The sequence below is a fragment of the Crocodylus siamensis genome, chromosome 6 (assembly GCF_052110815.1).
Source record: "Crocodylus siamensis isolate JL-2025a chromosome 6, ASM5211081v1, whole genome shotgun sequence".
Lineage (NCBI taxonomy): Eukaryota > Metazoa > Chordata > Crocodylia > Crocodylidae > Crocodylus > Crocodylus siamensis.
Window position 1 is genome coordinate 29,501,845 of NC_143400.1, and position 265,733 is coordinate 29,767,577.

At 56.8% G+C, this 265,733-nt stretch overlaps 23 protein-coding genes and 1 pseudogene across 65 annotated transcripts in view; 10 read left to right on the plus strand and 14 right to left on the minus strand.

Moving 5' to 3' along the window:
• Window positions 1–14,824: 14,824 nt before the first annotated feature.
• On the plus strand, window positions 14,825–17,935 carry LOC149862093 (myosin regulatory light chain 2, atrial isoform-like; annotated as a pseudogene). The gene is made up of 5 exons (XR_016443188.1): window positions 14,825–14,852; window positions 15,697–15,797; window positions 16,484–16,562; window positions 16,805–16,853; window positions 17,727–17,935. The product of XR_016443188.1 is annotated as a myosin regulatory light chain 2, atrial isoform-like (transcript).
• Window positions 17,936–18,277: 342 nt separating this feature from the next.
• Window positions 18,278–23,937, minus strand: LOC149862094 (antimicrobial peptide NK-lysin-like). Its single transcript, XM_090052173.1, has 6 exons — window positions 23,871–23,937; window positions 19,894–20,021; window positions 19,106–19,216; window positions 18,798–18,978; window positions 18,563–18,681; window positions 18,278–18,391 (listed from the first exon to the last, which is right to left on the minus strand). The coding sequence occupies exons 1-5, from the start codon at window positions 23,914–23,916 to the stop codon at window positions 18,668–18,670; spliced, it is 480 nt and encodes a 159-aa protein (XP_089908299.1). The 5' UTR covers window positions 23,917–23,937; the 3' UTR covers window positions 18,278–18,391; window positions 18,563–18,667.
• Window positions 23,938–28,775: 4,838 nt separating this feature from the next.
• Window positions 28,776–30,075, plus strand: ANKRD39 (ankyrin repeat domain 39). Its single transcript, XM_090053861.1, has 4 exons — window positions 28,776–28,883; window positions 28,978–29,082; window positions 29,157–29,360; window positions 29,563–30,075. Exons 1-4 carry the CDS (start codon window positions 28,776–28,778, stop codon window positions 29,704–29,706), a joined length of 561 nt encoding a protein of 186 aa, XP_089909987.1. The 3' UTR covers window positions 29,707–30,075.
• Window positions 30,076–30,560: 485 nt separating this feature from the next.
• CNNM4 (cyclin and CBS domain divalent metal cation transport mediator 4) lies at window positions 30,561–39,809 on the minus strand. The gene is made up of 7 exons (XM_090051781.1): window positions 38,395–39,809; window positions 35,577–35,720; window positions 35,075–35,212; window positions 33,880–34,049; window positions 33,518–33,617; window positions 32,807–32,988; window positions 30,561–32,480 (listed from the first exon to the last, which is right to left on the minus strand). Exons 1-7 carry the CDS (start codon window positions 39,794–39,796, stop codon window positions 32,274–32,276), a joined length of 2,343 nt encoding a protein of 780 aa, XP_089907907.1. The 5' UTR covers window positions 39,797–39,809; the 3' UTR covers window positions 30,561–32,273.
• A 988-nt stretch (window positions 39,810–40,797) lies between these two features.
• Window positions 40,798–45,652, plus strand: LMAN2L (lectin, mannose binding 2 like). 2 transcript variants are annotated; one of them, XM_090051782.1, is made up of 9 exons: window positions 40,798–41,019; window positions 41,321–41,439; window positions 41,744–41,861; window positions 42,605–42,687; window positions 43,509–43,541; window positions 44,006–44,167; window positions 44,259–44,373; window positions 44,639–44,758; window positions 44,907–45,652. In XM_090051782.1, the coding sequence occupies exons 1-9, from the start codon at window positions 40,821–40,823 to the stop codon at window positions 45,047–45,049; spliced, it is 1,092 nt and encodes a 363-aa protein (XP_089907908.1). In that variant the 5' UTR covers window positions 40,798–40,820; the 3' UTR covers window positions 45,050–45,652. The 2 variants fall into 2 exon arrangements, with proteins under 2 accessions (XP_089907908.1, XP_089907909.1); XM_090051783.1 differs by lacking the exon at window positions 43,509–43,541 and having other exon boundaries at window positions 44,907–45,651.
• A 326-nt stretch (window positions 45,653–45,978) lies between these two features.
• FER1L5 (fer-1 like family member 5) lies at window positions 45,979–73,628 on the minus strand. The gene is made up of 53 exons (XM_090053862.1): window positions 73,622–73,628; window positions 72,362–72,426; window positions 71,650–71,732; window positions 71,400–71,508; window positions 70,607–70,691; window positions 69,907–70,007; window positions 68,836–68,964; window positions 67,699–67,761; window positions 66,116–66,166; window positions 65,420–65,450; window positions 64,930–65,045; window positions 64,609–64,729; window positions 64,106–64,209; window positions 63,490–63,558; window positions 63,369–63,412; window positions 62,988–63,061; window positions 62,776–62,888; window positions 62,547–62,660; window positions 62,278–62,455; window positions 61,899–62,023; window positions 61,397–61,497; window positions 58,062–58,239; window positions 57,826–57,981; window positions 57,559–57,690; window positions 57,193–57,356; window positions 56,982–57,096; window positions 56,701–56,803; window positions 56,408–56,559; window positions 56,088–56,276; window positions 55,890–56,007; window positions 55,714–55,791; window positions 54,349–54,530; window positions 54,123–54,281; window positions 53,942–54,040; window positions 53,690–53,851; window positions 53,087–53,252; window positions 52,977–53,002; window positions 52,743–52,799; window positions 52,558–52,668; window positions 52,212–52,337; window positions 51,850–52,005; window positions 51,607–51,698; window positions 48,847–49,017; window positions 48,366–48,514; window positions 48,146–48,282; window positions 47,889–47,977; window positions 47,591–47,686; window positions 47,325–47,466; window positions 47,120–47,219; window positions 46,747–46,913; window positions 46,566–46,675; window positions 46,309–46,456; window positions 45,979–46,189 (listed from the first exon to the last, which is right to left on the minus strand). Exons 1-53 carry the CDS (start codon window positions 73,626–73,628, stop codon window positions 46,097–46,099), a joined length of 6,006 nt encoding a protein of 2,001 aa, XP_089909988.1. The 3' UTR covers window positions 45,979–46,096.
• Window positions 73,629–73,981: 353 nt separating this feature from the next.
• On the minus strand, window positions 73,982–85,146 carry LOC149862099 (small serum protein 2-like). The gene is made up of 4 exons (XM_090051114.1): window positions 78,591–85,146; window positions 77,118–77,211; window positions 76,441–76,570; window positions 73,982–74,540 (listed from the first exon to the last, which is right to left on the minus strand). The coding sequence occupies exons 1-4, from the start codon at window positions 78,591–78,593 to the stop codon at window positions 74,429–74,431; spliced, it is 339 nt and encodes a 112-aa protein (XP_089907240.1). The 5' UTR covers window positions 78,594–85,146; the 3' UTR covers window positions 73,982–74,428.
• A 130-nt stretch (window positions 85,147–85,276) lies between these two features.
• KANSL3 (KAT8 regulatory NSL complex subunit 3) lies at window positions 85,277–121,562 on the minus strand. Of its 5 annotated transcripts, none has more exons than XM_090051110.1 (23): window positions 121,447–121,562; window positions 120,615–120,862; window positions 115,618–115,788; window positions 112,397–112,487; window positions 112,016–112,201; window positions 111,266–111,397; window positions 110,624–110,740; window positions 108,650–108,751; window positions 108,461–108,532; window positions 107,550–107,624; window positions 106,405–106,562; window positions 104,622–104,685; window positions 103,343–103,543; window positions 102,857–103,013; window positions 100,863–100,940; window positions 97,926–98,099; window positions 97,668–97,752; window positions 96,602–96,756; window positions 95,557–95,669; window positions 95,045–95,264; window positions 94,477–94,610; window positions 88,966–89,119; window positions 85,277–85,978 (listed from the first exon to the last, which is right to left on the minus strand). In XM_090051110.1, the coding sequence occupies exons 2-23, from the start codon at window positions 120,827–120,829 to the stop codon at window positions 85,431–85,433; spliced, it is 3,402 nt and encodes a 1,133-aa protein (XP_089907236.1). In that variant the 5' UTR covers window positions 120,830–120,862; window positions 121,447–121,562; the 3' UTR covers window positions 85,277–85,430. The 5 variants fall into 5 exon arrangements, with proteins under 5 accessions (XP_089907236.1, XP_089907233.1, XP_089907238.1 ...); XM_090051107.1 differs by having other exon boundaries at window positions 95,045–95,267; XM_090051112.1 differs by lacking the exon at window positions 100,863–100,940.
• Window positions 121,563–124,582: 3,020 nt separating this feature from the next.
• Window positions 124,583–150,748, minus strand: ARID5A (AT-rich interaction domain 5A). Of its 4 annotated transcripts, XM_090051479.1 has the most exons (8): window positions 150,729–150,748; window positions 147,795–147,910; window positions 130,533–130,672; window positions 128,327–128,474; window positions 127,963–128,015; window positions 127,493–127,590; window positions 126,956–127,082; window positions 124,583–126,747 (listed from the first exon to the last, which is right to left on the minus strand). In XM_090051479.1, exons 3-8 carry the CDS (start codon window positions 130,626–130,628, stop codon window positions 125,515–125,517), a joined length of 1,755 nt encoding a protein of 584 aa, XP_089907605.1. In that variant the 5' UTR covers window positions 130,629–130,672; window positions 147,795–147,910; window positions 150,729–150,748; the 3' UTR covers window positions 124,583–125,514. The 4 variants fall into 4 exon arrangements, with proteins under 4 accessions (XP_089907605.1, XP_089907607.1, XP_089907604.1 ...); XM_090051481.1 differs by lacking the exons at window positions 147,795–147,910; window positions 150,729–150,748 and adding an exon at window positions 141,271–141,391; XM_090051478.1 differs by lacking the exons at window positions 147,795–147,910; window positions 150,729–150,748 and adding an exon at window positions 132,386–132,455.
• LOC149862102 (interleukin-1 family member 10-like) lies at window positions 142,413–147,060 on the plus strand. 2 transcript variants are annotated; one of them, XM_090051482.1, is made up of 5 exons: window positions 142,413–142,573; window positions 144,393–144,453; window positions 145,084–145,172; window positions 145,307–145,431; window positions 145,804–147,060. In XM_090051482.1, the coding sequence occupies exons 1-5, from the start codon at window positions 142,510–142,512 to the stop codon at window positions 146,014–146,016; spliced, it is 552 nt and encodes a 183-aa protein (XP_089907608.1). In that variant the 5' UTR covers window positions 142,413–142,509; the 3' UTR covers window positions 146,017–147,060. The 2 variants fall into 2 exon arrangements, with proteins under 2 accessions (XP_089907608.1, XP_089907609.1); XM_090051483.1 differs by lacking the exon at window positions 142,413–142,573 and adding an exon at window positions 143,205–144,101.
• Window positions 148,043–158,216, plus strand: LOC149862103 (PH and SEC7 domain-containing protein 4-like). Of its 3 annotated transcripts, none has more exons than XM_090051476.1 (16): window positions 148,043–148,155; window positions 149,365–149,878; window positions 150,057–150,108; window positions 150,371–150,701; window positions 151,363–151,494; window positions 151,724–151,804; window positions 151,937–152,049; window positions 152,302–152,360; window positions 152,813–152,905; window positions 153,222–153,265; window positions 154,069–154,214; window positions 154,862–154,932; window positions 155,322–155,467; window positions 155,581–155,725; window positions 156,075–156,218; window positions 156,835–158,216. In XM_090051476.1, exons 2-16 carry the CDS (start codon window positions 149,411–149,413, stop codon window positions 157,075–157,077), a joined length of 2,268 nt encoding a protein of 755 aa, XP_089907602.1. In that variant the 5' UTR covers window positions 148,043–148,155; window positions 149,365–149,410; the 3' UTR covers window positions 157,078–158,216. The 3 variants fall into 3 exon arrangements, with proteins under 3 accessions (XP_089907602.1, XP_089907603.1, XP_089907600.1); XM_090051477.1 differs by lacking the exon at window positions 148,043–148,155 and adding an exon at window positions 148,734–149,025; XM_090051474.1 differs by lacking the exon at window positions 148,043–148,155 and having other exon boundaries at window positions 148,734–149,878.
• Window positions 158,217–158,635: 419 nt separating this feature from the next.
• Window positions 158,636–176,450, minus strand: PAX8 (paired box 8). Of its 2 annotated transcripts, XM_090054371.1 has the most exons (11): window positions 176,323–176,435; window positions 176,104–176,205; window positions 163,075–163,240; window positions 162,653–162,853; window positions 161,865–161,953; window positions 161,367–161,483; window positions 160,871–161,046; window positions 160,509–160,599; window positions 159,589–159,687; window positions 159,213–159,296; window positions 158,636–158,950 (listed from the first exon to the last, which is right to left on the minus strand). In XM_090054371.1, the coding sequence occupies exons 2-11, from the start codon at window positions 176,126–176,128 to the stop codon at window positions 158,877–158,879; spliced, it is 1,122 nt and encodes a 373-aa protein (XP_089910497.1). In that variant the 5' UTR covers window positions 176,129–176,205; window positions 176,323–176,435; the 3' UTR covers window positions 158,636–158,876. The 2 variants fall into 2 exon arrangements, with proteins under 2 accessions (XP_089910497.1, XP_089910496.1); XM_090054370.1 differs by having other exon boundaries at window positions 162,653–162,850; window positions 176,104–176,450.
• A 4,786-nt stretch (window positions 176,451–181,236) lies between these two features.
• SFTPB (surfactant protein B) lies at window positions 181,237–184,805 on the plus strand. 3 transcript variants are annotated; one of them, XM_090052772.1, is made up of 11 exons: window positions 181,237–181,289; window positions 181,479–181,606; window positions 181,728–181,799; window positions 181,882–181,995; window positions 182,596–182,712; window positions 183,198–183,272; window positions 183,488–183,671; window positions 183,869–184,005; window positions 184,108–184,188; window positions 184,345–184,446; window positions 184,621–184,805. In XM_090052772.1, exons 1-11 carry the CDS (start codon window positions 181,241–181,243, stop codon window positions 184,654–184,656), a joined length of 1,095 nt encoding a protein of 364 aa, XP_089908898.1. In that variant the 5' UTR covers window positions 181,237–181,240; the 3' UTR covers window positions 184,657–184,805. The 3 variants fall into 3 exon arrangements, with proteins under 3 accessions (XP_089908898.1, XP_089908899.1, XP_089908900.1); XM_090052773.1 differs by having other exon boundaries at window positions 181,885–181,995; XM_090052774.1 differs by lacking the exon at window positions 181,882–181,995.
• Window positions 184,806–185,162: 357 nt separating this feature from the next.
• On the minus strand, window positions 185,163–197,295 carry USP39 (ubiquitin specific peptidase 39). Of its 3 annotated transcripts, none has more exons than XM_090050792.1 (13): window positions 197,274–197,295; window positions 196,757–196,826; window positions 196,339–196,433; window positions 195,350–195,486; window positions 193,181–193,333; window positions 192,338–192,563; window positions 191,168–191,245; window positions 190,123–190,190; window positions 187,342–187,530; window positions 186,784–186,926; window positions 186,087–186,222; window positions 185,675–185,761; window positions 185,163–185,392 (listed from the first exon to the last, which is right to left on the minus strand). In XM_090050792.1, the coding sequence occupies exons 1-13, from the start codon at window positions 197,278–197,280 to the stop codon at window positions 185,345–185,347; spliced, it is 1,437 nt and encodes a 478-aa protein (XP_089906918.1). In that variant the 5' UTR covers window positions 197,281–197,295; the 3' UTR covers window positions 185,163–185,344. The 3 variants fall into 3 exon arrangements, with proteins under 3 accessions (XP_089906918.1, XP_089906916.1, XP_089906917.1); XM_090050790.1 differs by lacking the exon at window positions 197,274–197,295 and adding an exon at window positions 196,905–197,244; XM_090050791.1 differs by lacking the exon at window positions 197,274–197,295 and adding an exon at window positions 196,905–197,244 and having other exon boundaries at window positions 185,675–185,829.
• Window positions 197,296–197,575: 280 nt separating this feature from the next.
• On the plus strand, window positions 197,576–199,171 carry C6H2orf68 (chromosome 6 C2orf68 homolog). Its single transcript, XM_090050826.1, has 4 exons — window positions 197,576–197,885; window positions 198,086–198,201; window positions 198,302–198,447; window positions 198,987–199,171. The coding sequence occupies exons 1-4, from the start codon at window positions 197,767–197,769 to the stop codon at window positions 199,107–199,109; spliced, it is 504 nt and encodes a 167-aa protein (XP_089906952.1). The 5' UTR covers window positions 197,576–197,766; the 3' UTR covers window positions 199,110–199,171.
• Window positions 199,172–199,551: 380 nt separating this feature from the next.
• On the plus strand, window positions 199,552–204,317 carry TMEM150A (transmembrane protein 150A). 3 transcript variants are annotated; one of them, XM_090050820.1, is made up of 9 exons: window positions 199,595–199,665; window positions 200,048–200,122; window positions 200,289–200,436; window positions 201,569–201,616; window positions 201,757–201,843; window positions 202,051–202,118; window positions 202,575–202,702; window positions 203,206–203,383; window positions 203,528–204,317. In XM_090050820.1, the coding sequence occupies exons 3-9, from the start codon at window positions 200,372–200,374 to the stop codon at window positions 203,767–203,769; spliced, it is 816 nt and encodes a 271-aa protein (XP_089906946.1). In that variant the 5' UTR covers window positions 199,595–199,665; window positions 200,048–200,122; window positions 200,289–200,371; the 3' UTR covers window positions 203,770–204,317. The 3 variants fall into 3 exon arrangements, with proteins under 3 accessions (XP_089906948.1, XP_089906946.1, XP_089906947.1); XM_090050821.1 differs by having other exon boundaries at window positions 199,625–199,665; window positions 200,041–200,122; XM_090050822.1 differs by lacking the exon at window positions 200,048–200,122 and having other exon boundaries at window positions 199,552–199,665.
• A 320-nt stretch (window positions 204,318–204,637) lies between these two features.
• On the minus strand, window positions 204,638–205,862 carry RNF181 (ring finger protein 181). 2 transcript variants are annotated; one of them, XM_090050823.1, is made up of 5 exons: window positions 205,701–205,856; window positions 205,474–205,607; window positions 205,180–205,295; window positions 204,950–205,024; window positions 204,638–204,766 (listed from the first exon to the last, which is right to left on the minus strand). In XM_090050823.1, the coding sequence occupies exons 1-5, from the start codon at window positions 205,769–205,771 to the stop codon at window positions 204,707–204,709; spliced, it is 456 nt and encodes a 151-aa protein (XP_089906949.1). In that variant the 5' UTR covers window positions 205,772–205,856; the 3' UTR covers window positions 204,638–204,706. The 2 variants fall into 2 exon arrangements, with proteins under 2 accessions (XP_089906949.1, XP_089906950.1); XM_090050824.1 differs by lacking the exon at window positions 204,950–205,024 and having other exon boundaries at window positions 205,701–205,862.
• Window positions 205,863–206,369: 507 nt separating this feature from the next.
• VAMP5 (vesicle associated membrane protein 5) lies at window positions 206,370–209,313 on the minus strand. The gene is made up of 3 exons (XM_090050828.1): window positions 208,987–209,313; window positions 207,615–207,752; window positions 206,370–207,340 (listed from the first exon to the last, which is right to left on the minus strand). Exons 1-3 carry the CDS (start codon window positions 208,987–208,989, stop codon window positions 207,128–207,130), a joined length of 354 nt encoding a protein of 117 aa, XP_089906954.1. The 5' UTR covers window positions 208,990–209,313; the 3' UTR covers window positions 206,370–207,127.
• A 317-nt stretch (window positions 209,314–209,630) lies between these two features.
• Window positions 209,631–212,048, minus strand: VAMP8 (vesicle associated membrane protein 8). Its single transcript, XM_090050827.1, has 3 exons — window positions 211,754–212,048; window positions 210,808–210,956; window positions 209,631–210,439 (listed from the first exon to the last, which is right to left on the minus strand). Exons 2-3 carry the CDS (start codon window positions 210,946–210,948, stop codon window positions 210,296–210,298), a joined length of 285 nt encoding a protein of 94 aa, XP_089906953.1. The 5' UTR covers window positions 210,949–210,956; window positions 211,754–212,048; the 3' UTR covers window positions 209,631–210,295.
• An 89-nt stretch (window positions 212,049–212,137) lies between these two features.
• GGCX (gamma-glutamyl carboxylase) lies at window positions 212,138–220,571 on the plus strand. Of its 2 annotated transcripts, none has more exons than XM_090050789.1 (15): window positions 212,138–212,293; window positions 212,509–212,730; window positions 213,507–213,665; window positions 214,017–214,182; window positions 214,667–214,745; window positions 215,238–215,344; window positions 215,671–215,834; window positions 216,000–216,241; window positions 216,732–216,863; window positions 217,096–217,247; window positions 217,327–217,496; window positions 218,668–218,798; window positions 218,886–219,033; window positions 219,117–219,321; window positions 220,188–220,571. In XM_090050789.1, exons 1-15 carry the CDS (start codon window positions 212,278–212,280, stop codon window positions 220,324–220,326), a joined length of 2,232 nt encoding a protein of 743 aa, XP_089906915.1. In that variant the 5' UTR covers window positions 212,138–212,277; the 3' UTR covers window positions 220,327–220,571. The 2 variants fall into 2 exon arrangements, with proteins under 2 accessions (XP_089906915.1, XP_089906914.1); XM_090050788.1 differs by having other exon boundaries at window positions 212,236–212,359.
• A 401-nt stretch (window positions 220,572–220,972) lies between these two features.
• Window positions 220,973–229,023, minus strand: MAT2A (methionine adenosyltransferase 2A). Its single transcript, XM_090050816.1, has 9 exons — window positions 228,866–229,023; window positions 226,763–226,840; window positions 226,520–226,642; window positions 225,890–226,002; window positions 225,652–225,795; window positions 224,887–225,105; window positions 224,373–224,555; window positions 223,781–223,914; window positions 220,973–222,297 (listed from the first exon to the last, which is right to left on the minus strand). Exons 1-9 carry the CDS (start codon window positions 228,954–228,956, stop codon window positions 222,195–222,197), a joined length of 1,188 nt encoding a protein of 395 aa, XP_089906942.1. The 5' UTR covers window positions 228,957–229,023; the 3' UTR covers window positions 220,973–222,194.
• A 298-nt stretch (window positions 229,024–229,321) lies between these two features.
• POLM (DNA polymerase mu) lies at window positions 229,322–246,333 on the plus strand. 20 transcript variants are annotated; one of them, XM_090050810.1, is made up of 14 exons: window positions 229,478–230,527; window positions 231,680–231,774; window positions 235,538–235,786; window positions 235,953–236,021; window positions 239,765–239,852; window positions 242,057–242,240; window positions 242,322–242,411; window positions 242,623–242,793; window positions 243,188–243,259; window positions 243,523–243,643; window positions 243,771–243,903; window positions 243,994–244,096; window positions 244,260–244,478; window positions 245,279–245,750. In XM_090050810.1, exons 6-14 carry the CDS (start codon window positions 242,163–242,165, stop codon window positions 245,462–245,464), a joined length of 1,173 nt encoding a protein of 390 aa, XP_089906936.1. In that variant the 5' UTR covers window positions 229,478–230,527; window positions 231,680–231,774; window positions 235,538–235,786; window positions 235,953–236,021; window positions 239,765–239,852; window positions 242,057–242,162; the 3' UTR covers window positions 245,465–245,750. The 20 variants fall into 20 exon arrangements, with proteins under 20 accessions (XP_089906928.1, XP_089906927.1, XP_089906936.1 ...); XM_090050808.1 differs by having other exon boundaries at window positions 239,765–239,804; XM_090050811.1 differs by having other exon boundaries at window positions 235,538–235,775.
• Window positions 237,445–241,344, minus strand: SH2D6 (SH2 domain containing 6). Of its 3 annotated transcripts, none has more exons than XM_090050817.1 (9): window positions 240,700–241,344; window positions 240,187–240,307; window positions 239,663–239,789; window positions 239,509–239,537; window positions 239,164–239,212; window positions 239,037–239,074; window positions 238,791–238,874; window positions 238,160–238,312; window positions 237,445–238,003 (listed from the first exon to the last, which is right to left on the minus strand). In XM_090050817.1, exons 1-9 carry the CDS (start codon window positions 240,771–240,773, stop codon window positions 237,887–237,889), a joined length of 792 nt encoding a protein of 263 aa, XP_089906943.1. In that variant the 5' UTR covers window positions 240,774–241,344; the 3' UTR covers window positions 237,445–237,886. The 3 variants fall into 3 exon arrangements, with proteins under 3 accessions (XP_089906943.1, XP_089906944.1, XP_089906945.1); XM_090050818.1 differs by lacking the exon at window positions 240,700–241,344 and adding an exon at window positions 239,881–239,936 and having other exon boundaries at window positions 237,450–238,003; window positions 240,187–240,302; XM_090050819.1 differs by lacking the exon at window positions 237,445–238,003 and adding an exon at window positions 239,881–239,936 and having other exon boundaries at window positions 238,171–238,413; window positions 240,187–241,344.
• A 15,533-nt stretch (window positions 246,334–261,866) lies between the features above and the next one.
• The window catches only part of PURB (purine rich element binding protein B), an 8,709-nt gene continuing 4,842 nt past the window's right edge, over window positions 261,867–265,733 (minus strand). The window contains exon 1 of the mRNA XM_090052796.1: window positions 261,867–265,733. This exon is cut by the window's right edge and continues 4,842 nt beyond it. The gene's annotated coding sequence lies outside the window, so the exon portion shown is untranslated.

Below are 265,733 nucleotides of genomic sequence, written 5' to 3' on the forward strand. Positions count from 1 at the left end.
TCTCCAATCTAAACTCACATGAGAGCAGCCCAGTTGCTCCAGTCTGCCTCCCAGCTTGGCTGGTCTCTGACTGGAGCCCACAGCACCAGCTCCAGAGCTATGGGAGGCATCACAGGAGAGATCCCAGCATGGCAGGGGCCTTGGGTGGGCCTGGGGCCAGACTTTGGGCCCCACAAGGGAGCTGAGTTTGACCCCTCCAGGAAAGGGGCTCCTGTTGCCCTGGTCTCCCTGAAGGATGAATCCCAGCCTGGCACCATCAATGAGGTACGTGAATGGAGCTAGGATAGGCCAGGGGGAGCTGGCTAAGGCTGGCTGCTGGAGGGGCCTAGCACTGGCCAAAATCCCCTAGCATGGCCCTGCTGCATAGCAGGGCAGAGGTACCTTGATTTCCCCCACGTCAGCTTCTTCTTCCAGCCCAGCCTCGTAAGAGACCCTCCCCACTTGCATGTGCCCCCACCCCTGCTGACCAGCCACGTTGGCAGTGAGGCAACCAGAGCACTGCAGTGGCCCGGCCTGTGGGTGCAGAGTGGATGGTGGGACTGAATGTGCTCAGCTTTTCCCCATCAGCTCTGGCCAGCACCCTGTTTTCCATGGTCTCCTGCCTCTGCCGTGGAGTTTGGATACCTCATTCCTAAGCTGATCTGGGGTTGGAGGCAGCTCTTCCCTGCAGGGGAAGGTGCTCTGGTGCAAGATCACACGTGGCTGCTGGTGGAGGTCACTGCCACCAGTGGACTTGACACCAGGCTTTCTGGCTGAGGGCTGTCACTGATACCTCTCCTGCTGGGTCACTGCATAGCACAGGGAAGGCAGGGCTGTACCAGCCTGCGTTACCAGATTTGCCTGTTACTTTGGGGTGCGCTCATTTATTAGGGATACGTTTCTAGGGTCTTGGTAATTCTATCATTGTGCTGCTTGTGTTACTTGTGTTTCTATACAGAGCTGTATCTCTCCCTTCTGCAAGCCCTCACCTCCAATGGAGCTATCTTGCAGGACTCAGTTTCAGTAGGGCTGGGTTCCTTCAGCCACCCAATCAGTCATACACACAAACGCACCCAGATTAACATGACACGCCTGACCTGGCCAGGTTGATCAGCATGGACAGACTGACACCCTCAAATGCCAAGAATCAGTTCATCAGGGCAACAATAAACTACAGTCAGACACAAGCGCACAATTACACAGAATACCTTGGAATCTGCCCAGGTGTCCAGGTGACACCCTCATGGGCCAGTGTTCAGTTCATTAGGGCATGTCTGAGCCAAACTGCGTCAATCAGCCTGTACAAGCTGATCCCCTTGTGTGTTTCAAACTCAGCCTGTCCCAATCTTTAGCCTTTTGATGAGCAGACCCCACAGTATTTTTGGGCTTCGCAGGGATCTTTAGCTTAGGTAAACGAAGCGTTGCTGCAAGGCAAGTGGGGAAGGAGAAGTAGCGAAGGAAAAATATACCCAGTTACCACCAGGTTGACTATAAAAGTTATTTATTGCTAAGTATATGAAATATATAATGGCACTAGTAGTAATAGACATGCACAGGAAAAACAAAAACAATCACAGTATTACCCTGGTTTCACTAAGTATGTGGGGAAACTTAGCTTAAGCTTAACTAACAGTTCAGGTTCAGAAACTTATGCCTAGAGAGAAAAGAGAGAGAGCTGGGATCTCACCAGTCCAAGGCACTCGGGTTGCAAAGCTGACAGGCTAAAGTTCTCAGCATGATCCTTGAAGGGAGACGATCTGCCTTCTTCGGTCTCTCGAGAAGAAAGCGGGTGGCATCAGCACACACACTGCTGCTCTTTTACAGATTTTTATACGCTCAGTTCAGCTTCTTTCAAGCGTTCTCGATAGCGTAAATCAAATTGTCTTCTCTATTGACAAGGGGTTATCTGGTTGGGACATCTCAGGAAACTGACTGATACTCAGGAAACACATAGGGAGTAACCAGATACTTAGGAGCCGGCTTGAAATTCCTATGGATAGCAGATATACCGATGAGTTATCGCCTAGTTTCTTCAGAAACAATAGATAGCTTGCAGCATCAGGGTTTTGGATTTTTACTTGTTGTGAACAAGCCTCAGCTTAGCATGATTTTTCCAGATCTTACATAGTCTTTTAACAGACTTAAGGCAATTATTGAAGTGTTCATAACCTTTGGGAGGGGAGGACTTCCACCAGTCGTCCTGGGAAAAGTATGACAACACTTGTGGTCAGGGCTCCAATTGGCTGGATGCTGTGATGAACCTTTACCATTGTTCAAATGTTGCCCATACCCCCAACTCGGTGTCTTGCCTCAGCATTCCCTAACCTGGCAACCGAGTTTTAGTCAATTAAGTTTAAATAGGCCTCCCATAGTGGGACTGGGGAATGTACGGCCCGAGTTACCTATTAAACTTACTTCTGCTTTAGAGGTGTGTGGGGGTGGAGGGGAGTCCTTTGTAAATCCAGATTAGAGCTGGTCTGATAAATGCTGAGCTGGGTGTGTGGGTTAATTACCATTTGGAGCACAGATTCCCCATCATGCAGTGCTCCCCTGCTTTTCTGATCCCAGAATTCACTGTGGTTTCTGCTTCGGGCTTTCTGTTCTCCATCTCCCATGTAAATGAATGGTCACCCGGTTCCATCTCGGATGCAAACGAGACCTAGGGCAGTTATTTCACTCTTGTCACCCTTATCTGGAGAGTTTTAGGTGCATCTTAATCACTGCATCTTAAGCAGTGTCTGTTTAGGTGGGGGTGGGATTCTTTGTGAGTCAGACAGTCTGCGTCCTGTGTCAGGGGTCCCCAAGAACACAGAGCTGAGAGGTAACACCTGGCATATGGGGCTTGTCTCAGGAGTGGCCTGCATGTGCTGGGGGGGACTAGGGGCCCGGTCCCCGTAGAGCCACGGGCTTGAAGAGGAAATCAGGGCTGGCAGCCCTGTCCCTTGGGGCAGGGGCTGGGCAGAAGCCAGGGGCTGGTAACACTCTAGGTCACAGGTGTCACAGGGTAGGGAGGGCAGGTTGAGGGGTTACTTGGCTCTTCTAACTCAGCAACGTGGTGTCAGTCTGGTCACAGGTCTGTCCTGATGCCAAGCTGCAGCAGCTGTAGCAGCTGAATCTTCTGCCCGGCCCCTTTAGCCAGGGCCCGTGGCCACCCAGGCAGAGGGTGGTACTGGGCTGTGGGAACCCTGGTCTGCTCTGAGCTGCAGCAGCGGGGCCCCATTGGAGTCTCTGTCTCGGTCCCTCCCCAGTCTCCTTGCGTTTCTAACACAAGGTGGGCAAAATGCTGGGGTGGGCCATTCTATCTGGCCCATGGGGGCCCTAAAAATAGTAGAAAATTAATATTTATCTGCCCCTTGCTGCCTGTCATGCGGCCCTCAATGGCTTGCCAAAACTCAGTAAGTGGCCCTGCGCCCAATATAATTGCCCACCCCTGTACTTAACAGAAGCTTTTGCTCCCAAGGGCAAAGATGATATTTTAATAAATGTTGCCTCCCTTTTCCATCCGCTGAGCCCTTGGCTTCTCCCCATGGCCATAAACCTGGTTGCTATGTTCTCACTGCTTCTGCCTGCAGCTCCTCATTAATGCATCCTGCCTTGGCCAACCTCTCCCCAGACCCCTGCTGTCTTGGCAGGGCCCAGAGAAACACTCATCCCTGTCCAAAGCAGCCCAAACAAACCATCATCTAACCTCATAGCACAACCACCACCAGCCCTGATGCATCCCTAGGCATCACCTCTGGCTCTACCGCAGGGAAAGCTGGGGGCTGCAGCGCCCAACATCCTGCTTCTAGAAGAGGTGGTAAATACACACTCGGATACCAGGTGGAGGCCATGCCCCACTACAGAGGAAGGCAAGAAACCCCCAGTTTGGCCAGGTGGTAAATCTTTCCTGACCCCAAATGCAGCACTGGTCTGAGCCTGAGCAGAGGGGCAAGATCATCTAGCCAGGAGCCTCCAGCTTTAGTCCCAGCAGGAGCTACTGGCACAGCCTCAGCCTGGGCTGCAGCCAACACCTGGGAAGGCTTCAAACTCACGATGCAGGTGCTCCCCCTGGCTTCCCTGGGGGCCGAGGCTGCTGGGCTGGGGATCCCTATGTGTCCGCTGTTAACTTACACTTGCTCTGCCTCTGACCTGACCCCGTCCGGTCCTGTGGAGCGAGAGGAACCAAGAATGGCTCTGGCTCCTCATGGCAGAGAAAAATGGAGACCCCAGTGCTGCAAAACTGCCACAAGCAGAGTGAACCCTGCAGTGCTGAGCACGAGGGCTTTGGCTGTCAAGGGATAGTACAGGGAAAACACAATAAGACACAATAGCAGCCCTGAGCTGGGGCTGGCTGCCGGGGGCCCGCTTTGCAGCAGAGGAGTTACTCCGGGATATTCCCCTGGTGAAAATACAAGTGGAAGCTCTGAACTGGCATTTTCAAGGGGACCTTGAGTCTGAAATGGTTGAGAACCAGTGGTCCGGAGGGACCGTGAACAGGAGGTGGTGGCCACTGCTTACAAAGTCAGGACTGCTTCATGCGAATGGGCCTCGAAACATGGCTTGGTGCCAGCTTAGGAGACTAGAGGGTGCCTTCTTTGACAGCTTCCTCAGTAGCTTGCAGGCTGCTTCCCTTCACCTCTTGCTTTGGTAGCATCGGCCCAGCAGGTCCAGGTCCCCGAGAGCTGCCTCCAGGGCCCAGCGTACTGGTGCCAGAACGCAGAAACAGCCCCCGAGTGCCAGACAGGTGGAGGCTGAAGGACAGATCAGGGTGGCTTCAGAGAGCTTGATACTGTGGCGGGCCAGTAGGGGGTGCTTCTGCGCTGAGCTACCCACCTCTCTGCACCAGACTACCTTCCACGCTCTGAGCGCCCCCCTGGGGGCACCTCATGTCTGGCCGACCCCCTTCCTGGAGCACACCCGCAAGCCTGTGGGTAACACTGCCACCACTCGAGTCCCGGTCTGTTAGTGGCTCTGCACCTCCTGAGCTACATAGGCTTTATAGACCTGTAAGGTGCTCAACCCACTTCAAAAGCTCATGGTGCTTCCTCTAGCCTGAACCACAAAAAGCAGCCTCCTTTAGTCAGCCAGACCAAGGGGGTACAAAGGCCTCTCCCTACAAGCCCACCACACTTGCCACAGTGAAGAATTGTATTGGCTTGGGGAAAGCTGCAGGATAGAGAAGTATTATAGAATAACCTTAGAGCAAACAATCACGCTTCTACTTTACAGCAAGCTATATATATCTAGATAGGTTTCTGTAGTTTATTCACTGCAGCATTTTGAGAGAGAGAGCTGCAAGTGTTTCACCTCCTGTGTGTGTCTTCATCATGGCTGCTCTGCCCCACCTCCTGGGCAGTCTTGGCTTATATAGACCTTTTGACATCACCTTTGGGGGCCCAATGAAGGCCACCAGTTGTTGGCTGATAGCCAGCCAATTTGAAAAGTGTCATCACTACCTGGTGGAGTGAAAGGGGCTACAGCCCCCCCCAAGGCCATGAGGCCATTGCTTAGACCAGTAGAGAGGAACATCCACCCCCTCTCACCTGGGCCAGGTCAGATAGGCCGATGTGTTGCTTAGCAACCAGAGTGATAGACAGGTAAGACAATGATAGAGGAAAAAAAACTAGCAGGAGAGACAGGGAAGAGACTGGGGATGGAAATCCTCCACACATACATCAGGCCCTCTTTCCCTTGCCCACCAGGCTCCAAGCGGCTGTGAGGCAACGGCTTGTGCTACAGCCATCTTCTGCCCACATCTCCCCCCACCCCGCGCTCTCCCTTCCTCATCCCACCCACTAGGCCTGAGCCCACTGGGAGGGCACTCACCTGTGGCAGGCTCGGCCCCAGACCTGGACCCCAGGGTGATCCCAGCCATGAGAGTCCATTGGTTTTGCTTGACAGTGGGATGGGCTCGAGGAGGAAACCCTGATCCCAGTGTCCAAAAGCCTGTGCCTCATCTGCACCAAAGTCATGCAGCACGGTGGGGAGGCAAACTGACAAGGTGAGACCCTGGCATGGTGGGGGTGACGGCAGGGGACGGGGCATGTGGGAGGAGGCAACGGAGCCCTGGGTTCTCCCCACACCATTGCAGGACTGTGGCTCACATCTGGGCTATCCCCCCTCCCACCTCCCAGATCACCATCAAAAGGCCCTGAAGTTGTTGTGCAGCATGATGAGCTGGTATGTGGGCTGGATATGCAGGTTTTTGGTGAACCAATACAAAGACAAGCTCATCATTGCGCTGCAAAGTGGCAGTGATCCCCAGCACACCTGCAGGAAACTGAGGAGCTGCCAGGTGAGAGGGAACCCACAGCCACTGGGACAGGGAGGGAGGGGACAGGACAACCCGGCTGTGATGTGAACCCTTTGCTCGCCCTCACACCCATGACTTGAGCTGATGCATTCCCCGGAGGATGCCCAGCCATGGCTCCCCAACCTCCCTGCTGCTGCAGACTGCCTGGCGCAGCTGGCTGGAGCAGGCCTCAAAGCATCACACTGGACAGCTTGGTATGTGATGTCTGGCTCTGCCAGGCTGGGGAGGGAGTGACTGGTCCTCGCCACTGGCTCTGGGCCCTGCTTGGTGCTTGAGAGCTGTGGGAGGGGCCTCCAGCCTCAGCATCCATGGCAGCTGCCATCCCAGCAGGGATCTGCCCATGGGCACGTGCTCCCCAGGCTCACTGGGGCACTGGCACTGGCTGAGGGATGGGTGAACAGGGGACCAGGAGAGGGGGCAACTCTGGGGCATGGCAGCAGAGAGGGGCTTGGTGGAGGATCTGGCATGGGGGGGCTGCAGGCTGACGGGCCCTCATGGGTGTCTCCCCCACACCAGGCTCTGTCTCCCTGCACGGACAGCTGGACCCTGGCACAACTCCCTGCCAGCAGCATGTGCTTTGCATCACCCGCCTCCAGCAGCTTCGCTGACCATCCAGGCTGCATCCTAAGCTGGTAACACCACCCCAGAGAGGCTGGGGCTGCCCCCAGCTGGACCTGCCCCTCCTTCCCCTGCCTCTGGCTTCCTCAGCAATAAAGCACCGTAGGCAATGCACCGCTGGCTTCCTGCCTGCATCCTGCTGGGCTCTGCTGGGGTCACTGAGCACAGCAGAGCCCCCGACCCTCTTCGTGCCTTCCCTGCTCCTCTCTGGACACTGCAGCCGCCCCAGAGCTGGGCGTGAGGGCTGTGCCAGGGACTGTCCTTCAGCCAGCTGGGCACAGCGCACAGAGGAGCCTGCTCGGGGCCGTGCCGTGGCAGAGCCACAGCTCCTGCGGCGGGGATGATTGATGTGGTTTTGGTCCCAGACACTGCCTTCCTCCCCACTGGCCACAGAGGGAGACCCCCCCACACTCCCCTGAGTCCCAAACAGAGTCCGGCTTTTCTGAGCGGCTCGGGAGTTTATTTCAGTGGCCGTGGGTGTGGGGCGTGTGTGGGTGGCCCTGCTCCTCAGTCTTCCTTCTCGTCGCCGTGGGTGATGATGTAGCACAGGGATTTGTAGTCGATGTTGCTGGGGACATCGATGTTGCCCCTAGGATTCCTTTTACTAGAGACCTCCAAGGATTGACCCCCTCGTCCGATTTAGTACCAAGTGAAGTTTTAGTAGTAACCCCTCAGCTTATTACAAGTATTCTTCCTTGCAATACAACCTGGCAAGCGGTTCCTTCAGGAGCCACAGCAGCGACCTTTGGTGGTATTGGCCTCAGATCCTCTGCTGGGTGTGCGGGATCTTAGTTTCTGGATTCCTCATTGTTCAAACAAGAAATCCAAGGTTGCTCCCCAGGGTGGCAACAGAGCGCACACATGTGTTCCTCTGTTTGTCCATCACTTTTTGTAACTTCTCTCGTCCCAAATTGTCCAATCGCTTGGCTCTGGGCCATACATTCCTTACATAGTGCACCAATGCCCTGGCACTGTGCCAGTCACATTTCTTATAGGGAAACTGTTGTCCCTTGCTCACCTACTGCCCAGTCATAGCACTCACTTCTCCCAGTGCCACAGAAGGCACTCATTTAAATGTTGTTGCTTATTTCTGGGAATGCCTGGACTATGGCTAAAAGCATAGTTCAGTTTGCCTGCTACAGTGACCATGAACGTCTGCTCCACCTGGCAGGGGGTGAGGGGTAGGGGTGAGTCTTGGCAGGGCCCAGAGAAACACACATGCACCCTTCTGCTCTGCAACACAAACTCACACTGACACACATACACAGGCAGTCCTCCGACATACGACGCAATTGGTTCCTGAAAACCAGGTGTTAAATCAGAACTTTGTAATTCAAAACCAATTTTCTCATAAGAAACAATGTTATAAATGGGTGATTGGTTCCTGTTCCAAGGCCCAATACCCTATTTTCACCAAAAATATCCCAGAGTTTTGTACTCGATCAATTATAGATGAGTAATGTAGCTACATTAATGTATGTATATTGTAAATAGCAGTCATATTGATTTGGAAGGACTTCTTTGAGGTGACTTTGCTGGACTTTTTGAAGGGTTCTTGGCTAAAGTCTTCTCGGGAGTCTTGGCTGCAGGTTTTTCTGGAGTCTTGGCTGCTTTCTTAAAGAAAGAGTCCAAGGAAGCTTGGACAGATGTTCTCCAGGGAGATGAGCAATGCAGCAAACTTGTTCACTGGCGTGGCGTGGCATGGCATGGCGTGGCGTGGTGTGGCGTGGCGTTGCATCGGATCAAGTATTGTAAAGTTGGAAGTGACATCATACAGCTGAAACGGTGTTGAAACAGAAAAAAAACCAGAAAAAAACAAATCATACACTAAAAGTCAAACACCTCCTATAACAGATTGGGAGTGAGGGGAACCTGGCAGGTGGGGGGCATTGGCAGGGATGGTGGGGGTGTGGGTTGGGAGCGATGGGCACCAGTAGGGCTGGGGCCCCACCCACACCGTTTGGGGCAGGGTAACAGCCCCAGCGGCCCCCAGCCCTGGCCCTCCTGCCCCCCCACTGTCCTGTGCTACCTGGGATGGGGGGACTACCGCCACTGCTGGCCCACTGAGCAACCCTTGCAAAGCCAGCGAGCCAAGGCACTTAAGGGAGCCCACCCCAGCCCTGGTACAGTCTGTGGGCAAGGCAAGAGCCCCCGAGGGGACACTTGCCTGCCTGTACACAAATGCCAGGAGCTTGGGGAATAAGCAGGAGGAACTTGTCGTCCTACTTAAATGCAAATAATTATGACGCCATAGGGATAAAGGAGACCTGGTGGGGCTCCACCCATGACTGTACAGGAGGAATCGAGTAGATAAAAAGGGGCAGGGGTATAGCTCTCTCTGTTAAGGAAAGCTACATGTCCCTGCAAGCTGATGTTGGCAACCAGGGTGGACGACTGGAGACCCTCTGGGTTAAAATCATGGGGAACACAGCACAGGGGACACAAGGGTGGGAGTCTCCTACAGACCTCCCACCCAAAGTCCTGAGCTTGACCAGGAGTTTGCCCGGGAACTGGCTGAGGCCACATGCTCCAGGACCATGGCTGTCATGGGTGACTTCAACTACCCGGACATCTCGTGGGAGGATCACTCAGCAGAATCCGAGCAGTCGCAAAGCTTCCTCTCGTGTGTGGATGACCTCTACCAGACTCAAGAAGTCTATGGGCCAACGAGAGGTAAAGCACTGCTCGACCTGGTACTGGCTACCGGGGATGACCTAATCAGTGACCTAGTGATTGATGGGAAGCTGGGTGACAGTGACCGCAAGCTGATCACCTTCACCATCTGCCGTAAAGCTGGCAAGTCAGTCAGCAACATGGAAGTCCTTGACTTCAGGAAAGCCGACTTTGACAAGTTCAGGAGGCTCGTTGGTGTGGCCCTACGGGACCACGACCCCAGGGAGAGGGGAGTTCAAGAAGAGTGGTTGCTCCTCAAGGGAGCGATCCTTAATGCACAAGCTAACTCTATTCCATCTCAGAGGAAAGGCAGCAAGAGGGCACAGCAGCCCCCCTGGCTCTCCAGGGACCTAGCAGACCTCCTAAGGCTAAAAAGAAAGGCCTACAAAGGATGGAGGATGGGATTCACCTCCAAGGAGGATTATTCTGCACTGATCCAGTCCTGCAGGGAGCAAACCAGGAAAGCCAAGGCTGCAACTGAACTCCAACTAGCTTCGAGGATCAAGAACAATAAAAAGTCCTTTTTCAGATATGTGGGGAGCCAGAGGAAAAGCAAGGGCAACATTGGACCCCTGCTGAACCAGATGGGGCAACTAACAGCTGACGCCCAGGAAAAAGCCAACCCATTAAATGGGTATTTTGTGTCACGCTTCCATCAGTCCCATGGGACGCCCATGCCTACTATGGGACAGGGAGGTCTGGGTGAGGGAGATCCCCTGCCCTGCATTAATGCTGACCTCGTGAAGGAACACCTCGACAGGCTGGATACCTTCAAGTCAGCCGGCCCTGACAACCTACACCCCAGGGTACTCAAGGAGCTGGCGAGCATCATAGCCCAGCCTCTGGCACTGATCTTTGAAAACTCCTGGCGCTCTGGTGAAGTGCCTGAAGACTGGAAGAAGGCCAATGTGGTGCCAGTCTTCAAGAAAGGGAGGCAAGTGGATCTGCCTAACTATAGGCCCATCAGCCTGACTTCTATCCCGGGGAAGATCTTAGAAAACTTTATTAAAAAGGCCATTCTTAATGGACTGGCCGACACCAACATCCTGAGGGATAGCCAGCATGGGCCTGTTGCTGATAGGTCTTGCTTGACCAATCTCATTTCCTTCTATGACCAGGTGACCTATCACCTGGACAAGGGAGAAGAGATTGATGTCATATATCCTGACTTCAAAAAAGCCTGCGATCTGGTATCCCATGATCACCTCTTGGCGAAACTGGCCAACTGTGACCTTGGGTCCACCACGATCCACTGTCTGGGAAATTGGCTCCATGGTCAGACCCAGAGGGTAGTAATTGATGAAAGTCACTCATCATGGTGTCCTGTGACCAGTGGGGTCCCCCAAGGCTCTGTCCTTGGACCCATATTGTTCAACATCTTCATTAATGATGTGGACATTCGAGTCAGGAGTGGACTGGCCAAGTTCGCTGATGACACCAAACTCTGGGGCAAAGCATCCACACCAGAAGACAGGAGGGTGATCCAGGCTGTGTGTAACATTTGCCCCTACCTCTCACAGAACCTGCCCATGTTTTGTGGTTTTATATGCAACAGCATTTTAAATAAAATACAAATAAAAATGTTTAATAAAATGCAGAGAAGTTTCTTTGGGTAAATCCAATAACTTCCATTAGACCAACTAAAATAGTTGGGAAAATTCTTCTTTGCAAGCTTTCAGGTACAAACTCCCTTCTTCAGGCAGAGGAAGCGTCTGCAGTTCTTTTGTGCTCTTCCTGGATGTGATAGAATAGAGGCCTGAGGCCAGTATGCAAGAATGCCAGTCAGTGAAAATGCAAATTGTGGCAGATAATAAGTGAGAAACAGGTTGGTGGGGAGCAGAAGGGGACTGTGGACCTGATGATAAAATGTAGCTGATAAATAGTAGAGAGCTTACCCAGGGTATCAGATGTTAGGCAGGTTATAATGTGTCATAAATCCATGTCTATATATAGTCCATGATTGTTTGTATCCAGTAGGTTGACGAAATGAAATTCACAGGCTCCTCTGCAAAAGGTGTTTTGTAAATTCCCTTTGAGGATTAGAACTGAGAGATTGGAGAGAGAGTGATTGTGTTGTGAAAAATGTGCCCCCCCGGTAACTGGGTATTTTTGTCTTTACTGGATTTCCAGTGTGCATTCATTCTGGTGTTCAGTTGTTGTTAGGTCTGTCCTACATATTTTCCATCAGGGCATTTGGTGCACTGGATGAGATATATTACATTTCTGCAGGTGCATTCATTTCCGCTCCTGGATGTAATGACACCAGCGATATCACAGCAGGTTTTACTGCGAGAGGCCAAGTTGCACAGTATCCTCAGATATATTTTAAACTTGAAAGCCTTTCAACACAGAATAAGAAACATTGCCTCCATTTGACACCACAGCAAACCCTTTTTTTTTTCTGAAGGTCAAAAACTCAGAAGTCAGAATCAAGTGGCTGAGGGAGATGAAGAAAGCTGGCCACAGTTTCCCCTGAAGTAGCTGAGGTCTTTCTTATGCCCAATATTTCTGTGGCTTCTTTGAAGAATATTTTCTGACTGTTCCTTGAGACCTTGGAAATTGGACTAAACCAGTTTTCCTGTGGGCTTAGATGTCTATCACTGGGGTCTGTGCCCTTGTGAAAATTATAAGGCTGAGAGAGGACTTCCTACCCCTTTCTTTCACCACCTGACAATGCAGCTAGCCCTGTTCTTTTCTTCTCTTTTGCTGACCGTCTGCAAAGCTCCACTCTGCAACAGGCTGGGTGGCCTCCTGCTTTAACCGCACATCTGCACCTTAGCACAAGTCCCTTTGAAGTGGCCAAGGGTGATGGTAACAGAACCCCATGGTGGTTTCAGTAGGTTCCCAGCTGGGGTCTCTCAGGTCCGATGTCTGGAGGGCCCTGTGTTTTCTGCATCGAGCGGTGTGTGTCTTGGCTTCCCCGTGGCACCATTCCAGGCCTCGCTCCCTGTTTAGGTGATGGGCAGGGGGGCAGGTGAAAGCACCAGTGCCCCCCCCCCGCAAGGACTGGCCAGGGAGTGGCCAGGAGCAGGAGCAGGGGGCAGGAGCCTGGGGATTGAGTGCAGTGGGCTGCGGCACCCTCACCTCCTTGAACTCCTGGATCTGAGACTGCTCAAACATGGAGAAGACGTTGGAGGAGCCCCTCTGCGCACGCTTGGCTGCGGCCTTGCTCCGGGTCCCAGCCTTCCTACTGGCCTGTGGAGGAAAGAGCTCTGAGAGCGTGGGAAAGCCAGCTCCCTTCCAGGCCAGAACCAATCAGGGCCCAGGGAATCCTGCCCCTAATGGGATAGAACCAACCAGAGTGTGGAGAATCCCCCCACTACAGGCAAGAGCCAATTGGAGCACGGGGAATCCAGCCGTGTCAGAACCGATTAGAATATTGGGGATCCTGCCACTGCAAGGGGAGCCCCTGAGCCTGCAGCGAATCCATCAGGCTCCCAAGATCAGCCAATCAGAGCATGGGGAATCCTGCTGTTGGGATTCAGCCAATCAGACTTCAGGAAACCCTGCTGTGTCTGAAGCAGTCAGCAGATGGGGAAAACCAGCAGTATGGGGTCTGCCTATTGGAGTGCAGGGGATCCTGCTGATCGCCAAGACTCGGAGCCAATCAGAGCACTGATTGCAATGCAATGGTGATAAACCATTAGCATGCCAGGCAGTGCTCCGGGGTAGGGCATGGGCTGGGCTGAGGGGCTCTCAGCCCCCTTCCTTGTGCACAGGAAGACTGATGGCCTGAGAATAGAGGCTAATATTGTGTGGGCACTGGGGAAACAACCGCTCTCGCTCTTTGCTGGGCTCTGCGCATTTTCTGGGCAGCAAATGCTGGCAGTGCGTTAGCCAGGCACCCCTGGCTCAGGCCCTCAGCTTTGGGGCAGGAGAAAGTAGGGGTTTTCAGGAGGCAGGGAGGGAACCCCTCTGAGCTCCCGCCGACAGGAGGCAGAGCAACGGCCCCCACGGCAGGGAGCAGCGCGGTCCGAAAGCAGCAGGCAGCGAGGTGGACTGTATCTGTCGTATTCGTGAAGTCTCGTCCACCACGAGGTCGTACTCCAGGAGGAACTCGTCCAGCTCCCCCCAAGGCCCCAAAGGCGCCCCACTCCGTGTTCACACACATCCGGCCCTCGTCGCCCTCCACGAGGAGATGTTGTGGAGGCATTACATCCCATCCCTGCCAGAGGGAAAGAGAAGCTGTGTTAGTCACGTGGGGGAAGGGGGTGAGATGCAGTCATGCCTGCCTCTGGCTGCATCTTGGCTGTGTCTAGGCTGAAGAGGCAGCAGCCATGCACACACACGTGTGCATGCACACATGGCCACCTCCCCCCGCCCAGCACTGCCCAGCTATGTAGACTCCCCAGCCTGACCCTGCTTTCTGAGCTCTGACTCTGTTGCCCAGCTCCCTTCCTCCCCACTGCCCTCCCCAGCACCAACCTCAGGGAGCCCTCAGAAGCAATGTCCTGTAGCACCAGCCGGGATTGGGACCCTCTATGCCAAGGTGGCCCTGGCACCACTCACCTCCTTCCACCTTTGTGGGGGCTCTGCTGGCCTTGTCCTTGTCCTTGTCCTTGTCCACGTCCTTTCCTTCAGGTCTCAGCCTCCCCACAGCCTCGGGGGGGCTCCTCAGGGAGCTGGACATCCGTCTTCCTTCTGTGGGGGCAGGAGGCTGAACCTGAACCGGTGGTTCAAGGGCAGAGTGGAGGAAAGGCTGGGTGAAGCCAGGGAGGTGGTTTTTGGCTGGGAGGGCGGTTAGTCGGGAGAACAGGGCTTGGGCAGGCGTCACAGCTTGACGTTCCTCAAGACGGGATATCCTTGGGAGGACCGAGCTGCCAGCGCTCGGGTGTAGGCAGGGTGGCCTGTTCATAGGCCATCTGTCACCAGGAGGAAGGCATGCAGGTTGTCTGTGACAGGGTCTGACCCAGGACTAGGAGTTGCAGTGTCCACATGTTGACCCTTTGCTGGTACACAAGTGAAGGTGTTTTTGCCCGTACTCAGAGGCCTTGGATGTTGGCCACAACCCATGCAGGGACTCAGTTTAGACTGTGCCAAGACTCCTGCCGGGACTCAGGCCAGAGGTTCCTGGCTTGAGGGTCTTGCTTCACTGCTGAGGGACCCCACAGTTGGGGTCAGGAAGTAACATTACCCCCTGCTCAGATTGGTGCAGACCATGGGGGTTTGTACCTTCCCCTGTAGCAGAGGCCGTGGCCCTCCGCCTGGGACCTTGAGCAAATACTGACGCCATGTAATAGAAGCAGGATGTTGGCTGTCATGGTCCCCCTGCTTTACCTGTGCCAGGGTCAGGTGAGGCCTGAGCTGCATCAGGCTTGATGGCAGTCTTATGCAGAATTTCGTCAACAGACCATCAGGGTTTGGATCAGGTCAGTCCTGGCCCAGGCTGGGGGTCGTCCTTCCTAGCCCAACCTCTCTGTGATCCTGTGCATCTGATTCCAGCGCACACGTCGTTTGGAGACTGGGAGGGTCTCGTTCCCAGAGTGGGGGTCTGTCAGCTGAACTGGCTGCCCGTGGCCAGACAGCCATTCCTGCCTGCGGGTCGGGCATAGCCCTGGGCTGTCAGCAAGGGGCAGGGACAGTTTGGCTTGGGGTGCACAGCGGCTTGGGCTAGATCAGGCACAGGCAGTGTCTGCCTTGATGCTGTCTGCTGGGTCCCTAGCACAGGATGTGGCCCTGGGAAGAGTGCAGGTGTTCTGTGTGTCCCCTGTGGGTTGTAGCACATTCCTGGGGTGCTATTTTCTAATGTCAGGCTGTGGAGGCTTGGGCAAGGGGGCAATTGTCTTTTTGTAACTGCTGGCCTTTTGGCAGCCTGTAGGAAAGGTGTGCAGTGGCTGATTGGGGCCCACAGTGCCCTGGGTGCTGCAGATCCAGCACTGAGCTTCAGGCCTGCTGATGTCACGCAGACCCCGCTAGGGCCTCTGCTGCACTGGGACACAGGGAGAGCCAATTTGATCCCCAGAGACCCAGGAGGGCATCCAAAACTACCTCAGCTATGACATCATAGCCCAGTGATGTCATAACACACCCACTTCTTCCCTCCTTGGCAGCCCAGCTCAGACCAGGCTCTGCACAATTTCCCTGACACTCCCCCCACCCATCCTCCAGGGAACTGGTCTCCTTCCCTCCAGGGAAACTGAACATGAAGGACGAGGAGCTGGAGGAGATGCTGAAGGCAAGGGACCCATCAACTCCATGGTTTTCTTGTCACTCTTTGGGGAGAAGCTCAATGGTGAGTCAGCTGCGGCCTGGCAGGGGCCAGCGGGGGCCATGTGGCTTCATCAGCCTCTGACGGTGATCCCCGATAGCCACTGTCTGCTGCTGGGGCTGAGCACACTCTGCAGGGCAGGGCTGTAACCCCTGGGCAGTAGGACCAGGCAAGCAGAGACCGGGCACTGGAAACCAACAGGGAGGAGCCAGGTCCTGGGAAACCTGGAACCAGGATGCAGCTGCCCCAAGCTGGGCAAATGCCCATGTCTTGTTGGGCAGCCTCCTGGGTACTGAGAGGCCTGCTGGGCACAGGTGGGAGTCACCGGGCCCGGGCAACCAGACAAGCCAGGGAACCAGGCCCAGCTGGGGGCAATTTCCCCTGCCTGCAGGGCTGGGAGGTGCCTTGGGTAAGTCAAAGCTGCAAAACAACCCCCACTCCCTCCCTGCCAGGTATTATCCTGCCAGTATAGCCTAGGCCTCCTGCCCGGAGACATCCCAGGCACCCATCTACCCAGCAAGGGGACTGGCTATGCCCCGAGGCAGCTTTTTGTGGGGAGGTCCCCAGCGCCCCTGGGCTTGGCCAGGCACACCGAGAGCAGGGCTAGGAGCATGAGGTCCTGCAGAGAGGAGCAGGGCATGGGGGAGAGCTGGGAGGATGCCCCCTTCACCCCAGGACCCCGTCTGAGCCGGTGGCGTGGGCCCCTGCAGGCACGGACCCGGAGGAATCCATCCTCAACGCCTTCAAGCTCTTCGACCCCAATGGCACCGGCACGGTGAACAAGAACGAGTGAGTCAGGGGCCAAGGGGAAGGGCGAGGCTGGCACCACGCAGCCTTTCAATTAGGCCCCTGTGGGGGTGGGAACCCACTGCTCTGGGCTTGCTCAGCACCACCGACAGGCAGCCCTGGGGGTCTCCACTGTCAGGGCCAGGCTCAGAGGGGCCTCACGGCAGCCTGAGCAGCACAGGGCCTCTCCAGTGACCAGCCCTGGGGGACTCTGCCTTTTCACCCACCTCCTGTCTCCTTGGCAGGTTCAAGCAGCTCCTGCTGACCCAGGCTGACAAGTTCTCCCTGGAGGAGGTGAGGCCACCCTTGCTCCCAACCCAACATGGCTGCAGCAGCCTGGCTAGGCTTCCCGCACCCTCCAAGGGCTCCTTCCCCTGCCCAGGCGAGCTCCTGACCCCTATCAGCTGCCTGGCTGCTGCACAAACCTTGAACTAGATGGCTCGTGGCTAGCTTCACCTGTTACTTACAGGGTGTAGGATGAGGGGCTTGAACACACTGGACACTTTAGGAGTCCCTTGGTCATGTTCCCTTGCCCTGGGGACCCTGGCCAGTTGTTCCACCCCCACCAGAGAAACGGGGAAACTGAGGCACACGGCAAGTCCCGGGCAGAGTCAGGGAAGAACCGAGGAGTCCTGACACCAGCCACTGCTTGGTAGAGCAGGAGGAGAGGGGAGCAGGAGGAGGGATGCTCCCTGGGTCCTATCTGGGGGAGTAGGAGTGGAGCAGGTACATAGAGAGGGGCTGGGTGCTGCACAGAGCTCCCCTGGGTGTGGGACCTCCCTCCCCGGCACCACCGATGGGGCCTGACAGGCTGGGCAAGAGAGCCAAGGGAGGCCAGTGCCAGGCAGGCGAGGGGCAGGGCAGCATCTGTACACACAGCCTGGGAGGGTGGAGTGTGGCCAGTGCCACGTATCTGTGGGTCAGGCAGCCCGTGGCACAGATCTTCTGTGGAGCCTGAGCCTGGGCTGGGAGACGTGGGCAGAGAGGGAGGAAGGATGGGACGTGTACATGCATGCATGTGTCACAGAGCTCCCTATGACAGAGCTGTGTTGCGTGTGCATTTGTGCCCGTGCACGCCCGTGTGTCGGTGTGAGTTGGCGTTGCGGGGCAGAAGGGTGCATGTGCGTTTGCCCGGGCCCTGCTAGGACTCATCCTACCCTCCGCCAGGAGGAGCAGATGTTTGCGGTGACGCCCATCGACGTCTCCGGCAACATCGACTACAAATCCCTGTGCTACATCATCACCCACGGCGACGAGAAGGAAGACTGAGGAGCAGGGCCACCCACACATGCCCCGCACCCACGGCCACTGAAATAAACTCCCGAGCCGCTCAGAAAAGCCGGACTCTGTTTGGGACTCAGGGGAGTGTGGGGGGTCTCCCTCTGTGGCCAGTGGGGAGGAAGGCAGTGTCTGGGACCAAAACCACATCAATCATCCCCGCCGCAGGAGCTGTGGCTCTGCCACGGCACGGCCCCGAGCAGGCTCCTCTGTGCGCTGTGCCCAGCTGGCTGAAGGACAGTCCCTGGCACAGCCCTCACGCCCAGCTCTGGGGCGGCTGCAGTGTCCAGAGAGGAGCAGGGAAGGCACGAAGAGGGTCGGGGGCTCTGCTGTGCTCAGTGACCCCAGCAGAGCCCAGCAGGATGCAGGCAGGAAGCCAGCGGTGCATTGCCTACGGTGCTTTATTGCTGAGGAAGCCAGAGGCAGGGGAAGGAGGGGCAGGTCCAGCTGGGGGCAGCCCCAGCCTCTCTGGGGTGGTGTTACCAGCTCAGGATATGGCCTGGATGCAGCTGGAATTGCGTCAGGGTTCAGCTGTCCGTGTGGGGAGACAGAGCCTGGTGTGGGGGAGACATGGATGCTGCCATGAACCCCTGCTGGGATGGCAGCTGCCATGAATGCTGAGACCAGAGACCCCTCCCACAACCCCAAGCAGCAGGCAGGGCCCAGGGCCAGCGGCGGGTTTTAGTTTGTCCCTCCCCAGCCTGGCAAAGCCAGGCACCACCTACCAAGCTGTCCACTGTGATGCCTTGAGGCCTGCTCCAGCCAGTTCCCCAGGCAGTCTGCAGCAGTGGGGAGGGAGGGGACCAGCTGGGCATCCTCCAGGGAATGCATCAGCTCAGGTCACCTGTGAGATCAAGGGGATCACATCATACCTGGGCTGTCCTGCTCCCTCCCTGCCTGTTACTGAGCTGTCCTGCCCCCTCCCTCCGTGTCCCAGGGCAGCTGGGGGAGTGCTCTCACCTAGCAGTTCCCAGGAGCCGGAGCACAGCCTCAGTTTCCTGCAAGTGTCCTGGGGATCATTGTCATTCTGCAGCACACTGATTATCTTGTCCCTGTATTTCTTCACCAGCGATATGCATGCCCCGCCCACGCGCTTGCCCATCACCCTGCACACCATCTTCAAGGCCTTCTCGATGGTGGCCTGGGGGTGGGGAGGAAAGCCCAGATGTGAGTCATAGCTCTGTGAAGGTGTGAGGGCACCCAGGGCTCTGTTGCCTCCTCCCATCTGCCCCGTCCCTGCCGTCACCCCCACCATGCTGGGGTCTCACCTCATCAGCATCCTCCCCCACCATGGACTGCAGTTTCCGTATGACTTTGGTGCAGACAGTGCACAAGATCTTGGGCTTTGGGATTAGGGCTCCCTCCTCCAGCTGATCCCACTGTCAATCAAAACCAAAGGACTCTCATGGCCTGGATCCCTCTCAGGGCCAGCTCTGGAGTCGACAGGCAAGTCCCCTCCCAGTGGGCCCAGGCGTAGCAGGTGGGGTGAGGAGGGGAGAGCATGGGGTGGGGGGAGATGTAGGCAGAAGATGGCAGTAGCACAAGCCCTTGTCTCACAGCTGCTTGGAAGTTGGCAGACAGGGGGGAGTATCAACCTCCCTGCAGCCACCTTGATCTCCCCCCCAGCCTCCCCCACCACCACCCCGAGGCCAGGGCTGACCCAGAGCCACTGCTGGAGCCCCGGGAGGGAGAGGGGGGTCTCCGCTCTTCCTTCAGAGTCTCTGCTAGATGCGCCCATCTGGAGCCAGCAGCCCAGGTTTTGCAGTGTCAGTCGTAGTGGTACCCTGCTCTGATCAGCACGGCAACATGCAGGTGTGACAGCAGAAAGGCTGGGTGTGAGTGACAACAACTCAGTGGCCCTGGCCATGAACAGACGATACTGAAGGGGGAAGGGGAGCTGCCACTGGGGAAAGGCCATTATCAGGACCACCAGACCATGAGACCACCCAGCCCAGCATCCCACGACAGCAAAACAGCAGGCGCTTTAGAGGCAGGGAGCTGGACGGAGCACGTCTAGAGGGGTCACAGCCCTGCCACCCCCCCCATGAGCCCTCACCAGAACAGTGTCCCAGAAGCGCAAGCAGAACTGTTGTCTCTGGCACTCGGCGGCTGTTTCTGCGTCCTGGCACCAGTACGCCGGGCCCTGGAGACATCTCTCGGGGACCTGGACCTGCTGGGCCGATGCTGCCAAAGCAAGAGGTGAAGGGAAGCAGCCTGCAAGCTACTGAGGAAGCCCTCAAAGAAGGCACCCTCTGCTCCCCTGGGCTGGCACTGAGCCACGTTTCAAGATTCATTCACACAGAGGAATCCCAACCAGTGGCGATGCCCAGGGGTGCACATGCACCCCTCTGACAGGCAGTGTTCCCTTAGGCAACAAGCAGGGGAGGGGCAGGTGAAAGCACTGTTGCCCTACCTGACAATGCCAACTGTGGAGTGGGGGTGCCAGGAGAAGCAGTCCCCATAGTTCCCCCATGACCGATTGTGCCAACTGTGGCGGGAAAGGGTGTTTCCCTGCCAGCCAATTGTGCTGACCTGGAAAAGACATCCCCTGCCCCACTCACTGACAGGCTGCTGGGGGGGGGGGGGCATGTGCCCCCCACCCCCAACTCAGGAGGCACCAGTCACCCATGGGTCCTGACTGTGTAAGTGCTGGTTGCCACTGCCCACCCATGGTCCCTCCGGACTAGCGGTTATCAATTGTTTCAGACTCAAGGCCTCCTTGGACAATGCCAGTTCAGAGATTCCACTCCTATTTTCACCATGGGCAAATCCCAGAGTGACTCCTCTGCTGCAAAGCCTTCAGCAGCACACGCCAGGTTAGGATGGTGTCTCATAGTTTCATAGTTTCTAGGGTTGGAAGGGACCTGAGTAGATCATCTAGTCCGACCCCCTGCCATGGCAGGAAAGAGTACTGGGGTCAAACGACCCCAGCAAGATGTTCATCTAACCTCTTCTTAAAGACCCCCAGGGTAGGAGCCTGCACCACTTCTCTTGGAAGTTGGTTCCAGACCCTAGCCGCCCTGACCGTGAAGTCGCGCCTCCTGATATCAAGCCTGAACCTACCCTCTGCCAGCTTGTGACCGTTATTCCTGGCCACTCCTGGCGGTGCTCGGGGGAACAGGGACTCCCCCAATGCCTGCTGATCCCCCCTGACTAGTCTGTAACAGGCCACTAGATCCCACCTCGGCCTTCTCTTGTGGAGGCTGAACAGGTTCAGGTCCTGTAGCCTCTCCTTGTAGGGCCTGCCCTGCTGCCCCCTGATCATGCGAGTGGCCTCCTCTGGACCCTCTCCATGTTGTCCACATCCCTCCTGAAGTGCGGTGCCCAGAACTGGACGCAGTACTCCAGCTGCAGCCTGACCAGTGCCGCATAGAGGGGGAGGATCACCTCCTTGGACCTGCTAGAGATGCACCTGTGGATGCATGACAAGGTACGGTTGGCCTTCCTAACTGCCTCCCCACACTGCCGGCCCATGTTCATCTTGGCATCAGCGATGACTCCAAGATCATTTTCTGCCTCTGCACTGACGAGAAGGGAGTTCCCCAGCCTGTAGGTATGGTGCCGGTTGTTCCTCCCCCAGGCGCGTCACTTTGCACTTGTCAGTGTTGATTCCCATCCTATTCTCATCCGCTCACCCCTGTAACCTGTCTAGGTATGATTGCAGCCTATTCCTCCCTTCTAGTGTGCCCACATCCCCCCACATCTTAGTGTCATCAGCAAATGTGAATAAGGTGCTTTTTACCCCCCTCATCCAAGTCACTGATGATGTTGAACAGTGCGGGCCCAAGGACTGAGCCCTGGGGGACCCCACTGCCCACATCCCACCGCTCTCTGGGTGCGGCCCTCCAGCCAGCCGGTGACCCATCTGACTGTGTGGGTGTCGACACCGCAGCCCCCCAGTTTCTTAATGAGAACGGGGTGAGAGACAGTGTCGAAGGCCTTCTGAAAGTCCAGGAAGACTATGTCCACTACTACTCCTGCATCTAAGGATTTGGTGACCTGGTCGTAGAAGGCCACCAGGTTGATCTGACAGGACCTGCCGCGAATGAACCCGTGTTGGTTGCCCCTGAGCATAATCTCCCCTGCTGGCTCCTTGCAGCTATGTGCCGGGATAACTCTCAAAAAGCTTACCCAGGATCGAGGTAAGACTGACTGGCCTATAGTTCCCGGGTCCTCCTTCTTCCCCATTTTGAAGGCGGGAACCACGCTGGCCCTCTTCCAGTCCTCTGGCACCACACCAGAGCACCACGAGTGCTCGTACAGCCGTGCCAGGGGGCCCGCAATGACCGCAGCTAATTCCCTTAGCACTCAGGGGTGGAGATCGTCCGGACTGGCTGACATGAATACATCCCGTCCCGCCAGACGTTCCCTGACCAGATCCTCCCTGACCTGGGTGCACCTCCCCTGGGGCCTGGGGGGGGCCCGGTCGGGGGGTGACCCGGTCCCTGCTCAGGAAAATGGAGGCAAAGAAGTTATTAAATAGGTTAGCTTTGTCGTCTGGTGTGACGACCAGATTTCCTAGTGTGTCCTGCAGGGGCCCCACGCTACCCGGTACCTTCTTTTTGCCCCCTGTGTATTTAAAAAGGACTTCTTGTTGTCCTTGATTCGGGAAGCTCTTCCCAGTCCCATCTCCACCTTGGCCTTCCTGCCCCCCTGCATCCCCGAGCAACCGCAGTGTAGTCCTCCCTGGGGACGGCCCCTCCCTGCCATCGGGTGTGCGCCTCCCTTTTAGCTAGGAGACGTTCCCGGATGCTTTTAGTGAGCCATGGGGGCTTTCGTGCCCTCCTGCCCCCTTTGATCCGTGTTGGGATTACCTCCCTTTGGGCTTGGAGGATCGTCTCCTTAAGGAACAACCACTCTCCTTGGACACCCGGCTCCTCTCCCCTCCGGGACCTCAGTGCCTCCCCAACATGTCTCCTTAGCTCATTGAAGTCCGCCCTCCTGAAGCCCAGGGCTGCTGCCTTGCTGCCGGCCTCTGCCGCCTTGCGCTGGATGGTGAATCCCAGCAGGCGATGACCGCTGTCGCCCAGGTGGTCGCGCCCCCGCAGCCCCCGCACCAGGTCGTCGCCCGTGGCCAGCACGGGTCCAACAGGGCGGCCCCCCGGTGGGACTGTGCACCTCCTGGGTTCGATGGGGGTCCTGCGTTTGGGCTAGGAGCCTGCGTGAGCCATCAGACCTCGCGACTGCTCCTCCCAGCAGGTGTCTGGAAAGTTCAGGTCCCCCATGATGACCCCGGTGTCCTTTGACCTAACTGCCTCTGTGAGCAGACTTGAGTTCCTGGTCTAGCTCTTCCCCTGGTTGGGAGGTCTGTAGTAGACCTCCACCGTTAAGTCTCTTGCCCCTCCACTGCCTCGTATTCTAACCCAAAGCACTTCAGAGTGCCCCTCCCCTGACTCTTTCCTAATTAAGGAGGATGTGTATTCCTCCTTAATCTAGAGCGCCACACCCCCATCTTTCCTCCCTGTCCTATCCCTCCTGTACAGCCTATAGCTCTTGATATTCACTGCCCAGTCACGCGTTCGGTCCCACCACGTTGACGCTCTGGATGCAACTGGAAACCTCCGGGATTTGTCTGTACTACAAGGCACCCTTAAAGGAACTCTCTGCACCCCGGGTGCCTGGGTGCCCTGGATGAGAACCACTGGTGCAGCCCCAAACGGGCACCGCGTTGGTCTGGCGCAGGCTGGAGGAGTGGAAGGGACTGGAGTCCCTCCCTGGTGTGAATGCCGAGCCCTGGCCTGGCCGGCCCCGAGGCACGTTATGGTTCTGTATCAAGCCACAGTTGTGACCCCACTGCCCAGCCTGGCAGAAGGCTCCGGGACTGGTCGTGCCTGATGCCTGTTTGAGGAGGGCTGCAGTACTCGTGCCCTTCTCTCTTCCCAAAAGAGCAGCAGGGGCACACTTCAGTTCTCAGCCCAGCTCAAGCCCCTTGTAGCACCTGCCTGGCTCCCCACAATGGCCTGACACTGGGGACATGTCCCTGGGAGAGACAGAAAAGCAGCCCCTCTCCGCCTCCCTACCCTCACTTCTTACCTGTGGCCACAGCAAGGACCAAGGGGAGGATCAGTGCCAAAGCCATTGGTGCGTCTCTGCCCCGCCACTGGAGGGGCACCCTGCCTTGCTGCCTTTATAACCCCTGGTGGAAGGCAGGAGGGGGGTCCAGCTGGGCCAGTCAGAGCCTCTGAAAAGCAGAGAGCCCCTAAAATGGTGTGTTTGAAGCTCATGGGGCTTTCCCCTCCCCTTCCTTCCTGGTCGGGCTCACACCTCTCTGCTGGGGAGCTCATCACAGACAAGAATAAAACCCTGGGGTGAGAACAGACCACAGGAGCTGCTCAGGGGGCCAGCCTGGCATGGAGGAGGCTGCTCTCCTAACCTCTGTGTGCCCTGCTCCTGGGGCCAGGATGCACAAAGGAGAGAGTGAGACCATCACACATCGGCCTGTCTGTCCCAGAAGCAGGGGGTGTTGATGCTGGCTGACAGGGAAATGACCAGCTAACAAGCCACTTCTCACTCTTGGAGCCCACAGTCCCCTCCACCCAGCCTGTGCAAGTCACCAAGGCCCCTCTTGAGGACGACAACTCAACCACAGGCAGCTGGGAAACTTTGCAGAGCAGCAGGGTTGGTTTTCCTGGGTGGCTTGCTGGAGCTTGCAGCTCTGGTGAGGCCAGGGCAGGTGGGTGGGGGTGGCTTGAGTGATCAAGAGGCACAATGCAAGATGCCTTCTCCATCACACCCAGCAAGGCCAGCAGTAGCCAGGGAGGCCTTAGGCAGCCATTATATGCATCCCTAGGGCCAGGAGCTACATTCACACCAATCACCAATACATCCAGGAACCCCCTGGCTAGTCCATCCCCTTCACGCCCTCTCCTAGGACTCCTGGCTCGAAAGCAGGGGTTGGTAGAGTGGAGCAGGACAAAGGGACACTTAGAGCAGCCACTGTAAGCTCCTGGTCAGAGATGTGAGTCCCCCACAACACTCGGTCTCCACCTCCACGATATGTGATGCAACTGAAACACCTCAGGCTGCAGGGCCTGGGGCCTTCCCAGGCCTCAGCTCCTTTTCGCACCAGTCCCTCCACCAGCCAGATGCATCCAGGCTGCTGAGGGGGCAGGGAGCAGGTTAAGTATCATGGGCTAGTCCGGTGAGGTGAATCCCTGGCAGCTGGTTTCCCAGGAAATGACCCTACCACTTCTGGGGATGCCTGCTGTGTCACTTATGGCCTAGAAGGTTGCTTCTGGATGAGGCCCAGGGCACCGGCAGGATTCACAGCCCTCTAAGTAGGGGACCTCTGTGGCTTCTAAGGGGAAGGGAGCATGTAAGACCTCTGCATTGACTAGTACAGCCCATCACACAGCGCTTCCGACCAGGCCTCGCTGCTCCACAGCAGCTGATACCCACTGTCATCAGTCCAGCTGCTCTAGCCCCTCCGCATTGTCGGTCTCCACAGGTGGCATGGGCAGCTCCACCGGCTTCCCTGTAGGGTGAGATGGGACAGGTTGGTGGGCTTGGGGAGTGAGGCAGTTGCCCCACTAGTGACCTGGTGGCCCAAGCAAGCAGCTCAGGTTGGGATAAGAGAGCCCCAGGGTTGGGCTGTGGCCAGAAGCCCCATCAGGGAACCCCCCACAGACCCACTAGAGCCCTGCCCTGCCCACCAAGGCTGCAGTTGCCTCACTATGCCATGGACAGGCCAGGAGAGAAGCTATCTCTGCATCCTTATGCATCCCCTTTCCTTATCCATCCATCCATCAACACCCACCATCTACCCCCACACACATTCATCTATCCATCATCCATCCCTATACTTCTTTCTAGCCATCCATGCATGCATTCCTACATTCCACTCTATCTATCCATCCATCCATCCACCCACCCACCCAGCTCAATGTCTCTCTATCCATCCTTCCCCTAGACTAGTGGTTCTCAGCCTTTTTTGTACCAGGACCCATTTGTAAACATCAGCGGCCAGTTCCCAACCCAGTGCCCCTCACTCCCAACCACCTGCCCTGATCTGCAGCCCCTCACTGTGTGGGGTGGGGCAGGGAGGCCCCCAAACAGCCCCTGGCAGGCTGGACCTCTGCTAGCCTGCAAAAGAAAAGCCATGGTTTCCCACATTTTTCTCCTTTAAGAAATCCATTTTAAACTTTTGTTTCTGACCCTTTCATATAGTCTCGTGACCCACTTTTGGGTCATGATCTATGGGTTGAGAAACACTGCCATCCACCCACTCCTGTTCACACCTATCTATCCATTCATTGTCTCTATCCATCCATCAGTCCCCAGACCCACCACTGTATCAACCCTCACCCATTTCTATACATCTCCTCTGTCCATCCATCTGTCCCTCTTGACACCCATCATCTAGCCACCTCTATACACATCAGTCTACCTAGGTATCATTTACCCCTCCACACCTGCTCTCTCTACCCACTGATCTTATCCATAGCATTACAGTGCATGAAGTGCCCCAGTGCTGGGAGCCCTGCAGCCACTTCGGGAACATACATACCTCCTCTCTCCTGGCCCCAGCACCTGAGAGCTGCTCCAAACACCCCTTTCGCTCCAAAGCAGGGGCCTTGCAGGAGAAAGGCTAGTCACTGCACAAGGGCACTCTGTTGTGACACATCCCTCAGAGGCTAGGAACCAAGAAGTACACCACAGGACCCTCTGCCCTGCACCCTGTTGGCCTTGCAGCTTGCTTCCCTTCCCTTCTCGCCTGCCCACATACTTGGCTTCTTTGGCTCCAGCTCAGGCTCTGGCTCCAGCCTGATCCTTTCTGTTTTCTTCCAGCTGGGAGGCTTCTTGGGTTTCTGATGGTGCCACCTGTACTCGACTGAGGGGGAGGAATATCAGGTTGTCACTGCCACAGGCTGGAGACTGACATAGCTGGGGCGCAGTGGGGTGGGGATAGTCTCTTGGAGTTGGTGGCAGGGAATGATTGAAGGGGACTCGGTGGGTGGAAAAGGCTGGAGAGAGGAATACTTGGTGATGGCAGCATCCAGCACCTTTTGCTACAGATCCAAAAACCAGGGCAGAGCTTCAGCATTTAAAGGGCACTGGAACTGCATCCAAAGTTAACTGGAGCAAACGGAGCATTGGTATGGAGCCAGCAGTGAAAACAGGGATTTTTCCTACCTCTTCAAGATTAGTGGTAGGCCTGTGGATTAGGAGAAGAGAAGGTGCACAAATACCAGTCATGGTAGATATTGGTGAAAAACACCTTGAGAACCTCACAGTAATACTATATGCAGTGGTGTCCAAGTGGGGTCTTGGACTAAAAAATAAAAGAGGAAATACCATGTATTTCTCAATGGTTTCCTTGCAACTTGGGGCCATGCCACTGTCAGCCACATTTTGCACAAATGATAAAAAAAAGCTGAAGATCTCCTGAAGCTACTTAAACCACAAAATGTGTCACCATCACATTACTGTCTGGGGCTAGTTAGCTATTACCAGAAGTGCTTGACTAACACAGTGATAACGTCAGCATCCCATAAATGAGCTGTTATGCTTGTGTTGGTCAACCATAGCTTTGGATAAGACCACGAGGCTGCTGCAGTCTGAAAGGGCCCTCATACACTACATGCATCTCAGCCTATAAAGTTGGTTGGTGATGGACCAGGAGCAGCAATGGCAGAGGTGGTAGATCAGCCTGAAAGACCCAGAGTCTTTGTTCCTGGACCTCTTGCTTCTGCAGAATGGAGCTGGGATCACAAGGATTGAGAACCTCCACATCCGAGTGAGGAGATGATGTGTTTCACCGCTATCTCCACAGGGAGCAATTTACTCTGGTTAGAGGTCTGCAGCTCCTAAACTAGGGGGTCATAACTCCAAATGGGATGCAAGCTATTCTGTGAGCCCAACAGAAACTCACTGCAAGTTGCAGGACTTGCAGTGGAGATCAGAAGCATGGCCCCCAGTAGCAAAGTTTGGTAACTCCCAGTGGCGACACATAGGGGGTGAACATGCACCCCAAAAGTGCTCATGCACCCTGACAGGCTGTGCTCCCTGCTTAGGCGATGGGCAGGGAGGGCAGGCAGGAGTGCCAGTGCCCCCCCATAAGCACTGGCCAGGGAGTGGGAGCGCCTGGATGAAGCACCGCAGCTGGTAACTCCTGTTATAAATCAGCTGCTAGTTTTATCTTCTGACCCAGAGATGTGGTGTAGTAAGAGTAGTGAGTACAGTACAGTACAGAGGTGGCTGTAGTAAGAGAGGAGAGATGATCATGATTTTTGTGCACGGTTGCAGTACAGTTGACAGGCAGCTTTTGGCAACACCGTGCTGACAACACAATTGTTGAGAGCAACAGAATCAGTGAGCTTAATTCCTCCATTTCTGCTACAAAACCCCTGATAAGGGGGAGCCACACCAGGAATCTGCCGATAGGTGCTGTTCTGTTGTCATGGCTGGCCTACTAGATGTGAGCAGGTACTGAGGATAGTGCCTGTGAAGCTGGCAACCACCTCCTGGCCTGGATTAGTGGTGTGCTGTATACATATTGGCATGCATGTCTCTGTAGCTATCCATGGCCTCCTGAACTGAAAGGAAGGAGTCTGGAGCATATAGGAAAGAGCCCCTTGTGCAGAGCTGGCAAGTTCCTAGGCGCTAGTTCAGGTGTTGGCTTTGCTCCGTCATGCTCAAGGTAGTCTAAGCAGTGCCCCCATCCCATCCCACTTTCTCTGGTGCCATCTGTACCCTTGCATGGCCCACAGACAGCTCCACCACAGCTCAGCTAATCCTCAACGCTCGTCTAAACGCAACATTTCCTCGCCTTGGCAATACCCTTCTGCCTCTTTAACATCCAGGGGGCTGTCTATCACGCCCCGCCCACTTGTGGGCACGTGACTAGAAGAGACCGGACTAGGCCTTTGCATTGGCCCCGCCCCCGCGCTGTGATTGGCCCAGCGGCAGGCGGCGGGGCGCGCAGTGCCCGGCCCAGGCATGGCGGCGCCCGGCCCCGGCGCCCACGGCTGCGCCTGTCACTGCTCCTGCTCCGCGCCCGTCGCCTGCCAGAGCCTGGCCGAGATGGACTTCCAGCGGGGTCCGGGGGCGCGGGGTGCTGGGCCGGCGGGGTGCCGGGGGGGCGGGTGATGCCGGTGGCCGCGGCCGAGCGGCGCCCGGAGCTGCCCCGCTGTCTCCGTAGGGCTTGTGGGGGGCGGCGCTGGACGGGGACCTGGGCCGCGTGCGGGCGCTGCTGGACAAGGGCGCGGAGCCCGGGGAGCCCGACCGCGCCGGCTACACCGCCCTGGTGAGGACCCCCGCCCCGCCCCGCCCGGCCCGGCCCGGCCCGGCCCGGCGCTGAGCCCGCTCCGCTCCCCGCAGCACTACGCCAGTCGGGCCGGGCACGGCGCCGTGTGCCGCCTGCTGCTGCAGCGCGGGGCCCCCGTGGACGCGGCCACGCGCGGGGGCGCCACGGCCCTGCACCGCGCCAGCTCCTGCGGGCACCTGGCCGTGGCGCGGCTGCTGCTGAGCCACGGCGCCGACCCCGCCCGCGCCGACGCCGACGGCATGAGCAGCCTGCACAAGGTGCGCGGGGCTCGCCGCGACCTGTGACCCCGGCGCTTCCCGCCCCGGGACCCTGGCACTCCCGGACCCCCCACGTCCATGACCCCGGTGGTGCGGGTGCCCTGTGACCCGTGCTGACCCCCGCCCCGTGACCGGGGCCCCCCGGCGCCCATGACCCTGGTGCTCCTGGGCCCCCGTGACCCGGCCCCCCGTGCCGTTGCAGGCCGCGGCGCAAGGCCACGAGGAGCTGTGCGCCCTGCTGCTGCAGCACAGCCCGGACCTGCGGAGCGCCCGCGACGCCCGCTCCAGGACGCCCCGCGACTTGGCGCCGCCCCGCGCAGCCCTGCAGCATCTGCTGGCACCGTGAGGCCCATCTGGGCCTGGGCCCCGCCGTGGATGCCTCAGACAGCGCGACCCGCGGCCCGTGCCCTGCAGCCGGGAGCAGGCCCACGGCCCCTCCGGACGGAGGCCTGGGCCTGGCTCTGCAGAGGTGTGAGGGGCGGTGAAGCCGCAGCAGCCATGTTGCTTGTGGGCACCAGGCCTACTGTGCTCAACAGAAGCCATGTTGCTTGTGGGCACAAGGGGGCCTGGCCTGCTAATGCACCCATATTGGTTGTGGGCACAGGGGCCCGACCTGCTGAAGGAGTGAAGCTGCAGCAGCCATATTGGTTGTGGCTATGGGGGTCTGGCACTGCTGTACCCCCATACACTGTCAGTGAAAGCTCTGCTGAGTCCAGCACTGTGTGGTGTGTGTTCTGTCCTGCGGCCTGGTGGCTCCATCCTGGTCTTTTGTCCATCTGTCCATCCATCTCCCTGCCATGACAGGTGCCCCGTACCTCTTGGCTGCAGTTCTGGGGGTGCCCATGGGGGTGGCAGGAGGGCTGCAAGAAACAGACAGGGGAGATGGGCCCCCACGCCCCCTGCCCTGCTGTCTGCCCTGGGGCTGGAGGACCCCCTTGTGGGGCCCAGGAGCTGAAGCAGGGAGAACCAGGGAAGAAGGGCAGCATGAGGAAGCCATGTAATGTGGGAGGGCAGGGCTAGGACACTCCATGCCATGCAAGATGCCAGACCAACCTCTGGCACCCAGACCACCATCCTGCACCCAAAGCCAGTGATTTCTGCCATGGCTCCAGGGAGCAGGGGGTTGAGGCAACACATGGCCTGTACGTGCCCTGACCCTGCCTGTGGCCCCACCCCTGGGGCTAGGAAACAAGGGCTGGTGCAAAACTTTGTCTGGAGATATTTATTACCCGATCCAGAAAAATAGCCTGCATTTCACATCGCAAGGATTACAGGGCTTGGGGGGGGAGGGACACATGGGACACACACACAGGGCCCCTGGCCTAGACCTGTTGCCCCCCCCCCAGAGCATACTGCTGATGGGGGTGGCGTATGGGGGCCAGCATGGAGGGGCTTTTGCCCCTTCCTCTTTCCCCCTGCCCATGGGCCTTCCTGAGCTGAGCCAGGCCAGGCTGGGGGTGTGTGTGTGTGTGTGGGGGGGGGGTGGAAATAGGGAGTGAGACAGGCCCCACCCCATCATCATTGGACAAGCTATGTGAATGGGGGAGCACCCCCTGGGTCCATATAAAGTAAGGCCCGGTCCACATAATGTACCGCCCAGTCCATACAACATAATGCCTGGTCCACAGAATGCCAGACCCAGCCCATGTAACAGCATGCCTGGGTCATGGAACACCCCCACCCCTAGTCTATGTAGTGCAATGCCCTGGCTCATATAGCACGATGCCCTCAGTCCATTTAACACCAGGCCCCACTCTATACAGAGCCAGGCCCTGGGTCCTAGAGCACAACATCTTAGTCCATATATTGTGATGCTTGGGACCATAGTCCATAGTGTCCCAGACAGCAGAACACCTGCAGACCCTCGTCCATTGCTCCCTGGTCCATATAATGGCCATGCAGAGGCCAACAGGGGATGGGCCTCAGGGGAGTGGTGCGGGTGGAAGGACCCATTGCATAGAGTGTGTTCATGGTTTGGTTCCAGAGTCTTAGCCAACCAGGACCTTTGATTTGATGGTTGAAACTCCCCCCCTCCCCCCACCAGAACACATAGGCTGGTGCCACGCCTTAGTTTCCCCACGTAGACAACTGAGGCAGCAGATTCAGTCCCATGGCACGTGACCCATCAGCTTCAAGGACAATCCCCAGGCAGTGGGCACTGGGGTGGGGGGTTGGCCTGAGCGAGTACTGCCAGATTAGGGGCTTGTGAAGGAATTGGCAAAGCCACATGATGCCTGTGGGGACAGGGGCAGTGGTGTCTCCCTGGGAAACTTCCACAGGGAAACCAAGGCAGCAACCAGGCCATGGATCCACACCTGGCTCTGAACCAGTGTCGTCGTCATTGTTGGGGGAGGGGGGGGACAGTCTCGGCCTTTCTGGCCACAGCTGGACACACATTGGCACCAAGATAGCCAAGGGATGGTATCATGGCTGGCTGCGGAGAGCACACCACTCCTCACTCTCACCATGTGAATGCAGCTGGTTTGCAGAGACTGATGAGTGCCAACTTCCCCCAGCTTGGCTACCATGTGGGCTTGGGGGCCAACCCAGGCCAGGCCAGTGCCACCCATGTGCAAAGCTGATGAAACCTCACCCCAGCTACAGATCACCTGGCAGATACAGCCAGAGTGCCCAAGGCCTGCCTGGCACCATGTGGCACCCTGGCCCCAGCATCCACTGGGAGACAGGGAATCTTCTTTGGTCATGACATCCTATCAGCCACGGCCTGCTCCTGGCCAGCTACACCATGTCGGGGGGCTCCATGGCAGAGCCTAGACTCACGAGGACACATCACAAACCCTCGCAGCCCACACTAGGCCCCCCATCTCGCAAACCCATGCCTTCCGGCTCCCTGAGTACCCACATGCCCTCACAGCCCCTGTGGCCGGGGGTGCCGTGGCCCCATGGCCGGGGTCAGACCGAGTTCTCCAGGGGTCCATGGGTGCTGCAGCGGCTGAGGCAGTTCCGGTCATGCAGGAGGCCTGTGGTCTCGTCAGCCAGCCCCCCTGAAAGCTCCAGCCCCCTGGGCTCTGGTCGCGGAGGGCTGCCGCTCTCTGGGGACTGGGGGCAGCTGTCGAGGCGCGAGGCCAAGAGCCCATTTTGGTACTGCTGCCGTGTGATCTGGAGGTGGGGACGTGACTGTGAGACCCCTGCCCAGCACCCTCTACTGCAGATGCCAGAAACCACCCCCAGCCCCAGCCCCCAGCCTGGGTCTAGTGTCCCCTAATGTCCCCCTGGGGACAGTTCCCCCCATCCTGGCTGGGCCTAGTGTCTCCTGTTCCCCAGGACATCACCCCCTGCTGCCCCCTAAGAGACTGCAGCCAGCTTTGGCTGCCCTAGCTGAGGCCCCCTATTGTCCCTCCTACAACAATGCCCCCTGGGGGTCATGCACCCACCCCCTAGCCTGGCCCAGTGCCCCCCCCTCCACAAGCCTAGCCTGGCCTCACCTTTACGAACTGGAGGTCAGTGAGGGCACGGACGCTGAAGTCAGGAACGTACTGGGGCGTGGAGGCAACACTGAGCTGGTTGCTGCTGCCCCCCAGAGGTGAGGGCAGAGAGTCCGAGCGTTCAGGGTAGCTGAGTGAGGCCGAGCGATTCAGGCTGCTGCCGTGGGATGGGGAACGCAGCTCTGCGAGGAGCAGGAGGCGGGTGAGTAGGGTTCCAGCCCCCCTGGCCTGGGTCAACCGCGAAGTCAGCCTGGAGCACTTCACACCTCAGGGGGGTAGTGGGGGTCAGACCAGATCCCCATGGCCCTCCAGAGGAGTCAAAGCTGAGGCCTGGCCCCGCCTGCTGCATTCCCACTGCCCACCCATGCGTCCATAAACCAAGTGCCCCCAGGTGCAGCAGAGCTGCCATGGGCAAGGTGGGAGGTAGATAGAGGCAATGGTGCCCTCTGGTGACTGCTCCAGGAAGGTCAGAGCAGCATCAACAGGGGCAAGGGGGGGGCCAGAGATACCCAGATTGGAGTGGGGGTGGGAGGCAGAGAGCTGGAAGGAGAAGCAGGTCAGAGGGGGCAACCACCTGGGCACCTGGGTTCCACACACTGGCGCCTGCAAGACTCAACCTGGCTGCTAGATGGCACCCATCTAAATGCACGCTGCAGGTTGAGAATGATGGGCACTGGCAGGGCTGGGGAGGCAGGGGCCAGGGGGGCTCACCTGTGTTGGGTGGGGGGCTGAGGGCCATGACACCATAGAAGGAGAAGGCGCCTGTCTCGAACTTCATATTCTCCTTGCCAGCCTCCACCTCCACCTTCCCCTGCAGGACCAAGACAGGTCAACCCCCATGGCACAGCTCTGCCCACCACCACCCCCCTACCCACTATGACCAACCACACTGGGGGAAGCCACAGCCTGGCAGCATTGCCCCCCCAGCACTCCTCACTCCCAACCCACAGCCCCCTGCCCTCCCCACCTTGCCGGTGCCCCTCATTCCTCACCCACAGACCTGTCTCATCTCCCCTCACCACCCGCAAGCCCTGCCAGTGCCCCTAACTTCCCCTGCCCCAGGCCATGCGGACCTGCAGGATGAGGGTGAAACAGTCAGCAGGGCGGCCACGGACATAAAGAAAGTGGCGTGGGCTGCGGCGGTCAGCCTCGTCGAAACGCAGCTCCTGGATGACATCCGGGTGCTTGAGCAGCCGCAGCAGGATCTTCTCCGACATCAGATTGGGTGTGAACAATGGCACCTCTGGAGGGAGGAGAGGGACAGATCAGGGACTCCATGGGAGCAAGGCAGGGATGTGTGTGTGTACAGCATTTGGCATGGTTATGTTCCTGGCCCAGAGCTTCAGGGACCTGGCACCAGGCAGGACATGCATGTGTGAGTATGTACAGGGTCCAATGCAGCCATGCTCCCAGCCCTGAGCTGGGGGGTGGGAGGGGCAGTACCAGGCTGGCACTGGGGTACCCAGCTGGGAGGAGGAATTGACTTGTCCCAAGCAGGGACCTGGCTAGGGCCAGAACCCAGGAGTCCAGGCTCCTGCCTCTGCTACCTAGGGGCGGAGAGAATTGCTGAGGAGGTGGTGAGAAGGGCTGGGGAAGCTGCAGCATGCCCAGGCAGAATGGGGACAGCCCATGGCAGCTGCAGCCGCTAGCTAATGGCAGGGTTGGTTGGCGCTGGCCTGTAATTGCTGTGGGCAGCACCAACGTGGCTGTTCCCAGGGCTGGGGACTCATGTGACGAAGCACAGAGCCAGACTGGGACACGTGTGAGCATGACTCTTGGTTAACGGGGCTGGGATGTGCACGTGTCTAAGTCACCCAGTTCAGTGGGGCCAGGGCACATGTGTACATGTGTGTGACCCCCAGGTAGCATGTGCATTGGTCCCCCATTTTTGTGGGGCTGGGACATGTGTGCATGTCTCAGGCAGCACGGCTGGGTCACATATGTGTTAGCAGGGTAAAGCCAAGCATGTGAACATCCCAGTTAGCAGGGTCAGGTCATGGGTGTGCATGTCCCAGGGAGCAGGGCTGTGCCATGTGTGTGCATGTTTTGGGTAGCCAGGCTAGGACATGCATGTGCAGATGGCAGGTAGCCAAGCCTGGAGATATGCATAGCATGGAAGGAACCTGCACAAGACTGTTGGATTTCTGTGGTGATATCTGGGGCCTGACAGGACACCTGTAACCCCCTTGCCCAGCTGTTCCCAGGGCCGGAGGTCTCTGGGGAGGCAGTGCCCACCAGCCTGGCCAGGGGCACAAGGGAGGCACATACCGGTGGCGAGGAAGCGGTGAGCAGCCAGAAGCAGCTGGGGTGACACCTTCACCTTCAGCTCATTGTCAGGGTCCTTGAAGGCTGAGAAGTCACGCTTGGCACGGGCCGGGCCCACTCGCTTTCTGCTCCGGTTGTCTGCTGCGGGACACACACACAAACATGCATGTGAGGGATGGGGAGTCACCTTCATGTTCCCCCAGGCTCAGGCAGGAAAGAGGGGTGGCTACAGAGGGAGTTGTGGGATGGCACATAGGCTTGCAGGGTTGTTGTGGGGAGGGGCAGGGGCCCCAAGAGGGAGAGGGGCCATGGTGAGGGTGGCAAGTCTGTGGGGTCAAGAAGCATAGCAGATATAGGGAAGAATGTGTGGGGCTGAGGACCCAGAGAGAGCTAGGGGAAACCATGGGGGCTAGGGGAGGGTTGGTGGAACCCAGGACGGAACTGTGGGGCCCTGGGGGTCTTGGAGGCTGTGCTAGGGGCTGTGGGGACATGGGGGGGACCTAACTGTACATGTCGGACTCGTCAAGGATCTCAGACTTGATGATCTCCTCAATGACGTCCTCAAGCGTCACCAACCCCAGCACCTCGTAGAAAGGGTCGCCTTCGCCCTCGTTGTTCACCTTCTGCACGATGGCCAGATGCGACTTGCCTGCATGGGCAATGTAGGCATGGGTGTGAGTCAGGTGACATGGGTGGGGGGGGCACCCCTCACCCACCCCCACACACTAACCCACAGAGAGCCGGTGGGATGTGGAGACAGAGGGAGCCTCCTCACCCACAAAGGTGCACAAAAACGCACGTAGAATACATGCACCCACATACACAAGGGCACAGACCACAGGCCTACATGTGAAAACACAGTCTGCCTGTACATGCACACACACAGAGTGCATCTCCCCACCCCCAGAGTGCGTGCTCACAAATGCACGCAGTGAATGCACACATGCACAGAGTGCATGTGTGCACATACACCTGTGCATGCATGCAGAAGGCACACACGCACACAGTGTGCACGCACAAGGCACATGCCCACCCATGCACAAACAAAGCACGCACACAGACAGTGCTTGCCTGCACTCTCCCCATCACTCTCTCTCACCCCCACCCCCACCCCCCTCAGGCCCTCTAATAAGCGGGTTCAGGGCAATCACTTCATTAGCAACCAAGGCAACTCAGCGTCTGGAGTCTCTCCATCCTCCCACGACCAGCACCGCCCCTGGGGCCAGAACTGCAGAACCCAGGAGTCTGGGCCCCTACCCAAAACTCCATGGGCCCCACGCCCAGCTGCCACACCTCTGGCTGCCACCATGCAACCCACTTTTGGGGTGCATGAGCTGCCACGACCAGCACAGAGGTTGAGGTGGGGGTCTAGCACCAGCTGGGAGCTCAAGGTTGTCCAATGCCCCCCCAGACCACCAAGGCACCTGTGCCCACAGCCAACCCAGCTGGGGGTGGGGGCACGCAGCAGTAATCCCAGCAAAAATGGCTGGCAGCCAGGCCTCTAAACTGGGATTAGGCCCAGACCAGAGAAAATCCTCACACAGGCAGCGGATGCAGGGTCACATGTGGGGTAAGTTGGCTGGGGGGGGAGCAGTAAAGACCCACCCTCCCCACCTTCCCAGGCCAGCTGGTGCCCCCAGGTGGAGCTGGTAGATCCTCCCCTGTCTCCTCCCCATACAGATCAGGGCCAGCCATGCAGCCACCCCCAGGCTTCCTCCTGTGGCTGATGGGAGAGACTGACCTCTAACTGGGGGTCTTGCAGGGCATTGCACTGACTTCCCCCCTGCAAGACAAGGCAAAGCCCCCTGCCTCCACTCCCATAGGCACTAAGGAACCCATCAGCCCCCTCTGCTCCACTTCCTGTTCCAAACTGCTATGGGAGCCCTGCCAGGCTGGGGCGGATGCCCTCCCCCCACCAACCCCCTAGCCACCCAGACGCCCATAATTGCAGCTTAAGTCACACTGTGGGGCTATTCATAGCAAGTGAGCTCACCATGGGCAGAACCACGCCAGCTGCCACCCCCCTCCCCTTTTTGTGCCCCTCCCACACCCAGGTATGCTCTGGCCCTTGCAGTTGGGAAGAGGGAAACTGATGGAAGAAAGGGACATTCCCCAACTGCCCTGGGGTGGAGGCTGCTCCCTGGCTGTGCCCGCACCATGGCGGGGGTGCTCCCAGGTGCCCGCCCTTCTGGGTGCACCAGGACCTTTGGACCTGGCTGCTCTCACAAGCATGTTGCCTAGAGTAGGCAAGTGTGGAGCTGAGCCAGGAGAACAGCATGCCCCTGAAAGAAGCCAGCCTTGGCCTGACCCCAACCAGCCGGGAAACAGGCCCTGGAGAGAGAACCCCAAAATCTGGGCATGGTTGGCACCCATGGCTTCCTTGGGGAGGGGCAGGGGGTGTCAGTCCAGGGATTGGGTTAAACCAGGGCCATGCCATATCACGTAGTCTGCACAGGCTGGGGCATCGCTGACCCCCAGCAGGTTTGGGCTGAGTACCTGCCCCACCCCACAGCCCCCAGGGTGCCCACCCCAGGCTCAAATCAAAGCACAGCAACTGTCTGGTTAGGGGGGAAATCAGGTGTGTGTGTGCGTGCGTGCCTGCGTGTGTCCCTCAAATTAATCCAATAACAGCTCCCTGCCCCCCACCCCTTCTAGCTCCTTTTACTTCCGGGCTGAGGGAAGTCAGTCCCATCTCTCCTGGCTGCACTTTCACTTTCGGGTGTGCTAGGGGATGCAGGAGAGGCTAAGGCATGGACCCTCAGGGGGCTGGACCCAGGCCTGGCTGGAGCCAAAGGATGGGCCGGAGTGGCGTAGACCTTGCCCAGGGAGATTCCCCCCTCCCAGCCCAGGAACTGACAGGTGCACCCAGCAGAGACACTCGGGGGTCTAAGGAGCCGGAGCTGCCCTGGCCCTGGGCAGGTGCCAGGTCCCTGCCACATTAGAGCCCCAGCAGGGAGTGGGGGTCTGCCCAGGAGTTGCCAGACATCTAGAGGGAGGGGAAACCCCGCTGGCCAGAGTCCAGTTACCCCAGGCCCGGCCAGACTAGTCCAGATAGATGCACTTTATCATAGACCAGGCCAGGCCCAGGGTAGCTCAGAACAGGCCTGACTCTAGTTACCCAACTCCAGTGACACCAATTACCCCAGGCTGGGCCACACTCAGCTTAAGCTCAGGCCAGACCATACCCTGGTAACCCAGACCAGGCCTGACGCAGCTTAGCTCAGCCCAGGCCTGACCCCAGTGACCCCAGGCCAGGACACCCCCTCACAAACCTTCTCCCTGCCTGCCTGCCTGCTTGCCCTGGCACAGCGCAGCACGCTTACCCTTCTTGAACTCCTCCAGCATGGCATCGAGCTTGGTGTCATGGAAGACGAAATGCACAGGGTGGTTGTAGAACTTGGTGATGGTTTTGAGTGGTGTGCCGTCGTCAGGGTCCACGAAGGCCAGGTCCTTGACGTAGAGGATGTCCACGATGTTGGAGCGCTCGTCCTCGTAGACTGGGATGCGGGTGTAGCCACTCTCCATGATCTCTGACATGGTGTTGAAGTCCAGCACAGCCTCAGCAGGGATCATGAAGCAGTCATGCAGCGGCGTCATGACATCCTCCACCGTCTTGGTGCGCAGCTCCAGGGCCCCCTGGATCATGTTGAGCTCCTCTTTCACCAGATCGTTGTAAGGCTCTGTCACCTTCAGCATCTCCACCAGCTTCTCCCGGTTATAGACGGTGCCAATCTCCTGGCCCAGCAAGCAGTCCAGCACTTTGCTGATGGGGTAGGAGAGCGGGAAGGTGAGTAGCATGAAGAACTTGGTGAGGACAACAGTGTTGGCACCCACAGCCAGGCCGTGCCGTGAGCACAGGGCCTGCGGCACAATCTCGCCAAAGATGACAATGCCCACGGTGGAGGCGGCCACGGCGCCCAGCCCGGAGCCGATGAGGTCGTCCAGCAGGATGGTGAGGGTGGTGTTGACCAGCACATTGCCCAGAAGCAGCGAGCAGAGCAGGTAGTTGCCGTGGCGGCGGACGGGCTCGATGCGGCGGGCGTGGCGGCGCTCCGTCTCCGTGCCACAGTTCTGCACGATGCGCAGCTCCATGGGGTCCAGCGCCATCAGGCCCAGGTTGAGCCCACTGAACATGCCCGACAGCGCCAGCAGCGCTGCCAGCAGCGCCGCCTGCAGCCATATGGGCAGCAAAGACCGCTTTTCCTCCACCACCACCAGGCGGCCCTCAGCACCCGCATGGTGCCGCCACGGCTGCCCCGGCGCAACCCGCGTGCACAGCGTGTAGGCCTTGGCCCGCTCCCGCTTGCGCAGCGCCCGCACCCGCAGGCGCAGCACGGCCGAGGCGTCGCCCGCATCCCAGGTGCCCCGCTCCACCTCCACGTCGGGCGAGGGTGCTGCGCACGTGGCATTGGCAGCTCCCGAGGCGTTGGCGCTGCCCAGCACCTCGGCGAAGGCCACCAGCTCCCAGGTGTGCGCCGGCAGCCCCAGGCCGAAGAGGCGCAGCGCCACGTGGCTGCCCTCGGCCACCTGCACGCCCGCGCCCGCCGCCAGGCCCGGGGCCTGCGCGTCCGGCTCCAGCCGCATGCCCACCACGCGCGGCGGCCCCGCGGCGCCCAGCCCCGCCGCCCGGCCCAGCAGCGCCAGCGCCAGCAGCCCCAGCACTTGCCCCAGCGCGGCGCCCCGCGCCCGCCCCCGCGACCCCCGCCGCGGCGCGCCCGGCGCCATCTTCCGCCACCGCCACCGCCACCGCCAACTGCCGCCCGCCCCGCCCCGCCCCGCCCCCCCGGCCCGGCCCGGCCCCGCCCCCTCAGGGCCGCCGCCGAGAAAGGGGCGGGAAGAGCCGCCGGGGCGGCAGCCCTGCTGCGGGGGGAGGAGCGCGGCAGGAGGCGCTGCTGTTTCGCGGCGGCGGCGGCCGATCGATCCGCTACAGGAGGCCGGGGCCGGGGCCGAGCGGGGAGGAGCAGCAGCCGGGCCCCCCCGCTATCCCGGTGCCGTACCCGGAATGGTGTTGCCGTGGCAACGGAGCAGGCGGCCCCGAGGAGCCCTGGCGGCGCCGGGCCATTGCCCCCGCCTCAACCCTGTTCTTGTCACAAGCAGCACCCCCTGCCCGGCACCCTGGAGACGTGGGAGAGGGGAGCGGGTTGCCCAGCAACCAGTACCATGGCGTGGCTAAGCAGCCATCACCGGGGTTACCTGGCAACTGTTAACACAAAGGCACCATCACCCGGGCATCCCCGCCAGCCCACTACTCCCGTCGCCAGGCGACCACAGCCTTGACACCACGGCACCCGTCACCATGCCACCAGGACCAGGGGTTGCCTAGCAACTGCGACCCTAGTGCTGCTCAGCAACTGACACCAGGGTCACCCGGCAACCTGCCATGTCAAACTTAAGCCGCCCTCTCCAGTGGCAAAAGGCAGGTGGGGGGGGGGTCACTCGGCAACCATCACCATGCCGTCCGTTGCTAGGCAACCACCCCCTCACATCAGGGTTGCCGGGCAACCGTTTCTCTGTTACCACTCGCCGCCGGCTCCCGGGGGGGAGGGGGCTCGAGCTCCTTTAAGACGGGCCGGCCGTGACCGGAAGTGCCTAGCCGCACTCCATCCCCCGGCATGCCCCGCGGCAACGCCCCTCCCCTCCCAGCGTGGGGATGGCGGGCCTCCCGCCAATGGCCATGCGCCGCCCTGATAGGGGGCGGAGCCCCGCGGAGGGGCCAATGGTGGCGGTGGCCGGGCGTCCCCGGCGACCAATGGGCGCGCGGGGCGGGGCTGCGGCCAAGATGGCGGCGGCGGCGGGCCGGCCGTGGTGTGCGGGGCTGCGCTTGGCCCCGGCCCTGCCGCTGCCGCTGCCGCTGCCGCTGTTGCTGCTGGCGGCGCTGGCGCTGGCGCGGGCCGAGCAAACCGAGGAGCACTTCAAGCGCGAGCACTCGCTCACGAAGCCCTACCAGGGTGGGGGCGGGGCGGAGCTTACGGCCCCCCGGGGAGAACGGGGAACTTGAGGGCGGAGCTGGGGATCACGGGGGTGGGGCTTAGGGGTCCCAGGTTGGAACTGAGGGTAAAGGGGCGGGGCTTGCAGCCCCCAAGCTGGAACTGAGGGTGTGGGGGCGGAGCTGAGGGCCCTTGGGGACAGCTAGATGGACACAGGGTGGGGGCTGGGCCCGCAGTGCTGGGGGTGGGAGTGGGGCTGGGGGGAGCCAGGCACTGCCCCCGAGGCCACGGTGGGTGCAGATGCTTCCCTCCCTGCCCCCAGGCGTGGGCTCATCCAGCTCCGCGCTCTGGGACCTGCTGGGCAACGCCATGGTCATGACCCAGTTCATCCGCCTGACACCTGACCAGCAGAGCCGGCAGGGCGCCGTCTGGAACCGCGTGGTGAGTGCTGCAGCGTGGGATGAAGGTGCTGGCTGTCAGCCCCAGCCTGGACTCTGGCTGGCATGCAGAGCAGGGAAGAATAGGACCGCCCCTTCGCATTCCCTTTGTTTCCTTGATCTAATGGACTCCTGGCTCCTAATGAGCTCTTCTGGGGGATAATTACTTTGTGAGGAAACCAGACACTAGGGTGTAAAGGTGCAGGCTGCCTGGTCGTGATGCCCAAGGGACCTGCCTTGGAGCCAGGGAGCATTGGACCTGTGGTACCCACGTGCCTCTGACCATGCCTATGCTCTCCGCTTCACAGCCCTGCTACCTGCGGGACTGGGAGATGCAGGTCCACTTCAAGATCCATGGCCAGGGCAAGAAGAACCTCAATGGCGATGGGTTCGCCCTCTGGTACACCAAGGACCGCATGCAAACAGGTGCTAGCCCAGGGAGTGGCTTTGAGGAAGGTGGTGGTGAAACATGGGGAGGCAATCGTAGTCTCACAAGAGAAGTGGGGTGGGAAGGGACCTGTGGAGGTCACAGCTGGGCCAACCCCCTGCCTGAGGCAGCCCCGTCCAAACCATCCCAGACACATCCATCATCTAAACTCTGCAAAACAGTCCTCAGCTCTGGTACCACACCATACATTGGTCCTGACTCCGCTGCAGGGAAAACAGGGGGACCAGGGCAGCCACTGTCCTGTAAAAGGTGGTTAATAGATGATGAATGATCCCAGGCAGAAGGCATGCCCCTTCTACAGAGGAAGGCAAAGCCCTCCCAGTCCATGCAGGCGAGACCCCAATGCAGCCTTGAATCTCTCCAGTGATGGAGAGTCCACTGCTTCCCTTGGCCCTGCAGTTTTGGGCCCCTGTGGCCACTCTGCTCCAGATGCTTAGAGCACTGCCAGGAGCTGGTGGGGTTACATGCCTCCAGGGTACAGCTTCTCTCTGAAGCAGTACAGGTTGGGTCACTGACCTCAGCCACATGGTCTGATGGGCCTTTGAATGCCCAGCACTCCCGAGTGGAGGCTTCTCTGCATGTTAGGTGGATGAACTGAGTTGTGGCTCCTGATAGGGCTTGTGACTTGGTTTACCCTGGGGGTGTGACTTCAGCGCCCTGTCCAGAATGACATAGGGTGGCAGATGGCTAACAATCTCTCTCTCCCTCCCCCCTCTTCCAGGACCCGTCTTCGGGAGCAAGGATAACTTCCTGGGGCTGGGCGTGTTTGTGGACACATATCCCAATGAGGAGAAGCAGCAGGAGGTGAGGGATACTGGAAGACCACCTGGCTGGCTCATGGCTGTTGGCACTTGTGGGGCCCTTTGCCTCTCTCCTGAGTTTCTCTCTCCCACTGCCTCCTCTGGTGTCTTGTCCATGTGTGGTGGCCACCCGTGGCCCCTTCTATGTTCAGAGCAAGAGCAACAGACATAGACATGGCTGCCAGCTGGGGGAGAAGAGTGAGTGCTGTCCCCTTGAGGGCAGGGGATGCTGCCAAGCTGGGAAGAGGGAAGCAGTAGAGCCCAGTCTGCAGCACAGAGCCCTCAACTCTGAAGGCACATCCTGGACCCCCACTGCCTGTGTCAGCACCTCAGATCTCCTCCTGGGCCTCTGAATGCCATTATGCATTGAGCTCTGCTTTAGCCTGGGCCTGTCCTCCAGTCTGGATCTCTCTGGGGCATCAGTAGGGAAGGGAATCCATGAGCTAAGGGGGATCTTTCTGGCCGCTTTTTGCTCCAAAGGTGTCACTTGGTTCCGGGAAGGCCCTTGTCCAGGAGTGTGTGGCAGGATCCCTTGTCTCTCTGACCTGGGGTCTGGCTGCCTCTGACCTCAGCACACAGATCAGCAACTCTGGAGAACTGGGAACCCTTCTCCCAGCCCAGCCAGAGTCTGATCCAGCCTCTCAGGTTCCTGCCTGGCTCCATGGGCTGGGCTGGAAGGGACCCCCAAGGAAGGGTGGGGTCTCAGGGCTGGGGCAGCTTTCCTTGGCTCTGCTTTTCCTGAGATGGCCTCTCTTGGAGGGTCTGAGGTTTGTGACTGTCTCGCTTCTGTACCTCTTTTGCTTTGCACTCCCCCTGGGGACTCAGGCTCAGAAGAGGCGCTATACCCCTGGAAACCAGGTACCCGCTCACCGGGGGGCAGCTGCCAGGGCTACGCCAGTGCTCAGCCTCTCCTGTGTGTGGCTGTGGCTTCCCTGGTTTTCATGGTTGGAGGAGGGGGGAGTTTGCAGCACCTTCCCATGGCCATCTGGTGGAGGGGAAAGACTGCAGCCCATGGCTGGTGATATACAGACCTAGAGGCTGCCATGGCCTGCATATCCCTGCAGCCAGGCTTCCCCAGATCTCACACCAGGCCAAATGTGCTATGGGGGCTCTTGGCAGCATGTGTCTGGGGTGGGTGGCCATTAACAGAGCTGAGGGGCATCTCCTGGGGGGTTCTATTTAGCTGGTGGGAGGCTACAGCCATGATAGCCATGGCTTCCAGCCTAGCAGCCTCAGTTCAGAGCTGTGCCCAGAAGCCCTGCTCCCTGCAACTGGCAGTGAAGTGCGGGTGATTGCTCAGGTCTTTCCTCCTCCCACTGCAGCGTGTGTTCCCCTACATCTCTGCCATGGTGAATAATGGGTCCCTGAGCTATGACCATGACCGCGACGGACGTCCCACGGAGCTGGGCGGCTGCACTGCTATGGTGCGCAACCTGGACCATGACACCTTCCTTGTCATCCGTTACGTCAAACGGCGTCTCACAGTGAGCATGGAGCGGGGGGGGCAGCAGCGGTCTAGGGTGGGATGCGTGGCATGGCCCAACCTGAGAGCCGGTTTGTCCATTTGTCCTCCAGGTCATGATAGACATCGATGGAAAGCACGAGTGGCGAGACTGTGTTGACATACCAGGCGTGCGCTTGCCACGGGGCTACTATTTTGGCACCTCCTCTGTCACTGGGGACCTCTCAGGTATAGAATCCCGTTCCCAGTGCCAGGCTTCGCAGGGATGAGGTGCTCTGGGATCAAGGGCTCCCCTTCCTAGCAGTCCGGCAAGCTGTTAGGCAATGCCGTGGCACCTGGCGCTTACTGGAACCCAAGATGTTTCCACCAGAGCAAGGTGGTGTTGGCTTGTGAGAGCCCCTTGGGTGCCTGGGTCCCTCACACATGGGTTCCCCATGCCTGGGGGCCTCCCTACAGCTTGGTACAGTGCCCACATGCCCTCCTGTGCCCACAGATAACCACGACATTATCTCACTGAAGCTCTACCAGCTCACAGTGGAGCGCACGCCTGAAGAGGAGAAGTGGGACCGTGAGGTCTTCCTGCCTGTCGTGGACAACATGAAGCTCCCTGGCTGTGAGTGAGGGAAGCAGACTGCGGCCACATGCCCAGCACCTGGGGCTTAGGGCCCAGTCAAGCCTCTGCGGGGCTGGCATGGGATCAAGGAGCCCGGGGGGCGGGCAGCAGGCAGCACCAGGCTCATGCCATCGCCTGCCTCTTGCAGTGGATGCGCCACTGGAGCCCATGAGTGGCCTGGCCCTCTTCCTCATCGTCTTCTTCTCCCTGGTGGCCGCTGTCTTTGCTGTTGTCATTGGCGTCATCATCTACAACAAGTGGCAGGAGCAGAGCCGCAAGCACTTCTACTGAGCCGTGGCCAGCATAGGGGCTCAAGTGTTGCCAGCACACCCCTAGCCCCTGCACAAGAATCCCAATGCTCCTGGGTCTCTGCCTTGTGCCCAGAGCTGCTGCTTCCCCTGTCCCTGAGCGCCTGCCATCAGTGCCTCAAACTTTAGCCCTAGGTCTAGGACATGGCCAGGGCCCTCCCAGTTGCACCAAGACACCCCTCCCCCACAAATCCCTCTGGGTGCCAGTCCCAGCTCTGTGAACTACTGGGACCAATATTCTGCTGTCTGGGGCAGCTGCCTTGGCCTCCTGCCTTTGGCACTGCTGTTGGAGCCTCACAGCTGCCCCTAAAGCCTGGCTCAGCAGCTCCTGCCTCAGAGTGCTGAAGGGAGCGACGGGTGATGCTACCTCAAGGCCTGGAGGGTGAGAGTCTCAGTGGATGGAGACTCTCACCATGGCCCCAGCTGCCGGAGGGGGGCCTGCTATCAGAGTGAGGTGGGAAGCTGCCCCCACTTACATCCATGTGGCCTCTCTTCATATCCTTTATGAGGTGGGGGAGGTGGGGAGGGACACAGCAGGGCAATAGCTCAGCCCTTTCGGTTCTAGGCCTCTGTATATTGGGGGGGGGCTTGGGAGTAAACCAACCAGTGCCCCACAAACCTGCCTCAGTCTGGCTTTGTTAAGCGCCCATGCTCACCATGTGTGGGTGACGGAGACACCGCTGGACCCTAGCCCTCAGCGGGCAAGGACGCTAGCGTTAGGTTAATCCAGCAGGATTGGGGCTGTTGCACCATGCCTCATGGATGCAGTGCCCACCTCCACATGTCTCTTGCCCATGGAGGAGACAGGAGGAAACACACTGGTCCCACCTCCAGCCTGGCATTCCCTGCATGTCCGGAAACAAGTCACCCCAGCTCCAGGATACCAAAACGCATGACATACGGTGTCCGCACTGGGCCTTTATAGAGGCTTAGGTGGCTGCTGCAACAATCCTGAAAGCAATTCTAGGCTTCCATCAGCCAGGGCTGAGCATGGCGAGGGACAGGAGGCGCTGCCGCCACTACAAAGACATCAGCGCTGGCCACTACTCCCCAGCACTGGGCTGAGGCTGCCAAAGGAGCGGGCACTCCGGAAGGGGTTGATGAGCTTCATGGCCAGGTAGCGCTGCAGGAAAACACAGTTGTGGCACCCAGCCATAGTGCCCACCACAGGCACGATGGCACCTAGCTGTGGCCTGCCCCCTCCCATGGGCACTGCAGGCCCCAGCTCAGCCCATGACTCACCGGGGAAGCATAGACAAAGGAGGTGAGCAGCAGGGCAAGTAGCAGTAGGGCCAGGCCCCCCAGCACCCGCCAACGGTTCCGGCGCCACACAATGTGCCGCAGGGTCTTCAGTGGTGCTGTGAACCACAGGAATGAGGTCTCTGGGCGCCTGCTCAGGAGGAGGAGAGGTTTGGCAATAGGATGGCATCAGTTGGGCCAGGGTGAGGGGGATCCCCAGTCTTGTGCTGGCAGGAGTTGGGGACGCTGCTGGTACTCACACTGGTGGCTGCAGTGTGGGGTACATGTTGGGCTCCTCTCGACCCCGGCCAGCTGGCCGCTCCTCTGCCTCCTTGGCTGTCAGTAGCTCTAGTGTCAGCTCCAGCTTGCCCTGGGAAATGAAGGCACCAGAGGGGGACACTGAGGCACAGGGGTGCTGGGAGCCCCACCCCACCCACTTACCGCCAGGTGTGGGTGCCCAGCCTTGTCGTAGCTGGCACAGGGCCACCACCCGTGCAAGCTGCGCTGGTGGAAGAGGTTGGTGCCAGGGTCCCGTGGGGGCCGCAGGGTGCAGTCACGGGAGCGCTTGGCTGGGCGCGGCACCTGGGTCAGTGGCAGCTCCAGGGCCCCTGTGGTGGGTAGGAGGATGTGGGCTAGGGGTGCTTATGGCTATAGGGGTGGCAGCCTCCCCTCCCAGCCATGGGCAGTCAATGGCCACAGGGATCAGCCCCCAGTCCTGACCTGCAGCCCTCCCCGGTCTGCCAATACCCCTCACTCCCAACTTGTGGCCCACACAGGGTTCCTGTGGCTGCAGGGAGCAGGGGGGAGGCCTCACCCAGGAAGTCGTCAGCCGAGAATGTGTCATTGTCCCAGACCTGCAGCACCAGCTTGGGCGGCAGCTTAAGCACCGTCTCGTCCAGGCTCCACAGGTGCTCCTAGCCCAGGGATGGGGGTGAGTGTAGCTGGACCCCCTCACAGCCCCCACTGGATGCCAATCCCCCTCCCCACACCCAGGGGGTGCTGCTCCAACAGCTTCTCACCTTGCAGGGCAGCACACAGACACCCTCCAGTGGCAGGTAGTCCAGCGTGAAGATGAAGCGCCAGTTGAAGCTGCCCTCGCCCTCCAGCGAGCGGTAGTGCACATCTGTTCGCTGCCGCACATCTTCCTGTCCATCCAGCCAGCTGCAAGGGGCACAGTCATGGGTCGAGAGTGAGAGTAGGCAGAGGGCTGCAGGTTGGGAGTGAGGGGCCCCAGCAACACTAGAAAGGGCAGGGGGCTGAGAGTCAGGAGTGAGGGGCACTGTACCCCTTAACATAGATGTCGCTCATGTGATCCCCCATGATATTTGTTTCCTCCAGTTCCACATCACACGTGTTCCACACAATGCAGCGCAGCTCATACCTGGGGCAGGGTGGGGAGGAAAGTGAGTGAGGCCAGGGCAATGAGTGAGGGGGGCACCCAGACCTTCCCTTCTGGGCTCAGCAGGGCCCTTGCAGAAGAGAAAACCCCCAGGGGGCTCTGCTGTCGTGGGTTTCTGCCCCCCACCCCTGCCTTCCCAGACACCTTGGTCAATCTGCCATGGGACAGGGCCTGCTCCACTCACTGCTTGGGCTTTCGGGGGGTGATGTCAACATGGGGGCCGGGAGGACCCAAGCTCTCAGGGAAGATGTCCACCCACATCTGCAGCTTGCCCTGGGGGGGCACCAGCAAGTCAGAAGTGAGGGGCACCAGCAAGGCTAGGAGCTGTGGGTCAGGAGCAAGGGGCACCCAGCAAACCATCCACACCCCCGTCTTCGTCGACCCCCACCCCGGCCCCACACCTGTTGCGCCAGCTCTGGCTGCCCCCCCACCCAGGCCTACCTGGGGGATACCAGGCTGGGTGGGGCTGTAGAGGGGCCGCGTCTCCACATGCTCGGGCACCAGCCCACAGGTGTGTAGCAGGTGCAGCGCCAGGCGCTCGCAGGGGGGACCCAGGGCTGGTGCTGGTGCTGCTCGCTCTGTGGCAACAGGGCATGTGGAACCAGGGCCCTCAGGCTGGAACCCCCCTCTCAAATCCCACCTCCTCCACCCCAGCACTCACCAAAGTCGGCTAGCAGGAAGCTGCGGCCCAGGAAGCCAACCTGGCGGCTGTCCTCACTGAACTCAGGCAGCACCAGACCCCGTGCTCGGCACAGCTCCTCCAAGACCTGTGTTGGGGGCATCTGATCCCGCCACTGCCCCAGGCCTGAGCTGTGGAGACCAGGGGTGGGGGAATTAGATAGCCCTGGGGCAGGCTCATGCCCCCGCCCCTTTTCTGCCCCATCGGCTGCTCAGCTTTCTGTTCCCTGCCTTGTGAGGGGCATTGTCAGGACTGGGAGGACAGGGGGCTGCAGGTCAGGAGTGGGGGACATTAGTTGGGGGGATGCTACAGGTTGGGCATGAGAGGCACCGAGTGGGCTGGGTGGGAGCAGAGGGGTGTGGGTTTGGAGGTGGGGTGGGGTGGGGTGGGTGAAGGAGGCTTGGGGGAAACTGAGGCAGCACTGGAGCTAGCTGGAGCTGTGGGGAGCCGTGGGGGGTCTCACAGGCGGTAGGTGGGGGCCAGGCCGCAGTGGGCACGGTGCCGGGACAGCAGACGGTTCTCCAGATCAATGGTGGTAGCCCCAATGGGCTGGTCAGGCTGCACCATGTCCCGGTCCAGCAGCGCCACACACAGGTCCTTGTCCAGGGGCAGGTGGCAGGACAGCTCGAAAAGCCTGAAAGCACAGGGGCACACGCTAGTGGTCCAGGCTAGGCCAGATCCCCCTCCATCCCCTGGCACAACTTGGGCACCTGGGGAGCTACCCCTGACCTGGGATGAGAGTGGGATCAGCTCCCTGGCCCCCAGCCCCCTAATTTCCCAGCCCCTTAGCTCCTAGGCTCCCAAGTCCCCTGGACTCTGGATTCCATAGTTTCCTAGTTTCTAGGGTCAGAAGGGACCTAAGATCATCTAGTCCAACCCCCTGCCCTGGCAGGAAAGAGTACTGGGGTCAAATGACCCCAGCAAGGTGTACATCCAGCCTCCTCTTAAAGACCCCCAGGGTAGGAGCCTGCACCACTTCTCTTGGAAGTTGGTTCCAGGCCCTAGCCGCCCTGACCGTGAAGTAGCGCCTCCTGATATCTAGCCTGAATCTACCCTCTGCCAGCTTGTGACCGTTATTCCTGGTCACGCCTGGTGGTGCTCGGGGGAACAGGGTCTCCCCCAGTGCCTGCTGATCCCCCCTGACTAGTTTATAACAGGCCACTAGATCCCCCCTCGGCCTTCTCTTGTGGAGGCTGAACAGGTTCAGGTCCCATAGCCTGTCCTCGTAGGGCCTGCCCTGCTGCCCCCTGACCAGAGGCCTCCTCTGGACCCTCTCCATGCTGTCCACATTCCTCCTGAAGTGCGGCGCCCAGAACTGGATGCAGTACTCCAGCTGCGGCCTGACCAGTGCCACATAGAGGGGGAGGATCACCTCCTTGGACCTGCTCGAGATGCATCTGTGGATGCATGACAAGGTATGGTTGGCCTTCCTGATCGTGCCCCACACTGCCAGCCCATGTTCATCTTGGAGTTGATGATGACCCCAAGATCCTTTTCCGCCTCTGTACTGACAAGAAGGGAGTTCCCCAGCCTGTAGGTATGGTGCCAGTTGTTCCTCCCCAGGCACATCACTTTGCACTTGTCGGTGTTGAATCCCATCCTGTTCTCATCCGCCCACCCCTGTAACCTGTCTAGGTACGATTGCAGCCTATTCCTCCCTTGTAGCGTGCCCACATCCCCCCACATCTTAGTGTCATCAGCAAATGTGAACAGGGTGCTTTTTACCCCCTCGTCCAAGTCACTGATGAAGATGTTGAACAGTGCGGGCCCTAGGACCGAGCCCTGGGGGACCCCACTGCCCACATCCCTCCAGGTTGAGAAGGACCCATCCACCACCACTCTCTGGGTGCGGCCCTCCAGCCAGCCGGTGACCCATTTGACTGTGTGGGTGTCGACACCACAGCCCCCCAGTTTCTTAATGAGCACGGGGTGAGAGACAGTGTCAAAAGCCTTCCAGAAGTCCAGGAAGACTATGTCCACTGCTACCCCTGCATCTGGTGATCTGGTGATCTGGTCGTAGAAGGCCACCCGGTTGGTCTGACAGGACCTGCCACTTATGAACCCATGTTTGTTGCCCCTAAGCATGCAGTCCCCTGCTGGCCCCTTGTGGATATGTGCCAGAATAATTTTCTCAAAAAGTTTGCCCAAAATCAAGGTACGACTAACTGGTTTATAGTTTCCTGGGTCCTCCTTCCTCCCCTTTTTGAAGATGGGAACCACACTGGCCCTCTTCCAGTCCTCTGGCACCACACCAGAGCACCACGAGTGCTCGTACAGCCGTGCCAGGGGGCCCGCAATGACCGCAGCTAATTCCCTTAGCACTCGGGGGTGGAGATCATCTGGACCGGCTGACTTGAATACATCCCGTCCCACCAGAAGTTCCCTAACTAGATCCTCCCTGACCTGGGTGCGCCTCCCCTGGGGCCTGAGGGGGGTCAGCGGGGGGGTGGAATGTTCTGGTCCCTGCTCAGGAAAATGGAGCCAAAGAAATTGTTAAATAGGTTAGCTTTGTTGTCTGTTGTGACGACCAAATTTCCTAGCATGTCCTGCAGGGGCCCCACGTTACCCGGTACCTCCTTTTTATCCCCTATGTATTTAAAAAAGCACTTCTTTTTGTCCTTGACCCAGGAAGCTAGTCCCAGTCCCATCTCCACCTTGGCCTTCCTGACCCTCCCGCATCCCCGAGCAACCGCAGCGTAGTCCTCCCTGGGGATGGCCCCTCTGCCACTGGGTCTGCACCTCCCTTTTAGCTAGGAGACGTTCCCGGATGCTTTTGGTGAGCCATGGGGGCTTTCGTGCCCTCCTGCCCCCTTTGATCCGTGTTGGGATTACCTCCCTTTGGGCTTGGAGGATCGTCTCCTTAAGGAGCGACCACTCTCCCTGGACACCCGGCTCCTCTCCCCTCTGGGACCTCAGTGCCTCCCCAACTATTCTCCTTAGCTCATTGAAGTCCGCCCTCCTGAAGCCCAGGGCTGCTGCCTTGCTGCCGGCCTCTGCCGCCTTGCGCTGGATGGTGAATCCCAGCAGGCGATGATCGCTGTCGCCCAGGTGGTCGCGCACCCGCAGCCCCCGCACCAGGTTGTCGCCCGTGGCCAGCACGGGTCCAACAGGGTGGCCCCCCGGTGGGGCTGTGCACCTCCTGGGTTTGATGGGGGTCCTGCGTTTGGGCTAGGAGCCTGCGTGAGCCGTCAGATCTCCCAGACCCCACAACCCCAAACCCCACCTTCCAAAGACGGGCTCCAGGGTGTTGGCCACATAGTCGTCCCGATCCCCCAGCTTCATCTGGCCCAGAGTGACACGGATGTAGGGGTCGCACTGTGGGAGACAGGCACTAGGGGTCATGGATAGGTTGAGGGGGGCCCAGGGCCCTTTTCCACTCCACCCCATGTTGTGTACCCTCATGCGACAGGCCCTGTGCAAGAACCCACCCTGGAAGGGTCCCCATGCAAGAGCCCCTGTGTATTACCAGGCCGTTGCGGTCCTTGGGGGGCAGGTTGAAGGCTCGCACCACATAGACCCGCACCAGGCACTCCTGGGGCTGGCTCGGGGGCAGCTCCTGGAACTGGCGTGGGGGCAGTGGTGCTCCAGGGTCTTCGGGCAGCGGGTAGATGCGGAAGAGGCCCTGCAAGCAGAGCGGCAGCTGGGTGGGGCAGGGAGTAGACAGCAGAGTAGATGATGGGGCAAGTGGCACAAGGCAGGAAGCAGAAAACAGAGCAGTGGATGGGGCAGGGGGCACAGGGAAGGAAGCAGAAAGCAGACTAGCTGATGGGTAGGAAGCACATGGCAGGGAGCAGAGCACAGAGCAGCCAATGACCCCAGCCCTCTCACCTTGAACTCTCCCACCACCAAGGGGTCATCACCAGGCTCTGCGCGGCCCCGGTACAGCGGGAAGGTCTGGCAGAAATCTTGCAGCCCCTCAAACTCCTTCACAGCCTCCAGCTCACAGTTGTATACCTGCCACAGGGGGAGGGGAGGGAGGACAGGACATGTATGGCTAGGTCAGGCATCCACAGCCCTGAAGCTGTGGCTGGAATGAGGCCACTCTGGGGTGCAGCGGGACAGACATGGGGCCCTCGCTGTGCTGGCAGCTCCCTCCATGGAGGCAGGGGCAGGGCTGGTGTGGACACTCCCCCTCGGGGCGAGGCAGACACCCTGGTACCTGCTCTGTACCCACCTGGAGGGGGTCCAGTGCTGCAACAGCCTCCCCACTCTTGGTCAGGTCACCCGTGGCTGCATAGAATCGGCTCCACCAGTCGGCCTCAGCCTCCTCCTCCTCCTCATCAGCCTGGTGGGGATCAGGGGTCAGAGGTCATGGGTCAGTGCCCATCATGCCCATGGCCCTCCAGGAGCTCTGCCAACCTGCTCTGGCCTCAACACCCAGCGACCCCACGTCCGCTTGGCCACACGGCTCAGCACCTGTTGCAGGGGGAAGGGGGAGAGGATGCATCACTTCAGGAAATCAGCAGCCCCCTAAGCAATGGAGTAGCCCCCTCATGCCCTGCTGAACCCCAGAGAAGCCAATGGGGTGGCTTGCTTGGCTCCCTTGGCAGGGGAGCTTTGGGGGCACCGTGATGTCGGGCTGGGGACACTCACCTTGGCGATCCAGCCCTTGCTTGTGCCTATATGGTGGGATGAATACAGGGTTAAAAGTATAGGTGGGCTGCAGATTGTGAGTGAGGGGCACTGGCAGGTTGGGGGGTTACCTCGGGGGGGCAGGTGGAGGTGCAGACCCCCGGGCTGGGGCTGGCAGAGGAAAGGGTGCAGGTCCGGGAGGCAGTTCTGCCCCACCACGGGCTGGTAGCCAAAGTCCCGGTGGTCGATGACCTTGAGCTCCAGCGCGGGCGCATAGTCATCATCCACAGGCAGCACCTGGGGAGGGGGCAGGGCGAGGGACAGAGAGACAAGGCCTGGTCTCGGGCCCAGGACAAACACACAGACAAGGCCCAGCATGGGCCAGATGAGGTCCCTGGATGGACAGACAAAGCCTGGCATAGGGCCAGGGATAGAGGGATGGATGGACAGAAAGATAGGACCTGGCATGGGGCCATGGACAGAAAGACAGACAGACAAGGCCTGGCACAAGTTCACAGAGGGACGGATGGACAAGGCCTGACGTGGGGTTACAGCCAGACAGATGGACTAGAACTGGCATGGGGCCAGGGACAGATACACAGATAGACAGGGTGTGGCACAGGATGAGGGACAGACGAACAAGGCCTGGCGTGGGGTTAGAGACAGACAGACAGATGAGGCATGGGGGTCCTGGACAGATAGCTGAGGCCAGTCCAGACAGACAGACAGCTCACCACACGCAGCAGCAGGACGTTCTGGGGGAAGTTGGGGTGGTGCTGCAGGTCGCGGATGGGGGCCGTGGTGATTGAGGCCCCCCCACACTCCACGGTCAGTGCCGGGCAGCCCACGGGCAGCAACTTGAAACTGGCCAGGCCCCGCAGCCCCCACGCCAGGACCTGCAGCATCCAGCATATAGGTCAGGGGACTGCTAGGCATTGCAGCCCCTCCCAACCTTCCCCTGCGCCAGCCCCCCAGGCCCCACTCACCTCGATGGCCATTGGGCGCACGGCAGGCCGGACTTCAGCAGGTGTGATGTGATGCCCGTTCCGCCATGGTGGGGGTGGCAGCCGGCCCAGCGCCCCATCCTGTAAGGAGGCAGAGCTGGGGGGCAGCAGGAACAGGCCCAGCCAGTGCCCCTCAATCCCAGCCTGCAGCCCCCTCGCTCACCTCTGTCTCTAGCAGCAACTCAAAGGCAGCCAGCAGCTCCCCAGCCTGCTGCTGCCTGCAAGTGATGGGGAACCACCGCAGCCGGGGCGGGCGTCGGACACTGGGCTGCAGGCACACGGTGGGCTGGCACATGTTCCTGCCCAGGAATTCATCCCGGCCCTGGAAGGAGGAACCATGAGGCCATGGAACTGTGGACCTGAGCCCCTGCCCTGACAGCCGCACTTACGCCTACATCCTGGTCAAAGATCTGCAGCACCACCATGGGGGGGTCTCGGGCCAAGGCCTTGGGGTCTCCATAGATCAGCAAGCGGTGGAAGAGCAACGTCTGGTCCCAGGCTGGGTGAAGGGTGCCTGGCACTGTCCATGTGTGCTGGCTTACATGCAGAAAGGCCACATGGGCAAAGGGGTCTGGGGTGGAGAGGGAACCCCATCAGTTGGCAGCAGCAAGTGGAGGGACCTGTATGCTCCAGGGCACACACTGGATCTGCCAAAGACTGGATCAGCCTCTCTCCCCAGGGTCCTGAACCAGCTCAGATTGGAAATTGCCGAGCTCCTAACTGTCCTAGTGCAACCGGGCACTAGAAACAGCCTTGATACCAGAAGCCTGGAGGTTGTGGATGTGACTCCCCTATTTAGAAAAGGCTCTAGAAGGGACCCAGGGCAGTGACCCTGACTTCCATGGAGGGAAACAGGTAGAAAGAAACAAGAAGAAAAGAAAGAACTGTTCAGCATGTGGATGAACACAACTTGCTGGGGAAGAATCAGCCTGGCACTGTCAGAGGGCAATCCTGCTTCCCCAGAGCTCTCTGAGGGTGTCAAGCAGCAGGTGGATCAGGGCAATCCAGCTGACATGGTCTATTGGGACTTCCAGAAAGCCTTGGACAAGGTCCCCCATCAGAGGCTCTTAACAAAGAGAGAGAGTCAGGGGATTGCAGGGAATGTCCATGCATGGATTAGAAACCGGCTCCAAGATAAAAATCAAAATGTAAATGGGCAGTCTACACAAGTCCAAATGAACAACGGGGCAAATGAAATTGAGTGGAGATCAGTGTCAAGGGATGCACCTGGGCAAGACTAGCCTCAGCTCGACCTACACTCGGATGGGCTCTGTGTTAGCTGTTATGATGCAGCAAAGAGGTCTGGAAGTCATGATGGGCAGGTGGCTACATGCATCAACGCAAGGCTAAGCAGCCATCACGGAGGCAAACAACATGTCAAGAATGATGGAGAAGGGAGTTGTGAACAGAATGGAAAGTGTCCTGATACCCCTTTATAAATCCCTGGGGAGGCCCCACCTCAAAGACTCTGCCCAGCTCTGGTCCCCACACCTCCAAAACGATCCAGAAGAACTAGAGAAGGTGCAGAGAAGGTCAACCAGGATGACCAGGGGCATGGAGGGGCTTCCCATGAGGAGAAACTGAAGAGGCCAGGCCTCTTCATTCCAGAAGAGATGCTTGAGGGGGCCAGACCAGGACAGTCTTCAAAGTGAGGCTGCCCCAAGGATTTATCAAGGGGCATCACAATAGGCCACCCCAAGGCCACAGGTGTAAGGGCATCGGGTCTGTGGGGGAGATACAGGGGTGCTACCTACCTGCTGCAGTCTTGCCACTGCCTGGGAGTAGGTCCCTGGCTTGGTAGATGTAGCAGCGCAGTTGGTAGTACGTGGGGCCTGTGGGGGGAGGCGGGGGAGAGTGTTTGTGGTTCTCACCCCTTCCCCGTGCTCCCCTACCCCCCCCAGCCCCAGCCATGCCCTGCGTAGGGACTCACGGGGGAAGATGCAGACAATGAGGGGTGTGTGGAGCTTCAGCAGGGTCTGCGAAGGGCTCTGTGGTGTCCCGACTTCGCTGCCGCCCGTCTCCACAGCTTTGCCTGTCGGCTTCGCACCCTGAGCAGAGAGATGCACTGTGGGTGCTCATGCAGAGCTAGCCATGGCGGCAGGAGGAGCAGAGGTCCCCTAGCACTCACCAGGGAGCCCTCAAGGAGAAAGATGGAGGCCACACGAGAGGCCCGGGCTGGGACCAGCCGGCGGTGCCAGCAGCGCCGGCGATACTCATCATTGCTTTGGGCGTGCAGGTGGAACTTCCCATCTGGCTCCGCAGAGTATTCCCAGCCGTAATCCTCATTCTCCAAGGCCGTAGCTTCCTCAGAAACATGCTGTGGGCAGAACAGAATCAGATGGGCTCACCCAGGCGAAGCCCCCAGCCATCCAGCCGCCTGCCTCCATCTACCACCAAGGATGCTGGAGGCAGAGGGGCTGGATCCCCACCACCCATCCACCCTGTTACCAGCTGCAGGAAGGAGGCTATCTCCCATGCCTGGCGCCGGGGACTCAGCTCCCTCTGGCGCCGCCTCAGCCAGCGCCTGCGCCGCTGTGTGTGGTACGTTTTCTCGGCCGCGGCCCACGTCAGTGGCAGGGACCCCATGGTGTACTCCCAGCCTGGAAGGAGACAACCATGACCATCTGGCACTGAGCTAACCTTCCACCACCTCCCTCAAGCCCCCCATAAGCCTGTGGGGCCGGGCTGAGAGGGGCCCTGATCCTCGCGGCCTGTGAGGGGGCAAAGCCAAGGCCATTCACCAGCATCATCCACGGCGCGGTTCACCTCCACATGCCAGTCGTCCTCCACATTCCAGCCCCGTGGGCATGGTACCTCCTCCTTCGGGGACACGGGCACCCCAGCCTGCGAAAGGAGATGACAACGTGGGTTTGGTTTCTGTGACGGGCCCTCACAAAACAGGAATCGTGCCCTACAGAGGAGGCCGATGCCTCTAGTGTCCCCGGATGGAGTGGGCTCCAGCTGGTGAGGAGGGCTGACACCCTGGGATGATGGGATCCCCAGCCCAGTGGCCCCTGCTCACAGCATTGGTGTGGGGCACAGGGGCAGGTGCCCAGTCCTGCCCCAGCAGCCGGTTCTCCTGCTCGTAAACCTCCTCCAGCACCTCGCTGCGGTTGGTGTCCACGTCCAGGAGCAGCCTGAAGAAGGGGGCAGTGTCAGGGGTGCCAGCCGCAGCTTGGCCACCTCCTTCTCCCCATTCCCAGGTGAGGGCAGGGGGAGATTCCTGACCTCACCTGCGCTGTGGCTCCACAGCCCAGACCCCTGCCCAGCGCCAGCCCCGGGGCAGCTGGAACCGGTCCATGGGCAGCCCCTGCCTGCCGGTGATGTCGGAGTACCAGAGGGCATCTGGTGGCTCCCCTGGCCCCCATTTGCCCAGCTCCTTCACCTGGTTCTCATACTGCAGAGAAGTGGCACATCAGACCCAGGCCTAAATCCCCAGGCATGAGCCAGAGCAGTCCTGGCCACGGTGCCATGGTGAGCTGTACGGTGTGGGCCATGCGCCGAGCAAGCTGCTTTGCATGAGGTCCCACCGTGCCCCACCCTTGCCTGCTGCCTGTCAGGCCATGCCTGGGTGCAGGCTGGCTTTATGCCTTTCTCACCGTCTCAGCATAGACCTGGACCCGCCCCTCACAGCACCGCTTGAAGGCTTCGCTGTTAGTCACCAGCCCCAGCCACAGCCGTACCCGCAGCTGCCCCTGCCCGGCCTCATCCTGCCCAGCACCTTGAGGGTTCTGAGGAGAGTAGCAGGAGCAGACCTCAGCTCTGGGACCCCTTCAGCACAGGGCAGTGCCCACCAGGGCCTGGAGTGCCCGGGGGGGAAGGGGGGGGCAGGGGTGCTGTCGGAGGTATTCAAGGGTGCCTCATACCTTCAGGAAGAGGGTGTGGGTCTTCCCACAAAGCCGGCCACAGGTGCGGGGCCCGGCCTTGGAGAACAAGACAGCATGAGCTGGCACCCGGGCATAGGCCACGCGCTGCTCGCCACACAGCAGCCAGATCATCACATCAGGGATGCTGGCCTGGGGCTGGTGTCAGAGGGTGGGGAGAGCATCAGCAGGCAGCTGAGACTCCCCAACCCCCAGGGCTGCAGTGGGCCTGGATGTACCTCATGGGCAACGGCAGCCAGCTGCTGCAGCCAGTCCTGAGCTTGGGCCACCAGCGCTTCCGCGTGCAGTTTCTCAGCGCATCGGGCCACCCGCCGGAGGAGCCAAACCCGCTGCTCCCGCAGTCGGTGGTCTAGGATAGTGGCTGTCACCCGCCCCTCCAAGTCAGGCAGCGGCTTCCTGCAGAAACACAGAGCCAGGGGTGGGTTAGGGCTCCCACTACCCTGGAGAAGGGGACCCTGGCCTAGCACAGGCTCTGAGATCAAGGTGTTACCCCCCAGCCCCATGGGTCAAGGCACACCCAGAGCAAGCCCCCATGGGGGCACTGCCTATTCTCTGTATTCTGCCTGTATGCAGGCACAGAGCTCCTAGGCTGGCCTATGGGAGGTAGTCGGGACCTCCCTGGATTTGATTTCATGGCTCTACTTCCTGCTAATAATCTCTTCACTCCATTGGCCTTAACACCCCTCTCTCCTTTTTAATGGTCTTGTTGTCTACTGAGACTATCCTTTCTTCTACAGTCTGTCAGACATTCTTGATAATGCCTCCTATTTCACAGCCTTGCAGTCTGTTGCTAGCCCTAGCTAAAAAACAAAAAAAAACCCCTTACCTCCATTATCTTGTATGGTCATATTATCTCAGGGGTAGCAATGACTCTGTAGGGAAGTAGTGAAAGCCCTGACTAGACTCTCAAGAAGACTAGATTTTGCTCTACAAAACTGAGCAAGAGACCTAGGCTTAATTCTAATGATTATAGGACTCATGACACATCTTTGGGCTGTTCAGGCTGGTTTTTCCCTAGTTCCACTTGGTTTTTCTTTTGTTTGTTTTATGCTAACCTAGCAAATCACTGTACATGCCAATAGTTATACCATAGAGAATGAGGGCTGGAAGGGATGTCTGGAGATCACATCTAGTCCAACCCCCAGCTTGAGGCAGGATAAGCTCTGTCCAAACCATCCCAGACATATCCAATTGTCCAACCTCTTAGCAAAACTACCATGAGCCCTGACAACACCAGACATCACACCCAAACCTGCCACAGGGAAAGCAGGGAAACCATGGGTGGACATGTTTAAGTCATCAGGCCTAGATGATCTTCATCCTAGGTTGCTGAGAAAATTAGCCAGTGTCATAGCAGAACCACTGGCAAGATTGTCTGAACGCTTGTGGTGCTCAGGACAGGCCCCAGACGACTGAAAAAGGGCCAGTTGTGGTTCTTATATTCAAGAAAGGGAGGAAGGAAGGATCCGGGTAACTACAGGCCAGTTAGTCTCACCTCTGTCCTTGGGAAAACCTTTGAAAAAAGTATTAAGAAACACATTTGTAGGAGTCCAGCAGGAAAAATAATGCTGAAGGGCAACCAGCACAGGTTCATAGCAGGTAGATCCTTCCTGACTAACCTTGTTTCTTTTTATGACCGGGTCACAAAATGCTTAGATGCAGGAGCCGAGGTAGATGTCATTTACTTGGATTTTTTAAAGGCTTTCAATACAGTGTCTCATCCCATTCTTATAAATAAACTAAGCGGCCATGATGTAGATGATTACACAGTCAGGTGGGTGGTGAATTGGCTTATGGGATGCACCCAGAGAGTGGTGGTGGACATGTTGGTATGAACTTGGAAAAATATGGCAGGTTCAGTCCTTGGACCAGTACAGTTCAATATCTTCATCAGTGACTTGGATGAGGGCATGGAGAGCACTCTGTCCAAATTCATGGATGACACCAAATTATAGGGCAAAGTAAACACATGGGTAGGCAGGGAACGGATTCAGGCAGATTTGGACAGGTTGGAAAAGTGGGCAGAACAGAAGAGGATGCAGTTTAACAAAGATAAGGGCAAAGTGCTGCGCCTAGGGAGAAAGAATTGCCAACACTTACAGATTGGGAGATGACCCTCTAAGTCGCACAGTGGCCGAAAGGGATCTAGGAGTCATAGCAGACTACAGGATGAACATGAGTTGTCAATGTGACAAGGTGATAAGTAGAGCTAACCGCACTTTACCGTGCATTAGCAGATGCATCACAAACAAGTCTAAGGAGGTGATGCTTCCCCTCTATGCAGCGCTGGTCAGGCTGCAGCTGGAGTACTGCATCCAGTTTTGGGCACCGGACTTCAAGAAGGATGTGGGTAACCCTGAGAAGGTCCAGAGGAGGGCTATTTGTATGGCCCTATGAGGAGAGACTGAGGAACCTGGATCTCTTCAGCCTCTGCTAGAGAAGGCTGAGAGGTGAGAGGCCGTCTACAAATTCTTGGCGGAGGGGGCAGCAAGGAATGGGAGATGCTCTGTTTACCAGGGCGCTCCCTTGGGGTAACTAGAACCAATGGCCACAAACTGACAGCAGATTTAGATTGGACATCAGGAAGAACTTCTTCAGGGTTACCAGAATCTGGAATGGGCTCCCGAGGGAGGTAGTGCTCTCCCCTGGAGGTCTTTAAGAAGAGACTGGACAAGCATCTGGCCCCAACGCTCTTTCCTGCCCAGGGCAGGGGATTGGACTCAATGATCTACTGAAGTTGCTTCCAACCATAAAAATCTATGAAATCTATTAAATCTATGGCAGCCAACATGCTGCTGCCAAGGTTGTTAATAGATGCTCAGGAGATCCCAGATAGAGTTGTATCCCTGCTACAGAGGAAGGCAAACCTTTCCCCCGCCCTCCCTCCTCAGTCCATACCAGTCTGACCAGCTGGGAAAATACCTTTCTGACTGCAAGTGCAGCACTGGTCTGAGGCTAAGCAGAGGGGCGAGATCTCTACTCTGGGTATGAGTCCCAGCAGAAGCACTAATGCAGCCAAGTCACCATCCCCAACCAGGGGGCTGCAGCCAACACTGAATGCCTCTGAGGAAGGCTTAAAGATCTGTTTTTGCTTTGACCTCAAGTGGAATACCCTGGTGCTAGGCCCTGAGAGTATCAGTAAGAGCATAATGAGCTTCTCTTTAACTACAGAAAAGTAGGTTGACTGATTTTACCCAGTCCACTGTGTTTTTATATCCTAACCTAATCTATCCTCCAACCAATTAGTAGGACATCCTAGGGATCCATGAACCGCTAGCCAACTAGCATGCCGACCAACCCAGCTGTGTTGGGTTTTGATCTTTGACCAGATAACAGAGTGCCAGACCCCCTGGCACAGCAAGAAACCTCTGTTCTCTTTAACTGGAGATAAATATGCATGGCAGGGAGAACACATGAGGGTAGATCCACCCCTGGGTGTTTTCTTGCCTTGCCGGTGCCTGGACCCTCTCGCAGAGGGTCCAGAGGCCTGGCCAGAGGTACCAGGGTTTTGTCTACACTACAGAGCCTTGCCCCAGCTCAGGGCTGCGCTCACCTGCAGTCCTCCAGCAGCTCCTCCAGAAGTTTCTTGGAGGCGTGGGTCCAAGCAGGGCTGTCAGGGGTTTTCACGGTGCATAGGGCCTCCAGGTTCTGCTTCTGGGGGAAGAGGACACTCTTAACAGTGTCTCCCAAGCTCTTGCACCCCCAGCGGGGGGCAGAAACCCACGGTTTCTATCCCATTGGTTTTATTGGGCGGTGCTGGGACAGGCCCATGCTGGCTAGCTCAGCTCCTCTGGGGCCAGCAACCCTGTATGCAGTTAACATCAGTCCTGCTGGCAGCCTGTTGGGCCCTGTGTGTGGTCTCAGGTCCAGCCTGATCCCCTCAGGCAGGTGTACAACTCTGTGTGCACCCCTGAAAGGCAGGGGCCATGGGTAGGGCCTGGCAGGGAAAGCACGTGCCCCTGCCCCAGTGGGTAAAGCATTCCTGTGGGCACTGCCTCCCATGGGGGGAAACCCCATGGCACATACCTGCCCTGCCCCATGGCTCTGGCACCTACCAGCCTGTCATGCGTGGCCTGCAGAGCATTAAGGGCATCCAGGCGGTACCCCACGTTCTCCCAGAAGGAGGTGACAGCTGCCGCAGGCTTGGTGTCGTACCAGGGCAGGTAGTGGTAACGGTTCCCTGCCAGGGAAGATGGGAAAAGGTACAGGCTCAGGACCAGCCCTATGGCTGAGGGTGAGGGGCCAGGGGTGTGTGTGTGTGTGTGTGTGTATGAGGGGGGGGGGCTTCTCTGCTTCAACCCCTACTAGGGGCCACAGATCTAAACACTATAACCACTGTCCAGTTACTGGCTTGATCCACTTTCACTCTGGGTTAACCAGGAGCCTTAAGGAAGCTGTGTTTGACAGCGCCTGTCTCCTGCGCCCAGTGCCTACCATCATAGACGGCCTGGCTGTACGGGGTGGAGGAAGGCACAGGCTTGCAGCTGTGCTCGGCGTTGTCCCCGTAGTGCCCCATGCTGACCTGAAGGCGCAGCAGCCCCGTGAGCTGGGGCAGCATGGTGGCTGAGTAGAAGATGGCGCCCAGCCCGTACTTCCGCCTGGGCAGATAGCGCTAGAGAGGATGAAGCCCATGGGCCATGCTCAGATGGGCTGGAGTGCCAAGGCAGCACAGACCCCCAGCTCCCGCCTCTCAAGGCAGTTACCTCCAGACGGGCCACAGCATCGTCAGGGATCTCCTGCATCTCCTGGATAGGTGGGGCCTCCATGCTGGTGCTCAGTTCCACCAGGATCCGGCCACAGTAGGTCACGGCATCCTCCTGGGAAACAGCAGGGAGCATGAGTGCTGGGTGGGGGTGGGGGGCCTGGCTGTTCCGAGCAGACCCCTACCAGGGTGCTGGCCCTCTCCACTCTGGGTCAAGGCCCCTAACTCACACTCCCAGCCTTGTGTGCCTCCTGTGTGTCCGGCTGGTTGGGGAGGTCTCCGAGGCACTTGTTGAGGGTCAGGAAGCTGGGCCCAAAGCAGGGCAGGAATCCAGCAAAGTCCCCTGGAAGCAAGACAGTGGCTGAAAGCAGCAAGGGCCTCAGCCCAGAGACCCACCCCCGACATGAGAGAGAGCCCCAGCCTTGCCCCCACCTGCCCTTACCTTCTGCCTCTGTCCCCGCCGAAGACACCTGCGAGAGTCTGATGGCTGCAGTGCCCAGGGCCTCCGGCTGGTCCCTGCAAGGATGGATGAGACAGCAAGTGAGAAGGGGGCCCAGCTCTGAGCTGCTCATTGCCTGCTCCAGGGGGTGCCAGGGCTGGGTGGGGGCTGCCCTGGAGCTAACTGTATCAGGGAATTGTGATGCTGAGTCCCAGCTCTACACTCCCTCAAGACTGGCTGATGTTCAGGGGAGCTGGGAGGGTGGCATGCCCCCTCCACCCCCCACAACCCTCAGACAGCCAGGCAGGCAGCCAAGCAGCACCATGCATGTGCCCCGATTAACCCCTCAAGGCCCTTCCTAGCTCCCCACGTGGCCCAACCTACTCGCTCAGCACAGCCAGCTTGATCGTGTCGCACACAGATGGCAGCTGCAGGGAGAAGGGGGTGGTGAGAAGTGGGGCAGGCTGGGGGCTGGAGGAGATATCTGGCACAAGGCCTGGCTCACCTGGACAGGAAGGAAGAGAGCCATGTTCCACACGGGGTTGTCCTGTCTTGGCATTGACCTTGTCCGGAGCTGAGGAGACCAGCAGAGCTGGGATACATGTGGAAGCCCTGCTCCTCCCTACCTGGGCCCCAGCAAGCCAGACATGGCCTTGTATACCAGCACTGGTAGACACACGTCCCAAGTGGGTGCCACCACTGGAGGACACGTGTCCTGGACAGTCACCGTCACCAAAGTTAATGCATGTCTGGTGGTCATTGGCACCAGAGGACATGTATGTGCCAGGTAGGTGCTGGCACTACCGAACATGTGTCCCAGGTGGTCAGTAGCATGAGACGACATGTGTATCTCAGGTAGGCATTAGTACCAGAGAACACACGTGTCCCAGGTGTCACCAGCACCAGAGGACATGCACTGCACCAGAGAATGTGTCCCCCAGATAGGCACCAGCACCAGAGCACACATGTCCTGGAAAATCAGTGCAACAGAGGACAAACATGTGCCAGGCAGGTATTGGAATACATGCATGCCCCAAGCAGGTGCTGGCAGTTGGGCATGGGCACAGGACATGCATGTCCCTGACGGACACCCCTCTGGCCTGAAGCTCCGCTTCACCTACCATTTTCCCTGCAAAGCTGACTTCCACGCAGAGGCCAGCAACACCACTGTCCTGGGGCTGTTCAGGGAGCAGAGGCTGCGACGGGCTCTGCCCAATGTACTCTGCTGAGGGTACAGGTACACAGTCTGAATGAGTGGGGACCCCTCCCTTGGCTGGGGCCTGAGAGGCGCAGCACCAGCCTGAGATGGTCCCTAGCAACCAGAGGACACGCACATCCCAGGTGGTCCTTGGTACCAGAGGACACACGTGTCCCAGGTAGGCACCAGTACCAAAGAACATGTGTGCCCCAGGTGATCACCAGTACCAGAAAACACACGTTCCAGGCAGGCATCAGCACCAGGGAATACAAGTGCTCCAAGCAGGCATTGGCAGCGGGAGATATGTGCATCCCAGGCAGGCCCCAGTGGACACACATGTCCCAGACAGGCCCCAGAGAACACACGTGTCTCAGGCGGGCACTGGCACATGCCTAAGGGACAGACAAGCTCCCCTGTGGCTCTTACGCTGAGGCAAATCTTCAGCTCTGTAGATGCAGAGCTGGAAGGTGGCCATGCACACAGGCACCCCAGGTGACTCGAGCACAGCGTCCTCCCCATCCTCGCCCTTGGCAGGCTTGTCTGGGCCCTGCAGAGAAGTTCAAAAGGCACTGGGCTCATGCCATGGGGCAGGACAGGGAGCAGGGAGCAGGGGCCACCTCCACGCGAGGCATGAGGCAGGTGGTGGTTGAGGCAATCATGGCACAAGGGAGGCCCTGCCACAAGCTCACCAGCCCCCCTTAGTCTGGAACCAGGGGATACCTTTTAGTGGCACCCAGCAGCACTTACCGGTGCAGGGTCCCCAGCTCCCAACACACAGATGCTGACCTGGAGGTAGCCCCTCAAGCCCGTGCCAAGGTGATCAGGGTGGTAGAGGCTCAGCCATTTGCAGTTGAGAGCATGGCCTGGTTCAGGGGGCAGAAAGAAAAGGTCAAAATTAGCACCTAGGATAACCCACCCATGCTCCCCGAAGGGCATTGGGCCTGGCTGGAGTTCACTCTCATGGCCCAGGTGAGCAAGGAGCCTGCTGCCTGGATTACCAGACCACATGACAGGGAGACAGTGCCTGCTTGGAGTGATGGTAGGGAAGAGGCATGAGGGGCACTGCCCCAGGGAGGTAAGTGGAGGCTGATGATGTGAGGGGCATGTGGCCAGTCTGGAAAGTGGTATGACTCCTTGCTCGTGGGCTGGATGGGGTTACAGGGGGTGGAAATAAGACCATCTTCGCCTCTGTAGCCAGGTTGCAGGAGCCACCCAGCCCATGCCCATGTTCACCTACCAGGGGAGCTGTACACATGTCCAACCTCGAGCTGCAGAACAGAGAGGGGCACAGATTAGGACAGTATCCAGAACTCTTGACACCTTGACCTGCGATTTGAGCGCATGTCTGAGGTCTCTGAGATGGCTCCGCCCCCTGGGTTTGTCACCTTGCACCAGGCTGCTTTGATTGGCAGCCTCTTAATGAGCCACAGGAGCCACACATCGTTAGTGGCCTGCATTAGGACTCTGCCCAGGAGTAGATCTCCCCACCTGGGAGAGAACAGGCAACTAAATCGCTTCAGAGACCTCAGCTAAGTTGGGAACCAACAGCAACTCACCCTATTCCCATGCTACTACACACACTCTTCTTAGGAAAAAAGAGATTAGCTCCCCAAAATCAGGGGAGATAAGGCCATTTCCTTCACAGGAATGGAAGCATGGAGATGCTGAGCTGCAAGATGGCTGCCAGCATCTCTTGTGGCAAAGCTTGACAGTGGGCCGGAGTCCAGAGTTAACCCTTTCTGCTGACTGCCCTAGACAGGCTGGCTGGCATTTTGCAGTGCAGGGCCTTGTCACGGCAAAGCCAGCACTAGGCCGGGGCTTGGAGACTTTCTGCCTTCAACAGCCTCCGGCAGCCAGGATGAATTCCCTCTCCATGGGGCGCTGGGCAGTGGGGGCAGGGAAGGGGGAGACCAAGGCCAAGGCCTCAACTCACTTTGAACATGCCGATGATGGAGTTGGCGCGCATCGCCCGGGAGTTCAGCACCTGCCAATCAAAGCCACGCCTGGTTCACTACCGATGCTCCCAGGGGCGGGTCTTTATCCCTGGCCCCCACACAATGAAGAGCAGGGGGGTCTATTACCCATAATCCTTGACGCGATGGGGCAGATGCAGCTGGTCTGGAGGGCTGGGGTTTGCCAATGCCCATCTAAACACTACCCAATCAGAATTCACCCTGGCAAAATGGCTTCTCCAGGAAGGACCAGCTTCATCCAACCCCTCCGACGTGTCCCAGCCTGACCTGTTCCTAATGCCACATCCCAACCCCGTGCACAGCAACCAGGCCCAGAGATACCGAGAGCCTCCAGCCCTGCCCCAGGTGATGGTGGGTGATGAGGGCTGGCAGTGCCCGCTGACACCGTGCCCTGCTAGTCCATACAAAACCTCCCAGTCCATGCCCATTGGGCCAGGGGAGCGAATTCTCTCCAGACCCCAATGCAGCATCAGGCTGACCCTGAACAAAAGGGCAAGACTTTCTAGCTGAGACCCTCTGAATTTGAGTCTTAGCAGGAGCACTGGCCCAGCCCAGTTGTTTTCCACAGCCTGGGCTGCAGCCAAAACCACAAAAGAAGGGGGGAAACCTCCCTCCTGACACACATCTCTGAATGACACCCTCCTAAGAAAATGCAGTCGATGTAAAACTCCCATAAGATGAGACCAGGGCAGGTTGGATCACTGTGCACCAAGAAGAGCCACCTATGACCTGCCATACCACTGCGAGACAGCCTAGAGAAGCTGGTGGAGTCTCCACCCTGGAAGTTTCCAAGTGCAGGTTGAACAGACCCTTGGCTGGGGCAGCTTAGTCAGGGCTGATCCTGCCTTGAGCTAGGGGCTGGACTAGATGTGACTTAGACTTTCCTATGACCCTATGAAGGGGGAGAAGATATTGCATGGGGTTCCCCACAGGTCTGTCCTGCATCCACTCTGCATCATTTATAATTTCATGACTATTTTGGAGGATCCAATAAATAAATCACCAGGTGACACCGCACTCTGCGTGGTGGAAGATGGGACCAGGCTTCAAAACAGAAGGTTGGAAATCCACTTTGGAAATCCAATGGGGATACAAAAATGGATCCACTAGGAACATGGTCCAGCATCAATCAGAGGAAACTGAGCTGTTCAGCTGGTGTGCCCACCAAGTCTCTTGCTGACGGGAGCTTTCTTTACAAGGCTCCAACAATTTCTGTAGATGCATCCCATTTTCCACCACTGATTACAGGGAGGCATGAAGGGCTGATTCCTGTGTCATGCTACGTGCCTACACAGCCTGGCCCCAGCCATGGATCTTCAGACCACACAACTTGAGATCTGACTCCACATCCAATGTGGACATGAGAGAATCCCTGTCACGTGGTTGGGTACAGACGTGGCTCTGACTCCCCTGTGAATCCAGGTCCAGATCAGCTGGAGTGAGGAAACAGTTGTGACATCTGTCTTGCCTGACCCTGGCAGGGCTGGACATGTCACACCACCACCCTGACCCTGGGCAGCTGGGACAGGGCTCCTGATGCTACCTGGATGGTTATGGTCTCGTCAAAGAGCCGAGCTGGCGTCTTGCGGAAGCTCTGGAGAAACACCTGAAGGAAAACAGGCAGTGGGAAGTCAGACAGGACTCAAGGCAGCCGGGCTCACAGGTCTTTGTCTGTACTCTGGTCCTGACACCAGCCTGGCAGAGATTATGCCGTGGGTGGATCTAGGGGGGTGTGGGGCCTTATCACATAGAACCACACAGAAGTGGGGCTGGAAGGGAGCTCCAGCAGTCACACCTAGTCCAACCCCTGCCTGAGGCAGGATCAATCCTGTCCAAACTATCCCAGACTATCCCATCATTTTAACTCTACGTAAGACTACTGTCAGCCCTGACAACACAGACCTAATGCCCTAACTTGCAACAGGAAAAGCAGGGGGACCATAGCAGCCAACTATTGACAGGGGGCTGGCACTGTCTGATTAAGCCTCAAATCCAGAGCCCAAACAGATGCATCTTCATGGGAATGTGCTATTTCTCTGCATATGATTTGTACAGAACCACCTAAGCAAAAATACCCCAGGGAGGTTGGCTTGTTAGTCCTGCAGTTGTTAGAATGAAACACAGATCTCTGAAAACCAAATCAAGCCTTCTTGAAAGTGCACCTAATGCTTCCCTGAATGTTATTTCTACCCTGAGTTCAGGTTTCCACCTCTGAGTGGATGTTTTGAGCTAGAGTTAAAAACAGTCTGCAGGGCCAGGAAATTTCTAGGAGGAACTGAGACAGGAGAATTGCAAAGGAAATTTCTAGGAAGAACTGAGACAGGAGAATTGCAAAGGAAAAGCTAGCTTGATTTGGGGAAGACGGAGACCATTAAAAAAAGGAGAAAGGGTCATTAACCACCTATGGAGTGAAGAGTTTAGAAGGAATCAGGTAGATAACTGTTAGCCATGGAGTCAAGTGTTGCCTACATAGAAATGCCCCTGCTGCTGCTACACAGCTGGCTTAGTGGAGCAGGAATCCAAGGAGGACACAACTACCCCTGGCTGGATCCATCCCTGGATGATGCCATCTCCCATCACCCCTCAGTCACAGCCCCCTGCCTGGGCCATCCTGCCCTCTGTAACAGCACTGTCTCTCAGCCTCCAGCTCCCTCCGAGACAGCCCCACTCTAATGCGCACCTCATTGAAATAGGGGCTGTTGCCAGTCTTGATCCGGGTGTGGAACATGTGCTCTCCAATAAAAACCTTCACCACTGGCCGGATGTTGTTCCCCTGGAGCTGGCGGGCTTCAATCACCTTCACACGCACCTGTCGAGGTAAGGGCAGGGGCCACAGCTCAAATCCCAGCCCCAGCCAGAGCCAATGCTGCTCTCATGCCTCTGGCCAGCTGCTTAGAGCTGCTCTGTGGGCTCGGTCCAGCCAATGGGCTGTACACACGACTTCTGGCTCTAGACAGAGTTAAGGTAGTTAGCTAGACTGTGGCAGGCAGGATTGACTTGGACCCCTCCCTAGCCACCTTCCCTGAGGAGATAGTTTCATAGTTTCTAGGGTCAGAAGGGACCTGAGCAGATCATCGAGTCTGACCCCTGCCATGGCAGGAAAGAGTACTGGGGTTAAACGACCCCAGCAAGGTGTTCATCTAACCTCCTCTTAAAACCCCCCAGGGTAGGAGCCAGCACCACTTCTCTTGGAAGCTGGTTCCAGATCCTAGCCGCCCTGACTGTGACAGTAGCGCCTCCTGATGTCTAGCCTGAATCTACCCTCTGCCAGCTTGTGACCATTATTTCTAGTCACTCCTGGCAGTGCTCAGGGGAACAGGGACTCCCCCAATGCCTGCTGGTCCCCCCTGACTAGTTTATAACAGGCCACTAGATCCCCCTCGGCCTTCTCTTCCGGAGGCTGAACAGGTTCAGGTCTCGTAGCCTGTCCTCGTAGGGCCTGCCCTGCTGCCCCTAATCATGCGAGTGGCCTCCTCTGGACCCCCTCCATGTTGTCCACGTCCCTCTTGAAGTGTGGCGCCCAGAACCGGACGCAATACTTCAGCTGTGGCCTGACCAGTGCTGCATAGAGGGGGGGGATCACCTCCTTGGACCTGCTCGAGATGCATCTGTGGATGCATGACAAGGTACGGTTGGCCTTCCTGACTGCATCCCCACACTGCCGGCCCATGTTCATCTTGGAGTTGATGATGACTCCAAGATCCTTTTCCACCTCTGTACTGACCCTGCCCTGGAGACCTCAGCCTGGTACCTGGAAATCCTGCTGCTTGTCCCCGAGCTCCTGCCTGCGAGGCATTGGGCTGTGAAATCCTGGTCTCCGATGATCCATGCCAGTAGCCCTAGCTGGCCCGACTGCAGAAGGATGGAGAGGGGGGGATGGGGCCAGTCTGGGTTGGATGGTGCTCAGAGAGGAACTCATACTCCATCCCCTGATTCACCATGACCCATGGGGCTGCCTGCCTAATGTAGTATGTTCAGGAATACAAAGCCCAACACACATCATCCTATGTACCCTTCATGTGCAGGCTGCCCGATACCCTGAATCCTGGCCTGCCCTGGGGAGCTGTCCCCTGGGATGGACTGTGAGCACTGCCAGGTGCCTTATAGAGGGGTGAAGGGAGCCCTGTGCAGGCCTGGCACAGGCTGGACGCACCTCACAGGCCTGAGATGGGGCCTTGACTTGTGATCATCTGGGCCCAGGCCATGGATGGGAGAGGTGGGCTATCCTGTGGTGCCCTGCCCCCATGGGCTGCTCTCTAGGCCCTTGTTTGTGGCTTCTACCCTTTTCCCTGGGGGATCTGGGAACTATGCTTTTGCCTGGGGGCAGGATCTGGAGAGGTGGTGCCCAGCCAAGTAAACCTCCTTCCTCTCTTCAGGGAAGAAAATTCCCCCCGCCACTCACCACGGCCAAGGGAAGGTGGAAGACATCAATGTGAGGACTCCTCACCTACCTCCCCACTTGGCCTCCTGCTTTCCGGGCTCCCTGAATATCTTGTGTCCTGGTGGGATATAGGAGGCATTTACGCTGATGGTGCCCTGAAAGCCAACAGCAGATGGGATTAGCTCACCATGGGAAGTGCTGCCCTCCCTCAAATCCACTGCAGCAAACACCCCATGGGGCTCAGTTCTTTCCAGGCCATAAAGCCCTGTCACAGCCTGGATGCCTCAGACTACATGGGGGCCAACCTGTGGCATACATGACACAGAGAGCTATTGAGGACCTCAATCCTGACCCATCTGGTAGAAGGAAAACTCTTCTGTCCTTTCCCTTAGTATTCTACTAATAAATATGGTAGCAAAGCATTTGCTGACTACAAGTTCTTTTCTCGTATCCTGAAACATTCCCTCCGGTTGCTTGGGCTAAAGCTGGGATATCTTCCCTGCCACCCATGAGTCAATCTCCACTGGGCCCTGGGCCACGGTGGGGGCAGAGACACATGGTGAAGGGTAGATGGAGCAAGATGCCACCATATTGCTGACATGGGAGGAATGGGATGAGATGCTAGACAGGACTGGGGGCAGCCTTGTGGGTCTCCAGACATCAGGGGCTGGGGCTGGAGGCTCCTGGCCACTATCTCAGCTCCTGGCTACTGCCTTCTCTCACAGGTGAGACAGCCACGTGGTGGATACTGAGGGCTTGTCTGAGGTTAGCCCACGCCGCACCCCCCCAGGACCTGTGGCTTTGAAAGAACAATCCCAATGGAAAAACCTCCCTTTGTCCAGTCTGGTTACCCCCAGACTCACCCCCATGGGCTGCCTGTCGTTGTCCAGAAGAGGCAGGTCCTTCAGGGTAAGGACATGGCTTGGTTTGGTGGCCAGGAATGCCAGCGGCACTGTGACGGAGCCTAAGTCCCTAGAGGATGGGAACATGGCTGTCATGGGCAAGGCAGCAGTCTCACCCACCTGCTTTACCTGGGAAGAAAATGCTCTGGGATGGTCAAGAGAGGCCTCCCCCTCCTGATGACCACCTCACATGCAGTTTCCAGCCACACACCTCTCCTGATCCAGCTCTCTGAGACGGATGTCCAGGGCAGAAGTGGCATCCAGAGGCTGGTCCCCCAGCGGCCATGCCAGAGTCTGCAAGGGAAGCCATGTGTCACAGAGCTGTGGTCCCTGATCACATCAGGCCACTCTGCTGTCAGGGGAGTGAGGCCTAGTGAGAAGCGTCAGGCCACAGAAGGGAAGGGGCAGGGCTGCATGTGGGGTACATCCACGCATGGCCTCAGGAAGAGAAGTCTTGTGGCCATCTGAAGAGTCCCAGGGCCTGGGAGAGGTCTCTCTGCTGGAACACAGCCTCAGCAGCCATTCCCAGGCCTCAGATACGTGTGCCTGTATGTGTGTTTGTGTGTACATGCATTTGTGTGTGTATATATGCATGTGTGTTTTGGTGTACTTATGTTTGTGTAGCATGCATGTAAGCATGTGCATGTGTGTGTATGCATGGTGTGTGCGTGCGTGCACATGCGTGTACACGTGTGTATATGGTTATGCATGCATATGCATGGGTGTTAATGTGCATGCGTATGCATGAGTTTATGGGTATGTGTTTATGTGCACCCGTGTTTGTACGTGTGCATGAACGTGCGAGTACCTGTACGGGCATTTATATGCACATGTTTGTATGTATGCATATGTGATTAAGTGTGCTTGTGTGCCTGCATGTATGTGTGTGCATAAGCATGAATGTGAGGAGGGGGAGGTCTCACCTCATTCCACATGGGGCTCTTTTCCTCCTGCACCACCTGCACCACCCTCGTGCTTCTTGTGACCCCTATGAGAGAGCAAACATGCGGTGCCACACAGGGCTGTACCTCCCCAGAGGGGACCCCATGCAGGTCCTGGGGCTGCCAACATGATGACCCTGGTTCCAAGGCATCTCCACCGCGCTCTGGCTCCTGCCCACCCTGCCTTGAGAACTGGCCCCACCTCTGGACACCAGGGCCAGCTCAGGGCCTTCAGCCAGCCAGCACTCCTGCAGCCTGTGCTCTCTCACCTTGCCCAAGATGAGGCCAGTTGTGGCTGTGCTGCAGGGAAGGCCAGCCCCATCCAAACTCTCCCAGACATATGCTAGCCTGGCCTGTTCCTCATACCACATAACAGCCCCATGCCCAGTGACCAGGCCCCAAGACACCGAGAGCCCCAGCCCCGCCCCAGGTGATGCTGGGGAACAAAGGCTGGCCGTGCCCTGCTGCTGCCAGGGGGTCTGATGCATTGAAACCCCAGGCAGAGGCTGTGACCCCTCTGCAGAGGGAGAGGAAACCATAGAAGCGCAGAGAAGTGGGGCTGGAAGTGGGCTCCAGAGGTCACATCTAGTCCAACCCCTGCCTGAGGCAGGATTGGCTCTGTCCAAACCATCCTAGAGAAACCCACCATCCAACTTCTTAGCAAAGCTACTGCTACTGTCACCCTGACACCACAAAAGACATTAGCTCAACCTGCTACAGGGAAAGCAGGGAGATCACAGCAGTCAATGTCCTGCTGCTGTAAAAGATCAATAGACAGTCAACAGATCCCAGGCAGAGCCCGTGCCCCCTGCTACAGGGGAAGGCAAACCCCACCCAGTCCAAGCAGTCTGACCAGGGAGGGAAATTCCTTCCTGCCGCCAATGCAGTGTCAGACTGAGCTTGAACAGAGGGGCAAGACCCTCTAGGCAGGGCCCTCCCAGCTGCAGGCCCATTTGCCATCCCCAGCATGGGCTGCAGCCAGGACCCAGTGCCGCTGAGGAAGGCTTAAATCCCCTTACACATGTAGTAGCAAGGTGGGCGGCCAGGGGGGAGGGATGCTAATTCCCAGCCAGACCCATGCGGCAACAAGGAAAGTCTGGGAAAGCCCCATAGCAGAGCACAGGCATCATTGCACTTATATCATCCCAGACCTCTGCCTGTCCAACCTCTCCTTGAACATGTCCAGGGAGGGAGAGGCCACCCGTTCCCTAGGCATCTACTCCACTACCATGCTATTCTTACAGTCCATGCCTATCTGACCCATACCTTCCTGACTCCAACGCAGCATCAGTTTGAACCCTCTAGCAAGACCCTCTAGCTAGGACCCGGGATGTGACACCCCTGAGAAGGGCTGACGGGTGCCCGTAACCCATCCCCTGTGACCAGCCACACCAGGTCCAGCTACCTCTGAAGCCAGCTGTTGCAAATAGGTCGAGACCAGCGAAGTTTGGTGATGGGAGACACGCAGAGACAACAACGAGGTGCAACATTTTGGGGCTGGCACTGTAAGGTCCAAGAAGCCAGACTAGAGCTTGGGCCCCCAGCCACCTTCCCCGTGACCCCTCTGCTCTATGTCGCCCAGCGAGCAATTCAACACTTGTCTCTAGGAAGTCAGATGTAAGGAGGCATGACATCACAAGCAGAGCCGCTGATGTAGAACAAACAGGAAGTGATGTCACAGTAAGGAGGAGGAGGCTGCTTGGTGATTCTTTTTGGATGGGGCTTTGTTTCATGGGGACAAACATAGCCCAAAAGCTCGGTCCTTTGCCAGAGGGACCTCCAGAGATCACACCCAGTCCAACCCCTGCCTGAAACAGGATCAGCCCTATCCAACCCATCCTCTCCAACTCCACCATCCAACCTCTTAGCAAAACTACAGTCAGCCCTGACCCAGCACCAGATATTGCACCTGATCCTGGCCCAGAAGGAAGCTGGGAGGTGACCAGCATTCACTCAAGAAAAAGCCACGACCCTGGCAGGCTCTGCAGAGCAAATGTGAGATTTATTGGGTCTCCCCTGGCGGAAAGCCGCTCAGATAGGTTCTTTCATTCACACTTCACAGGGAGCCTCTGGGTCATTGATTTTGTGGATCTTGTACTCGCACAGCTGCTTATCCAGTGTTGCTTCACAACCAGCGGGGGTTGAGATTCTGCTGCTGTACCTGAAAGGGAGCAAGAGGGGAGACCAGCGAACAAAGGCTCATTGTTAGACCAGGAGTCCCATAACATGGTCAAGCTAAAGACCAACCCTCCAGGAGATGCCTCCTTTCCCCCGACTCTAGAGAGACTCTACCTGGTTGCAGGAAGAAGCACACTCAGAGCAGGCCTTATCCAGGGCAGATCCAGGAGGAGGGGGGTGCAGTTGTTTAAAGTTTAAACCCAACTGCCTGGGAGGAGCAGTGGTATTTCTTTCTAAACAGTGGCTCAGCATCATCTCACTGATTCCTGTTTCTCTCTGCTCCACAGGTGTTCATGCCCCTCTCTCCTTTTCAATGGTCTTGACCATTCACTCTTCAAACTATCATTTCTTCTGCCACTATTCTTGCCTGTTGGCCATCCCTGGTCACATCCCTCCTCTTCTGAGCTCTGCAGACTTTCTCTAGCTAAAAACCTTTACTCACCCATCGTATTAACTCAGATGTAGAAGTGACTGACAGTAAAGTAACAGAGGTACTTTCAAGACTCTCAAAAAGGTTAGATTTGCTTTTATAGACCTGACTAAGAGATGAACATTTAACTACAATGACACCAGGATGAATGATTGAATATCCTTTGACTATTTTTTGCCTAGCTGCTTGTGTTTTTTAAAAACTTTACATGTACTCTAGCAAATGAGTGCACCTTCCAGTGCGTGTTTCTGCAGCGATCTCAAGCCGAATAATGTAGTGCTAGCCCCTTGATATATTAGTAAGGCTTCTCATTTCTCTTTAATGGGAGAAACATGTGTGTTGTGTTCTATGTGAGGATGCACCCAACCACCTACACCCCTTTTTCAATGCCCATCAAACAGCCCCTTTTTGTTGGCTTTCTGGCCCTCTATGTAGGGCAGCACTGGCCAACCTTTTTAAAGTGAGCTAACCACAAGCCCAACCCTCCAGCTCTGACCTCACCTCCCCAGAGGTGTATCTGATAGCTTTTATGCTGGAGGAGGAGAGGGGGCTTTGAAACTCCAGCCATGCAGGAGTTGCGACAGGTCACCAGCAAAAGCCCCAGGGTCATATTGCAAGTAAGGATCCAAAGCCTTGAATGTGTAGGGATGGGAAGGGGTTCACCCAGCTCTTGCCAATGACACCTCCTTTAGCAGCTATTTGCCCTCAGGAGGGGTTGGAAGTTTGCCTCTAATTACTGAGTGCTGGCATCTTCCAAAGGGAGGGGGTTGAATCTAATGAGGGGGAGCCCCAAGTTTACCAAGAGTGAGAACCATGGCTTTAAAGCCTCTGATACCAACTGCTGTCAGCTAATCAGCCAAGATGGACCACACATAGATAGGGATATGTCCAGATCCACACCCTTCATATGCACTCCCTCTGAAGCATCTGTTCCAGCTACCATCAGAGGATGGATACCAGATGAGACGGACAATTTAGCTGACCCCTACTCATCTCTCAGAGCAAAGTTGCGGGCCCATTTGAACAGATCTGTTGTGCCATCCCCATGGAAGACAGCAAACCAGCTTATTCTCCCACGGTTCCCCGTAGCTGCTTTGGGCATCATGCCCTCCCTAGAGCTCTGTCTCCACTTTAAATGGGCTGAGCTGAGCACCGAGAGCGTGACCCTCTAGCCATAGTCTGAGTGGGTACCAGGCAAGCAGCCCCACACTGCCTTCTCTGCTTGTTCCTACCCTGGACTGGAGGGGTCTTTGCTTGATTCCAATTTGGGATCCCTTTATGCCATGACCTCTCTATCCTGCTGGTGTCCTTCTAAGTGCCCATGGCACAGGCCGGTACGTCAAGGCCAGCTGTAACATTTGGATGTTGACCATGGGACACCATATGCAGCTCCTGCCCTTTCCAGAGGCCCATAGAGCTATTCCCAAGGGGCACGTGGACCCCAGACACTTACCTGGTGCAGCAGGTTATGGTGGCCCCTTGGCATTCACACCTCATGCAGAAGTCGGAGTTCCATGAGGTCCCGATGGCATGCTCACTCCTGTCAAATGGGTCCAGGCACTTATCGGGAGTAATGATTCCATCTAGAAAACAATGGGGGACATGTGTAGCAAGCCCCATATGGCCATGTCCAGTGCCACTTGCTTTCGACATCCATATTCTGCTCTTAGCCAGGCAGCACTCACATTCATCATGCTACCAAGATCTCAGTGTGTAGCACAAAGCTATTGGGCCAGTCCACACTATGCGTGGTGCATGCAGCATAGGTGGCCTCTGCATGTGGCACATGGCAGATTAGGAAGGCAGATTAGGAAGGGAGCAGGGAATGCAATGGTAGATGGGGAAGGAGGCACAGGGCAAGAGGCAGAGAGCAGAGCAACCAATGGGTCGGGGAAAAAAGGACAAGGAGACAGCACAGCAACAGATGGGGCCAGCTCCTTCTAGCTCAGACCCACAAGTTCTCCCCCCTGTGATGTGGGGCGTAGGCAGGTCCTGCCACCCATGGGGGTATGTCCAGCACTCCCCAGCCCCAGGTCAGCTGTATGGGGATTGGACAACAAAGCCATCAGATAACCCTACGATCCGACTGGGACAGGGACTGTTTCCCAGAACAGATGCCCACAGCTTTACCTGTTTGGAGCTCCAGTATATTCTTGACTACGAAGCAGCTGGCATGGATGAGAGTCAGCGTGGTACAGAGTACACTCAGGATCATCAGGATCTTCTGCAAGAGGAGGCATGAAGACAGCTCAGAAGGTCACCAACGCTGTCTGCCAGACCCTTGAGCTATTTCCATGGAAGAGGGCAAACCAGCTCCATCCTTTTGGGGTTTTCCATAGCTTCTCTGGGCATCCTGTCTCCCCAGAGCCCTGCCACCACTTTAAATATGCCAAGTTGAGTGCTGAGAATGCAAACCCCTAGCCATAGCTGGAGTGGATACCAGGCAGGCAGCCCCGTGCCCCCTTCCTTGCTCGTTTCCATCCTGGACTGGAAGGGTCTTCCTTTGGCTTGACTCCAGGGTCTACAGTCCCTTCCCATCACAAGCTCTCTACCAACAAGATGAACATCTTGCTGGGGTCATTTGACCCCAGTATTCTTTCCTGCCATGGCAGGGGGTCGGACTACATGATCTGCTCAGGTCCCTTCCGACCCTACAGACTATGAAACTATGAAACAAGGAGGCCCTTTAAACTTACCTTGATCCCAGAAGGTTTTGTATTTGCAACATGGGCTTTGGGTCTTTCCAAAGCTGGGCTGGATTGGATCTGCTGGGCCAGAGGTATTATGTACTTTGTCTACGGCAGCAGGTCTCAGCCTCACTGGGCTTCAGGATCCCCTCGCAACTCCAGGACCCCTCAGAAAATCCCAGCTCTTTGCTTTCACTTTTTTCTTGACTATGGAAAATCCCACCACAGCCCCCACTGCTAAATTTCTGGACCTGTGGGGACCCCCAGGTCCTGTATGCTAAATGAGTGCCTGATCCCAGAATGGAGGCTGGGTAGGGACACTACTAGACACCCAGGACCCAATCCCACAGAGTCAAAAGGTTGAGCACCCCTGGCAAAGAGCAATTGTTCTGGAGCAAAGGTCTCAGCATGCCGAAGGCAAGGTAGGAGGTTTGGACCCTTTGGATTACCATGGGAAACTTCTGGGTTTCTCTGAATCATGTGGAGGGGCTGGCACTCCCAACAGTGCTCCTAATAAAGCAACCTTCAAAGGATCTCACGGCTGAGAATCACTGGTTATGGGAGCTCTGACCAAACTCTTACCCAAGCTCACTCAACCTACACAGAGAAGGCTTGTTAACTGGCTGGTTGCCTGGGTGGGGGGAAGGCGCCAAATGGCACACAAGCCCTCACTGTTCATTTGGGGCAGGAGGAGGAGGGGGGAGGGTCATATAGGTATATCCCATCAGACCTGAACTCTGCTGTCCCCAAAGCTCTTTGCTCATCTCAGAGCCTGGGGACATGGAGGTAAATCCTCAACAGTTTGTCAGTTGAGGTAGATCAGCTGCACATGCTGGCTCGGAGACAACCTTCCAGGAGCACAGGAGAAAGGGAGAAACAGAGGTAAAAGGGGCAGAAAGTAGGAGGTGCCACTCACCATCTTGGCTTTCCAGAGTCCAGCAATGGCCTTGGCCGACGAAAGCTCTGGGTTCCCTCAGGATGCTGGCGAAGCAAAGGCAGCTTTAATTTGTAGGACGTGCAGGCAGGAGGAAGGACAAGACCCTGTCCCTTTCTCGGCCACGTGGGGGTGAGCAGACGTGTCTAAGCCCCTTCTGGGAGGGGGGCATGTTTCTGTGGTATTTGTATTTAGTCTCTCCTGGCTGCACTGCTGCACCCACCCACAAGTTTGCTAACCAGGCTGGGCCCACTGCTGAACAGGATCTTCTCACAAAGCTACAGGATGGGGTTAGGCGCAAAGAAAAGGCTCTGACAAACCCTTGCGCAAAGTCCAGATGTGGCAGGGATGCTGGGAGGCTCTGGTGTCTATGAGCAGGTAGGTCAGGGGTGAGCAATTATTTGGGCCTGAGGGCCATGTAAGGAGTTTTGATAGGCAATGCTTCCACAGCCCTATTCCCCACCTGCCACATACACCTGCTGCCAAAATCCCCACCCAGGGCATGTGTGAGCAGCAAATGAGGGGGGTACAGGGCCCGGTATGCCACCCTGAGCTCACATTGCATGCCTCAGTTGGGACCCAGGGCCCATCAGCTAGCACACCTGGCCTCTCCAGAAGCCCATGACTAGATAGCAGCTGGATTGACTGGGCTGGACTGAATATGACCCCCTGAAGACCTTGCCAATCTGCCTGCGCTGAGATTCAGGACCTGTGATACTGTGAACAGCCTTCACAACCACTACCCTGCAGAGCTCAAAGTCTAGACAGGCTGCAAAAGGAGTGGAGGGTGACCGGGAGAATGGCAGTGTCTGAAGTGATCTCCAAAATTAGACCCTTGCTTCAATTCCTTCAGTTTGGGCCCTTCTCTGTGAGCTTCCGTGAGCAGCATCCCTGATCGGAGAGTCACAGCATCCTGGCTACACTACCAGCCCCTTCAGCAGTGGCTGGTGAAATCCCTGCTTCATCCCCAACGTCAATGCTTAGCATGAATCCCTTCTTTGTTCACAAGGCTCTAGGTTTCTGATCCCTCTGCTGCACCTGCCAGGGAATCGCTGCGCAGGTGCAAGTGGGATCTGGTTGCTGGGAAAAGGCCTCTCAAAAACTGACCCTGGAGATGGAGAAGGGAGCCTGTGGCAGGGAGGGAGGGGACTTCTGGAGAAGCCTGTGTGCCTAGAACAGCTTCACCCCACAGCCCCACGTCTCTGCTGTAGCCAAGAAGTGACACATTGCTCAGAGAAGGGAAGGTGATGGCAGGCCCAGAGTGATGGTTCAGTGTCTGGAGCTGTGAAGGGCCCCAGAGCTCAACTTTCAGCTCTGTTGCTAACTGGATTATAGACAGGGACAGATCCAGAAGGTCACAACACTACTGGGCTGGCAGAGCCCTCCAAAGGTCCTATCTAGTCTAAGCCTCAACTCATGGTAGGATTAGCTTCATGGCAAAACATCTCAGCCAAGAGTCTGTCCAACCTGCTTGTAAAGACTCCCAAAGAGGGAGAGTCCACACTTTGTTAGGCAGCTTGTTCCAACATTGGACCAGCCTCACACCCAGGAAGTTCTTTGTAATCTCCCAGCTTAATGTCCCTTGTTGCTCTTTCAATCCATGACTCATATCCCTGGCCCCTGCAGCCACCAAGAACAGTCCATTGCTGTCCTCTTTATAAGCATCCTTCAGAGCAGCTGCCACAAAGGCAAACAACATGTTAGGGACGATGAAGAAGGGAACTGTGAACAAAGCAGACAGTATCTTGATGCCCCTTTGTAAATCCCTGGGGCAGCAACACCTTGAAGACCGTGCCCAGCTCTGGTCCCTGCACCTCCTAAAGGAGACAGAACTAGAGAAGGTGCAGAGATGGGCAACAAGGATGATTAGCAGTGTAGAGGGGCTTTCATATGAGGAAAGACTAACAAAGCCAGGGCTGTTCAGTGTAGAAAGAAGATGCTTGAGGGGGGACATGGGAAGGGTTTTCAAAATACTAAATGGTGAAGAGAAAGACAGTAGGGATTTATTATTGACCATCTTTCACCTACAAGAATAAGGGGTCATGAAACCAGTAAGTCGTTAAGTTTAAAGCAAACACAAGGCAGTTCTTTGCCACCCAGCACAGCATTAAGGGGTGAAACTTGTTGCCCCAAATGTGTGGGAAGCTGAGAGTTCAGCCAGATTCACAAAGGGGCAGGATACATTCTTGGAGAAAAGGGGCATCAGGAGCATGTGGGAGTTAAGGATACGGCCTCTGAATCAGAACTTCCTAGATCTCAAATGATGGAGGCTGCAAGAGAGAGGAACAAGGGAAAATCTCTACTCAGACCCATGGTAGGGCACAAGCAGCTGGGGAAAAAACACTGCTCAGACCCAGCTCACCCTCCATTTCAGCATCTGCCCTCTGCTGTGTGTGACACAGGTGCCTGGACAAGATGGACCTAAGGTCTGATGAAGTACGTGGCAGTTCTTAGGTTCTTAGGTGTCTGAAGACCGTCATGAAACACCACTTCAGGTTCTCTCTTCTCTGGACTCTCCCAGATCTTCCAAGCAACAGTCCTCCTCTGCAGGTCTTTCATCATTTTGGTCGCTCTCCCCTGGACTTATTCCCATAGGTCCACCAAAGCTTTGTCTAGCTGGGTTTTGAAAACCTCCAAGGATGGAGGTTCCCCACCTCTCTGGGTAACCTGCTCCAGTGTTTTACTACCCTCCTAGTGAGAAAATTCTTCCTAATATCTACTTAAAATTCCCTTGCTACAACTTGAAACCATTGCTCCTTGTTCTGTCATCTGTCACCACTGAGAACAGTCCAGCTCCGTTCTCTTTTGAACCCCCCTTCAGGGAGTTGAAGGCTGCTATTAAATCCCCAGTTAGTCTCCTCTTCTCTAGACTAAATAAGCCCAGTTCCCCCAATCTTTCCTTGCAAGTCATGTCCCCCAGCCCCATCACCATTGTTGCCAGCCTCTGCTGGACTCTCTCCAATTTGTCCACATCCTTCCTGTAGCAGAGAGCCCAAAACTGAACACAGTACTCCCAATGTGGTCTCACCAGTGCTGAACAGAGGGGAGTAATAACTTCCCTTGATCTACTGGCAACACTCCTATTAATGCAGCCCAGTATGGTCTTGGCAACAAGGGCACACTGCTGGTTCGTATTTAGCTTATTGCTCACTGTCACCCCCAGGTCCTTTTCTGCAGAGCTGCTGCCAGCCAGTCGGCCCCCAGCCTGTACTGGTGCATGGGATTGTTGTGTCCTAAGTGCAGGACTTTGCACTTAGCCTTGTTGAACCTCATGACATTCCTTTTGGTCCAATCCTCCAATTTTTCTAGGTCACTCTGAATCCTAGCCCTACCCTCCAGTGTATCTACTACTCCCCCCAGCTTGGCGTCATGTGCAAACTGGCTGAGGGTGCACTCTATGCCATCTTCCAGGTCATTGATGAAGACATTGAACAAAACTGGCCCCAGGACCGACCCTTGGGGCAGTCCACTAGACATGGAGCCATTGATTACTACTGTCTGAGCCCAATGCTTACAGTCCATTCATCCAGCCTATACTTCCTTAGCTTGCCTGCAAGAATGCTGAGGAAGACCATAACAAAACCCTTGCTAAAAATCAAGGTGCACCACATCCACTGGTCTCCCCACATCCACAGAGCCAGTCATCTCATTGTAGACAGCAGTCAGGTTGGTCAGGTATGACTTGCCCTTGGTGAATCCATGCTGACTGTTCCTAATCACTGTTTTCTTCTCCAAGTCCTTAGAAATGGATTCCTTGAGAATCTGCTCCATGATTTTTCCAGGGACTGAGGTGAAGCTGACTGGTCTGTAGTTCCCTGGATCCTCCTTTTTCCCTTTCTTAAATATGGGCACTATGTTTGCCCTTTTTCAATCATCCAGAACCTCTCCTGATCACCATGAGCTTTCAACGATGATGGGCAGTGGCTCTGCAATCACATCAGTCAACTCTCTCAGCACCCTCAGGTACATCCTATCTGCCCCCATGGACTTGTACACATCCAGCTTTTCTAAGTAGTCCAGAACCTGTTCTTTCACCACCGAGGGCTGCTCAACTCTTCTCTAAACTGTGCTGCCCAATGCAGTAGTCTGGGAGCTGACCTTGCCTATGAAGACAGAGGCAAAAAAGGCATTGAGCACTTCCGCCTTTTCTGCATCCTCTGTCATAAGGTTGCCTCCCCCATTCAGTAAGGGACCCTTACATTCCCTGATCCTCCTCTTGCCACTGACATACTTGTAGAAACCCTTCTTGTTCCTCTTCACATCCCCTGCTAGCTGCAATTCCAATTGTGTTTTGGCCTTCCTGACTTCACCCCTGCATACCCAAGCAATGCTGTTATATGCTCCCTTACTTATTTCTTCAAGTTTCCACTTCTTAGAAGCTTCCTTTTTGTGATGTAGTTTACTGAAGAGTTTTCTGCTAAGCCAAGCTGGTTTTCTGCTGTACTTGCTAGTTTTCCTGTGCATCGGGATAGGTTGTTCCTGAAATCTCAATAAGTTGTCCTTAAAGTACAGCCAGCTCTCCTGGACTCCCCTCCCCGTCAGACTGGCTTCCCAGGGGATCCTGCCCATGAGTTCTCTAAGCAAGTGGAAGTCTGTTTTTCTGAAGTCCATGGTCCTTACTCTGCTGCTCTCCATCCTTCTTTTCCTCAGAAGCCTGAACTCAATCTCGTGGTCACTGCTGCCCAAATTGCCATCTACTAAACTACATTCCCCACCAAATCATCCAAGTTTGTGAGCAGCAGGACAAGAAGAGCATGGCTCATAGTTGGCCGTTCCAGCACTTGCACCAGGAAGTTGTCCCCAAGACTCTCCAAAAACTTCCTGGATTGCCTGTGCATTGCTGTGTTGCCCTCCCACCAGATATCAGGGTGACTGAAGTCCCCCTTGAGAACCAGCGTCTGTGACTTGGAAACTTCTGCTAGTTGTCTGAAGAAAGCCTCATAACCCCACCAGGACATCGCCCTTGATGGTCTCCCCTTTAACTTTAACCCAGAGACTTTCAACAGGCCTATCTCCAGTTTCATAATGAAGCTCTGAGCAACCATACAGCTCTTTTACATAAAGTTCAACTCCTCCTCTTCTCCCCCGCCTGTTCTTCCTGAACAGTTTGCACCCATCCATGACCATGCTCGTCATGCAAGCTCCCACCAAGTCTCTGTTATTCCAGTAGCAACATAGTTTTGTGAATGTGCAAGGACTTCCATTTCCTCCTGCTTGTTTCCCAGGCTCTGTGCATTTATGTACAGGCACCTGAGATGACTAGCTCATTGCCCTCTCTCAGGAAGAATGAGACCTCTCCTGATGCCCCCTCGAGTTCCCCTGCTTTCCCATTTACCTCAGGGCTTTGTTTTCCATCCCCCTGCAAACCTAGTTTAAAGCCCTCCTTACTAAGTTAGTGAGTCTGTCTGCAAAGATGCTCTTCCCTCTGTCAGGTGGGTCCTGTCTCTTCCTAGCAATCCTTCTTTTTGAAACATCATCCCATGGTCAAAGAAGCTGAATCCCTGCTGGCAACACCATCTGTGCAGCTATGCACTGATCTGCAGGATACATCTGCTCCTGCCAGGACCCTTCCCCTTGATCAGAAGAATTGAGAACACCACCTGAGCCCCTGCCCCCTTCACCCTCGCACCCAGAGTCCTGTAGTCATACTTGATCTGCTCAAGATCTCCCTGGCATTATCATTGGTACCCACATGGATACGCAGCATGGAGTAGTAGTCAGAAGGTCAGACAAATCTCAGTAATCCTTCCGTGACATCTCAGATCTCCATTGTGCTCATGTTTCAACAACAAACTTTTTTGCAAGACCTGGAGCTTTAGGGAACATCAGGTTCTTGGGCTCCAGATCCAGAGGCGACAGAGGGGTCTCCACTGGGGTCTGCACTAAACTGAGATGCTGGTCTCGATCAGTGGCTGCGTTTCAGCATGATGGCCCATGTGTCTTGACCCTCCCAGAGGCAGGGATGGATGAGGCTCAGAGTGTGTCCCCTGGCTGACATTTGAACAAGGTCTCTCCACTGTGGCTTTGCTGAGTCAGACATTGTGATGGATGAGCCCATTCTTCATCCCACCTGTTTGCTCAATTGGCCAGACTATTTACTCTTACTTTTAGATGTGTCCTATGCCACATATGTTCTCTGTTGTTACATGAAGGGCAATGAAGCTGAACAAACAGGCGTCCGTCTGTTCTCACGCCGCCCTCTGCTGTATTTCTCCCCGTGCTCTCTCAACACCAGACTGTCTGATGGGAACTGGAAAGGGTTGTTACAAACAGCCTTGTTGCCCACATCAGGATAATCCACGAGTGGTCTGGCTCCCTCTCTGCAGGGGTCCAGCTGTGGGGCTCATGATAACAGCTTGAGATACTTGGTAGTAGACAAAAGGAATGCACCAAAGGCATATGGCCTTGAACAACACCCCCCACCCCATCAGCTCCTTTTGCTCTGGGGGCACTTGGGTCACCAAACGTGGAGCAGGGGAGAGCACTGATGCCTCCATGTACCAAAGGAGGGGTCCCTGACTTCATACCTCCCTCCCCGATAAAGCCAAAGACTAAGGAAGAGTGGCGTCTGAAGCCTCTTTGCTGGTGCATATGTCCCATGCTATTTCTACATGCCATCATGGCTGCCTGGATGCCCCTCCCCTGTGATGCAGGGACCAGGCAAGGGCCAGAGGAGAAGAAACGGGTTTATTCAACAGCAATGGAAAAACAGAGTGAAGGAAATGTCCATCGGGGCCCACCTGGGTGCCTCCCCCACCCCCTTCACCTCCCAGTGTCCATGGCTCAAGAGATGTGGGTGGTAGCAAACCATGGCCAAGGTGTCTATGGCTTCTGGGTATGCACAGGCCCAGCTGTGGTGATGATGGAGGGGCTGGCCAGGCTACCGCTCAGCGCGATGAGGGTGGTGCCTGCCCCAGTGGGCAGCACACCCTGTGGCAGCAAGTGCCTGCTGGTCAGTGTCTCCCGGGTGTGCAGAACTGTACTGCCCTCATCCACCACAGAGGGTACCCGTCCCAGTGTTTCTACGGCCCCCAGTGCATGGCCGAGGGCTGCAGCGGCACCTTTGGACAGGCCAGCCTTGTCCCCAGTGTGGGCCAGGGCCCCATCGCTCTTCACAGCAGCCAGCGTTGAGGTGAGGATGACGGTCTTGGAGGTGGCTTGCAGGACCGGGCCTACCTTGGTGTGGGTCAGACTGGGCGGGCTGGGGGTCCCAGCCAGAGCAGAGGCAGTGAAGGTGACGGTGCCTGTGGGAGAGCTAGCGGAGCCTGATGGGGCGCTGGAGGCGGCCTCAGCCATCACGGACTTGGTGAGTGCAGACAGCTTGGCATCTGACATGACATACAGCGTCTTCATGGGGCTGGTGCTGGGCGCTACAGAGAGAGGGAACCAGAAACAGCTCAGCCTTGGCCCTGCTGGCTCCCTGCCCCAGGTGCAGGCACCACACTGGCAGCTGGACCACATGGGGACATGAGTTGCCCTACATGACCCAACCTGTCCTTTGCCTGTGGCAGCCCTATTCCTCCCCTGACAGCTAATGTGGCCATCCTGGTGCTGCTTCTGCTGCCTTTGCCAACATCCTAGGGAATTACGCGTAGAAAAGTTCAAAATGATGCACCAGAAAACTCAAAATTAGGCAAAATTAATTACTTTAATTTGTAAACAACCCCCCATAAAACAAATGAACTAAATATACCACTATTTGAACCTTCTTTAGAAATATATGCAGGTATTCTGTATGGTTGGGGGGGAGTATGGGGTGTGTGTGGGTGTGTAGGGGTTGGATTTATGAAGTTGTGGGGGTTGCGGATATGGCTGTGTGTGTGGGGTTTGTAGACAGGTGGGGGGGTGTGGATCTGGGACAATGTGGGGTTTGTGGGGGGATGGGGTTGGATGTGTGCGTTTTGTAGCTGGGTGTGGGGCCCCCCAGCCACACATTTCCTGTGGCTCAGCAGCAGCAGGCAGTGGGCCCTTGGCAGTGGCGGGCAGAGCCTGTAGCAGTGCATGCTTCTGGCTGAGTCCCAGGGCCTGCATGTGCTGGAGGAACTGGCCTGGCCTACTGGCAAGTGCCTTCAAACCAGACCAGGCTGGCTCTGTGCCAGCATGTGAGGCTAATGGCACTGATGGCAGAAGCTGCATGCCATTAGCCTGGGCAGGCTCTGTGCCTCCAACATGGAGGCACTGAGCCAGCTGGCCTGGCCCAATGGTGCTTGGACCAGGAGCTGCATGCCACTGGGCCAGACGGGCTCTGTGCCTACGTTTGGGGCTTCCAGTACTACAGTACTCGCAACTGGAGGCAAGCAGGAGGCTGCCTGGCCCAGTGACACACAACTCCATGCCTCCATGTGTGGCTTCTTGCCTGGCCTGATGGTACATGGCTCCTGGTCCATGAGCCACTGAACTGCGCTGGGCCAGGCCTCCATGTGCGGCTTCCAGCCCTCCAGCAGGAAACTGCACATGGAGGCATGGAATTAAGCACCACTGGGCCGGGCGGGCTCCATGCCTCCATATGCAGCTTCCCGCTGGATTAATGGAAGTCACACTGGCCAACCTGGCCCGATGGCGCACAGCCCATAACCAACTCACAAACCCCACACCCACCCACACATGCCCCCACATCCACCACCCCCTTCTTGCAGGCAGAAGCTCCCCTCTCCACTTACCCAACTGTCTAGTCACACAGCTCTGCTTCAACATCTTGGAGGTGGAGGCACAGAGCCTGTCACAGTTAAATTATGCAAGTATGCAGTCATGCTTCTTATGTGCAAAATTGCGTGGATGCATATTTGCATAATTCCCCAGGGTGTAACCAGCTCCCTATGCCAGGGCACCATGACCCTAGGCAAAGCCGGCTCATCGCCACCCAGCAGCACCATGGGGGCACCAACGCCATCTGGTGAGAAGCTTGTGCACCCACCCAGCCCCGGGTGCCAGAAGCCTGCAATGCCCTTCGAGTGGAGAGGCAAAGACCAGCCTGCCCCTCCCAGCCCCCACAAGCCAGGCCTCTGGGCCCAGTTAGTTCCAGTCAGGAGGCTGACAACCTAGCCAGGGGAGCTCCCACTATTAGAGATACCTTGGGGCACCAGGTCACCTGTCCAGGAGGGGTCTCTGCTGGGGGCAATCAGGCTGTGAAAAACAAAACCGTTGAGCCTGATAGGGCTCCTGTGCGGGCAGCACTGTCCATCCCAGCCCCCAGCTGCCATGGAAATGGGTCCCTTCCTTCCCTCATGGCCTGCCCTGGGTGGAGGGAGGCTGCCAAAGCCATGGGGGGGACGACAGCTCCTCACACCAGGTCCCAGACCCCTCAACTGGCCCTTATACCCCCTCACCCCTGCTCCTGGTTGACGTGGCCTGTGTGCATACAGCACCTCGTGCTTACAAGACGCCGCTAGAATACAAGCAGCACCAATGTGGCCACAGGCACATCAGTGTCAGTGGGAGTAACTGGGCCTGCCCAGCAGCAAGGCAGCCAGCTGTCTTACCCCAAGCCACAGCTCTGGGATACAACAGACCTGTCCCAGAGCCTCAGCAAGGCACCTAGGGGATGGCAGGCGAGAATGGAGAATGCAGCGGCGGGTAAGGGGACAGGGGCAGGCGGCATTAACCCCCCTAAGTGCTGGGTCTGAGAGCTGCAATGAGAGGCCCTTGTGGGCCAGATGACCTGACCCCACAGCTCCAATCTGGTCTGCAAGCCCTAGAGCTAGAAAGCAGCTGCCTACAGTCTGACTTGACCAACATGGCTTACAACCTGCCTCTTCCAGGGCACCAAGTACCCCCTGGCTCAGGCACAAGCTAGCATGGGGGAAGGAGCATGGGCAGCCCAGGCAGGGAGGAGCACAGCCAGGGTACAGTGGTTCCGGCGCTTACTGAGGAAAGAGCTGTCAGGAGAGCATGGATCTGGGCCATCCTGGGAAAACACCAGAACCAGACAGGACGTGGGCAGCTCTGGCCTGCCCACTGTGCCCGCCCCAGCCTTTTCCTTCACATCAAAAGGCAGAGCTGTGGCCCTGGGGCTGGGGCTGGAACTAGGTAGGACACAGTGGGCTGGGGTCCCACAGCCTATGCTGGCTTGTGCTGGGGAGAGGATCTGGCATCAGCCACGTGTGCTTTTGGGTAAACCTAGCTGTATTCCAGAACCTAAGCACAGGCTAGAGAGGGGAACAGAGAGATACTTAGGCAGGCGAGCTAGTGAGGTACACATGGAAGTCCCTACTCTACTGAAGGCTCCCCAGTGCAGAGCTCTGAGCCACGAGAACCGGTTGCAGCCAGGCAGCCGTGTGCCCCCACCGCATGCCCCACCAGGCCGGCGCAGCTCTGTCTGGGCCCAGGGGCCTCGCCCCACGACTGCCATGCGCCTCACCTAGGGATGGCATTGCTGCAGGCGCCAGGTGGGACGCGGGGTCTCCGGGGGCTGTCTCTGCGCCGGCCTGGCCTTTGCCGAGATCCAGCGGAGGCAGCAGCTTGCCCACGGAGGCAGCGGGGGAGGCCACGTTCCCAGCAGCGCCATCCAGAGCCTGGAAGGGGTAAAGGAGTTGAGAGCCACGTGGGAGCCCCCATCATGCCCCACTTCCCTGCTTGGCACTGGCACCTACCGCACTCTCCAGGGGTGTCAAGCCAGCCCTACAAAGCCCTTTATTCAAATGCAAACCGGTGGTATCCTGGCACCTTGGGGATTTTAAGCTGGGTCTAGCTGAGTGGAGGGGGGCTGACAACAGTGGCACTGAACTAGCTTGCACCTGAGCATCTGCAAGCCTAGAGCAGAGAGGATTGCAGAGTAGCTCGGTTGGCTGAAGATCACAGCTGGCCTAAACTCCTGCTCCAAGCAGGATCAGCTCCATCCAAGGCCCCACTAAGGCATGTCCCTGTTTAAACTTTACCCCAGCCCCATGCACAGAGACCAGGCTTGTTGCTCACAGACACCGAGAGGCCCAACGCTGCTCTAGGTGACACTGGAGATGAGATCCGGCAAGTGCCTGCCAGTGCCTGAGAATTAAATGCACTGAGACCCCACGCAGAGGCTGTGCCCCTGCTGCAGGTGATGGCAAACCCCCCAGTCTGTGCCCATCTGAGCTGGAGGGGAGTGCCTTCCTGATCCCAATGCAGCATTAGGCTGAGCCTCAGCAGAGGAGCAAGACCCTCTAGCCACGATACTATGGGTTTGGTCCTGGAAACAGCAAGGGCCCAGCTCGGTAGCCCTCCCCAGCTTGGGCTGCAGCTAACACCTGGCACTGCTGAAGAGGGGGCAAAACCCCTGACCACCATGCAACAGGAAGGAAGGAGATTCCTTCCTGGGCCCACACGCTGATCAGTAGAGCCCAGAGCCCTGGGATTAACAAGACTCCCTGCCCTGTACTACATTCAATTTTTCCCCTGGCCCACTATCTGGGGGCATCACACACTTCACCGGACGCTGACCCCAATCATCTGGCCTCTGGATGGACATGGTGAGAGAAAATTCAAGCTCTCTATGGGGTACCTTTGAAGCCCCATAGCACAGGCAGGAAGACCTGGTTCCAGAGACCCAGCCACGCAAGCTAAAGAGAAAACCCAAGGAGTCCTATGCTTTGAACAGAGGGTCCTTTCCCCTCTGGAGTTTTCTAGGCAGAACAGACCCCCGCCCACCCGCTCACTGCCTTCCATGCCAAACCTCCTACCATGGCAACTTGGGCATGGCTATCACTTCATCACACTGCCTGCCACAGCTGTGCCTTGTGAACTGAGCACTGCAACCATTACCACTCTCTCTAGCATACAATACATGTCATTTGTGCCTGACAGTTCTTGGCCCAGGCAATTGTAATGAGATTGTGCAACAAATTTGGATGAGGCTGGGGCCATCCTGAAGGCAGCGCCAGGGTCTTCAGGATGTAGCTTTATGGGCAACTAGGATGGCCCCCAGCTAGACTCAGGAGTGGCTCATCTCACCATGCTTGCCTGGCCTGGGCAATCACAGAGGCCAGGCCCCTGGTGTCAGCATCTGGGTACTCACAAAGCTGTTATGACCAACGCACCCCTGCTGTCTGTCTACTTGCTTTAGCCTGTTTGCAGCCAAGCGGATGGACACCCCAGGCTGCTTTTCTTTCCATAGGTCCCTTGCACTCCAAACCCCCTCTGAGCAGACTATAAGCAGGTAACAAGCAATCAGACTGATCTGAGCACGGCAGTGTACAAATGCCTGTAACACTGGGGCATGGGGAGGGGTCATAGCACGTTGGGGTGCCCTGAGACCTTTTTCTAAGTGTGCTGCAAGGTCCTACACAATATTCATAGATTATAGAGTTGGAAGGGACCCAATGGATCATCATGTCTGACCCTCTGCTCCCAGCAGGAAAGAGGACTGAGGTCAGATGACCCTAGCCAGGTGATTGTCAAGCCTCCTCTTGAAGACCTCCAAGTTAGGTGACCTCTCTTGAAAGCCCATTCCAGAATCTGGCCACCCTTATTGTGAAAAATTTCTTCCTAATGTCTAACCTAAATCTACTCTCCACTAGTTTGCACATATTATTCCTAATTACTCCCTGGGGCGCTCTGGAAAACAGCGCATCCCCAATTCCCTGCTGTCCTCCCCTGATAAATGTATAGGCGGCCACAAGGTCACCCCCTCAACCGTCTTTTGTATAGGCTGAAGAGATCCAGATCTCTCAAACTCTCCTCATAGGGTCTTTCACAGAGACCACTAATCATGCGAGTGGCTCTCCTCTGAACCTTTCCAGATCCGCCGTGTCCCTCCTGAAGTGCGGCACCCAAAACCGGACACGGTATTCCAACTGCGGCCTGACTAGTGCTGCATAGAGGGGGAGCCTCACCTCCCTCGATCTGTTGGTCATGCATCTGCTAATACATGATAAGGTGCAACTGGCTTTGTCGATGGCCTCGTTGCACTGCTGGCTCATGTTCATCTTGGAGTCAACTATGACTCCAAGATCTCTCTCAGCCTCTGAGCTGCTGAGGAGGACCTCCCACAACCTGTAGGTGTACTGGGGATTCTTCCTTCCTAGGTGGAGTACATTTATCTTTGTTGAATTGCATCCTATTACTTTCCGCCCATTGATCTAACCTGCCCAGGTCAACCTGTAACTGCTCCCTGCCCTCTGGTGTATTAACTTTGCCCCTGCCCTCTGGTGCATTAAATTTGGTATCATCTGTGAACTTGGAGAGGGTGCTCAACACACCCTCATCCAAATCACTGATGAAGGTATTAAATAAAACCAGCCCAAGGACCAAACCCTGTGGGACCCCACTGCCCACCTCCTTCCAGGTTGAAAATGACCCATCAACCACCACTCTCTGGGTGCTGTCCCTAAGCCAGTTAGCCAGGTTGGCCCCCACTGTTCTAAGGGACAGGGAACAGGACTAACAATGGAGGGTCATTAAACCTTGAATGCCCTCTATTCAGAGGCATGTGCACTTGGACAAAATTTTGGGCACTCCACAGAAGAGATACTCTCTCCAGGGGGATATTAACTAAGCAATGATCCCTTTCTGGCAGACATACCTCCTGCTAAAGAGGATTAGCATGGTGAAGTGAACAAATACCTCCGCGTGATTCAAAAGGGGAAACCCAGGCCCCTAGCATGCGTTACACATATTAGGAAATTCACTGGTCCATCGCGCAATAAGTTTAGACTGGCCGCACATGCAAAGTAAGGGTCACACATTTAACAGGTTAATCACACAATAAATTTACACTGGCCACACATGCGAAATGATTATCACTTCATAAAACCATCTGTCCAGCTACAGAATAGAGTCAACCTGCAACAACTTTGTAGCTGGTTTCTATCCAGCTTTCATTTGAAAGCATGGCACAGCCCCAGAGATTTCCAACAGGAACCTGAGTGCCCTGCTGGGGTCTTTGCCATGGAAGAAATGCTCTAGGACATTTTCCATAATCAAGAAATAAGTAAAAGCAAAGAGCTGGGGTTTTCCAAGGGAGCCTTGGAGTCTAATGGAGGCAGCCTCGAGTCTAACAAACTTGAGAACCACAAGGTATGCTGGGATGGGCAATCTCTCCATCCCCACAGGCAAAGGAGTTGCAGCCATGAGACTGTCTCTGAAATGGATCTCAACCCCCCTTCCCCTTCTAACCACATGCCCCGCACTTCACCCCAACAGCATCACGGCGAGATCGAGGCTGGAGACATGGCAGCACTGTGCCAGACCCCACTGTAGCCCTTTTCATGAAGGCACAGCTGGAGTTGCACCCAGAAACCCAAAAAGGCAACAATTACAGTAATTACTGGAACATGACTGAGGAAACAGCTCCCTATTCTTATTATTGTATTTTCTGGTATAGAACACGCCCCTGAAATATAAGACACACCTTTGCTTTTGAATGACAGATGAAGGAAAAAAGATCTTTTCTTCAAGGAAGTGACTGAGGAACAGCTGCCAGGGAACTGGGCTTGCTCACTATTCTGCTTCTTGTGAGTCGGGTGAAGATTTTACTTTCATTTTTGCCCAGAATGGGCAAAACCTGCTCTTACTATATTTCTTGCATATAACATACCTCACATCACATCATCTTGAGCCAAAAACGCTACATACCATATGCAAAAAATACAGTAAGACAGCTGCTTCCCATGGGGCTCCTGGCAAGAGCGATACAACAAAGTAGCTTTGGCACACGGGCTCATACTGGCAGCCAACTCCATGGCTTGTATCGCATAGCCTAATTGCCAGTACCTGGACACTGGGTACAGATCCACCCCAAGAGGTTTGTCCAACATGGGTAATGGAGCCCTGGAAAGAACTGTGTCACTTGGGACAGCTGCTTCACGGCACACCTGGGCAGCAGAGGCTGCCTGAGGCTGAGATCTCCAGGCTCCAGCGGGTGCCTGGCATGATTCATTGGCGCTATTATTACTTTCAACAGACTCACTATTCCAATTCTGGCAATGCTCCTCAATCATACCAGGCTGGTGAAATGGCACCAGCGATGGGGCTGAAGGAACCAGATGGTCCCTGCTTTGCCTTTAACAGACGAACAAAGCCGACTGCCTGCAGCCCTCATGCCTATTCCAACAGACCAGGCTTCCAGGGGCTCAGACACCCCTGGTACCACCAAATCACCACAGCATCTCTTTTCTGGGGCTCCCAGTGCCTGGCAACCTCTCTGACAACCTGGCTCAAGCTGCCACGCAGACAAAATGGGAGCTGGGCATTGCTGAGGTTCCTGGGAAGATACCAGGCCTGCCCTGAAGCAGTTAAAAGCAGGAGGGAAGGAGGTGAGGAGAAGGGAGGACACCTTTTAAGGGTCTTCCCTTACCCTTAGGGTTTTGGCCTCTGTGGGAGTGGGATGTTTGCTCACCTGCAGGAGCTGGGTCCTACACCCATGGCCAGAGCTGGGAGACCTCAACCACAGCTGGCCTCAAGGACTCCCCTGTCCTTAAGGCCCAGCATTGTCCCAAAGCAGCAGAGCAGAGGCCAGGCTGGTTCTGACATGCACCCTCCCCAGAGAGGCCACCAACACTAGGGCTCCATGTGGGGCGGTCTATACTGTTGCTGCCACGAGTTTGCATCTGGACACAGTGCAGCACCTGGCATCAGATGCATCCTGAGAGGCTCCGCCAGGCTAAATCAGCCCAAGCCACATGGCTATGACATGCTGGGGCTCCCACACGTCCCCCCTGTGCTAGTCAAGCCCCAATCCCATGGGTGTGACTGCCCTGGCAGGGCAGGCTGGGAAGGAAAGAGGTCTCCTGGCCCCTGGGAATGGAAAACAAGGTCACTTGGACTTCCCAGGCCAGAGCACCACAGCATGCAGTTTCCCCCAGCAGCCACCAGGAGAGATGGGCCCTGGCAGGTGGTGACAGCAGCATGGCCTTTGCACCACGGCCCATCCTCCCTTGAGACAAGGTACCCAAGTTACCTGAGGTACATGGGGCTGCATTGGCTGCTCCTCTAGTGGGGACTGAAGAGCCCCCATGGCTGCCTGGCTCAGCGTAGTGACACGACTGGGCTGCCCCCGGAGGGTCACCGTGATGGTAGTTGGGGCTTTCAGGCCTAGAAAACACAAGTGTGGGACATATCATGAGTAGGAAGCAGAAGCAAGATACATCATGGCCATGGGGGGTTGGGACACATCACAGCTGGTGTGTAGGGGAGCAAGACACGTCACAGCAAGACGGGGGGGGCTGTGACATGTCACGGCCAGTGTGTTGGGGGACAAGATGCATCATAGGTCACAGGGAGGCAAAGTAAGTCACAAGACATGTCCTGACAAGAGCCCACAGGGAACAAAGGGCTACAAGCTTGGGAAGCACCTCAGAGAGCCAACAAGCCAGGTGGGCACCTGGCACACTCCAGAGCACACCCACAGACTGACCCATGAGATTCAGCTTGGCCCAGTACTGACGGTCACATTCAGAGAGCCTCAGATTGACCCCTACCAGAGAAAAAAAAGCCCGTCATGCCAGCTACAGGGATTCCATTCTCACCTGCGGCCTGGTTGGAGATCTGGGCCAGTCCAGGGAGGCTGCTGGCCAGCTTGGCCAGGCCCCCATTGGTCAGCAGCTGGTGGATGGCTGTGGGCTTCCCCCCTGCAGAGGCTCCCAGTGCTAGCGACGTGGCCACAGGGATGGTGCGGACAATGGTCCCCGCACCCGTGGTGATGGTACCCAGGTTCTGGAGGGCCGCAGGTGTCTTCACAGCTGAGGCCTGCTAAGGGAAGCCAGGAAGAGCTGTAAGCACCAGAAAGAGGTGGCTCCCTCCCTGCATCTTCCTCTCATCTAGTCTAGGGTCTCATGGCAGCAGGCAGCTGAAGCCTGTGGGCCCCACGGTATACTGCACTCCAACTCAGAGAAAACCCAGGCTGTAGCAGGTCTTTCTCCCCCTTCCCTTCTTCCGCTACCTCTGTACTCAGTGTCTGAGCCAGAGAAGGCATCTGGAAGGATGCCATGGCACCCAGGACCTCGTGCCCCAAACTCTCCCCTCCCAGATGGGGGCTTACCTGGGCAGGTGGCCCCGGGGGCGCGCTGCTGACTGGGAGGGCTGGAGCCTTGGTACTGATGTCCTGCAGGCTGAAGCTCAAGCCCTGCAGGAGGCTGCTAGCCGAGGTGGTGCCTGGAAGGAAACAGAGCTAGGAGGTGATCACTGGGGCTGGCTCACAGATTGCAGCCTCCCACATATGCTCCTGGCCATGAGCGCAGCCTTGAAGAGGCCCCGGCGCAATGACAGATGACCAGCCCACCCCTCAGCTCCTCCTGACACCACTGGAAAGGTCCCATAGGCTTCTGTAGGAGCAGGATGTGGCTTGGTGCTGGAGTGCCCAAGCCCAGAGAGAACACTTGGCTGTCCCTGTTGGCTCAAAGCCAAGGTGCCCAGTTGTCAGGGAGCCCTCATACCCCAAAGCCCTCAGGGCTGGTGCCTTACTTGAGTTCCCCTCATGGGGTACTGATCCCAGAGATGGGCTCAGCCTTCCACAGAGACAGAAATGAACGGAGATAAATAGGCCAGGCCATGCCAATGCTGATAAACTCCCCACCAGGGACAGACTCTGACCACACACCATGCAACTCATGAATTCTCAGCTTCCCTATGGTTTGGCCCAGAGTTTGCTCCGAGGAAGGGGTAGGAATACAGGAAAGTTTGAATGAAAAACCTGTGTGGCATGTAGAATTGGCTGCTATTGCAAGGACGGTTGGATCTGCCCAGGAGCCAATGTAACCATTGCTCCCTATTGCAGGGGTGGACAATCTATGGACCATGTGCCACAAGTGGTATGGGAGGCTGCCGTGCATGACATGCAGGAGGACGGGAAGGGGATGGGCAGCACAGCAGCAGATGGGGCGGGGAGCAGAAAGCAGAACAGCAGATGGAGCAGGGAGCACAGGCAGAGAGCAGAAAGCAGATCAGGCAGGAAAAGGGGATTGGAGTGGCACTCAGAAAGGATAAAGAGATTAACTTGTGGCCCACCAGCCAAGAAGGTTCCCCCCTGCTGCTCCCCCACTGGGAAATGGCCCCTCCCCCACCACCAAATTGAGAGAGGCAGGTACCTTGGAGGGAGCCGCTGGGCTGGGTCTGCAGGCAGTGGGCACTGCTGGCCACCAGCCGGCTCTGGAGGGTGTGGAAGGCGCTGGGCGCTGTGCTGCTGGGGATCACAGCTGAGGGGGTCGGGCTGATGGCTGAGGTCTCTGCTGCCGAGCTCAGCCTGGGAAGCAAGACAGAGCCACCCTGATGAGCTCCATTCTCAAGGGGGTGGGACAAAGGCCTCCATGAGGCACCCCTTGTTAGCTTAATAGCATGGCCAGGCTGTGCTACCAGCCTTCAAACACCCTAGGGGTGATGACAGAGGATGGAGATGGGGGCTCTTCTCTGCAGCTGCAAGGGGACAGGACTAGGAACAACGGCCTCAAGCTGCAGCATGGGACATCAAGGCTGAAGACGAGGAACAGCTAACGACTAATGACTCCCTTCCCTTCGCCCCAGTCCTGGGGAGAATGATGAGCCACAAACTGCAAGGCACCAGGCACTGAGCAGCAAGGTGTCAGGCCTTCAAAAGGAACCTGCATCTGTGCAGTTAGGCTTTCAGTCTCGGGGCTGTATCTATCAGCAGCACCCTCTCTACTGTAATTACCTGCAAACCACGCACACTTTCCCCTTCGGCACATCAGCCCTCCAAAACTGTGGGGGGGTGGGGTTGGGCTGCCTGAAGCAGGGGAAGTTGATTTTTGTACCCATATTAAAGCACAAGGAGGTAGTAATGCCTGATGGGGCTGGGCTGCTCTCCCTGGCCTTGGGGAGAGAAGCGGTGAAGCGCAATCTTCAGCGCACAGGTTTTACGTCCTCAGAGCCTCTGAACCACACAATCTCTTTTGCTCCCCTTTGCCTCCCCAAGCAAGGTGTGGATCTTCTTTAGGGAATGTGTGGTATGCCAGAAAATACAGTACCTGGTGATGCTGGGGCACCCCACCCAAATGCCCCCCATCTCTGGAGCCAATGGTATGGGCAATGTCTTGGCTCATGGCTCTACCTCTCCAGGGGTGATCACAGAGCTGCCCCAGACTCTAGGGCTCCCAGACCAAAGCCACCTCCCCGAGAAACAGACCCTGCGGCACTCACTTGGGGGTGGCGAGGAGTCCTGACAGCTCTTTGGCGCCTGGCACAGCTTGGCCAACAGTCATGGTGAGGGGCTTTCCTGCAGCCACTGCCAAAGGAAAATACAACACGTGAGGCTCTCCCAGCTCCGGTGCCTTCCACTGCCCACCAGAGCTTGGAAGCCCTCCGAGATGGGATGGATGTGGGGCCACAGGTGGGAGCTGGGCTGTGGGGTGCTCCCACTACCAGAAAGGTGCAACAGCAGGGGGCGTCGGGACTCACTTTCTGCCTGGGTGCCGGTGCTGGCTGTGTCCCCATGGGAGACAATGGTCACCTTAATCTTGGCCCGCTTGGATGCCTTGCCGCACGGGGTGGGGCTGGGGGTCTGATGCCGCTTCAGCTGGAGGCGTGCCTCATCCTTGTCGGCCCCGTCCTGCTGCTCAGCTGAGACGGGCACTGGAGGACACAGATGGGAGGCCTGGAACTGGTGGCCGCAGCATAGGGGAGAGGGACATGCGCTCAAGCATGGCTCTGCCACTCCCAGTATGCTTCAGCGGCCGTTTCCCAGCCCCCCACACCATCTCCTATGCCCCCCAGAGTGCTCTAAGGCAGGGGCATCAAACACATGGCTTGTGGTCCCCTCTGGCTCCTGCTAACACAGACCCAAATGCTCTGCATGGTGCCACCACTTCTACTGGCCCCAGGTCCAGATCTGACCCAAGGCACAGGGTTAGTTGGACACCCCTGGTCTCTCTGTTGACAAACAAGGCACAAGGACCTCAGGCAGAGGCACTGCTAACTGTCAAAGCCCCCTGCAAGCCCTGGGGAACTCGCACCCAGAGCCTGAGGAGAGACACATCCTAAGTCACAGCTGCTGCCTCAGTTCTGCTCTAGCGTCCCAGGCTGCCAGACCCCCATACACAAGCAGAATCCCCTCTCCATACCCACCTCCCTGCAGGGAGTCCAGGGATACGGAGCAGCCTGGCTGGTTCATGGCAGAAGGCGAGGCCACACCTCCAGCCCCCTGATCACCAACCAGTCGGCACTGATGCCTTGGTGGCTTGGGTCTGGGCCCCGATGCCCACAGGAATGTAGCCAAATGTTAATCAGTGCCCCCCACCCCCAAAGCCACCCTATTCCAGATACAGGCCCCTGACATCTGCAGACCTGGGAGGAAAGAAGGGATGTTGTTTTCCTGGCCCCCGGGTTTTGCAGGGGAGGTGGAGACAGGCTTCTGTGGGATGGGTGCCATCTCACAGCGCCATAGCTGTGGGCACTGAGCTGGTCCCAGGAGAAATCTGAGCCTGACACTGAAGAAAACTACTTCAGTGGGCATGTGGGGTGCATGAAGGGTTGGGAGCTTGCAACCTCCTCCCCTACAGTGTGTGGGGGCAAAGGAAGGCTCCCCGGGATCTCTAATCCTTATAGAGCAGCCCTCATCCTGCACACAATGATCTGTCAAACGGTGCTGCCAAAGGACTCCCCACAGCCTGGCACAGTTCCCGTTTGGCAGACATTGCCTCAGCCCTAGCTTCAGGGTTGCTAATGAAGGGGAACATGTCAGGAGCCCAGCAATGTGAGGCCATAGGCACTTCCTGCTTGAGGTAACAGGAACACATCCCACCCTGGTCTCACACCACTCATGGCTTCAACTGGCCCCAAGACCTGAGATCTGGAGATGAAGAAGTAGAAAATCCCAGGGCCTTGGCAGCTCCTGACAGTGTGGGCAAAGCAGAGGAAGCAACAAGGGAGCAGTGCCACAAGGTACCAGATAGCAGCGTCCGAACTGACCCCCTTCCATGGGGCACAGCACCAATGAACACAGTGCTGGAAGCAGTGAGAAAGCACTTCTGTCCCCCAACATGTGATCAGTCCCAAAGAGTCATGGCCATTATTTAACCCCTTGAGAGCAGGTGTCAACCCCTTGCAGAAGAGCCTGGAGAACTCTGACCACGTGTAGTGGAATAGCACATGTACTGGTAGTGGTGCTCAGGGTCCTAATGCTCCACAGGGCAGTAGGAGTTGGGGAGAATGTGCAGAACTCTTCTGCTGACATGCCCAGGCTGACGTCACTGCTGACATCTGGGGGACACTGCAAAGCTCTCCTGGGCAGGAACTGATGATAAGAAAAGTCCTTGAAACCCCCAGCCTCTGCCCTGCTTCTCAAGGTAACCAAACTGTCAGGCACAGTGTGTGCTGGGGGGCTGAGGGAACCACCCTGTGGCATGCCCTGGTCTGCAACTGGGTATGAGGGGGGCAGGAAGTCTCTGCCAAGACCACAAGCATTGTCCAGCACATTTCTGTTCACCCCTGTCCTGTTGCGAGTCCCCAGCAGTGGCCTCAAGGCATCATGTGCCACCACAGCAAGCAACATCAAAAACAGACCCTGGGCATTGCAGCCCAACTCCTCTGGATCTACCACTCACACCCAATCTCTCAATGCCCCTGAGGTCAACAAGGTTGCACCATTGTGACTGACCTCTCAAACCCAAGTCATGACGACAACCAGTACCAGCCTCCAGCTTAGCAAAGGCCCCTGCTATGTTGGGATCACAGGACACGAGGCTGGGAGACCCCCCTCACTCCTCCATTGTGATGGCCAGTCCCAGACATTGCCAGCAGCCAAGCCGAGTATCTTACTTGTTCACATACAACACACAACTTTCCCCGCTTAAACTCAGCAATCAAACACTTGAGGGGGGGTGGGGTCACAAGCTCTAAGTTCTCAAGCTCAGTCAGGGCTCACTGACTTTCTTGGTCCTACCCAGCCCCTTGGCTTCCCGCTTCCCTGACATGCACACTCACTCTTTCTACTGCTCCTATTCCACCGTTTCCCTAGAGCTGCTCCTTGCCTTCCAGGCCACGAGGCAGTACCTGTCCCTGCTGGCTCACCTGCAGAAAGGACGCTCCACCGTAACCACAAGCACAGCTGACAACAGGACACACTGCTGACTAAGAGAAGCTGCCAGGCCATGCCATGGATGCTGTGTGGCTGAGAAACACCTGTCACTACCCCGGACATGAGGGAACATGGGTCAGTGAGCATAAGTTAGCAAGGAGCTGTTCAATGGGCAGCAATGAGAAAGTAGGAAGCAGAGCAGGGTGGGGGAATGCACACCGCAGCCCTCCACCCTGACAACACAGTGCGATGGGGAGAGGAGAGCGATGGAGGAGGAGAGCAGAGAGAGAGAGAGAGACAGGCAGCAAGGAGATACTCACCAAAGAGACATGAAGAGGTGCCAGGAGGAAGAGCTTTCCTCACTAGCACGTTTTGTTTCAGAAAAGCAGCAAACTGAGCTGAAAGGAATCAGAGAGAATTACAGAATCACAGCGCCCGGCTATGGAGCAGATAGGGCTGGTGAGACCCCACGTATCCCCGCCCCCCTTGCCTGCATGCAGGGACGTCGCAGCTCCAGAACATGCTATGCTCTGGCCTTGGGGCTCCCTGTACAGCTACTGTACACACTCACCTACCACACACACCTTCCCCTGCAAAAAAATTAGCCTTCCAAAATTGGACGCCGTGTCTACCTGGAACAGCAGCAGTGGCATTTCTAGTCACACAGCGCTGAGACTCTACCTACCTGCTAATTGCTCTTTGTTCAACAGGTGTTAATGACCTCACTCTGTGAGGTGGAGAATGTGTCCAGATTTCTCCATATTTCCAAATTTCTCCCTATTCCAGAGTTCTCTCTGCATTTCTCCTTTTTAACAAATGGTCATGATGGTCCAATAATCAAGCAAGCCTTTTTTCAGCAATTGTGCTGAAAAATTTGCAGTTTAGTTCCTCCTGATCTCTCTTCTCCTGCATCACAACCCTACAGGCTCTTTTCAAAATCCCAGATCTGTCCATGAACTCAAGTCTTCAGCAGCATCTAGGGTTTCAGCTTTTGGCTGAACAGTCAAGAGCTGCTGCCAATTCAGCTGCGAAAGGGTTAAAACTGCAGTAGGAAAAGAGAGCATGAAGGAGCTGAAGAAGACACTCTGTCCTTGCTATATGCAACAACTCTGGTAAAATCTTTTTTTTCTCCTTTCCCAAACGAGGTACGTCTTATCTGAGGCATGTGGCATGCACAAAAATGCAGTATTCCCCCACGATGCACTAAATTATGCCAGCCTGGGAAAGGGCAGTGTGTCCAGGGGCACTGCTAATTCCTTTCCCAGCCAGCCCAGAGGACACATCCATGCTGTAGACACCTTCCCCTCAGCCCTTCAGCACAGCTGAGGGCACTAAGCTAAGCCAGGGGACCCAACCTACCCACAAAGGCCCAGTTCAGCCACTGAGACTTGGTATCTCTGCTGAGAAAAACTGGAATAGACATTTGCCTCCACAAGATGTACATGGACCCCCGGTGCTGGCAGCACTCAGCCTTCAAAGTGCTCTCAAAAGAGCTACTCCGCTCTACTGTGCTCAGCAGCCACTTCCTGCCCTAGCTCCCGTAAGTCCCAAGAATGATGCAGATGTGCCTAATGATTTGCATGCTGTGCTATGGGTAAGCCCAAGGCTCAAGATCCTGCCTGAAGTTGGTTCCTCCCATAGAAGGAGTCCTGGGAGCGAGCTGGGGAGCAGCTGGCATCCTCACAGGAAGCAGCAGGCTGTGGACTACTTCCCAGGTGCTACATGTTATTCATAGGTTCTGGAGGAAACCACCTGGTGCCCTGAATTTCTAGTTGCACCCCTTGAAGCCATTGCCCAGACACTCAAACACCTGGGTCCTCTCTCCTCAGGGAGGTAGGCTCTCTCGTGACTCCATGAAGCCCATTAGATCTGCACCATGGCTCAGCCACTTCCCTCAGTCCCCCCAAACCCTGGCAGCTTCCTTGGACATGAGACAGCAGCTCCCAGGTGACCTCTACACAGATGTCCCAGTGCCTGACATGGCAGCACCCTCCACATACCATTATGTGACAAGTAAACTGGCCAGGGATAGTGGTGATCCTACCTGGTCTGGACAATAGCTAAGGCTTACCCACGACCATACTGGGCTGCTGAGAGCACAACTCCTGCCCTGATTCAGCTCCCAAGAGAGTCAGTGCCCAGGAGCAGCTGGGAACAGATTGACCACTGTCCTGCTACAGGAAGTGTGGGGCACAGTCTCCATAGAACGTGGAGACATGCCAAGGGGTCCTGAAGACCTGCCAAGGGGTCCTGGAAAGGGTTTTACCAGGATGCTAGTGGGACACTGAAGAGGAGTGGGTGCCTGGGCTCTTACCTTGAGCCTGCTTGTGTGTCAAGACTGCTTCTGGCCTCTGCACTGGCCTCTTCAGCAGCTGAGCAGTGCCCACCGGGCTGGGCTTCTGGACAGCTGGCACAGTGGCCACTTTGATCTTGGGACTCGAGGTGGGGCTGCTGGAGACACTGGAGAGGTCCTGCAGAGGGGAGGCAGCTGGATTTCCACTAGGGTCCCACAACACCATTCCCAAGGGGGGCTCTGCATCCTCCAGTCCTTTGGTAGCACTAATTAACTTTTTGTCAGCCGTAACATCAGTACAATGTCATTATTTGCACATTAACAGGCAGGGAAGGAGGTCGGGAGTTGGCTCTATTCACTCAAGGGCAGAAGAAGGGGAAAAACCTGGCCCCCATGCTCAGACCCTGGGATAGGCTCCATCTCCAACCCTCCTGTCCCCTGCCAGCACAGCTCATGGACAGAAGGCCATCACCATATACTGACACCAGTTGCAGGCACTGTCCTTACCTCTGATCCGGAAGGTGAGGCCGGCACCTTGGCAGCTGGGGATGCAGGTTGGCTGGTTCTTTCTGGCAAGTCGAATGACAGGTCCCTCCTGGCTGGGTCCCGCGGCTTCTTCTTCTTCTCAGCATCAAGGTCACGAGGGTCGGAGCCAGTGTGATTCTCCGACCGGGTCAGGACTCCGGTCAGGAAGTCAGCAATTTCATCCTGGATGGGGAGCAGGATGGCACGTGTCTAAAAGGGCCTTAAAGGGCCTTTAATACTGAGGTTGCCCAAAGAGATGGCCCTGTTAAGGCTTTCCCTATACCTACAACACTCAGATGGAGCCAAGTGGGGACCCCAAAAGCAGCCTCCCCTTTCAGAAGAACGGGAATCGGGGATGGGTAACTGGATGGGTAGCTCCCTTGCTAGAGCCAAGTCTCTGTAGGTCCCTGAGAACCACCAGGGCAGTTCACAGCACCTCCATGTTAGAGGAAGAACCAAGAGCCTTTGCTGCCCCTGGCCAGTCCAGTAGGAAACCAGCTCTTCCCTTGAGGTCCGTGCAGCTAGGAGCCTCCACCCAAGCTGAGAGGACCTCCAGCAATGGCTGCTTCTGGCAGGGGAGTCATGTGCATGGTCCCCCAGGAAAGAGGTCAGTGCCCTGGAGAATGTCAAACTGTCTGGGGCTCAAGGGAAATATACACAGGTTCCACAGGCTAGCACCGGGTGTCCCCACAGCTGTAAGGCCTCAGCAGCACACCCCACTTCAGAGCCCATGCAGCAGAGGGCAATGGAGCACACCAGCTTGGGCTGCACTTTCACAATGGACCTTCTTCTTTTTTATGTTTTATGCTGGTCGAGGTGGGATCCTACCTATAACATGGGATGGGATGGTGCAGCAAGGGGGAAAAAAAATCAATGAAGGATACTGGGAACAACCCAAGGCTATGGTTCCTTAGCATCCCAGATGGTTCTGGGATCACAAGAGCAGTAACTGAGAGAGATGTGCTGAGGTTACAATTCAGAGGCAGACAATTATTTCAGGCGGAGGGCCGCTTACTAAGTTTTGGCAAGCCATTGAGGGTCGCATAACAGGCAGCGAGGGGCAGATAAATATTAATTTTCTAAATTTTTTAGGGGCCCCGCAGGCTGGATAGAATGGCCTGGCAGGCTGCACTTGGCCCATGGGCCGCATTTTGCCCACTCCTGGGTTACATCCATCCTGCCTGGCAGGGACATCAGGGTTAGCACCCACTAAGGCCTCTGGGCATAGGCCCAGCCTGCACAGAGACTGCTGAAGCTTTACCTGGATGCAACGGTCCACCATGCTCTGGGTCAGCCCTTCCAACTTCTTCTTGGCTTTGCTTATCCTAAAGATGGAGCAAGGAAAGGAGTCAACACACATCCATTCTTCCCTCCTGTCTCCACTGCTTCCCTCCCAACACCATCCATAGCCTGAATGCCAGCAAACAAGCATGAAATCTCCATACATCGTGCTGCAAGGTGAATTTCCCACCACTGCAGCCAGTACAATTACCATTTGTTCTCATATTCGCATGTAAATCCACAACAGGAATACTAGGGAACAAGGCTCCCACCTTCCAAGAAGCCTGTCTCCTTCTCCCTACCTTATGAGATTGCTCCTTCAGAGCACAGTGAACACCCCCTCCACTTTGAGACTACTCATACAGGGGTTAGCAACATTTTTAAACAGAGTGCCAAAAACACCGGCGATCTTAATTTGTAAGATGTTTGCATACCAGGGGCAGATCGCTGGGGAGCAGCGAGGGACCTGATTTTTGTTGTGGCAGCATAGTCCTGGCCCTTTTCCCACTGTCCACCCTGAGGTACACCTGGGGAGCAGCGAGGGACCTGATTTTTGTTGTGGCAGCGTAGTCCTGGCCCCTTTCCCACTGTCTACCCTGAGGTGCACATGCCCTAACACAGAGCATGGGCTGCTCACAGCAGGTGGCAGAGAGGCTGCAAGCAGCTGCACCAAAGTCCGCAGAGCTGCAGCCCAGCTCACTGCAAGTGGTGGGTGCATGTGTGCCTCAAGGCAGATGGCAAGGAAGGGACCAGGGTTGCACTGCCACAGCAAGGATTGGGCCCCGCAAGGCTCCCCGCCATCCACCCCAAGGTGGGCATACCAAACAAAATGCCTTTGCATGCCACACTCTAGCATGCATGCCAGGAGTTACCTATGCCTGCACTAGGGCAATGGTTTTCAGTTGGTTTTGGACACATATGCCTTTACATGCCAACTACTTTGGATTGTATTCTTCTCCCATGTCTCTACACATCAGGAAGGACATCAATGCCAGTGTTAATCAGAAGCTCCAGCTCCAAAATTTTGATTGGTCAAGCTGCAGTGAGACTTCACTGCCATTGGTTCTTTGCATACCCCTTGGCAAAGGGGGATCCCCCAGGGACACATACCCCTGTCTAAAACCCACTGCTCTAGACAACCCAAGGCCCATGGCATCAGGCCAACAGGCTCTCTGCCACAGCAGGAGCAGCAGTTCACCCCAGCCTGTGGGCCTCTGCCTCCCACCTGGAAAGGGAGCTTGCCCACTGCTGCCTGTTCTAGCCGGGACCTCTGCTGAAACAAGCAACCAGTTACCAACTTGTGGCCACCATAAACACATGCTCACAAGGAACGTGCCAACATCTCATCCATCCAAATCCAGGGAGTTCTTCTGGCTTCTCACCCCTAATTTGGGCCTAATTTAAGCTCAGTACCTACAGCTGTGGTTCCCAACCTTTTAAAACTCAAGAGTCCCCTTGTTAAGACACCAAGCCCTCCTAGGAAAATGCCAGCTCTTTGCTTTTATCTTTTTATTTTTGACAACCAAAAAATCCTAGAACAATTCTTCTGGGGCAAAGACCTTAGCAAGTCCCAGCAGGGCAGAAGGGCTGGACACTTTAGATTCCCATGGGAAATCTTTGGGTTTCTCTTATAAATCATCTTCCAGCCCCATCTCCACTGAATGGAGTCCTCCAACCCCCCTTGTAAACCACAAAAGCCCACCCTGCTGCTCCTCTGCACTACTGGGGATCCTAGCAGCCTGTGGCTGCCTCAGAGCGCCTACCGGAGGTTGTCATCAGCCCCGCCCACCACCACCATGCTGTTCTCAGCACGGATCTTCTCCCGGAAATCCTCCATGGCCTCAACATTGCACTGCAGTGAGTTTTGACCAATGACAAAAAGCACAGGTGTCTTCATGTCCAAGAGGGGGTCATCCACGTCCTAAAGGAGAAAGAAGAATTGACAGAAGAAGATGAACGGTCACTGGGCACAGGGGCATGAAGGCTTGGGACCTTGGTGGGGTGAGGAAATACGATTAGCAGTGGCAGTGTTAACTCCATGGCTGCCAGTCACCTAGCCATCAAATTTGGGGGTTTCAATCCCCATGGGGGATGCCTTTGGGTAGTGGTAAGGTCAATATGAAGGGATTAACAACGCTGGATGTGAGTCATCCAGCCTGTGGGTCCAGACCTGACCCAATGACTTAAACGAATCAGAGAGTCTGTGCTGTGTGACAGAGCCAAAAAGTAGCAGGGGGAAACACGTGCAGCTCCTCTGAAGTATGTAACTTAGGCCAGTGGAGACCCTAGCCCGTGATCAAGACGGTTTGTCTCACTGCCCTTCCCCCCAGAAGCCTTGGCATCAAAGGCGATGCAAAGTTGGGTAGTGTCCAACAGCACATGGCACTGTGACTCCAGGTGCTGGGGATTCTCCTGCCTACAACATATGTCCCCAAGCACAGATTTGGAACTGGCTGCCTACAATCTGTAGGGAACAGATGACCCAGAACCAGGCTTGTTCCCCAAAGCCTGGGGGTTGGAGCAGATGACCCCAGAGGTTCCATCCAACCCCCTGGTTCTACAACTGTGAGATTCAAAGGCACAATCTCCATGCCCTGCCTTGATATAGGACAGATCTGCTAATGAAGGAGCAGATCAGGCAGCTGTGTAGGGAAGCACTGTTGCCTCACAGTCTCCACACTGCTGGCTCCAGAGCCACTGCGGCCCCACCACACTGAATGCCAGGAGGTGCCAACATAAATAGAGCTTCTCAGCCCACCAGGAGGGGAAGAATCAAACTTCAGAGCTCTGCCACTTTCTCTGCAAGTTAACAGGAACCAGGCAAGTCCAAGGAGATCAGCAGTGGTTCACTGGCTACAGAATCCCAGCCCCAGGGCCTTTCCCACTGTGACTACCATGTTGCCCTTACCCCTCTGGGCCCTTCCACTGTCAGAAGCGGGAATCCAAGGCACACAATGGCAGTGACGTACTCTAGCACCGAGACCTGAAGAAAGAAGCAGGACAGATGTATAAGTGTGAGCCCCGGTTCCTGTCATGCCATAGGGATGGCTTCTCTGGTGATGACTTCTAGCAAATCCATGGGGAAGAACTCAACTTGCTCAGTTTCCTGAGATCAGGAAGACAGAGGGTCAGAGGAAATGCCCCATGGACCCTGGGCATACTGACAGCCAGGCAGCACCCTCCAGCACAGACTGGTGGTTGTATAGTCATGAAACCAGAGAAGTGCCACCAAGCGTTTCTCAACAGAATAGAAATAACTTGGCATAAACAGGCACAGAAAAGGCAAGCAGAGACAATTCTTCTAGCATTGAGCCACTTCGCCCTGTCCACGTCCTGGCCCTCTCAGCACAGGGTCACAGGACACCCATTGCACCCAAATGTCTCCTCCCTAAAGCAGCTCCATCTTCTCCTTCTCTTTTCTGGGTTCCCCTCACACTTCTCTGCATGGGTTGGTGTGTCAGCCCCAACTGCCCAGGGCTGGGATGAGGAAGGCTGGAGGCATAGAAGATATGCTACAGGAAGCTTGTGGCTCTGAAGTCTCCTCAGGCAAACACTCAGGTAGGCCAATGGAGGTTTTCAGCCACAAGGACATCTTTAGTCTACAAGCACATCAGTGAAGGAAATGTCAAGCCTCCCCACACTATTGCAAGTGGCTTGGGGACTATCTTAGGGTGGCCATGCCACACCCATACCCATGCCAGCCTGAGGCACTTAGGAGACTGAGCCAGGCTGGCATGGGTATGGGTGTGGCATGGCCACCCTAAGATGGAGGTACAGAGCAGTGGTTTCCACTAGGATGCCAGGCAAAAGGGTACTCACATGACAGGCTACCAATGCTCCTGTATTCCACCCAATGAGAATGACTGGCTTGTGGGAGAAGTGACTGTGGATCTGGAAAAGAGAAAAAAGGGCACAGGGTGACGAGAGAAGGGCAGACCATAAGACTGCATGTGCCAGCTGGGGCCAACAGTCCTGGATTCCAAGCCCAGTTGAAGCCATTGCTCTTACCTCTACCACCTTGCCTCTCACTGCACCAATCATGTGCTCCAGACACTGCAGCACTCCCACCCCATTGCCATTGTTCAAGAGATGGGTGGCTATTGGGATCACCTGCAAGACAAGAGGGGGGTTGAAGACCAAGAGCACTTGCTCTCCCATGGAGCCAGCAATGGGTGCAGGCAAGACCTGACATGCACAACACAGTGGTGCCAGGATTTCCTCCCATTTCGCTCCTCAGGGAATGGAGATGGAGGGTCTCCTCCAACCAGCCATCGGCTTTTCCTCTTCAGCTCTGGTGTGACCCAGGGTGCCCAAATGCCAGCTCTCCCTTCTGGCCTGGTCACACCCCACATAAGAACATCAGCAGGACCAGACTGGGTCAGGCCAATAGTGTATCCAGTCCAACAGCAGCAGAAATGGATGTTATACAGAGAGAGCATCAAACCTGAGATCACCTGAGTGATCTATCCCCTATTCATTACCCTTTGGGGGTGGGGGGTCTACATCAGGGTCTACAAAATACTAAATGGCAAATAAAAATGTCAACAGAGATTTATTATTTAATATCTCTTACCGCACAAGAACTAGGGGTCACAACATAAAACTAGGTCGTTAAGTTTAAAACTATTACAAAGCAGTTCTTTTTCACACAGCACAATATTCAAGGGTGGGACTCATTGCTACCAGATGTGATAGAAGTAGAGAGTTTAGCCAGATTCACAAAGGGACTGAACACATTCTTGGAGGAAAGGGGCATCAGGAGCTATTAAGCTTAGGAGTTAATGATATGGCCTCTGAATCAGAACTTGCTAGACCTCAAATGCTGGAGGCTGCAAGTGAGAAAAGAACAGGGGAAAATCCCAGGTCACTCTCCCTTTCAGCACCTGCCCTCTGCTGCTGTGTGACACAGGAGCCTCGGTAGGATGGCCCTAAGGTCTGACCAAGTAGATGGCAATTCTTATGTCATGAATTTCTCCAGTCCTTCACTGAACCTGGCTCTGCTCTCTGCCTTCACCACTTCCTGTGGCCATGAATTCCACTTGTTAATGACGTGTTGCATAAAAGTCTTTTCTCCTATTCACTTTAAACCTGTCACCTATTAATTTCAGCAGATGTCCCCTCATTCTAGTGTCCTGGGACTAAATGAACAACAGTTCCTTGTTCACTTGGTCCAGGCCCTTCAGGAAGTTGTAGTCCTGTATTACATCCCCCCCCTAAGCTGTCTTCCTTTCCAAGGTGAAGAGTTCCAGCCTTGTTAGTCTTTCCTGGTCTGGCAACGGGTCCAGGACCCTGATCATTCAGGTTGCCCCTCTCTGGACCTTTTCTAATTCTACTACCTTATTTTCTACCATATTCTCCTGCCTACAACATGCACCTTTCACCCCCAAAATATCAGTGCCCCTCCCCCCCAACACACACACACACACACACACACACACAAATTGGGGTGTACTTATTAAACAAGGAAGCTGATTTTTTGCCCAACATAGAAGCCTGCAGTTTTGATCCCTGATCCACAGAGCAGCAGCTCTGGTATTATTCCTCAGATAGCCAAGGGAGTCAGTAGCTCATGAATGAGCCCTTGAGTTAACGAGCCAGATGAAAATGAGGATCTGTCTTTCCTCTCTGTAGCCATAACTCTGGGAAAGATTTATTGTCTTCATAAGCCTTTTCAAAAAAACAAACTATGCATTATTTGCAAGACTATATGGTAAGAGAACCCCCAACCACATGCCTTTTACTCCTCATCATTAGGCGTCAAGCTGCTGATGCAGTCTCACAGGTGAGGACCACAGGTCTCTGTTATGGCCCCAAGGTCCCCACTTCATGACAAGGAGCATCTTGAAGACTGAGTGTGTGTAAGGGGCTCTTTCCTATGCAGAGGAGCAGATTGGTGCACTTCTGGAAGAGGCTGGCAGGGGTGAGGTGAGTAGTGGGTACCCAGCCCAACCTGCCCCAGTAGCCTCCCAAAGAGATACCAACCTTGCCTAGGCAGGAGAGTTGTGACTGCCAGAAGCGGTGCCGCCGGGAGGTGGGGAACATGGAGCTGGAGGGGCCGGAAGAGGCAATCAGGATGAGGGGGGAGCCAGGGAGTTTGCTCTGCAAAATGCACAAGAGATGGATCAGGACAGGCCGTGACCCTTCCTCCTGCATCCCAGCAGCCCCTGCAAAAACAAGCCCAGGCTAGGAGTAGCACCAGCCCACCCAACCCACCCCAAGCCTTTCTTTCCCTTGGCAGCTGGATGTAGCAGGGCACAGGTACAAGCAGGCTGCATCAACATGAGTGACTGCAATGCCTAAGAAGCAGCTCATTGTTTAACCTTGTGCTGCCAGGACACAGTCCTCAAGGGGGCCAAGCTCCTCTGTGGGACCCTGCTCAGCTCATTCTGCCAGCTGGAGGCAGGCCATGCCTCAGCAGGCCCGCTTCAGGGTGACAAGGGAGAGGCAGGGTAGAGCTCTCATCCTAAGCCACACCTGACTTACAAGACACGACACTTGCCTGCAGGGGGACAGAGCAAACAGAGCAGGTGTGGCCTGGGACACAGGTAGGGGCAGGGAATAGTGCTTGCAGACAGGCAGCATTACAGAGACCAGGGACAGGAGCTGGGTTCAAGGCCTACTCACTGGTTTGTTGTGTGACAAGACGCCTACGGCTGGGTCCCAGGGTCTCTTCAACAGAAGGGACAGGGCCTCTGCACCGGCAGCCCCTGTTTTGGTAGTGGAAGACAGGAGCATCCTGTCGATCAGAGTGGGGATCTGAAACCAGAAGGTTGGGCCTCATTAACACGGGGCATGGAGGGACCCTAGTGCACCCACAGAAAACCCAGCACAAGCACCCCCAGTTGAGGGGGAAAAGCAGGCCAGTGCCATGTCATCCCCCTCCCCTGGGGGTCAACCAGGACACTGGACACAGGAGACCAGGCACGATGGACCTATGGTATAACCCAGTAAGTGGCAGTTCTTATGTTCTTATCACCTTTTCAGTGCAGGAGATGCAGAGGAGACTCAGTATCCTGCCCACAGCTGTCAACCCCTCAGGCCAGGAGACATTAAGTGACTTGTCTATGGCCATATAAGAAGGTTGCTACTGTGCAGGGAACAGACTGTGGCCACAATGGCACCAGGGCAACCTCTTCTCTCACTTCTTGACCAAGCCACTAGGGGAGAAGGAGTGACGTGGCCCATTTGAAGTACCACAGCAATTAAGGCACACTGTCCCAGGAAGAACCCTGGAGTCCTGGCTACAACTTAACTATTAGCCCACATGGGAACGCACTGGTGAAAGACCCTGGGCGAAGGGAGGTGGAGAGATGGCTCTTCCCTGCATCCCCTGCATACTGGCAGGGGCCAACCCAGACTTGTGACCTGAATCACCTTTCCCTTCAGTGTCTGCAGGGCATCCAGGTAGGCGGCCAACATGGGCAGACTGAGGGTCTCCACCAGCGTGGTGTGAAGCCACTGGATCAGCTTGGTGTCCCAGCTCACACTGGCCAGGGCTTGGCGCACACGCCGAGCACACTTGTCCACTGCAATCCTCCTCAGCACCGGCTCGCTGCATGCCTAGACATGGGGAAGGGGGGAGATGGGGGGAGGAGACATGGGACAGGATGGGACAAGGATAAGCAGCCGTGAGGAACTGGGTAGTGCCAGGGCCCTCCTGAATCCAAAGGAGCTGAAGATGACTCCTATGGCCAAGAGCCCTACAGGCAACAGAACTGCTGACACATGAGGGGACAGAAAGCTAAAAGGTTTTACCCCTTCACTGGCCAAGCGGGCCAGCCGGTCGGACTGCAGGGCTTTGTGGATCTTATTGAAGAGCTTGTTCTGTCCTATTGTCCAGCCTGACCTGTAAAGGGAAACCCAGAAGAAGCTCAGAACGAGAAGGAGATGACAGTATCAGCTTGATACTGTGTTGACTTTGCCTGGCCTGCTCTCAGAAGCAATGCAACAGGTATAGGACGTGGCAGGTAAGAAGGGACAGTCTGCTAGCCTCTGGCTGTTAGCACCTCATCCTGGGCTCAGCGCCCCACCTCATTATCAGCCCCTGCATACAGCTTCAGTGGTACAAGCTGGGCACCCTGAGACCACACCAGCCAGCTCCCACCAACAAGCTACATCACAGGGGGCCCTGAAGGCCCAGATACATGTGCTACTAACTGGCGAACTGGATGAAGTCACTGCTCTGAGTGCTGATGCCAAGTCTGAGTCCATGCCCCCCAAGGTGTGTACACACATTGCCCTTCCAATAGGGGTTTATCTGGCAGCTGAATGCGCTGCTGCTTTCTGATCCAGTGATGCAATCCTGGGCTCAATGTTCAGATGTACTGTGCAATGTCTCTGGATAAACCATTAGCACTTCTTATGCCACAAAACTTTTTCAAGAGTTATCTTGGGACAACAGACATGGATGCCTGAGCTACTGTACCATGTTCCATGATACAGTGATAAAGGGAACCCACTTTGTAGAGAACCACACCTGAGCAGTGGGACAAGGTTCTCCTGTTCTATCTGGGATCTTTCCAACCAGCCAACTGCAAAGCTGGGGTGGAATAACTGGTTCTATTTTGGTCTTAATTGATTGGAAACATCATGATTCTGACACTATCATAAGGCAGATATGGGAAACAGGAAAGTCAGGCTGGAAGGGACCCGAGGAGAAGGAGGTCCTATCTAGCCCATCCCCCTGCTCACAGCAGAGTCAACCTTGACTAAACCAGTTCAGCCAAGGGGCTGTTTGACCTGCTCTTGGGCTTTTCCAGGGATGGAGATTCTGCCATCTCTGAGCAGCCCCTTCCAATACCAGGCCACCCTCAAGAGTCAGGAAGTTCTTCCTCATCTCCAACCTCAACTTCTTCTGGTGCAACTTGAGGCCACTGCTCCAAGTCTTGTCCCCTACAGCCACAGAAAAAAAGCCCATCTCCATCCTCTATGTCATCACTCTGATATTAAAGACAGATGACACACTAAAAACTACACCTGGCTTACCGAAAGATGCTCCAGATCTCACTGAGGATGTTAAGTGGTAAAGTACCACTAAAAACTCCTTTCACTGTCAAAGCATAAAGACACATCCACCAATTCCTTTCAGCAGTGTTTAATGATTTCTTTGCCTCTGCCTTCCTAAGTAGGGACCAGAACAGCCACCTCCCTGCTGGGCCCCCCTCAGACCCCGGGGGAGGCACACCTGGGCCACAGGTTAGCGAGGATTTAGTTAGGGAGCTTCTGGAGGGGTTGGACGTATTTAAGTCAGCCGGCCCGGATGATCTCCACCCTAGAGTTCTAAAGGAACTGGCCGAGGTCATTGCAAGTCCCCTGGCACAACTTTATGAGCACTCGTGGTGCTCTGGTGAGGTACCGGAGGACTGGAAGAGGGCCAACATGGTCCCCATCTTCAAAAAAGGCAGGAAGGAGGACCCGGGAAACTATAGGCCGGTTAGTCTCACCTCGATCCTAGGCAAGCTGTTCGAGAAAATTATGCTAGCACACATCCAGGAGGGGCCAGCAGGGGACTGCATGCTTAGGGGCAACCAACATGGGTTCATCAGTGGCAGGTTGTGTCAGACCAACCTGGTGGCCTTTTACGATCAGATCACCAGATCATTAGATGCAGGGGTAGCCGGTGGACATAGTCTTCCTGGACTTCCGGAAGGCTTTTGACACTGTCTCTCACCCTGTTCTCATTAAGAAACTGGGGGGCTGTGGTGTAGACACCCACACAGTCAAATGGGTCGCCAACTGGCTGGTGGGCCGCACCCAGAGGGTGGTAGTGGATGGGTCCTTCTCAACCTGGAAGGACATGGGCAGTGGGGTCCCCCAGGGCTCGGTCCTCAGGCCCACACTGTTCAACATCTTCATCAGCGATTTGGATGAGGGGGTAAAAAGTACCCTGTTCAAATTTGCTGATGACACTAAGATGTGGGGGGACGTGGGCACATTGGAAGGATGCAACAGGCTACAATCAGACCTAGACAGGTTACAAGGATGGGCGGACAAGAATAGGATGGGTTTCAACACAGACAAGTGCAAGGTGATGCATCTCGGGAGGAACAACCGGCACCATACCTACAGGTTAGGGAAATCCCCTCTTGTCAGCACGGAGGCGGAAAGGGATCTGGGGGTCATCATTGACTCCAAGATGAACATGGGCCGGCAGTACGGAGAGGCAGCAAGGAAGGCCAACCGCACCTTGGCATGCATTCACAGATGCATCTCGAGCAGGTCCAAAGAGGTGATCCTCCCCCTCTATGCGGCACTGGTCAGGCCGCAGCTGGAGTATCGTGTCCAGTTCTGGGCGCCACACTTCAAGAGGGATGTCGACAGCATGGAGAGGGTCCAGAGGAGGGCCACTCGTATGATCAGGGGACAGCAGGGCAGGACCTATGAGGAGAGGCTACAGGACCTGAACCTGTTCAGCCTCCAAAAGAGAAGGCTGAGGGGGGATCTTGTGGCCTGTTATAAACTAGTCGGGGGGACCAGCAGACATTGGGGGAGTCACTGTTCCCCCGAGCACCCCCAGGAGTGACCAGGAATAACGGTCACAAGCTGGCAGAGGGTAGGTTTAGGTTAGATATCAGGAGGCGCTACTTCACGGTCAGGGCAGCTAGGGTCTGGAACCAGCTTCCAAGAAAAGTGGTGCAGGCTTCTACCCTGGGGGTGTTTAAGAGGAGGTTAGATGAACATCTTGCTGGGGTCATTTGACCCCAGTATTCTTTCCTGCCAGGGCAGGGGGTTGGACTAGATGATCTGCTCAGGTCCCTTCCGACCCTAGAAACTATGAAACTAGGAAATGTGGCATTACAGATGCCGCATCCCAATTGAAGCAGATGCTACTTAGTAAAAAGGATGCTCTATTTCTATCCCCAACACAGCTGTTCTTACCAACCCCAGACCCACGCATGCTGAAATTCAACAACATTGGATACTGTTCCCACTCCCCAAAAGGGACATTCTCCTGCCTGAAGCCAGCGTGGCATTACCTGTTCATATGATCCTCCCAGTCTTCGGGCGGCGGGGGTGCATCAGCATCTGTGCGGGCGAAGATGACATGGCGCTCGCACTCGTTCATCACGCTGCGGGCCTTCTGGTTGTCATAGAGTGGGACGGGCATGGGCATGACTGTCTCCACGTCGATAGGGATGTCCACCTCGCTGGACAGGCACAGAATGTCACACAACTGGTCAGGCCCTACAGCAGGGGCCTCGCCAGACAACCTGGGCACGGGCTGACCAGGGCCACTCGAGGCAAAGACCTATTCCCACCCACCTCCTAAGTGCAGAGGTCCATGCTCCTCATCCACTGAAGGACTGAGGCCCTCAACACTCTACAGTCAGCATGTTTAGGATGGAGTTCAGTTAGCAACTGAGACTATTATGGTATGTGGCTAAAGGGACAGGAAACCCAGAACTTCAAAGAAACCCATCAGAGATGCGTCCATCTGGGTGTGGCTGTCCATGCCTGTCTCATCATTCACAGCAGAGGTGATTATGTGCATGCACAACTCCCAGTGCAACAGGATCCCAATTCTTCAGGGTTCCCCAAGCATGACATGAGTACAAATAACAAGGCCAAGGCTGCAGGGCTGGAAGGTGTTAACTGCCAATTGTGCCTACAAACTGCTGAAGTCTCCCAACCCAACTGCCTGCATTACCACTTTCTGGCTCAGGTTGCAAGAGGCTGTGGGAGTGACTGCACCGTGGCCTAGTTAAGCAGAAAAGGCATCTGGCCAGCTGCCCCGGGTGCACCATATCATTTTAGGCACATTACATGTATCTAACACATGGCCAGAGGTGGGCAGCTCCAGGGAACTGTCCCAGGGCAAGGTAGTCATACTTGTATATGGGTTCTCAACCTCTTTAGACTTCAGCCCCCCTTCGGAAGATGTCAGCTCTGAGCTCTCACTTGTTTCCAGGCAATGGAAAAATCCTAGAGTGATTCTTCTGCTGCTGAGAATTTAGCAATCCCCCGCAACCAGGTGGAACTCTTTAGATACCATGGAGTGGAAATGTCTGGTTTCTCTTGTGAGTGGAAATGTCTGGTTTCTCTTGTGAATCCTGTGTAGGAGTTTGCACCCCTAACAGTGCTAATATTATATTTTTCCCTTAAAAGGATCTTGTGTCACCAGGTTGAGAATCACCACTCCCTGGATAATACCGGCCATAGAACGATCCCCAGCCCCACCTGCATGAAGCCTGTCAACTCCCATTAAGCTACAAGAACTCTCCCAACAAGGCAACTGATCAGGTCTGATGACACAGAGGATCCATCATTTACTTCCCTTGGGAAGTTTGCTATAATGCTTACTGGCCCTTGCTACCAAAAAGCTGTCCTTACTTTCTCATGTGAATTTATTTGGTGATAACTCTGGATACTAAATAGTCTTAAATATATCAAAAGTCAAAGTATTATCCTTATATTACTCCAAGTCTAGTACTGACCCCTGTAGAATCCAACTGAAACACCCTTCATTGACAAAATACTGTCTCTCAGATTTTGTTTTAATCCCCACATACCAATCTCCCATACACCAGAGAAGTAAAGGTTAGAGAGTAACGAAGAGAACAGAAGCTAAACAATAAAGGCAAATGAGACAAGGAGACTCATAAGTCCTAGAACAGAGGGATCCACACCAAAAAGATCCCTTCCCCTGTGGGAAGCAACAGCCCAGTGCATAGGTAACCCAGGAGAAGCCAGTGGCAGACACTGACTAGAAAAGAGGCAGTAAAATCGAACAGGTTGATTCACCTGTTCCAAGCTCAGCTAACAGAGACGTCGTTCAAACACACATGCCTTGAAGAACCCGGATTTGTAAAGATCTCTTTTACAATGAGATTGAAATCTACTTAGAAGGAGGGAGGCTTGGTTCTTACACACATTCCAGTGCTTCTCAACTGGAGGACTATGCTTTCCTTTTAAGGGTGCAGGGCACTATTAGCATGGTCAGGTGAGCAAACATCTCCATGTAACCATCAAGAGAAACCCAAAGACTTCCAGTAGGAATCCAAAGTGTCCAAACCTGCCTACTATGCTGTGGCTATTCTAAGTTCTCTGCAATGGAAGAATTGCTCTAGTATTTTTCTGAAGTTGAGAAGCAAGTGAAAGATGATCCAAAGGGAACCTGGAGTCCAACACTGTTGAGAGCCGCTGCACTCTATACTGATTCTTAGGGTTTTGCTCTCATGTTTTTCTTTGATCTCTTAAGGGTACTCGCTCCCAGTTACTTAGCTTTAGATGTCAGGTGTAATAGAGAGAAGGGAAAGAATTGCAGAGAGACCTGTAAATTGTCAGGTGCCTCTTTTGGGTGTCAAAGTACAAAAATGGTGCAACACAAGCCATCACCCTAAGAAATCCTTGCTTCTCACATAATTTTGGACCACAGTGGCTATATCACACTCACTGTATCTTTAATACAAAAATTGCTTTCCTAATTTTTTGCTCTGTTCAGGCTACAGGGCAATGCCCCCCCACAAAGACAATGGGTCCTTCACATCCAAGCCCTTTTACCCTTCTCCACAACATCTCACTCTCTGAATGTGCTGCTGAGAAACACCAGATGAAATAGGTTTTGGACAGACGGACCCACGCACACACACACGCCTGATCCACACACCTGATCCATACTTGGGAATTCTACAGTCATTCTGTCAAGAGACAGGATGCTGAGAAGCGATCAGCATAAATTGAGATCCATGGTGTGACAGAGCTGAACATGCTGCCTGCAGCAATATGCCAGCTAGCACAACTGGAAACACAGCTCAGACAGGGGGAAATTCTTTATCACAGCCCAGGCTGGAAACTAAATTAGCTCATTCATAGAATCAGAGAAAACTAGGATTGGAAGGGACCTCAGGAGGTCATCTAGTTCAACCCCCTGCTCAAACCAGGACCATCCCCTGCCTGGGCTCTATCTACCTGGGTATTAAAAACTTCTAAGGATGGAGATACCACGCCCTCTCTGGGTAGCCTGTTCCAGCGCTTTACTACCCTCCTCATGAGAAAGTTGTTCCTAATATCTAACCTAAATCTCCCAGGCTTTCCCCAAAGCTGTGGCCTAGACCAGATTTTAAAGGTGTGATTTCAGATCAAGCTACATAGCTCATTTTAATTGTTAGCTCCTACAACTCCAGTTGAGACACAGCAATGGTACATTCGCATAGCCTAAGCTGGGATCTAGTTTTTAGCTTATCAGTTTCTTCTAAATAATGATTTAAGATGCAACAGTAGCCTGACAGTTGGGTGGGAAAGAGTTTTCTACCCCATGGGAATTAAAGATTTCAGGTCTTTTCCAAACCTGAAGTGGGACAAAAGCCAAACATTTCCACAAAGCAAAAGGAAAAATTAGAGAATCCTAGAAAATGAAGGTTGGAAGGGAGTTTGGGAGATCATCTAGTCTAACCCTCTGCTCACAGTAGGACCAGTTCCAACTGGGAGGTAGGGGCTGGACTACATGTGACCTCTGGAGGTCCCTTCCAGTCCAACTTCTCTAGGAGTCTATGACCATCCAACTCTTTTCATTTACTGGAGTTAACTGCAATGTCTCTACCATCCATCCTTTCAAAGGAAAGGGCAAGAACATATTACCTACCAATAGCCAAGTGTGACCTTTGGACAATTTCAAAGCATTTCCCTCAAGGTCCTTTTCACCTCCAATCAGTTTCTTTTCTCCAACACAAAATTGCTCCCTACCACTTTAAGCTGCTGGGTGTTCATGTGCTTTAAAAGTACTGACCTCATCAAGAGCTGGAGTTCTGTAACCACGAGAAGTCAGCATTGTGTTATTTTTGGTGATCTCTTTTCATTAGAGCAACTGAAGTCAAGAGAGATGTTAGACACACTTCTGGGCACAAAGTTTGGAGCTGGGAAAACAGCCTGCTTCACACAATAGGGACAATAAAAGAGATCACCAAAAACCCTTGTTACCTTTGTTGAAACCACCTGCTTTTCACATATTTTAGGTGAATGTTGTCAAGTGTGGGATCGCCCCCTCCACATAGCCATCCTAGCAATTCTCTGTTTGTTCTCTTTGGTCATCTACCAACCAGGAAGGAGGCTCTGGCTAAGGGAACCTGAGCGATTACAGCACTGTTTTTCTGTTACTCATGTTTGCTCATGTTGCTGGACAGAGTTTCACTGGCAGCCTCCCAGGCTCCTTAGACTCACCTGGGGGGCAGTGAGCACTGGCTGGTGTCCTCTGCTTAGCATTCCCTTTTGTATCCTTCATTAGTAAGCTATGACTTTACTCCCACCTCTGCTTCTTCATTTTTTGCCCCCTGTAATTAGCTAATGTGTCCTCAGTCGCCTCCTTCATGGAGGGAAGCTCATAGTTTTCTTTGGCAGGTCTCGATCCACCATCCCTTCAGTACAACAAACAGGCCTTACTAAACTATCCCATTGCCACAGATTGTAGAAATCACAGAGCAGTTGCGCTAAAAGAGACCTCTGGAAATCATATCTAGTCCAAACCCCTGCCTGAGGCAGGATCAGCCCCGTCCAAACCATCCCTGACAAATCTATAATCTAAACTCTTCATAAAACTGCTGTCATCCTTGACACCACACAAGACATCACACCTGAACCAGCTCCAGGCAAAGCAGGGGGACCATGAGTTGAGATTCCCTGCCTCTCTGGGCAGCCTGTTCCAAAGATGGACCCCCTCATGGTCAGAAAGTTCCTCCTCATCTCCAACCTCAATGTCCCCTGCCACAATTTAAGATAACTGCTCTTTGCTCTGTCCCTGCGGCCACAAAGAAAAAATTACCCCCATCCTCTGCAGAATGACCCTTCAAATATCTGAGAACTCCTCAGCCTTGTATTCTTCAGCTATGCTCCCCACAACTACACAAAACCAGAAGCACCAAGGACTCCTTGGTAGTGGCAGAAGAGATGAAGGCCCAGCCAATGCCCTGCCCCAGAAACCACAGGGGTATTTATGCCCACTGGAAAAGTGATCCTCAGCCTGGAGCAGGCCTGTGCTTACATGGCAGTGTCTTGGTGCCGCCGCGGTGTGACAAAAAGTGTGCGTGTGGGTCGGGCACTGCTGGCGTCGGGGTGGGCGCTCCATGGCTTGGCGTAGCTGTGGTCCAAGAAGACCAGGTCCAGTTCACGCTCGTGGACAGAGAGCTGGAAGAGCAGAGAGGTCCCCATCCTGTGGGCTGACGTCTGGAAGTCGCGCTCAGTGGCTCGGCACCACATATCTTTGTGGGCTTCAGCCCTGCATCCTGCTGCCTGACTTAGGAGAGGCAGGGGGTGAGCACGAGACAGAGAAATGGGCCTGGTGCTCTGGCCCCTTCTTCCCTTTCACCTCTGGCCCTAGAGACCCCAGCAGTGCCCTGTGTCTCTGCTGCCCAGAAGTTCCCAGCACCCGGTGACCCACGGCCCATCCCCACCACCATGATGACTCTGACTCCACCAGTCAGACCCGTACCCAGTACCCACTACCCTCAGTGCTGCTGACCCCCACCCACAACACCAAACTCCTCCCTGCTATGTCCCTGACCCTAGCGCCTTCAGCCACAGCCCCTGGCCCCAGCACCACTCCCCTACAAGGGCCTCCATGACCCAGCTCCTCCTGTCCCCAGCGCCCCCGAACGCAGCACCGCTCTGAGCCCAGGACCCTCCTGCCCCAGTGGCCCCCGATCCCTGCGACCTCCGTAACCCCGACCCCAGCAGCCATGAGCCCTGCACCCCATGACCTAGCGCCCGTGTGACCCCTGACCCCAGGCCCCTCCCCAGTGCTCCCTACTCCCAGTCCCTCGTGACCCCTGACCCCCACCCCGGCACGGCCCGGGGGCGGGGCAGACCCCACTCACCGCCCGGTGGTCGCGGCCGCTTCAGGCCTGAGCCTGCCGCCTACTGCGCACGCGCCACTGCCTGTCTGCCGCAAAGACCGGAACGAAGAATTGCTGAAGCGGTGTTTCCCGCCTGCTGCGCATGCGCCGATCAAAAAGCGCGGAGCGCGGGATCCAGGGAGCGGAGCCTGGAGGGCGGCGGGGTGGGCCTCGGCCCTGGGAGCGTCTGGGCAGCGGCCTCCGGGGACTGGCGCAGGTGAACGAGAGCTGCCACCTAGTGACCCGGGCAGCGCCGTGGCTCTGTTGCGCCCACCCCAGCCTGGCCCGGCAGCACCCACAAGAGCCAGGCCCAGACCCCCGTGCCCAAATGCCACCCCTGGCAACCAGCCCCAGGTCCTCTCTTCGGTTGCTACAGGGATCGCGGGTTTCCCTCTTCCTCAGCAGCGCTGGGTGGGCGTTGGCTGTGGCCCAGGCTGGGGGCTGGGCTCGGCCAACGCTGTCGCTGGGACTCAACCCCGGAGGGTCCTGGCTAGAGAGTCTTGCCTGGAGATGATGCCCCCTCAGCCCCAGCGCCCCCGAATCTCAGCACTGACAGCTCGTGGCCACACTGGAGTCGGTAGCACTTGCTCAAAGTGGCCCTAATTCCCTCCCGAGCGCCACCCCCTCCCAAGCTAGCCCATCTCCTACCCCCCCACTTCAACTTGTCACCTTGATCCCTCCGGCCCCCCGCTACTCCCACTGCCCTGCCCATGGCCACCAGGGGCGGGTATACGGAGGCATGATGCCACCTTGTGGCCAAGGGCAGCTCTGCATGGCTGCCTGGGCACGAGCATTGCCCCCCAGCAAATACAGGGAGGGTCTTGGTGTTTCCCAGGGCTTTGCTGGGAAGGTGACTGGGCTGGGCCTGTGCTTCTGCTCGGACTTAAACCTAGAGGGTTCTGGCTAGAAGGTCTTCCCCCTCCACTCAGGTCAGACTGATGCATTGGGGTCAGGAATCCTGCCCTCCCCCCACCAAGTCAGACAGGTACAAACTTGGGAGGAGGGGCTTGGCTTCCTCTGCAGCAAGGGCATAGTCTCTGCCTGAGGTCTCTCAAGGGCACTGAAGCCACCTGGCAGCAGCAGGGTACCACCAGCCTTCTCCTGGCTTCACCTGGGCCACAGTTGGGTCTCTCAGGGTCCCTGGACCTGGTCACTGAAGTGTGTGGTGTTAGGAACAGCTCAGACAAGGACAGGTCAGCAGGGGTTGGATGGGGCTGGTCCAGCCTGGCTGCCCTGTGAGTCTGTAACTCTGACCACACTTGCTCAAGTCAAGCTCTAGCACACCCACTGCTCTCCTCCCATCCAAAACCCCTTGCCCTGCCCAGAAGGCCATTGCAGACAGCTGAGACATGCCTTAGCTGTTTATATGCAGTAGGGCCCTAGAAGAAAATAGGCTGGAAGGGACCTTAGGAGGTCCTATCCAGTCCAGCCTCCTGCTGTAGGCAGAATCAGCCTTCCCTAAACCAGTTCATCCAAGTGTCCATCCAACCTGCTCTTGAAAATGTCTGGGGAATGGAAATTTTTCCCCCAGCGGCCCATTGCAAGGCTGTACCCCAATCATCAGAAAATTGGCCAAGCCCTGATGCTTTACCCCAGAGTTTGGTGTCACCGGCAAACTTGGCCAGTCCACTTCTGACTCCCGTGTCCACATCATTAACGAAGATGTTGAACAATATGGGTCCAAGGACAGCGCCTTGTGGGGGGACCCACTCGTCACAGGGCACCATGATGATTGACTTCCATCAATTACTACCCTCTGGGTCTGACCACAAAGCCAATTTCCCAGCAGCGGATCATGGTGGACCCAAGGCTGCAATTGGCCAGTTTTGCCAAGAAGTGATCATGGGATACCAGATGGCAGGCTTTTTTGAAGTCAAGATTTATGACATCAATCTCTTTTCCCTTGTCCAGGTGATAGGTCACCTGGTCATAGAAGGTAATGAGATTGGTCAAGCAAGACCTACCCGCAACAAACCCATGCTGGCTATCCCTCAGGATGTTGGCATCTGCCAGTCCATTAAGGTTGGCCTCTTAGAAAAGTTTATTAAAGACCTTCCCCGGGATAGGCTGATGGGCCTAGTTAGCCGGATCCACTTTCCTCCCTTTCTTGAAGATCGGCACCACATTGGCCTTCTTCCAGTCTTTGGGCACTACACCAGAGCGCCAGGAGTTTTCAAAGATCTATGCCAGGGGCTGGGCTATGATGCTCGCCAGCTCCTTGAGTACCCTGGGGTGTAGATTGTCAGAGCTGGCTGACTTGAAGGTATCCAGCCTCTCAAGGTGTTCCTTCACAAAGTCAGCATTGATGGAGGGCAGGGGATCTCCCTCACCTGGACCTCCCTGTCCCATGGTTGGCATGGGCATCCCATGGGACTGATGAAAGACCAATGCAAAGTACCCATGTAATAGGTTGGCTTTTTCCTGAGCCTGTCCCTTGTGGCCCGCCTCCATCTTCTCTGTTGTCATCCTTTAGGGGTTTGAAGAGGGTGATCAAATTGGCCTCACTCTTCATTTCCCCAAGCTATGTCACCCCCATTTTTTTAGCCTTTCCCCACAAGGTGGGATACTTAGTATCTCCCAGGAATGGAGGGAAACGGAGAAAAGCCTCATTCACAGCACTGTGCCACTAGCTCCTAGTGACCGTCCATACCCCTTGAAACGGGAGCAGAGTATTGCGGGATGCCAGAGGACCAGGTGACCTATGGGCTGAAAGTCCAGGCAAAAAAGTGGTAGGACCACATCACCTCTTGAACTAACACTGTCTGCTAGTTGCCCAGGTCCCTGTTGGACATATCCTCAAAGGGATCCTGTCAGAACCAAGAGCCATGGTAGTGCCCAGTCCTGCACCCTTGTGACCTACTGGGGGGCAGGGCCAGAGCAGGAAGAGGCAGGGTTTAACATGGGCCACACCTGCCCCAAAAGTTGATCACTTGTAGCAATCTCTCAGCAGCACCCAGATTTTCCCTTCCCCCGGAAACCAGGTGCACGAAATAGGTGGGAAATATGGGCACAGGGCTGCCATTTGGTGGGTGAAACTAAGCGCCAAACCTGCTGCAATCCCCAAGGAGCAGAACACGGAGCAGGCCGGGATCCCTGGTTGCTGCTACTCCAGTACTCATTACAAGAAAAAAATCTTTTATTCTTTGCTCTGGCTTTCAAAACCAAGGTGTGTGTTATATTGCAGACAATATGATATAGGAGCGCCCGCCTCCTTTGAAAGGGCCTGATCCTGACCCTGTCACACACACTGATACACATGCTCAAAGACCCACACATTCAGTCTGTCACACCCTCACAAACATGCAGTCATACAGACACACGCATATTCAATCCATCACACTCAAACATGCAGTCAAGCACGTGATACATATGCACAATCCTACCCTTGCAGTCACATGCACCTTTGCTCCATCACATGCTCATAAACAGTCACACAGACACATTCAGTCCATCACACACTTGCATGCACTATCATATATGCAGACATACCTGCATTCAGTCCATCATGCACACACACATATTCGGTGTATCACACACTGACAAACACGCAGTCACACAATATGCACGCACACATTCAGTCCATCACACACTCACTCAAACAGTCATACTCACCAGTGTCACACACATGCCTACTTAGACGCACACTCGCATACCCAGCTCGATTTAGCCACAGGTCCCCTTTCCTTTCCCTCTCCTGCACTGGCTCCCAAGAGCCAGGAGACCCCAGAGGCTCTCTTCCTCTCAGGCAGGTTTATCACCGAAGTCCACAGTATGATTGTGAGACCCCTCCAACATGCTCTGACTTTATGTAAAGCCCCTTCCCATAACACATTGCTACAAGAGCCCTGTCAAGGGGGACAGCGTCTGATCCCAACAGTTCCATGGTCCCAACATCCAGATTATGTGATGCTTTCCCTTGGCCCTTTGTCATACATGACTGTGGGATCCATAGCCATGGTGCAGCCTATGTGGGTGAATCACATGTTCCCAGGTGGCCTGGTACATCACAGCAAGCCCCTATGTCCTGGCCCAGAACATCCTGGCCAGAGGCTACAGTTTGGTGGGGCGGTGGAAGCCGTGGGGGGAGGCATAGGAAGGCTGGCTGTGCCATGTGGCGACAGGATAGAGGCGGTGCCGCTGTGAGCTGTCATAGGATGTGGGGTAGTGTGCCAGGCTGGTCGCCAGTGGCCGGCACAGCTCAGAGGTCTGGGCAGTGATCACAGGGCCTGGGAAGGCTGGGATGACAAAGGGACTGAGGGATGGTGCGAGTGGCGATGATTCCCTGGAGCCAGCCAAGCTCAGTGGAAACCTCAGCATCGTCCCCGTGTAGGCATCTGGGCCGGCTGATGGCAGCAGTGTGGGAAAGCCAGGCGCCATGGCCTGTGGCTTGGCTAAGCCAGGTGAAGCCTCCCGTGGCTCTGCCTCCCTGACAAACGGGGACACGGCCCTCAGCTTCTTCCCAGGGCCAAAGCCACCATCTTCTGGCCCACGTTTGCCCAGCCCTGGGCTCTGCCCAGGCTTGGATGGCTGAGGGCTGACTCTAGCCAAGCTGGGAGCCACCCAACAGGCTTTGCTGGCAGGGAAGGCCAAAGCCTTGCTCCCTTGCCGGAAGCCCGTCCCCTCCAGGGGCTCTCTGAGCTCCCTCCGTGTGTGGTCAGGCAGGTGTGGGTCCTTGCTGGGAGGCTGGCAGAGGAAGGAGGTATCAGGGAAGCCGGCAGGGGCCCTGAGTGGGCGGCAACTCATAGGCTTCAGCACTTCTCCCTGGTAGGCCCGGAAGCAGCCGGTGAAGGTGGTGGGCACCGGTGAGAGGCGTCGGCCCAGGTTCCCTTCTTCAGCCTGTGGGCTCAGCGCCCCTTCGTTTGTGCTCGGGGGGCAGGAGTGGGCTGGGTCCACGGTGTCATCCCGCTGTGGCCCAGGGCTCCAGCCATCCTCACGGCATTGGGGCTTGGTAGCACTGTGGTCTGGGCTGTGGCAGGGGCCAGTTGACATCCAGCCCTCGCGGCAACGGCCCTCGGGGCAGTGCAAAGCCTCAGCCTTGCTCACCTGAGCCAGCAGCTTCTTCTTGGCCAGAGGGGACATGATGGGGTGGTTGCCTTTGAAGTAGAAGCTGGAGAAGAGGCGCTGGTACGCCTCTGAGCAGCCAAGGGCCTCACAGTGGCCATGGCAGCCAGTGGGGGGCTGGGCCAGCTCACTGGGATCCCGGGGCTGGTTCTGCTCAAGCACCACCTCCCTGCCAGACTGGGGAGTGGAGGCAGTATCCAGCTTTGTCTTCTCCAGTGGAATCTACAACCAGAGGGATTGAGGTATGGGTGAGGTGCGGCCCCTGGGTCCACCGCTCTCCCACCCTAGGCTCCTGGCCAGCTGTGTTCCTTCTCCCTGCTGCCCCTGGTGTTCTCCTAGCACCCAGATCCCAAGGCTCCATGCATGGGGTGGTCCTGCAGGAGACCCTGGGGATGAGCCCATGTCAGCTTCTCCCCCCCAACCATTGCACCTGCTGCCGGCTCTTCTCCTTCTTGGCCCGTGGCTCCTTGGAGACTTTATACTGTTTCCGGGGCTTGGTGGGGGGCAGTGGCTTGTCATCCTCGCCCTTCAGGTGCCGCACATATGGGAGAACCAGCCTGCCAGGAAAGAAGCACATGCCATCAAGGGGCTGCAGCCGTGGCCAGTACTGGGCCTGGTCCTGCCAGCCAGAGCATGGCCCTGCAGCAGCTGCAATGAAGCCAAGCAACCAGTGCAGAACAGTGGCCCATGGCCCGGTGGTCACTCCAGAGGTGGCACTAGATCCTGATGAGCGCAGCCAGTGGTCCCATCATGGGGTCTGAGGGTGTCTCACACTTCCCTGCCAGTCCAGGCCAGTGTATCAGCCCTCACTGCACCCTTGGGGAAACTGAGGTACAGAGTCAATGGATGGAGAACAAACATGGACAGTGGCAGAGCTCGGAGCTGAGACCTGGAGTCCCCCAGGCCATGAGCAAGGGAGTAGACAGGTGAGGTGGCACATGGGGCAGTAGGCAGCGGGGGTTCATACCTCTCATAGTGGCGCCGGGTGCAGGTGGCTGCGCTGGTGCTGCCAGGGCTCCCGCCCAGCTCATCATAGACATTCTTCCAGAGCCGCCTGCCTGTGACCTGTGGTGGGAGGGAGGTGAGGGCCCCAGGATGTGCCCAGCACCTTCCTCATGTGCCCCTGCCCTAGGGTGTGGCTGGGCGAGCAGAGCCCTGATCTGGGGAGCAATGACAGCTCAGGAGAGCTGCAGCTGGAGCACTGCCAAGTTCTGACTTGCTCTCCCACCCATCCCCAGGGGCCACAACCAGCTGGGATCTGGCTCCAAGCTTTGGTCCCCATGGCCCCAGCTCAGCAAGCCAAGAGAGCCCAGAAGCTCCCCTTGCCTTGCCCCATGGCTGGAGCTCTGCTGCCCCCTATTCCAGGGCCAGTATAGGCAGTCGCCAGCTGGGCACAAGGCCCAGAGGATGTGATCCCAGCCCCTCCCCTCCGCTCACCAGCTCGTAGGCACCCAGCTTCTCCACGGCCTTGTAGATCTTCCACAGGTTAACTGGACAGACACACGGACGGGAGCAGAGTGAGGGCAGGGCCCAGGGGGAACAATCCTCATGCCCTAGCCAGAGTATTGCCCCCCCTCAGCCTGCTCAGGTGGGCCTGGGGGACCTCAGCCATGCTGGGGGTTGCAGTGACCACAGGACCTGGCTGCAGCCCTCCCTGGGATGCTGTCACATCAGGGCCCTGCCCAGGCCAGCCTGGCACAGGCAAGGTGCCACACAGCCTGTGGCTGTCAGTAAAGAAGTCTGGCAGATTTGGGACCAGCAAAGGATTCTGGGAGGCCCCAAGAGGTGCCAGGGGACATACTCTGCTTAAAGCCGAGGTGGGGGATCCTTTCAATGGGCGTGCGCCGTTCCTTCATGAATTTGTAGAGGCCAACGAGGAAGGCCTGCTCCTCCTCCTTCTCACCGCTCAAGGCTGTGTCCTCAGCCTGCTCCCCCTCAGAGCCACCAGCCTGCAAAGAGAGACAGCCCCACGCTCAGCCATGGGGGCCGGGAGCTACCAAAGCTGGCACGACCTCAGCTGTGGTCCTGGCAGAGCCGAGGGGAACCCAGGAGTCCAGGCTCCGAGTTCCCCGTTGCCCTGACCACGAGATCATCCTGCTCCCAAAGCAGCCAGAGACAGAGCCCAGAAGTCTGGGCCCCAACCAGCTAGAGCCTGTTGGAAAACCCTGAAGTCCCAGGTGGCAGCCCAGACTCCCAGGGCAAGACATGTCCCATGGCACTGCTACTCGGAAGTCAACGCTGCCTTGGCCATTCTACCTCATCACCAGAGCCCCCCCCCCATGCCTCTGGGGCCTTTTCCCCTCTTCCAGCCCCATGGCCCACAGCACCCAACCGGCTCTAGCAGCAACAGCCATGGCTCCTCCCACCCAGGCAGGTGGCCAAGTTGGTCAGAGCAGAGCACGGGGAACGGTTTCCAGGAAAACAGAATGACGGAGATTCTCGCTCCCTCTCTGCTCCCCCAGCCTCACGCCGGGCTGAAAGCACGCTCCGTGTTTGCTCTGTGCTTTCCGGAGTTAGAAAACTCGCTGCTATTTTAGGGCAAAGCAGCTGCTTGGCTCCGGAGAACCCTTTCTTTGCTTTTTTTTTCTCCCCTTCCGCTACTTCTTCTGTCTGTCCTCACCGCAGGCGGAGACAAGCCCAGCCTTTGAGGATGGAGGGAGGTTTGTTTTTTTAAGCCCCAGCAGAGTTGAGATCAGGCGGGGGAAGGGGGGAGAACGGGGGGGAGGAGGCCAGAGCTGCTGGGCACATCTCTGGCTTGCTATCCCATTCCTCGCCAAGCCTGCCAGGACCTTGGCAGAGTCCCTGCCCACGTATGCCTGCCCCAATAGGGCATGGAGGGGATCTCTTGCCTGGCAGAAGCTGGACTGAGACCCAACAAATTCATCTCGCCCACCGCAGGCCTGGCTTTGCTGAATATCTTTGGCCCTGCCCAGCCACCCCTGCTGTCTCTCATGCCCCATGGGGTTGAGGCAGCTTGGGTTCAGCAAAGAGACGCTCCAGCCCCTGGCCTTGAAGGGGAGAAATCTCCCCACTACCCTGCAACCAACTGCTCATGGATGACCAGTGTCCCCCTCAGGCCCTGTGTTTCCTGGTGCTGGGAGACAACATGCCAGAAAGACCCCATGGGTCTGGTTCTGAAGGCAAGGACACCTCTCATAACAGCTCTAGGGTATCTGACCAATTACATGTCCACAGCAGCGGGACCTCTGTGCCAGGCCACGGCCTTATGGAAGGTGGCGGCCGGGGGCTTAGGGTCCAGCCACTGACAGAGGCTCTGGGGAGCTCCCAACCTCAAGACAAGACCTGACATGCATCCCAGAACCCATGTACTTTATGCCGTGATGAGCCACACCACCTTGGCTGTGCTGTGGTCCAGGGCACCATGGGATGCTTTGCCATGGCTGTGAGCCCCCCCACACTTACGCAGAAGCGTGAGAGAGACTGACACACTCATATTAGCTGCCACACAGGCAGCAGCCTCCAACAATGGAACTAAAAGTCAGGAAGAGCTGTGGGGGCCTTGTATGTAGCCACCAGTCCCCTTTTGCCAGGGTGTGGGGCTGGGTTTCCCCACTGCGGGTCACGCCCAGCTGTAAGTCCCAGCCTGGCTTGGAACCCACCGCTCCATGGAGCTCCTCCAACTCTCCCTTGCCTCAATGCCAGGGAGAGGGCACAGGGGGCCAGGGGACAAACACCCACCTGCTCCTGCCCCCATGCTCACCCTGGGACACACAACTTGTGCTCCTGCCCTCAATCCAAAAGGAACAAGATCAACCCTGGCCTGACCCAGCCATGGATGCTGGTGACAAGCAGCCAAGACTGAGGCCAGCAGGAGCCTGCTTGGGGTGGTTCAAGTGCTGTGTATGCAGGCTGTGTATGTAGTCCCAACCCCCAATGCTGGCTCATGGGGGCAGCTGAAGAGATGACTCCCCCCACTTCTTCATCTCCCGGCACCCAGGCGCATCCCAGCACCTTCAGAAGGGGATGCAGTGCCCCATCTCACTCACCGCCTGGGCTGTGGAGTCAGTGGGACCTGGGTTCTCCTCAGCATCCGGCGCAGCGGCATCAGCAGCACCTGGCTGAGACTCACTCTCCTCCTCCATGGCAGGCAGCACCTTCTTCCGGTGTTTCCCTTTAGGACTAGGGGCTGTGGGGAGGAAGAGGAGACAGGCCGCTGAGGAGGGAACCTGGCAGATGCCTGTCCCCAGTGTAAGGGCAGTTCAGGCCACCCAGCCAGTTGGTGGGGGGGGCAGAGAGGGCCCATGCTGGGCTTTCCAAGAATGAGGCTACGTAGCTGACACGTTTCCTGCATTTATCAACAGCACCCTCACTTTCGTTTTCAGGGCAGCTTCCTGGAACTGGGGGAGAGCTGTGCGTGTCCCCCCTGCTGCCTCAGCAGCTCTGGCACAGCCAAGGCAGGTGCCTCTAGTGGCCAGAGTTAGCCAAGACCCCCCATCCCAGCCCTGGCTGATAGTCCCCTAGTTGTACCCCCCTTGGCCACGGAGCCTCTCGGCTTTGCCTCAGGCCTGCTGTAGGGACCCTGGTGCCACACCGTAATGCTGCCAAGATGCCGTCCAGCCCCGCAAGACCCTGCCCCCCTGAGGAGACCCAGCATAGCCCCCTGGCACAGGGGTGGGGAACACCATGACGCTGATGCCCCATGGGACCCCCACCAGTGCCGAGACCTCCATCCCTCACCATCTTCCCCCCCATGCAAACTCAGCCTCTTTCAGGCTTGGAGCCGCAGAGAACGGGCCTCTTGCCAGCCCCCAGGACGTCCTGTTCCCGGCCCTGCCCCGCCCACGGCAGATGGGACATCTCTACCATCCTTCCCAGCCAGCGCTGGGTAGAGGGGAGATCTCAGCCTCCAGCTCTTGCCTCCCAGATCTCAGCACATCAGGGGGGCACTGGGGGATCCAGACAAGTCCCAGATGGGGTGATGCCCCCCCCGCCCTGTGCTCCATGCTGGCTTGTTAGCAGCAGTCCCCAGTGCCAGTCTGATGATAGAGCTAACAGCCATGGATAACGGACCTTCTAGGAGGCAGGCGGGCAGCGAAAGGGAGCTGGTGTTTCTGCGGCTCAGGCCCGTACCTGACGGGGGCAAGACAGCCCCAGCCCCCAGACCCATGCTGAACACTTGCCCACAACTGTTCCCCTCCCGTGGAGTGGGGGAAACTGAGGCACGGGGAGCTAAGCCACAGCTCAGCTGGGAGAAATGGGACCGACAGCAAGCGCCAAGGTGCTGCCAAGTCCTGCACGGAGCCCAGGTGTCCCGGACACACACATGCGCATGCATGCCCACGCCCCGGGGATGCAAGCGCTCCCAGTCCAGCTCGTGCGAGGAGGGGGGAGACAAGCAGCACCCCAGGCCCTGGCACACGTCCAGCGTGGGCGGTACCGGCGTGACGCCGATTCCGGGAAGCTCCATGCCCCGCAGCCCCATGATAAGCCCCCGCTGGGCACGGCCCCTTCTCCCTGCATGGCTCCGTGCCTGGGGCCCGCCAGCCTCCCCGGAGCCCCGGCGAAGGGGCGGGGGGGTTGTGCAAGTCCTGCCAGCCGCATCTGTAGTGCCCCCTGGCACCGGGACGGAGCTTCCCCACCTCCGGGACGCGGCTCTCCCCGCCAGAGCTCCACACAGGGGTCAGGGCGGCTCCCCCCGCCTCCTGCACACAGGGAAACTGAGACGGGCAGCCCACGCCATGCGCCCGGGAAGCCCCGGCTTCGGGGACACGCCCCCGGGAGGTGCAACTTGGTGCCCGCGTGTACAACGTCCCGCGCATGCAAGCCCCCACGCGCAAGGAGCGAGCGAGCAATGTCCCGCGTCCAAAGCCCCGCGCCGCCCGCTCCGCGTGACGCTCACCCCAGCCCCGCGCCGCCCGCTCCATCGGGCGCTCCCGAGCCCGACTGAGTTCCGCGCCCGGCCGCCGCGCTGCCCCACCGGCCCCGCCCGCCCATTGGCCCCATGCGCCGCCCGTCTCCTCAGGGCCCCGCCTCCCCGACCCGGGGCCCCCTGGGAGTTGTAGTCCCACCATCGCCCCCTGCTGGAGGGGCACGGCGATCCACGCCCCTGGTCCCTCACCCGGCATCCGGTGGGCGAGTGTCCGCCCCTGGCCAAACAAGGTCCCAGTCTTCTCCAGTCTCTCCCTTAGATCAAGGGGTCCCGTGTTACACTCCAGACTTCCCTGCTTGGATCAAAGGGTCTCCCTTAGAGTCCAGAATCTGCCCTGTTATGTCAAGGGGCCCCATGTTAGACTCCAGTTCCCTGCCAGACAACCTTCACTTTCACTCATTTCTTAATGCTGGCAAAATCCTACAGCAGTAGTTCTCAACCTTTTTTCATTTGTAGACCTCTTTGGGAATTTCAAACAGAGGCACAGACCCCTTTGAATTGTAAGGGTGGATATTCACATACTCTTGATTGATTGTGGTCATCTTTTGCAGCCCCCTTAGCCACAGCCTGCAGCCCTCCAGGGCTTCATGGACCACAGGTTGAAAACCACTGTCCTAGGACCATTCTTCTGTGGCAAAGACCTCAGCACAACGCCAGCAGGGTAGAAGGGTTGGGACACTGTGGATGAGAAATTGCAGTGTTTTTCTTGTGAATTGTGTAGGCGTTTGCACACCTGACAGTTCCCCTTCAAGGAGTCTCCTGGCTCCTCCAGCTGAGAATCACCGCTACGGACTTTTCAGGCTCACTGCTTCCACAGCTGTCAACGTCCTGGCTGCTGCTCCCACTGGACACTCTCAGCTTCCCAAGTCCTTTCTGGGGCCCAGCCATAGCTCCCAAAGACATCGTGGCTGGCTGCTTCTGACCGGCTCTAGCAGCAGCTTTCTCTAACTGCCTTGTTTCAATTCCCCTTTTTGCTATTTCCGGGCCCTTCTTACGGAGCTGACTGACAGCATTGGAGCCTGTAAATAAATCTGATCTTTCTCTCCAGCTTCCGCTCCCATGGCAAAAGGGCTTTATTTCTAATAAGACTCATGACATACCCTCAAAACTGACCAGACAGATGAGCCAGATGGAGTCTCTAAGCTCAAGCTCTAAGCAAGTCCAGTGCTGCTAATAAACCTGACACTCTCAGTTCGCATCCATAATGGCTGTACTAACAGAGAGAAGGAGTTTGCCAGCCAGTCATTCATGCCCTTGCAGCTACATTGAAAGTCCGTCTTAACAGCAGCCCAGCAAAGCCTCTGTGTGGACAGAAGGTGCATTGGACTATAGGGGTGGTGGAGCTGTTGGGGCAGTGGTTTCATGCCTCCTGTATGGTGGTAAAACCCCTGCACCCACATGGTTACAGCAGTGGGACCAGGCCCATGCTGCTGGAACTACTGTGTCCCCCATGGTGTGAGGTTCTGCCTCCTGTGGTGTCTCTGCTCAGAAGAGCTGCAGGTGCTGGGACACCGATACCAGCCAGGCTTCCACACGGCCTCAACACAGCCCCCGGCTGGGACTGAAATCTAGACACGCACTGAAGCTGGGGATTCTCAGCTTTGGTTGCCATGATTCCTTTGAAGGGTGCTAAGACCATATACCATTCACAAGAGAAACCCAGAGATTTCCAGTAGGAACCAAGTATCTATGCCCTGCTGGCACCTTGCTGAGGTGTTTGCCAAAGAATCACTCCAGGATTGTTCTGTCATCAAGGAACAAGCAAAAGCAAATATCCAAGCATTGTCCAAGCAGGGCCTGGAGTCTAACAAGGTGGGGTGTTAGGTCTAATGAGGGGTGTCTTGACTCCTATTAAGGTTGTGAACCACCAATTTAAGCAGTCCATAGGCTCTGTTGTCCAGGAAGTGACTCACAAGAACATAAGAATTGCCATTTACCATCCCTCACTCTGTCTATCCGTATATCCATCTATACACCCTATCCAGTTAACTATTCACCCCATACTCTATCTGTCCATGTATCCACCCCACACTCTGCCTATGCATCTATCTATCCACCCCATACTCTATCTAATTTATCTATCCACTTCACTCTCTCTCATTAGTCTCTCCTCATATGGAAGCTCCTCCATGCTGCTAAATCCTTGTTGCACTCTGTGCCTTCTCTAGTTCTTCTGTCTCCTTTTGGAGGTGTGGGGACCAGAACTGGGCACAGTATTCAAGTTGTGGCTGCCCCAGGGATTTATAAAGGGGCATCGGGATAATTTGTGCCCTCAAACCCTGCCACGCTTACATGTGAGGAGCCTGGAGAAGGACACCCAGAGGACCAGGGTGGGAGGGTTAGGGAGAGGCAGCAGCAGGGTGAGAGAGGGTGGTGTAGGGGCTTTATCGCTCCTTCCAGCTGCAATTTCACCAACTCCGGCTTCAGAGCAGTGTTGCTGTCATTGCCAAAATCTTTGCTGCAAGCCTGGCATGATTTTTTCTTTTGGATTGTGAAGGAAGGGGCTGAAGGAAGAAGGGGAATGGTTCTGAGCACAAGAGAAGTGAGAGGCGTGTGAACAAGCTGAGAAGCCCACAGTTGGTTTTTACAACTTCCTCCTCTGTGTTCAAAGTCTCCTTTCTGAAGAACTGTCCCCAGAATCCCCTGATGGGACTGATAGGAGAGCAGCAGAGCAAGACCTGAGAGCCGGTGGTAACAAAAGAAACAGAGGTGGAGGTGGAAGCCAGGGAGGTGAATGCCCATTGAGGTCCATGGGGAGGGTGGCTGCTACTCAGCAGTGATGGCAGCTTGCGTCAGAGGTAGCCAGGCATGGAACTGGCAGGGCATTGTGGGTTTCAGATTGACCATGCAGGGTTAGCTGTGGGCATCCGTGGAAGGCAAGGCAACAGTTCCTCCATCACATGCCAGGCCAACACTGCTCAGCTCCCATGGACTTCAGGAGGAGAAGGGGTTGGGACACCACAAGGCAGGGCTCCTTCCATGGGGCTGAGGTCCAGATAGAGCAAGTACAAAGGCCTGTGGCTTTCAGTCACCCATAGAGTCACAGAGAAGTGGGGCTGGAATAGACCTGCGGAGGTCACATCTGGTCCTAACCCTGCCTGAGGCAGGATCAGCCCAGACACATCCATCATCTAAACTCAACAAAAGTCTCCTGGTAACTCTGACACAACACCAGACATCACACGTGAACCGGCCACAGGGAAAGCAGGGGGGCTGCAGCACCCAACATCCTAGTGCTGTATAGGTTGTTAATAAATACTTGAGGGATCCCAGGCAGAGGCCGTGCCCCCATTACAGAGAAAGGCAAACCCTCCCTGCCCCCCAGTCCATACCAGTCTTATCAGGGAGTAAAATTTCATCCTGACCCCAATGCAGCATCAGACTCACCCTGAGCAGAAGGGCAAGACCTGCTAGCCAGGACCCTCCGGCTTTAGTCCCAGCTGAAGCCCTGTCACCATTTCCAGCCTGGGCCGCGGTGAACACCTAATACCTCTGAGGGAGGGTTGAAAACCCCTTGAGACATATAGCAAAAAGGCGGGAAAGGAGCAACCAGCAAAGCCCAGAAGCCTGGGAAGCGCCCATAGCAGAGCACAGGATCACTATGCCTATATCATCCTTGACCAGTGGCTGTCCAGCCTCTCCCTGAATCCTCCAGTGATGGAGAGGCCACAACTCCTCTGGGCATCTATCCCACTGCCTTGCTGCTCTGACAGAGAAGTATTTCCTGATGCTCAAAAAGGCTTTCTCTCTTCTTCACAGCAGCCCGCTAAGTCTTTGAAGTTGCCCAGGTCAATGCAGCTCCATAAACGAGACTGTTTGGCCTCTCCCTACCCCTGTGTGCTGCAATTCCATGAGACACCAGCCCCAGCTGGCCCAGAGCTGGGCAAAGATAGGCCTTGTGAGCACCACCGGAGCCCTCAGTGCCTGATACACAACAGCAAACTGTTGTCTGGCTTCTGTGAACTTGTGGGCTGGGCAGGGCTCCCTGCCTGGGGACAGGGAAGGGTGCTGGGGGCAGCCTGCTGCTGTGAAGTTAAGTCCTTCTGGCCCTCTCCCCACAACTTGTTGGAAGCTATTCAAGATCTCCAGTAGATATGGTGGGGGCTTTGTAGTATATTCAGGTGTGGGACAGCCAATGTTTGTGATGACTCTTCTGGACTTAGCACCTACAGTACAGTAGCAGGAGGCTGGCCTCTTTATTCCCTCCAGCCCAGTGTTTCTAGGTAGCCATGCAAATGACCTGTGGGTTTGAACTGAATGGCTTCGCTTTTACTAGCCAAGGCAATGAACTAAGAGCAGTGTTGTCAGAGGACTTTCAGGCACAGCTCTTGGCAGACTGGGCTCAAAGTTTCCCCCAAAACACCCCATATTTTTAGACATACCATCCGCCTACCCAGACATCTTTTTCCACATGTCACATCCATCCATCCATCCACCACTGGGAAAGGCAGAAAGGAGATAAAAAATGCATATTTCCACAGAATCATAACAGTCACCACATGGGCTCCCTGCGGCTGAATGCTCTGGCTGAGTCAAAAGCTGCTGCCAATTTGGCAGGGGCCATGACAGGGTTGACCCTCTCTCTGTGATGTTGAAGAGTGGGACTCTGCCCTTCCTCCAGGCAGCCAGAGAGGATGAAGAGCCCCAGGAGCCATGGAAATCAGCTCCCCTGCTTACAATATGCACCCCAATTCAGGAGGACTCCTGTCCTTGGGGAAATGTGTAGACCCTACTTCTGCCCTCCTGGCCTGGGTCCCTGCAATACCCTGGAAAGCGGGTGGCTGAGAGATGGTTTTCCTCCCAGGCCCCATGTTATGAGAGCAGAGGGAGGGCGTGGAACAGCCACCCATACACCCTTCCCCATATACCACTTCTCTCCATCAAACCATGCTTCCACCCATCCAATCACAAGAAGATCCAGCTGTCCAGTCACAGAGTCATCCAGTCATTCACCTACCCACCCACACATCCATCCATCCATCCCTCCCTTCCGCCACTCTCCCCATATACCGCATCCATCCACCAGCCAGCCATCCTTCCCCATACACCATGTCCACCCATCCCCAGGACAGACACATCCATCGATCCATACTTCCATCCACTCATTCACAAGAAGATCCAGTCACAGGGGCACGCATCCATCTACCTGCCTCGTGTGCCAATGCAAGCCGCATGCAATACAAGAAAGTTTCATTTGTTTTTTGCTCCAGAAAAATTCTAGAGCAATTCTGTGGCAAAGACCTTTGAAAGTGCACAATGGGGCAGGAGGGTTGGGACAGGCTGTGTTCCTATTGGAAACCTCTTGTGAATTGTGATAGATTGCTTCATAGTGCTAGCACTGCCCCATGACACCCTTGAAAGGATCTCAAGTTACCCCAGGGTGCTGCATCACCCCAGTTAAGAATTGCTAGTCTAGGTATTCAAGTCATATTATGGGACGCAGGATAACTTCTGCAGCTGCTGCACAAAAGGCATCTGCACCCTCCTCCTCTCTTAGGTCTCTCCCCTTCATCTTTCCAAGGCAGCCAGGTTCTGGGCTCTCAAAAAGGAGCTGCTGCCTTTTCAGCCCCTTAAATACAAATAGCCTACGTTTCCCAGAATGCAGCAGGCCTAGGAGGGGCGGGAAGAGCTTTTGAAAAACACAAGAGTGTAATTTCTCGTTAGGGGGGAACAAAAAAAAAGAAAGAAAGAAGAATCAAAGCCTGAAGCGTCATGTCTAGGAATAGACCGGGCGTGGGGCCAAGGTATGACAGCGGATGAGTAATCCACTTAAATCATTGCTCTAAACACCATTCCTTGTAAGAGAATTAAAATATCAGCTTACATCACTCAGCCCAGTGCACGGGATGTGAGAGAGCGCTACGCTGCGGCTGCCAATGCGGGAGATTTTGAGGGCTCTGGGACACAGAGTCCAGAGCAAAAACAACAGCCTGCTCCCTAGCGCAGGCAGAGAAAGATACGGCACAGACAGGACTAGGACCTTTTCACTATAGTCATAGAGTTGTAGAGAAATTAAGCTGAAGATAAATTGCAGAGCTGAAGAAAAGTTGTAGAGAAATTAAGTGGCCTGTGGAGGTCACCTCTAGCCCAGGCTCCTGCCTGAGGCAGGATCAGCCCTGTCCAAACTATCTTGGACAAACCTATTGTCTAACTAGCAAAACTGCTGTCAGCCCTGACACAAGACATCTCCCTGAACCTGCCACAGGGAAAGCAGGGGGACTGCGGCACCCCACATCCTGCTGCTGTAAAGGTAGTTAATAAGCACTCCAGGGATCCCAGGTAGAAGCTGTGCCCTGGCTACAGAGGAAGGCAACTCCCACCCCCAGTCTGTACCAGTCTGAGCTGGAGGTAAAATTCCTTCCTGAGCCCGTGCAGCATCAGTCTAGGCCTGAGCGGAGGGGCAAGACCCTCTAGCCAGGACCCCGCACAGCCCAGTCACCAGCCCAGGCACAGCCCAGTCACCATCCCCAGCCTGGGCTGCAGCCAACACCCAAGGCTTCAAAGGGGGGGGGGAAAAAACCCCTGACACATACCAGGAAGGGGGCTTCAGTGTGGAATTCCCTCTCAGCCCCTTGCGGCAACTAGCAAAACCTGGGAAATCCCCACAGCAGAGTGCAGGCAAAGCTATGCCTCTATCATCCCCGACTGGTGGCTGTCCAAGCTCCTCTTGATCCCCTCCAGTGATGGAGAGTGCAGACTCCCCGGGCATCTATTCCTCTGCCTCACTGTTCTACCAGAGCAGATTCCCCTGAGATCCAGCAGAAACCTGCTTGGCTGCTACTTCACTGGCCCCACTGGCAACCAGCCCTGGGATTTATACCGTTTACTCACCAATCACACACCTCTTGTCCCTGCAATTTAGCAAGCCAGGAGGAGGGGGCAACAAGTCTGATTCTGGACAGGTAAGCTAAGAGCAAGAATCTTCTTCCTTCCCCCATTGTTCTGCCTTACCCAAAACATAGTGGGTCTTGTATTTGGGCACATGGTATGAAAATAAATGCAGTCATAGATGAGGGCAAAGACTGTGAGACTGGCTGTGATAGCTCTTTTCAGGGCTACACATCAAAGCAGTTTGCTAGGGACAAGGGGTGTTGCCCCCAGGTTGGGGGATGGGGAAACTGAGTCAGAGAGAAGGGAAATCATGGGCAGTGCAGTTGGGACACCAGCTTCTTCACTGGTGTGGAGATGTACCTGGAAGTTGGACATGTCCTGCCCAGAAAGCAAGCATGGGGCCAAAGGGGCTGCCATGAGCTGGGCTTGAACCAGCAAAGCCCAAAACTGAAACCCCTGCCAATCCAGTCCCAGAGCTGAGCCACACGTGTGCTGGGCACACAGAAGAGACCCCCGACACATCAGCCATGACTGCCACCAGACCCAACACCCTGGTGCCCATGCACAGGAAACCCCCCGCCACCTGGGTGCGACCTCACAGCTATAAAGCTGAGGCTGCCAGAGTCCCCATGCCTGCCTTACACATAACAAGCAACCGTAGCCAATGGGCGGGCAAGGGGTGTGACATCTATCTTCAAACCCTCGAAAGGTGACAACAGAGAGAATGGAGATAGGCTTTTCCCTGCAGTCACAGGGGACTAGACTAGGAGCAATGGCAGGGAAACTGAGGCTGGAAATAAGGAGGAACTTTCTGATCATGATGGGGGTCCAGCAAAGGAACAGGCTTCCTAGAGGGGAGGGGAATTTCCATCCTTGGACGTTTCCAAGAGCAGATTGGATCCAGGTTGTCTGGGGTGTTTTAGTCAGGGCTGATCCTGCCCTGCGCAGGGTTCTGGATGAGAGGTGACTTCCTGAGCTCCCTTCCAGTCCCCAACTTCCCTCTGATCATATGATCCTAGGCTTATGGATTTGCTTGCCTGGAGACCAGCAGGGCCTTGAGTCAGGAAGGGTCCTCTGCTCCCAGACCCTTGTCCATTCTCCCTCCCAACTCCACTGCCTGAAGAGATTATCAGCAAACACCCTCATTTCTCTCTCACTGCCTGGTCCATCAAGGCCTACAGCGCTCCTGAGATACCAGGGACTCTTCCACTTGTCCCACATGCCAACCACCTGCTAGAGAGCACTTGTGGAAGGATTCTGGCTAGTGCTCACAGTCATCGGCTTCACTGGGCAGCTGAGAACATGGCATGAGTTGGCAACAGGTGCTGGAGACCTCTGCTCCCAGCTCTGCCATGCCAGGGGCCAATGGAGGTCTCGCAATGTTGTGAAGAGCAAGACCAATGAAGCCAGGGTATAAGGAAAGGGGGTGGACAGGGCCAGACACCAGTGCCAGTTCATGGGTAAGTGGCCCCCTAGGCAAATTGTGTACCTCGTTGCCCCCACTTCCAATATAGAGGAAAATAAGAAGTCTAGAATGAACTTTTACAGGAATTCTAGCTGTGATGATGGTCAATTGTACTGATCTTTCCTCTGAGATCTTTTCAGAGGTCTTTCTCCTCTTACTGAACCAAAGGTTTTAGACCAAGGTGGAGCTGTAGACGACCAGGGCTGTTATTTAGAATGATGTTCCTGTTGTTTTGTTCTGCATACAATTTTGGCACCCCCCCAAATTTTGGCACCCTAGGTGACCGCCTACTTCGCCTAATGGTTGAACCAGCCCTACCAGACACAGGCTCCAAGGAGCTTGAGGGGGACACTGTCTCACACTGACCACCACCGACCCCTCTCACCACTGCCCCCCACTACCACATACCCCACAAACCCCCTGTGCCAGAGAGAGTCCCACTGCAGTTGCCAGGGCTCAGAGAGGCACAGCCAAGCACCAGGGGTGAGAGGTGTGGCTGTTTCCTGGCCATGTCCCTGCTACCCCAGCCTGTCCACCCACCTGCCTGACTGGCACTTACCACGTTAGCAGCAAGCACTCAGCTCCGACAGCCCCAGCGCCACAGCATCTCCTGGCGCGCGGAAAGGGCTCTGTGGTTGCTAGCACTACACTGGGCACGGTGCTCACCAGGCCTGAGTCATCTCCGGAGTGCCTGCCCCACTCTAGGCCTGAGGGTACATGTGTGTGTGTGTGTGCGCGCGCGCACATGTGTGATTAACTCTTTCGTTACCGGAACTGCCCGGGCTTTTTGGGGCTGTCGTAACGGCAGCTTGCTGAATGAGTGTGCTGGACTTCCCCACCGCCACGGGAGGGCGCAGGGGGGGTGCACTTGTGTGTGTGACAATGCCTGAGGGCTGTGACGAACGCCTGAGTTGTGCATGTGAGGCAAGGGGCAGAGGAGGATGCCTAGAGGCGTGCGCGTGTGCGTGCTTCTGCAGGTGTGCGCATTGGCTATCAGGGGGACATGTATACCAGATGCTTCCATGTGTGTGTGCGCGTTGGATGCCTGTAGGGAGGGTTTGTGTGTTCCAGATGCCTGAGGGGGTGTGTGTGTGCGCGCATGTTCACATGCACATGTCCTGGACACCTGGATTCTGTGTGTGCGTGCACGTGAGACTTGAGCACATGGGTTCTCTGTGTGTATGCATATGCATGTGTGTGTCCTGGATGCCTGAGTTCTCTATGTGTGTGCACACACGTGTCCTGGACACCTGGGTTCCACGTGTGTGCATGCACATGTGTCCTGGATGCCTGGGCTCTGTGCATGTACACACGTGTATCCTGGGCGCCTGGGTTCCCTGTCTGTGTGCCTGTGTGTATGCAGCTATATCCCAGACACCTGGGGCGGGGCGAAGATGTAGTGGGGTGTGCAGGTAGAGCAGTCAGTGGTTGGAGAGTGCACTGGGATGGATGGGCAGACAAACAGTATGAGGATGAATAAACGCGAGAGAGAGAGGGAGAGAAAGAAACACAATTTGTAAAAGAAGCGGGAAAAGAGAAAAGCGCGGGCCTGGAGCGGGACGACGCACGCGCATGCGCCTGCCCCGTTGCGAGAACTGCCCCTGCCCCCCCACCCCGGCACTTGTGCCGCGAGCGCCGAGCTCCGCCCCGAACTGCTTTCTTCGGCGGGGAGGGCCCGAAGGCCCTAGCATCACTTTTGCTTCGCCGGTGATGGTGAGCTTGCGCAGACTGCCTCCTAATACAGTACTAAACATACCCGAATCCTGCCACACCCTCTCCGTCTTGTGCGGTACTGAGCATGCGTAGAGCCTGCTGCATCCTGCCGCCAGGCGGCGCAGAACACTCAAGTGCTCAGTGTGGAGGTGAGGGTTCGAGACCCGCTCCGGCGGGCTAGCCTGGACTCCTGGGTCCTTTTTGGGGGGGAAAATGGAGCGGCTCCTGGTGGGTTGGAACAAAGCCCAGGAACCGAGACGCCCAGGTTCCCTTCCTAACTGTGCAGCGGGCACAGTATGGGGAGCAGGCTGGCAGCCAGTCTCTAGGATCCCCCCAGGCCAGCGCAGGGCACATGGGGGGCAGGTTCTGGTGTAGCGTGGGGGACAGGGCAGCAATAGCTAGGTATGGATCTATGTAGGGAGGGGAACCTGGAAAGAGAGGGGTTAAGTTCTGCGGGGGTCCTAGATCCCAGAAGTTGGGGGGGGGGTGCCCATGACCAGCCAGGTCAGTCACAGCCTGTTTGCCACTTAGGCCCTTGGGGGGGGGGGGGTGCAAAGACCCCCCCCCCACACACACACACACGCACTAAATCCCAGCCTCTGTGGGTAAAAACTGTAGCCACGTTGCAGGATTAGATCCCCCTGGATTTTAATCCAGGGTAAAGAGCGGACACGGGGTCAGTTAGGATAGGGCCAGCCACTGGGTGGCAGGGGCTGGGGGAACCAGAGGACATCAACCAACAGGGCTCATGGGGGTATGAAACTGCAGGGACATCTTCAATCCAGCTTCAATGCAGTTTAATAAATGTACAGGCTTGGTGAGCTGTTTCCAGCCTGCCTAGAAAGGGCCAGAAGCAGCCCTGGAAAAAATCACATACTGACTCATGAACAGTGGGCTGGTCAGTCCTCCCAACATCCCACAATGCATCACTCCTCACTCCCACTGCCCAACATTGCTCTAGTACACAGCCAGAACTACACTGCCCACCCTCTACCCCTTCCAGGGTATCTCAGCTATGTCCCCACTCCCTCCTGGACTGTGCCTCCCACCGCCACTCCTGCACCCACCAGCCCGAGGTCCCCAGCCTACCCAATGCTGTATCATCAGGCCTGGGGTGCAGGGGCTGCACATGTGTGCACACGTACACATGGGGGGGACCCAGAAGTCAGAGCTCCATGCCCTGTCCTGGGGCAGGCTGAGCCTTGGCTGACATCATCAGTGCTCATGAGCTCATTCTTCCCTGACCTTTGACCACCCCCATAAGCCACAGATAGGCAGCTATCTCCCTCCCTTCCCCAGGCACTGGACAAACTGGCCTAGCTGTGTCTCCACCACTGCTGACTGCCACGACCCTGGTCACATCGCCCTGACCCTGCAGGGAAGGGAACTGCCCACAATCTCCCCCTAGCACAACCGTGGGGCAATACAGCCTCCATACCCCAGTGGGGGAGGGGGGGGTGAATGATCCCCACCCCACACCCCCTCTTGCTTGCCCCTAGCCAGGCCCCATCCCACTGCCCCGCCTCGCCAGGGCCCATGCACTTCTGTGTCACAAACTGACTCATCCCCTTCCGGCCACGCCTCCCTGCCCTATAAATACCCCCAGGGCCCAGGGAAGCTGGGATAGCAGCATGGAGGACTCAGGAGCTGCCACGGAGCCCCTGCTGCTTACCACAGGTAGGCTCTCAGGTATGGCACTGGGGAGCAATTGCTCCACCCCACCAGCCATGCCTGCCCCATGCAGGGCCAGGGAAAGGGGGTGCCCAACAGTCTGATTCCTGGCAAGCTTTAGAGGGAAGCAGTTGTGGCTGGGGAGGGAATTGCGCCAGCGATTGCAACATGGGGCAGCTGGAAATTCTCAGTCAAGCCTATGGGGAAGTATAAAGTAGGCCAAGCTAGGCATCAGAGCAAGCACCAGGGTGGACATGGTGGGGGTCTCAGCACTGCTTCTTGCCCTCCTGTGCACAGGGGCTCCAGGCTCCCAGCCATGTGAGCTGCCCACACCCCAGACCAAGGTCTTCCGGTACCGGTAAGTGCAGGTTCTCTCCCCCCTGCCCCCAGTGCTGTGGCCAGGTGAGGGGCTGGGGGGTAGAGGAAGGGGTGGTATGTGCCACCTGCAGCCTCAGGACCCACTTGTAATGCATGGGGACTGGCTTGGGGTTCACACGGGTACACTTGGGGCTTCACAGGGACCAGCTTATAATTCCAGAGGATCCACCTTTGATTTGCAAGCACCAGCTTGTGCTTCATGAGGATCCGCTCTGGTTCATGGGAATCAGCTTGTCATTCACGAGGATACACTCATAGTTCACGAGGGCCCACTCACAATTCACAGGCACCAGCATGTCATTGATAAGGACCCATTCTGGCTCCTGGGGCCTGGCTTGGTCATTCCCCAGGAACCGCTCATGGTTCATGAGGACTGCATATGACTAGCAAGACCCCACTCATGAAACCCATCACAAGGCTGCGTGCCCCCGCCTTCCCCAGTGCATTTCTGCCCCATACCTGTGCATGGCAGATGCCTACCCATCACTGGTGAAGGGGGGCTGTGCTGGGCACCCCTCGCAGACCTGAGAGTGGGCAGGAAGTCGGCTCAATGCCTGCCCCACTGAGTTTAACCCCTTCCTCCCTCCCCTCCCCCTACCTCCGACTACAGCATCTGGGACATCAACCAGCAGTCCTTGTATCTGCACAATGACCAGCTGGTGGCCGGATACCTGCAGGGCCCCAACACTGCCCTGGAGGGTGAGTTCCAGCCCCCTAATTCCCCACCCCAGATCCCCGCCAATGCCCCTCTGGGCCCTGCAGCCCCTGGACTCAGGGGCAAGCTGGGCCCTTGGGGAGGCCTGGGCGTTCTCACGCTCCCCTTTGCCCCCCAGAGAAGATCTACTGGGTGCCCAGCCGAGGCTTCAAGCAGAATAAGTTGCCCATTGTGCTGGGCATCCAGAGCGGCACACGCTGCCTGGCCTGCAGCGGCACAACCCAGCCTGAGCTGGTGCTGGAGGTAAGCCTCTCACCCCCCCATAGTCCCCTGCTCCCCAGACGTCCCCTACCCCATCCCCTATCTCTCTCAACTGCCCCCTGCCCACAAGGGCCTCCCCCACCTCCAGAGGGTTTGGGGGGTGAGATGCAGGACACATAGCCATGGAGATTCACTAAGATGTGACCATAACATCAGAGGGGGGAGATAGGGGTCAGTTGCGGGACATTCACTCTGGAACCCAATGACTGGGGTGATTGCCCAGGGAGCCATGATGCCTAATCCAGCCTGCAGGGGGGTAGGCAAGGGGGTGGGGAGTGATTGGAGCCAGTGCCTGGAGTTGTACAGGGTCTGGAGAGACCCCAGCCCTCACACTTTTTACCCTCCAACTGGCAGGATGTAAACATCACAGCAGCAGCAGCACAGGCAGGGCAGGCAGAGCCCCGCTGGACCTTCTTCCGCTCCTACCAGGATGGTGCCTGGCGCTTTGAGGCAGCTGCACGGCCTGGCTGGTTCCTCAGCACCGCAGCCCAGCCTGGGCAGCCTCTGGCACTTGCTCAGCCCCCGGACCCGGCCCGCGTCCTTGACTTCTACTTCCAGGGCTGCTGAGAGCCTCACCCAGCATCCACGGCCATTGTTATGTTCCAGAGTGAACGTCCTGAGACTGAGGAGCCCAGAGGTGGTGAAGGTGGAGACTCCATGACCTCTCATGTGAGCCCCATCCATCACTGCCACCCTAGTCATCATGAAGTTCCGGAGTGAACACCCCAACAAGACTGCGGTACCCAGAAGCCATGGGAACAGCCAGCACAATCCATTGCTGTGCTTCCCTCATTAGGGTTCAGAGTGAGCCCTCAACCCTAGTCACCCAGACACTGTCGGGCTAGACAGTTCCATCCACTCGTGAACCCTGTCCTTGGGTTCCAGAGTGAACAACCTGCCAAGATCAAGGAGCCCAGACATCAGAGGTGGGCAGCCTTCCCACAGCACCTGTTACATCATTAAGTTCCAGAGTTGTCAACACTCACTGCAGTCCGGTGGTGCTAACTCCAGCCTGACCCACTGCCCTCCATACCCATCATTAGATTCCAGGGTGAACACACCCAGCAACTGGGAAGCCAACCACTGCAGAGCTGGGTGGCCTTCTCCAATTGCCCCCACCCATCATTAGGGCCCAGAGAGAATGCTCCCTATCAATGCATCCCCATTCTCCCCATGTACATAGTCCCACCACAAGCCTGCACAATCACCCTCTGAATAAACCTTGCTGTCCTGAGCTGTGGCTGAGACTCCTGTTTGTGAAGGATGGAAAAGCCAGACTCCTGGGTTCTGTCCTCAGGCACATTACAGATCAACCCTGCGACATGCCTTGGCCCATCTGCGTGCCGCAGTTTCCCCTGCCCCTCTTGGCTGACCTGGCTGGGGGAACTGAGGCATCCAGAGGGCCCAGGGCATGTGATGTGGATTTGGCAGGGGGTGGGAGGGATGGGGACAGGTTTGGGGGGGGAGGGCAGAGAAACAAAGGCCTAGGGGGTTCTGGTGCTGGCCACCAGGGGGCAGCACACCCACCACCCACCAGGGAACTGTTAGGGGAAGCTCACAGTATTCCTCCCCCGCCCCCACCCAAGATCCCGTCTCAAGGCAGCCCGGAGGTTTCGCCAGGTCCGGCCCCCCCTCCCCCCCAGTGGCTTCCTGTGGGTTCAGCCTAGGAAATACCCCCCCTCTGCCCTGCCCCAGGCTTACAGGAAAGGTCTGGGTGGCAACTCCCCAGGTCACCCTGATGCAACATACAGGCCTGGTTCGTGACACCAAGGTTGGGGAACCATCATGACCTGGAGAATCTGTAGTGCCTGGAGCCCCCCAGTCACAGCCTGGGGGGCCTGTACAGGCTTCTGGGGGCCACGGCAGCCCCCCAAGCCAACTGGGAGGAGCATCTGACTGCTTCTGGCCTACCTGGCAATGTTCAGGAACCTACTGATGACAAGTGCCGGAACAACGGCTCTGGGCTTTCTCTGGCTACTTGGAGCCAGCCCTGCCCTCAGCCAGGCCCAGACACGTCCAGGGCCTTAGGACTGGGGAGGGTGCAGGGGATGCTACGTGACTCCTCCCATCCCAGGCAGGTCTGGGCATGGCAGGGACGGGTGAGGCCATGCTCTGTGCCAGGCCCTGTCGTGTATGGCAGGGGAAGAAACCTGTATACTCAGAATGGGGGGTGGGGGACAGTGGCAGGGGGTGTGGGTCAGGAATGAGGGGCCTCAGCATGGGGGGGTGTGCAGGGAGCTGCAGGTCAAGAGTGAGGGGCACCAGCAGGCCAGGGTGGGGTGGGGTGGTGGACAGGAGGCTGTGACATGATTCCCACCCCCATAACCTTGTGTGCCTCAGTTTACCTGTTCCCTGTAGCTCCAGTCTGGACACGTTTCTCCTCCCCACCAAGGTACTCTGGGGGAGCGGCCCCCCTGGTGAGAGGGGATGGGTCCAGATGATGCCCCGCCCCCTGCATTAGCTGTCAAAAAAAAGCCAATGTTATTTGGTAAGTGTAGTGTATCCACAGCCCTGGTCCCTGTGCCTCGATTTTCCCACAGAGGCACTGCCCACCCCACCAGGCAAAGAACCCAGGACTCAGGGCTCCTGTTCACTCCCCTGCAAGGGCACAGACGAATCAGGCCCAGGATCGGGGCCAGGATCAGGGCGGGGAAGTCGGGGCAGAGGTCGGGAGGGCGGGCACAGTGAGGCGCCAGCACTGCCTTGGTAAGCAGCCTGGACTCCTGAGTCCCTTCCTTGGTGGGGCTGGAAAGGAGCCGGGACTCCTGGGTTCTCTGCTTCGGGGAGGCGAGGAGGAGCCCGGACTCCTCCGTTCTTTGCTGGGGGGAGGAGGATGAGAAAGAGCCCCGACTCCTGGGTTCTTCACTGGGGGGAGGAGGATAGGGAAGAGCCCCGGACTCCTTGGTTCTTTGCTGGGGGGAGGAGGATGAGAAAGAGCCTCAATTCCTGGGTTCTTCGCTGGGGGGAGAAGGATGGGGAAGAGCCCGGGCTCCTCGGTTCTTTGCTGGGGGGAGGGAAAAGAGCCTGGACTCCCGGACACACAGAACGCAGGCATCCCCTACACACATATGTACACACACATATGTATGCATACACACACACAAAACCCAGGTGTCCGGGACACACACACACACACACAAAACCCAGGCATCTGGGACACACACACACACACACACACACACACACACACACACACACACACACACACACACACACACACACACACACACACACACACACACACACACACACACACACACACACACACACACACACACACACACACACACACACACACACACACACACACACACACACACACACACACACACACACACACACACACACACACACACACACACACACACACACACACACACACACACACACACACACACACACACACACACACACACACACAGGCCCAGAACTTCCTCTCGCCCAGAGATATAAATACCCTAGGACATGCGCACACGGACAGACATACAGCACCTGACTCCCCTCCCTCCCCACAACCGGCCTGGATGGACACACGGATGAAGCCAGACTATCCTGGCCCAGACGCCTTGCACCTAGGTAGGTACACACACTCACACATGCCAGAGACAGACGCACAAACAGACATCCGCCCCTACCCACAGCAGGAACTGAAATACACCCTGCCACAAGACACCTTTGGCAGACAGACAGACAGACAAGACAGGCTACCTCAGTGGACACACACCCAACCTTGGATGGACAGATGGACACAGGCCAACACACACATGAGCAGGGAACCCAGACATCCAGGACACACACACAGGGGGAAACTGAGGCACAGAGTGCACTGCAGCTGGTGGGGAATACCAGCCCTGTTGCCTCAGCATGGGACCCGCCCCCCGCCCCCAATTTAACCTCACGGTCTCTGCTTTGCAGGGCCCATGAAGCTGCCCCACAGCCCCGTTGCGGCTTAGCCAGCCCCATGGGGGATGCCCCAAGTGGGCCAGGAATGCGAGGATCTCCTCACCCGGCCCTCACGGCCAAGGCCCTGCTACAGGCCAGCCTGGCTCAGGCCCAGTTCTGTGTGCTGGACCTCCAGAACGCCATGGAGGTATCCCAGCAGCCCCTGCACCCGGGCCCTCCAGCCAGCATGGAAGAGGAAGATGAGGCGGAAGAGGAGGATGAGGATGAGGATAAGGAGGAGGAAGGCAGCTCGGGCATGGAGGAAGAGGAGGAGGAAGAGCTGGAGCAGCTCTTCCACACCAACCCACTCTTCCATGCACCCCACATGGGCACCAGCCCCAGCCAGCAGGTGGGGTGGGGAGTGCCCGCCTACCGCCCCCACCCCCCAGAGGACCCAGCGCAGGGCCTGGCACATGCCCCACAAGTGGGTGGGGCATGGGAGCAAGGGGAGGAGCTCCCAGCAGGACCCCCCGCAGATTCTGTGCAGGTTAGTCCCAGACACCTGGGTTCTGTGGGTTTGTGCGTGTCTGAGGGTGCATGTCCCCCGAGTGCTTGGCACCTGCCCTCCAGAGCTGTAACTGCCCCCCCAAAGTCAGTAACGACACCCTGGGAGCTAAGAATTGCTCCCCCCTAGCCCAGAACTGTCCCCTGCCATTGCTTTCCAGGAGCTGCAGGTGGACGCCAGCCCTGGGACCCCCACAGGCCACAGGGAGGCAGGTGAGTGCCAGGGTGGGGATCCCTGGGGAAACTGAGACACCAGCCACCTGCCCTTCAACCCCCAGGGGTGCCCAGGCCCCCCTGCCCACCTCATCTGAGGCAAAGCTGGGATGAAACTGCCCAGACCTGGAACTGCCCAAGGAGGTAAAATTAACCAGGGGTGGGGGATGGGGAGAAACTGCCCAAGGGGGGTTGAAACTGACTGGGGAGGGGTGTGAAACTAAGCAAGGGGATGTGAATCTGATGTGCCCCCCACCCCCAGGCCTCCCAGACCCACAGGCTGCGGGGCTGATAAACCCCTGCAGGCTCTGGGGGGTGCTGGCCCCACAGATGGAGCAGCCCCCCGGCTCCCCAGCACCTGGCCTGGCCTCCGGCACGGCCCCCAGTACGGCACAGGAGGGGAGCGCGCAGCCGCAGGTGGCAGGAAGCCGACAGGGGGAAGTGGCAGCACAAGGCCCCAGCGCACCGGCAGCCATGGAGGAGGCTGAGGAGCCCCCACCAGATCCTCCAGCACAGCCCCCCATGGAGAAGGAGGATAAGGAAGAGGAGACGGAGGACGGGGTGCAGCTCAGCTTCCCCGCTCCCACCACGGGGTAAGTTCGACAGCCCCTGCTCCTTACCTCGTGGCCACGGTAGGGAGGTCCATCTGTCTGTCCATCCGTTTATGCACCTGTCAGTCTGTCCAGCCTCCGAGGGGCTGCGGGGGGGGAGGGGGGGCTGGGGAGATGGAAAGGGGACCACAGCCTATCTCCCTCCCCCACCCCAAAATACAGCCTGGGAACAGAGGAAGTACCTGGCTGCCGCACTGCTGGGAGTTGTATGTGCCCTGCCAGTGCCCATCACTCTCAACCCGCAGTCCCCTGCCCCCCCGGTGCCCCTCACTCCTGATCTACAGCACTGTGCCCCTCGATCCCCATCACTCCCAACCTGCAGCCCCCTGCCCACCCTGGTACCCCTCACTCCTGACCTACAGCCCCCTGACCCCCACCACTTCTGCTGGTGCCCTTCACTCCTGACCTGCAATCCTTCTCCCTCACCCCACCTCCCCATGCCCATCACTCCCAAACTACAGACCCCTGCCACCCTTGATCCTGCTGGTGCCCCTCCCTCCTGATTTGCAGACCCCTGCCCTCTCCAACCTCGCCAATGCCCCACACTCCCGACCTGCAGCCCCCTAGCTCTAAGGGACTGGAAAGGGAGAGGCTCCCTGTGGCCCGCAATAGTAGTAGTAGCAGCAGGACTGTTGCCCCCTAGGGGTACCGCGGTGGCCAACGGGGAGGCACTGGGAATGACAGAGGCGCGGGCGGCAGCAAGGAGCCTGGCGGCTCGGCTCTATCACCTGGACGGATTCAAGAGGTCCCAGGTGGCCTCATACCTGCGGAAGAAGTAAGGACCCTCCCCCCCACGAAACCTGCCCCCTCAGCTGTGACTGCCCCCTACCAGCCAGGAATCACTCTCCTGGAGGGCTGGGAACTGCCCCCCCAGCTGGGAACTTCCTCCCCAGCCACAACTGCTCCCCGGGGCAACTTAGAATTGTCCCCCACAACCGAGAACTGCGCCCCGGGGAACCCGGAGCTGCCCCTAGCCCCACGACACCCCCTGCTGTTTGCCATAGCACCGCGTTCAGCCAGGCCGTGGCCGAGGAGTACGTGGCCTTCTTCAACTTCTCAGGGCAGAGCCTGGACCAGGCGCTCAGGTAGGCACCGGCTCATCCCCCCTCACAGCCAGGGGGGCAGGGCTAGGGGGTGGGGGAAGCTGCCTAGGATCCCCGAGTGGGGGGAAAGGGGGATGAGGGGGTCTGGAGGTCATCCTATGTCTAACCCCACAGGACATTCCTCAGCGCCTTTGTGCTGACAGGCGAGACACAGGAGCGGGAGCGAATCCTGCGGCATTTCTCCAGCCATTTCCACCAGGCCAACCCCCATGGCTTCCCCTCGCCAGGTAGCCCTCCATCCTCCTGGGGCCCCTCACTCCTGACCCGCAGCCCCCTACCAGCTAAGCCCTGCTGGTGCCCCTCACTCTCAACCCGCTGCCCCTGCTTCCCCACTTAGCCTCCCTGGTGCCCCTCACCCCGACCTGCAGCCCCTGATGCCCCCCACCCTGCTTCTGCCCCTCACCCCTGACCAGTAGTGGGGAAGGAGAAGAAGGCTCCCCCCATCACTACCCTTGCTGGATCCCCCCCTGTGCCCCCAGATGCTGTGCACACACTGACCTGTGCTCTCATGCTGCTCAACACGGACCTCCATGGACCGGTAAGGGCGGGAGATGGGTTCTGGCGAGGGGGGCCTGGAAGCTGCTGCAGGGAGGAAGAGGTCTCATGCAGCCACTGGGCAGCTCCCCCCACCCATGGGTGGGATCCAAGGACCAAGATCCCCTTGCACCCACCTGCTCCCCCAGCCCTGCTGGTACCCCTCACTCCTGACCCACAACCCCATTCCCCCAGCTCTTCCAGTGCCCCTCAGTCCTGATCTGCAGCCCCTGCCCCCAGCCCTGCCAGTGTCCCTCAGTCTCGATCTGCAGCTCTTGCCCCGCTGGTGCCCCTCACCCCTGACCTGCAGCCCCCCCTGTTCCTCTGGCAGCCAGCCCCCCACCAAGCATGGGCCCCAGGGTGGAGAGGAAAGAGTGGGAGGGTGGCTCCCCCCCACACACAACACACTCACCAGTGTTGTGTCCCATGTGTGTCACCCCCTTGCGGTGACTGCAGAACCTGGGCCGGAGCATGACCTGCAACCAGTTCGTGGCCAACCTGGACGGGCTGATGGACAACAGGCAGAACTTTCCCAAGGAGCAGCTCAAGGTACTGAGTTCCAGGGAGGGCTGGTGCACGGGATGCGATCCATCCGTGTCTGCCCCCAGTGTGGCTTGGCATGTCCAAGCATGGCCTAGCTTGATGTGTCCTGGCGTGGCTAAGTGTGGCTTGGCATATCCCAGTGTGGCTTGGCGTGTCCCGGAGTGGCTCAGCATATCCTGAGGTGGTGTGGCATGTCCTGACATGGCTTGGCATGTTCTGGCGTGGCTTAGTGTGGTTTGACATGTCTCAGCATGGCTTGACATGTCCCGCTGTGGTTTGATGCGGCCTGGCGTGGCCCCCTGAACCATCACTCTGCCCGCAGGCCCTGTACCACTCCATCCGCAACCAGAAGCTCGAGTGGGCAGTGTAAGTCCATCCCCCCTCCCTCAGTTCAATGGTTCAATCCCTGGCAGCCTGGCTAGAGCAGACCTAAGGCCACAGACCAGTCCATTCCGGCCAAGGGAGGGGAGTGGTGTCATGCCTTTTGCTGGATGGGGGGCGGGAGGAAGGGAGAAACTATGGCCTGTTCCATCTTAGCCAGGGGGGTGGACACAGACCAGTCCACTCTCACAGACGAGGGTGCTAGTGGTCCTTCCCATTCTGACCTAACGGTTGGTTGGGTCCTCAGCCGGCAAAAGGGTGGGGGCGGGGCTCATGGCCTACTCCATTCTCAAGATAGGGGGGCACGGTGGACCCTTCTATTCTACCTAGAACCCCAGCGTTTTCCACTCTTACTGGGGGCGGGGGATCAGAGTCCCGCCCACTTTGACCCTGGGCATGGTAGGTGAGGCAATGACCTGTTTCATTATATGGGGGGGGGAAGTTGGGGGCATGGGCCACACCATTCTGACCCGGGGCAGGGAGAAATGATGGCCCGTTCCATTGTGGAGGGGAGGCTGGGCCATACCATTCTGACCCTAGGGCAGGTGGAGGTGGAAGCCCGTCCCACTCTGTGCAGGGTCGGTGGGCATGGGCCATACCATTCTGAGCCTGTCTGGGACAGGGGGAGGTGATGACCTGTTCCATTGTGCTTGTGGAGGGAGGCTGGGCCATACCATTCTGACCCTGGAAGGGAGTAGGTGATGGCATGTTTCATCTTGTCAGGGGGGAAGCATGGTCCATACTACTGTAGTGGTGGGGGAGGTAACATGAATGCTGTGTCCCCACAGAGATGAGGAGGAGCCGGAGGGTGCTGGGGGGCTGAACCCTGAGCACAGCGATGCCCTTGCCAGCCCAGTGCCCGCCCCTGATGCCCCCACCTACTGCCAGGGGCTGCTGGCCCGCAAGCTGCATGCTGAGGCCGATGGCCGGAGGAGTGAGTCCCCCCTGCTACACTCCTGCTGTGGCCAGGCCCATGCTGTGGGACCCCGCCTACCCCCACCCAGGCCCTGCCCACACTGCATTGCTACAGCCCTATGCCATGGGGCCACGCCCAGATACTGCTAGGCCACGCCCACAGGCCTTGGCCACATCTGTATGTCATGGACCCACACACACATTTGCCTTGGCCACACGCAGATACCGCCAGCCATGCCCAAATGTCGTGGTTGCACCCACAGGCCATGAAGCCGTGTGCAGATACTAGGTTACACCGTCTGGCCTTGGTCACACTCACAGGTCTTGGCCACACTCATGGGCCATGAAGCCATGCCCATAGGCCTTGGCCACGCCCAGATACCACTAGGCCACACCCCACAGGCCTTGGCCATGCTCATATACTACACAGTTCTATGTGCAGGGCTTGGCCACGGCTCATAGGCCTTAAAGCCATGCCCATAGGCCTTGGCTAGGCCGAGATCCCACAAAGCCACACACCCTGTGGCCTTGACACCTGAGACTGGCCACGCCCCAGGCATGCAGACTCCCCGCCTTGTCCTGGAGACCCCTCCCCAGCTCTCAGGCAGCTACACCAGGGTAGGCCTTCCTGCTGCGTGGGCTTGAGCCATGGCCTTTCCTTTGCAGCACCGTGGGGCAGGCGGGGCTGGAAAACCTTCTACACCATCCTCAAGGGCAACCAGCTGTACTTTCTCAAGGTGAAGGGGTGGGGCTTGAGGGGCAGAGTCTGGGGGTGAAGCCTCAGGCAGGAGCCTGGGGTACAGGCAGAACTTTGGGTGCAAGACTGTGCGCATTAGGGGGAGGTCTTGAGCCTGGAGGCAGGGCCTGATGTGGGAGGAGCACAACTGTGGGCACGGAGGCAGGGCCTTACATCTGGGGGTGGCAGGTCTTTCAGTGCGGGTGGGACTACAGGCCTGGGGGCAAGGCCTGAAGTGGGGGGGGGCAGGGATGTAGGCATGTGGGCAGAGCCTTGGGGCTGGGGGTTGGGATGAGGGCGGGGCTTGGGGGATGGGGCGGGGCCTGGTACTGCAGGGGCGGGGCCTGGGGCTGTGGGGGCAGAGCCTGAGCCCATGCCTGCTGCCCACAGGCCGAGAACGAGATGGAGGGGCAGGGGGCTGAGGAGCCGCTGGGGGTGCATCACGCCCTAGCTGAGCACGAGAGCCAGTACAGCAAGCGCCCGCATGTCTTCCGCCTGCAGACAGCCGACTGGCGCGTTGTCCTCTTCCAGGCCCCGTAAGTACCTCCCGTGCCCCTCACTCCTGACATGGAGCCCCCCTGCCCAACCGCCTGGTGCCCCTCACTCCTGACCCACAGCCCCCTGACCCACCCTCCACTCACCCCACCAGGAGCGCCGAAGAGATGAACTCGTGGGTCGCCCGCATCAACCTGGTGGCAGCAGCGCTCTCTGCTCCCCCCTTCCCGGCGGCTGTGGGCTCCCAGCGCAAGTTCGTGCGGCCCGTGCTGCCCACGGCCCCCAGCCGTGGCTCCCTGGTGAGACTCACCCCTCCAGGACCTGGGAATTGCCTACTGGCAGTGGGCAGGGCCTGAGGTTGGGTGGGCAGGGGTGGGCAAGGCTTTGGCTGGCAAGGGAGGAGCCTGGTTTGGGTGCGGGCATGGCCTGGGCTGCAGTGGGTGGAGCCTCAGCTGTAGCCAACTTTTCTTGGGGCAGGTGTGGGAAAGGCTTTGGCTGTAGTGGGCAGGACCTGGGCTGCAGTGGGCGGGGTTAGAACAGATGTGGCTGTGGCTTGGTCTACAGTGGGCGGGCCTGGTGCACACATGGGTAGGCCTGGGGACCTGTTCCCCCAACATACAACCCCCCTCCTTTCCTGCTCCCCCCCAGGAGGAGCAGCTGCGGGCCCACGAGGCATGGCTGGCCCAGGCTGTGGCTGAGCTTGGCGAGCTGCAACGGAGTCTGCCTGAGCCGCGGAGCCGAAGCAGGGGCCTGGATGACTACCGGATGCGCAAGGACTACCTGCTGTATGAGGTGACCCCCTGACTCCCAGGGCAGGCACTAGGTGGTGTTCTGCCCAAGCTTGGGTAGGAGCAAAGGGGTGGATCTATCCCATAAGCAAAGCCCCAGGGTGGAGGTACCTGGCAATTGCCCTGGAGCAATGTGGGGGACAGTTTTCAGCCCAGGGTCAGATTGGATGTGGGGGGGACTTGGGATATTTGCGGGCAGGGTGTGAGGGGTCATGGGTCACACATAAGGGCAGGAGGGGAGTGCCTAGGAAATTTTTATTTGGGGGGGAGAAGGGGTCCCAGGTCAGGGGTGCAGTCAGGAGGGATGTGCCTGGGATTTTTGAGGGTGAGAGGTTAGAGGTCAGATGCCCACACATTTACCACCAGCCAGTGTTGGGAAGGGTAGTGGACAAGGGGTGCTGGGAGCCTCATTAGGCCCAGACAGTCCCAGGTGGGGGTATTTCCTCACCCAGAGGGCCTCAGGGACTTGAACTGAGCCACTAGGGGGCCTCTTGGGATATCAAGGAGTATCAGAGGACATCGGGCAGTACCAGGGGGCTATGAGAAGGTACCAGGGAGTATTGGAGGCACGGGGGGTCCCCCGCTCAGCCTGGCCCTCACCCCCACTGTTCCCCCTACAGCGGCGCCGGCTGGAGACCTACGTGCGGGTGCTGGAGGCGCGGCTGGAAGGGGGTGCAGTGGGGCCCGGGGGCTGGGAGGACCGGTTGGAGCTCCCCCCACCCCCTGCCGAGCTGCCTCGGGCCCAGTCCAGCCCCTCACTCGCCCGCCCCACCCCTGCCTCTGCCAAGGTCAAGCGCAACGTGTCCGAACGCCGCACCATTCGCCGGGTCATCGTCCCCCGGCGCCCCCGTCCCCCACTCTGACCTCTCTCCCGGACCCTCAGGGACTCCCCAGAACTCCCTGGGACTCTCCATGACCCTCAGGGATCCCCCAAGACCCACTGGGACACTGCAGGACCCTCCAGACCCCTCTGGGACCCCCCAGGATCCACTGGGACACCACAGGAACCCTTGAGACCTCCAGGGACTTCCTACAGAGACCCCGGGGCCAACTGGACGCCCCCAAAACCCACTGGGACATCCCAGACCCCCAGGGACCTTTGGGAGATCCTCCATAGACGTCCTGGGGCCCCCCAGGGCCTGTCTCTCAGGGACCCCCCCCCAAAACTTCTGGGGACATCACCCAGAGACCTCCCCAGGATGCCTTGAGACGAACTAGGACCCTCTGGGACAACCCAGACTCACAGAAACCCCTGCTGGGCCTCCCAGGAGGCCCCAGGACCCACTAGAACCCCGCAGGACCCTTCCAGAACTCACTGGAACCAAGCAGGGACCCTCCTAGATCCCCCTGATATCTCCCAGACCTTCAGGGATCCCTCAGGACCTCTGCACAACCCCTCTAAATCCTCAGGGACTCCCAGAACCCTCTTGGACATCCCAGAGACCCCTGGGCCCCCCACAGAGCCTCCTGGGACCTCACAGACCCCCAAAGACCCCCAGGACCTTTTGGGATCAATTAGGACTTCCAGAGACCTCCCTGGACTCCCTAGGACTCTCTGGATCTCACTTTTAGACCTTCAGAGACCCTCACAGGATCCCCTCCAAAAACCCCCTGGGACCTCCCAGCCCCACCAGCTCCTCCCCCCCCGATCCCTCTCATAGAACTTCCAGAACCCCCGTGACCTCCCAGGGACCCCCCCAGAAAACCTCTTGGGACTAACTGGAGACCCCAGGATCCCACAGAGACCACCCCCCCCAACCATGGTACGAGACAGGACTGCACTGACAGCTTTGGGCCACCAGGGGGATCCAGCTTTGCTCCACACCCTGTTGCCCAGGCTGCAAACTCAGATTCCCCCAACAGGGGGTACTAGGTATTACACCCAGCCCTGGGGTGCCCCCCAACCCCTCCCCTTTGGCTTCCTGACCTCAGAGACTATTGCAGGGGGTGGGGGGGGGTCAACCCCTCTCCACCCCCACCCCCACTCCCAGTGCAATAAACCAGTGCGATAGATGGACCTGTGCCCAGGCTGCTGCGGGTTGGGGGGAGCAATGTGCAGCCACCTGATCTGACCCAGGATCCCACCCTGTGTTGGGGGAGGGGGCAGTTAAGATCCTGGTGCCTAGTGGGTTGGGGCTGAGGACGCTGGGGTGTCCCTGGAAGGTGAGGTGAACCCAAGTGGGCTCCCATGGGCACCCTCCACCCCCAACTCATCCCCTCCCTGGACTGCACTGTCCCTCTGGAGCTGGGCAGAGAACCCAGGCATGCAGGACACAACCCCCTCCCTCGCCCTGTGCCTCCAGAGTCACACCTTTCCCCCCCTCCCCAAGCCTCTCCCCTTATTTCATCCAAGCTCCTCCCCTAGTCTGTCCCTCCCTCCAAGCCCCACCCCCAGCACAGGCAGCACAGGCAGGATGGAGGGAAAAAGCCTTTATTGAGCATCCCATACTCTTGGGGGCAGGGCCAGCCAAGCCCCGCCCTGGGACAGAAGGGGGCAGGGCTCCAGCGTGGGGTTGGGAGGGGCAGGACACCTGGGTTCGCATCCTCTGTGCCTCAGTTGCCCCTTCTCACCCTGCCACCACAAGGAGAGAACCCAGATGTCCGAGCTCCCAGCCCTGATGTCCCCAGTCTTCTGGGCCCCCCAGCAGCACAGCTCCAAGTGCTACAGCTGGTCATAAGCGGTGGCAGGCGGGGGTGCAGGGGCACGGGCAGCTGAGCTGTAGTAGTAGGGGGAGCCTGGGAGGGTGGGGGGCCGTTAGGGGAGGGTCAGGGATTTGTACCCCCCACAATTGCCCCAAGCAACCCAGGTGTCCGGGTGCCCCATCTCTGAGGGTGCAGGATGCCTGAGTTCCCTCTATGTCAGATCTGGGGAAACTGAGGCACTGGGCCAGAGGGCAAGGGTGAGAACACAGGCATCCAGGCTCCCAGCTCTCACTCCCAGTCCTCCCCAGCCATGCTCCCGCCACCCCAGAGCTGGGAGGGAATCCGGGGCACTCACCAAGCAGGCCGGGCCCAGGGAAGCGCCAGGCCTCACTGTAGCTGTAGGGCGGGTGGCTGTAGGCACCAGTGGGGTACTCACTGCCTAGGGGGTGGGACAAGGACCTCAGGGCAAGGGTAGGGCTGCACACCCCACCCCCGCAGGGGGCAAAGAACCCAGGTGTTCTGGCCCCTCCCCCTCCCCCCGCAAGGGGCCACTAGCCCCAGAGAGATCCCAGGTGACCAGATTCCCACTCCGCTCCCCACCCAGGGGTGAGCACAGAAACCCAGGTATCCGGGACCCCCTCCCCCAGCGCTGGGGATGCAACCAAAGCATCCGGGGCCCCCCAGCCCTGCCCCATGGCCCCCTCAGCTGGGAACCCTGGGCTGGGCCCTACCTGCCACCATGGCGGCGATGGCGGGGGCCAAACTGCCCTGGCCGCTGCTGGGCATGGGGGGTGGGTACCCGGGCAGGGTGGGGCCCCCCAGCTCACGCCCTGCAGGGGGACACGGGTTAGATGGGGCAGGGGGCACCTCCGAAAGCCCCCAAACCTCCCCGAACCCCCCAGCCTGGCAGAGGGAAGCACCCGTCTGGGACCCCCTGCCTGGGAACAGCCCCCACAGCAAGGATTGACCCCAACAAGTAGGCAGGGATCCACCTGCCTGGGGATCCAGTTGTTTGGGATCCACCTGCCCAGGGCTTCCCACAACTAGGGATCCACCCACCTGAGGATCCAGTGGTTTCTGCCCAGGGATCTACCCCACCAGGACCCACACACACAACCAGGAATCCATCCACCTGAGGATCCAGTGGCTTGGAATTCACCCACCCAGAATCCACCCAAGGATCCAATTGCTTGGGATGCACCTAAACAAGGAACCCCTTCTCCCACAACCAGGGATCCACCCACTCATGGACCCATTCACTTGGGATCCACCCACCCAGGAATCTAATGACTTGGGAACCACTTGTCCAATGACCCCATCCCCACAACCAGGGATCCAGCCTACCAGGGAAGGACACATCCACCCAGAATCCACCCACCCAGGGAATCAACCAACCCAGGGAATCCATGCATTGGGGATCCACCAACTCAGAGACACACCCACCCAGAGATTCCTCCCTCCTGGAGACCCATCCCCCTTATGGATTCCCCATCACCGCCACCACCAGGGATCCACTCACCCAGGGCCCTTCCCTGGGGATTGGGGGGGGGCTGTGCTAAGAGGGGGCATCTCTGTAGAAGCAGGGGGGGCATTTGGGGGTACATTCCTTTGGAGTGGATCCCAAGCCTCCCCCCTGCCCATGGGGGCTCACCAGGGCCATAGGTTGGGGGCGCAGCGACAGGGCTGGGGGGGGCACGGCTGTCCTCCAGGGGGCTGCTGAGCAGGGGCAGCGGGTACAGGCCCTGGGGGGTTCAAAAGGAGGTCAAACCCCCCAGTTCCCCCGAGCTTCCTCCCACCCCCAGCCAGGCCCAGGCCTAGGCCCAGGCCCAGCCCCTTTCAGGGCCTCCAGACTTGCCCCTACCCCCTCTGGCCAGGCCCAGCCCCACCAGCCTCCCAGACCTGCCCCCACACCCTGCAGAAGCCTCCATCCCAACCCCCCAGACCTGTCCCTAGCCCCAACCACCCTGTCCCCCCACCCTGTCCCCATGCCTCCTGGCCAGGACCAGCCCTCACCTGCTGGGCTTTGGGGTGTGCAGGGCTGGCGTATGGCTCAGGGGCCGGGGGCCGCTGGAAGCCACAGGCTGGGGGCTCCAGAGGAGGTGGCACCAGGGCATCAGGGCATGGGGGCTTGCGGGGGTTAGTGCCCCCTCCTGGGGGGCCCAGGCCCAGCCTGCAGCCCTCCTCCTCGCCTATGGAGGAACAGGCTATCAGTAACCCCCACGGACCCCTATTCCCCTCAGATCCCCCCACCTAGCCCCAACAGCTCCCCTGGATGCCCCAGATTTGCCCCACCTCTGCCACTGGCCCCCACCCAGTGTCTGCAGTCCCTAAATCTACCCAGCCCCACTGCCCCCAGTCCTGCAACCCCCTTGGCACAAACCTCCCAGGATCCACAGACCTCCAGACTCCTCCACCCAACCCCACTGCCTACAGCTTGCCAGAGCTTACCCCCACCAGGGCCTGCACCCTGCCAGATCCCCCCAGCCCCCTTCCCCAAACTGCCCCATACCCCATCCTGGGGGCTCAGGCTTGCGCTGGCTGGGGGTGCTGAGGCCCAGCAGGCCAGTGATGGAGTAGCCAGCATCCGAGGGGGGTGACTCTGGGGGGGTCACAGCTGAGCTGGGAACTGAAGCACATGGTTGGGGGCAGATGCGGCTGAGTCTGGGGTGGAACCAGGCCAGGATCTGCTCCTACAGCAGGGATTGGCCCAAGGGGCTGTCAGTCATCCCCAAGGGAGTGAGCAGGATTGGACTCTTGTGTTGGCCAGAAACTTGGTGCTCTCCCCCACCCCCCACCCTCCAACTATTTGGGGCTCCTGTCTCAAAGCCCTGTGGGATACAGACCCCCAGATCCACCCCCTCCATTGCCCATGTCAGGGGCTGGCTATGTTTCCCAGGATGCCTTGCTGTAGCAGTGGGTGGATGCTCATGGGGCACTGGGGAAAGGTGGGGTCCAGCAGGTGTGCCCCATGACCCCACAACCTCCCTGTGACCCCAGAGTCACTCACTGAGGCTGTGGCCAGGGCTGAGGGCCTTGGCGATGGTGCAGTTCTCCATGGGGAGGTTGAATGGCTGCTGGACCTTGGTGCGGATGATACTGGGGTGGAGCAAGAAACACAGCAGTTCAGCCAGGCCCAGCACATTCATGTATGTGTGTGCTGGCATCTATGTGTGCACAAACACACATAGGTATATGGGCATGACTATACAGGGGCATGAATATTTGCAGCCCCACACATGTGCTACACATAGGTATGTGCAGGTTTTAATTCATATGCACGTGTGTTACATGCATATTCATACAAGTACATGTGGGGGGAGGTGGAACCAATGGGTGTGTGCTACATACTGGTGTGTGGACATGTTGCAACCACATGTGCAAGTGTATGTGCTACACGTGTGCAGGTTTCCACGCATGTGTGTATTACAAGCATGTTGGTACGTATGTATGGGTGCGTGCCATGTGTGAACACATAATGTAGGGGAAGGGACTTCAACATGTGGGGGTGGGGGCATGTACAAGGGTGAGGCCTTCATGCACAGACGCCTGTGTGGGTACACATGTCAGGTGTATGCACATATGCTCACACACATACAAGTGTCTACTCACACACACAGAGCCTGAGGTCAAGCAGGCCCTGCTACTTCATGCACACCTGTGCTTACACATATGTGACAGTGTGTGCACCAGCACACATGTGTGAGGCCCACCAAGAACCCTAGGGAGCTTCCCAGGGCCCAGGACTGCAGGCTGGGAGGACTCCCCCAGAAGATGGGGGAGCTGGGGAGTCCGCACCGGTTGATGGAGCTGACGCTGGGCACGGTGTCGCCATCGCACACGCCTTCGGCCAACAGCCGGTCACGGATCTCCCAGGCAAACATGGTGGGGTTGTGGCGCTTGTAGTCTCCAATCTTCTCCACCACCCGTGGCGTCGCCACCTTGGGCTTGGAGCCCCCAATCACGCCCGGCCGGATGCTGCCAGTCTCGTAGTACCTACTCCAGGACACAAGGAGATGCCGCCCTGGTAAGCTGGGGGGGGTCCTGCGGTCCAGGGGCCTAGAGGCCTGTCTGACAGGTGGGGAAACTGAGGCATGCCTGGTGGGGCATGGGGGTTAAGAGGCCAGTGTGGGGAAATAGGCATAGAATGTGTGGTACAGAGCTGAGCCTTAGGAAACTGAGGCATGGCTGTGGGGGGGCAAGGGAGGGACCCCCGTTACCTGCCCAGGATCTTGCTGACGCAGCCGTGGCTGACACGCAGCTGCCGGGAGATGTCACAGGGCCTCACCCCCTGGTGGGCCAGGTCCACGATGCGCTGGCGCACACCAGCAGGCAGCGGGCGCCCGTTCACAAAGGCTCCACCCAGCTGGTTCAGCCCTCCGTGGCCTGCAGGGAGGAGGGAGGGTCACCACGAGGATCAGTTGAGTCTCAAGGGGGGAATCGGGGAATCAGGAGCCCCAGTGGGTGCGGGTGCATAGCATGTGCACATGCTGAGTCTGTACACGTGTGCTTGACACCCCAGCAATATCCTTGCCACAAGGACCAGGCCCACCTGGGGTTGGAACAGCCTTGCTGCTCTCTAGGATCTAATTGCATGTGTGTGCAAGCATGTGGCATGTGAAAGCAGGTGGTGTGCGACAGAGAGATGGGCAGCCCATGGGCCCCACCCTTTTGCCTGCAGGGGGGACAGGGAAGGGCAGGGGGACCACTAAGCTGAATCAGGCTACAGGGCACTGGATTGGGGCCTTACACCCCTGGCGACCCCTCCCCTCCCCCACCAGGCTCTCACCCCCTCCCCTCGTTAGTCATCAATGCAGCAGTGCCACTAACGGCTCCCTTGGTGCTATTAGTGTGGCCCAATTTCCCCCTGCTGCTAGTGATTCCCCGCCTCCCTCCACTTCCCCTATTAATCTGCATCTTTAAATTAACTCCTCCCTGCCCAGGCTGGAGGCAGCTGGCTGGGGCCCTCCTGGGGGTGGGGACCCACAGAGAAAAAGCCTCCTCCTGGGGCGACTGTATTGCCCCCACCACTCCACCTGGATGCCCCCCAAAAATTCCACAGCCTCATTGGGGACCATTCACCTCCTCAGCAGACTCCATACTGTTCCCTCCCTGACTAGGCCTCAGCATCATCCCAGCCCCACCCCACATACCACGCACATCCCCCAATGCCCCAGCTCCTAGCGACTTCAGAGCCTCACGTGAGCTCTTGGTCAGCTCTTTGTGGACTCTTGGATGCCATCATCCCAGCACCCCCATCACCCACATCCCCTGATGCCTCAGCTTCTGGAGACCACGGAGCTCCACACAAGCCACTGGCCAGCTCTTTGCAAATTTTTGGATGCAATCATCCCAGCCCTGACATCACCCACATCCCCTAAAGCCCCAGTTCCCAGTGAACCCAGAGCTTCACATGAGCCCTCAATGACTTTGTGAACACTTGGAGCCCTCCTCCCAGCCCCCCATCACCCATGTCCCCCAGAGTCCCAGGAAACCACAGAGCCCTTGTCCAACTCTTTGGAAATGTTTGGACACCAGCTTGCCTGGCCAGCTGGCTTCATGGCTTCCACCCATGGGATGTTACCCTAATTGCAGCTCCTTTGGCTCCCGGGATCCTTGATGTCACTTTGGTATTATTGTTAACAAGGGATAATTCCCCCCTTTGACTGTGGCGCTCTATCAGGGAGCTCTTTGTACATCTCCAAGCACCCTGTACAGCCTGGCCCCATGTCATCGGGAGCTAGGCCTTCTGACATGACAACACCCTCCGAGTCTTCACACCCTATCACCTCCAGAGTTGGACTGGGGTACCCCGTGCCAGGCACTATGCAAACCCAGACCCAGTGTGGGATGGACTGCGAGAAGGTACTTGCTAGATGAACACCTTGCTGGGGTCATTTGACCCCAGTACTCTTTCCTGCCAGGGCAGGGGGTCGGACAAGATGATCTACTCAGGTCCCTTCTAACCCTACCAACTATGAAACTATGAAGGAGAAACTGAGGCCAGGAGCTAAGCTGGGATGCAGGGAGGATGGCTCTGGCCATCGGGGCAACAAGGAAAGCCCTTCAATCCCTGCATCATCTTTTTTTTTTTTTGCATGGGGGTCTCTTTGCAAGATATAAGCAGCCCTCCCTCAACGCTAGGCAATGAGGGGTTAAATACCTCCAAGCCCCTCCCTTCCCAGCAGCCCACCACAGCAGCCCCTAGCTCAGCTGCTTCCATCCCAAGGTTTATGATCCAGCACCGAGTAAGGGGGAGACTGGCTCTGCCGCAGAGATGGGGGGGCTAGGAGAAGACCCCCAATTTTACCTTCCAGCTTTAAGACCCAGGATCAGCCCCCCCACCACAAGCTTAGGATACCCCCCCAGGATCAAAGACTCTATTAAACCAACAATAATCACCCTAGCAGGTTTGGGAGCCAGGAGGGGGGAGCTGTGGGTAACCAAGGCCTGATGAGATGCTGAGCTCGTCAGGCGCATCTGCGCCGATTTCCCCTTGCTAATTAACGGCGCTCATGGCGCCGTGACCGCCTAATTTCACGCACCCCCGCAGCCAGCGAAGGCGCCTTTGTCTTCCCGTCTCAAGACTACTCCTCCCCCCACCCCCTGACCCCCCCATCAAATCAGGCTGGATTTAACCCCCTTCAGGGCTGGACACATTACAGATTTGTCCTGGTTTAACCTGCGGAGGGGTTAAACCAAGCCAGTAGCTAGGCCCAGGGGACAGTTTATGAGGATCTGGGGTAATACTGGGACACAAAAACCCAGTGGGGAAATAAGGGGGGGGGCGGGCAATTAACACAAGTCAGTGCTGTGTAGATACAGTTGTCCGGTCATTCCACTCCAAGGCTCATAAGCTACCCGATTCCTACTGAGCTCTTCACTCCCTAGACATTAACAACCCTAAATAAACTGGCCTTTCTTCTGCCACCCCATTAAGGGAGGCATGGAGAAGGGCATCTCCAACCCAGGGCTAAGCTACCTCACGCCTGCTCAGCTCTTCAGTCCAAAGCATAAACTACTCAATTCCTGCTAAACAATTCACTCCCCAGGTGTTAACAGCTCTAATTAAGCTGGCTTTTCTTTTGCCATCCATTATGGTGGCAGCTCCACCCCATGGCTCATAAGCTACCCTGCTCCTGCTAAACTCTTCACTTCCCAGGTATAAACCCTACTGAAGCCAGCTTTTGGTCTGTTCATTAGGGAAGGCAAGGAGAAGGGCAGCTAAGGGAGGAATCAGGCTCTTAAGGATGATAGCTCATGCCTCCAAAGGAAACCTCCTTTTAATCCTCACCAGTAAAAGAAACACTGTCCTTGGATTATTTTTTGGCCTGGCTTGATGAATCCAGTTGGGTCAGGGAGGAGGTGCCAAGCAAGGGGGAAAGGGGTCAGCTCCAGTCTGGAGTGGTTCCTGGCTTCGTGGGAGGTGGCTGTGGGGCTGGGCAGAGTCCAGAGCCCAGGTTGTTTAATCGTTAATGACAAATTAATGGCTTCAATGACTCAGTCAGCACCTCCCCTTCTACCCAGGCATGGGCCTAGGGAACCAAGGGGAGAAACTGAGGCAGGAGAATAGGCACGCCCTGGTTAGACTGGGGGTGAGACGGGGTTAGAAATAGGATACAACAGTAGGGATAAAGCAGCCACAACATCATGGCAGGCTGGGTGGCATCATAGTTTCAGGGGCATTGTGAGGGAATCTTGTGACTTCATGCCATGACATCACAAACAGACTAATTGCCCCAGACACACCCCAAGGCCCTGCTAGGGATACAGGTATCATTCCCCCACCCCCTGCAGGCACTTCCAGCATCCTTGCCAGCGACACACTGGGCTTGCAACTGGTATAGGGGCCAGCAAACATATTTTGTGCCGATGCATACACAGGGAATACAGGTGTGTGTCTGCCTTACGCACCCATAAACCACCAAGCTGTATACATGCCTGTGCACCAATTTGTACACACACACACACACACACACAGAGTGGTACATCCTTATATGTGCCTATGCATCCATTATATATATGCATATACAGTGTGGTATAAACCTACACATCTCTCTCTTTTTCTATGCCTAGGTATTGATTTCCATATATGTACATGCACCGTGTTACATGCATAAGCAACAATTATATATACACACACATATGCACCACTGTACCGTGTGTGTGTGTGTGTATACACCCCCCCACCAGGATCTGATTATAGATTTGCATATGCATCAGGTTTTATGGTGTCTGTGTGGATAATTGATGTATATACTAATATACTTATGCACCATAGTATATGCATCAGGACACACACGTACATGTGTATGCCTTGATTATACACACACATGTAGATTCATGGACTATACACATGCATATGCACCATGATGTATCCATCAAATTATATTATATATTTATTATCCGTACATGCCATATAATGGATGCATGTGTGTATGCTATGAGATGCATGTGTAAATATATAATCAATGCATATACTATATATATTACTATATATATATATAGGTGCACTGTAGTATATGCTTAGGCATTACTATATGCATACACAGGCATACACATGCATATGCACCATGATATATGCATATGCACTAGATATACATATATCATAGAAAATGAGGGTTGGAAGGGAACTCCAGGTCACATCTAGTCCAACTTCTGCTCAAAGCAGGACCAGCCCCAGCTAGATCATCTCAGCCAAGGCTTTGTCTAGCTGGATCAAAATCACTAGGGATGGAGTTTCCACCACCTCTCCAGGGAACCTGCTTTACTACCCTCCTAGTGAGAAAGTTTTTCCTAGTATCTAACCTCAATTTCCCTTGCTGTAACTTGAGACCACTGCTCCTTGTTCTGTCATCTGCCATCAGTGGGAACAGTCGAGCTCTATCCTCTTCATAACTACCCTTCAGGTAGTTGACAGCTGCTATTATATATATTAGCTTGTGTGTGTATATGCATAGATATACAGGTATGTGTGTGTGTACACACACACACACACACACACACACACATACACACATATGTGCATATATGAATATGCATTATTATATATGCATATGCACCACCATACAGATAAAACATGCATACTCTTGCCGGCAGAACCGTCACAGCCAGATGAAGGACACATATCGCCCTATGGCTCATCTCTCTCCTCTCCATCCATTATGGTCATAAAATACATTCCCTTCCCTGATCAGCCTGGCTTCACCCTGCCTCACTCTCTTGGGCAAATTGCAAATCACACCACACGCATGGAGAAGCGTATCCCTGTTTGATACACACAGCAGAGCTCAGAGGTGACCAGAGAGCTCAGAGGTATCCCAGTTTCTGTTCAAGCTAATTTACAAAGTGCAAGCTCCCCTCAGCCTCCTGCCTATCTTCAGATTGTCATGGCCTCTCTCAATGCTAGTGACATAGATCATGCTTCTACATGCTCTGTACACATCAAGCCTTACACATGAGCAGTCATTTTGCTCCCACCACCCCACACTTGCACTTGGGAAAATCACATGCACATGCACACGCTCTCACTCTGTAGATAACATTTTAGACATCACTCAAATGCATCGAACTACATTCACTTCCATACCGCACACGTGTACGTGTAAAGGATGGATATACAAAGCATAGTTTCACATACACAAAGGATGTACTGGGATCTGCGTCTTCAGGTATGCAAAGTATATCTTCATATATGCATATATAAAGGGAGGCATATATAAAGATTCATACAAATATATGCATGTTTGTACCCAAGGTAGGAGGTATGTATATAGGTTTTATACTAACAGCATGTGGGTGGGTGTGATATATATATATGTACTCACATGCATTTATATACCCACAAACATATATATATATATCTCTCTACACACACACATATATACACACATGTATATAATAGATCACTACACAGAGGATCGAGAGGATAAAACACATGCTTCTGCAGATAACTTCTTCTATGTATAACAAACTAAACAAAGCAAACTGGTACAGACCCCCTTGTAAAATAAACCTCCCCCCAACTCAGGCACACACACTGTGAACACAAGGTTTGCAGATGAGGGCGTTTTATACCTTTATAAATAATGCTGACACACTCACTCCTCTATATGTGTGTGCAAGGACACGTCTATGGATAACTGTATGTATATACAGCATATATGGTCTATTACATTAATTACATTATGTTATAATTATGACATCACTTCATTAAGACAATATAATTATAGCACACTGCCTTAATTAGGTTATGTCATACATTATGGCATTATTGAATTAATCCAATGTGTTATAGTTATAATGTAATCAATACACTATATGTTATACAATATAACATAATGTAATGTACTATAATTATTACACTAGGTCATTAATGCCATATATGCCATGCATTATAACATTATGTAATTAAATTATGCAATTAATTCATTTTGTAATTAATTCAATATTTGTTATACATTATAGCCTAACATAATCAATGCAATATATGCTATGCATTACATTGCACTGTATTTTGTCTGTATCTCATAGCCAAATATAGTTGGGTATGTTTTCCATACATATCTGCACTGTGGACAGACAACCTCCAATTAATACAGATTAATATGCAAATGACACATGCAAATCTTTGCTAAGTTACAGCCCTGCTGGAAAGCACCTATCAGCACCTCTAAGAAGCCCTACCCAGATTATTAATTTAACCTTCATTGCCAGGTCCAGCCCACAAGGCCCCTCTTCTGACCCCCCAACCTCAGTAGAGGCTGGATCCCTTTCCTTGTGGTCACTGCCCCTACCCTGATCCCCAGCCCAGATCCCATTAAAACAGCTTTCCCCTTTGTAATTAATTAAACTCTCCTCACCCCCATCGCCCAGAGTGGGTGAACTTAGATTTATAATGAGATGATAAAGAAGCAAAAAGAAAATAAATTAAAAAAATAGAGAAGTCTCCATCCAAATCCATTACAGCCCATCCATCACGGCAGCTACCAAAGCCTGAGAAGCTACTTATCCGGGATTCGGCAGCTGACCATCTTCTAATTAACTTTCAGAAGTTAGGGGGAGACCCATCTGGACCAAATAATCTCACATTCAAGCCAAGAGCTGTCCAAGACCTGTTTTCTGCTGTCTGGAGAAAGACAAGACATGTATGCCACCATCCAGAAACACACCAAAAATCAGGGGTTTCTCACCCCTCCCCCCCAAAAATGGATTTTTATTAGTTCTTTGGAGGCCTTTAAAATATTCTCCCCACCCAACAATGGGAATCTTGCACCGAGAAATCACTTGTGTTCTAACTGGGCCAGGCTGGGATCCACATTTGGTTTCATTAAAGATGCCCCCCACCCCTCAACCTACAAGACATGGGACCTCCATCCTGCCAGAGTCAGGCACTAGAAAGGATCCCGGCAGAAGAAGCAACAGCCAAAGTCCAAAACAGCACAGTTAAAATCCCATTCAAAACCTTTGCAGGGCCTCACGGAGGGTGGAAATCTAACCAGTGGAGTGGATCTTTCTGTAGACAAAGAATATGGGTCTTTTATGCCCAAGAAAATCCTGATTTTGAGAGGAATTAAGTTGTTTTGTTTTGTGGGGTAAATTTGTTTCAGTTTTTTTTTGGGAGGGGTTCCCCAGGGAAGGGAATTGGAAAACACCTCGGAATGAGAGCAAAAAGCCTCAAAATGGAGTCTATGTTTTTGGCCAGTAAGAACCAAGACAGGTGTCGAACTTGAGGGGTTTTCAGTAGCTGAAGAAGTTTGAGGCATGTGGACATGAAAGCAAAAGCAAAAAACCCAGAGGCTAATAATCAACCTCAAATCAAAACCCTAGAAGCTAAAAAACAAATTGGAAAAATACTATTTTATTTTTAGAACTTTTTTATATAAAAAAGGTGATTTTTGTAACATTTTTTCCTATCAAAAGGTCTATTTTTCAGAATTTTTCTATAAAAAAGTGGATTTTTGTAATGGCTTTTTTCTGTTAAAAGAGCATTTTATAATATAGTTTCCTATTTAAAAGTTTTTTGGAACTTTTTTTTCCTATTACTCTACTTTTTAGTATGAAAACAGGCTATAAAGAGCACCTTTTTCATAGAAAAAACAAACATATAAGAAAATGACCTTTTCCATAGACAAACATGATACAAACAAGCATTTAATAATTAAAACATATTTTTCCTATTAAAAAGGGCCTTTTATAACCTGTTTTCCTATTAAAACAGGTTATCAAAGGCCCTTTTGAACAGGAAAACCATGTTTTCATTATTACAAACTTTTTGTAACGTTTTTCTATTAAAAGTTTGATTTTCTAACATGCTTATTCCTATGAAAAAGTGCATTTTATAACCTGTTTTCCTATTAAAAAGTTTTGTGTAACATGTTTTTCCTATTACTTTTGGTATGAAAATATGTTATAATACAAAAGCATGTTACACAAAACTTTTTGATAGGAAAACAGGTTATAAAATGTACTTTTCACAAGAAAAACAATGTTAGAGGAATCGACTTTAACAGAAAAACTTATTACAAAAATACGCTTTAACAGAAAACCATTACCAAAATGTGTATTTTTGTACTGGGTATTCTTTTATTAAGGAGCACATTTTATAACGTATTTTCATATTAAAAAGTGCTCTTTGAGAACAAGTTATGAAATGCACTTTTAATAGGGAAAACTATATTCAAAAAATACACTTTTTAACAGAAAAATGTGTTCCAAAAAACCTTTTTACTATGAAAACATGTTATAAAAAGGAACTTTTTAATAGAAAAAAATCTGTTCCAGAAAACCTTTTTAATAGAAAACCATGTTACAAAAAACGTTTCAACCATGAAAACAGGTTTTAAAATGGACTTTTTAATAGGAAAAACATGTTGTAATTATTAAAAGCTTTTTGTAACATGGTTTTCCTATTAAAATTTATTTTTCTAACAATATTTTTCTTAAGTCCATTTTATAATCTGTTTTCATGCTAAAATGTAATAGAAAAACATGGTACAAAAAACTTCTTAATGGGAAAATGTTATAAGACCATGATACAAAAACCTCTTTCTTAATAAGAAAGCGTTAAAAATGCACTTTACCAGAAAAATGTTACCAAAAAAAGTGTATTTTTGTACCGTGCTTTTCCTATTAAAAAGTTAATTTTATAACCTGTTTTCATATTTAAGTTTATTTTTCTAGCATATGTTACAAAAATCCACTTTTTAATAGAAAATTATGTTCCAAAAAACCCTTTTTATTATGAAAGCATATTAGACGTACTTTTTAATTTTTAAAAAATGTTACAAAGTTTTTACTATGAAAACAGGTTACACGCACTTTTTAATAGGAAAAACATATTTTCTTTACTGAAAAGTTTGTTGGTAACTTATTTGTCTCTTACAAAGGTTATCCCTGTAATGGGTTTTTCCTGTACAAAAGTGTTTTTATAACACGTTTTCATAGGGGAAAAAAAATTATTTTTTTCTGAAAGGGTTTCATATAAGAGTTTATTTTTAAGATGGTTTTATATCTTCTAAAAAGCGCTTTTCCCCATATATACACTTGTTCTAAAATACTTCTTTTCTTTATGCAAACCTGCTCTAAAATATACTTTTTCTCTTCTAAAATACCCTTTTTATACAAACCTGTTCTAAAAGAAGCTTTTCCCCCATATACAAATACCCTTTTCCAATGTTTACATACACACACATCCACACGCACACATAGCCATGCATACACACACTCGTGCATATAGACTTGCATATACACTTACGCACGCATATCCACACACATACATACACAAACACACACATACATGCATATAGCCGTGCATATACACACACATAGGCGCACACACATATCTACACACAGGCATACACATATCGACACACAGGTGTGCACGCACACTCACGTCCATACATGCACATACAGATGCACACATCCATGCACATGAATATCCATACACACAGAGCTCTCCATTCATATGCATGCATGCAGGCATACACATATACACACGCACAATCACTTGATTTCCAAACAGGTTTGTATATATGTCAAATGTTTCCTTTAGAGCCCTTTTAAAGAGATATAAAGCTGATTCTCCTTTTTAGTTTCTTAGTTCTTAAGGTTAAAAATAAAACCCAAGAAGCCCCCCCAAGAATAATCAGCAAATTAAACCATTAACAAAACAGAAAAACCCCACACTAAAAAACCCAGAGGACCCAAAGGAAAGATTTGAATATCTTGGATCTGAAAGCTCATCTAACTCTATCCCAGCAACATAGGGCAACCAAGTTTTATTACACCAGCTAAGACTTCCTTGCCTCTCTCATCCTTCCTAGGCTATCACAGCAACAACCTCACTCTATTACTAGAACAAATTCACGTGGTGGGGGGGGGATCACTTAAAATGACAAAAGAGGAAAAGCTACAAAAACACACCTCCAGGCCAAATATTAATTGTGAATAATCAGAGAGTTTAAGAACGAAAAATATAAATATGTTTTAGAGTGGGGAGGCAAAGAGGTTTGTGGATGAGATCTCTTCAGGGACAACTGTCCCATCAAAACCATCGCCCCACCAAACTCTTTGCCCCTCCTATATTTCCTGGACTGCCGGGGCTAGAAAGTCGAAAGAAAGACCCTCAAGAACAAGCAGCTGGACACAGATGGAAGTGCAAATACCTTCAGCACTAAAGAAAACCAGTATCATAAAAAGAAAAGAAATTCCTGAAATGAACTAAAAAAGCCCTAAAAGCTACCTTCCAGAAACAAGCCCCCCCACAGACTTCCCCGTAAATCTTAAAAAATCTCTAAACTCTACAGACTACACAACATTAACATCTAAAACACCCTGAGAGCTGAGAATGAAACCCCTTTAAACACTGAAATCCTCACATGCTAAAAACCCCAGGCACTAAAAAATACCTGAAAAGGAGCTAAAATCCCCAAATACTAAAGCACCCTGAAATCTAAGAGCTAAAAAACCTGAGGCACCAAAACACCCTGAAATTTAAGAGCTAAAAAAACAACCAGGAATTAGAAAAGCCCCTGACATTTATGAGCTAAAACCTGTAGACACTAACCTCACCTAAAATCTAACGTCTAAAAACCCCAAATAGTGAAAAACCTTGAAATCTAAGACCTCAAAACCCCAAATATTAAAACACCCTTAAATCTAAGAGTTAAAACCCCCAGGCACTAGAACACCCTGAAATCTAACAACTAAAAAACCCAAGGCACTAAAAAAAAATCCTGAAATCTCAAATCTCAGCAGCCTTCAAATTTAGGAATCAAAAATCCCTGTTTCCAGGGGGTTTCATATGCAGGGTTTTCTAGTCCCTAGATTTGGGGGGAAGGAGGGAGGTGTTGACGGTTTTTCAATTCTTAGATGTCAAGGTTTGTGTGTATACATATTTTGGGTTTGGTTTTGTTGTTTGTTTTTTAAATGTTATGGGGAGTTTACCTCCTAGATGTCAGAAAATCCTGAAATCTACGCCCCCCCCCCCGCCTCAAATCTGGGATCTAAATGCCCCACCCCAGACACTAAAACCCTGAGATCTAAGAACTGGAAAATCCTGAAGACTTAGAAAACCCTGAAATCCTAGACTTGAAAAATAGTGAATGCTAAAATACCCCCTGAAATCTCCACAACTCTGAAATCTAGGACTTCAAAGCCCCTCAACACAAACTCCAAATTCAGGGGGTTTTAGGTCCTAGATTTTTAGGGTTTTAGTGTTTAGGGTGTTATTCAGTTCCTAGATATCTACAATCCCCTAAAATCCAGGAACTAAAACCCCCCAAACACAAATCCCTGAAATCAAGGAACTAACCCCCCCCCGAAATATACTCCCCCCACCAAATCTAGGAACTACAAAGCCCTGAAATCTGGGATCCAAAACCCTCTGAAATCGAAACCCTCCTGAAATGTAGGATCTAAAACTCCCTGATATCTACTCCCCCCACAAACCAGGAATGCAAAACCACCCAAGATGCTGAGCTAGAAACCCCGGACAACCCCCACTAAAACCCAAACACGAAAAATACCCCAAAATCTAAGAGCTAGAAAACCCCAAACATAACCCCCCAACAGTCTAACCACCGACCCTGCCAAAACTCTTTCCCCCACAAAAAAACCCCTCAAAACCAGACCCCTTTCAACTCTAAACCCCCACAACCGAAGCTAACCCTAAACCAACCCTCCTGGCTCAGCGGGTTTCCTCCCCAAGCTGGAACAGCCTACATCCCCCCCAAGCTCAGACACTTTGTGACACTGCATTTTGATCCGAATGAAGCGACCACACGGGGCACGTTACCCCGGATCAAGTGGAAACTAGGCAGGAAGGAAGAAGCCTGTTAAGAGCTAGCCCTGGGGTTTATGACGAGTTTTACTCCTTCGGGCAGACATTTATTCCGGCAGTTTAATTAATCCGAATGAGCCCCGGGCGTGGGGAGGAGAAGTGGGGCCGCGAGCAGATGCCATGAGGGAGGGAATCTGCGCTGGGAGAAACTACCATTAGGGCGCTGGCTTGTTACGGGATGCGGCGGGTCAAGGGGATGGGAGGCAAGGGGGTGACACTGACTCGGACCTCCCCCCGCACCCCAGAATAACCCGGATCAGAGCCCCGTGGTCGTCTAGGAGTGGGTGGATCCAATTGTGTTTACACCCCAGCCTTGCAGGGGGAGCAGGATCGTGTCGTTTGGACAGCACGCCTAGCAATACCCCCGGACACCCTCCCCCCCCCTCCGCCCCAGAGCCACCAGCCAGGATACACGCGTGGGGAAATAAACCCGTGGGATCGACCAGCCCCCAGCTAGCAAGAAAAAAAAAAAAGGGGGGGGGAGAGGATTCCTACTGGGGGTACAAAAAGATCCACAGCCCGGCTATTGAGCACGCCACACACGTGTGTGTGCCTGCATAGCCCACGCGGGATCCACAGCCCCCACACCCGGGACAGAGGGGACACACGGGCTCTCTCGGCGCAGAGACACCCCCTCCCCTCTGGGCAAGGGCGGGGCACACTGACCCGAGACGGGGTGTCACTGACCAGGGGCAAGGAGGGAAGTTAACAGACGGTCGGACCCTCTGCCTCTCTTAACCCGGCGTAACCCCTCCAGGCCCGGCCACGAGGAGGGCAAACCCCGGGGATCTCCTCCGGGCTGTGGGCAGGCGGGGAATCCGACCCTTGCCCGGTTTTCGCCCCCCCCCCCGCGGGAAGCTGCGTGGGTCCGCCCGTGGGAGGGGGCCAAGCCGGGGCAGGGGCTCACCTGAGCGCAGGCTGTTGTGGGGCATGGTGTGTCCGCAGCTGATCCGGCAGGCGCCTGGCGCGGGGCGGGGGCGGGGGGGAGTTCCCCCAAAGCCTCGCAGCCCTGGAGGGGGCAGAGGACAAAGAGGGGGGCGGGGGCCGCAGACCCCCCACTCCCACCTGCGGGTGGAGGGGCCCCGATCCGGGGCGTGATCCTCCCCCAGCCCTTGCCCCGCGGTACCTGGCGCAGTGTGCCCGCGTCGCGCGTGGGGGTGCGGGGGGCGCCGGCGCCGCCTGCACCTGGCCCGGCCCGGGAGCGGCGGGAGGTTTTGTACCCCGGAGCCCCCGGCCCCGGGGAGGGGGGGCGGGGCGGCCCGGGGGGGGGCGGGGGGTCACGGCTGAGCGCGCCAAGAGTTAAACGGGAAGGGGCGCGGGTGGGTCCCTGCGCGGCTCGGACCCCGGGGAAGCAGCGCCCCCGGCGCAGGTGCACCCCAAGGAGACGCGCGTGTACACGGGGGGGGGGGTGCGTGTCTGCAGCACCGCGGGAGGGGGGGCGCAGATCTTCTCTCAGCCCCATTTCCAGACCCTCCCCAGACTCAGTGCCCCCACTTGCGCCCCCCCGAGTCTGTCCAGAGCCGAGCGGGGTCTGCGCTAATCCCGCTTCCCTCCCGGGACGGAGCCGGCGTCGGGCTGCCCGGCCCAGCACCGGGCCGTCACGCCGCTCCCCCGTCCCGCTTGTGCGCCCTGCTGCGTCCCTCCCCGGCTGCAGGGGGCAGCCGAGCACTTGTCCTGCCCCTGCCCCGCAGCACGGGAAACTGAGGCACGGCGCAGGGTACAGCCGGGGGGAGGTGGCGCCGAGGGGGCAGTGCCGAGTCGTGTCCCCCCCCCGGATGCTGACTCAGCGGTTGGGGAAGAGCAAAGGTCCCCAGGGCCACGTCTGGCCCGGGACAGCTTGTCCCCCCCTCGCTCCCGCCGACCTGTGGGAGGCGATAACGACCCCTGCTGCCGCCAAGGAGCCGCTCCCCCAGCCCTGCCACGGGCTGCCCCCTCCCCGCCCCAAGCAGCCTGGGGGTGTCCGGGCTCCTCTGTGTCTAACCACTAGGCCCCCTCCCAAAACGTATAGGACCCTGTGCGGAAGCCCCTATAGAGCTATGTGGCTGTGTGTGTGTGTGTGGGGGGGGGAGCGCTGCTGCCCTCTCCCAAGAGGACCCAGGTGTCCTGGCTCCCAGCCCCGCCCCCACCTGTAACCACTACGTCCCCCTGCCCTGGGAGAGAACCCAGGCATCCTGACCCCTGACCCCCCCGGCTAGGGATTGGCCAGGGAAGGGGGCGGGGGGCAATAGGTGACTTATTCAGGGGATGGGGCCACAGAACACACTGCCCCCACAACATGCAACACGTGACAGGCAACACGCAAGGGGATCTGGGCACACAACACACAAGGGGCTCAAGGCATGGAACAATCCCCCAATCCCCTATAGAGACAGTTACCTATAGGGGCCCCTATAGCTGGGTATTTTCTATAGAGCAACCCCTCTAGAGAGAGACATCTATGGAAACCTCTGTAACTGAGGGATCTCCTATAGATCAGTCCCCCAAGACAGTAGCCTATGGAGATACCAATAGCCAAGGGATCCCCTATAGATCAGCCCCCACCAGAGATGGCTGCCTATGGAGACCTTCATAACCAGGGGGTCCCCTATAAATCAACAGTTCCCCAGAGGAAGCCATCCATGGAGATCCCTATAGCCAGGGGGGCCTTGATAGAGCAGCTCCTCCAGCTGTGATTTGGAAGAGACATGGATGAATAAACTCTCTTATAGAGAAGCTCCCTATAGAAAGCCCTGTGTATGGCCCAGCTCAGCACATAGATATACCCGCCAGCAACCCCCATGTCCCCCCTAATACAAACCAGCTAAGCTGATATTGAGGGACACTGGGTGCTACACAGGCCACCATCGGGCTGTACTAGGTGCTGTACAAACCCCCAGGCTACAGTCAGGCTGTGCTGGGCCCTGTATGGATCCCCAGGCTGATAACCAGGAGGCTCCAGGCTCTGTCCAGAATCCCTGGCTGATATCAGGGTGCTCCAGGCCCTGTACAGACCCCCAGGTTGCAATCTGGAGCTCTGGACTCCGCACGGACCCCTAGACTGATATCAGGGGGCTCCAGGCTCTGTATAAACCCCTCTGGCTGCAAATGGGGGCTCTGGGCCTTGTACAGACCCCCCGCCAGCTGATATCTGGGGGAACCAGACTCTGCATAAACCCCTCTGGCTGCAGCTGGGGGCTTTAAGCTCTGCACAGACCCCACCAGCTGCAAATGCAGGCTCAGGGCAGAACCCCCTCCCAGGCTGATATCAGGGGCTCCAGGCTCTGCACAGACCCCTGGGCCTACCCCAGTGTCATGGGGCACCCCCACCAAGTGGGGCCTGGGCTAGGGGGACCAGCACCCCCAGCTGCCTCCCCAGGGGCTGTGGGGTAGGGTGGGGGCCAGTGCCGCAGCTGAGGAGGGGAGCAGCTCATTCTCCGCCCCATTAAGCCGTCCGCGGCGCCGGGGGCGACTCTCCATCATCCACGGTGCCTGGCCCCGCGCTGACAGCACATTAGCGCCGGGAAATGAATTCCCTCCCGCGCAGATCCCATTACCCCTTGTCCCCCCCTACTGCACCCAGAGGATGGGGACCCTGCCTGGGGGCAGCCTGCAAGGGGTTAATGGACTGGGGGGACTCAGGGTCCCTAGGGGGACGGGGAGGTATGGGGACAGCTTCAGGGGCACTGAGGGAAATGGGCTGCAGTGGGGCATACTCATGCATATGCAATGATGCACATATGCATACACCTGCCACCCCTGCCCTGCCCCTCCCCCCAGCCCCCACTGCGGGGGTCTGGAACCCCCTGCCCGGACCTAACGGCCCCATCCATCACCCATCCCAGTGTGACCCTGGTGGGAGCCCAGACGCCTGGGTTCCCTCCTCACGTGGAGGGGAGGAGGGGGCTGGGGGGTAGAGCAGGGGGGTAGAGCAGGGGGGATGCCTGGGTTCTCCCCTGTTCTTTGCAATCCATCCGCCCCCTTGGTTTACCCTCCTGCAGACATACAGTGCCTGGCACCTTGGGGCCCAATCCTGGCCTGGCTGGGAGGGGGATGTGTCTGGGGTCAAGGGGACAGGCATCTGGGTTCAGGGGGGCAGCCTCTGGCACTGGCAGGGGCCACAGGACACACAAGTTCTGCACCATAAAGCCACTGCCTCAGTTTCCCTTGGCTTGCATAGCCTGGGAAGGGGCAGGCAGGGCCCATAGCCCAACCTAGGGGGTCAGATATCCCCAAGGCTGCCCCTGTTAGGGGGGAGATTCACCACACAGTTGTCCCAGAGTGAGTAATGAACCTCCCTCAAATCTGGGGTAGGGGGCAGAGGACATGTACCTCAGGGGAACATAGCCCGGGGTAACTGCTGAGCCTGCAGGGGGCTGTGCCTGGATTAGCCCCAGCTGCAGCTAATTGTCCTAACTGGGGACAATTCTCCTGCCTTGCTGTACCCAGCTCCTAGCAGGCCTGCCCCCCGACAGTGACCCCAGATGTCCTGAGAACCTTCCCCACTGGGATCTAAGGGGGGGCCATGGGGTCCCCAAGGAGCGCTGCCTCGTGGGGGAGGGGGAATTTCTCCCCCAAAGGGCATTCCCAAGGAATGGGGCTGGGGCGCTTGGGTGTGCCCTCCCCCCAGTCCCACCAGTGCCCCTCACTCCCAACCGACAGCCCCCAATCTGGTTGCAGCCCCTCACTCTGGACCCACAGCCCCCCCACCTGCCCCACCCTTCTGCCACCAGCCCCGAGGGTGCCTCTCAAGTCTGTTCCCTCCCAGACCAACCAGTGCCCCTCACTCCCTACCTTCAGCCCCGGCCCCCCCCAGCTCTGCTGGAGCCTCTCATTCCCTACCTTCAGCCCCTGCGCCCCCATCCCTGCTGGTGCCCCTCACTCCCAACCCACAGCCACCGGGGGGGGGGGGGGGGAAGCACAGGCACATTCCTGAGCCCTTGCAGTGCCCACTTGACTGGAGAGCCCTTGGCGTGGGTGTGGGCAGGGGGGCCCTGAGAGCCCTTCTGGGCCTGGCACACCTGAGGTCCTGAGGCGGGGTAAGCAGGAGGCCTGGGTTCCCTCCTAGTGTTTGAAGGGGAGTGGGGGCTGGGATTAAATTTGGGACCTGGGACCCCTGGGTTCTCTGCCACCTTTGGGAAGGGGACACTGACCTCTTGGGGTGTTGGCTGACCACCCTCTGCAGCCCTGCTGGTGCTCCTCACTCCTGACCTGCAGGCCCTGCCCACCCCTGCCAGTGTCCCTGACTCCCAACCTATAGCCCCCTGCCCCCCAGCCCAGACCCACTCCCAGAATCCAAGACATCAATGGGGTAAGGGCATGAGGGAGGCTGGAACCCCCCACCAGTACACAGGGCCAGGGCATCACACTATGGGAATCAGGGGGGCTGGTCCCCACCCCTCCCCTGAGCAGGTAGGAGCTGATGGGGGGGGGAGTCCTGCCAGATAAGTCAGTGCAATCAACCCCCCCTCTACAAATAGCCCCCTCCCCTCCCCACCTGGGGCATGAATGGCTCCATTCAGGGGCTGTTTGCTCAGTTGGGCAAGGCCCAGGGCACGAGGTTCCTGCCCCAGCCTGGGGTGGGGGGGGAGCTGGGAGAAAACCCAAGTATCCAGTCTCCCAGTACTACCAAATTGACCCCCACAAACCCAACTCCCTCCCCATAATCATGGCCCTGATCAATACTGAGACCAGCCTCAGTTTTAGGGCTGGCATTGGTAGAGGGAAGGAGGTTATTGGGGGAGGAGGGTGCTGCTGGGACCAGTACTGACTGGGCTGGGGTGGTTGGGGACCCTGGAGTCTTGGCAGGGTGTAAAAACTGGGGGTCAATGTTAGGGCAGCAGGGGGTTGTGGGGTGGGAGTGAGGGGCTCTGGCAAGGCTAGGGGCTGGGGGCCAGGAGTGAGGGTCAGCAGCAGGGTTGGGGCGGCAGGGAGCTGTGGGTCAGAAGTGAGGGGCATAGGGAGGGGCTGTGCCCTCCCTCCCCCCCTGCGCTGTGGGCTGAGCCTAGGCCCTCCCTGCCTTGGGGTATATAGGGAAGCCCTCTGGGGCAGTAGCAGTCTGCTCCACCATGGACCTGCTCCAGCTGCTGCTGCTTGCTTTGCTCTCGGGAGCTTCAGGTGGGGGCTGTTCCATGCAGCTGGGGCAGTTCCCCCCCACCCCAAGCTGGGCTCCCTTAGGGTGAAGGATTGGGCCTTGGACACCTCCAGCTTGCAGGCGGGGGGCTAGGAGCCCAGGTACCTGGGTTTTCTGCCTTCCCCCACCCCCCACTGCCCTGCCTAGGGTGCTGATGGATGTTTCCCCGCCAGCCCTGCCTGCACTACCCACTGAGGACTGCACCGGGGGCCCCGCGACTTGGTGTCAGAGCCTGGCTATGGCCCAGCGCTGTGGAGCCCTGGAGCTGTGTGCCCGGCTGGGCAGGGACCGCATGCCCACTGTAGGTGCCTAGGGGACGGGGACTACAGGTTGGGAGTGAGGGGTACTGCTAGGGTGGGCTGTAGGTCGGGAGTGAGGGGTGCTGGAATGGCCTCAATCCTGGCTGCCCCTCCTCCCCCCAGGAGGACACGTGCAGTGACTGTGAGCAGGTCATCACCCTCCTGACCCACCTGCTGCAGGAATCACCTGTGAAGGTACAGAGGGCAGGGCTGGAGGGGCTGCGGGGGGGGGGGTCCCTATACCACACAGCCCTGACCCCCCCCCCCCTCACTGCAGCAGGCACTGAGCCAGGAGTGCCAGGCGCTGCCGATGCCTGCAATAGTACCCATGTGCCAGGAGCTGGTAGACAAGGCCTTTGCCCTCCTCCTCACCTGCCTGGAGGGTCAGGTTGTAAGTGCAGAGTGCAGCCCCCCTTCTCTACCCTCCCCCCCCCCCAACTCCACCATCCAGAACTGGGTGGGAGGGTGGAGCAGCCTCTTGGAGCTGGAGAAACTGAGGCATGGGGAGTGGAACCCAGGCAGGGGCCCAGGGGGACCCCCACACCCCTCAGGGAGGTGGCTTGGGCACCCAGGCATCTGAGCTCACAGCTTGCTTGGATTCTCTAGGGGGTCTGGTGGGGTTGGAGGAAGGCATCCGGGTGTCCCTGCTCCCCCTCAAGGAAGCCAGACTTCCAGGGGCCCAGTCCCGCAGCCCCTCCCTCTTCTAACTTCCCAAGACTACACCCCCAGAGAAGCAGCATCTCACCCCCAGCCCTCTGCTCTCGGTCCCCCAGGCCACCCTGCAAGAATCCAGGAGTCCAGGACCCCAGCACCCCCCTCCAAGAGAACCCCCGCTCTAACCCCCAGATCCCAATTCTCTTAAAGCTAGACAACCCAGACATCCAGGCTCCCAGCACCCCTGCAGTAATCCCCCAGCCCCTAACCCCTCCTAGGCCTGGGAGAGAACCCAGGCATCTGGGCTGGGGCCCTGTGACCCCACTCTGCCCCCCAGAAGCCTGGAGCTGTCTGCACCCAGATGGGGCTGTGCCCCCAAGGCCCTGCCTGGAGCCGAGACCCACTGCTGCACCAGCTGCTGCGAGGTCTCTATGCTGCCTATGCTGACCCCCAGGTATGACTGGGCTCTGGGTGCCTGCGGTGAGGAGGTGGGTGCGGGGCCAGGGGCTGGGAGAGAGGTCAGACACCTCAGGGGGGGAGCTGGGAGAGAAACATCGCTGGAGTGATAAAAGGTGAAAGAGTTAATACAGCCATCACTGGGCTTTGGAGTTAGCATTTAAAGGTCAGAAACCACTGGGTTCAGTCAATGCATCCAGAGTCAACTCCATCATTATGATTCAGAGTGAACAAGAAGCTGAAGGGGCAGTGGGCCAACATAGCCATCGCTGGGCACCAGAGTTAATGTAATGGTCATTAGGTCCCAGGATTCAGAAGTCAGGGGTTCCAGACACTTCCCACCATGGATCCAGCCAGCACCGGGAGCTGTTTGGGGGCTGGAAGCGCTGCTACTTACTGCCACAACTGGGGTCTTTGGGCTCCAGCTGGGGCAATTCTTCAGCCACTGCCCCAACCCAGCCCTGACACCTCCCTCCCACCCAGGCCCTGCCTATCCCCCTGCCACTCTGCTGGATGTGTCGCTCCTTCGTGGGCCGGCTCGAATCCACCATTCCCAAGGTACTGCCTGTGAGAGTGGGGGAGGCAGTATTCAGGGGTTGGCGGCTGTCACAAGCTGGCTTGGGCTGTTGCCGGTGTCCAAGCTCTGCCACTCAGTGGGAACAAGGCTGGGCACTGTCGTCATTAGGATCCAGAGTCAACACTCCCCACAGAAATGGGTAGAGGCAGCTGGCGGGGCTGGGGGAGCTCCTGACTGTCCCCTCTTGCCGCTCCAGGAAGGTATTGCCAAGGCCCTGTCTGGGCTGTGCCACCTGCTGCCAGGTGCAGTAGCTGGGACCTGCCAGTGCCTGGCTGAGAAGTACACAGTGATTGCGCTGGAGGCAGCACTGGGCCAGCTTGGGCCTCGCCTGCTCTGTGGGATGCTGCTCATGTGTGCAGCCAAGGATGGCTATGGCCCCGGTGAGCTCAGGCTGTGGGTAGGAGCCACAAATGGGAGGGTGAGGAGTGTGGGGGACTGCACAGGATTGGGCCCCCCTGAGTCCAAGGGTGTCTAGGATCAGGCCTGGCCACATTTGGGGGTGTACATCACTGCCTGCCCTGGGAAGTAGGGGTCTGGGCATGGTGGGGGGGGCACTAATCCTCTGCATACCACACAGAAGCAGAAGCTGGGGGGCAGGCAGGGCACTGCAGGGCCTGCCTAGCACTGGCAGGTACAGGGAGCAACAGCTCTGGACTGGGGGCCGAGGCAGCACTGCTGAGAGCTTGCGCCAGTGCCCACCTAGGGTGGGAGCAGGTGAGTGCTGGGCACCCAAAGCCCTAGGTGGGGGGAGGGGGGGAGGTCTGGGGGTGCCCAGGCACTGACCTCCCCCTCCTTCATGCCCTCCCTGCCCGCCAGTGTATGGACTTCATCTACCAGCATCAGCCCCGCCTGCCCCTGCTGTGGGGGAGGCACCAGGATGCCCTTGCTGCCTGCCAGGTAAGGGAGGTGCCCAAGGGGTTTGGTTAGATCCCGCCCTGCAGGTTGGCACTGGCCCTAGCGGAAGGCTAGAAGCCCTGCCCCAGCACTGGAGGGTGGCGGTGGGGGCAGGCACTGCACAGGCCTGGACAGACTAACAGGAACCTGTGCCTGCAGGATCTGGGGGCATGTGAGGCCAAGACTGCCTCAGACCTCAAGCGTTGCAGCCTGGGCCCCATCTACTGGTGCTCCAGCGTGGAGGCAGCTAAGGAGTGTGGCGTGAGTACTGCCCTGGAGGGCACTGATTGGGCCCCTCAGGGTACACGGTTCCCTGCCTGACCCTCAGGGCCTGCCCTGAACCATGTGGGTGGTAGTGACTCTGTCACCCCCCATCCCAGTTGGGGGCCTCCAAGTAGCCCAGGGCACACAGTGACCCCCACAATTCTCTTCCAGGCTTTGAAGCACTGCCAGGACCACGTGTGGGGGTAGCAGTACCCCCCCCAGCAACAAGATGCCCCTGCAGCCCGACTTTTGCGCCCCCCAGGAATCCAAGCTCCCCCCCAGCACAGCTGGGCCCAGGCCTGTGCTCCTCCTCTGGAAACAGCTGTTACAATAAACCCCACTGCTTTGCCAGGTGACTTAGAAGTGTTGCATTTCACCTGGGGGCAGGGGGACCTAAAGCCCCTGCTGGGACTCAGGCTCCCTTCTCCCCTCATCCAAGACCCCAGCCAGCTGCCCCTGGTACGAAAGAACAGGGGTAAGGGGTTTGTTGCCGGGGAGGGGGGGGGGAGGGGGGGAATGATCCAAAGCTTTAACTACCCCCCCACCCCAGCTGGGCCAGGAGAGGGAGGGGAGTTACTGATACTCCTGAGAGCACTGCGTGCCCAGTATGACCAGTCTGGCATTGGGAGGGGGTTGGCAGCCCTGTGGATGTCTCCCAGCCGAGGCCAGCTGTGGGGGGCACCACAGGGGCAGGAAGGAGACCGGAGACACAATAAAAAATAAAAACCCTTTAAAGTTCTTGGTGCAGGCAGAAAAGTCCCTGGGCAGAGCCTGGCACCTGCTGAGGGGGCCAGTGTCTGGCTGGCAATAAGGAGTGCAGCAGGGGGGAAGGGAGGTGCCCCCCCCAGGTACCCAGCTGGAGATATCAGCAGTCCATGCCAGTGCTGTACGTTGCTCACGCACCCTGCTGGATGGTCTCCTCATCCTCTCGCCTCTTCCAGATCTGGGGGAGGGTAGAAAAAGCCAGGCAGTGAGGTTCTGCTTCCATGCCTCAGTTTCCCCAGTTAGCCTCCCACTGCCCAAGATGGGGATGGGGGAGGGCTGCCATCCTGTCCCAGCTGGCCTGAAAGCGGATTCCCTGCCTGCAACCTGGAGTGTGGCAATCTGGGCGTGGGGGGGACCACCACAACACACTCATTGCCCCATGTCCAGGCCCAATTCACAGCCATAGTCCCAAAGCCTTTCACAAGGGGCCAAGAACAGCAGCACTACCTGCCCCACTCACCTGGATGTAGGCTTCAGAGAGTGTGATCATCTGGGGCAGGATGTCAGTCACCTGGAGGTCCTGCAGCTCATACCACTTGCCTGTGCCCTGCCAAGGTGACACCGAGGGATGAGGGGGTGGGGTGGGCATGGCAGATCTGAGATCCAGGTCGGGGGCTGCACAGGAGACACCAGACCTGGCCAGTGAGGGGGGCACAGGTGACCTCAGACTGGACAAGGAAGCACCCTCAGGCCTGTGCAGAGGGTGGGCATTGGAGCTTCCCAGGCCCAGGCAGTTGCGGGGATGGGAGATCCCAGATCTGGGCAGTGGGGGTTGGGGCAGGACAGAAGACCCCAGGTCTAGGCAGGGAGGGGGGCACGGAAGACCCGAGACCTGGGCAATTGGGGGCACAGAGGACCTAACAGTCACTCACGTGATGCAGCACATGGATGCGGTACGATCCCTCGGTGGGCTTTCCATCATGGACAATGTTGGCAATGAGGTCGTATGTGGTGTGCGTGTGTGTGGCCTGGACTTCCTCTGAAAGGTACTCGCGGAGGTCCACGTTCCTGGTGGGGGCGGGGAGGCAGGGGAGCATCAGTGGATCCATACCACCCCCCTACCATCCCATGCCTGCCCAGGGCATTGCCATGGAACCGGCCTGGTCCCAGGGTGAAGCTCCCAGCAACTGAGGAAGAACGGGACCTGCTTAACGCACAAACTAAGGCAAGCTCAAACAGTCATACAGCTGTGAACCCGGGGAAGGGTGCTGTTGGATACCCTGCCCCACAACACCACCCTCCTGTAGCAGACAGGGCTGGCAGATGGTGGAAAGAGGCTTGTGGAATCTCTGCTGCCCTGGAATATTATCTGGGGGGCATCACTGCAAGCACATCCAGCCCTTGGGACCCAGGTACTGAACAGGGGGGCATAGGAGACCCCAGGCAGGAGGGTACAAGCAATTCCACACCCATGCAGTGGTGGGGGGTGCACAGGATACCCTAGACCCAGGCAGGGGGTACAGAAGGTGGGGGGGGGGGCCATGGGAGACCCCAGCCCTGAGGGTGTGCCTCAAGGCTTAGTGCCATCCAGCCCTTCACCTCTGCCCCCCCACCCTAGCAGGAACCCACGTGATGGGGAAGTTGACGATGGTGGGGTTCTTCTCCACAAAGAAGTTGTTCTTGGTGAAGCGCTTGATGCAGAAGATGAGGTAGGGTGGCAGTCGGGTCAGCTGGAACCGCTTCAAGAAGTTCTCCTTGTATGTCTTGTACTCCTGGAACACGCACAAGCAGGGATGTAGGAACCTCAGTGATGGGGCCGAGAGTAGAGGCCAAAGACCTGCTATCTTGCTGGGGTAGCAGCTGAGCCTGGCAACAGCTCCCTGGGACCCTCTATTAACAACCTTCCCTGCCCTGGGCTCCCTGCCCCATCTGTTTCTCTTCTCTCTACTCCCTGTCCTGTATTCCCTGCCTCATCCATTACTCTGATCCCTGCCAGGAGCAGGGTACCTATGCCACAGGTTAGCCATCCCTTGCTTTAACCAATCCACCTCCCTACCCCCACACCGCTGAACAGCTTTAAGATGCCTGATGATCCCCTCCCCCTCTTGCCTGGAGCTCCTGGCTAAGCAGTGGAACAAGCCAGGAAGGGCGCCCCCAGTGGCTGGAAGGTGGTAGTGCTGGCCGTACCTTTTCCGTGATGCCATTGAACTTGGCCAGGATGTTGAAGAGGGGCACTTGGGGGATAATGAGCTGCTCCTTCTCGTCCTTGTAGAGTGGGGCTGTGGGCAGGTCCAGTGTCAGGTACATGAAGGTCGACTCCACCATGGTCTCCTGGTACTCAGTATTCAACAACAGCTGCTCCTTCTCCTCTGCTGGCTGGGGAAAAGTAGGTCGGGGAGGTGAAATTCAGTCCTGCCTACAGCAGCTTCCCCACCCCTGACAAGATACACTAAAGCCAGGACTAAGGCTGCTAAATTCCACGGATTTTCAAGGGGAAAGCACAGAGAAATGGGGCTGGAAGGATCTGCAGTGGACACATCTAGCCCAACCCCTGCCTGAGCCAGAATTAGCCTTGTCCAAACCATCCCAGACACATCTATTACCCAACCTCTTAATAAAGCTACTGTCAACGCTGACACAATACAAGACCTCACACCCAAACCTGCCACAGGAAAAGCAGGGGGACCACAGCAGCCAATATCCTGTTGCAGTAAAATGTCAACAGACACTCAAGACATCCAAGAGATCCCAGGATTCTGCTAGAGGCAGTCTGTATCAATCTGACCAGGGGGAAAATTCCTTCCTGACCCTTAGTGTGGCATTGGTCTGAGCCTGAACGGAAGGAAGGGCAAGACTCTTTAGCCAGGAGCTTCCAGAGTCAGTCCCCAGCGGGAGCATTGGTACAGCCCAGGCACTGTCCCCAGCCCGGGCTACAGTGATGTCTCAGAGCAAGGCTTAGAAAAACAAGACATGCTTAGCAGCAAGTGGAGGGGAACAGGGGTTAATTCCCTACTGGCCCTGTGCAGTAGCCAGCAAAGCCTGGGAAATCCCCACAGCAGAGCTCAGGTATCACGACACCGGGATCATCTCTGAACAGTAGTTGCCCAATCTCTTGTTGAACCCACCCAGTGATGGAGTCCACAAATCCCCTGGGCATCTAATTCCACTGCCTCACTGCTCTAGAAGCAGGCTGGAGAGAGGGGCATATGGAGGCTAATCCGCCCCTCAAAGGCTCCCCTAGCCCAATCCACTGTAGTGCTGGGCCCTCAGCACTTACGAAAGAGGCATGAGGTGGGAGCTAATGTATCTTCACACATACAACGCACACCCTTGTTACATGTCATCCCGCACATCCCTCCTCCACCTCCTCTGCCCAAAATCAGGCAGCCTGAAGGCAGACCAGGGCCTCCACTCTGTCTTTGGTCTCATGGGCTTATAAATGCCTTAGTGACATGGGAGAAATGCTCAGAGCAGGGTGTCAGTTTAAAATCTAGTGAGAAGCCAACAGGTAGCTGCTACTCGATCACTACAAAGAACCATCTTCTTGGGCCCCAACAAGCTGAAGATGGAATGGAGTGCATCCTCAGGAAACCTGTGGATGTCACCAAGCTGAGGGGAGGAGTGGATATGCTAGAGGGTAGAGGTAGGATTCAGAGAGACCTTAAAACACTAGATTGGGCTGAAAGAATTCTTACAAAGTTCAACAAGGATAAGTGCAAAGCCCTGCACTTAGGACAATATAAACCCATGCTGGGGTTGTACAGGCTGGGGATTGACTAGCTAAGCACCAGCTCTGCCAGAAAAGACCTGGGGGTCACAGTGGGCAATAAGCTGGATATGAGCCAACGGTGTGCCCATGTTGTCAAGAAGGCTAACAGCATATTGGGCTGTATTAGTAGAAACACTGCCAGCAAATCAAGAGGAAGCAATTATTCTCCTCTATATAGCCTCATCCATGCCATACCTGGAGTCCAGTTTTGGGCCCCCACTATAGAAACTATGTGTCCACATTGGTAAGAGTCCAGGAGAGGGCAACAAAAATGGTGAGGGGGACATGACTTATGAGGAGAGGTTGAGGGAACTGGGCTTATTTAGTCTGGAGAAAAGAAGAAAAGAGGAGGGATGAAACAGCAACCTTCAGTTATCTGAAGGGTAGAACTAGACTCTTCTCAGTGATGGCAAGTAATAAGGAGCAATGGGCTCAAGCTGTAGCAAGGGAAGTTGAGGTTAGATATCAAGAGAAATTCTCTCACTAGGAGGATAGTAAAGTACTGGAACAGGTTACCTAGAGAGGTGGTAGAATCTCCATCCTTGGAGATTAAGGCCAAGCTTGACGACACCCTGGCTGGGCTGATCTAGCTGGGGCTGGCCCTGCTTTGAGCAGGGGGGTGGACTAGATGACCTCCTGAGGTCCCTTCCAACTTTCATTTTCTATGAATCTATATTCTTCCACTCAAAAGCAAGATGTGTATTATATTCTGCGGTGTGCTGTATGTGAGGAAATATGGTATTTTTGTAGCCCAAAGAATCCTTAAGTCAGAGGTGCCCCACACAAGCATAGACCCCCAGCCCAGATTAGCGGTGAGACTGGGCTTGGCCCCTTAGAGAATGCATCAGGGGCACAAAGCTGGTACTAGAAACTATAATTTCCACTATGAAGCAAGAAGATGCTGCTTTAAATCACTTGCCTCTATCATGGACAGGACCAGCCTTAGGGGCTGGGTCTGCATGGAGCCCAGGACAGCGGGGCCTTGATCTCGGCCGGAAGCTCTCAGTGCTGCTAGCAACCGCAAATGCCAACCACCAGTAAGGAAAGCACAGGTTCCCAGCATGCTTAACTAGGTGCCAGTCTGGGGCTGGTCAAGGGCTAAGGGGTTGAGTCGAGCCATAGCGTTAACAGGCACATCCATGGAAGCTTGAGGGAAAGAATGTGGAGCATCCTGTGACTGCGATGGGCTGGGCACTCACCAGGTCAGGGTGTGGCAGCTTCTTGGTGAAGATGCGCATGGAGCCCTGGAAAACGTCAGTCACGATGGCTGTGGAGACACCGAGTGGGGGACCCATGAGTGGGCACCAAGAAGCTCAGAGCGAGGGCAGGCAGGAGAATATGGAGGGGGTAGCATAGATAAATGGTGCCCAACCTATTCATCCCACAGACTGGATTTGGGTCCACGGGCCTGTGTAAGAACCCAGCTGAATGGAACCAGTCCGGCCAGGGCCAACCCTGCTGTGTGGGGCTTGGAAAACAGTTACTGTGGGGGCAGAGCAATGGTGGAGTTTATTACTGCCACTCCCAAATTTCTGTGCCCACAGGCAGACCCATGGGTCAGATTCAGCCAGGGATTAAGTAGCCCTGGCGTAAATAACAGTAAGTGGCTTGAAGCAAGGATGGTACAGAATTATCTAGAGCAGGGGTATCTAGGTAACTGTGTTGCCAGATAACCCAAAGCAATGCAGCCAGTAGTTGAGGAAGGAAACAACTTAGACGGTTTCACCCAATCCCATGTTCCCAAGTGTGGTGGAAGCTGTCAGGGGAACCCCAAAGCAGCAGACATGTCACCCCAGCACCTCCATCATCCAGCCACTGGCTCGGATCTCCCAGTTTCTCCCCCTGTAACAAGGAACCCTTTACCCTACCCATTACTAGAAGGCTGGGGTGACGGCTCAGGCAGCACTGATGGCAGAAAGACTGAGGACAAAGTGGCACCTGTTTATATTAAGCCATAGGCTGAAGAATGCAAGGCTGTGGATAAAACCACCTGGGTACTGAGGGAGGTGGGGCAGAAAGCTGGGACAGGGCTTGGGGGTATATAAGCCCAGCCTCTGGATTTGGGGAGTGGGGTGGCTGTGGCTGCCCCAGGGCAAGGAGCTCTGAGCCAGATGTACAGGTGAGGTACCTGGTGGTCTGGGGAAAAACAAGTCTGCCTATGTAGGAGGACTAAAAGATACAGAGACCCCAGAGGGTCTGCCAGGCACTGGGAGAGACACCTCTGAGCCTGCTACACCGACTCACTCTTTTTCTTCCTCTTCGTCCCGCCTAGAGCAGCATGAAGAGCGTTGAGGAACCAGGAGAGGAAATCCACACCATCACCTGGGAATGGAAAAGGAAGAGAGGGGTGAGGAATTCCCTTTTCTAAGCCAGTGGGAGTTTGTATAGCCTCTGGCACAACACAGCCCCAAGCCATGGGGTCCCAAGGCACTGCTGACTTAGCCCCGTCAGAGCTGGGAGCTCTGGGCTTTGCCACGGCCCAGACTGGGGTGTCCCCTGCTTGAACTGCTGAGCCATGGGCCACCCGAGAGCTTGTTGCATTGCCTTTCACACCATCCCTGGCTAAACCCAGCCCTGGTGAGTGGCACAAACCTCCAGCCCCAGCTAGCGCAGCAGATAAACCTGCCTCATGTTCAAATGAAAGCTGGATAGAAACCAGCTATCAAGTTCTTACACTTTTTCAAGCACTGACTTTATAGCTATGTGGCTTTTTGTAGCTAGACAGCCACTTTTCTGGTGTGATAATTACTTTGCATGTATGGCCAATCTAAATATATCATGCGATTAACCAGTTAATTGGTAATACTTCCTTTGCACATGTGGCTGGTTTTACTCTGCATGTGTGGCCAGTCTAAATTTATTGTATGCTTCACCAGTGAGTTGCATAATATATGTAACGTGGTAGGGGCCAAAATGTCCCAGCAAAACCCTCAATTACCTAATCTACAAAACTAAGTGCAAATTTCACTTACAAAGTAACTAGTGCATTTCTTGGTGTAAAAGCATTTACTGTCTGCTAAGTAAACTAACATGAATTTAAAAAAAAAAACCCTTGTAGTCTCTCAAGCCCCTGCTACATATATTGCACGATTTGCTGGTGAACCACGCAATAAATTTAGGCCAGTCATATATGCAAAGTAATTACCATGCCATTAAAATGGCCATCTAGCTATAAAAAGAGCCAAGCAATTAGTGCTTGAAAATGTGTACCAATTTTACAGCTGGTTTGCATCCAGCTTTAATTTGGAAGCACAGCAGGACCCTGAAGTATTCCCCCTCTCAACAACCCACTGATTTCCCAATCCAAGGGTCTAGGGTAACACTGACTTCTCTCCCACACAACCTGCCCTCTTCTAGCCACAGCCATGCCCCACCTACCCCTGCCCAACCTCATCTAGCCCAGTTCCCCCTAACCTTGCTTGGTGATCTGAAAATTCTTCTTGCTGCAAAGCACCACAGCTTGCAGCATCTCATGGGGGGACACATGGGCCTTGAAGTTACGGGGGTTCCATAGTTTCCGCATTAGCTCCCCGAATCGCTGAACCAACAGGAACATGATGTCTCCTGGTGGGCGCTGAATGCTCTTGTAGTTGTCTTCTTCCAGGAAGTAGTTACGGAGGGGTGGAACATTGGACAGAGCCTGGGCACGGGGGTGGGTGGGATGCAGAGTGAACAGCCAAGTGGCCAGGCACCCTGAGGCTAACTCAAGGAAGCTCTCCAACTCAGACCACCCCGCCCTCCATCTCTGTTCCAGGCCTAGAGACTACATGAGCCTACGTGAAAACAAAGCAGTTCTTTTTCACCCAACATGTCATTCAAGGGTAGGACTCATTGCTACCAGATGCGGGGGAAACAGAGTTCAGTCGGGTTCACAGGGATTGGACATGTTCTTGGCAGAAGGGGGAATCAGTAGCTGTTGAGCACAGGAGTGAGGCATAGCCTCTGAATCAGAACATCCTAGACTTTAAAGGCTGGAGGCTACACGTAAGAGAAGAACAGGGGCAAAATACCCAGTTCCCCCTCTCTGCCTCTGCTCTCCGCTGCCATGTGAAACAGGAGACTGGACAAGACAGACTTAGGATCTGACCCAGTCCCTGGCAGTTCTGATGGTCAATTCTAATCGTGTTTGCTTTGACATTGAAGGATTCATGAGAACAGGAGCCGTCGAAGGAAATCCTCAGCTCCCCTCCCCCACCTGCCAAATCTATTCTAAGGGATCAACACACCCCACAGGCTCCCAGCTTCAGGGGCACCTACCTGGAGCACAGCATTGGCATAGTCATTGGCCTTGATGTTATTCAATCCCACAATGCCTGGCAGATAGGTGGTACCGTCATATGCCCGCGACAGCTTGGCCTGCTTGTCCAGGTTGGCAATCTGTTGTTTGGTGAATGTGGGCTTCAGCACATACTGCAGAGAGAAGAAAGGTGCAGGGTTTGGGGGACTCAGAGTTATGGATGTCAGCATCACACAATATGGGAGACCCCCGGGCAGTAAAAGACCTTTGCTGGGCTAGCCTGGCTGTGTGGTAAGCAATGATCTAACCCACAATGGTAACCTATAGGCAGCAGCTGATGAATCATAAGGAAGTGTGGCTAGAAGGGACCTGCAGAGGTCACATCTAGTCCAACTCCCTCCCTGAAGCAGGATCAGCACTGTCCAAACCATCCCATACCCATCCATCATCTAAACTCTCCAAAAGAGACAATGCTGGCACAACACCAGACATCACCTCCGAGCCTTCCACAGCGAAAGCAGGGGAGCTGTGGTGGCCAGCATCCTGCTGCTGTAAAGAGTTGTTAATAGATGCTCCAGAAATCCCAGAGGGAGGCCGTGCTTCCACTAGAGAGGAAGGTAACCCTTCCCCCACCCCCACCTCCCAAGTCCATACCAATCTGACTGGGGAAGAAATTACTTCTAGACCCCCAAATGCAACTTTGGTCTGAGCTTGAATGAAAAGGCAAGATCCTCTAGCTAGGACCCCCTGGTCTGAGTCCCAGCAGAAGCACTGGTACAGCCCAGCCGCCATCCTCATCCTGGGCTGCAGCCAACCAGTGCCTCTAGAGAAGGTTTAACCACTTCCCCCGCCACCAGTATCATGCCTCTTAGGTGTCTTTTCCCCCCAAGCCCAGCTTCTTCATCCTCTCCTTGCAGGACTTGCTTTCTAAAACCTCCATATTTGTCACCAGCTCTAGACCCTCTCTCACATTTCCACATCGTGTTTAAGTGGAAGCCGCAATGGCGTGCAATCTAGAGTAGAGCCATGATCACCTCCTGCATCTTGTCCCAACGCTCCAATTGATGCCTCCCAAAACCACATCCACCTTGTGTGTGGCTGCTTCACACTGCAGACTCTCAGTTGGGATCCGCCCTTAGGCAGAGATTTACTATGGGCAAGATGAGCCCGTTCCAGCCCCTAGGCCTGGCTGGAGCACTGATTGCTACATAAGCTGCTTGTGCAAAGCCTTTGCTAAAGCACTGGCCTGATCAGTGCCCCTGACCAATACCTGAAGTCCTGACAGAAACAAAATTAGGCACTTGAGCCAGGAATGGGCTCCTGTCGCAGGATGGCTGGACAAGGGGTGGAATAGTTCAGTCCCAGAAGGATCAGGCTGGGATGGGAACCCATTCAGTAAAACCCGGAGTCCATGATGCCTCCAGATATTCAAGAGACTGGTGGAAGGTGACACACCATGTGCATGGGCAGCTGTAGAAAAGGAACCTGGGAAAGGATGGGAACTGGCTCAGCCTAGGGAAGTCTGAGTGGGGTAGTGCTATGTCATAGAATCAATGAGTCAGAAGGGACCTAGACAGATCATCGAGTCCAACCCCCCGCCATGGGCAGGAATGAGCACTGGGGGTGGGAGTGGTCATAGGACCCCAGCCAGGTGCCTATCCAGTCTCCTCTTGAAGATTTCCAGGGGAGGTGAGACCACCACCTCTCTGGGAAGCCTATTCCAGGCTCTGGCCACCCTTACAGTGAAGTAGTTCTTCCTAATATCTAACCAAAACCTATCCTCCCACAGCTTGTGGCCATTGTTCCTAGCGACTCCAAGGGGGGCCCTGGTGAACAGACTTTCCCCGAGTCCCTGCCGCTGGCTCTTGATAAGGTTGTAGGCAGTCACAAGATCCCCCCTCAGTCTCCTCTTGCGGAGACTAAAGAGATTCAGGTCCCTCAGCCTCTTCTCATAGGGCTGGCGACAGAGGCCCCCAACCATACAAGTGGCCCTCCCTATGTCATAGGCAAACATTTGTGCGTGCCTTGGCTGTTAGATCACACATGTGTTAGGGCTGCGCCTTGCGACCGAAAACCTGTTGGGGCCTTGGTGACTGACCCAAACTCACAGTTGTCTCTAAGGTTTCTTCATGCTGTGCTCCCTGCTCCACCCAGTCCCTCCCATGTCTCAGTCCCTCCCTCGAACGTACCGTGATGTCTTCCAGTGAGGAGTCAATGATCTCATAGTTGTCAGGCAGGCAATAGAACTTGAGCGTATGCAGGTTCAGGAAGACGTGGTGGCTGAACTGCACACTGTGGATGTAGGCATGGGACTTCAGGCCACGGCCTGCATGTGAAAGGGGCAGTGGGTCAGGTATACAGGGCACACATCTACACATTTGCATATATACACATCCACACACAGATGCATACGAACAGAAACACATACACATGTATGCACATATATAGATGTTGTATATGAATCTTGTAGGGTAAAAGCAAGACTTTGTAATGAAGATTTATATTGACAAATAAATAGCCTCACTTTTAGCATTACAATGCCTTACTTTAACCCTACAAGATTCATATACAAATACAACATAGACATGCATACACAGGTATCCACATGAATTTTTGTACATATATGCACGTACACAAGTGCACACATGTACACACGCAACTACATACGTGTACACACGCAACTACATACACGTGTATATGTAGATGCATACACTTGCATGTATGTGTGTGTATATACACCTATATGTATAGACATGCACATATATGCAAACATGTACATATACAGTCCCACACAAACAAGGAGTTATGCATGTGTATGTGCACATGTACACACGTTGATTTATGTATGTATAGGCATGTGCACATGCACACATATGCATGCACATATTTGTATTCACAAACACACATGAGCATATATGCACCCACATCTATGTATTCATACACCCACACGTATGTTTGTACATGCAGAGCTAGGTTGTGTGAATGAAGTAAGGAAACTGAATCTTTGCTGGAGCGCCCTGGGCACATTGTACAGCAGCAGCAACATTACGCTTCCCAGCTTTGCTGGCTCCTGAAATGTGAGGCCTAGGGGAAGAGCCAAGACCAGAGGAAACCAGCGCAGGCCCCTGCTACCCAGTCCCCCCAGCATGGTGCCACACAGCTGCATTCGGGCACTCACCCTGGAAGTACTTGCCGCAGACAAGGCAGGCGTAGACGTTGATGTGTGACAGGGAGATGGAGCAGAGCTTCTCGAAGTCAAAGTCCAGGACACTCCTGGGAGTGGAAGGGGAAAAGACAGGGTGGCCAAGGCCTGCAGGTGGCCCCAGCGCAGACCTGCCTGAGGCCGGTTCTGGGACCTGTCCCCACGCCCCACCCTGGCTCCCAGCCCTGGGCCACTGGGAGGCAGATGTTGCCCCTGCTCTGGAGCCTGGGTGAGTGCGTGCACATGGGGGCACGGCGGTCATGGGGCACATGTGGGCTCACCTCTATGCTGAGGCAGGCACATGTGTGCGATACATGCGAGCCTATGCACATGTGCATGCCAGCACAGCCACACATGCGCAGATGTGTGCGCGCCTAAGCACCCTGTTCCGCACCTGTTGATAGTGTCCAGGTAGGGGCAGTGGCGGCTGCGCCGGTCCTCGGGGTCGAAGCGCCCGTAGCGCACTGTGGGACAGGGACACACGTCAGTGGCGGAACCCAGGCCTCCTCCCCCGCTCCCTGACCCAGGCCCCCCGCGCCCACCAGTGACTTCGGGCTCCGGGTCGGAGTCAGCCTCGGCCTCACGCTCGCGCTTGATGCGGGGCGGCCCCTCGGCTCGCTCCCGCTCCCCGCCGCGCTCCCGCCGCGCGCGCTCGCGCTCCCGCTCGGATTCGGCCTCGCGCTTCAGGCGTGCGCGCTCAGGCTCCGGTTCCCGTCGAGCGCGGCCACGCTCGCGCTCCCTCGCCGCCCCCCCCCGCGTGTCCCCTTCGGCCTCGCGCTTGCCCCGCGCCGAGCCCGAGCCCCTTGGGGACGCGCGCAGCTCCCGCTCCCGCTCCCGTTTTCCGCGGCTCGACATGTCCACACCCCCAACACAGCCCCCCCTTGCTGCTCTGCGCATGCGCGGACTCTTACAGCGCATGTGCCGTAGCCATGACGAGGGTGGAGCCAGCGTAAAACTAACCGCTTACTTCCGCCTTTTAGCGCATGCGCCGACACGCAGAGCCCGTGGGCGTCTGATTTACTACGGATCCCCGTTTCCATGCGAGTCTCAGTTTCCCTCCTGTACATGCGCACTCACATCCTAATGATATCCAGTCAGATGAGCCTAACCCCACCCAGCAGCCTTTCTACGTATGCGCATGCTCCCTGCGGGCTGCCAGGTGGCCGACCGCCGCTCTCCCCAGAGTTTCCTCCTTAAAGACACAGCGCCCCCTTTTTTCCTGTTTTTCTTGGAAGCTTCTCGCCGCCCTCGGGCCGGGACGTCTCTGCTACACCAGGCCCCCCGCCCCGCCCCTCCCTTCCCCCTCGGGGCGCGGCCCCAACCACCTGCACAGCCCGAGGGGGACCGAGTCCCCAAACCCACCCGGGGGGAGGGCAACGGGGGGCGGGGCCGGGCAGCGGCCCGATGGAGGCGGCCCCGGAGCCGGAGCCGGAGCCGGAGCGGGGCGGTGGGGGGCGGCCGGGCGGGCGGCTGGACATGAGCCACGGCTTCGTGCGCAGTATCCGCCGCAACCAGATCGCCAGGTGCCGTCCCCCGTGCCCCGCACTCCCGACCCGCAGCCCCACCCCTCAGCCCTTTCCTGTCCCCCACCTATCCCTCCCCCGTGCCCTCAGCCCAGCCCCAGCGCCCCCGGGTTGAGACCCCCTGCCCCGCCCTAGGCTTCTGCCCCCCCCATGCTGGGGGGCGCTGGGAGACGCCCGGCCTCATGCCCTGCTGCCCGCAGGGATGACTACGACCGGGAGATGAAGCAGGCCAAGGAGAAGGTGAAGAAGAGGCACACGCCAACGCCCCCGCGGCCCCGCAAGCCCGACCAGCAGGTGTATCACCCTCGGCGGCGAAGTGAGCCCTGCGCCTGGGCTGGGGGCAGGGGCTGCGGGTCAGGGGCTGCAGCAGGGGCAGGGGGCTGCCTCTCTGCCCTCACAGGCTCCCCTCTGCCCAGGCCAGCCAGACCCCAGCTACAGCCTGGACTACGAGGGCTCCAGCGAGAGCAGCTCCAGCCCCGAGCCTGACCCTCGGGGCCCCGAGCTCTTCTGCCTCGAGTTTGAAGCCGACAGCGGCGATGTCACAGCCATCATCGTCCACCAGGTGCGGGGCAGGGTGCCCGGGTAGGCGGGCTACAGCACTCCGGGACAGCACTAGCAGCCTTAGGGCCTGTCTGCAGTGCCCTGGGGTCCAGCAGAGGTCTCAAGCTCCTGTGGGGGGGAGGGCAGGGGGCAATAGGATACACTCCCCGGACAGGGGGGTTGGCATCTGGCTGCACAATCCCCAGCCCCACCAGGGGGTTGGCACTTGGCTGCAATCCCTGGGGTCCAGCAGGGATGGGGAGGTGGCTTCCACCCCCATGAATGACTGGTGCCTCCTGAGGCTGAGAGAGCACCTTTTGTAAGCAGCATCAGCATCAAGTGGGGACTGCCAGCAGACGGCAGTGACAGTGTCAGCAGCAGGGGGGAGGTTGTGGGTGGGGACCACCCACAGCCATGTCGGCAGTGAGGGGGTGGCATGTGCCCCCTGTACCTGCCTATGCATCACCTATTGCCATGCCCAGGGGCCCCAGCATGAGATGCACTCTGCCCTGCAGGCCCCGGGGCTCATGGGGGCTGCAACCTCTCACCCTCTCCCTGCAGGACGACAGCCCTGAGGAGGTGGTGCAGCAGGTGTGCACCCACAGCCCGCTGGAACCTGCCCTGCGCCAGGCCTTGTGCCAGCGGGTGCAGGAGGAGCTCCACAAGCGCCAGGCCAGGCCCTGAGTGGGCAGCAGGCGCTGGGCCCGAGCCTGTCCGGCTGCCCAGCCAATAAACACTGCTGGGAACACAGGAGTCCAGAGCTGTTTTCTCCTAGGAAACTGAGGCAGAGCAGTTGGGGCTGGAGGGGTGCTGGCAGGGGGATCCAGGTATCTGGGAGGGGCCAGGCCTAGGAGATTGGGGGTGGGTCAGAAGGGGAGATGGTGGGTGTGACATCACAATGAGGTCACAGTGATGTCATGAGAGGGACGGGTGTGTGGACAAACGAGGGGTGGGGGAAACGGAAGGGCGCACACATGCCCCTCCCCCCAGCGAAGATCCCAGGTGTCCGGCCGGGGGGGGGCGGGGTAACGGCACCCTCCCCTCCTTGGCTGGCTTATTATGCAAGCACCGCCCCCGTTCAGTGACGTTAATGGGGAGGTAGCGGCGCTGGGCACGCCGGGAGTTGTAGTCCCACGGGGGAGGGCGACAGGACTCTAGTTCCCGGCATGCCCAGCGCGGGAGGAGGCGGGGCGGGGCCGGCCTGGCCCTTTAAAGGCCTGTGTGGACGCGGCGCGGCCGGGTAAGGGCTGGGGGTCCCGGGGCAGGAGACCGGACGCCTGGGTCCGGGGGTAGGGAGGAGCCTAGTGGTCAGAGCAACGAGGGACTAGGAGCCTGGACGCCTGGGTCCCCGGGTCCCCTGCCTGGCTGGCGCCCAGCTATGACCCTAGGGGGAGGAGGGGCTGCCATGACATCATCCGCTCCGTGCCTCAGTTTTCCCTCGTTGGGTGGGGTGGCACTCTGGGGGGCCTGTCCACTACTGGCATCTCCAGTTCCCCCCAGCCGGGTTTGTTCTCGGGGCTCCTTCGTTAGCCACGTGGCTGCAGCAGGGTGGGCACCAACCTAGTCCCTCCGAGTTAGGGGGCAGCTAACTCTGCAGCCCCCATTCTCCCCCGAGAACTCAGGCTTCCGGGCCCTTGGGAGCAGCGCTGCCTGGTGATGGGAGTCCGGACACCTGGGTCCCTTCCCCAGGGGTGGAGGTGAGACCCAGTAGTTGGAGCATAGCTGGGCCTTGGGAGCCTGGACACCTGGGTATGCTGCCTGGTAGGGGGGCAGGAGCCCAGGTGCCTGGTTCTTTGGGGGTCCATCCCCCCAACCCCTTCCGACATCTGTCCAGCAGTCTGTTTCCCCCCCGCACCCCTGCAGCCTCCAGATGCTTTGGGGCAGAGACAAGGGGCAGTAGCCAGCGCCCCTCCCCCACCCCCCAGCTCCCCTCTGCCGGCCCTCCCATGACCGCCTGGATCATCCTTCCCATCAGCCTCTCTGCCTTCTCCATCACCGGCATCTGGATTGTGTGAGTGACTCCCAGGGGGCAAGGGGGGGTGGTCAGATCTGGTTGCAACCTCCCTACCCCATGTCCTTGCCTCACCCTGCAGTACCACCTGCGGCCACTAGAGGGAGCCTGGGCCTGGGCTCTAATGCAAGGGGGCAGTTAGGTGTTGATCCCCCTTCCACCAGCTCCCATCTCTGGGCACAGGCTCTGGGATGGGAGGCAGAACTCCAGGGGCCCCCCACAACCAGGCATCTCTGGGTTGGGGTTGGATGGGAGGGATTGGAGGGGGTGCAGCGAAGCAGGGGTGGCTGGACACCCCCCTCCCCTGGAGGTGTTTTGGGGGAAGGAGGGAAAGACAGCCAGCCAGGAGATGCCCTAGAACCCAGGCGTCTGGGAGTGAGGGAGAGACTGATGCAAAAGGACACGCAGACCCAGGTGTCCTAGAAGAGGACAGAAGAGACACAAAAATGACACACACAACCCAGGCATCCGGGGAGAGGAAGGGAGACTGACAGGAAAGGACAACAGAACCCAGATGCCTGGCAAGGGACAGATGGACTGATGGGCACAAACACATACTCACAACCAAGGCACCCAGGAAAAGGAGACAGACATATAAAAGGAGACACACAACCCAGCTGTCCTGGCAAGGGGCAGGTAGACAGACAGACATGAAAACCCATGCAAAACCCAGGCATCCAGGAGTGGGACAGATGGACACTAAAATGCATGGAGAACCCAAGCCTCCAGGGAGGGGGAGATTAAAAAAAAAACGGGGAGGGGGGCACAGAATCCAAGTGTCGTGGCAAGGAGTTGCTGTGTGGACAGACACAAAAATACCCGTAGAACACAGGTGTCTGGGAGCAGGACAGATGGACCTGAAAACATGCACACAGACCCAGGTGTTCTGGCAAGTGACTAATGGACAAACTGACATAAAGACGCACAGAACCCAGGTGACCGGGACAGACTGCCGCAAAACCACACACTGTCTAGCCAGTCCTGTACCAAGATCCCAGGGACTCCAAGGCAAGGGTTCTCCCTCATCCAGGCTCCAACCACCAGGCTGGATGCCCACAGGAGGGGAAAGTTTGCAGAGTGGCAAGGGGGCACTGTGCCCCCCCCATTCCCCCTGACTCAGCTGTGCCTGCAGGTATGCCATGGCTGTCATGAATCACCACGTGTGCCCTGTTGAGAACTGGTGAGTCATACTCATACTACACGCCTGATATTGCCTTCTCCCCCAGCCACACTGAGCACCTCCCTGCCCCCCAGGAAGGGGCAGGAGGCACCCCAGCTATGCCCCCCCTCACTTAGACCCATCTCCTGCCCCCCTTCCAGGTCTTACAATGAATCGTGCCCTGTGGAGCCGGCTCAGCCAGGGACCCCCAAGACCTGCTGCACCCTAGAAGACATCCCCCTGATCAGGTGAGGCTGGGGGGCACCAGGGGCATGACTCCAGGGGTCAGAGATCACTGCTATGGAGCCACCAGCCAGGGCAGGATCTGGCCCTGCTGGGGAGTAATTGCTCCCAGCAGGGATCTAATAAGCATATCTGTGACACATGGAGAGGGGGATTTGTGGTGCCACAGCACTAAGCCATGCCCATACTCACTGGCCTCCTTTCCCCCACAGCAAGTGTGGCACGTACCCCCCAGAGAGCTGCCTCTTCAGCCTCATTGGCAACGTTGGCGCCTTCATGGGTGAGTGCTTGTCTCCCCTGCCCAGGGCTCCTAAACTCCCTGGGCTGGCACTGCCTGTGGTGACCAGGGGCTCCACAGTGGCAGCATACCCAGCTGCACCCTCTTACCCAAGCTAAGCGGATGTCTTCATCTCCAAAAGAATCTGAGGGGTAATGAGGATACAAGAGCTATCATCAGTAGGCTTCAGTGCGAACGGTGCTAAATCAAAAAAGGGAGAACACTGACTACTAGGGAGGGAGCCTACCTGTGCTAGGCTGTGTCCATAGGGGTGAGGTGGGGTCACGTAGATGCCTCCTGCTTCTTCTTTGATATGACATTTTAGGACTACAACATTCATATATTATGATGTAAACTTGATAACCATTCAACTGCTTAAGGGGTAACTGCCCCCCTGCTGTTGAGGGGGTTCTCTGCCCCCAGGAGGGGCAGGGAGGTGACAGTACGTGTCACCCACAGTGGTGGTGATCTGTGTCCTGCGCTACGGGCAGCTGCTGGAGCAGAGCCAGCGCTCCTGGATCAACACCACGGCCCTTGTCACGGGCTGTACCAATGCTGCTGGCCTTGTCATGGTGGGCAACTTCCAGGTGGGCAAAGGGCAAGGGGAGTGGGGGGAAGTGGCCCAAGGGCTGGCTGGAGTGGGGGGCCTGCAGCATTTGCTGCACAGGCTGGAGGCAGGGGGCAGGGCGCCAAGCTGTGCCCAGGGGGTAAGGGGGACCACACAGCATGGGGGCAGCCGGGGCAGTTGTGAGGGGGCCACCTACAAGGCAGGACATACCAAGTGCTAGGCTGGAGGGGAGGCACCTGACTGGGTGCAGGTGGGAGGTATGAAGTTCCAGGCTAAGGGGGTACTTACCTGCGGTTGCCTGCAGGTGGAAGGTACTAAGCGCTCAGACTAAAGGGTACCTGCCTGGATACAGGTGGGAGGTACCACATGCCAGGCTTGGGTTCCAGGCTAAGGGGGCACCTGACAGGTGGGAGGTGCCAAGTGCTAGGGTGGAAAAGGTGCATTACTGGCTGAGCACAGGTGGGATAAAGTGCCAGGCTGGGGGGGGTACTAGCCCCACAAACCCTTCCTTCCATCCCCCAGGTGGACCATGCTAAGTCGCTGCACTACATCGGGGCTGGCATCGCCTTCCCAGCAGGGCTGCTCTTTGTGTGCCTGCAGTGTGTGCTCACCTACCACATGGCTGCCTCCACCCTGGACCTGGGGGTCGCCCATGCCCGTGCTGCCCTCACCGTCCTTGCCTTAGTTACCCTCGTCCTCAGTATCCTTCTGCTGCAGGGACCAGGACTCAGGGCAGGTGGGAGGGATCCTGAATGCTCCCTGCAGAGGGGGGTCGGGGGTCTGGTCGGATCCAGGGCCTGGTGGGAGCAAATGCTGGGCCTGAGCTTCCTTAGCTTGGTGCCAGGCGGGGCCTTCTTCATCCACGAGAGCCCGGTGCTGCAGCACGTGGCGGCACTGTGTGAGTGGGCCTTTGTCCTGGCTATCCTCATCTTCTATGGCACACTGAGCTATGAGTTCGGGGCCGTGAGCAGTGAGACACTGGTGGCCGCCTTGCAGAGGGCTCACGCACGAGGCTGCAAGTCCCCTGGCAGCAGCAGTACCTCCACCCACCTCAACTGCAACCCTGAGAGCATTGCCATGATCTGAGGGTGGGGCGGGGCTTGGCCTGGCCTTGCCCCTGAGTGCCCTGGCCATGCCCCACTGCAATGGCCCTGCCCCCTACCACTTTAGCTCCAGCCCTACCCCACCCCCTTTTTTTTGTTTTTTTGTACCAAAAAAAGGGTCATTTTTAAAGAGACCCAGCAGTATTATGGAATGCCCAGCCCCTTCCCTTGTCATGCCAGCTTCATGCCACCAGTGCCAACATGCTCCTAGGTCAATTGGAGCTGGGAGGAGTAGAGATGAGCTCGGCTGGGGGTGAGGGCCATGCCAGCCAGGCAGTAGGGTGCAGTACACCCTCCCTTCCTGATCTCCTAGGACACTTGCCCTGTGGTTGTGCCATGAGGGGCTGATTCCCTCCTGGAGGCGCTTTTCCCCAGCCCCAGCCGCCTCCAGCTGCTGTCCAGCCCACAGCCATGGCATGGGGGTTGCCCACCCCCTGCCAAAGGGTCTGGAGCAGAGTTCTGGGGCTTGGGGAATTTTTTAGTCCTTTTTTATATCTCTATTGACAGTGTATAAAGAAACTCAGATTGGCATAGGCCTGGCCTGGTCACTGTCCATGGCCTGGTGGTTATGGGGTGATGGGATAGCCCTGAGACCTGGTAGTATGGGAATGGGACACAGGGCCCTGAGGCCTGGCACTATGCCAGGGAGCCTGCTTGTATGGGGAGGGGACAAGACCCTGAAGCCTGGTTGTTATGGGGGGGGTGGGCAGCAGAGACCTAGTTGCTATGGGCGGGACTATGGCAAGACAGAACCCTGAACCTGGCTGCTATGGGGTAGACAGAAGTCATGGCCATACCACCCTCCCACTCCCTGCCCCATTTGCCTGCCCAGGAATGACAGCATCCCCTGCTAGCTGACAGAGATGGGTTTAATGGGCACTGCTGGCTGCTGTCCCAGGGCTGTGCTGTGTCTTGTGCCGTCATGTGTACATAGCCCCATGCAGGTACTCCAGGCGGTGCTCCCGCTGCTGCTGGCGTACCTACAACACATCAGGTTGGGGTACTACAGTGCGCAGACTTCCCTACCCATGCCCACCAGTGCCTCCTGGCCCACTCCAGCCACTTAAACCACCATCCTGGCACCTGTCTGGGAGTGAGGGGCACTGGCACCTCCCTCCCCATTTAACCCCCCAGGGGCCTGATATCCCCCGTATCCCGCTCACCTTGTCCTTCTTGTACTCCTCATACTCTGGGTTGTCTGTGGGCAGCTCATGACGGCACAGGGGGCAGGAGTTGGTCTATGGGGGGCACATCAAGGGCTCTGTGCCAGTGCCAAGGGGGGCACAGCCTGGCTAGACCCTCCCCCATCCCCCTCCAGCTGCCCAGGGCTGGGTTACTGCTGGTGCCCTAAGAGCTGAGGGGCTGGGGGACACCCCACGGCCCTGGCACTCACCTTGCCCAGCCAGGGCAGGAGACAGGCCGAGTGAAATAGGTGTTCGCAGGGCATTTTCCGGGCACACTCGTCCTCCTCGAACTCCAGCAGGCATACGGGGCACTTGAGCCCCTTGTCTGGAGGCCCCAGAAGGGCAGGGAGAAGCCATCAGTCCCATCTTGCGCCCTCAAGCCCTGAAAAAATGCCCCTACCCTCCTCTACCGGACCCCTGGGTACCAGAGAACCTGGGCGGGGGGCAGCCCGGGCCGCCGGAGGTTTGGGAGGCACTACTGGGGGGAAGCTCGCAGCACGCACCAGCCTGGGCGGGGGTGACGCGTACGGCGGGCAGGTCCCGCACTACCCGGCACGCCGCGGGCGGAGGCAGGCGCTGGTCCCAGTCCGCAGCGTCCAGCGAGCTCAGGTCCAGCTCCTGGCCCTGGAACACAGCCCTGGAAAGGGGGGGCGGAAGATGTGTAAGGGGCGACCCCGATCCCGGTCAGGGCCCGGGGAACCGCCCCCGCCGAACTGGACCCCGCGCGGACCGGGCGAGCTGCAGCAGGGCGGGGCCGGGCGGGCCGGGCTCGCAGTCGTGCTCGTCGAAGTAGGACGCCATCGGGTCCGTCCCGTGCAACCACTTCCGGGTTCGGTTCTGGCCGTGAGTCCGCGGCGCCCTCGGGGCCCGGCCGGCAGCCAATAAGCTGGCAAGAAAGGCCCGCAGCAGCCAATTACCGCCCAGGGGGCGAGTCGAGCCGCCATTGGCTAGAGCCGGGGCACGTGTCATGAGTTCAGAGCCAATGAGAACACGCCCAAGGTAGCAGCGCTCATAGCACTGTCACGGGGAAGCTCGCAGCCCCGCGGCAGTGTTCTAGGGATGCTCCCAGATCTGGGACTTTGTTCTGGGGAAGTTCACAGCTCCAGGACACAGTTTTAGGGAGGCTCGCAGCCCCACAGCACTGTTTTGAGGAAGCTTGCAGCTCCACAGCACTGTTCTGGGGAAGCTCACAGCACTGGGGGATCCACCCCCCCCCCCAAGCAGGGCAGGGGAGGCAGAACCCAGCCCTTGCCCCCCACCTCCCAGACGCTCTCCTTTCCTGGCTGCCCAGAGGGGAAACTCTGACAGGAAATGGCACAGAGGCACTGACCAAGCCAGGAAAAGGACCCAGGCATCTGGGTGCTCTTTGCCCCTGGCCAGCATGACAGACAATGCCAGCTTAGAAAACTCCTTTTATTTGGTGCTGGGCTGTGGAGGGCAGCACGGAGTTGAGGGCACTGCTCTAATGAAGCTCACAGTACTAGGATCTCACGGCAGGGGGAGGGAAGTTAGGGTTAGGGTACTGTCTTGGGGAAGTTCACAGTGCTGAGATAGGGAAGCTGCCAGCCTTCATGGGGCCTGGGTGGGGAAACTGAGGCAGCACTAAGGGAGAACTGGCTGAGGCACTGGTAGGGTGAAGCTTGTAGTGTCAGGGCTCTGACCAAGCACTGCCAGGGCTGGTGGGGAAGCTTTTAGTCTTCAAAGGGCCCCAGGTGGAGAAACTGAACAAGCGAGGCCTCTGACCTAGGGCACTGCTGGGGGTAAGCTTACAGCACCAGGGTCCCGGCTCGGGCACTTTGTCTCGGGAGCACATATCGAGGCACTTCATTGGGGAATGTCACAGGCTTCAAGGGCCCTAGCTGGGGAAACTGAGGTACTGAGGCCTCCTAGTCAGGGCTCTCAGTGCCGGGGTCCTGACTGGGTGGTCTGAAGGCACTGCTGGGAGAAAGCTCACTTAAGAGGGCCCTGGCAGGGGAAACTGAGGCACCACAGGGGGGTGGAGGGAGGACTAAGCCAGGCACTGCTGGTAGGAAGCTGACAGTCCCCCCAAACCCCCTGGTCCTAGGTGGGTGGGGCCAATTTAGGAAGGGGGCATGGCATCTCCAAGCCCCACCCCCACCCGCAAAGTCCACACCAAACATGGTTGTATTTCAGAAGTCAGTTGCTGCCATTGATGGGGTCAGAGGCACGGACCTCGGCCTGCCCTGACACCTGCGTCCCAGCACTAGGCAGCGAGAGGGACAAGGCCACAGCCAGAATGATGACAACCAGGACACCCACCGCAACCCCAGCCAGCACCAGCCGCAGCTTCTTGTCTTCCCAGCGCTTCTTCTGGGCCAGCGTCTTGCTTGTCTTGCTGAAGGTGGTGGACTGTGGGCAGAGGCCAGAGGAGGTCATCAGCATGTGCAGCACTGCTGAGGGGAAGTTCACAGCCCTGGGACACTGTTCTGGGGAAGCTCATGGCATTGGGGCACTGTTGTGCAAAGTTCTCAGCACCCATTGAGGGGCCCCCAGGACAAGGACCATCCCAGCAGGGGACACTTCTGCTGCCTGCTGCCCGCCGCCAGAGCTTGGCTCTTATGTGTCCTAAGCCCTATATGGCAGAAGGTGATTCTTCTTACGGATCCCCCCCCAGCCCCAGTACCATGTCCAGCAGCTCTTCAGCCCGGCTGTCCAGATCCTGGAGCTTCCCCTCACGGTCCAGCACCTTGGAGTAGTTGTCCAGCATGATCTGAGTCACCTCCTCTGCCTCCTGCTGGCACTGGGTCACCTTGTTCTCCCCCTGTGGGCAAGAAGGGGTTAATACCTCCCAGGGCATTACTGGGGGAAGCTTGCAACCCCCAGGGGAGCTCTATCTGGGTCAAACCTCCCTGGGGCACAGGCCTGGCCTTGGCACCCCAAGGGGTCCCAGTTTTGCAAGCTTCCCCTCAGCAATCCCCTGAGGCTGTGACTCAGTTTCCCCTGTGGTCCATTCACCCTCCAGCTTTAAGCTGGGGCTGGAAGAATCCCCCCCGGGCAGGGAGGCCGGAGCCAGCGGATGTCTCCTGCCGTCAGGAGGAAGGGGTGTGTGGCGCCAGTGCATCCGGCCTGGTGGGGGGCGGGGGGCTGAGCACAGAACCAGGCGTCTGAGAGCACATGAGCGTACACACATACACGCAAACACATGCATGCAGAACCCAGGCACCTGGGACAGGTGCACGTGCGCACACAAACCCAGGCATTCGGGACACACAGGCACAGAACCCAGGTGTCCCGCACATGGACATGTATACACACTCACAGAATTCAGGTGCCCTACACACTGAAACCAAGGCATTCAGGACACACAGAATACAGGGGTCCTGTATCCCAGAATTGAGGCATCTGGGACACACACACACACATGCACCCACCCCCTAACCTTGCACCTACACAAGCCTGGTGCAGGCGCCCTGGTGGCTACACCCAGCGGCCCTCGCCCCCCCCACCTTTGGGGGTGGCACCAGGCTGGAAAACCTCAGCCCTAGTTGGTGGCGGCACAAGAAGGATCCTCTTACCCGGCCCAAGGTTAAAGCCAAGGACTCAAGGAAAGGCTGGAAAATCCTGGGAGCTGCCCCCCCACCCGCCACTGGTGAAACTGAGTTGCAGACTGGCCCCAGTCCAGATTAGACCCCTGCAGATGCCCATCCCCCAGAATCACCAGGTCTCACTTCTTTGCCCCCCAGCCCCGCCCAAGCACCTGGCATGGGGGTGGAGGGTATCAAGGTATCGGCTCCCGGCCCCCCCCAAGATGAATCCGGATTAAAACTCCCAGTGCAGACACCTCCAGGGCCGGGGCAAGGGGGCGGCCGAGTCTCCAGCTGCATTCCTCCAGGGGCCTGCCGGCGGGGGAGGGGTGCTGAGGGGCACAGGGCCCCGCCGGAGCGCCCCCGCCCGGCCTCGCTCCAGGCGCCGCCGCTTCCGGCGGATCGAAACTAAAAGCAGCGCCGAGCCCCGGCCCCCGCCCAACCTCCCGGCCCCCGGCCCGGCCGGCTCACCATGCTCCCGGCGCGGTCCCCCGCAGGCTCCGGGCGCAGGAGTGCCCCCGCCCTGCCTCCTGCACCCGGACTGACTCCGGAGTAACCCCGGGGCCGCCGCGCCCCGCCCGCGAGACACAGCGGGGCGGAGCCTGGTTCTGCCCCGCCCCCGCGTTTACACCGGATCCTAACAACGCCCCGGGGCAGCCGCAGGGCTGGACCCGCGCTGTTAACTCTGGACCGCGGAGCGTCGGGGCCAGGAGCCAGGCGCCAGGGCGCAGTCCTGAGGGAGCGGCACGCGCCATCTACCCCAGGCCTGGGCTCTACTGAGGCCTTGACTGTGCGTGTCGAGTCAGGCACCTAAAGATGGCAGGCGCTGTGCAGGGTGGTGCTAGCGCAGGATGCTGGCGGGGGTTTCCACCACAGCTGGCACCAAGAGCCCTTGCCAGCGCTGCCCCCCTCCCTCCGCATCCTGTGACCCAAAGCCAGCTGCTGGGGGGGCAGGGGGGAATCCCAGACACTGTGCCCATTGTCTGCCCTGACTGCCTGGCAGGGCCCTGCACCAGCGCTGCCAGGAGCCCTGGTAGCAGGGCTTTTATCCCCAAACCTGGGTTTACTGCCCCTGCCTCAGTTTCCCCACCCACAGGGACACAGCAGACACAGCCTTTGACTCCACTGGTTTATTGGCTGGGGGCATATAAATACAGTGGCATATAAAATACCCCCACATCCCTAGCAGCCCCCCCTCAGGCAGATTGGGGGAGGGGTCTGGGGTAACAGGACCCCCTCCCCCCCTGCACTTAATAAATTCCCAAGGACAGAGGGGACCCCAAGCAGAGCCTGTCCCCTCCCTTATTAAAAAGGCACAGAGTGAATTTCTCCACCCCCCTACCAGCCTGGGAACCCCAACCCACAATACCCCCCCAAATTTCAAATCCCAATTCCCCCCCTCAGCCAGGAGGGGGCAATTCCACCCCAGTATGCCAAGGCTGGGGCAATTCTAGCCCTTCAATACCCACTAAGCAAGGAAGGGGCAATTCTAGTTTCCCAATTGCCCCAATTTGGGGGTAGTTCAGCCCCACATTGCCCCTCCCGCAGGGCTACGGCAATTCCAGAACCCCAATACCCCAAGGCTGGGGCACTTCTACCCCCATCCCTCCTCTAAGCCATGGAGGAGCGATTCCAGGCCCCCAAAACCCCCAAGCTGGGGCAATTCCCACCCCCCAGTACCTCCCCCACCAATTCCAGCCACCCACTTGACCCAGTTGGGGGGGGAGGGTATTTCAGCCCCCAATATCCCTCCCAGCCCAGGGGTGGGGCCTGGGGGGGCCTAGGTGGGGATGACGCCAGTAGCAAAGAGGATGATGAGGATGAGGATGATGGCAACGATGAGGCTGATGATAACCATGGTCTTGATGTTCTTCCACCAGTACTTGCGTGCCACCTTCTGCGATGTTGTCTTGAAGTGCTCCGACTGTGGGGTGCACAGGGAGTTAGGGACTCGTGGGGGGAGATCTGACTGGGGGGTGGAGTAGCTGTCTGTGAGCTGCCATCACTGGGCTTCAGAGTTAAAGCCTCTCAGCATATTCTGGGCCTGTAGCATCTGCCCTGTATGTAGAGCCCCCCCAGGGGACCCATAGTCTCCTAGGATCCCCAAGATGCCCACAGCCCCCAATATCCCGTCACAGGATATGGGTACAAGTCCCCTGCCCAGCAGCTCCCCTAGCCGGGCTGTGGCTAAAGCTTGCAACTGCTCCCAGGGTGGGACTGGGGGCTTCTGTGGAGGCTGGGAGCTGAGAGGCGGTTGTGGCACTGAGACCCCCCAGACCCCTCTGGACTCACGGTGGCCTCAAGGTCCTCAGTCTTGTTGCGCAGGTGGTCCAGGTTCTCACCGCGGGCCAGGATCCGCTCTACGTTCTGCGTCATGATGCTCTTGACACCCTCCACCTCGCTCTGCAGGTCCCGCACATGGTCTGATGCCATCCTGTCACCTGCCACATGGGCACCAAGGGTTAACTCACACTGGGAGAAGGGGGACCTCCAATCCCGCCCCCCCCCCCGGCCCTGCTCTAGATGCTGGGGGACAGGACTGAGGCAGCAGAGTCTTGCCACCCTGGGACTCTTGATCACTAGGGCACTGCTGCCTGCTGGGCTGGGGAAAGAACCCAGGCATCCAGGTGCCACTTACCTCTAACCACTATGAGCTCACTGCCACAGGGCTGGGGAGGAAACCCTGGCATCCGGGGATCTAACCACCAGGACCTCGCTGCCCACAGAGCTAAGGAGGGCTGTTCCCATGGAGATCAGAAGCAGGCCCCCCTTGCTACTCAGCCTTGGTTCCGGGCTCCACTGCCCACCCCACCGTGGGCAGGGTCTGGGCTGTAATCCACCCCCCTCCCCCCGCACAGGGGAAACTGAGGCTGGAAAGTCACGGGGCGGGGCGGGAAGAACCCAGGTGTCCTGCCACCACCACCCAGCCCGGGGCAAGGCCATGTCCCAGCAGGTCCTAGAGCGAGGGGCATCAGGCAGGGAGCCGGGCGCCGGGCCGGGAGGGGAGCTGCAGGTCGGGAGCGAGAGCACCGGGCAACTGCCACATCCCACTTGCGGTGGGGCCGTTGAGCCTCGGACTTCCCTTTTGGGTGGGGGGGGAGCTCGGACGCCTGGGTCCCTCCACAGATCTGGGAGCTCACGGGGGGCGGTAGTCATGGGGGGGCGCCCGGGTTCTCCCCCCAACTCCGAGCGGCTCGGACACCTGGGTCCCCGGTCCCCTGGCCCAGCCCCCGCTCACCGACCCCGCCGGGGTCCCGCCGCTTCCTGGTGCCGGAGCTCGGGGCGAGCTGCGAGCTTCCTGCTCCCGCCCAGCCCCGCCCCGGCAGGTGCCGGCACCTCCCTCGCGGTTTAAAGCTCTACAGCGCCGAGCACCGGGGCGGGAGTGAGGGACACCGGGGGGGGCAAGCCAGGAGTGAGGGGCACTGGCAGGAGAGAACCCAGGCGTCCGGGCTCCGCCCCGCTCTAACCACTGCCCCCCGCTGCCGAGCTTTCCCCTTGCGGGGCTCTGCAGGCCTCACGGCGCCGCCAGGGAGCGCCCCCTCGCCCTCATTGGACATGCGCAGAAGGCTGCCTGGGGAAGGGATGAGGGTTTCCAGGTGCCGCCGGAAAGCGCCAGCCCCGTTCTTGCGACACCTGACGCCGCCGTGTTTGGCGACCGCCGTTGGTGACGTGTCCGCGGCGGAGCGGAGCTGAGGGAAGAGGGCGGGGCGCGGTGTCTCTCAGTAACGGGGGAGGGGCGGGGCCTGGCAACGTCACTCGGCCATGGAATGCCCTCCAGGTACCCGGTTCGGTTCCCCGCCTGGGGCCCTCGGACGCCTGGGTTCTGTGGAGTCACGTGACGGAGGTTGGGGTCGGGCTTCTTTCCCTCCCTTGGCGCTGCCTGGGGAGCCCCGGCGCTGATCCCGAGGGGTTCCAGGGCAGGGGTTGCGGGGGGCGGAGACTACGTGTCGAGAGTGAGGGGCAGCGACCCCACCCTGACCTCCCGCCCCGCAGCTGTCCTGATGCAGGAGCCGCCCCCCCGCCGGAGCTCGCGTGCCGGGCCCCTGTCGGGCCCGGGGGTTGAGGCGCCGGCGGGATCCCCCCAGGACGGGCCGAGCCGCACCCGGCGCCTGCTGGGCTTCGACTGGTGGGAGCTGAGCAGCTGGACCCGCCTCGCCTGCCTCCTCAACCGGCCCACGGACCCAGCCTCCCTGGCTGCCTTCCGCTTCCTCTTCGGTGCGTGGAAAACTGAGGCGGGGCAGGCAGACAGGGACCCGGGAGTCCAGGGCCAGACTGTGGGGTGGGTCTCTGTCCCATCGTGGCCCCCGTAGGCCTGGGCTGCACTGCTGGACATGTGGGCAGCCCCCCTCAGCAGGGAAACTGAGACATGAGGCCTGCTGGAGACCCAGAAGTCTGGGGGCCAGATATGGGACATATGCATTCCTCTCCTGCCATCCCATGCTGTACATGCCAGGTTGCAGTGCTGGGCATGTACAGCATCACTCTTTGGGCAGCTCGCTTCAGGGAAACTGAGGCAGAGAACCCAGAAGTCCTGGCCCCTCCCCCTTGGGCCTGACAGGGGTTCCAGGCTGGGGCAGGGGACTCCTGGGTTTTTCCTAACCTCCTCCCCCTGGTGTTGTCCAGTTGCAGGGGAGGAGCCCTGTTGCAACACTTATCAGCAGGGGAGGGATGACCTTTGACCTGGCCTTGGGTGAGGGGAATGATAGCGCCCACCCAGCTGCCCCTCCTTCTCCCAGATCCCAGGCATCTAGGCACCCACCCTGCCTCCCAGCTCCAGCACTGCCCCCCCCACTCTACCTGCCTCAGTTTCCCCACATTTAGCCCTGCCCCTGGCACACCTAGGCCCCAATTTCCCTACCTCCAGCCCCACTCCTGCCCTGCCTCAGTTTCCTCACCCTCATCCCTGTCCCCCAGCTGGGGATGGAGCCATGGTGGGGGGCAGCCCCGAGCTCTCCCACTCCCCTGACCCGTGTGCCCCCTCTTCCCACCAGGGCTGTTGATGGCACTGGACATTCCACAAGAGCGGGGGCTGGGCTATCTGGACCACAAGTACCTGGATGGACTGGAGGTCTGCCGCTTCCCTCTCTTCGACAGCCTGGTTCCCCTGCCCCTTGACTGGATGTACCTGCTCTACCTGCTCATGCTCCTGGGTGAGGGGGCAGGGCTCAGACAGGGGGCAGGGCTGGGGCCAAGAGCCCCCAGGGGCAGGAAACAACCCCCACCTCCAAAACCTGGGCCCTGGGGGAGGGAGGCAGGCAGGATGCCCAAGTTCTGTCCCTGTCTCAGTTTCTCCTCCTGCCAGCCCTGCTGCACAAGGGGTTTGGCAGCCACGACTTTCCTCCCAGGCACTGTAGAGCCAGGATGCCTGGGCTCCTTACTTGACATGGGAGGGAAGCGGGGGTCTAGCGGGGCCTGAGAGCCCGGACACTTGGGTTTCCCACCCCGCCCACTGAGCCGAGGTGCTGTGCCGGTGCTGGGGTCCTGGAACTATGTGCCCACAGGCGCCCTGGGTGTGATGCTGGGTTGTGCCTACCGCCTGAGCTGCCTGCTCTTCTTGCTGCCCTACTGGTATGTCTTCCTGCTGGACAAGACCACCTGGAACAACCACTCCTACCTCTATGGCCTGCTGGCCTTCCAGCTCAGCCTGCTGAGCGCCCAACGCTGCTGGTAGGGCTGGGCTGGGCTGGGGCGGGGCTTCTAGGGAGCTGGGTCAATGGGGGCAGGAGCATTCAAGAAGGAGCAGCTGGGGATGTGGCCCCTGGGTGGGGTGGAGGCATTGCCAAAGGCACAGGCCTTGTGTGCGTGGAGGGAGCAGGGTACAGGCCTGTTGGGGAAGGAGCAGGCAAAGGGGCAGATGATGGAGGAGGAGGAGCCTGGGGGTGTGGCCAGAGGTGGGTGGGGCCCCATGGTGGGTGGGGCTGCAGGGAACAGAGCCTACCCAGGCTCCACCCCCACTGCCTTCACCAACAGGACTCCTGGGTTCCCTCCTAGGAGGGCTAGTGTGGGGGAGGAAGGGGTGGTGGTGCTGGAAGCCTGGGTTCTCTCCCAGCTCTGGGACAGAATCAGGGCTTGCTGGTTATAGCAGGAGGCTAGGAGCCCGGAAACCTGGGTTCTTTCCCTCTTGGAAAGACTGTGCCCCCACCACCCCCAGGTCCATTGATGGGCTCCTAAACCCCCAGAAGCGCAACACCCCAGTGCCCCTGTGGAACTACACACTGCTGCGGGCACAGGTAGTGGGGGTCCCAGGGGCATGCCAGACACCTGGGTTCCATCTCTGGGGCATGGACTCCAATGGGTTGGGGCTGGGCAAATGGGGTGCTCAGAGCCTGGGTTCTATGCTTCTGGGCACCCCTACTTCAGGTTTGCCTGCCTTTGAGACCCACCAGCCCTGGGTCTGGCAGAGCAGGGCTGTGGCTGTTGGATGCTTGGGTTCTTCCCTTGTTCCGGGAGAAGACTGGGTTAGAGGAGGAGGCCTGAGAACCAGGACACTTGGGTTCCCTTCCTCGCACACCTGTGGGAGGTGGGGGTGTCTGATGGGTTGGGGCTAGTTGAGGGGGTGCCCAAAGCCAGGACAGCTGGATTCCATCCCTCCACCGCTCTCCTGTTTCAGTTTCCACCCCTTCAGGGGCCCCCTCCTGGCAGGTGCTCCCCTCTTCAGGGCCCACCTGCCTGCCTCAGTTTCCCTAGCTCCTGCCAATACTTACCCATCACCTCCCCTGCAGATCTTCATTGTCTATTTCATTGCGGGCATCAAGAAGCTGGATGCTGATTGGGTGGGCGGCTATTCCATGGGTTCTCTGGCTCGCCATTGGCTCTTCAGCCCCTTTCGGTGAGTGGGGAAGGAGGGGCAAATCCCAGGGTTTAGGGTCACTCTGGGCCCAGCCTTTTCCAGCCTCCCTGCCCTGCAGTTCTGCCTTTGGCACCAGGGACTGCCATTTGCCTCCTAGGTACCCGCTCTGGAAGTGGATTCGATGTCAGGAGGTGGGAGGGGCTCAGGGGTTTCCCCAGTCCAAGCTGGGGGTGGGAGGGTTCCTCACGGAAACAGGATGATGTCCTGACAAATGACTCCAGAGTTGGGGGCTGCAGGTAGCAGGGGAGTTAGGGGAGATCAGGGGCATTTTGAGGGGGTCCCTCAGCCCTCTTCCCGCCCCTCAGGCTGGTGCTGTCAGAGGAGATGACAAGCCTGCTGGTGGTACATGGCGGGGGCCTGGTCCTGGATCTGTCAGCCGGCTTCCTGCTCTTCTTTGATGTCACCCGGCCTGTGGCCCTCATCTTTGTCACTTATTTCCACTGCATGAACTCCCAGCTCTTCAGCATCGGTGAGCACAGGCAGGGGACCCAGGCATCTGTCCCCCTCAAATCCTTCACGTCCTGCTCCCATTCTGGCTGCTAACCCACTTCCCCCTTCAAGCCCCCTAGGCCCAGTAGCGTGGAACCCAAGCATCTGACTGACCCCCCCCCTCCCCCCACTCCTGTCCTGGCAGGCATGTTCCCCTATGTGATGATGGCTGCCAGTCCACTGTTCTGCCACCCAGCCTGGCCACGCTGCCTGGCTGCCAGGGTGCCCATTTGCCTGCGCTGGGCCTTGCCCTCCCTGGAGTCCCCGGAACCCAGCCCCCAGAATCAGAGCCGGGGGCTGAGGTTGCGACAGCACCTTGGGGCTGCCTTCACTCTGCTTTACGTGCTGGAGCAGCTATTCCTGCCCTACTCCCACTTCATCACCCAGGTGAGGCACTGCAAGGCATGCTGGGAAATGGGGCTGGGGGGCCTGGAACAAGGCATGCTGGGAAATGCCAGAGTCTGAACCCTACAACCAACTTCTCCCAGACCCTGCCCCTAGCCCTAGTTCAGCTTGATCACCAGCAGTTCCTCTCTCTTCTCCTGCTAGGACACCTCTGTCCAAGGCTTCCTGGTGCCAGGCTTATATAGCCTGGTGGCATTGTCTACCTTAAAGGCACAGGCACCCCTTTTTCTCTCTTCCTCTGTAACACAGCCAGGGGCTTGTGATTCAAAGTCATGCAGCAAAGGGGTGTGGGTAGTACAGGGAGGCAGGTCTGGCAGTGCAGAGTAAAGGATTGTGGGTACTGCTATGGGATTGCCTAATGCAGGGCAGCATGGTTGCCCCCCTGCCAAATGTCCCCTGCAGTGGAGAGCTTAGGGGTGGAGTCACCCCAGGCCCAACTCCCTTGCTGACCCTGCCCTCTGCTCCCCCCCAGGGCTATAACAACTGGACCAATGGGCTGTATGGCTACTCGTGGGACATGATGGTTCACTCCCGCTCCCATCAGCATGTGAAAATCACCTACCGTGATGGCCTCACAGGCGAGGTCGGTTACCTCAAGCCAGGGGTAAGTGCAAACCCATGTTCACTCTGGCCCCTAATGACCACCGAGCCTTTCCATTGGGGAAACTGAGGCAGGGAGCACAGTGGTGAAGCCAGGCCTGTGGAGAGACAAGAATTGGGTGGTGGATGGTGACCCCCATCCCAGGACACGAGGCCCTTTGGCATGTGGACCCTGCTTGCTCCACTAAGCTGTGTTCCTTCTGGTCCCTAATGACTACCCATGAACACTGGGACAGGTATTTACCCAGAGCCGCCGCTGGAAGGACCACGCTGACATGCTGAAGCAGTACGCCACCTGCCTCAGTGAGCGCCTAGCCTCCTACAACGTGTCCCAGCCACACATCTACTTTGATGTTTGGGTGTCCATCAATGATCGTTTTCAGCAGCGGTGAGCAGAGGGTGGGGGCAAAAGGCAGACATTGAGGCTTAAGGCCCTCACTCACACCCCCCCTGCCTGGCCCTGCCAGCCTCTTTGACCCACAGGTGGACATCGTGAGGGCTGAGTGGTCGCCTTTCCGGCCCACGCCGTGGCTGCAGCCACTGCTTGTGGATCTGTCACCCTGGCGCACCCGGCTGCAGGAGATTGAGGGATCCCTGGACAACCACACTGAGGTGGTCTTCATTGCTGACTTTCCAGGTAGCCATGGGGTAACCTGGGGTGGCTGTGTAATAGCTGGGGCTGGGCACAGATTGACCCCAGGGCTTCTCCCAACCTCACTAGGGGTCACAGGGCTGGGCCCAGCCTGGGCAAGGAGGGGCAGGGGTGGATACCATGGCTGGCACTGGACCCCTCTCAGCTGCCAGGTATAGTACCAGGTTGTTATCTAGAGACAGTGGGTCCCCCCTCACCTCTACAATCCATACCCCAACCCCCTCTATTGCCCCCACTACTTACTTCCTTCATTACTCCTACACAGAAGGAAGGTCATTTATATGTAGGGTTCAGATGTGCCAGGGCAAGTTGGTGTCTTGCTGTCAGCCAAGGTGGTGCAGTGATATTCTGTTGCTCCTTCATACTGGAGCACTAAGCTCACTTATCATAGGCCACATCTGCCCAGGACATTAAGTCCAGCCCAGTAGACTGTATCTGCTGCATACTGTAGTCAGTGTAGTGGAGTTGGGATGGCCAGCCTTCCTACTTCCTCTTTCAGATTCACTATACAGAACTCTGTTAGACACTTGGTTGTTGTCTGTATGTATGACATGGCTGACCCAGGTCATTTGATTTTGTGCTAGCATAGCTTTCACCAGTCATAGTACAGCACTGTTGATGATTTTGTCAGACCATTTAAAACCCGCTATACTGCATAGGTGGTGTTGTTGCAGGTAGTTATGTTTTTTGATATGGCAATGATGGAGGGGGCAGGTCTGTTAACATGTATAGAAGACAGAGGACAACAGTTGTGTAAACTTGGCATTTTGTAGACACTTTGACAAAGAAAAGACTGCGGCCAAGCTGGGGGGTGCTCAATGATAGTGTCCTCAGCAATTGTGTTACGTAGGTAGCAAAAGGATTTGATGTTGGTTAATTGGCTGCCATTGTTTTATTTGTGGTGGTGATAGGTTTCTGCTACTACCCACTTTTACTCTCTTACACCTGTATTACCCCCTACCCCCTCCAACCTCCTCTATTACCCCTGCTACCCACTTCATGACTCCCTCAATTATTCCCTATTACCCTTGCTATCTTCTATTACCGTCCCATTATCCCTCCTACCTCCTCTATTTATTCCAACTACCCACTTCATTACCCCTTCTACTTCCTTCACTACTTTCCCTAACCCACCCTGTTACCTCCAACCCCCAAGGCTTGCACCTGGAGAACTTTGTGAGTGAGGACCTAGGCAACACAAGCCTACAGCTGCTGCAGGGGGAAGTAGTTGTGGAGATCGTGGCCGAGGGCCGCAACCACACACTCTTCCAGGGTGACCAGCTCCAGGTGAGGCTGTGGGGGGCTGGGAGGCAGGAAAGGGGTGGTGGGGTAAGCCTATGGACCACCCCCCCTTACCTGGCTAGTGTCCCCTAGCTGCCAGCAGGTGCCTACCACAAAGTGCACACAGTGTCTTCAGAGCCCTCGTGCTACATGTACATCTACATCAACACCACAGACGTGGCCCTGGAGTGCAACCTCACCCGGCTGCAGGAGCTGCATGACCGTGTGCAAAACGGCTCTGGTGAGTCTGGGCACCATGCCTACCTGTACTTACCCAGCACCAGCAACCCTTACCTGACCCCTTGATCCTGCTTTGGCCCTCAGAGGTGGAGCCGTTGCCACCTGAGCTGCAGGCACTGCTGAGCAGCACCGAAGGGGAAGGGGAGGTAGCACCTGGCACAGACCCACTGGTCAGGACCTTCCTGCACCGGCAGCGCCGCCTGGAGGAGCTGCAGCGCCGGCGCCTTGAGCCCCTGGGCCAGCGCCTGGTACGATTTGTCACCCGCAAGTACTTCCTCTTCCGCCGCAGGTGAGACATGCCCCATCCCCAGGGCCACAGTTCCTCCCACTGTACTGCATCTTAATCCAGCCCTTGTGCCAACTAGGCTATGCCCCTTTCATAGCCATGCCCCCAGGGCCACACCCTTTCCCATCCATAGGTGATGCATGCCTCCTGAAACTGGGGGAGGATGCATACAGCAACTGCACACAGGCAGCGATCCAGGCTGAGTGGGGACCATCTGCAGGTGGCCATGGCAGCAGGGGTACCCCTAGGGCCAGATGCTGAGCCTGGAAGTGCCAATGGCAGTTGGGGGGTCGGGGGGGGAAATCAGTGCTCTGCCTGCCCCCCCCCCATCACCTAAGTTGAGAGCACTTGCTTTTGGGGGGGGGCACCCCTACACATTGCCTAAGTTTCCCTTAGTCAAGTCCCATATGCAAATCAGCCCATGCCCCATCCCTTCTGTAGCTATGCCTCCAGGGGCATAGCTCTTCCCAACAAGCCATCTCTCCCGACTCTTTTGCAGGCATGCCCATTTTAAGGCCCCTTCCCCTCCTAAACTCTTCCCACAGACACTTCCATGCAGAATCAAGTCCTGCCTCCTCTTCCAGCCACACCCTCAAGTTTTTATAGCTCCTCGTATCACACTAAGCTCCCAATAAGGCCTCTGTATTATCACCCCCTCCCTCCTTCTCTGGAGGCAGTCCTGCCCCCAAGGCTACAGCTTCTCCCACTGGGTCACACCCCCATCCTCATGGCCAGTCCCTTCCTTAACCAGGCTTGTCAGGTGCTGGCCACACCCCTTGCTGCACCACAGGTGTCCCCAATGTAGCCATTCCCCCCCCCCCCCTTCCTGGGCATGGGAGGAATCCATCTCCATACCTGTGCCCCAACAGCCTGTTGATGACCCTGATCTCAGTGAGGAACCTGGTATTGGGGCGCCCCCCGCTGGAGCAGCTGGCACAGGAGGTGGCCTACGCCAACATGCAGGAGCCTGGTGCTCGGCCCCAGCCCCACAAGCACAGTGAGCTGTGAGCTACAGGGAACCCAGGCATCCAAGGAGTGGTTCACACTGTGCCCATGCAGCCAGGGGCAGCCCAGACACCCGAGTTCTTTTCAGTGTCTTGGGAAGGCTGTGGTGGGGCTGGGTGCCAGGACTGCCTCAGAGGAAGGGTCAGCTTTCTGAGGGTGCTAGAACCTCCCCCTGCCCTTCACTGCAGGGGGACCACTAATCACTTTATAAGGGGTTTTCAGCCTCTCCAATAAACCTTTGTTTCTAACCTGGTGCCATGCTCTCTGTCTCTGGGGTGGAGCCCAGTCATGACAGTTTCCCCATTGGCTCTCTACTCTGAGGGCAGCTGAAGGAGGGCATCTAGGACAGCATGTCACTTGGCCAATGGACACAGAGCATCTACAGCAGCAGACTCCCTGCAGTTAGGGTTTGTGGGGTGGGGGTGGGGGAACAACAACACAATTCCTACCTGGGCATTGGGTGAACAGCTGTGGGGACCAGCAAAGCTGCCTTACCCCACCAGAACAGACTTGGAGTCTTGGCTGACACCAAGTACCAGACCCTACCCCTGCCAGCCACAGCCAATCTGCCTCAGGCACATCAAGGTGCACCCCTCCCCCCCCCCCCCAACTGCAGCCACCCACCCAAGATGGAAGTATGGGAGCCAGGTAAGGTAGAACCTAGCGCTTTATTGAGACCTTCAAGTTCATGGAGCACCCCCCGCAGACATACGTAATAACCCTCTGGCCCAAGGCACTTGGCGCCGGGGGTGGGGCTGGCATGGCGGCAGGGAGAGGGCTGAGCGTGTAAACAAGCCGGCTTCTCTGTACTACACCAGCCACGGATTCGACATCAGCCTGCCCAGCTCGGCACACCAGCCCCCTCGGTCCTGCCCTAAACCCTCCCCTCAAGTGTAACATCAGCCAGACCCCCTGAATAGGAGCCATCCCAGGCTTTTCTGTAGGACACCTGGGGCCACTAGCAGGGAATTCTGGGGGAAAAAAAAACCATGGCAAGACACCCCAAAAGGGCCAAAGTCTATATAGATAAGGTTTAAAAAAGCTGCCATCTGGGCCAGGGGCTTCTCTGTACTCACACCCCCTGCCCAGAACACAATAAATAAGCCGTTAGAAAAAACGCTTCAAGTATGAAGGGTTTGAATCCCACCTCCCCCCCCCCCAAGTCCCCGTCCAAAGCCAGGGGGCGTTCTGAACGCAAAGCCGGCTTCTCTGTAGCCACACCGGTGCTTCAGAGCCACCCCCACCACCTGGCTGGGCTGAGAAACCTGGTTTGAGTTGAAAATAAAAAGCCATCTGGGAAAGAGGAGGGAGTTTTTTTGTGCAGTGTGGAATAGATTCGGCTTGTGTAGAAAGGAGGGGGAATGAGAGAGTGCACCGCGGCTTGAGATTGCTCCCGGGACTTTTGTCTTATTACGTACGTCCTCCGAGAATTCAAATTAAATCAGACATGGGGGGTGGGGAATATAATAGAAGAGGCTAGAAGGCAAGATTAAAACCAGGGCTTTGCTTGAGACAGGGAGGACGTATTAAAAATAAAAGGACTGGATTTGTTAATGATGGCAAGCTGCTGGGGGTGAGAATGGTGGCTGTGGGTGTTGGATGGGGAGGGGTATGGAGCCTGGCTAAGCACAGAGCCCATGGGGAAGCAATGAGGATAGGGCCTAGCTGGCCAGTGGTCCCCCACGGAGTGATGGCAACAGGTGGTGGCTACAGCAGAGCCCACAGGGAGCAGCTGAGTTAGCCATGGAGGAGGTAGGTGGGGAAAGGAGATAGAAAGAGGGATAGAATTAGGGAGCTCTTCCCCCCCAGAGCCTGCAAGCTTCTCTGTAGCCGACGCTAGCAAGGGTGAGGGGGAAAAGCCTAACAACATGTCAGTACTTAAGCTTTTTGGGAACTTCCCAGGGAAAGCTGTCCCTACCAAAGTGGCCATAGGCTGCCGTCCTCTGATATATGGGCTTCTTCAGATCCAGCTCCCTGGAATATACAAGTCATAAGAACATAAGAATTGCCATAGACTGGCTCAGACCCTCAGACAGGGCCAGTTTGCCCTGTCTCCTGTGTCACGCAGGATCAGGTAGCCAAAGCTGGAAGGGAGGGGCACTGGGGATTTCCCCCCTGTTCATCTCCCCCTTCTATCCTCCAGGACTGAAGGTTTGGGAAGTTCTGATCCAGAGGCCGTGCCCCTCACTCCTATGCTCCAGAGCACCCCAATGCCACTCAACTCTAGGGGTCCTGTCCTGTCCTTCTGGCTGAAGTCCCAGCTCCCCCCTAGCTCTGGACAAATCCCACCCCTAAATTCCCCACAGCGGACACAACTGCCTTGTGCTCGCTTCAGACTGCAGGTGTCATACTGTGAGCACCTTGTCTGGGGGAGACAGGAGCAAATCAACTGCCCTGGCTTCCTCTTTGCCAGCTCAGGGTTTGGAAACCCTCATCCTGGCCCTACTCAAGCCTCTCTTTTATGCTGAGCAGGCCTGGCTGTCCATCCATCCACCCCATCCATCTCCACACGTTCTCGCTCTCCTGTAGACTCTATCCATCTACCTACCCCACACCACCTACCCACTCATATCTATCTACCAATCCAACCATTCACCCCACACTTCTATCTATTCATCTATCTAGCTATCCACCCCACTCATTAGCCTCAGCTCATCTGGAAGCCCCTCCATACCACTCAACATCCCTGTTGCCCTTTTCTCCATTTTTAGTTCTTCCATCTCCTTTTGGAGGTGTGGGGACCACACCTAGGTGCAGTATTCAAGGTGTGGCTGTCCCAGGGATTTATAAAGGGGCATCAGAATACTGTCTTGTTCACAGTTCCCTTCACCATCCCTAGCCATGTTGTTTGCCTTTGGCAGCTGCTAAGTTAGTGTTTGTGACCAACTGATTCACAGAGCTCTCAGCTAGATGCTAACAGTCCAACCTAGCACAGGGCTTGCCTGGGTTTTTTCTGCCTAGGCGCAGCACATGACACTGGTCTAGCATTGACCTGCATCTACCATGGAGATGCCCGTTGACTCCATCGTGTCAGCTCCTGCTGTAGTTCCTCAGTCTCTACCCCTCGGAGTCACTGTGTACCCTGGCCTTAGAAGCAGGCACTGCCCATGAGCTAGCATCAAAGCAAAGGACAAGAGCACAGAGAAGGCAGAGCTGTCTCAGAAGCATCCGCTGGGTGAAGCCCCCCAATACTTACCCCCCTCCCCTCGGCTGGGGGCCCCGGGCTTCTGGGCACAGATGGAGCTGCTCTATCTTCTATCGTGCATCCAACACTGGTTAACACAGATGGTGGCAGCCGAGGCCCTGACCTACCCCGCTGGGTGAGTCTAAAGGCAATCTCTGCACGAAGGCATCAGCCCCACTCAGCCCATTGGGACATGAGGGAAGCTCTAGGTGTTGGCCCTCACCCCCTTATAATTCTCCCCTGCCTCATTAACACTTCCCTGGGCACCATTACCTGACAATGACGCCAGGGCGGAGGTCAAAGTTCTTCTTGACAATGTCCAGCAGCTCCCGTTCTGTCTTCTGGGATGTGCCATAGTGGAAGATAGAGATGGAGAGCGGGTGGGAGACGCCAATGGCATATGAGACCTGCAGGGGGGGGTGGGCACAGTAGTGTTGGCATGGGACCCTGGCATCTGAGGGAGGTCACACACCCATCTCCCTGCAGGTATATGGTCCGGAAGGCCTTGGTTCTTTTCCCAGCTGAGGAAAAGGCACCTTAAGGCAGGGAGCCAGGATACCTGGGTTTGCTCTTTCTTAGTAGGTAGGACCAAGGGACAGAACCAGGACTCCTGGGTTCCCATTTCCTAGAGGTGGGGGGGGGAGGGGGCAGGATTCCCCCCCTCCTTTCTCCATGCTCTGGGGGTCAGCTGAGGTCACCTTGGGGGAGGATACCACCCCGTCCACTGGCACAGTGCCTCCTCTAACAGCTCCAAATGAGGCTGTGAGCTCCCTATTCAGTCATGCTTATGCCTCAGCTGTTTTCGGGGGTCTCCAGCATCCTTTCTCCCCTTACCCAGGTCCCCAGCATCCCCCCTGCCCCATACCTGGACCAGCACCCTCCGGCACAGCCCAGCCTTGATGAGAGACTTGGCCACCCAGCGGGCAGCATAGGCCGCTGACCGGTCCACCTTGGTGTAGTCCTTGCCTGAAAAGGCACCCCCACCGTGAGCCCCCCAGCCGCCGTAAGTGTCCACAATGATCTTGCGGCCTGTCAGCCCTGCATCACCCTGGAAGAAAAGATGAATCAGTCCATGGCTGCTCCAAGGGTCAGCAGGCCACAAAGGGGGACACCCAGAAGCCTCACGCATATGGAGGAAACTGAAATGGCTTTTATGCTAATTTGCCGGGGGGGGGCAGGGGGTGCATCAGTGTTGAGAGGCAGGAATGCAAAGACCCCAGGGGGGCTCCCTGGACAACCACACCCAGGTGGTCTTTATCGCTTACTTCCCAGGTACCCCTGGGGCATACCAGGGGGTAGGGGCTGACAGCAAAGGCAGCTATGGGCTAGGCAACAAAGGAGTCTGGGCAATGTAAAGGTGGGAAGATCCAGGGCCTGACCTGGGGCCCCCCAATGACAAAGCGCCCACTGGGCTGCAGGTGGTAGATGGTGTCATCATCCAGGTAGCGGGCAGGCACCACGGCCTTGATGACCTTCTCCTTGAGGGCATCACGCATCTCATCCAGGCTCACATCCTCGTCATGCTGCACCGAGATGACAATTGTGTGCACACGGATGGGCAGCACAGCTCCACGGTCCTGCATGTACTGCACTGTCACCTGTGGAGAGGCCATGCTGTCAGGGGGGGATGGTTGGGGCAGTAGAACTGAGGCCCACCTGGAAAAGACCCCTAGCCGATGACCAGAAATATGTGGCTGGAACATGGGAGCAGTGCTCAGACGGCAGTGGCAACTGAGGCCCACCTAAAGGCGCCTCTAGGCTAGGGCATGGGAACACTTGGATTGCTAGGGAAACGGAAGCCCACTAGGAGACCTCAGGGGGACAGGACTGGGACACTGCAGGGCGGACGTGATGCAGGGCAGGAATTGAGGGGGCGGAGGGCCACAGATGCCTAGAGTCCCACCTGGGAGCAAACCCCAAGCTGTCAAGGGGACAGTGTGAAGGAAGTGGGAATGGGAGGGAGGCTGAGACAGGACTTCTGAGGTCTCATTTTCTAAGGGGCACAAGGGCACTCAAACTGCTGGGGAAACTGAGGCCCACCTGGAAGAAGACCCCAGGCCATCAGATGGGGACACAGGGGGCTGGAACACTCCCCCCTCCCCAAGCATATCCCACAGTCCTCTGCACTCAGTCTGCCCTCTCACCTGGGTCTTGGAGTCAGGCCGTAGCCAAGGCAAGGTGCCATTGCGCCGCAGCTCAGCCAACTTTGCATTCAGCTTGTGGGCCAACACAATGGTAAGTGGCATGCACTCCTCTGTCTCGTCTGTAGCGTAGCCAAACATGAGGCCCTGCACAAGTGGGTGGAGCAGCAGGGTCAAGACTTCCCCTGCTGGCAGCCCCAGGCACAATGCATCCCCACTCATCCCGAAAGCTATGGCTCACCTGGTCCCCAGCCCCAATATCCTCCTCACTGCGATCCAGGTGGACACCCTGGGCGATGTCTGGCGACTGCTGCTCCAGAGCCACCAGCACATTGCAAGTCTTGTAGTCAAAACCTAGGGGCCAAGTGGGGTGGGGTCACTGGGCTGACTCCACAGGGCAGAAGAGGGTGGGTGGGGACCTCAGGCCAGTTAGAGGGACAGGGCTGGGACATGGGCCACCAGGTATCCAGGCCATTAGAGAGACGGGCACTCAGATAACCGGGGAAACTGAGGCCTACCTGGGAGAAGACCACAGACCATCTGGGGGATGGAAGTAGGACATGGGAGGGGGGCCTCAGTCAGTTGGGAAAACTGAGGCCCACCTAGGAGGCCCCCTGGCTCTCAGGGCAACAAGGCTGGGACACAAGGGCTGGGGGGGTGGGGCTCAGGCAGCCAGGGAAACAGGTCCACTTGGGAGGAGATGGCAAGCTGTCAGGGGGATGGGACTGGGATACAGAGGCACTCTGATTGCCAGGGAAACTGAGGCACACTAGAAGGAGATGCCAGGTTCTCAGGAACATGGGGCTGAGATTTGGTGGGGTAGGAGGGCTCAGACAATTGGGGAAACTGAAGCCCGCCTAGACAGACGCACCCTTGGAGGAATCATCATAGCCAACATGCTTGATGGTATCACGAACCACCTTCTGGTAATCCACCGCTGCCCGCGACGTGATCTCACCTGCCAGCAGGATCATACCTGTCTTGGCCACTGTTTCTGAAGGGGAAGGAGAGGCAAGGATCAGCCTGGCACTATCAAAGGCGGGCGGGGGGGGGCAGCGCACGGTGTGTGTCCTTCAACGCTACCACCACCCCAACCTTCAGCCCAGGAACTTACCACATGCTACTTTTGCATCCGGGTCCTGCTTGAGGTGGGCATCCAGCACTGCATCACTGATCTGGTCACAGATTTTATCTGAGGAAAAGCCCAGCAGCAGCCTGTTAGTATCCAAGCCTCAGCACTGCCTGCGAGTCAGCCAATTGCCACGCCCCCCCCCCCCGGACAGCCGTGGCCTTACACACCTCCCCCTCAAGCTCTAAGGTTATTACTGTGGAATTCACAACATCAAGGCACTGGCTTGGGTTAGATCTTACATTTTACCCACAATAACCCACACCCCAATGCTTCTTTATTCCCCCCACTGTCCCCCTGGCTGCTCCCTGAGACAAGCCATGATCACAGTGTCAGTGCCAACTGGGTGGGACATGTGTAGCCTGGATGAGAAGCCGCTGGCCAGCTCCCCCTCCCCAGCTTTGAAAGGCAGATTCCAGCGCTGGAACATTCCCCTGTGGCTGGAGATAGCCAGGCTGAACCTGCCCAACTAGTTTCAGCTGGTCCGTGCGCAGCTGGATACAGCATAGAGCTGCCTCAGTCCAGAAACTCCCAAAGCCTGGCTCTATAGGAAGCACCAGGCTCCTGGGCATGGTGATCAGATGGACACTGCTTCTTCTGAGTCCACTGTAGCCACCCCACACCCTTCTGGGATCAGCAGAGGTGGATCTAGTGTGTGCTCAAACCATGGGGTCAATGGATTCTCCCCCCCACCCCCCATCAATCCCCCGACTGGATTGTCAATTTCCTCTGGTTGGCCTGCCCATGACTGGAAGAGCTATTAGAAGTAAAGAAGGGATCAGTTCCCCACAGCTGCAGGCTGAAGAGGCAAGAGGGGAGGGAGGTTTAAACGTCAAGCGGAAGAGAAGGGAATCACAATAGAGACAGGGCTGCCCAAACATGGAGCCACGGTCTGGGAGGGACTGTCTGACGTAAGGGGACTGAAGTCCTGCCAGAGGCGATAGCAAGATAATCCCAGCATGTAATGGAAACGGAGGGAGTGGTGTCAAAGAGCCCATTGAGAAGGGCTAATCCACGAGGCTGCAAGCAGGGGAAGGGAGGAAGGCAGAGAGCTGAGGTGCTCATAGGCAGGACCAGGGTGGGGATGGCTGCACTGGCAGAGTGCAGGGGCTCTCCTCAGTCCCCCAGCCAGCCTGGTTTGGGAAATGCTTCACAATGGCTGTCTTTATGCGGGGAAGATGCAACTGTGACTGGATGGACAGCTCTAACCACTGCTCTCCACTATGTCCCCAGACTCAGAGCTGTAAAGAAGCATGTGGAGGGGGGGAATGATAGGGGTCCTAGCCCAACAGGGCTGTTCTCCAGGCTAAGCGGCACAGGCACTCGTTGCATCACGTGCGCCTGGGGTGATTCATGCCTCTCCCGGAGCTGCACGCTACCATGGCGTCATCGCCTTCGGGGCCCCAGTGATCCCTCTGCCCTGCATGGCCCTGGTCTCTGATCCCTACCCCACTGTCCTCTGATCCTGGCTTATGGGGGCTTCCTGACCCCTCCCTCCCCAAATCCTGCTCCTGCCATAGCTATTGCTCTACAGTCCTGGCCCCAGAGGTGGACCCGACCCCCACCCATGCTTTTTGCAGTGGTATCTGCCCCCCCCATACCAGATCCTGCTCCTGGGGCAGGCCCTGGTCCCAGAGGGGCCCCAACACCCCCTCAATACTGGCTTTTGGGGCAGCCCTCGCCCACCTCAACCCTCCCCCTAGGGTGACACCTGCCACCCCATGGCTGCTTCGGGGGACTGCCCACTGTTGGGCACCCAGCTACACTACTGCCATTGCTTCCGTGCACAGCCCCTCCTCCCTGCAGGGGGGGCCGCCGCCCCCTCCAGTGCACAGCCCCTGCCCCCGCCGGGCTCCCCCGCCCCGGCCCGGGAACCACGTGCGCAGCGGCGGCCGCAATGCGGCGAGAGCCCACCCCGCGCCCGGCGACGGCGGCGCATGCGCTAAGCGGCACCCCTCTCCCCACCCGTCTACGTCACCGGGGAGCCCGCGCACAAGCTAAGGCGCATGCGCGGCGGGACGTCGGCGTTTCCCGCCGCCCAGCCCCGGGTCGCGCCCCCCCCCCAGCTCCGCTCCCTCCGCGGCTGACCTGGGTGCCCTTCCCCCACGGACTCGGAGGTGAAAAGGAAGCTGCCCTCCTCGATGAAGGCCTCATGGAAGCCGTTAAGCTGCCCGTTCATGGCGGCACCGAGAGCAGGAGGCAACGAGATCTCAACACGCAGCAGTAGTCTTGGCTAAGTGAGAGCAGCACCCGCCGAGCCACCGCTATTTATATCCTCCCGGGCCCCGCCCATCGCCGGCCACCGGCCCCGCCCTCCCCAATGCACCAATCCGTGGGCGGGGGCGCTTGGAACGAACCATTTTGTTGAGTGGAGAGATGGGGGGGTATCTAGGAGATCCCCTCCGTGTCCACACCGTCTAGTTGATGATGGCACGTCACTTACTAAACGGGGAGGCAGTGGCTGCCTCCGCACAAGGATTCAAGGAAGAGTAGAGGGGGAAAGCCTGAGCCGCCCCCTCCTCGTATCTGCCGAGTGGACTAATCCCAGACACTGGAAGTGGGGGTAGGCTGGCGGGAGTGGTCCTGCGCCTGCGCACTGCGGGCTCTTCTCTTTCTTGCGTCCCACTGTCACTCCCGCTCTCCGGATAGAGCGGGGCTGCTTTTGCGCAGGCGCAGTTTCCCTACAGCTGTGAGGTGAGGAGAGTCCTAGGGCGGCTTGGCAGCCATCTTGGTTTAGGTACTAGTCTTTCTATTGTCCACTGTGCAGAGGAGACCTACAGCCGGCGAGCCCCTGGTCATTTGCCTTCCCCTCACAGGGCTGGAGCACACCCTGCTCCCGCTCCCGGCAATAAATACGGTACCATGTCACTTCTTGCCCAGCCTTTGGAGCCGTTCTCTGAGTGGGTCATGCTAACGGTGTGCCTGGCTGCCATCTTGAACATAGCAGAGGCACAGAGGCCAGTGGCTGAGTGCGAGTGTGGGCTAGACTATGTCCAGCCACAAAGAGATACAGAAGACAAACTATCAACCATGGAGATGCTCTCTGATGAGGACTGCCAAGCCATCTGGAACCAGATCTTCCACAAGGACCTCCGCAAGGACCACGGGGACTTGAGCTGGTTGATAGTGCTCTGAGTGCTCCCAGTGAGGGTGTGGAGGTACAGGGAAGGACAAGAGATTTGACTCAATTGCCCCAGGGAAACCTGCCAGGAAGAAACAGATCATTGATCACCTCCTGTGGCACTGCCCGTATGCCACGGGTGTGTGGGAAAAGGTAAGCCAGGTCCCTGAAGGAGTGACAAGAGTCAGGTTGATGACAGGGGAGGCAGCGCTGTACGGACACTTGACTGAGCAAAAGGGGTGCCAGACAACACACTTCAACCAGTTTGTGTCCTGTGTCAGAAGTGCCCTGTGGCAATGCAGGAGTCTTCTGTTATACAGGCACACCGAGCTCAAGGAAACAGACCATGTTAAAATCTTTCTGAGCGAAATCGGTGTGTGAGGGTGGAGAGGACAACTTCATCTGGAAAAGCGACACCTGGCGCAGGTTGTTCAAAGGACCCCGGGAGGGGAAGTGGACAGAGAGAATGAAAAGGACAGATGCAACTGGGCCTGGAGACAGCGAGAAGGACTACAACAGGAGCAGCAGCAGCAGCAGAAGTGACAGTAACATCGATAGCGACAAGGACAGTGAATGAACTGAGAATGTAAACCCCAAATTAGGGTTTAGACTAAAGGACTGTGATTTGGGTAGGTGAGGGTGGGTGTGCAGAGGCACAAGGAAGTAGGTGCATTTATTGTAATGGAAAGCGCAGGTTTCTTAATGTAGTTTTAGGATGTGTGATGGAAAGTTTATGATGGAGGTTGTATATATATAATTCTCTATATATGGAAATATCTTTTATAACAAAAAGGCTGAGGAGAGCCTGACAGGTTTGCATGCGCCACAGGCCTTGTCAAGTCGTGTGGGCCTGCTGCCACATGCCAGGCCCCACTACGCCTGGGCATTCTCCATGCTCAAATGGAGCCACCCTGCCAGTGGCTGGCAGCAGGGGTCAATCCTAGCTCCCGGGCCTTTAGGGTGGAAGCAGCCATTTGATCACAGCAAGGTGGATTTGGGAAGGCTGGACTAGGATGAGACTGACACTGGAGCTGGAGGCACACAGGAGTCCATCTAGGGACAAAGACTGGGTGCAAGATGGGGCTTTGTGGCCTTGTGGAAGCATGTGGCAAGACCTGTAACATTTATAAGCTCTGCCTCTGATCCCAGGGCTGCCTGTTTAACTCTGCCAATGGCAGCTGCATTTGCAGCCTGCATTTATTTGGCTTTCATCCTCTCGGGCCAGCACCAGAGACGCCCAGTAAAAGCCGGAGCTGCAAGCCTCTGTGTTTTCCTTTAGTACCTGACCTCTGCTGACTTGCTTCCTCGTCACATGCAGTCAGCACCCCGCTGCCCTTGCCCCTTGTTTATAAATGTCCAGACCAGCCTGACAAATGCGACTGGGCAAAGATAAGGCCGGGTTTACATCTGCTGGTTCACTGGGATATCTTGTGCCCAGAACAAATGATAAGAGATGTACACAGCCACTTCTGCCCTTGCCCTGAGATAAACACATGGATCGGTATTGCCAGTGGCTGCATTTCAGGTGCAATTAGTGTTTAAAAAGGTCAGATGCTGTGGAAAAAACAAAACAAAAAGCCTGGACAGAGATGGAGTTCAGAGATAGACAATCCAGGGCCTTTTCTTTCCTCCTTTCTTTTATCCTTCCTGTATGTCCCCTTGCCTGCAGGTTCCAATGTCAATTATAATCAAATAGAGCTGTAAATGTTATAATGCCTTTTATTTTTTTTAAATGCCAGGGGAAATATTTAAAAAAGCATGATTTCTCCCATCTTTTGCAGGCTCGGAAACAGAAGCCTGGAACAAACCAAAGGCTGTACAGAGATACCCTGAAGCAAAACTACTCATAGACAATGAGCTGCAACCAAGCCATGGGGTGAGTGATCCTCGACTGTTGCTAACTTGTTTCCAATCAGTGACATTTTGGACTGGTCTGAGGTCACATCTCTGGTTCTTGGCCGGTCTCTTTCCACCAGGTATGTGCTAGCTTGCCGTTTGTTCTTTATGGGGCTTCTTCCAGTGGCAACATGTAGGGGGTACATGGAGGTGCACGCACACCCCCTGAGAGCGCTAGTGTACCCCCTGCAAGTGCTGGCCAGGGAGTGGGATCCTCCCTCCGCCCCCCGTCACTAACTGGTTGCTGGGGGGGGCACATGCCCCCCTAAAGCGGCCCATGACTGCTTCCCTCTTCTGCAACTGTCTCCTTTCCTTCCTCTTTGTTCCCTCTTGCCTCAATTTCCCTTTTCTGTCCCTTACTTTGTCTTCCTGTTTGCCTCTGTACTGCCTCTTTCTGCTTTTTTTAATTTTCTTTTTTTGCACAGCAGTTACGAAGGATTTGTGGCCTTCTTGAAAGCCGTACCCCCCAGGGATATTGCAATGCCATCCTTGTTCACAATCCTTGGCTTAGCAGCTTTTGCCTTGGGTACGCAAGGCCAGGGATGCATTGGTGCTCTGCTACCAAGTGCCCTTGTTCCCTGCATTTGGGGCACAGTTTGGGGATGTTCTGAGCAGAGGACAAGCCCACAATGTGGTCCCAGGGTGATTGCAGTTCTCCTGGGACCCAGGCAAGCTTCTCAGGCAGGCTTTTTGGTCCATGCCCCAGATCTATCCCACACCTTTTCCATTGTCATATTTCCACAACCAAAATTTTACATCTGCCTCTTACTAGGCCAGATAACATGTCCACAGTCATCCTTTCTCATCTGTTGTAGGCCTGGAACCTGCCCCCAGCCTACACACCCACATACTCCTTTCAGCATCTGAACACTCATGCGCCTGTGAGCCAGTTAGTCTCTAAGGTATCAGCTTGACACAAATCCTGAAGCAGTAGGGCTGGAAGGGTTCTCCATAGGTCATCTATTCTCACTCCACTTAACACAGTGAATCATCTGTTCAGAACCTCCTGTTAGTTGGCATGGATCTAGTAAAAGAAGGGTTCAGGGGGTTGTACAGGGATGAGCCCAGCTCCCTGGGGTGCCCCAAGATACCACCTCCCATGGGGGAGAGAGCACTTAGTGGATGGGAACTGAAAAGCACTAAGAGCAATCCCATCTGGGGATACTGTCTCCATGACCTCCTCCTTCCCAGAATGCTGGACTTGCATTCCTGACCTTTTAAAAAGAGGCTTTGATTGGTGGGAGGAAAATAGCGAGCAAATAACACCCGCCCTGGCCAACCCTGACAGGGGCACTGAAGAAGCACAGTGCTGCAATGATCCGCCATGCTTCTCATTTCCCCCACCCCCCTTATCCACCCAGGGTCTACAGAGATTTAGTTTTCCCTAACAGATCCATCTCCTCCACTGACTTCACCATCCTCCAGCCTCCTGGAGGGATAATGGGAGAAGGCAGCAAGCTGCAGGAGAAGCCAGACAGGCATGAAAATAAACAGGAGCCTGGGCAAAGGAACCATAGAGTCATAGGGAAGTGGAGCTGGAAGGGACCTCCAGAGGTCACAGGGAGAGGTCTCGTCCAACTCCCTGCCTGAGGTAGGATCAGCCCTGTCCAAACCATCCCATACAAATCCATCATTTAACCTCTTGATAAAGCTACCGTCAACCCTGACACTACACCAGACATCGCACCTGACCCTGCCACAGGGGAAGTGGTGGGGGGGCACAGCTTTTTAATAAATGCTTTAGACATCCTAGGGAGAAGGTGTGCCCCTGCTACAAAGGAAAGCAAGAACTTCCCCCAATCCGTACCAGTCTGAGCAAGGGGAAAACTCCTCCTTGACCCCAATGCAATATCAGTCTGAGCCTGAGCAGGACCCTCTACCTGGGAACCTCTGGGTTTGAGCCCCAGCAGGAGCATTGTCATAGACCGGTTGCCACCCTCAGCCTGGACTGCAGCCAACACCCAGTGCTTCTGAAGAAGGCTTAAAACCCCCCTGACACATGTAGCAGCAAGGGGGGTGGAGAGGCAGAGGTGTGTTAATTCCCTCCCAGCCGCCTGCAACAACCAGGGGAGCCTTGGGAAATCCCCAAAGCAGAACATGGGCATAGATCATTCCCAGCCAGTAGCTGTCCAACCTCTCCTCAAACATCTCCAGTAACAGACAGTGCACACCTTCCATGGGAGCTCTTTCCTTGTCAACTTCTGCACTGCTGATAAAGTCCTCCTAAAGCAAAGGTGTCCTGATCCTGAGACTACTGGAAGCATTGCCTGTGGTGGGGGGCATTGGATTTAAGCAATGGGCTTGACATGCTGTCTCCAAGGCTGGGTCTGCCTGCCCGCTCCCCGCCCCCCCCAGGAGATCTGATGTTGCCTCAGGGAGGGTGGCATTAACCTCTTTGATTGCTCAATCCAGGCCCCTCCCCATGGCACCCAACCCAGGCAAGGCCGTGTCACCAGCCACCTGTGATCATGATCAGTCATTCCCTGGCCCTCAACCCCCACTGCCCTCCCAGTCCCCCCAGCCCTTCCCAGCTCCACTCACCCATCCTGACACAATCTTTGCCCAGGACAAAGTCCTTGGCAATACACACCCAAGGCAACGGCCTCACCCTTCCCCAGCCAGCATTGTTGGGACCCAAGGAGGCATAGGTGGTGCTTTCTGGGCTCTGAGGATGGCTTGTTAAGGCGAGGTGCTAATTAATAAGCTTTCCAGGGGTTTCCATGCCCAGTGGGTGACCTTCTAGTCCCCTAAGGGGATGAGCCTGGGAGCTCATGGCTTGGGGCTCAGCACCGTTTCTATCCCCAAAGGGATATCTGGACCTTAAGATCCTACCCCTATCAGTTACTCTTTCCAAGAGGAATTCTCTGAGCTGGATCCTGCCCCTCACCCCCGAAACCCCCCGTCAGTCCCATGGGCCGGGCCTGGGCTGTGGCGTTGCCAGCACCCCCATTCGCATGAAGATCCAAGGTGGTGGGGGCCTGTTGTGTGTCCTAGCTCTCTGCCAGCTGTCTTGGGCTGAGTCTGTGGCAGAGGGTGGAGATAGATCAGGCCTGCTCCCTCCGAGGATGGGCCCTGCCTCACAGGGATTGGATTAGGAGCTGGGGGGAGCTATTCACGGCCCCTTCACCAGCCCCATGGCACCTTCCCTTAGTGTCCTGCTGCTACCCCACTTGCTGGGCCTGACAGAGGTGACTGAGGCCACATGGGGGGAGCTGCGGGATAGGTGCTCAGTGAATGTCCCTCCCCTGGGTGCTAGGAAGAGGCCAGCTGTGCTCCATGCCCCCCGCCATCTGAACCCTACAGCTGCATGATGCAACCAAGCCATGATCTTGCCTGTTGCTGGTGCCTGGCTGGCTCTGGCCAGCACAGCAGTTCGGGGCACCCGCACACCCATGCCCCAGGGCCTGAGAGGTCAGTATAGCCTGGCAGTTCTCTGCCACCAGGCTGATGCAAGATCTAGAGGCTCTTTGCTCAGGCCAGGTGTGGGAGTGTCTCCAGCCTCTCTGTGTTATCAGAACCCAGGTATGTGCAGCAAGATCCGGACACACAGACTGTCCCAGCCCCTGGCCATGCCCCACTCTACAGCAGAGACTTGGGGTGGGGGGAGCTAAGGGGAAGTAGAGCTCACAGTTTTCTACCCCCCACACACACTTTATGCCACCCAGTCAGCCCTAATTCCCACACTGATGCTGTTTTTGCCCTTCCTGCTTCAATTTCTCCTTTGCCACTGCTCCTCCTCCCAGAAGTCGCCCCGCTCAGTGAACCCAGCAGTGCTTTGCATCATGGGAAACCATCTACGTGGTCCAGCTGTTCTTCCTCCACACCTTTCGCAGGAGGCATCACCCATGCCACTAAATCCACCAGCTCCAGGTTTTCCGGAAGGGTTAATGGGCGAGGATATAACCCACCCCACCCACCCCTGCACCATGATTAAGGAAGCCTCCAGTGGGAACCAGTCCTTCTGCTTTGTCTGCCTCACATGTGAGCAAGTGGTCAGTTGTGGGAAGACGTGGAGGGGGAGGGGGGGAAGATGCCAGGCTAATTCCCAGCTTCAGGCTCCCTTCTCCCCCCACCCAAACCCCAGGCCACGGGTGTCAGGTCTGGGCCAGGCTTCCTGGAAGATGCGATCACTCTGATGGTGGCTGCTTCTAATTGCAGGATTCGTGTGTGCAGCCTAAACAAAAGCCGCGCTGACTTGACCCAGCTGCGACCTCACCCACCTCCCAGGTGAGTTAAGCACCAGGAGGTAGCTCCCACATGCATCTGGCTGGAATGGGGGAAACAGATTGGCCCCCAAAAGGCAGGCAGAGAGGGGAGCAGGTGCAGATGTTGCAGGGCAGCTGCTGTGGGGGCCCAGCATTTGGGGGTCAGCAAGGGAGCCACCTTCCCTGTCTCTCCCACTCTCACTCCACTCCCAGTGCCATGGGGCCCAAATCCCCTTCCAATCATGGCAACAAAACATTCAGAGATCCTGGCAGGGGGCAAAGGGCAAAGCGTATTCATCTCCCCAACCCCAGGAGTGAACCAGCACCAGGTCCACTGAGCAACCTGCAGGCTTGCGCAGAGCCCTGCCAAGCCCAGGTGGTTAATACTGACCATAGAATCACAGGGTAGTGGGGCTGGATGACACCTTCAGAGGTCACGGCTAGTCCAACCAACCCCCTCCAGCTTTGGTCCCAGAGGGAGCATTGGCACATCCTGGTTGCCATCCCCAGCCTGGGCTGCAGCCAACACCCAGTGCCTCTGAGGGACCCCCCCCCCGCAAAACAGAGTAAAACAAAACAAAAAACAACACATGGAGCAGCTGGGGCGGGGGACGGTATTTCTCTCCCTAGCAAAGCCTGGGAAATCCCCGTAGATGGACAAACCAAGGAGGATCAACTCACCTCTGGTTTATACACTCTGAGGCTGGCACCTGACAGCCACAGAGGCCTGGTCTGGGAGGGGTAGGGGGCCAAACTCCAACTTAACTTTCCGCCCAAATCCAGATTCCCAGCAGCTTTCCCCCCCTGCTAGAACCAGGCTTCTGATCACCCCTCTTCCCCAAGCATGATCACTCAGTGCCCGATGCCTCTCATCTCTTCTAGGGGAATCAGCATGATTCCCATTGTCTGCCCCGCCTGCCAAGCTGTCAAGGACTTGCCGTAGGGGCTGGGATATACTCGCTGCACCAAATGCAGGCTGGCCAAGCTGCCGACTGGCTGCTGTAGAGGGGGGCGGGTGGGATCACATGGGTAGAGGAACAGGTGCAAGAGGCATGCCAGCCTGAACTTCCCCCTCTGGGAATCACCCCCACTCCTGATCTGCTCACTCTAAGTCCATTGGGGAGGCCACATGGGGCTATTCTGAATTCTGCTCTGGTATAAATAGCCCTGGCCTGGAGCCAGGGGGACCCAGGCATCCAGGCAGGGGCTGGGCTTAGAAGCTGCTGGGCTGGGGCCAGCTGTCAGCTTTTCTACCCCTTCACCTCATGTTGTACACTAAAACTGGCTGAAGGGAAGCCCCCTTGCCCACGCCCTACAGGCTTGTTTGGTCTCCTGTTGAAGTCTGATTCTGCCTGGGGGAGGTAAAGACTGGCTGTGGGGGGACTCCAGGTTTGGGTGGGGGGCATTGCCTAAGGGGGTGGGGGGTACCTGGCAGTGGGGGAGCAAGTGAAGCTGGGTGTGAGAGGCCACACCTCATAAGTGGGTTCATCCAGGGGCTGTCTAGTGCCAACTCCAGAAGGGGGAAACTGAGGCCCCAGGTCCCCCAACTAAAAATTATCTTTGCCCTGGGCGGGGCCCAACACCAGCCACTCCCCCTCCCTCACCCCCACCCCCACCCAGTCAACAGCAGAAGGCAGCTTCACACTGTTTATTGTGACTCCCCACCAGCTGGGGACGAGGAGGAAGTGGGTACAGCAAGGATGGAGGTGTCCTGGCTGGCTTGGTATCAGCTGGGTGCAGGAGGAGGGAGGGCTCCAAGACTGCCCCCCAGCCCGAGGCCTGCCATTGTTGCTCCACTCTGACACTGGTCACAGCTGCAGGGCTGAGGCTGGCAGGGAAGGGGAAGGGGCTGGGGGTGGCACTAGGTGCCCCTTCCCCACCAGGCACTCAGGGCTTCACAGGGTAGATCAGGCGGGTGTGCTGGCGGGCACAAGTGGTACCATCCACCAGCACGAGGGGGTGCTGCGTGTAGTGCCAGACCATACTGGGCACACTGGGAAAGAGCTGTGTGTGTGTAGAGGGGGGGGGGTGGTCAGGGGGGCCAGGCTGGGACCCCGAGCCCCTGGCATTGGGGGGTGCTCAGCATGGCCAGCCCCCACCCCTGTAGGATATCCCAGCCCCCACCCATTGGCACTGGGCGCAGCTCAGCTGGGCACCCACCTCTGGGCAGGTGTTGGTCCGGCCCAGGGCAAAGGGCCGGGGCCCTGGGATCAAACGCACAGGGATGTTGTAGACACGGGCACCCAGGAGCACAGCCAGGGTGTAGGGCTGAGGACCGCCACGCCCTGAGCGCCGCACAAGGTAGGCTCCATCCTGGGGGCAGAAGCAGGGGTCACCACCACCAGGGGGGCTGCTCCCCATTGGGTTTAGGGGAAACCGAGGCAGGCAGGCAACCAGGGGGCTAAAGGCAGCAGCTGAGTGGGAGAGAACCGAGAAGTCTTGGACTCTGCCCTCCCCCTCGCTCTAACCACTATGGCCCTCTTAGAGCTAGGGAGGGAACTCGGGCATTCCAGCCCCCCCACCCCACCCTGGAGCTAGGGAGAGGACCCAGGTGTCCTGATCCCCTAGTTTGTGTTCTAACCACTAGCCTGACCTGGAGCTAGGAAGTGAACCCAGGCACCTGGGCCTCACAGACTGCTCTGACTCTAAGCACCACACCCCATCCCCTTCCCAGAGCAGGGACAACCCAGACATCCCGGCTCCCTAGTCCCCGGGGTTAACCCAACCCTGCTGGATCCCAGCCCCCCTCCAAGCAGGGGAGAGAACCAGGTGTCCAGGGTGGGAGGGGTACCTTATTGGCATACAGCAAGGCAGTCTCAGCTGTTTGCCGGTCACAGCTTCCTGCATACCAGGGCTGGGCACAGAGCTCGGGGTCCTGTGGGCATGGGAGGGGAGGGTCAGGGCAACCCTGCCCTCCCCCCAACTCCCCCCAGCCAATCTCTGCATGCCCAAAAATATCCCCTCTGCCTGGCACTTACCCCTGGTGGGAGGATCAGACACCTGAGAGACCCCCATTGCCTTAGGGTGGAGTACTTACCTCCATGGGGGGCTCACTCCCCTCAAGGCAGCAGGGGGCTGGAAGAGACAGGACACAAGGTTATTGGGGGGCTGCGAGTTGGGAATGAGGGGCACTGGCAGGGCTGGGGAACATGGGGGGCACTCACCTGGGGTAGGCTGGAACTGCACGTAGGTTGCATCCTCAAGAGGCTCCTCCTGGAACGAGCCCTGATTATCAGTGGGCAGGGTGGTCCCAGCTGCCACATGCCATCCACTCCCCGCTAGCTGGGTGCTCCCTGCCCAGACCTGGGGGTGGGGGTGGCTATCTCCAAACCTGGATGCCTGGGTTTTCTCCCCAAGGCTCCCAGGTTCTCCCCCAGTTCTAGGTGCCATGTTCCTCAGTTTCCCCATCGATAGAACAGAGCCAGCCCTGCTTAGGTACCGGGGGGAGGCGTCCCTGCCCATATGGGCAGCATGGAGGCTCTGACCCACAGGAAAGAGGGGGATGTTACCTTGCGCTCCAAGGGGTCTGGGTTGGCACCTGCCGGCAAAGATGGCATGAATGGGACTGACTCTCTCAATAATTCCCACCACTCAAGAAGCCCCACCCTTTCATTGCCAACAGCTCCCCTCACCCCCTGTTCTCCCCTGTGACTGCCCACCTACCTCTGAGCATAGCCAGGCCCACCGTGGGCAGGGAGCTGCGGCGGGTAGAGGAGGGCGTGGCCCCCCACCCCTTAACTTCCTCCTCCTCTTCCTCGGTGGTAGGTGCCAGGCTCAGCTGTGACAGGAGCTGCAGGCACAGCAGGTACCTGTCAACCACCCATCCACAGCCCCTGACATAGAGGGGCCAGAGGTAGGCGAGGGAGAGGGCATGGACTCACCCTGGCCGGAGGCAGGCAGGGGGCAGGCGCCGAACTGCGCCGTGCCTGGGTATGGTCTGTGGACAGCAAAGAGGTTGGGGAGTGCCCCCAGCTCCCCAGGTCTGCCCTGCCAAGCCCACAGACTGCCTGCCTCCATGTCCCCTGCCCCTGTCACCTCCTGCGTCCGTGGCCCCTAGTGCCTCCTTCTCCCCTGGCCCCCATGCTCCATAGTGCCTCCTCCCCCCATTCCCCCTTGTGCCTCCTGACCCCCTCACTCCCTGTCTCCATGCCCCCAGTGCCCCTCCTTGACCCACATCGCCCCCTTACCCAGGTAGGTGCCCTCAGGCGGCAGCTGTGCCTGGGCAGGCGCCACCCAGCGGAGCAGCCCTTCACAGGGGGGCACCTCATACATGTCTTCCTCATCAGAGGCCAGTAGCTCCTCACCACACTGTTGGTGAGGGTAGAACATGCTGCTGGGAACTGTCCAGTGGAGGGGCAGGGCCTCAGGACCAAGGGGAGGGACCAATGTGAATGGGCAGGGCATTAGGGTTTGAAGGGACATGGCTAGGGAGAATAGGGGAGGCATCAGGTGGCCAAGGGGTGGGGCTAGGGGAATGGATGGGGCTTCGGGGTGCCTATGGGGTAGGGCCAAAGGGGGTGGGGCAGTGTCTCAGAGGGCTGTAGGGAGGACGAAGGAGGTAGGGCCTGAAGTGGGAGGGGACCTTACTTTGGGCCACAGGTGAGCAGGTCCAAGTGGCCCAGGGGCGGGCTCAGAGTGAATGGGGCATTTGTGGGGTACCAGGGTAGGGCGAGGTGGGCAGAGGGTGGGGCAGTACTTACCAGGTGCTCCCAGGTGTCTGTAACACAGGCAGGTGCCCAGGTGAGGCTGTGCCCCCTTGCCCACCCCAGGGCATGCTGGGAATCTGGCTGCCCTAGGTCATGCTAGGATGGGGACACGCAGGACCCAGCCCCCTCTCCCCAGGCCCCTGGCACCTACCTGGTCGCTTGCGGGGGGGGGGGCGGGGGCGGGGGCCGAGACCTGTGGGCAGGGCACACAGCAGCACCCTGTGAGCACCTGCCCCCCTGGGCACTACCCCCACCCCTTTGCCTGCCCCCTGCCACCCATGAGAAGGCATCCGGGTGGTTACTTACAGGCTCCGGGGCACACCAGGCAGGCTCTGCAAGGAAGCACAGGCTATCACAGGCTCCCCAAGGAGCTCCAGCCCCCCCAGAGGAAGCAGGCACCCCTAGCGCCCCAGTGTAAGGGCAGGAGTGAGGGGTACCTGGCACCCCTCAGCCTGGCACTCACCATCCCAGCACTGCTGTGCCAGCAACGCTGGCTCCAGTCTGGCACCACCCTGCTTTGTGCTGGGATTTGCATGGGCAGGAGGAAGGGGTGGGGGGCACCTCCCTGCCCCCCTGCTGCCATCCCCAGGTGCAGGGGTCATGTAACATTCCTATGCAAATGAGCTGCTTTGCATACCCATTCAACCACGCCCCATTGCCCCTGCCCTGTCCCAGCTAGGGCTGACCACGCCCCTCTAGATCTGGCTATGCCTCCTGGTCCCATTTAGTCCCACCCCCAGCCCCTGGGCCTGAGCTGCCTGTACTTCCTACCACATAGTAACTCTCCAGCCCAGTGCCCACACCCCTACCCACAATCCCTTGCAGGCCTCCCCTGATATCACCCTCTACTATCTACAGCCTCCTGCAGGCTTCTTCCCCCCACTCACAGCTACCCACAGTCCCCTGAGGGCCTCTACCCAGGGTCTGTACTGCCTCCACACTACCCACAATCCTTTGTAAGCCTCTGCCCAGTTCCCCCATTACCCACAATCCCCTGAGAGCCTCTTCCCAGCCCCACCCATGGCTCTGGTGCCCCCCAAGCGGCGGCGGAAGCAGGTGCCTGCGGGGGCCAAGGGCCAGGCTGAGGTGGAGGGGGCCCCAGGGGGGCTGGTGCTGTGCCTGGTGCAGCGGCGCATGGGGGCTTCACGTTGTGCCTTCCTCACCCGCCTGGCCCGGGCTCAGGGGTTCCGTGTGGATGGGCCCCGCAGGTGAGAGCTTCCCTGGGAATCTGCTGCAGGGCACTGCCAGGGGCTGTGGTTCAGGAGTGAGGGGCACTGGCACGGCTGGGGGCAGGAGCTGTGGGTTGCGGGGGGAGGTCCCCGATACTAACCCCCCAGGTACCGTCTCCCAGTGCAGCATTGACCCACGTGGTGGCTGAGCAGCTGACAGGAGATGAGGCAGCTGCGTGGCTGGCACGGGAGCGTGGAGGTGTTGGGGGTCCCAGCCCCCACCCAGCCATGTTGGACCTGAGCTGGCTAACTGAGAGTATCAGTGCTGGGCAGCCTGTGCCCATTGAGCCACGGCATCGCCTCCAGGTGAGCAGTTGTTATTGAAGGCTTTGGGGGGCTGAGGATCCCCCCATGCCAGGCACTGACTGTCACCTTCTTGTCCCCCAGGTAACAACGACTGTGGAGCCCAGCCTGCAGGTAGCGCCTTATGCCTGTCAGCGCCGCACCCCCCTGGACCACCCCCACTCTGCCCTGGTGGTATGGATACACTGGTCACCTGGATGCCTGGGTTCTCCCCAGCCCTGGGGGTGGAGGGGAGTCTGGGAGCCTGGATGCTGGGTTCTCCCCAGGTCCCTTGGGTAGCAAGCAGGTGGGAGTGGGTGTCAGCTACTGGGGGGAGAGGGGAGCATGCAGCAGTCTTCACTGCCCCCTGGTGGCTGCTCCTGGTACCATGGTAACTCCTCTGCAGATGGCACTGGAGACTCTGGCAGAAGCTGCCCTATTTGAGGGTGAAGAGGCACGAGGCTTGGCATTCACCCGCGCTGCCTCCGTACTGCGCTGCCTGCCTCGGGCCCTGCGGGGTACACGTGAGCTCAGTGGCCTGCCCGGCATCGGGGCACACTCCCACCGTGTCCTTCAGGTACCTTTCCAGCCCTGGTGGTGCCCCTCACTCCCAGCCTGTAGCTCCTTTCCCCCCACCAGCCTGTCCAGTGTTCCCATTCCTGACTCAGCCCTTCACTCTCAACCTGCAACCCTCTGCCCCCATCCCTCAGCTGTGCTGTTGCCCCTCACTTCTGACCCACAGCTGCCTGCCCCCTGTAGCCTGGCTGCTGCCCCTAACTCCAGCCCCCTGCCCTCCCAGCCCAGTCGGTGCCATGCTAGCTCCTGAGCCCCCAGAAGCACCCCCTCCTGAGCAGGCCAGTTGAACATTTGGCCACTGGAGGGCAGCAGCGGGCACAGCCAGCTTCCACAAACCCTGACAGTGCCCCTCACTCCCAACTAAAACTGAGCTTGGGGCTGTGTCTCCCGGGCAGGAAGTGCTGGAGGATGGGGTCTGTGTGGAGGTGGAGACAGTGAAACAATCAGAGCGATACCAGACCATGAAGGTATAGGGGTCAGCAAGAGATGGACTTGGGCTGGGGGTTGTAGGCCTGGAATGAGGGGCACCGGCAGGGCGGGGGTGGGGGGGGCAGAGAAGCAGGGGGCTGCAGGTTGGGAGTGAGGGGCAGAGTGGGGCTGGCCAGAACAGTGCCTACTACTGCCCTCTCCTGGCTCTTTGTAGATCTGTCTGTGCCTGCTCCATTGTGGCTCCTCTGAGGGGCAGTAGCTAGTTTCTTGCCCTGTCTCACTGCCTTCCCTTCCTCCCCAGCTGTTCACCCAGATCTTTGGGGTTGGGGTCCGGACAGCTGACCGCTGGTACCGGGAGGGGCTGCGGTCACTGGGGGACCTGCGGTCGCATGGGACCCGGCTGACCAGGGAGCAGCAGGCAGGTGAGACGGGGGCAAGCAGGGAGCTGCATGTCAAAGGGCACCAGCAGAGCTATGGGGAAGTGGGCAGGGGCAATGGGTCAGGAGTGAGGGGCACAGTTGGGCGTGGTCTCAGCAGTATCCCCCACAGGTGTGCAGTACTTTGAGGACCTGGCGGTACCTGTGGGCCAGGCCGAAGCCGAGAGCCTGGTGTGCCTGGTGCTGGATGCTACTGCTCACCTGCTGCCCAATGCCTCTGTCACACTGGCTGGGGGCTTCCGAAGGTAACTGTCCCCCTCCCCCTGAGGCCTGGCCCTGCTCCTAAGCAGCAGCAGGCTGGGCCCCCTTCCTTTGACCCACCCCCTCTGCTGCAGAGGCAAGCCCTGTGGCCATGACGTGGACCTGCTGCTGTCACACCCCGAGGAAGGCCGTGAGGTGGGACTGCTGGGCCCTCTTGTTGCCTGGTTGGGGGAGCAGGTGAGTGGGGCCTCATTGGGCAGGGGCAGCTGACTGGCTAGGCTGCAGGGAAGGGGTGGGACTTGAGAGGACCTCATGTTGGGGAGTGGGATCTAGTAGTTACAGGGCAGAGGGAGCCCAGACAGCTGGGTTCTCTGCCCACCCCATCTCTCCCTACACCCAGGATCTCCTGCTGTACCAGCACAGCAGCTGCTCCACCGCAGCAGAGGCCTCATCCAGCTGTAGGGCCCTGGACCGCTTTGATCGCTGCTTCACCATCCTGCGCCTGGTGCTGCCCACAGCAGGCACCGGGGTGCGGGCCTGGCGGGCTGTGCGTCTGGACCTGGTTGTGGTTCCCCACAGCCAGCTGCCCTTTGCTCTGCTTGGTTGGACTGGCTCCCGTGTAAGTGCCCCAGATGGTGGATGGGGTGTCTAGGTCAGCTCTTGGGGTTCCAGGTCACTGGTACATGCTGGGTGTAGTGCAGCCCAGCTCAGATCACTCCAGCCTCCTGGAGGGTTGCCTGTCTTGGCTTCTAGGTTATTTGTCCCAGATCATCCTGGGATACCTTGCAGTGGGTTTTAGATCACTCCATTCTTCCAGGGATTTGTATGTCCTGGGCTAGTGCCCTCCAGTTGCAGGTCATGGCTGGGACACCTAACAGTTGGGTTCAAGATCACTCCATCCTCCCAGGTGGCTGCACATCCTGGGGTCTCAGTCAGGACTCATTCCAGATCAACAACGGGTTCTAGGTCACTTCATGCTCCTGCTTGGCTGCATGCCCAGTTCTAGATCAGGGCTCTCATTCTAGATCACAGCTAGGACATCTTACAGTGGAATCTAGCTCCTTGCCGCATGTTCTAGGTGGGGGAACCCTATGGTCCTGTATCAGAGCACTAAGACCTTTATGGCAGGGTTCTAGATGCCTGGAACCCAGAGGGGTTGAGGAGCATCACCCTGCTACATGCTGCAGTAGGTTCTAGGTCCACTCTTGGTCATGTGGTGCAGGATGTTCTAGATCTGTGGTCTAGTCTAGAGACTGGTGCTAGGTTCTAGGTCTCAGTCAGCCCTTTTTACCCAGGTTGAGGGGGGCCCTGGGGGATGCAGCTATATATTGATATGAGGCCACCAGGGAGTGGGGTTGGATCTGTCTGACCCACGTCCCTGCCTCCTGCAGCACTAACTGCCCCCCCACTTCCCCCTAGCACTTTGAGCGGGAGCTACGGCGCTTTGCCCGGCATGAGCGGGAGATGGTACTCAATAGCCATGGGCTCTATGACATGCGGCAGGTACAGCTGCAGGGCATCATGGGATGCTGGATAAGGGCTCAGGGTCCCAGCATGGCTATGGGAGGGTCAGCTGGTGCATGCTGGAGTAGGGCAGGGCTCTGAGGTGGTGCCAAGCTATGGGGATGACCCTGTGCACTATGGGATGCTGCAGGGCTGGGAGGTGCCCTAGTGCACTGTGGGGTGCTGAAGGGCTGTGAGGGGTGCCCTGTTGGACTATGGGGAAAGGTGGAAGGAGTGCCTCAGTGGACAGTGGGGTGCCAAAGCATGACCACAGCTATTTTACCTGGGTTCTGGGGCAATGTTTGGGTGTGAGGTTGGCCATGTGCATTGTAGGATGTGGGGGGGAGGAGTCTGGTTTTGCCCTACCCCACCCCACCCCACCTTGTCCCCACAGGGCACCTTCCTACTAGCAAGCTCGGAGGAGGAGATCTTCCAGCACCTGGGCCTGGACTACATTCCCCCCACCCTCCGCAATGCCTGACCTCACCCCTGACAAATAAACCCCCTGACCCTCATGACTTGCATCTGATGCTGATTTGAACTGGGCCCTGCTACGGCTGGAGGCAGTCTCAGGATGCTCCCCACAGTGGGCAGAGCCTGTTGGGGCTCACCCCTCATACCCTAGGGGGCAGAGCCTCTCGGAGCTGGGTACACTCTCAGGCAGGAGCTGATGCCCTTAAGCCCTGGCATCAAGCCCCAGACACTGCTCAAGGGAGACCAGGACCTGGCTTATGTCCAGCTCAGGGCCATGGAGGATGGCTACCCCATACCACCCTGGTGTTTGCCCCACCAGTGGGTACCAAGCCCCAAGCAGGGCCAGGGATGCATCAGTGCTACACCCAGCCACAGTGCCAGTGTCTCCAGCACATGCCAGTCAGGGATCCCCTGCCCTTGCCTGTCAACCTGGGCATTGCCTGCCCAAGGGGCTCACCTGGAGAGATGCCTAGTTTCACCCCCCTCTCCCATGCGTTTCACTACAGACCTATCGATGGGGAGCTAGGTTGCCCCCAGTCCCCATCACAGCCTTGAGGGGTGCCCACTGTGGTTGGCAAGACCCAGTGGGCACAACCCCATTGCACCCCAACATCACACGCCCAGACAGATATTGTAGAAAACGCTTTATCAGGTCCTTTTTTTTTGTCTGTATAAAACACACGGGAGAAACCTAAGCCAATCAACACGCCAATTGCTGCCACGTGACAGGGAACAGGAGGGTGGGGGGGTTCTTTCTGTCTAGAGGACATACAAAGGTTTAGCTCACGTCTATGGGCGCTCGTCTATGCTCTTCCGGTTACCTAGCTTGTTTAAAAAAAGATTCCACATGTCCCCAGATTTCATCCGGCCCAGGTCCATACAGTACAACGACAGAGAGGGCGAGGGCGGCAGCGGCAGTGCCCCCCCTACGCGGTCTTCTGCTGACCCTTCTTTCCGATCAGAGACTTGTGGATGTGTGGGATGACGCCTGCAGACACAGTGGGGGTAAACAGGGGGCTGGGGGAAGCCATGGGGCCCTAGGGTGGCCTCATGTACTCCCCACTCCCTCCCTTCATGGGTCCGGTTGCATTGGAGGAGGAGAGCTATGGAGCTGGTAGATACAGGAGATTGGTGCTGCCAAGCTTCCAGACCCTCATGCCAACCAATCCTAGTATGTAGAGGGCCAGGTCAGGCCTTAGGGTCCAATCCCTGTCTGGGAGACCAGGAGGGGGCAGCACTGGGGTCCAATCCTGACACGCAGGAGGGGGTGGCACCACAATTCCCTGGAGCCCAGTCCCAGTGCACAGGGGCAGAAGGGGGTCCCCCCCCAGGGAAAAATCCTTCTGTGAAAAGGCCAGGAGGGGGCAGCACCACAGCCCCCACAGACCAATCCCAGTGCACAGGGCAGCACTGGGACCTCATGAGACCAATCCTGTTGTACAGGGGAAGGAGGGGGTGGTGCTAGGGCCACCAGGGACCAATCCTTGTGTGGGTGGCTACAAGGTGGTGATGCAAGGGCCCAATCCTAGCACATAAGTGTGGGAAGGGGATGGCACCATGGCCCCAGCAGTAGATTCTGACGTGGGAGATGTGAGGGGGGGGAATGCCATAGCCCCTGGGGACTAATCCTGGTGAGGGGGACTGAGAAGCAGGCAGCACTGGGCCTCTGGGGCCCAATCCCAGTGCTCATGGGTGGGAGGAGGTAGCCCCAGGATCCAATTCTGGCACACAGGGGCAGGAAGGGATGGTGTCAGGGGCCCTGGGGCCTGATCTGGCAGGCGTCAGGCTCAGCTGTGACAGGAGCTGCAGACACAGTGGGTGCCTGTCAGCCCCCCATCCACAGGCCCCTTAACATAGGGGGGCAGAGGCGGGTGAGGGAGGGGGAATGGACTCACCCTGGCAGGCAGGGGGCAGACTCCAGACTATGCCGTGCCTGGGCTTGGTGGCTCTCTGCCGAGGTCGAGCTGAAGCAGCACCAAGCCAAAGGCAACCCAAGATTGGCCCCATCTAGCCTGTGGCACCCTGCCCCCCCAACCTTATGGGCTACCTATACATACCTCCACCGGCAATGGTGGCTTTGATGAGAGAATCCAACTCTTCGTCCCCACGGATGGCGAGCTGCAAGTGGCGAGGGGTGATGCGCTTGACTTTGAGGTCCTTAGAGGCGTTGCCTGCCAACTCCAGCACCTGGCAAAGAGCAAGGGGCAGCCTGTTAGCAGCAAGCAAGCAGGGCAGGATATCTTGCCACCTGCTGCTGACCATGAGAGCTGCCAGAGACTGGCTCAAACTCTAGGGCAAGCCTGCCTTTTCTCCTGCATCATGTGGTGGCAGGGAGCTGAGCCTGGAAGGGAAGGGCACTGGAGATTCTCCACCCCTCTGTTAGTCTCCCCCTTGCAGCCTCCAGCACTGAAGGTCTCAGAAGTTCTGATCCAGAGGCCGTGCCCCTCACTCCTGTGCTCCAGACTGCCTTGTACCCCTTGGCTCCTGTTCCTTTGGGAATCTGGCTGGAGTCCCAACAATGAGCCCTGTTCCCCCACCTGAATTCCCCACAGGGGGCAACAGAACTGCTTCACGTTTGCTTCAGACTGCCAGTGTCATGGTGCCCTCATCTGGGGGAGACAACAACAGTCGACACCTCCTGACTTAATCTTTGCCAGCTCGGACTTTAGAAACCCTGATCCTGGCCCACTCAAGCCTAAACAGGCTTGACTGTTTATCTGTCCATCCCATTCTGTCTATCCATCTGCCTGTCCACCTCACGTTGTCCATCTACCCATCCACCCACCCACCTACCCCCCCATGCATGTATCCATCCATCCACCTATGCACCCCACGTTATCCGTCTATCCATCTGTCCATCCCATGCTCCATCTATCCTCTCTCATTAGCCTCTTTAGTCTCTCCATTTGGTGGTCCCTCCCTAACACTCACCAACCTTGTTGCCTCTCTCTGGACTTTCTCTACTTCCATCTCCTTTTGGTGATGTTGTAACCAGACCCAGACCAAGGCACAGTCTTCGAGGTGTGGCCACCCCAGGGATTTACAAAGGGGCATAAAAATACTTTGTTGTGTTCACAACTCCATCATTCCCAACCTGTTGTTTGCCTTGGCAGCTGCTGAGCTGATGTTCACAGCTACCTGTCCAGATCTCTTTGCTGGGTAGTAACAGCTAAGAGACCATCTTAGCTGACCACCATTCACAATCGCCACCACAAACCTACTCTGAGAAACCCACCCAATGTCATCTCCACACCAATATAATCTGAAAGGCCCCTGATCTATACCAAGGCCCCATGATAACTGGGCTCAGGACAGAGTGGTGAAACTAGAACGAGCTGCTTGAAAAAGCCAACAGTAATATGGCTTCCAAGAGGTCTCCACGCCCAAACATTTGGACCAAACCAGAGACTTTCTATGTTAAAAGGGGGATTAGCCTCAAGGGCAGAGTGTTTGCTTGGGGTGGGGGGAGGGGGGAAGTGATACCCACAAATCTCCAATGTTCTACTGCATCCAGTTCTGGACCACATGCTTCAGGAAAGATGAAGGCAGGTTGGAAAGCCCAGAGCAGACCAATAATCAATGGGGCAAGACCTGGGAAGCAAACTTATAGGGTATATGCTGACAGAGAAAGTGTGATTTAGTCTAGAGAAGACTATGAGTGGGTTTGATCACAGGCTTCACAGCCCTGGAGACCTTTTGTAGAAGATGAAGATGGGTCTGCAGCTGTAAGGGACAGGACTAGGAGCAACACCCTCAAGCTGCAGCAGGGGAAGTTGAGGCTGTGGATGAGGAACTTTCTGACTATGATGGGGGTCCAGTATTGGAACAGGCTGCCCGGGGAGCAGATTATCAACTCCTGGAAGTTTCCAAAAGCAGATGCTTGGTTGAGAGGGTTTAGTTTTGCTAAGCAAAAGGAACAAGCCTCTGTGGTCACAGCCTGCCTGGCTTGTAAATGGCTATGAATATATTCAAATATATCATTTCCAATGGGTTTCCAAGCCGCACTCTGCCCCCGGCTCCCAGCTGCTCCGAGCCAACCCATTGGCTGGTTTGACTGCTTCCAAATACACTGATGCAGCCCAAATGCTCTTTCCCCAGAGGGTGCTGTGATGGCAAGAAGGGCTGAGCTGTGCCCCACGGAACTGCCTAACACCAGAAGCCTGCCCCGTGCCCTTCAGAACCTACCTCAGCGGTGAGATACTCGAGGATAGCAGCGCTGTACACAGCAGCCGTGGCACCCACTCGCCCGTGGCTTGTGGTGCGGGTCTTCAAGTGTCTGTGGATCCGGCCCACTGGGAACTGAAGCAGACAACTCATTAAGCACTGGAGAACAAAGCCAAAGGCGTGGTGCTAACATTCGTTAATGGGGAGGGGGGAAGGAAAGAAACACCAAAGGGATAAAGATTTCCTGCAGCAGAATGCTGAATGCAAATGCATGCAGATAAAGGTGTATGCTTCAGTTCAGTGAAGCCACAGGCTCTTACACCTATGAACTTTATTCAACATGTCTGTGGAACAGAGCCCCAGAGGAGTTATGAACTCTCCATCACTGGAAGTGTTCAAGGAGAACAGTCACAGGTTGTGGTGAACTAAGTAAGCATAGCTAGGCCTATGCACAGGGGAGCTGGAGACTCATCACTGGTGGGGGTCAAGGAAAGGCTGGGCAGCCAGTAGGTGATCTAGGTGTAGTGATGCCTGTGTTCTACTAAGGGGCTTTCCCACACTTTGCTGGTCACTGTATGGAGGTGGGAGGGAATTAAACCACCCCCACAACCTGCTACATGACAGAAGGCCTCTCCCTCAGAGGCACTGGGTGCTGCCTATAGCCCAGGCTGGGGACGGTGACTGGACTATGCCAAAGGTCCTGCTGGAACCCAACCTGGAGGGTCCTGGACAGACACTGCATTCAGGTCAGGAAGGAACTTTCCGCCCCCTGCGCTCAGAACAGTAGAGACTCAGGCAGGGCGTTGGCCTAGCTGTAACCTGTTTGTGATTCTGGGACAGACTAAACTTGCCCCCAGCATACAAAAGCTGAGGGTTTAGCTTTCACTCTAACTCCACCTGATGCGACTAATTCCTGGGTGCTACACCAGAGGCATCATGGGGAAAGTGTGATTTCTACGCTATCCAGTCACCCTACTACCACAGGGTAATTACACGGCAATACCCAGCAAGCTATTTTCAAGGAGTGGTGTCATTTTTAACTCGTGGGATGGTCAGAGGAGCAGGAAGGAAAGCAGGATGAAGTGAGTCATGGGAAAACTTTGGCATCTGCTTTTACAGCTGGAAAGTGAGGTTTCAGCATGGAGGACCCTTCTCCTAATTCTATTTCCCAGGAACTGGCACTTTAGAAGATCAGGCATTTAGAAGGGGGAAGTGGAAGCTGATGGAAGCTAGCAACCACTGGGTGTCACATTACCTGCAGTCCAGCTCGTTGTGAGCGAGACACCGCCTTTGCCTTGGCCTTCCCGCTGTCTTTTCCAGCCTTGCCGCCAGCCTGCTCAAGACAAAAGAGCAAGAATCAAGATGCTCAACGCCACATGTGACATGCAGGGAGGGGGAAATGCCATGGCAATTCCCCTTGCTGGCACCATTACATCTGAGTGCCCAAAGGGCCTAGCCTCATTTCTTCACACCTGGAACCCATATACCTACAACACACAAAATGCAGGAGAAATCCATCAAAGTCCACCTTTGGCATGCAGTAGTCATGGAAGAAATGCTTCTAGAAAGGACTCATTGCTGATACTATATGTATTCAGAGCTCTCTATGCTGCAATGTGGGAATGCAAGGACAGGACTGTTTCCAAGCACAGGCGCAAGAAACCATGACCCAAACTGCCCCCTCCTCCTTAAGGTGACTTCCAAGTCAGGCACAATTGGGCAAGATGTAGGTACAGCAGCTGCTCTAGCTTTGCATGGGCTAATGTTTTTCACAGCCACCTGAAATAGTGTAGATGAGTTCCACCTGCTTCTTTGCCAAAGACCTCTTCCCTGAACTGGTTAATGCATCTGAAGGCCCCAGTCCCTGCCTGATTTTCTACCTCCCTTGGACTGCAGCCATCATTTATGCTCCCCAAACCTCACGCCAAATGGAAGTGAACACTGATAAAGTGCCAAAGGCTTGGACATAGCCCTGCTCCTTAAAGTCCATGGTCGAGACACACCTTGTACAGTGCTTAGCATCATCACAAATGAACCCATGAAGCTAACTTTCCAGCCTAAATCACCAATGTTAGGCCACTTTTGCCTTTACAGGGGGTGGGAGAGCTTTCAGGCCCATGTGTTCTCTGAGGGTACTGGGATATTTTGTATTGCCAGCAGCCACCTACTGGTGCCATGGTTTTGCAAGAGGTGGGTTTGGGCAATGAGCTACTTGCACAGCTACAACTGAGACTGCATTAGCTCTCACTGCCCCAACTGAGAAATCCTAGAGAAGCATAGAGCAATAAGCAGGGCTGTCTTCACGCTGGTTTCTTAGGGGCTGGCAGGGGATAGAGAACACTGAATAGGGCAAAACCAATGGAGAAATCCCTGCCAAAGCATCAGGCTTTGCACAGGCATCATCAAAACTTTCCTACCCAGCAACTTCTGGGTCCTTTCCCTAGGATCACTATCATCTCCCCTCCCTGCTCCTCACCATTGTGCCTGGTCAGTAGCAGCCTCAAGGCCAAACATACCAAGCAAAAAGAGTTGAGTGAAACACAAAATTGCCATAGGGGCAGCTAATAACCGACTGCAGTTTCCAAGTAGGAAACTCGACATTCACAGGCTTAAATAGCCAAGGGCCCAGGCTCAAAGCATTCTGAACAAATCGCTTTGCAGAGCTGGCCCCAGATCTCCCCTGCTGCCACTGCACTCCCTTGCATCCCAGAAGGCTGGAAGCTCAGTTCAAGAGCATATTCTCTGAAGTGACTGCAGCAATTCCAGGAGGTTGGAGATCCCAGCAGGCACACTTCACAACAAGACCTGTTTGGGCTCCTTCCAAGAGAGAAACCGTGGCCAGCTTATTCCACCAGACCCTAGGGAGTGCCTTTGAGGAAGAGAGTGACCTATGGAAAAGACCACAACTCCATCCAGGCTTCACTGAAAGCCAAACTGACAGGTGGCTTCTTGAAGAAGGATGCTAGAAGTAGATCCGGAACAAGTCTCCTGACAATCTGCAATGCCTCTTCTGAAGGGGAAAGAAACCCCCAAAGGCAAAAGAGAGATTCTACCAAGGAAAGAGCAAAGAGGTCTCAGCACTCCAAGGGAAATGTCAGCTAGAAAGCAAATTGCAGAAGTTGTTTGTTCTGTCAACAGAGCTGTTCAAACGCACCTGGAATGCACTTGAAATAGGGCAGTACAATCAACCTCTCTTTTCAGAGCAGCAGGGGATGGCGCACACCAGGGTGGTGGCAGAGCTGGCCATGGAGACTCAGCTGCCCTGTCCTACATACTGGACTGTCCGACCTCAGTCCCTTCAATTAAAAACACCTTGTGGTGTGGAACAGGGATCTCTGCAAACTTACCACAGACATGGCAATGCCTTCACTCGGGGTCTTCTGGTGGAAATGCCATCAATGCCAGGCCCCCCAAGTCTGCACTGCTTCAAATAGCCTTCTGCCTATGCATTTTAGGATATAAAGTATAAGGGAGGCTCACTAAATACATGTGCCAGGCTGGAGCCAAACTATAAATGATTTGGTGAAGTACTGAGCCCTACTTGGAAGAGCTGATCTTAGTCCTTAAAGAGTGACAAACTAAAGGGTCATTAGGACACTTTCAAAGCCTCCAACATGACTACACGGCAACTGTTTCTCACTTACCGCTTCCACTTTGATATCACGTTATAACCAGAACTTTGAGAAAAGCTCGGTCTCCATGCAGCCTCAGAGCTCTGACAGCATTTGCCTTGGCACTACTCGCTGCATGCATTAAGAGTGGCTTCTCACTGTTTGAGGCCTGGCATTTAAACCAACCCCAGGCCACCAAAATGTAAGAGGTCACCAGCCACTGGCAGCATCCAAGTACACATGAGATGGACAGCAGATGTTTGGGAGGTCTAAAGGTAATTGTTTGCAAACTAAACTGGGATACGGAGGGGCTGCAGATGCAAACACCTCAGCAAGGCCCAGCCCTCTACTGAACAGAAAAAACAAGGATCTGAGTAGAGTCTCTGGCTACAGCACAGGGGTGCTTCACTAGGAAACACAGAGTACAAGTTACTAACTGATCAATAACCAACAGCAGGTCCTAATCACTCAGGAAACTCTACATTCACAGGCTTTGAGAGCCACCTGGCCAAGCCCCAGACAAGAGACATGACCATCTGTGACTCTCACAGGAACTTGACAGGGCAACCCATAGCCAGGAACAGCTAGCAGGGGCATGTGGGATGCAACTATTCTAGGCCACCATGCCTGGGGGGACTGGGCAGCTAAAATCGGGCACTAACAGTAATATAGGACATCCAAATACAGCTTCCCTACAGAACCAGGTGCTAAAAGTAATCCAAGTCATTAACTGTAGTTTCCCTATACAACTGGGTGCTGAAAGCAACATAAGATGTCAAATGCAGCTCTCCTACAGAACTGGAGTGCTTTATTGATTCGGAGTACCATTTAATATCACAACGTATTATTCACATGCTGCCAGGAGCCACAAGATATCCTGGAGTGCTGCTTTTTTAATCCCAAGCTCCCATTTTACCCCTAGTTCTCACCGCTTGCTTTGGGGTTAGAAAAAATGCTGGTGCCTTGTACCTGCTGGTTGCCTATAGGGCCTGCTGGTGAGTTTTGCTCCCAGGGCTCCATTGGGTCTATAAGCAGCAAGCAAGCCCAGAAGCAGTCCAAACTAAACCCTTCTCCCCTATCCTGGCATTAGGAAGGCAGCTTGTTGGCTCTGGCTGCAGGCCAGAAACGCGCACAGCCAGCTTCCTCCTGGGAGCTTTCTACAGCTCCTAGCAGGCAACTCCCTGCTTGTCTAAATACCCCACAACTGGGCTCTCTCACCAAGCCTGACTGCTCCCTCCAAGAGGCACAAACTGCCCTGTTACAGGCCCCACAAGGCAAGCATGCCCAAAATACAGCCTGCCTTGTCAAGATGCCTGCCATCGCTGAGAAATGATGCTTCTTCTGTTCTCCCAATGCAAGGAAGCAAGTGTGGTTGTGCCTTATGCTGGAAGCCCAAGGCCATGCACCAAGGCGATGGCTAGAGCTGGCCCCCATCCCAAGTCCTATGCTTCTTCCTCCAGATTCTTGGGAACTTCACGGCAATGGGCTCCACATTGTACCAGACCTCAAGAGCTACCAGCAGTAAAACCCATGGTCACTTAGTCAGCTGAAACCAAAGCTAGTATTTCATACCTTGGAGCCAAGATATTTGGCTTCTCCTGTCTCTTAAATGCAAACACTGTCCTAGACTCAAGGAGCTTGCTATTGTTCACAAGAGCAGAGCCCAGACACTTCCCTTACTCCACTGCTTACTTGCCTTCTGCCTTACAGCTCTTCTCACAGGATTCTGCACATACTAATCTACTCTTTTAAAACAAGTTACTATTTAAGAGCTGAAAATAACCAGAGATTCTAGGAAGTTCTTGGGAGATGCCGCCCAATTCAAGGATTTAAAGAAATCACCTGAGAATTATTTCCAGCCAGTCTCACTTTCGAAGGCACATGGGAGAGCCAGCAAGCTCTTGGAGGAAATGCCTCAGTTAACTGGAGTTCTTTGAGGGTGCTGGCTAGCACGTGGACAGGAGGGAGCCAGCTGACATCATATATTTGAATCTGCTAAAGGCTTCTGCTAAAATCCCTCACCCAAGGCTTCTACCAACAACTGCTTTGTTGTGAGATTAGAGGGAAGGATCTCTCATGGGTCCAGAACTGGTTACAAGAGAGGAAGTAAAGGGGAAGGCTGAATGACTCAGGGACAAGACCTCAAAGTCAGCATCGAAAGCTCTCTCTACAAGCATCTGCTCAGGACAGTGGCCACTGAAAAAGTCATTGTGATGTTGGGCATCATTAAGAGAGGAACTAGAAAGCAAGTAGGAACCAGCTGGACAAATCCAAAACCTAGAGACCAAGGTTCTCTTCTGGTCCCATCACTCCAGAAGGATGAAGAACAATTAGAAGAGGGAGAAAGAAGGGAAACCAAAGGGATGGGGGAGGTGAAGAAGTTACTGGATTGGGAGAGACTCACAAGACCTTTCAGTTTGGAAAGGAAAAGGATTAGTTAAGGATAAGATAGAGGGCTTGAAAATCACGGAAGGTGTGGACCAAGCATCTGGGGAGCTGTTGTTCATCATCACAACCCAGGGAACTAGCATGAGGCACCTACTAAAGCGAGCAGGAGATGGGTTTTGAGAGCGTGCTATATATATATATATATATATATTTTTTTTTTTTTTTTTTTACACACAGTGTGTTGGTAACTTGTGGAATTCGCGGCCACAGGAGGTGGCCTTAAATGCAGAGCATCTAGCCAGGTCCAAGGCACTAGATGAATTAACAGAGAATAGACCTATTAACAGTTATTAAGCAAAGCAGCTTGAGATGTTTCCTCTAGCATCTTAGACCAGATGCTGGCAGGTGCTGCCAGGGAAGCAGCTCTCCATGTTCTCTACCCTGAGGCCACAGAGCCCAGCACCTCCTGCTGTTGGCCCACGTGACAGATGTCCCAGTGCCCAGCATTGGAGGCTCCCGATCTTGCCCTGCCGGATAGTGAAGCTTACTGAGGGTCCTAAAGGACCACCACATCTCTGCGCTGACACCTGCTGCCAGCTGGATGGCAACAGGATCACTTGGCAGCCCAGTGAGCAGGTACCACCCCCTGGCTGAGGGGAGGGGGCATGAGGGTTGGAAGGGAGCTCAAGAGGTTATTTCTAGTCTAACTCCACTCAAACCAGAACCAGTCCAGTCTATCCCAATGTTTCTCAACCCATGGGTCATGACCCAAAAGTGGGCAGCAAGAACATATGGAAGCACAGCTCTTCCCTCGCAGGCTGGCAGAAATCCAGACTGCCAGGGGCTGCTTGGGGCCTTCCATGCCCCCCCCCATTGGGGGCAGCGGCTCGCGAGTGAGGGGCACTAGGCCAGGACTGCCCGTGGGACCTGGTACAAAAAAGGTTGAGAAACATTAACGTCAGAGGAGCCCTGTTGGGGGCCCACCAGCGGGAAGGAGCGAAGGGCCCCACGGGACAAGGTCATGGCCAGGACCGGGCCCGGGGAGCTCCACTGTCCGCGGCAGACGCGGTCCCACCACGATGCCCCGTGACCCCCCGCAGCGGGGCTGAGGCGGCAGTTAGGCGCGGCCTAGCCCCTAGACTGCAGGCCCGGGGCCGAGCGGAACCGAGAAGCCGCCCCACACCCGCCGCCCCCGCGCTCCTCACCATGGTGCCGCCGCCCGAGCCCCGGTCCCAATTCCGCCCTGGAGCCGCCTCACGGAGCCGCGAGACAATAACCCGCCCGAGCGCGAGGAGAGAGCCTGGCCTGCCGCGGCCGCCGCGGGCCAATCAACGCGCGCCATGCTGGTTTGAACCTCCCGCCCCAGCCAATCCCGTCGTGGCTTCTTAGGCACCGCTCCGCCCCTCGGCCCGTTTAACGGCTGTTTTTCCTTTGCACACGGCACACAGGGGCGGGGCCTCCAGAGGAGGGGAGGCGGCGCGCGCTGGAGAGAGCAGGAGGCGGAGCGGGGTAAGCTATGCAGCCTCTGGCCAATCACAGGGGCAATCCCCGGCAGTGCGGGGCGGGGCCGGCCGAGCGACAGCTTGCTCAGCCACTAGGGAGCAAGGAGGCTTTCCCGCCCATTCTGTCCAGCTCCCCCAACTTGTTTGTTGGCGAAGCTGGCGGGGAGGGGGTGAAAATGGCGGCGGAGCCGTGAGGGGGAAGCATTGCATGCCTCTGGCCGGGCACCCGCCGCGCCGCGCCGCGCACACGCGGGGTTCCCAGTGCATCGCCTCCGCCTGGCCTGTGCCCTCACGGCCTGTGCGTGAAATGGTTTCTGTCTGCTTGGGGTCCCTGCTGCCTGCAGGCAGAGCCCAACTCCACAGAGAAATGATCTCCCCCCTCATTTGAGGGGCGTTGTATCTGGGGGTACATGGTATGCACTTCATTACGGAATCAAAATGTATGTGCATACAACTGGCACACAGGTTGATGTGCTTAATTGTGGTACTGGAGTATAGGTGCATGAATATGGTACTTGACTGTACTCGCATACAAATAGCACACAAGTGCTTAATTATCGTACCAGAGGGTATATGCATAAATATGGCCCACATATGGCATACACGTGTGTACCCTTAATAACAGTACTGGAGTGTACAGGCAGAAATATGGCAGACAAGTATATGCAAATAAGTGTGGTACTGGAGTGGATGTGAATAAATACAGTACAGATATGTAAGCCTATAAATATGACATGCATCAATATGGTAAAGGACTCTATGCACATAAATATGGTGTGTGCATAAATATGGTACTGGAATGTATGCACATAAAATGGTGTATGCATAAACATAGTACTGAGTGTATGCGCATAAATACGGTAGGGGAGTGTATGGACATAAGTACAGCACAGGAGTACATGCACATAAATATGGTGCATATGTGTCTGCCCTTCATTATGATACTGGTCCAGGGTGTATGTGCACAATGGGGTACAGACCCAGCTGCCCTCCGCACCCCACTGGCATCCAGCGCTGGACCGTGTCCCGCATGGCACTGCTATGCCCACGGCGCACCCACCTACAAGGCGCAGCTTCCTTCACACAGCTGGGTCGAGAGAGCTAGCCCGTAGGAAGGTCTCAGCTCTCTCCTGATCTGGGGACCGGCCGTGTCACTCTCCCGCTGCTCTGGCAGTGCTGATGGGCGGGGAAGAGGGGCGTGCACACGGTGCGCCCGTAAACACGGCCCGGAGCCAGCGGCTGTCGGGGTGAGTTGGGGTCGCTCACCTGCGACCAGGCTGTTCCCATGATGCTCTGGGGCGCCTCGCCGACACCTGGCGGCACCAGCGCCTCCCGGCTGCGTCCATCCACTCCCCGGGGCGCTGGAGTCCTTGTGACGTCAGCTGATGTCAGCTACTTGCTGTAGCAACCTGGGATGATGCAAGCCTGTTGCTAAAGCCTTTCTACAGGCCGCCGGAATGCTCGGGTGCAGGGAGCGAGGCCCCCCCACCCCGGGAGCTCGCAGCAGGGGCAACCGGCTGCCCCGGCCAGGCTCCCGGGTCCACCTGTCCCCCCCGCACACAATGGCTTCATTCACCACCCCCCACGGCAGCTGCATCCCGGGGCCCGGCTTCGGTCCTGCTCCTCGCACCTGTCCCCCCCGGCTCAGCTCGCAGCTGCCCCGCTCCCAGCCCCGGGGCGTGTGCAGGGAGCGCTGCCCCCGTAGCTCCCGACCCAGGCCTGCGGGGAGGCTGGCGGGTCGGTGCCGTCCCAGGGGGCTGCACTGGGAAACAGGGGCCCGGGCTGGGCCGCGGCGGCTGCGCGCTCCGGCTGCGAGGGCAGCTGAGGACAAGCTGCACTGAGCATGCCTGCAGTAGGGCCCAATCCCGCGCCCACCTCCCAGGAGCGCCGGCTCTTCCAGCCCGAGGCGGGCGCACAGCGGCCCCCCCACGGAGGAGCAGGGGGTGGTGGGCTGGGTGTGAGGGGCACCGGGGTGGGCGTGGCCTTCGTTGGGGGGGGGGGGGGGTCCGTGTCCTCAGATGCGCCCGCGCTATAAATAGCCACTAACGTCAGCAGCGCGGAGTTGCCGGGAGACACGGCGCTGGGGAAGCTGGGGGTGCAGGGCGGGGGGAAGGATCCGCCACACACACACGCGCACGCACGCACACACACATACACACACACACGTGTGCACACTGCAGCGACACCGCGCGCGCACCCCCTTTACCCGCGCACAGAGCCAGTCGCACTCCCTCCCCCGCCTCCCGCACTGCAGCTCCCCCTCCCCCGCGCTGTTCCGGCCGCGCTCACCTCACATGAACCCGCCGCTGCGGCAGAGCCGGGCCCGGCTGCGCCTCCCCCACCCGCGCTGCAGGCCCGAGGGAGAGGGGAGTGGGGGCTGGGGTGCCCGTAACCCGGACTGCGGCCCACACGGAGCCCGGGCCCTAACACACACATGTGCATGCTGCCACGCGTGTGCAAATGCTGGGGGGAAACTAGACACGTGTGCAAAGGGGCATGGTGACACGAGGGTGTACACATGCACCCCACAGGCTCAGCGCCTGAGCACCCTGCAGGACAGGGGCTGCAGGTCAGGAGTGAGGGGCACCAACAGGGCGGGAGGTGGGGTGGGGACGCAGTGCAGGCTGTGGGCACTGGGGGAGGGGCTGGCACAGCAGCTACGTGCTGAGCTTCGTGTTCCCTGTTCCCAGTGCCGTCTGTCTCACTCTGGCAGGAGCCTGCATCTTCCTCCATCCCCTGCAGCCTTCTTCCCTCCCCCATGCCTGATCCCCCTGTCGGGGTGTGAGGCAGGATATACCAGATACCTTCACTGCTAAGACCCAGCTCTCAGGGCCACAGTCAGTCTCCTGAACTGGAGGAGACTCAGCCTTATGGGGCAGGGGTCCTGCCTCCCTCAGCTCTCCACAACCACTAGTCCCAGACACTTCCTGCCCCATTACACACCTCCATCATGCTTCCCACCCAAGACGTGGCCGCATTCCCCCTTGCAGGAGTAATGAGGGGAAAAGACCCAGTTTCAACTGGCCTCTCATGTAATACAGAGCCCAGATCTGGTCTCTGCACCTCAAACAGATTTAGTACTGCAGCCCTTTAAAAGAAGGGCAGTAAGGATGATTTGTGGTATGGAGGAGCTTCAGATGAGGAGAGACTCAAGAGGCTATTGAGAGAGCATAGGGTGGATAAGTAGGTGACAGATAGGTAGATAGATAGATGGATAGATAAAGGTGTAGGGTAGGTGGAGAGGTAGATAGATGGGTAGATAAGCATAGGGTAGACTGAGTGATAGATAGCATGGGGTGGATAGGCAGAGTGTGAGATGGACAGATGGACAGCCAGGCCTGTTCTGGCTTGAGTGGGGCCAGGATCAGGGTTTCCCAAGTCCAAGCTGGCCAAGAGGAAGCCAGGAGGTGTCGATTGCTCACAGCAAGTGGTGCTTGCAGCACGACACTGGCAGTCTGAAGCAAGCACAAGGCAGTTCTGTCACCCCGTGAGGAATTTGGTCCCCAGTTGTGGGGGAAGATGGGACTTCAGCCAGATTCCTGATGGGACAGGACCCATTTTTGGAGCCAATGGGCATTGTGCACTTTGGAGCACAGGAGTGAGGGGCACAGCCTCTGGATCAGAGCCTCCCAGACCTTCAGTGCTAGAGGCTGCAAGGGAGAGATGGACAGGGGAGAAAATCCCCAGTGCCCCTCCCTTCTAGCCTTGGCTCTCTGGCACTACATGATGCAGGAGACTGGGCAAGGCAGCCTGAAGGTCTGAGCCAGTCCATGGCAATTGTTATGGTTCCTGAGGAGGCTGTGAGGACCTGACCTGGACCAGACCAGGAGGAGGGAGCCCACCAGTGCTGGCCCCCAAAGCTGCTGGGGTATAAAACAGGCTGCGTTCAGGAGCTTAAGAGGGGAAGTTGGGTCTGATTCTGGGCTCCATAGTCACTAGTTACCTGCTGGAAGTTACTGGGATCCGTATCAGTGCCTCCACCTCCCAAATTCCCACCCTAACACCCCCAGCAACCAGCCAATCCTAACCCCACAGGACATGGATCCCTGCCACAAGCCGCAGACTGAAGGAGGAGAGGAGAGCCGAGCATTTTCATTCACTTTTCCGCATACTTTATTTGTTACAAACATACACTTCTTTAAATATAGACTGTAAAACTCCATTTGCAAAACCCTGCGACCGGTACGAGCGTTCACTAGCATGGCGGGGGGGGGCTGGGTGGGGTCCGGCCCAGTCACCTGGGCCCAGGATGGGGGAAGGTTGCGGTTTCTGGCTAGCTCGCTAGTGGTAACAATTCAGATCTGCCTTAATTGATGGGTGACAACCGGGGGAGCAGGGATAGGAAGGGGAGCCCCGGCTGCCTGGTTGTGACAACTATTTGACAATCTACCCCGGCTCCTGCCAGCCCGGGAGCGGGGCCAGAACCATCCACGGATGGCTCCATGGCAGGGGGTGGTGTCTCAGCGCTTTGCTGGACTGATCAGAGGGGTGGCGGGTGGGGGCTAGGAATGGGGTCCAAATGGATCTGTAGCTTTCACGGGGTTTTTCTTGGTGCCAGTTAAAGTGCATCTTTCCTTTTTTCTTCTTTTCTTTTTCTTAAAAAAATAAACCAGGAGGAATAAACCTTTGTTTCTTTTCTTTTCTCTTATGGTTTTCCCCCTCTCTCTCATTCCTGGTACTTCTGAGTCCAATCGGGGATATTATTTCTCCCTTTCCTCTCTCAGCAGATATTCTGGAAATCAGTTCTACCATTTACACAGAGAAATATTATTTTATATAATTTTTAAGGGGAGTTTCTCTTATAAAAAGTTGATCTACTTGCACATTGTAGCTAGCTAGCGAGGGGAACAAGTCTTTCGTGTATCAACACGCATGTATATAGATGTCTGTGTATAGTCATGTACAGCTACGTGTCTATTTACACATGGACACACACACACACACACAGCATCCCGCCATTACTGTTGCAGACAAGAGATCCTGAACTTTGTACCAAGTGAAGTGAATCAGGCACCCAGCTTAGACATGGACAGTCAGGTCCCAGCCCTCTATGATCAGTCAGTCCAGAGAGAAAGCCCCAGAAGCCTAGTGAGTGCTACGACTGCTGCTGCTTTACGTAATGCCAGCATGATGCTTGGGGGTGCCATGCCAAGATGCCCCTTGCCAGCAATCTTGATTTGATGCCACTACTGCCAATTTCTATCAGTCCCCACCCCAAAACTGAGGAAGGGAACATAGGCTAACATGCCTCTAACATGCCAGTAAAGGTGGTCAAAAGCACCACAGCAAGGCAGGAACCTACCCTCCACATCTCTCCAGGCAGCAAATAAGTTGTGGCTGGCATAGCCTAGGCTAGTTCCACAGGACTTTCATCAAACCTTGCTTACCTCTGAGCTAACAATGGGGGCTGCTATGTGGGCATCGGGGAGAATAGAAACAGATCAGACTCTACTCCTTTCTTTTGGATCTCGCCGGGGTTCAACGAGTCTAGATGATCTGCTCAGGTCCCTTCCGACCCTAGAAACTATGAAACTATGAGTCCTTTCCTTCCCCCTCTGGCCAGACAGACCATTCCACACACAAGGCCAGAGCTAGAAGTTACCTCTTTTGCCTATGGAACTTACCAATAAATGATAAACCTCTCTACTTCACCACATTCATCAGCCATCAACAGTTTCCTGAGGAAGGAGACCATCCTGGACTGCTTTCATGAGGTAAAAGATTAAAATGAAGATAGCAGCATGTTAGAAGAGATTTGCCAAATGCCAGGCATCTCAGCTGGCCTCATAGGGGAAGCAATCTGTTGCCAAGATGGTCTGGCTTTCAATCAAGCTTCTGGATTGGAGAGAAGCCAAATGGGTGAGGAAGACTAGCAGTGGCAAAGACTCACATCCCCACTTAATCAAAGCTGATCTGTGGGTAAGTTGTAAAGAAAGACTTGCAAAACTCTACTCAAGTCTTCACTATTCCCTCCAGGCAAGGGAGGTTGTTTCTCTGCTATTGTCAGGTTCAAGAGGATAACCCAGTCTTGCTTACTGATCCCAGGGATTTTTAAAGGTACCCCAACTGTGGACGTGAGCTGAACACAGCACCATTGACACCATCTTCTTCAGCCAGGGGAAAAGATTGAGGTCCTCACCGAAATGGAGCCTGGTTTCTAAAAGAACCCAAAAAATAAACCATTTTGGAGCAGAAGGCTGAACGGCGGTACTGTCAGCTGCGACCACTGTGAGTGCACCACCCCACGGCAGCCACAAGCTCACAGGTCAGGAAGCAGTGATGTATCTGGGCAGAAGAGGTAGTTGGTGACCACGTTCAGCTATTTGGATGCTTGACTCTGATGCCAAAGCTCTTTGGCTCAGAAACCAAGCATGAAAGAGCTGAGATTTCAAGTAGCACAAGGCCTAACCAGGCCATGAACTAGCAAGAGAGATTGTGTTTTGCCAGGGGACTATTTGAGGAAGGGGGTGTTTTTTTATTTCCTAAGTGAGCTGGCATCAAAAAGGGCCTGAAACAGAAGATGCAGCAGATTCCAACAAGATGGATGGGGTTTCTTTCTCCAGCTGCTGTTACCCACACTACCTACCAGCCCAGCCAGGTGCATGGAGTTCAGAGAAACAGACGCGAGTCTTACAGACAGGTTTTCCAAGCTTGTTCTCAGGTACAAGGGTTCCGGTCAACAGCAAGCAATGCTATGCGTTACAGGACAAGACATGGGCTTCTCTAAGCACAGGTAAAGGACCCAGGAGGTGGCAAATGCCACAGGGCCCAGTAAGACATGGAGAGGGGTGGGAGAAGAATTGGGGCTTGGGGTAGTTTATGCCACAGATGTACAGTTAATTAAAAACCCTAAAAGCACCATGAGCGCTACTCATGCCCAGATGGGGTCACACAAGGCAAGACCGGCCACTACTGCTGGACATTCACAGACTAAAATACTCAAGCGCCTGATTTTGGGGGAAGAGAGGGAGAAGACTGGGAAGGAGGGCAGTGGGGGATGAAATGGACAGGGGACAGACAGATCAGCTGAAGCTCTTGCTGCCTAGAACTACAACCCCTTATATAGCATGGCCATCTCATAATGAAATTGCCTTCTGAGGAAGACACCGACAGCCTTAACGGGGGTCCCTGCCACGTTATACATATCACACAATCAACCGCCCTGTTGCACAAGATCAGCTGGTCATATATGCAAAGCAATTATCACACCATAATTACAAAGTTAGTGCTCAAAAGCATGTACCAACTTTATAGCTGGTTTCTCTCCAGCTTTCAAGTGAATACGTGACAGGGCCCTGAAAGTTCTATGCCACGGCCAAGTGGGCATTCTGGCTGTGGCAACCCAGATAGAAGGTAAGCCTAGATAAAGTGGGTAGCATAAGGCAGCAGTCAAGATGCTGTGAGGTTCCCTACCTGTTGCAAGAGGTGTAATCAAAAGAAATGGTCAACTATGAAGCAAGTCAGTCTCACTACAACGTTTCACAGCTAAGGAAAGAAAGAGAAGAAACATGTTCTTTCTTTTTTTTTTTTAAATAAAGGGAACTTGTTAGCTTTTCTTTTTGCCGGTCCCCTCCCAGGAACAAAAACTTACTAGCCAAGGCCACACTGCTTTAGGCCTGAATATCTGCTGAGAGATTCCTGGTGCATCAGATAGTACCATGATCATTCAGTCACATTTTTATTTTTTTAGGATACCTGTGCATACAGGATGCTTCGGTATTTTCCACCGGAAAAAAATCCCCCTGCAAGTCGAGAACGTGCCACTCTCCAGAGAGTTTGAGGGGCCTGACTGGCATCTGTCACGCTCTACGCCATGCCTCGGTTGGGGGAAAAAACCAATTAAAAGGAGTCAGGTTCTAGCCAGACACCCTCAGTTTTGACATTGGAAGGGTGCATCGTGGATAGACCACTCAATATGAGGGGATTAGATTCACCAGGCTCTTGTGCCCGGTGCTCGGAAGCTTTGTTAACGAGATGGGATAACTCAGTGGTTTACAAATCAGGAGAGAAACTTAGGCAGGAATTCTCGCTCATTCCTGAACAAGATCTCCTGGTTGCCACCCGAAAAGGACGGGTTCCCTTTATGGGTCCAGCTGGCACCCATTTTTTCAGTAAAGGGCTTTGGAAAATGGGACGTTCATCTGTCACTAGATCTGGGTGCCGAGACCTGTGTGCCGCGAGTATTTACATGGTAGTTTTATTTCTCTCTTTCTCGGTGCTATACAAGATTTA

What these genes read in the sequence shown, in the direction of transcription:
- LOC149862094 (XM_090052173.1), bottom strand. Translation starts at nt 23,916, where the DNA reads ATGGCTTTGGCACTGATCCTCCCCTTGGTCCTTGCTGTGGCCACAG. An exon ending in GGTCCTTGCTGTGGCCACAG is followed by an intron (nt 20,022 to 23,870) that starts GTAAGAAGTGAG and finishes TTGCTTTGGCAG; the next exon opens with CATCGGCCCAGCAGGTCCAG. An exon ending in TGGGGGAGGATGCTGATGAG is followed by an intron (nt 18,979 to 19,105) that starts GTGAGACCCCAG and finishes CCCCACCCCCAG; the next exon opens with GCCACCATCGAGAAGGCCTT.
- ANKRD39 (XM_090053861.1), top strand. Translation starts at nt 28,776, where the DNA reads ATGGCGGCGCCCGGCCCCGGCGCCCACGGCTGCGCCTGTCACTGCTCC. An exon ending in ACTTCCAGCGGGGTCCGGGG is followed by an intron (nt 28,884 to 28,977) that starts GCGCGGGGTGCT and finishes CTGTCTCCGTAG; the next exon opens with GGCTTGTGGGGGGCGGCGCT. An exon ending in GCATGAGCAGCCTGCACAAG is followed by an intron (nt 29,361 to 29,562) that starts GTGCGCGGGGCT and finishes GTGCCGTTGCAG; the next exon opens with GCCGCGGCGCAAGGCCACGA.
- CNNM4 (XM_090051781.1), bottom strand. Translation starts at nt 39,796, where the DNA reads ATGGCGCCGGGCGCGCCGCGGCGGGGGTCGCGGGGGCGGGCGCGGGGC. An exon ending in GCTGGAGGAGTTCAAGAAGG is followed by an intron (nt 35,721 to 38,394) that starts GTAAGCGTGCTG and finishes TTGCCCATGCAG; the next exon opens with GCAAGTCGCATCTGGCCATC. An exon ending in TCACCGCTTCCTCGCCACCG is followed by an intron (nt 34,050 to 35,074) that starts GTATGTGCCTCC and finishes TCCTCCCTCCAG; the next exon opens with AGGTGCCATTGTTCACACCC.
- LMAN2L (XM_090051782.1), top strand. Translation starts at nt 40,821, where the DNA reads ATGGGCGCGCGGGGCGGGGCTGCGGCCAAGATGGCGGCGGCGGCGGGC. An exon ending in GCTATACCCCTGGAAACCAG is followed by an intron (nt 43,542 to 44,005) that starts GTACCCGCTCAC and finishes CTCCCACTGCAG; the next exon opens with CGTGTGTTCCCCTACATCTC. An exon ending in ACGTCAAACGGCGTCTCACA is followed by an intron (nt 44,168 to 44,258) that starts GTGAGCATGGAG and finishes TTTGTCCTCCAG; the next exon opens with GTCATGATAGACATCGATGG.
- FER1L5 (XM_090053862.1), bottom strand. An exon ending in GCAGGAGGCCAAGTGGGGAG is followed by an intron (nt 70,008 to 70,606) that starts GTAGGTGAGGAG and finishes ATCCTTCTGCAG; the next exon opens with TCGGGCCAGCTAGGGCTACT. An exon ending in GAGCTGGGGACCCTGCACCG is followed by an intron (nt 64,730 to 64,929) that starts GTAAGTGCTGCT and finishes ACTTCTCTGCAG; the next exon opens with GGCCCAGACAAGCCTGCCAA.
- LOC149862099 (XM_090051114.1), bottom strand. An exon ending in TATACTGGAGCTCCAAACAG is followed by an intron (nt 76,571 to 77,117) that starts GTAAAGCTGTGG and finishes ATTGTTTTCTAG; the next exon opens with ATGGAATCATTACTCCCGAT. An exon ending in ACCATAACCTGCTGCACCAG is followed by an intron (nt 74,541 to 76,440) that starts GTAAGTGTCTGG and finishes GCTCCCTTTCAG; the next exon opens with GTACAGCAGCAGAATCTCAA.
- KANSL3 (XM_090051107.1), bottom strand. Translation starts at nt 120,829, where the DNA reads ATGTGGTGCCGAGCCACTGAGCGCGACTTCCAGACGTCAGCCCACAGG. An exon ending in GGGGCTGATGACAACCTCCG is followed by an intron (nt 104,686 to 106,404) that starts GTAGGCGCTCTG and finishes CTCCATCTTTAG; the next exon opens with GATAAGCAAAGCCAAGAAGA. An exon ending in TGGTGGACCGTTGCATCCAG is followed by an intron (nt 103,544 to 104,621) that starts GTAAAGCTTCAG and finishes CTCCCCATCCAG; the next exon opens with GATGAAATTGCTGACTTCCT.
- ARID5A (XM_090051478.1), bottom strand. Translation starts at nt 132,410, where the DNA reads ATGGAGCGGGCGGCGCGGGGCTGGG. An exon ending in AGCTGGGTGCCTACGAGCTG is followed by an intron (nt 127,591 to 127,962) that starts GTGAGCGGAGGG and finishes CTCCCACCACAG; the next exon opens with GTCACAGGCAGGCGGCTCTG. An exon ending in AGGAGAAGAGCCGGCAGCAG is followed by an intron (nt 126,748 to 126,955) that starts GTGCAATGGTTG and finishes CTCTGGTTGTAG; the next exon opens with ATTCCACTGGAGAAGACAAA.
- LOC149862102 (XM_090051482.1), top strand. Translation starts at nt 142,510, where the DNA reads ATGCGTAGAGCCTGCTGCATCCTGCCGCCAGGCGGCGCAGAACACTCA. An exon ending in CTCAAGTGCTCAGTGTGGAG is followed by an intron (nt 142,574 to 144,392) that starts GTGAGGGTTCGA and finishes TCCTGTGCACAG; the next exon opens with GGGCTCCAGGCTCCCAGCCA. An exon ending in ACCAAGGTCTTCCGGTACCG is followed by an intron (nt 144,454 to 145,083) that starts GTAAGTGCAGGT and finishes CTCCGACTACAG; the next exon opens with CATCTGGGACATCAACCAGC.
- LOC149862103 (XM_090051474.1), top strand. Translation starts at nt 149,192, where the DNA reads ATGGACACAGGCCAACACACACATGAGCAGGGAACCCAGACATCCAGG. An exon ending in CCATGGCTTCCCCTCGCCAG is followed by an intron (nt 152,050 to 152,301) that starts GTAGCCCTCCAT and finishes CTGTGCCCCCAG; the next exon opens with ATGCTGTGCACACACTGACC. An exon ending in TTCCCAAGGAGCAGCTCAAG is followed by an intron (nt 152,906 to 153,221) that starts GTACTGAGTTCC and finishes CTCTGCCCGCAG; the next exon opens with GCCCTGTACCACTCCATCCG.
- PAX8 (XM_090054371.1), bottom strand. Translation starts at nt 176,128, where the DNA reads ATGCCCCACAACAGCCTGCGCTCAG. An exon ending in CCACAACAGCCTGCGCTCAG is followed by an intron (nt 163,241 to 176,103) that starts GTGAGCCCCTGC and finishes TCCTCCCTGCAG; the next exon opens with GCCACGGAGGGCTGAACCAG. An exon ending in CAGCCCTGGCCACAGCCTCA is followed by an intron (nt 161,484 to 161,864) that starts GTGAGTGACTCT and finishes CATGTGCTTCAG; the next exon opens with TTCCCAGCTCAGCTGTGACC.
- SFTPB (XM_090052772.1), top strand. Translation starts at nt 181,241, where the DNA reads ATGGACCTGCTCCAGCTGCTGCTGCTTGCTTTGCTCTCGGGAGCTTCA. An exon ending in TTTGCTCTCGGGAGCTTCAG is followed by an intron (nt 181,290 to 181,478) that starts GTGGGGGCTGTT and finishes TTTCCCCGCCAG; the next exon opens with CCCTGCCTGCACTACCCACT. An exon ending in CCTGCCTGGAGGGTCAGGTT is followed by an intron (nt 181,996 to 182,595) that starts GTAAGTGCAGAG and finishes TCTGCCCCCCAG; the next exon opens with AAGCCTGGAGCTGTCTGCAC.
- USP39 (XM_090050790.1), bottom strand. Translation starts at nt 197,217, where the DNA reads ATGTCGAGCCGCGGAAAACGGGAGCGGGAGCGGGAGCTGCGCGCGTCC. An exon ending in CCTCACTGGAAGACATCACG is followed by an intron (nt 193,334 to 195,349) that starts GTACGTTCGAGG and finishes TTCTCTCTGCAG; the next exon opens with TATGTGCTGAAGCCCACATT. An exon ending in AGCTGCCACACCCTGACCTG is followed by an intron (nt 187,531 to 190,122) that starts GTGAGTGCCCAG and finishes ACTTTTCCCCAG; the next exon opens with CCAGCAGAGGAGAAGGAGCA.
- C6H2orf68 (XM_090050826.1), top strand. Translation starts at nt 197,767, where the DNA reads ATGGAGGCGGCCCCGGAGCCGGAGCCGGAGCCGGAGCGGGGCGGTGGG. An exon ending in GTATCACCCTCGGCGGCGAA is followed by an intron (nt 198,202 to 198,301) that starts GTGAGCCCTGCG and finishes CCCTCTGCCCAG; the next exon opens with GCCAGCCAGACCCCAGCTAC. An exon ending in CAGCCATCATCGTCCACCAG is followed by an intron (nt 198,448 to 198,986) that starts GTGCGGGGCAGG and finishes CTCTCCCTGCAG; the next exon opens with GACGACAGCCCTGAGGAGGT.
- TMEM150A (XM_090050822.1), top strand. Translation starts at nt 200,372, where the DNA reads ATGACCGCCTGGATCATCCTTCCCATCAGCCTCTCTGCCTTCTCCATC. An exon ending in GTGTGCCCTGTTGAGAACTG is followed by an intron (nt 201,617 to 201,756) that starts GTGAGTCATACT and finishes CCCCCCTTCCAG; the next exon opens with GTCTTACAATGAATCGTGCC. An exon ending in TCATGGTGGGCAACTTCCAG is followed by an intron (nt 202,703 to 203,205) that starts GTGGGCAAAGGG and finishes TCCATCCCCCAG; the next exon opens with GTGGACCATGCTAAGTCGCT.
- RNF181 (XM_090050823.1), bottom strand. Translation starts at nt 205,771, where the DNA reads ATGGCGTCCTACTTCGACGAGCACGACTGCGAGCCCGGCCCGCCCGGC. An exon ending in GCCCTGCTGCAGCTCGCCCG is followed by an intron (nt 205,608 to 205,700) that starts GTCCGCGCGGGG and finishes CCCCCTTTCCAG; the next exon opens with GGCTGTGTTCCAGGGCCAGG. An exon ending in CGTCACCCCCGCCCAGGCTG is followed by an intron (nt 205,296 to 205,473) that starts GTGCGTGCTGCG and finishes TGGGGCCTCCAG; the next exon opens with ACAAGGGGCTCAAGTGCCCC.
- VAMP5 (XM_090050828.1), bottom strand. An exon ending in CTGAAGAGCTGCTGGACATG is followed by an intron (nt 207,341 to 207,614) that starts GTACTGGGGCTG and finishes CTCTGCCCACAG; the next exon opens with TCCACCACCTTCAGCAAGAC.
- VAMP8 (XM_090050827.1), bottom strand. Translation starts at nt 210,948, where the DNA reads ATGGCATCAGACCATGTGCGGGACCTGCAGAGCGAGGTGGAGGGTGTC. An exon ending in CTGAGGACCTTGAGGCCACC is followed by an intron (nt 210,440 to 210,807) that starts GTGAGTCCAGAG and finishes TGCACCCCACAG; the next exon opens with TCGGAGCACTTCAAGACAAC.
- GGCX (XM_090050788.1), top strand. Translation starts at nt 212,278, where the DNA reads ATGGAATGCCCTCCAGGTACCCGGTTCGGTTCCCCGCCTGGGGCCCTC. An exon ending in CTACCTGCTCATGCTCCTGG is followed by an intron (nt 213,666 to 214,016) that starts GTGAGGGGGCAG and finishes ATGTGCCCACAG; the next exon opens with GCGCCCTGGGTGTGATGCTG. An exon ending in ACACACTGCTGCGGGCACAG is followed by an intron (nt 214,746 to 215,237) that starts GTAGTGGGGGTC and finishes CCTCCCCTGCAG; the next exon opens with ATCTTCATTGTCTATTTCAT.
- MAT2A (XM_090050816.1), bottom strand. Translation starts at nt 228,956, where the DNA reads ATGAACGGGCAGCTTAACGGCTTCCATGAGGCCTTCATCGAGGAGGGC. An exon ending in CGTGGGGGAAGGGCACCCAG is followed by an intron (nt 226,841 to 228,865) that starts GTCAGCCGCGGA and finishes GCTTTTCCTCAG; the next exon opens with ATAAAATCTGTGACCAGATC. An exon ending in CGCCCTGGCGTCATTGTCAG is followed by an intron (nt 222,298 to 223,780) that starts GTAATGGTGCCC and finishes TGTATATTCCAG; the next exon opens with GGAGCTGGATCTGAAGAAGC.
- SH2D6 (XM_090050817.1), bottom strand. Translation starts at nt 240,773, where the DNA reads ATGCCCTGGGGTGGGCAAGGGGGCACAGCCTCACCTGGGCACCTGCCT. An exon ending in GCCTGAGGGCACCTACCTGG is followed by an intron (nt 239,790 to 240,186) that starts GTAAGGGGGCGA and finishes CTGTGCCTGCAG; the next exon opens with CTCCTGTCACAGCTGAGCCT. An exon ending in GGGCCTGGCTATGCTCAGAG is followed by an intron (nt 239,538 to 239,662) that starts GTAGGTGGGCAG and finishes CTTTGCCGGCAG; the next exon opens with GTGCCAACCCAGACCCCTTG.
- POLM (XM_090050814.1), top strand. Translation starts at nt 241,726, where the DNA reads ATGGCTCTGGTGCCCCCCAAGCGGCGGCGGAAGCAGGTGCCTGCGGGG. An exon ending in CTGGCTGGGGGCTTCCGAAG is followed by an intron (nt 243,904 to 243,993) that starts GTAACTGTCCCC and finishes CCTCTGCTGCAG; the next exon opens with AGGCAAGCCCTGTGGCCATG. An exon ending in TTGCCTGGTTGGGGGAGCAG is followed by an intron (nt 244,097 to 244,259) that starts GTGAGTGGGGCC and finishes CCCTACACCCAG; the next exon opens with GATCTCCTGCTGTACCAGCA.